Consider the following 288,358-nt stretch of genomic DNA (forward strand, 5'->3'; position numbering starts at 1 on the left):
TAGCTGGAAACTCGACATGCTCAGCATCACTGTTGATGTTGGCAGCTGAAACATCGGTGGAAAGAATGTGATGAATTTCACAGCAATGGACATAACAGGACCCACATATTTATTTATTTATTTGTTTTATTATTATTATTTTTTTTAAATGCTTAATACTTTGTTATATCATAAATTAATCATAAACTACTTCTTTCTCTCAAAATCTAAGAAAGTTTTTAATCATGCTTTTGTTATAATCATTTTAAATTATCATCTGAGGTTTGAGAATTTGAATTATTATTATTATTATTATTATTATTAATTAATTTATTTATTTTTTATTGTGACCTATTTCTGGAATTATTTCCAGTAAAATTAACCACTTTGAAACACTTTTTATAAACTATAGCTTGCACTCTTTCCTGGGTTTCATGCATATTAATTGTCTGATAATAATCATAATTTGGTGATATTTTGTTTATATAAGCATTCTTAACTTACATGCCCACATTAACCTAAATGCCATAACCAGATTTAAGGATTACTCCACTTCCAAAATAAAAGTTTCCTGATAATTTACTCTCCCCCATGTCATCCAAGATGTTCATGTCTTTCTTCATTTATGTCTTTCGAGCATTTATGGTTAAAAAGTGTATAAATATTTATTTAAGAAAATGAGAGATCGTCTTGCTAGATAAGGCACTTATTCTTTGGACGGGATCATTTACAGCCCACTGAAGCTGCATTTTTAATCTTCAAACCGCTGAGCACCATTGAAGTCCACTATATGGAGAAAAATCCTGGAATATTTTTCTTAAAAAAAAAATAATTTCTTTGTGGCTGAAGAAAGAAAGACATGAATATCTTGGATGACATGGGAGGGGGGAGGTGAGTAAATTATCAGGAATTTTTTATTCTGGAAGTGGAGTAATCTTTTAAGCCAACATTTTTCTTCTAGAAATTTGAATATGACAGCTGGTATATGTCTACATTATTTTGTTTGGTTGTAAATATTTCAGTCATATTGGTGGCATTGAATGTAAACAATGCCACTGGAGTGATCAAAACTTGCAAATTTTGCTGATTATTGCTGCTGAAAATGGTCAATTATTGTCATGTTTTGGGCTGTACTATATCGGTTGGACCAGGAAAAACATTTGGAGTACTATAGACTGTCAAAAGTTATAACAAATCAAAGAGAAGAGTGCAAAAAACTGTCTGAGGAACAAAAGGTGTTTGTGGTTGGCCAAGCTGAACCAGAATTTCCAGGGCAAGAATCTTGACAACATTAGTGGTCTTAACATTTCTGGTCAGGTAGGTGAAATATTAGGCTAATATCTTAATTAATACTGCTCGTACCTATCTTTACCACCTATTAACTTACCACCTATGAACTAGTATCTACAGTAGTCAACATTTGAAGTGGATCAAAACATTTCATCAAAGTTGTCCTAAAACCAAAAACAATACCCGTTCTTGTCTTAGGACAACTTTCATGAACTTTTTTGATCCACTTCAAATGTTGACTACTGTGCATCTGCTTATGACCAAATAAAGTTGTGAAAAGTTAAGCTACTTAAACATTTTGGAACGACTGATTAACTAGCATTAGTTGATTATTTGAATTCATCATGGTTCACATTAGTAATTTGTCATGCTAATGAGCGTTGCTAATGAGCCAATAATTCATGAGTGTAATTACTGAAAATTGTAAAAGTTTTCCAAATAAATATTGAAATGAAAACTTAAAGATATGATGTAAATGGTTCACCCAAAAATGAGAATTCTGTCATTAATTACTCATCAGCACCACACGCGTGCGCAACGGTACTCTCATGAACGCGCATCGTCATGAACGCGCAGATTTACTTTCCTCACAAAAAGTATTCTCGTAGCTTCATAACATTACAGCTGAACCACTGATGTCACATGGACTATTTTAACATGTTCTGACTACCTCTCTGAGCCCTGAACGGGTCAGAAAACTCTCGGATTTAATCATTTAATCAAACAAGTAATTAATGACAGAAATGCCATTTTTGGGTGAACTTTGTTTTTTCCTGTTGGAAGATGTTCAGGTAAATTGTCAACGGTAAAATGACGCTGGAGGGAAGGGTTGGATGGGTTAACTGTAGCCGACTAGGAAAGTCCAAGTTTACTGGATAATTAAACGCGCTTCAGACCGAATGAGCACTCACGTGCGCTCGTTTTCGGAAACGCAGTACATTTTTGACGTCATCACTAATAATTCAGAGTTTTAGACCTTTTAAACTCAAAAGTAAATTTTGTTCACAAATGGTGCGTGGGATAAGATAGGTTAAACTAATCTCTGATTATCCTGAAGGGTTCAGGATGTTTTATTCATTAAATGCAAAAATGTTCCTGTTCTTTTTTTCACTCCTTTCTTTTCCCCTTCCCCTATACCTTCCTTCTGTTGCGTTTCTTTCTTTCCTTTTCTGTCCCTTCCTCTTCACCTCCGTTCGTTTTTTCCCGTTCCTTTTCTCTTTTTATTTTTATTATTTGTTTATTATATTTGCTAATTCTCATTATTCATACCTTCAGTCCTAATGCACTAATCGTTTTGCACCTGAACCTACTGTCCCAGTACAAGAATCCATATCTAATGTATTGTGAGTGTAAAGGCACGACAGACTCAAAACGCGCGCTGTCGTCAAAGGTCGATGTGATTCCAAACTCACCGTTGCGCGCGTTCAGTACAACTGCTCTTTTATGGAAAAGGGGGTTTGGGGTGGGGGGGAGGTCATTCACAACTCACTGTGAAGCACTCGGGATCACCCACACGTGCATTTGCGCACAGTCTTGCGCAAAGACTCTGATCACCACCGGAAGGTCTGACATCTCGTTTTTGGTCTCCAACGCGCAGTCACTCGACTGCGTGTGCCACCGCGATGTGGGTCCGAACTGCGGAGCTTTGACGAATGATCACGGATAAAGCTGAGGAACCCCTTCGGTTTCCAGAGGAGAGGCGAGGCTGCCGGCTGTCATGGTAGGAGGGTGATGTTGGAGGTGCTGGGTGTAAGAGATCAATCAGGGTTGCTGAACCCACTTTGCATTAAGGATTTTTTTTCTGAGTGATGACATCGAATGTGTCCTAGCGAGCAGGTGCATGTGGATAAATTGCGCGCAACGGGGGCAGGTGTGGACGCGAGAGTTTGGTGCCGATGAGACGCGCGCCTAAAACCCGAGTGTCTTGCGATTTTTACGCTTCCTTCTTCTGTTATGGTGTCTCGAGGTGGCATTTCTTATTCACTTGTTGCTTGTTTGTAATCTAGCCTAGAAAACTCATGCGGTGTTTTCCCAGGCTTTTGGTTTTTGGTCTTATTAGTGAATGAAAGAAGATACAGGCTTGTGCGCTTTTTCGCCGTGGGTTGCGCGTCTCTTCGCACAAAGTCGAGGAGAGCTGTAGCACAACTGTATGTTGTTTGAACATCTGTATCTCAGCGTTATTTTGGACTGTCTTTCGATCTTTAATAGTTAAATTCCATATTTGCCTGGTCTGCTACAAATGAACAGTTTATAAATTTCCACCTATTTCCTAAACAGTCTAAATTAATTTCAAACACAAAGAGTGCTGTTACAATCTACCACACTACTTGAGTGGTTTGTAACACTGAATAAAGATAGTTTACAATTTTTACATGACTTTATTGTGGTAATCAAATGTATTTATTTTAGAATGATTATGACATCCATTAGCTCATTTCATTTTATTCCCAATTAGGAAACATATAGAGCAACTCTAACAACAATAGCTACATAACTGTACTTAACCATATTTTGGGACAAAGCTAAGCTAAGGCTGATAACTAGATATACAGTATGTGAAATGGTCTATGTCAGCTAAATGTGTGAGGATTTATTTACTATTTACTAGCATATTTTGTGGCCAAATTTGTGCGCAGAAGTAAGTTAAATATGAAAAAAATAAATAAATAAATAAAACTTTCTGAAGGTATCCTTATTTGTAAAAACTGTATAAGTAATTACAAATTTTTATTATCATTATTATTATTATTTGTAAAAATGAATGACATTTTCTGTTAGAGTCCATGTGTGTGTTAGGGTTAGGTTGAAATATTTATAAAAACAATAGAAGTATCCACCGTATTATTCCTGTAAATATGGGCACAGCCATTTGAAGATTTTATGGGCTTCTGGTCTCATTTGCGTCCAGCTATTTTTAGCTGTACAAAACAGCTCGTTTTGCTGCTTGATATTGCAAATTGGTGTGTTTTAACATACTATTTTAATGTATTATCTTAATTATGAACACACTGGTTTGTAGTGCAAACAGTTTCACCATTTTCTGCACGTTGTTATTCTTCTCATTATTTCCTATATAGCGGCTAATGGACCGTGTCTCGCGCATATGCTTTTTTTCTGCATTGAAAAACAAGGTGGATAGAATATCCCTATCTAGGTAGCTAAATAAGTGTGTGTTAGTCATTTTGTTCCATTCTGTAAAATCTTTGTGGATCCAGTAGAAGTACATAGTAAAAAGTGTTACAATCTGCCACGATTTTACCAGGATATTTAAAACTTTTGTGGATGTTAAATATTATAAATGAACCTGTTGATTCAGATAAAACCAGTTGTCATTTAACATCCATTAACATCTCAAATTGTAGGCCAGATGTGAAATTTTTACTTCACTTTTGTACTTTAAATCCTTTATCGCCTGGCTTCACAGACAAGGCTTAAACCTAGTCCCAGATTAAAATACTTGTCTAGACTATTTTAACTAAAAGAAACCTGCACTGACATACACTCTTAAAAATTAAGGTGCTGTGCGATGCCATAGAAGAACCTTTTTTGTTTAAATAGTTCCATAAAGAACCTTTAACATCTGAAGAACATTTCTGTTTCACATATGGTGAATAAAAAGTTTCTTAAGATTATAGAACTGTAAGAAAGAGATGGTTCTTTAAAGAACCTTTGAGTGAATGGTTCTTTGTGGAACCAAATATGGTTCTTCTATGTCAATGTGAAGAACCTTTTAAAGCACCTTTATTTTTAAGAGTGTATCTTAAAACATGTCAGTGCCATTGATTTGTCTCAAGATGCACACCACTAAATGCATGTTTATAAAAGATACTTAAATGTCCTAATTGAACTATGGCTTAATCCTGTTTTTACCTAAGCCCTGTCTGTGAAACCAGGCCTAGTTATAGCTCATTTCACATGTTATAACCCACTGTGTTACCATGTTACAACGCTCTCTCCTGTTGCAATCAAACTCTTTCTTCACAGATTATAACCACGTTACTGAAACAGAAAACAAATGTGATCATTTTTATTACAGTGCTTGTATTAATATTTAATATATCCCTCCCTCCCCCAACTCTGAGGTTTTACTAGTGCATTTACTGAAGTTCTTTAATAACATCCTTTTGCTATGCCTGAGGTCTGAGCCTGGAGTGCCTTGTGATTCTCAAATGCAGCACCCATAGATAGAGAGGTCTGGCAAGGATGCATGCAATGCTTTCTTTCCTCCTTCACCTGTCCCTGACTGCTGCCCTTCCTGCCATTAATATAGTAAATTGACATACATTTTTATAGTGCTGCAACAATTCACCCTATTACTTAAGAAGCACATTACGCTGATGCATTAATGAAAATGCCATAAAGAGAAAGGAAAGCAAATAATACAGTTTCAAAATGGTACGCAGTTAATGCAGTTTGTGTTATTATTATCAGTAATGTTTATGACATCTGGTCTAAAACACTTTTTGCATCTGGTGATATTGTACTACGTAAATCAAGCTTTGACATTTGATTGTGTCTGTGGTCTGAGCAATGACAATGACTGACATTCCAATAAGCAGTTGCTTTTGTAGTTCATTCTAAAGAAGATCTTCATTCTTTCAGGACAAGACTGCCTTAGTACATATAGAAACAGAATAGAAACCTTCTATTACATATTACATAAACCGAGCATCTGATTGATGTTGTATTAAAGTTCTAACGCTTACACTGCAAAGCATTAATATGTAGTTCATTTACAATGTATTATAATTTGAATTCTTACTTTTTAATTTTATGTAATTTATTTTAATGTTGGTGGGTTGGGACAATGAAACATTTAACTCAGATGTGACCCTGGACCACAAAACCAGTCATAAGTAGCACTGGTATATTTGTAGCAATAGTCAAAAATACATTGTATGGGTCAAAATTATCTATTTTTCTTTTATGTCAAAAATCATTAGGATTCTAAGTAAAGATCATGTTCCATGAAAATATTTTTTTAAATGTCCTACTATAAATATATCAAAACTTAATTTTTGATTTGTAATAGAACTTCATTTGGACAACTTTAAAGGTGATTCACTCAATATTTTGATTTTTTTCCATCCTCAGATTCCAGATTTTCAAATAGTTGTATCTTGGCCAAATGTTGTCCTATCCTAACAAACCACACATCGACTGAAAGCTTATTTATTCAGTTTCAAAATAATTGACGCTTATGACTGGTTTTGTGGTCCAGGGTCACAAATTTGCTTGATAACTTTAGCTGTAGCCGAGGTAGTATTAATATACACCTCTTGGATTTTAACAAGTCATGTATTAATAATTATTATTATTATTGAATTCAGATATTTTGGCTTCCTAAAAACACCAATGTGAATGTGTTAACTGAAAAAAGTGGTCCACTTATCTCAGGTAAAAGTCAATAAAAAACCTTTTTTGATTTACTTGGTTCAGTTTGATCAAAGAAAGAGGTCTCTTAATTTTGTCCCGAAATTAATGCATTTGAATGTAAAATTACAAAATTTAACATACACTCTTAAAAATAAAGAGTTTTCAAAAAGTGATGCCATAAAAGAACCATTTTTGGTTCCCCAAAGAACCTTTCAGTGAACAGTTTTTAAAATAACCATTTTGAAGAACATTTTAAAAACCTAAAGAACCTTTTTTGACTATAAAGAACCTTTTCTGCATTTGAAAGATTCCATGGATGTTCAAGGTGTTCAGTGCTTCATTGAACCACTGATGCCGATAAAGAAACTTTTTAAATTTTTAAGCGTGTACTGAACCTTGAGAAGGTCGGAGATCCACTCATCATAGTCTCGTAGCCTCAACAACACTGGCTGACCACTCATCTAAATATTATATCTTTCTTAAAGTCTGTTGTGAAAAATCATACTGATATCATATGACTTTCACAGAGTCACTTATATTGTTTTTCTCATTTAGAATATCCTCAGAACTGTTGTTTGAGATCTCATGGTAAATTCAGAGAGACGTGAGGTGAAGTTTTCTAAATTTAATTAGCAGACTGTGTACTGCAATTGATGACAGTACAAACACAAATAACAAAAACACTTTCTTCTTGAAGCCAAACTCAAATATAGATGCATGTTGATTCAGTGCAGATGACTCTCCTGTAGAGAGTGGGTTAGAAGAAATATAGATTGAGTTATGAATGCATATCTGGAGACACTGCCCAGAACAAGACACCACCATAGTCCCTCCTTTATTAAATCACAAATAGCTAGACAGACTTCAGACCTTTCCTTTGTGAATGGCACGGCATTCATATGTATATTCATGTGTCCTTGTGTGTGTAATCAGTGGATGACTGTTTGGCTGACTGATCCTCATTTCTCAGCTGAAGTTTTTACAGCGCTGATGGAGCAGCAGGTGAATTAAAGGCGTTCTCTGATTTATCACCGTCCGTGTGTGTTTGGATGAGTGTGTAACCTCACATAGAGATTTACAAACAGACACATATGCCACTCTGAGCTGTGAGCATTCATCGTCTCACCAGAATCGTCAGCATTGCCAGTTACTGTGCTAATTATTCATTAATTTGCGTCAGCTGAAAAACACCACCAATTACGCCCATTTCTGAGTTGTTTTCCGGCCTAATATGTTGAGAGCTTGGCAAACTAGGGCTGACGTACACGGTTCCGCTTGTCTTTGTGTCCTGCTGTTGTATTATTAAATAATACCATAACATAATATTGCTCTCTGCCTATACATCTCCCCTAGCTGGTTAATAGAAATGGTTCACTCAAAAATAAAACTTGCTGAAAAATTACCTTAACATCAGACCATTTAAATGTAGATGAGTTTGTTTCTTCATTGGAACAGATTTGGAGGAATTTAGCACCACTTGCTCACAAATGGAGAGAATGGGTGCCGTCAGAATAGGAGTCCAAACAGTTGATAAAAACATCAGAAGTCATCCAAACAACTCCACAAACCTCAGTTAACATATTGTGAAGTAAAAAGCTGTATGTTTGTAAGAAAGAAATCCATCATTAAGGCATTTTAACTGTAAAACGTTGCTTCTCGCTAAAATACGAGTCCATAATGATGCTTCCACCAGTAAAAAAGTTGATCCTCTGTTGTCCTCTCACATTAAAATCCAATGTTTTTGCTTTATCTGTGCATATTTCTCAGACAAAATGACTTTTTCATTGGAGAAAGCAATAGAGGACCTCACAAGATGTTAAAGGTGTAGTTCAGTTGTAAAGAAATTATGTTTTTTTGAGAAAAACATTTTAAGATTTCTCTCAATATAATGGACTTCTATGGTGCCCCTGAGTTTGAACTTCCAAAATGCAGTTTAAATGCAGATTCAAAGGACAATTTACATACTTTTTAAAGGGGTCATCGGATGCTAAGTTCACTTTTACATGCTGTTTGAACATTAATGCGTGTTGGCAGTGTATGTACAAAATCTACCCTATAATGATAAAAATCCATGCTATGGTTTTTAATTAATCTGTAAAAATAATATTCCCTTTTTCAAATCGAGCCATTCTCAGATGCCTGTCGTTGTTGCGTCACACCCACAAAGGCCGCTCCCTCATCCCATAGTTGACATGAGCGTCTTACCTCAGATCAGCTGTAACAGTCCAACCTCCATGTTTTGATCCCGGAGCAGGGATGTAAATTAGACAAGAATTGAGCGATTGAGGTGTTGTGTTGCTGGATGTAATAATGAACATAGTGGTCGTCATTTACTTCAGCTGCTGAAGATGCAGTGGATTATGTTTGTTTGTGAAGGGAATGCACCTCCCGATCTACATACATCCGTCAATATTCGTGCGAATCATTCGTGATCCAGCTTCACTTACAGCAGAAGTGAGTATAAGGTTTTTTTTATGAATCTCTTGCGATCGCCTTTCCTAATAATGTGCTAGTTAGCAAGTTTAGCAGCTAAACGTGGCTAAAGTAAACAGGCTCGTCTCTCCACAGAGAGAAGAGAGGGGCGGGGCAAGCAGAGCTCATTTGCATTTAAAGCAGCCTCGACCAGAATGGGATGATTTTTGCAGAGCTGATTTTGTCAAGGTAAAAAGGGTGTTGTTTTACACTACCATTGAGAATTTTTAACCAAAGTATATTATAAACTTTTCATTAAGACTCTAAAGAATCATATCAACTTGTGGAAAATGGGCATCCGGTGACCCCTTTAATATCAAATGCTTGGCTTATGTAGATCTGCGTGAACTGTGTGTATTTCGGTTCATGACAGTTAGGGTATGTCGAAAAACTTACATCTCATTTTCTCCTCCAACTTCAAAATCGCCCTACATCGCTGTTTTACCTTTTTTTGTAAAGAGCGTTTGGCCTTCTTTGCATGTTCACTTTGTAAACACTGTGTCGGTACTTCTGCAGCGATGTAGGTCGATTCTGAAGTTGGAGGAAAAAATGAGATGGGAATTTTTTGACATACCTTAACTGTCATGAACTGGAATACACAGAATTCACACTAGACAAGACGAGCATTTGAGGTTAAAAAGTATAAAGATTGTCATGTTTTTTATAAAATAACTGCTAGATAAGACACTTCTTCCTTGGCTGGGATCATTTAGAGCCCTTTAAAGCTGCATTTAAATTGCACTTTGGAAGTTCAAACTCGGGGGTCCCATAGAAGTCCATTGTATGGAGAGAAATGCTGAAATGTTTTCCTCAAAAAACAAATCTTCCTTACGACTGAAGAAAGAAAGACATGGACATGACAAGGGGGTAAGTACATTATCAGGAAATTTTTGCTCTGGAAGTGAACTTCTCCTTTAATCAGTGGACTGGATGTGGATTACTAGTGAATTATTGTGATGTTTTTATCAGACACTCATTCTGATGCCACCCATTCACTGCAGAGGATCCACTGGTGGAAGTAATGCTAAATTTTCCCAAATCTGTTCTGAAAAAACAAACTCATCCACATCTTGTATGGCCTGAATACATGAATACATTTTCCTTTAATATGAGACAGCTGAGAGTTGTAAAATGGCTTTCATAAACTCTTGCCCCCCTGTGTATGTGTGCTGTGGCTTTTCCAATGGTGTTATTTATTTAAAAATATTAGATAAGTGCACATCACAGACACCAAACACTTCAGGCTGTGGCATTTTTAAATAATCTTGTAGTACAGGTGTGGAGTGAAGTCATTTTAAGAGCAAAATCTAGTTTTTGCTAATTCATTCACTCACTCTGTTATTATATTAAGCACAGGGTTTAAGGAATGCAAAGCCCAACAAGTCTTTGGCAGTATGAATATTTGGCCTACATAGTAACATTTCAAGAATGTGTGTGCGTAAGAAGAAAGATGTCATGCCAAAATGGCAGAAGAGAAGTGAGTATGCAAAAGGATGTTGCGCTCATTCATAAATTCCAAGTCATGGGGAATTTGTTTGGTGTTCATATGTTCAGAGAAATTGACTTGCAAAACCGCTTCGTGGTGAGAGATTCAGATTGCATTTGTATCTCAGTGCAAATGAGAAAGACAGTGGCTGGGAAATATTAGGTCATCAGTAAAACAGTGCCTTTTTTTCCTTCCTGCAGAGTTTTTTGATGACATGTCTTAAGGGAGAGCTGACTGTTTGGTTATATGAAAAACATTAAAGCTGTTTTACTCATAAACCACATAAAACATTTGCATTGTGTAGGTTTGGGATTATCGCTCTCTGGAGACGCTCGAGTGTGCAGACTCAGCCTTTAGCTCCACTGTTGATCAGTATGCTGCATGTGTGCGTTTGAGGGAAGTAGGTAAGGAAGCAGGGAGAAGAAAAAAGATGGAATATTTACACAGATGTGATTTAAAGTCGCCTGGCAATTAGCCTAATGAAAATCTATATACAAGTTTTGAAGAAAAGATTTACTCTAAGATTTATGTTTCTAGAGGATCTAGATTTACTTTTGAGAAAAGATTAAGATTTATGGGCTTTTACTGGGGACAGGTGCCTAAATGTTTTCTGAAATGACTAAACAAGATAAGGCCATGCGATTGAGGAATAACTGTACTGCTGTCAGCAGATTTTCACATAGACATTCACTGCATCTTCCTCTTACTCTGTCTGTAGCTCTGCTCACAAACAGTTTAAAGGAACAGCTCACAAAAAAATGATTATAATATGATTATAAAATGATTATAAAATTATAATCTGTCATGATTATATTTTATTCAGACTACATGGTTTTGAGGGCCAGATCAGCTGATTCAAAGGTTTGACTCACAATTCTTCCTTTTTTGCATTTTGAGTTATTATATAATAATTCTGATTTTTTCCTTAAAATTCTGAAAAATTTTATTTGTTAACTGGATTTGTGCTGTAATTTAAAGGAGAAGTCCACTTCCAGAAAAAAAAAATAATGTCACCCCTTGTCATCCAAGATGTTCATGTCTTTTTTCAGGCATGTTTTTTGAGGGAAATATTTCAGGATTTTTCTCCATATAAATGGACTGGGTGCCCTGATTTTGAACTTCCGAAATGCAGTTTGAATGCATTAAAATCCCAAATGCAGTTGTAAATATAAATTTATCTAGCGAAACGATTGGTTATTTTCATTTTAAAAAAATACAGAAAATTTTTAACCTCAAATGCTCATCTTGTCTCGTTCTCCCTCTCTGTGTATTCTGATAAGACACTTTGGGTATGTCAAAAAACTCCTATCGTATTTTCTTCCTCAGGCATGGGATCGTCTTTGCAAAGTGAACATGCAAAGAAGATTAATTAACAAAAAAGGGATGATTTTTTGGAACATTTTGGAAATTCAAACCCTAACTGTCATGAACTCAGTTCAGGCAGAGCGGGACCACTACATTAAAAAGTATATAAATTGATTATTTTTATGAAAATAACCGATCCTGAAATGTTTTCTTCAAAAACTACATTTTGGAAGTTCAAACTCGGGGCATAACACTATATGAGAAAAATGGTGTTTTCTTCAAAAATGTAATTAACTATATGGTGCACAAATATGTATTAATTCATGCTTAACTAATGCAGAGATAATCATGAGTTAATATATAACTCATGAAGAACTAAACCATTTATTAATAATTACTTCATCAGCAACAAATGAACATTCTATATAATTCATAGATTAAGTAATCAATAAATTGTCATTAGTTAAATGTGTCATAATATATTAATTACCTAATAACTTATTTTAATACCTAATAGTGTAAATTAATGTGTTAATTACCACAGTGGGTTGAAGCCACGCATTTCATCTTCCAGTTGTCTGCTTTAATTAATCATTAGCTAATGATTTGCCAAGATATCATTATGTTATGACTTTACTTGTTGAGGCACAGAACTATTAACTAATTGTTAAGTAATATGTCATTGTGGTTATGGATTTAGAATTAGTTAGTGTGCCTCAACAAGTAAAGTCATAACATAATGATATCTTTGCAAATCATTTGGTAATGATTAATTAAAGCAGACAACTGGAAGTTGAAATGCATGGCTCCAACTCGTTGAGGCACATGACTAACTAATGAGTATTTAAAGCAGACAACTGGAAGCTGAAGTACATAGCTTTGACCACTGTGGTAATTAACATATGAATTTACATCATTAGTTAATAAAATAAGTTATTAGGGAATTAATACATTATGACACATTTAACTAATAACAGTTTATTGATTACTTAATCTATGAATCATATAGAATGATTATTAGTTGCTGATGGAGTAATAATTAATAAATGTTTTAGTTATTCATGAATTATACATTAACTCATGATTATCTATGCATTAATTAAGCATGAATTAATGCATATTTGTGCACACGTATTGTAAAGTGTTACCGGGCTAGTAACTTCATACAATACACACCACTGTAAAGCTTGCACTCTGTCACTCAGCACAGCCTCATTTTCATCTATATAACATTCAATATGCTGTCTACCCTGACTAAGGTCTATTGTGTTTACATTTGTGCATTTGGCAGATGTTTTATGTACACATTTTGTATGGATTCTTTGGTGATGCTTACACTATATGCTCTTATTGAGCTTTCAACTATTTAGCTGAACAGAAAGTGCTGGGACAAAGAGACCTTAGAAACGCTTAAAGCATTTACTTAGATGCTGAATGCTTTATATATTACGTTTAATAAAAGCAGTATTTAAAACGTTTGCATTAATTGCTTTGAATACTATTATAATGGACAAAGATATGCAAATTGGTTGACATTTAAGCAAATTCTAATGTTTTAATTTAGCTTTTTTTTTTCCTTTTACGCACTTAGTGAAATCTGTTAAATAATGAGACTCAATATCCTGTAAATTATATCAGTAGTAAGTCATGTGGACACAAATGGCACAATTTCATGACTCATTCCCAGATACATCAAAATGTACTTAAAGAATATTGAGGCAATTCATTTTAAACCCATAATATGTTTTCTGAATCAGACTTTATTTTACAGTATGTGCACATACCTAAGAAGGCACTGTAATATCAACACTTTCTCACTCCCAAGTCCCAGCTTGTCACATATTGATGCTTGCTCATTTGTAAAAATAGTTATTTAAAATATTAATTATTTTAAATACATTTATACTTTCGTAGATATTTTTGAGGACCTAACCCCACCCCTACCCTAAACTTACCCATTTCTGAACAATATAAAACACCTGACAGGCAAATAAAAGTACAGTCACAGATATTTATTGCAAAAACTGACAGAACAGTTTAAGAGTAGTACACTACCAGTCAAACGTTTTTGAACAGTAAGAATTGTAATTTTTTTAAAGAAGTCTCTTCTGCTCAACAAGGCTGCATTTATTTGATCCAAAGCAAAAACAGTGCAATTTTGAACTATTTTTACTATTTAAAATAACTGTTTTCTATATGAATATATTTTAAAATGTAATTGATTTCTGTGATTTCATTACTCCATTGCATCATTACTCCAGTCACATGATCCTTCAGAAATCATTCTAATATTTGTTATTATTATTATTATTATTATTATTATGTTGAAAACAGCTGAGTAGAATTTTTTCAGGTTTCTTTGATGAATAGGAAATTCAGAAGAACAGCATTTTTGATCAATTTAAAGATTTAAAGCATTTTCTTGCTAAATAAAAGCAATGATTTACATATATACACACACACACACACACACACATATATATATATATATATATATATATATATATATAGTATGTGACCCTGGACCATAAAACCAGTGATAAGGGTCAATAATTTTTTGAAAGTGAGATTTATACATTATCCAAAATCTGAATAAATAAGACTTCCATTGATGTATGGGGTTTTTTTTAGGACAGGACAATATTTGGCCGAGATACAACTACTTGAAAATTTGGAACCTGAGGGTGCAAAAAAACAAAATGTTGAGAAAATCACCTTTAAAGTAGTCCAAAGTCCTTAGCAATGCATATTACTAATCAAAAATAAAATTTTGAAATATTTACGGTAAGAAATTTACAAAATATCTTCATGGAATATGGTCTTTACTTTATATCTTAATGATTTTTGGCATGAAAGAAAAATCGATCATTTTGACCCATAAAATGTACTGTTGGCTATTGCTACAAATATATCCATGCAACTACATGTTAAAAAAGCTTTTTATTTCAGATAAATGCTGACCTTTGGATCTTTCTATTCATCAAAGAATCCTGAAAAAAAAATGTACTCAACTGTTTTAGAGTGATCTCTGAAGGATCATGTGACACTGAATACTGGACTAATGATGCTGAAAAATTTTAGCTTTGGTCTCAGGAATGAATTACATTTTAAAATATATTCAAATTGAAATCAGTTATTTTAAATAGTAAAAATATTTCACATTAGTGCTTTTGCTATATTTTGGGTCAAATAAAAGCAGGCTTGGTGAGCAGAAGAGAATTATTAAATGAATACTTTTCTTTTTTTTTTTTAAGATTTATTTTTGGCATTTTCGCATATATTTTGATAGGACAGTATAGCAATGACAGGAAACGTAGTGGGAGAGAGAGGGGGGGAGTTGGATCAGGAAAGGTCCACGATCCAAGACTCAAAGTCGGGATGCCCAGAACGCAACGGGCTACCCACAAAGGCTATCGTGCCGACAAAACTCTTACTGTTCCCAAACTTTTGACTGCTTAAACAAGACATTCCAGGTCTTCTGAAGCCATATGATATCTTTGGATGGAGAACAGAATAAATCATAAGGTTTTAATCACTGAAAATGATCCCACTCACATCTCATTCAAAATATACCCCCAAACATTAGCATGATGCAGTTGGTCACGAGACACACCAGAACCAATGGCATTTAACAACCAAAGCTGATGTTACGCTTCTTCTGCTGGCAATTTTTGAATTGTTGCACAGACTGCACACAGGATCTGAGCTTATGGTGGATTTTAGAGATATAGACATGACAATAAAAACAAAACAGATGTTTTTTGGCACAGTATCTGAGGTATGAGCTGTAAAGGCACAGCCCTATTCTGGAAAAAGGGGTGGGGAGCAGTAGCTCATTTGCATGTAAAGAGACATGCACGAAAACAGCGTGTTTCTGCTTCCACTCAAAATAGGCATTTTCAAAATTATATAATAAATGATCTGTGGGGTATTTTGAGCTGAAATTTCACAGAGGCATTCTGGGGACACCTGAGACTTTTATTATTATTGATTGATCTCTGTCTCTCTATCTCTCTTTCTGTGTGTGTGTGTGTTACAGATGCGAGGACTGGACAACAGTACCTTCCAGTCTAACATCCCACTGGCTGCTGACATCACAGTGGGCGTGGTTTACTCCCTTTTTGGTAAGAGTGAGAATTCATTTTTCATCTGCATTCTCATCAACTTTGTTCTATGAACCATGTCAGAATTACAGGTTTTCCATTTGCTTCTATTTAATCCACATACAGTACACATCTAGCACCGAAAGCAAGTGTTGACTGCATTGTGCTCTGATTTTAACACAAGCGCACAGGTGTACAGTTCGGCACCCTCAGTGTTTATATCTCAGTGCTGGATATTTTTATGATGGCGTGTGTTTGTTAAACATGCAGGTGAGAGTAAGTGATACAGATTAGGTGTGTTTGTGAGTTTGTTGGGGGAATTCACTAAAAAGGAAATGTGCTGGCTGATAGCATCTTTTGTTTGCACATTTGGCTGTGTTTTTTTTATGCCTTATTCACTGAAGGAATTTTGCAAATCAGGTAATGGCCCAAACAAGCCTGTGGAATTGGGGCTGTTAGTGCAATCTAAACGCAATTTGAATGCAGGGCAATTTGCATAGAAATAGCACTGAATAAATGGCACACATTCAGAGATGTGCAATACATATATGAATTTAAAACACATATAGTGTGTTTAGTCTTTCTACAACTGATAGATTAATTTAGCCATTTATTTAGCAATTGATAACATTGATTGTTGATAACGAATGACTGATATATGTAATACTGAATGTTACAGATACTGTCATGATCTTTGTTTTTGTCTTACTAAATGCAGTTTGCTGCCAGCAATAATTCACTTGCTTCTTTTTGATTAGTTTAAGTGCTGAAGATGTGGTTGTGAGGCGCTGCACCCAAGACCCTCACTAAAAACTCCCACGCGTTTATTGATCAAGCCAACTGTCTAAACTGATTTATACAATCAATCACTCAAGCATTTTTTAATGTATATGTGCTTCAAATTCCAATTTTTAAATATACTGCAGTTGTGGCCATGATGCACCTGCATATGCATGAACTGATCAGAAAAGATGTAAATAGTTTCTGTTTCCACTGAGCAAAAATGTGTTTCATTAATAATATTTACACAACCAGCCAAAAGTTCGTCCCCCCCAAAAAACCCAGTAATACTGTGAAATATTATTACAATTTAAAAGAACTGTTTTCTTTTTTAATATGTTAAAAAATATATTTATTCCTGTGATTCAGTTCAAATTCAATTCAAATTTATTTGTATAGCGCTTTTATAGTAGCGTAGTAGTAGCTTGATGTACATGTGGCAGAGAAGTGTGGTAAAGATCAATTAATGACGTAATCAAACAGACAAAGAACACTATGAATTAGTAGCAGAATTCGGTAGTGCTGTATGTTGTTTCACGGTTGGTATCATCTGAAGTCCTCTGAAGGGGTTGGCATCATCTCTTCTTAAGTGTTCTGGATCCACACTGGAGCTCGTGAATTCCTAGTTACCACGGGATGTCTATTCCATGGCAAAAACAGAAAACAAATGCTGTGATGCAATGCTGAATTTTTAGCAGCCATTACTCCTGTCTTTGGTGTCACATGATACTTCAGATATCATTCTAATATGTTGATTTGATGCTTAAGAGGAATTTATTATTATTATTATTAATGCTAAAAACAGTTGTGATGCTTAACATTTTTTTTTTTTGGAAATCATGACGCAATACCATTCAAAAATGTGTGGTAAGATTAAAACGAACAAACACACACAAAAAATGAATACTTTTAATAAGTAAGGGTGCAATAAATTGATCAAAAGTGACAGTAAAGATATTCGATAACAAAAAAGTGTTATGGTTTCCATAAAAATATTAAGCCGACAAAAAGTAGTTTTCAGCATTAGTAATAAGAACCATTATCAATAATTAAGCACCAAATTATTATATTTATTTATAATAATCAACATATTAGAATAATTTTTAAAGACTGGAATAATAATTGCTATGAATTATTCCGCTTTGCCATCACAGGTGACCAACTGGTAGTGTGTATTTTTTTATTTTTATTTTATTATTCATTTTTATGTAGAAATGTTTAGCTTTAATACTCTCAAATACATTAATATGCTTTTTAGTGTCTTTTAGTTAACTTTTAAAGCAAATTCAGTACAGTTGCACTCAAAATTATTCAACCCCTTTGACCTGCATAACTTTTTACTGCAGAGAACAAAATTTTATGAAAACAACTCAACAAAGGCATCAGTAATGTATTAGAGAAAGTTTATTAATACACATTTGAGTGATTCTGAAAACATAGATTAAGAAGTTGATTGGCTCTAAACATTCATGTTTAAAATATTCAATAGTCAAATTTGGTGCAGAATCTTTTATTCTTTATAACCTCCAATAAACGCTGCCTGTAAGCACTTAGAAGCTTCCACCACCTCTCTACTGCAATCTTGGCCCATTTCCTTACTTGAAAATGCTTTAAAATCATTGATAATCTTTGGTTTTCACATTGCCACTGCTTTCATCAAATTCAATTAAATATTTTCAATAAGAATTAAACCTAAAGACTGAACAGACCATCCAAGAACATTCTACAACTGAACCCTGAACCAAACTTAGGTAGATTTGGATGTATACTATGGGATGATTGTCCTGTAGGAAAGTCCATTGATCATCAGCTTCAGTTTTTGCACCAAAACCCTCCTTTAAAAGCCTGGTCCACCTCCATGTTTGACCATGTAGATGGTGTTCTTCTGCTTATAAGCTCTGGCTTTTTTTGCACCTGACATACCGCTGATCCATAAATCCAATAAATTCCAGTTTGGACACATCACTCCATAAAACATTCATCCAGAACTCCACAGGTCTATCCAAATGAGTTTTAACATGTTCAAGTCAAGCTTAGACTTTCTAATATAATAAAACAATTTCTTCTTTATAGCTTTTGTGAGAGCTCTGTTGACTTTGCCATATTTCCTACTCAACTTCAGCACAAGCATGGGCGTAATGTATGTATCTATGTGTAATAATCTGAGCTAATTCTGTTTTTAATAGAGTTTCTAAAGGCTTAGTTGTGTCTTAAGACAATTTTGTTCCTTACCATTAAAATAAGTCACTCAAAAACAGCAATGTTGAATAGGGGTTGAATAATTATGACATAGCTGTGTTATTAAAAAGTCCTTTAACTCAAAAACATTATATATTGACATTAGCAGTTCTAAAGGAGAAGTCCACTTCCAAAACAAAGATTTACATATAATGTACTCACACCCTTGTCATCCAAGATGTTCATGTCTTTCTTTAGTCGTAAAAAAAATTATGTTTTTTGAGGAAAACATTTCAGGACTTTTCTCCATATAATGGACTGATATGGTGCCCCAATTTTGAACTTCCAAAATGCAGTTTAAATGCGGCTTCAAACGATCCCAAATGTGGTTGAAAACGATCCCAGCCAAAGAAGAAGGGTCTTATGTAGCGAAACGATCGGTTATTTTCATTTAAAAAAATACAATTTAAATACTTTTTAATCTCAAATGCTCGTCTTGCCTTGCTCTCCCTGAACTCTGTGTATTTTGACTCAAGACAGTTAGGGTATGTCGGAAAACTCCAATCGTATTTTCTCCCTCAACTTCAAAAATCATTTGAAAATCATCCTACATCGCTGCAGAAGTACTGACCCAGTCTTTGCAAAGTGAACATGCAAAGAAGATCAAACATCTTTAACAAAAAAAACGTAAAAGAGTGATATAGGACGATTTTAAAGTTGAGGGGGAACATGAAATGGGAGTTTTTCGACATACCCTAACTGTCATGAACCGGAAAAAAAACAGTCCAGGCAGAGTGAGACAAGATGAGCATTTGACATTAAAAATGCAGTTTACAACCGCATTTAAGATCGTTTGAAGCCACATTTAAACTGCAGTTTGGAAGCTCAAAATCGGGGCACCATATCAGTCCATTATATGGAGAAAAACGCTGAAATGTTTTCCTCAAAAAACATAAGTTCTTTACGACTGAAGAAATAAAGACATGAACATCTTGGATGACAAGGGGGTGAGCACATTATATGTGAATCTTTGTTTTGGAAGTGGACTTCTCCTTTAATATGCCAGTAAAACTGTTGTAGATACAATTATTATAAAATCCTGGATCTTCAGAAAAACTTGTATTTGTAAAGTACTATAGTCTCAGACGGGATGAATAATTTTGAGTGCAATATATGATCCACAATAAAGTACTTTGCTGTTTCCAGCATCAGACACAATAGATCAATTTCTGCTGCCATGTTCACTAAGACAAGCACACAAAGCTCCTTCTAAATAGCTTTTTTCATAAAGAGTGATCTGGCTGTAAATGTATAAGGTATGACAATTTAAAAAAAAAAAAAAAAAAAAAACAATTTAAAAAATTAAAGTTGCTTTCCTGCATCATTTCCTGCAGTTTTGACCTTTATACTGCGGCGGGAGGAGCAAAAGACAGACACAGTGGGTGTGACGTCAGGCCTCAGAGAGGCTTTTATTAAACAAAATAATCAAAAGTGTCCGAAATAAACAAGGGACCGGGTGTCCTTGCCGTGCTGGGGGTTCCGGTAAGGAGGGGCAGTGTTCGAGAAGGAAGTGTCCAGGTAAGGGGCGGAGTCCGGTGGCTGCACGCCACCAGACCTGGCTGTTTCGGCGCCCCTCCTCTCTTGCATGCCCACTCCCGTCAGGAGCCTGGTGAAGGGTGGCGATTACCGGACGGGGTGACGATGGTAAGCAGGGGGAGGCAGCTGACGCATCACAATACGTATACATATATGCTACATACTTTGTTTTGGCTTTGTGTGTGTGTGTATCAAAAACTCCACTCTGACACCCATTCTTCTTCTAACAAATATCTCTGCAAACATTCTTTCTCTCTGATGAATGCTTGAACTGAAGGTAATGCCTAGGCCTGTACACAAAGCTAGGCATTTTTTGTGTTCAGACTGGTTTTCGGTTTGCTTTGATAGAAAATGCTGTAGTGTCATAATGTTTCATTTAAAATGCACCGTGGATCTCTGCAGTGTTCATTGATTATTTATGTGAAACAAACTGTCTGTGGAGCTCTACAGAACATCTTACAATCCTCCTTGGTCTAATTTATTTATTTTTTTATTTACTCTTACAGTACATAGCTTGTTGCAGCGTGATTAAAATAATTAGACATGGTTGATGAGTGTGAAGTGTTCACTTTCAGCATCATAATTACTGATGCGTTGGGTGCAGAAACAATGGAGGTGGACTGAGTGCCAGAACACTTGTGTGCCAAATGCTAATTGGCTTTTTCAATTCGACATACAGAGCATTGACCTTCTCCTGTATTCTGTCTTTCTTCCCTCTAGTTCTCTTTTATTCACTCTCGTTGCCTCTGTAGCTTTCCTCTTGCCTGTTTTGCTCTTCCTTTCATAGAGATAAGGATAAGACTGCTGTTATATCAGGCTGGTAGATTAGCACTTCATTACATGGCTCGGTGGAATACTTGATTCTGAATGGCACTCACACCACTGAACCATCAAATATTTGTGTACATTTGCCTTTATTTATTTGGTAAGAAGCCATGTACCAAGAGGGATAATATACAGTCAGTCTTGACAGGACCACCCTGTCAGGTTTATTCACATGATCCGTTTCATGGAATTTTGTCATTGTATATTTTACTGATAGCAGAACTCAGTTTTCCATGCATTAAGGCTTAAGTTTATCACTATAACCTATTAAACCAGGGTCTGAGCCTTCATTTGTGTGTGTCGTTCCTTTACAGAAGGCACATCTGAAGCTTAGGCACTATCAGTGTAAATTTGATGAGATTTCCTGAGGGTTAATGATCTAAAGGGCGATTGCTGTGAAAATTTCTGCCAGATTGCTTACTACATGACTAAATATACATTTATGATATAATTTCCATCAGCAGCTGAAGCAGTTTGTTGCTATCCAATCTGAAGCAGATTTAAAGAAGTTCACTTCTATAATGAATACTTCCTGATAATTTACTCACCCCCATGTCATCAAGATGTTCATATCTTTCTTTCTTCAGAAAAGAAATTAAGGTTTTTGAGGAAATTTGGACCTTCACCCCATTGATAACCATTGAAGTCCACTTTATGGAGAAAAATCCTGAAATGTTTTCCTCAAAAACCTTCATTTCTTTTCGACTGAAGAAAGAAAGACATGAATATCTTGCATGACAGGGGTGAGTACATTATCAGGAAATGTTTATTCTGGAAGCGAACTTCTCCTTTAATAATACAGAAATCTGAAAGGCAAGGAACTATTCTTTCATATTGTTGTTTTGCAAGTGAAAGTCAGATTTAAGCCTTAAATCTAAATCTGTATGATATTGAAAAGGCTGAACAGCTAATACAAAATTCTTATCTTACATTAACCAACATTTAGCTATTTCTAATGGCTGGTTTCTGTCCACAAAGTTCTCAACAGCATTTCCAAGAAATAATTGGCTTTTCACTAAGCATCGTCCTTTTGTTTACTGTTGTTCGTTCAGCTTTACTACACAGAATGAATTAGAGATTTCTCTGAACAGCATGATTTTCAATTAAAATTGTTTGTAAAATGATGAAAAAAAAGACTAACAAATGAATACATATTATTTTTACATGCTGCATTTTAATTTGTCATTTTCTTAAAAGTTAAAAGTCCAGCCGTAATGCAAAGCCTGGAGTTAATTTTTTCACCTCATCTGAATAAATGTGTAGATTCATTAACTTGGAATAAATGTAGGTGTTCTTACATTGTTTTGAAAATGAAGGCAGACACATAGGGCCAGTTTTACTAAACAGGGCAAATTAGCGTTTCCATTAAAGTGCTGATGGGAAGGGAAAATTCTATTCAATAACAATTAAACACATTAAAGAACACAGACGCAGGCAGAGCATTTCCATTATGACCAGTGCAATCTACCAACATTTCCGCCTGCTTTAAGACATGCTTTTTTGGGGTGTTAAATAATGGCGCAAATACCAGTAATTTGATGAGTGCAAACATTAGTAAAGCATGTTGCATATTTCATTTTAATACTTTCCTCCCATAATTTTTTTTGTCTGGAAAGGGAAACACCTACACATGCATATTTAATCAGGTCAGACGCAAAAAACTGTGTCCATGCCTTTTCAGTGCTAATTCTTCACTGCGCATCTTTAGTAAAGCCTGACAGTATTATTTTAATGCCAAAAGGTGGTTTGCGCTGATGCAAACTGTAAAACTGGCCCATAGTTTGGTGCACAGAATGCATTTCTCAAGATTTATTTTAAGGGGCCATCAGATGGCCATTTTTCACAAATTGATATGATTCTTTAGGGTCTTAATGAAAAGTCTATAACATACTTTGGTTAATATTTCTCAATTCTCCTTTTTGCCACGTCAAAATCAACTCTGTTCACAGTGAGGCATTTAGGTGCATGCCCCTTTAAATGCTAATGAGCTCTGCTCACCCCACCCCTCTCATGGGCTGAGGAGCAGTTTTCTGATACTTTAGCCGCATTTAGTACCAGAACTTTCTAACTAGTACATTATTAAGAAAGGTGGTTATATTCACTTCTTCTGTAGGTGAAGCTGGATCATGAATGATTCACGCAAACATAGACGCATTTTGATAGATCGGGTCAAAAATAAAAGTAATCCACTGCGTCTTTAGTGGCTCCAACATCGAAACAATAGTGGACTGTTACATCTCAGGGTGGGTCTACGTTAAAACTGCCATGTCAATCAACAGTCGTGGGAGGGGCCTGGGCCTGAAAAATATATCCTTTATCCTTTCTGGGTACCATGTGATACTAATATGTGGCCTGGCAACATTTTGCCACATTTCTAAATAAATTCTGTAAAATTTCATCCAAATACTTTCATAGAATGACAGTATGAAGTACAATGATCACTTAGTGGCTGCTTTTGAAAGCTTTTGCTTTGCTGCTCTATCAGGCATTGACTTTGCAGGCATCGTTTGCCACACGAAACTGACTTCAGACAGACTTCTGAAGCAACATAATGGTTTAGTGGTCTACAGAAAAATAGATAGAACTTATTAGTCACGGTACACTGCTACTGTTACTACAATACTAATTCTTAGCTAGACATAAAATGAGAAGCTAAAAAGCTGAAAAACATGCATTTACACACAAACTTACCATCAGCCACAACTTTCAGATGCCATTTTAGCTCAACCTGGTATCTAATGAAAGTCTGGTATCTAATGATAATGTGACAAGTTCAAAGGATTTGGACATGCCTCATTTTCAGTTACATTAATGACTGATAAAATGGGGGTTATGTGCAACAACCCTTTTGTATTCTGTAAAACAGGTTGTATTGCTTTCGGTTCAGGTCTGTTGCATGTGCATTGTTAAATATAGAGCTGTGTGAGAGTTGTTTACTTACTTCTTTATTTCTCTTTCCATTAACACCATTAAATTGCTCATTTAGACTGATTCGCAATTGCAGAGCGTGCACAAACACAAGATTTATTGGTGGGATTTATTGCATGAACTAATCACAGCCTAACATAACTAGTCATATCCAGTCATACTGCAATGGAGGCATTGCCTCCTCTCGTGATTTTCCCCCATGCATTCTCAATTACCCCCCAACAAACTCACCTCATGCTTTAGGGGGGCTGTTAAAACTCACTGAGCTTAGGTGGAGGCGAAAGAGTGTTGCTGCTGGTGTCTCTGTTTTTTCTCATCCAAATTTTTGAGGAGACACCTCCCTTGCCTCCTCGGAAGAAACACCCCTGTGTTCAACAAATACCCCATGGCTTTAATTCTCCACACACTGACTTACATGTCACATACCTCAAAAAAACATCCAGGCTAAAGTCAATTCTGTCAGAAAATTACTTGTTTCATGTCATTAGCTTAAGTCCAAGAGACATCACAAGCATAAAGTCAAAGTATATTTTCAGTTATTTCAAAACCCATGTTTGAAGTATGTGTAATTTATGTAGTAGAACAAGCTTGAAAGTCAATGTTATTTTACTAATAAATCAAAAACTGACTTTCTAAGAACTCCCGAGGGAACCTATCACTACAAAATGCTAATTCTCCTCTGGCTTTTGGGACTACAGACTGCACTGCCAAATATAATTTCTGCAACTGTTCTACTCTTATCAAGCATTTATAAATGAGAGTGTGGTTCAGTTCCAATATGTTGGTGGATAAAAAATGAACCTTCAGAAATGATTTTGTGGAATTTATACCACGAATTAATCTCAAATTTTTGGTCTTGCAGGTGTTTGTTCACTCTGTGGAAACAGTATGCTGCTGTACGTGTCCTACAAGAAGAAACATCTCTTAAAACCAGCCGAATTCTTCATTGTTAACCTGGCCATCAGTGACCTGGGCATGACCCTCAGCCTCTACCCCCTCGCGGTCACCTCAAGCCTCGCCCACAGGTACCTCAAAGAAATAAAAACTCATAAAAAATAGAAAAAAAAACAGGAAGGAGGGAGGATAGTTATGGACCAGCATGTAGGCAGTCCTGCAGTGTAACTGCAACAGCAGGACCCTGTTTCAAAGAGTTTCAAGACCCGTACATTTTTACATTGGGGGTCCTTGGTTTGTCTGAGTCTGTAAAGGTTGATTTTTTTTCTTTGCTCTGCCTTTCTTTCTCTTTCTATCTCTCCGTATCCTGTATACACATACTTAGCTGTCACATAAAATGGTTCATATAATTCAAACCAAAAAGGCACACACACATTCAGTTCAATGGTCCATCAAGAGGAAACCGGCCGGTAAATGCAAAGATAATGATGATACGTGTAGACATGGAAAGAATGCAGGAGACAGACCGAATCCAATGGCTTCACACATAGAGCACATCTCGCACATAAATGAAGACCACAGCCAGCAAGGTTAAACTGTCCTTTACTTCAGACTGTGGTTAAGAATGACAATTGTAATCACTAGTTCGTGTGACTTCATGCTGCATCTGAAATGTGCTGCTGAATTACCACTTTGTATCATATGTGTCATATAAATAAGCCTTTTTCTTAATATAGTATAGCAGCGCAAATAAAGAAGGCCGTTATTAAACATCTTTGCAAGGCAAAAATGATTTAGCTGACAAGAATGGAGGACTACTTAGCAAAGAACCACTGAAGATTCTTTGATCTTGTTTTTTTGTGCTGTTTCTGTTTACAGATGGCTTTATGGAAGGACAGTGTGTGTGATCTATGCCTTCTGTGGTGTTTTGTTCGGAATCTGCTCTCTGACCACTCTCACTATACTCAGCACTGTTTGCTGCCTCAAAGTCTGCTATCCACTTCATGGTATGCTACATCATATTTTTTTATTATATTAAATACAGTCTGAAAGTCTACAAATGAAAATGCTTTTATTTAGAATTTCATGAATGAATCACCATTGGTTTGGTTGAGAGAATAATTCAATGACTTACTCATTTAAACAGCCGCTTGTTTTGTTTGTGTATAAATTAGTGTTTTGATGAATTGATAGAATGAATGATTCAATGACTCACTCATTAAAGTTACTTGTCTTTAAATAAAACTGGTTAGACGTGTTTTGCCATCCCATAGCGCAAAGTCACATGATTTTTTTGATGAGTATGGAGGAATTCTTTCAGCAAATGTGTTTCCATCTCCCATTATTCACACTAACCATTTTTTGCACAAGTCCAAAAAACTTTTTGGCGAATTTAGGGATTTTTATCCGAAATGTGGCATTTCCATCACTCGTTTCTGATGCGATACTTCAAAATGCACATAAAAACAGGGTGATGGAAACATAGCTAATGACTCATTCACTGTCACTTGTCTTTAAATAAAATGACACTATTATTTTATTTTTACTGTCTTTAAAATGTAGGTAATAGGTTCACTTATGAGCACGGTCGTGTGTTAATAGCATGCGCATGGGCCTACGCACTTGTGTTCGCATGCTCCCCCCTCGCCCACTGGGGGCAGTATGGTCCTGAACCCTATGGGACAGCCTGTTGTATCGACTGGGCCTTGTCCAATCACAACTCAGTAGCCCGTGTCTACACCTCTGTGCTCTTCTTTGCCTGCTACGTCCTGCCGTGTGGCATCATCATTGTGTCCTACACACGCATACTGCTCACGGTCCGAGAGTCCCGCAGAGCGGTGGAGCAGCACATCTCAGCACAGACGCGTATGGGCAACATCCAGGTCATTATTGTGAAGGTGAGGTGCTCATTTTTTACATTTTTTTTGTCTTCAGACAAACACATCCTTTAAATGTAGTCAGTATTATAACAGAAATGAAAATAACATTTTTGTTGGTAAGAAAAAATAAACAAAATATATAATACATATTTTAAAATTATTTTAAACCCCCTTTTTGAACATGACAATCTAACTTAAATGTAATTTATAAATGCCTTGGATGGCATTCTGGCATTTTACTTCCATCAACACACCCAGAGCTTCTTACGCCTCTTTCTGGATCATCATTTCATTCTGTAACGCAGTTTTGATCTATATAATGATTTGTGTTTGATGATCATGTTATTTTACATATGCAACTGCTTACATACACGATTGCTTGTTTATGCTTCTTCTTCATTGTGTTTTGATTCAGATGTTTAATACTGTTTCAGAAGATGTGTGACGGTGGGAAAAGTGTTAAGGATATTCTAAAGAAGACGTACTGTACTATTTTTAAAATTTTATATAAAGCAAATATTTTACAATATATCTTTGAATCTAAAATTGCTATAATAGTTATATGTCTAACTAAGTTATGTTCCGAATTTGAAGTTGACATTACAAAAACAAAATGTGAGATGAGATTCCTGCGAGATTTGCTTAGGCACTGTACCAAACATATCAACCTGATCTCATGACAAAAACGTACCTGTGTGAACTTTTTCGCAAGATGCGAAATATGTACTACCATTAACGTTTCATGACATATTCGATGTGAACTGTCCACTGGGTGATGCTAAAAGAGTGTTCTGTTTTTTCCCTGAAACAGATGAACGTACATATGGTACGTTTTATGTGATGTTGGTTTTGTATGTGTCACTGCAGTTCTGATTTGAAATGTCTGTTGAATGGCGCTATAATTCTAATGCACCGTGACATTTTAAAATAACATAGCATCTGCACTACACTTTAAACCTACCCGATAGTATGAACAAAAGCGAATGTGACGTAAAAACACAATTGCAAGCATGCCGCTTTAGCTTATTTTTTGATCATTCATCTTTTAGCTCTTTCATTATGAGTCATGTTTTTCACTGGATTCGTACCCAAAGATTCCGCATTCTAAGTCAAATTCTGTGCCGGCTGAGCTACCGAGAAAGCTTGTTACATCTGGAAAGTGAAACAGAGCTGTAATCATAACTGTGTACGAAAACAATTATGCACATTATAAGCGCTCGCTGTTTTACAGCCTCTAGTGTTCATTTCTGTTGGAAACTGCAGTGATGTGTACTTTATGGGTACGTATTTCAAAAACTTCCCACAGGTATGTTTTCATCATGAGATCAGGTACCAAAAATAACCACCAAATAAGAAATCTTGAGACTCAGACCTTTCCAACAATATGTGTTTTGTCAAGATTAGAAAAAAATTTGGATTATAAAATATTGTAGTAAATTTTGCAATGACTTTTAGACCCACCCACTAGGGTGGAGCCAACAAAAAAAGATTTAAAGTACCATTTCATTGGTAATACAGTGTCCGATCTCAAAACAGGTTTCGCAGGATCATTTTGAGTGTTTAAAGGAGAAGTCCACTTCCAGAACTACAATTTACACCCCCTTGTCGTCCAAGATGTTCATGTCTTTCTTTCTTCAGTCGTAAAGAAATTATGTTTTTTGAGAAAAACATCTCAAGATTTTTCTCCATATAACGGACTGATATGGTGCCCTGAGTTTAAACTTCCAAAATGCAGTTTAAATGCGTCTTCAAACAATCCCAAATGCGGTTGTAAACAATCCCAGCTGAGGAAGAAGGGTCTTATCTAGCGAAACGATTGGTTATTTTCATAAAAATAATACAATTTATGTACTTTTTAACGCGAAACGCTTGTCTTGTCTTGCTTTTTTTTCCGGTTCATGACAGTTACGGTATGTCAAAAAACTCCCATCTTATGTTCTCCCTCAACTTCAGAATTGTCCTATATCTCTGTTTTACCTTTTTCGTTAAGGTGGTTTGATATTCTTGCATGTTCACTTTGCAAAGACTGGGTTGGTACTTCTGCAGCAATGTAGGATGATTTTGAAATAATTTTTGAAGTTAAGGGAGAAAATACGATCAGAGTTTGTCTACATACCCTAACTGTCTTGAGCCAGAATACACAAAGTTCAGGAAGAGCAAGTCAAGACGAGCGTTTGAGATAAAAAAAAACACAATTTCTTTATGACTGAAGAAAGAAATACATGAATATGGCGGTGAGTACATTATCTGTAAATTGTTGTTCTGGAAGTGGACTTCTCCTTTAAGCTTTCAAATCATCTAATTTAATACATACTAAAATATTTAATGGGGAAAAAGGTAATAAAAAAGAACTCCAAGTGTCCTGATAGTTGGTAGTTGGACGCTGGTAGTTAACAGGTTAAAACAGCATATACTGAGTACACTATTGTAATACCAAGTTGTATAAAAGTAATGTAAAAGCTTGACAAAGGTAAAAGTGCTGTCCTTTGTGATCAATTCAGTGTGTTCTTGCTAAATAAAAACTATGAATGTTTCTCGATAAAAGTCTTACTGACCCAAACTTTTGAATAGTAACTCCTTCCATAATGTTAGAACTGATATACCATGATGGTGCTCATGAATCATGATCTTTTTCTCTCTTTCTCCAGCTGAGTGTGGCGGTGTGTATAGGATTCTTCACTGCATGGAGTCCGTATGCACTAGTATCAATGTGGGCGGCGTTTGGCCATTTTGAGGACATCCCGCCCCTGGCCTTCGCCATCCCTGCAGTTTTTGCTAAATCCTCCACCCTGTATAACCCTCTCATCTACCTCTTGCTCAAACCCAACTTCCGCCACCTCCTCTGCAAGGACATGCGCTCCCTGCGAGGGGTTTGCATGCACTACTGCCTGTGCCAGTGTTTTCCCCACTGGAGCTACCGCCCATCGCTAGCCCTCAGTCTGCGGCCCCTGCGGCGACGAGGCCAATCCATCTCAGAATCAATGGGGGGGCCCGTAGGTCTGTTTCATTGCCCTTGCGAGAGGTGCAACGACCCGTTTGAGCAGTTTAAGCACTACCCACGCCGCTGTCCCGTCAACGTGAACACTGTGCAGTTGTCTCTGCAGGACAGCACCGAACCTGAATTGGAGCCAGAGCCAGAACCTAGAGCGATAAAAGAACGCAAACCAAAGAGCCAGTCAGTGGAGTGTAAGAAGTCTGTGCGGGTGATTGTGAGGGGGCGGAAATGTTCGGAGATTGACAGTCTGGAGATCACCTTAGAAACGGTGCCTGCTCACAGCAAAGCTGCCAAAAACGCCAAACCGTAACACCTGAGCCTATGCATGGGTGTGTGTTTATACACATGTGGTACGTGTGTGTATTCACTTGTCTCAGAGGGGAGTAAATAGACTTTTACATATGCCTCAATTAAGACGCTGACAACAAATGACTTTCTGAACAAAGTATTGTGTGTGTTTATTTATCTGTAATGAAGTGCAATGATTGTTTTTTAAGTCATTTTTTGTAAGAAAAAATTTCTTATGAACAACAGACACAATATTAGCATTTTTTTTAGCTCACTGAATTTTTTAATGAAGTGTTATACATGTCTTGGCTACCTGCTGAGGGAATTAACACATATGCATTCTTGAAGTCGCTTTGGTAAATGTGAGGGAGAAACCTCCTTTTAAAATCACTTTGAGATTTTCACCCATGAAGTAGTTAACCCCGGGTCATTCTAAACCTCCAGCTAAATTTAATCCTGAGCTATTTTGCTTCAGGTTTCACATTGCATGTTCATTTGCTGTGTCCTACCTAATCTCATGACAAAAACGTACCTGTGGGAACGTTTTTGCGAGATGCGAAATACGTACAAAAAGTACATATCACTGCAGTTTTCAATTATGTTTTAGTACACAGTTATGATTACAGCTCCGTGTTTTGCTTTCTGGACAAAACAAGCTGAGTCAGAACTGCGGTGACACATACAAAAGTATTGTATTGTATTTGCATATTTGCAATGTCAGTCTCATTGATTGGACAAATGCAGCACTCGACCTGTTTACATAACGTTCCTCCGGTGTGAAGCCCCTAATGAAATGCTCTATTCTCCACATTTTTCTGTCCGTTTTGCGTTTATGCAACACCCTGACTGCCTCTGAAAGCTTAAACCCGGGAAACACCAAGCTGATGGTTGTCGTTGGGGAATATCAGGTGGTTTTTGAGCATCAAAAAGCTTTAGTTTCTTTCGGGTGTGTTCCACACTTCCACACTGGGTCTTGGCACCGTTGGCTGATTCTGCGTGTCGAATCGGCGGCAGAGCTCGTCGGTGAGAAAGAGAACTCAGATTGGCTATTCAGTTTAGCGAATGAGCCCACAAGAAAACAAAACTGGTGAAAGCAAACCAGCGACAGAGTAAAGAGGGAATGCACAGACACCTGTTGTCATTCTTGTCACTTGTCTTGTCACCTCAATTGACCAGAGGATTAAATTTAAAAGGAGAACTCCACTTCCATAACAACAATTCACAAATAATTTACTCACCCCTTGTCATCCAAGATGTTCATGTCTTTCTGTCTTCAGTCGTGAAGAATAAATGTTTTTTGAGGAAAGCATTTCAGAATTTTTCTGCATATAATGGACTTCATTGGTGCCACGATTTTTCCAAAATGTAGTTTAAATGCAGCTTCAAAGGACTCTAAATGATCCCAGCTGAGGAAGAAGGGTCTTATCTAGCGAAACTATAAGTAATTTTTTTCGGAAAAAAAAAAAAAAAAAAATTGTTTACTTTTTAAGCACAAAAGCTTGTGTAGCACAGGCTCTGGGATGCACATTCACGTACTACTAAATCACGTCGGAAGGTCACGCAGAACGTAGGCGGAACCACATACTCAGTGTTTACAAAGTGAACGCGCAAAGACTAAGAAAGTGCAAGTAAGTCAAATGCTGTTTACAAACAAAAAGGTACAATGTTGTCGGACAATTCTGAAGTTGCAGGAGAAAATAACACAGAGTTTTTCGACATACTCTACCTTTTTGAGCCGGTATACACAGACGATGAACTTGTGGTGATTCGAAGACGTGATTCGTAGTAGTGATGGGAAGTTCGGATAATTTTACCGACTCATTTTTCCGAGTCACATTAAAGATTAGTTTAAAATGAACAAATTGTTTAAGAACGCGCATTCCAGAGCCTGTGCTACACACGCTTTTGTGCTTAAAAAGTATACAAATTTTTATATCTAAATAATGACCGATCATTTCGCTAGATAAGACCCTTCTTCTTCGGCTGGGATTGTTTAGAGTCCTTTGAAGCTGCATTTAAACTGCATTTTGGAAGTTCAAAATCGGGGCACCAGTGAAGTCCATTATATGCAGAAAAATCCTGAAATGCTTTCCTCAAAAACCATAATTTCTTTACGACTGAAGACAGAAAGACATGAACATCTTGAATGACAAGAGGGTAAGTAAATTATTTGTAAATTGTTGTTCTTGAAGTGGACTTCTCCTTTAAGCACTGCTTGCTTTGTATATCCACAGTTCTGGCTCTTCAGGTTTCCCTGTTCGAATGCCAAATACAGAGTCACATGCTGGTATGGTAGAGTTATGTTATCTCACACAATTGAGAGTGCACAAACTAGTTGGCCGTCAGCCGTAGTCTGCCGGGCGTCTTCTAGTGCAACTTTTTTTTGCCCTGACTCAGGTGATGCAAGGCGACGGCACCTATAGTTAGGGCATCTACTATGCAAAATCCACTTTTACATGGTGTTTGGACATAAATGTGTGTTGGCAGTGTTTGAACACAACCCTACAATGATAAAAATTCAACCTACTCCTTATTTTTTAGTATTTACTACACCAAACCAGTCTCATTAGACATGCGTTTTGATTCTCTGAGCAGTGTGATGTCACATTGTTTAGTCCCGCCCACAGCCAATGACTAACAGTCCTGCACTATAGTAGTTTCCACCTTCAGCGAGTTGTCTTTGGTTGTATGCATCTTCCATTTTCTCAGCTCTCGAGTAGCTGTAACATCAACAATGTCTCGTAAGCAATCCCGGTGTTCTGTGTTTGGATCTAAGACATTCACCTCACATAAATGTCATTTCTTTACAGTGCATAGCTAACATTTGTATTTGTGTGCGTCTGACTGAACACCAGTTCTCTCATTCTCAGTCATGTTGCTTCTACCGACTGTTTATTGCTGTAGGTATGCAAAGCAGAAAGGTATACACTACGCTGTCTTTTGAAGACGGGGCAGGAATATACAGCTCATTTGCATTTAAACACCAAAACAGCTCATTTTTTAGACTCACCCCAAAAATGACCTTTTCCACATGTTATAATAAATGATCTGTGGGGTATTTTAAGTTGAAACTTCACTGGCACATTCTGGAGACACCCAAGACTAATATTACATCTTGTAAAAAGGGACAAGGTACCTCACTAAACTAATTTTGGACAGACTTCTGAAGCAGTTTAAAATAAATTAGAGCTTTGATGATAACTAAGCGAAAATTTTATTGTTACAATACTACTTTCTTGCTAGTAATTACAATTAGTTAAAATCTTCATTTACACTCAGACTGACCACCAACCTCAACTTTTAGATGATATTTTTAAATTTTAGCTTAAGTGTCACAGAATCAAATGCACTGGATTGTGGGATATCGAAGGCAGTGAAAGATACAGCAATGCTGCTTTTCTAATATCATTCAAACTAACTGCTAACTCTGGATTCGGACAGACCTTAATGCCTTCCTACCCTGGGTTGTATTCCCTGAAGGCAGAATTTTCCAGCTTTTTGAATGCAGCCACTGTGTTTCCAAAGCAAGTGAATATGAGGCATGTAATTGGGTGTAGATGCTAAGCATCTAGCTGTAACATTCTAACACCGCACCATTTCACAATGTGCAAGTTTGGCACCAACTGTGTGGGGTTAAAATCGCAAAAGCATTGCTAAACCTGCTCCAGAGCAGTGTTTCAAGTAAAAAAGTGAAGTGCAAATCCTGCTACAAATGTATCCAGGGTTAAAAGCAGGGTTTATAATGATGATAACCTAGGGTTAACTGCTTCAAATTTCTATTAACTTTTATTTAAATTTTTTTGTTTATACTGCTGGATGGATGTTTTGTGGGTTACACTCTGTTTCAGAGCTCCTAAACATTTGACTCGTGTTTGTTTTCATTCATATGTAGTGTCTTAGTTTTTAATTACTTTTTGTTTCTGGCCCCATAAGAAAATTTGGGAAGACTTTCAGATAACACTAACATTTTTAAAGTTTACATGATAAATATAAACTAAAACTAAAAAAAAAAAAATTGCCAAACACAGTTTAATGGATGGTATACAAAATGTGTGGCAGGCCGAAAAAATCTCTTTTGTGTGTATCTTATGTGATTGCTACAAGAATCAATGTGGGTGTTTGCTTAGGGAAGCACTGCACTGATATCCAAAAATAACTTGAAAATGTGAATTATCTATGTGTGTTACAGTTGTATGTGTGTTGGACCTCTCAAATTATCATAGAGAGAAACAAAATGGTTTATTAATTCACCCTTGTACATATTTATAATCTATTACAGGGTCTTTGTACAAGTTGTATTGCACTGTCAGTTTCATTCAGTGGCCAAGGAGAGCTCATTTAATGGACATTTTATATTTATTAAAACATTTTTGGACATCAGTAGCTATTTATTAAAATTCATTGCATTTGCTTATCTGTAAATGTATTTATTTATTTATTTACAAGTCTGGGGAAAGCAACTTTAAAAGATTATTGATGCTCATAAATTACTTAAGTATTTAATTACTTAAGTTAAACCCTTTAAATGTGACTAATGTTTCTGAGTGATGTAAATTGCATGATTGGAGGAGTTTAATTTCTTTCAACTTCATGTTCTTGGTGCTGCTAATGAAAAGTTAAAACTTGGCTCTTTTCACTACACTTGCAAAAACTAAAACTGAAGTTGTTTTTTAAAGCTAAAAAGGATAATAAAATAAAATGGGGAAAAAATATATGCCTTTCATATCTGTGTGTGTGTGTGTGTGTGTGTGTGTTTGGTTTGTTTTTTCAGTGAGACAGCCAGGCAGCAGGTATGTACATACAAAACACTCCCACACAAATAAGGAATATATCTCAAAAAAGAATAAACATAGTTATTTAATTTAATCTATTTTAAACTTTAAAACTAACAAGTCAATAAATATGAATTGGTTGGTAGATATGGATATCGAAATAGCGATGAGCTAAGATGTGGCAAATCAGACGTGAACCTCAGTATTGCGGATGTGTTTGGTTTGATCATCTTTCCAGCACTCTTTTGAATTGCTATTTTAGTAACCTTGTCTTTCTTCTTGTATCTGCCATGTTTGTTGACTGACAGCTTGCATGCGAAAGCTACTAAAAGTGCTTTTGTGGGTGAATTTAAGCTGAGTGTGTCAGAAGTATTGTGTGGCCATGAGCACTCTGAGCACTGAATATTTTCTCCATGATCACTGTATTTTATAACCATAAAATATTGTCAAAATCCAACACACAGTTTTTTATACTAAGCTAATGATATTTTCTATCCCCTATAATGTAATCTTACATTTTAGCCTAATAATTACCATCACCATCAATGTGATCTGTGTGAGCAGAGGAAGAAGCATGCATGCATTTTTGAGTGAACTGTCCCTTTAAAATGTATTCATATGAATCAAGCGGTTTAAACCAAATCTAGTGAAGAGATACTATCACTTTATATGATGAACACACTTAATGTAGTCTTTTATTTAAAATGACATGCGGTCGGTAAATGATGACAGAATTTTTGGGTGAACTAACCTTTTAAGGTTTTTGAAAGAAAGAAAGATGCATTTCAGTTTGCTTCCAGTTTTGGTCAAATCAATTGCGACAAGGCGATTTTTGTATGAAGCTGCTAAGTAATGATAAGGTTTTATATATACCATTTGTAATACTCTAAATCTGCAGAATATCTCTGTAAAGTTCTAAAGCTGTAATTTGTACTATCTTAATCTTGCCAGATAAAGGCCTATGCTGTCGGTTCCTGACATTACGTTTCATTCCTTAAAGGAGAAGTCCACTTCCAGAACAACAGTTAACAAATAATGTACTCATCCCCTTGTCATCCAAGATGTTCATGTCTTTCTGTCTTCAGTCGTAAAGAAGTTATGTTTTTTGAGGAAAACATTTCAGCATTTTTCTCCATATAATGGACTGATATGGTGCCCCGATTTTGAACTTCCAAAATGCAGTTTAAATGCGGCTTCATACGATCCCAAATGTGGTTGTAAACGATCCAGAGGAGAAAAACGATCGGTTATTTTCATTTAAAAAAATACAATTTATATACTTTTTAATGCGAAATGCTCGTCTTGTCTTACTCTGCTTGGACTGTTTTTGTCACAGTTCGTGACAGTTAGAGTATGTCGAAAAACTCCCATCTCATGTTCTCCCTCAACTTCAAAATCGTTGTTTTACCTTTTTTGTTAAGGGTGTTTGATCTTATTTGCATGTTCATGTTGCATAGACTGGGGCAGAACTTCTGCAGCGATGTAGAATGATTTTGAAATGATTTTTGAAGTTGAGGGAGAAAATACGATTGGAGTTTTTCGACATACCCTAACTGTCTTGAGTCAGAATACACAGAGTTCATGGAGAGAAAGGCAAGACGAGCATTTGAGATTAAAAAGTATTTAACTTGTATTTTTTCTAATGAAAATAACCAATCGCTTCACTAGATAAGACCCTTCTTCCTCGGCTGGGATCGTTTACAACCACATTTGGGATCGTATGAAGCCGCATTTAAACTGCTTTTTGGAAGTTCAAAATCGGGGCACCATAGCAGTCCATTATATATAGAAAAATGCAGAAATGTTTTCCTCAAAAAACATAATTTCTTTACGACTGAAGAAAGAAAGACATGAACATCTTGGATGACAAAGGGGGTGAGTACATTATATGTGAATCTTTGTTTTGGAAGTGGACTTTTCCTTTAAGCTGACCCACTTCATTTGACTTATGACAGTACATAACTTTATGTGGAGTGAGAGCTGCGTCACTACTTAACTGCTGGAATGAGTCAGCAATTCATAAACTATAAGGACTTTTAATTGCACTTCTATATTGGATTTGATTTCAACATTAACTGTTAACAAAGGCAGTTAACTTATACTGTGTGTGTGTGACTGGTGCAAAGCAGACATCTCAACATGCAAAGATCGAAAGACACTGATGCATATGGATTTAAGGTATCATTGCCATGGTGACCAGGCTGTTTATCTGCAAGTGACATTTCTTGCAGACACAGTAAGACAGGAAGCAAACACAAACGTGGATGTGTATCCTGATTCAATTCCTAATTTAAACCTAAAACTTGATTTCTGAACTATAAAATCTATTCAGACTCATTTCATTTGATTGCATTTTCTGAATTTCAAACCATTTCCTTTATAAATGCACATACAGTAACACTTTACAAACTCTATTCTACATACAATGTATGTAAATTAATATTAATTGTACTTCTGTAACGATAAGTGCTGTTTAATGTAACATGAACACTAAAGAGTGACCCAGATATTCAAATCATTACAGTGTGTGAAAGACATGTGCTAGTGCAGTAATTGCATATTAGCAATGTGTGTGTGGATGGGTGTTTGCTGGCAATTGTGAGACAAACGTGCGTCATTGGTTCAATTGATAAAACGCTCTCAACAGCAGCACGTGTGCTCGAGCAGCCCACACATGCACACGCTCACGCATATACAAATGCACCTCAAGGAGAACAACTGAGGAAAAACTAGGAAATACACAGCCTACAGTTTATAGATCAACTGAGTGGTCAGGAAATTATAGCTCGGTGCCCTAAATCAAGTGTAAACTATTCGTCTCAGAGTGAGTATCAGACGCATAGCTATAGTGAGCTTTCAGTTTCTTGACAGCAAGGCTGTTTCAAATGCTAGCTAGCCTAATTATGCTGCCTTCTAACACAGCTTGTTTTAGTCAAGATCTAAGGCATCACCGCAATGTCATTTACTGACAAGGTAATCCCAGAATGCACCATGAAATGCTCTGAGAGGAGAAAACAAGATTGAAGATATTTTGATTTAAAATAAATGCATCTTTTATTCAACAGTGAAACAGTTAAAATAAGTACATTAGTGTATTCAGCTTAGTATGGTGATTATTAAAGAAAAGTTTAACTTTTAAAAGCACTACACCTTATATTATTCTATTTTTTTTTTTTTATTCCAGTACTCTGCTTTGTTCTGTGTGAATTGCCCTTATTTTCCTCCACACTAAACCATGACCATAAGGATATACTTTCATAAAGATTAAAAAAAAGGTTTTGTTGGTTGTTGTACCAGATCTATAAATTAAACAGAACTGGGTTGTATTGATAACGGGCAAAGAATGATAAAGAAAACTATAAAAATTAATTCAAAATGTAAAAAAAACGTGATGTTAAGTACTCAAGTACGTCAAAGATTGACGTCGTCAAACAATGACGACGGAGAAAAGTTCTGGAGAAGGGCGATGGAGAGGAGAGAGGAGGATGGAGCGATAGGAACGGGGATATTTTTAGAGCAGCTGTACCCCCCATTCTTGCTGCCTCACGTGAGGCTAAATTTAGATCGGCTGTTGGCGACAGAGACTAGCACGGAATACAAAACAGTTTAGACACACATACAGAGGAGTCCACCCACTCCAGCACACACTCATTCATTAAAACGAGCTCATCAGGGTAGGACTGAGCAATATGGAAGTAAACCATCAAAACAAGCGGGTGTTTTCATATTCTGTGCCGTTTATTAGTCATTTAACAGGGTGATTGTGTGTGTGGCCCTACCTGTCGCGGTAAGCAATGTCTTCATTTACTGTATATACTCTTGTAAGACAGATGCTGTCTGCCTCTCTCCCTTCTCTCGCCGATTATCACAAAATCAATCACAGTCACGTGGCACATTGTTTCACTGCATCAAACTGAATTGACTCTATGCACGATCACTTCCGCGTTTGGTCTCAGTCCGCTCAGTTACATCCGGTGCAGCACCGGAAGCCGTTTTCGCTATTGGTTATAACTGTGTGAAACTGGAGCAGGAGAGGATGACATACTTCACTCGCTGTTTACAAGAGCTTCCCTGCATAAATGTAAATGGCGTTAATCGTATCGTGAGGCAATCAGCTCAGCAGTGAGAAAGGGAAGGGCTTCAAATGATATATTTAGAGTTACGTCGACAATTTTGAGGGCGAGTATTGTCATGCTATAATGTTATACGAATATCGATTCTAACCATCTTCGTTTCTCACAGTTTATGTCTTTGCATGTATGTATGTATTTATTTATTTATATATCTATCTAGTTACATTTTATGTACATTGCATCTTATGTGATTTTTTTTTATTAATATACATTATGGATTTTACTTTATGAACGTTACTAACTATAAATAATATCTCAGTTTTTAGTAAGGCTCAGGTGACAGGAGCGATCTGCGTGAGGGCGACATGTTTCAGGTCGATGAGGAAGTCAGAGAAGCCGCATAGTTTGGGAGTAGGAGGACTTCAGTCAAGACAATCAAGCCTTTAGCTAAGCAAAGTTAAGGTTTTAAATAGAGATGCACCGATCGACTTGTGTTGTGCCAGATGTTGCTTGTGCAGTCACAGCAGAACTGTTTTGTGTCTCCGTGCAACACAGCGTTTCGTTACTGAATAAATCCACGCTTTTTAACGAATCAAATGAGTCAGTGATTCAGTAATCCATTCATAAAGGCAGTTGTTGCCTCGTTTCTGAATGAATCAGCTGTTTGAACGAATCTGTTGAACTCACGTATTTAAACAGCCTTTTGCTGCCACCTAGTGGTTTGTTTTCAATTTATTTTCATTTCAATGCCTACAGGTGTAGAAAACACACACACCAAAATAATAATAATAATAATAATAATAATAATAAACGAACACAAATAATCATTTAATATTGTATTTACACAACATCACCGTACATGAAAAGTTTAACACTGCAAGTTATTTATATTTACATTTCTGCATTATAAATGTTCAGTTATATTTATGTTTACATTACTGCATTGCATCTGTTCAAAGTTATATATAGTTACATGTTTACAGTATTGTATTGAAACTATTTATTACATTTAAAAGTTTACATTCCTGCAGTGCAGACAACATTGTATAAAATATACGTTTATATTATTTATTACGAAAATAAATCTAAAATCATCAATCTTCAACAAATGTTTTCCTGTCTTTAATCCTTTGCCCAAGCTTTCACTAATGGGCCATTCTGGTAATTACTATAATGTATAACTATATAATACTATATTGTAATACTTAAATTATAAATCGCTGTCAAATTAATCTTATGAAAGAGTTTTGCCGCTAGTATATTTCGCTATAGAATGCGCTATGCGGAAGTAAATGGGCTGGCCGAGATTCTACCGGAAATACGTCAGCAGTGTTCGTGCATAGAGTCTATTTGTGCTTGTTGAATTTTGAGTGCTGATTACACACTTTTGTCAATTAAAAAGTGTAATAGGTCTGCATAAAGAAATTAACTGTACGTTTGATAAATGCCCTATTGAAAAAAAACAGCATATGCCGGTAGGTAGGTTTTGATGCTGGTTTATGGTGGTCATGAAATTTGAGGAAATGGTCAGTAATATTAGGTGAAAATTTTAGGCCAGAGGTCGGGAACCTTGAGCTTGAAGGGCCGGTACCGGTCCCTGCAGAGTTATCCCTCCAACCCTGAAAAAAAAAACAACAACAACAACATGTATCCTGAAGATCTTGATTAGCTTGTTCAGGTGTGTTTGATTAGGGTTGGAGCTAAACTCTGCAGGGACACCGGCCCTCGCGGATCAACGTTCCCCAATCCTGTTTTAGGCTAAGTTATTTATTCTACGTGGAGCAGGTCGCCCCCTTATGGACGCTGCTATTTTAACATAACATTACCAACATTTGTCAAGCAGTGGCTGAACTACAAACAAATTGGCCTACTACTAACTAAACCAACTGAATGCACATGTATAGTTTTAAAACTATTTTTTAAAAAGTTTGAATTTCTGTATGGATGTTTGATTCCTGTAATTTTTATTATTTTTTTATTTTATTATTTTTTTTTTTGTAGTGCACAAATGAAAGGCATGCAGATTTTTCATTAAACAAATGAGAAAAAAAATAAAATTATTACAATGTCACAAAGCCTAATGCTGAAAGTACACACAATATGGTATCAAAGAGTATAGAAGTACCTCTTTGATGGTATTTACAGCTTTACCATAACCAGGCCTAAAGTGATTAGTGTTCAACATTAACATTTTGTAACCGAAAACACAGAAATATTGACAATTGTCTAACCAATCTTTTTATTAGAGAAACAAACTATGCTGATCTTATGCTGCTGCTGTTCTTACTGGTTTCATTTCCTGTAAAGCATGGCTAGGCCTGGATGTTTCCATTAACCTTGGCACAAACAGAACTTAGGCAGGGGCTTTTCTGACTTAGTTTGTTATGGAAGGGTAGTATTTGCTGAATGAGCATGATCCTGTGTTGGAATCATGATTTACCCTCTGTTCCCTACAAGCAATGAAGATCAAGGACAAATATGTATCATTTTATGCAGTGCTTCTCAGCTGGTTTGTGATCATTGTACATAAAACACTGTGCATATAAAAGTAAACAAATGTTAATAAGTATTTGTATTATGATAGATATTTATTCAGAGACAATATCTTACCTCATTATATAGCACTAAATCAGTGTTTGTGAACACAAACTGTCAATCCGGCATTGGACATGAGCATGTGAGAAAAAGTGCCAACATCAATAAAAATGGGAAGACATAAGTTTATTTTGCCATCCATAAGGTTACACTGTTACTGCAAAAATGTAGTTTAAATTTAGCAAATTACCAAATCCATTATGACTCACTGAAAACCACTGGTCTAATGTATATGAGAAGATGTATAACAGTAATTTAGATTCATATATGTATGTGCGAAAATGTTTTAGAATGTTGTTTGTATAGTAGTCAACATTTGAAGTGAGTCAACATCTTTCATCAAAGTTGTCCTAAAATCAAAACAATACCTGTTCTTGTCTTAGGGCAACTTTGACGAACTTTTTTTGATCCACTTCAAATGTTGACTTCTATACATTTTAAGATGTAAACAGTGTTGATCACCTTTTTGTATTCAGTAAATCATTTCAATAGTGGTGTGACATTTTTACAAGAACAGTTATACAGTTCAGGGTTGCCAGGTTTTCACAACAAAACCCTCCCAGCTGCTGGGCCCTGTTAAAAATCTGGGGGGGAAATACACTTTTTTTTCAGGGTTCCTCTGGTAAATGTGCATTTCAGGGGCTAAATATGATGTTATTGGAGTCAATTCAACCCGCAGAGATCAAAAACAATCCATGGCAACAGTGTTAAAGTAGCCCAATTCCGTGGGAAAACCACGGACTTGGCAACACTGATACAGTTACTGGGAGAACCTTATTCATATAGCAGGCAAACACAAATTCTATAAAATATTACAAACATCTCTAATATCTTAGACAAAAACAAGAACAAGTAAGGCTTTGTTTTAAGGTAGAAATGAAATCATTCCTAAATTTCTGTTTGATAATTAGGGCTGTCAGTCATTTAAAATTTGTAATCTAATTAATTACATGATGTTTGATTAAGTAATGTAATTAATCGCAAAGTAAATTTGACTGTGAAAATATCCACAAAAGATTATTTAAAGCTATTTTTGTGTTAAATGAGAAAGCATCAAGTGGACATTACAAATTGTAGCTTTAGAAAGAATCATTTATTTGATTTAACATAGAATTTATTACACATAAACATTTAGGCTGCAAAGGCCTAATATAAACTATGGAACATAAAAGAAGATCATTTGAGAAACATCTCAGTATTTTTGTTCATACAATGAACGTTATTTTAACCAAAACAGCTTTGTTAACAAAAGTCTTCAAAATACCATGTTCCACAAAAGAAAGCTTTAAAACGACATGAGGGTGAGTAAATGACAGAATTTATGTATTTATTTATTTATTTTTTAATGAAATGATATGCAAAATAAGAAACTAAATCTGCCATCAGGTGGCGGTAAATGTCTTTATGAGTCATTCATTCATTCATTCATTGGATTCATTCAAATGGCTGATTCATTCAAGAATAAAGTAAATGGCTCTCTTTATGAATGAGCTCTTGAATAATTGGTTTACACGATTTGTTTAAAACACAGATACATCCAGAAACGAAAATCAGCACTCGTGTCATATTGCTCTTGCTGTAATATATATGAGACAAAACACATACAGGGCATTGTTTTTTTTTTTTATTAAAAATAGATTTTAAAAATATTAAAATACATTTTCTAACCTTGTTTATTAAAAAAAAAAATACTTGTGGCAGGGACCTAACTTTATTCTAATTTAAAATAACTTCAGTACAAAATGAATGTTGGAGGGTGTAAAATAATATTTTCAAAGAATAAAAATCTAATTTTATAATAACTTCCTTTCACCACATTATGCAAATCAAACTGTTTAGAGCATATTAAAGTCTAGGAGGACAAATAAGACTTAAGTTATCTACTTCCAAAAAGCCTACAAATATACATAGGAAATGTGTTTGTAAATACAAATAAAACATACAAATAAGAAAGCTCTCTTTGAATATCCACAGAAATGGTGGTACATTTTAGCTAAACATTTTCCAGGCCCTGATTCTGGCACATCACAGTGTGACACATCATGACACTGTAAAGGGTCTGGGTTGTCAGTTTGGTGTTGTGAAGGGTTTGGGCCATGAATCTGTCAGTCTGGAGAATCTGGGCTGTAAGTGTTTGGACAGCAACTAGGTTGAGGAGGGTTTGGGTTTTGACCTTGGTTCTCTGAATTGCCTGGACAGTGACTGCGGCTCTGTGGAGGATCTAGGCAGTGACACTGTGGAGGAAAGCAAACATTCATGAGTTCTGAAATAGTGCTGAAATAGTGCCCGTGTGTAAATCAAACAACTTCAGATTATCAGAAAGAAGAGGTGTATGCACTAGTTGGCTTAGAATATTCAGACTTTGACTTCTCGTATCATTCTAATTCTACATTTGATAAAACAGGAAGTGTGTGACCATTGAAGAGGAAAAAGTAGATAAACTCAGACTGAAGTAAATAAACTTCAGGGCTTAATGCTGAATTGAAATAATGTGAAATTTAAGAGAGAGAGTCTTCCATATTTACTGTGATCACTGATCACATTTCATGAGTATGGAGAATTGAAAATTATAGTTGTATACTTTTCTTTTTGCATACATTGTGTGTGTGTGCGTGTGTGTGTGTACCTGGTATTTATCACGTTATAGGGACCAAATGTCCCCACAAGGATAGTAATACCAGTAAATATTTGTCCTTTTGTTATTAAAGGAGAGGTCCACATCCAGAACAAAAATTTACAAAAAATGTACTCACCCCCTTGTCATCCAAGATGTTCATGTCTTTCTTTCTTCAGACGTAAAGAAATTATGTTTTTTAAGGAAAACATTTCAGGATTTTTCTCCATATAATGGACTGATATGGTGCCCTCATGTTCTCCCTCAACTTCAAAATCGTCCTATATAACTGTTTTACCTTTTTTGTTAAGGGTGTTTGATCTTCTTTGCATGTTTATTTTGCAATGACTGTGTCGGTACTTCTGCAGCGATGTAGGATGATTTTTAAATGATTTTTGAAGTTGAGGAAGAAAATACGATGGTTTTTTGACATACCCTAACTGTCTTGAGCCAGAGTACACAGAGTTCAACGAGAGAAAGGCAAAACGAGCGTTTTAGAATAAAAAGTATTTAAATTGTTTTTTTTTTTTTAATGAAAATAACCAATCGTTTCGCTAGATAAGCTGGGATCATTTCCAGCCGCATTTGGGATCATTTGAAGCTGTATTTAAACTACATTCTGGAAGTTCAAAATCGGGGCACCATAGCAGTCCATTATATGAAGAAAAATGCTGAAATGTTTTCCTCAAAAAACATAATTTCTTTATGACTCAAGAAAGAAAGACATGAAGATCTTGGATGACAGTGGGGTGAGTACATTATATGTGAATCTTTGTTTTTTTGAAGTGGACTTCTCCTTTAAGACCCTTCTTCCTCAGCTGGGATCGTTTACAACCGCATTTGGGATTGTTTGAATCTGCATTTAAATTAAACATAATTTCTTTACGACTGAAGAAAGAAAGACATGAACATCTTGGATGACAAGGTGGTGAGTACATTATCTGTTAATTTTTGTTCTGGAAGTGGACTTCTGATAGAAAATCAATGGAAATCTATGCAATGTCCTTACTAATGCATGCAGTGATTTTTTTTTTTTTTAAGTAGACATTACATTGTAAATCCTCTTCATCCTCCTCCTCGTCTTCCTCCTCAGATGAAAGAAGGACCTCAATGTATCTCGCTACAAAAAAATTGAGTAATTTAAATGTTACGCGATTAGAAAATTGACAGTAATCACATTTATGTTACATGATGCATCTGTAGTATTTAAATATCTGTAGTACTTTACCTCTACCAGATATCTTTCCTGTCACCTCTTTGCAGAAATGTTCAAGTGTCCGTTTAAGCACAGAGACTGATTTTCTAACATCATCGTAAAAGATGCGAGTATTGACAGTGATTATGACTGCATTTGTCAAGTCGGGAGGAGCAGAGAATGGCCGGAAACTCTACAGGCAAACAACACAGTCAATAAATAAGGTCAAATGAAGATATCTAGATAATTTTCCCATTCTTCTCAAGTTTTGTTACCTGCAGGAAATGGATGTGATCCTCTGTGTGTGAAAGCTGCTCAATCTCTCTGTTTTTTGTCCTCAGATCATCAATATCTTGCTTCAGTTTCACCATAAATTCTTCAGCTCGACTCACTACAGTCTTTTCCCGAGCTCTGATCAGCTGTGTCATCTCAGAGCGGCTTCTCTCAATTGAGTGGATCATTTCAGTAAAGATTTTCTCACTGTGTTCCACTTCTGCCTGTGTTGAGCGCTGTTAAGACACACACACAGGCATAATGGTTTTTATACTGTAAAAAACATATTTTCTATCGCCCTACACCAACCCTACACCTAAACCTAGCCGTCACAGGAAACTTTAGGACCCTTGCTGTCTGTGGAGGGTCAAAAAGCACTCGGAAATCTTAAATTGTGTTCCGAAGGTGAGCGAAGGTCTTACAGGTTTGAAGCAGCTTTTTACCACATTATTTTCTCACTGCCATTATCAGGACTGGAAGAGTCAGGACCTTTTTTTAATATAATTCCAACTGTATTCGTCTAAAAGAAGAAAGTCATACACTTCTGATGGCATGAGGGTGAGTAAATCATGGGGTAATTTTCATTTTTGGGTGAACTATCCCTTTAACTGACCACAAAACTTTTCCACCAGTTTCCAACTTACCTTATGATTTTGCACAACCTCTCTCAGCTCCTTTAGATCTTTCTCTCTCTGCTGGATCCTCTGCTGGAAGTTTCTTTTTGTTTGTTCCAACTGTTTCTGTTAAACATAGAAATAACACTAAAACCGAATTGTTCTTTAAATAATCTTCTTGTCATTTTGTAATGTAAATTCTATGTAAATTTAATAATACCTGTTTCTTTTTCCTCTCTGTTAAAGCTGCTACAGTGTTGTGGTTTTTGTGCTCATCTTTTTTACACAGGTGACAAATACATCGCTGGTCAGTCCGGCAGTAGAGTTCTAGTTTTTTCTCATGTTGAGGACAGATCATCTGCTGCAGTCGTCCAGTGGCATCGATCACTTTGTGTGGATTACCTGAGCGAAATTCTTCATGACGATAAAAATGAGTCTGACAGTAAGATTCCAAACACACCAGACAGGACTTGACAGCTTTGTGTTTTCTTCCAGTGCAGACGTCACACTCCACATCTCCAGCACCAGCAGGAACAGCAACTTGGACTTTACTCTTCTTCAGTTTCTCCACCATTTCAGCCAAAATGGTGTTTTTGCCTAAAGCTGGTCTTGGACTGAAGGTCTGTCTGCACTGAGGGCAGCTGTAAACATTCTTCTGACCCTTCTTATTCCAGTAGCCTGCAATACAGTTCATACAGTAACTGTGTCCACAGGGAATGGTCACTGGATCCTTTAGTAGATCCAGACACACTGAACAAACAAACTGGTCCTGTTCCACTGAAATACTGGCCTCTGCCATTTTTACTGTATATGAACAAAGAGAGGCTCAAATAACAGCTCAACAACAACATATGTGGCAGTTCATCTTTCAGCTTGTAGGATGGTTTATAGGGTGTGACTTAAATGGTAGGTTGCATAAACCGCTTAACCCTTTAAACGGTACGTCCCACGTATGGGATTCTTATTTCTGTGCCCCTGGGAGTACGGTCCCACATATGTGACCCTGGACCACAAAACCAGTCTTAAGTCGCTGGGGTACATTTGTAGCAATAGCCAAAAATACATTGTATGGGTCAAAATTATTGATTTTTCTTTTATGGCGAAAATAATTAGGGTCACATATGGGATTTAGAACGTTCGGTGACATCACGCAACTGCCAAATTTAAACTGCGTTTTCTCGCGTTGGCTGGCGTTAAGCCAGAGAGAGACGCGAGCTGTGCTTGCCATATAATCACAGTTATGCAGTGTTTGCAACCACATAACGTTTAATTTAGGTTTCAGACATTTAAATACACATAAGTACTAGTAAAACAATATATTTAGAGTTTGTAAAATACACACGGATGTCTATGGAAGCTGCAACAACATTCCATTCAAGTATAATTTGCAGACGTGTTTGATTCATATCAGATACACATAGTGTAAGTAACGATATAATTCACTACATTCCTTTCCCAGTTCACCAGCCACTTACCTGCACGTATTTCGGGAGAAACTGGTGAATTTACGTGCGGGTTAAATCACCGCAGTCAAGTGAGCCGCTATCTCGATTTGCTGCACGTCTATTAGTGGAATTACGGTACGGAGACACGAAGCGGCCAAAAAGCTGACGAACGTCTATATTTCAGCGGTTAAAAATTAAATGTGCCCGAAAACAGGGAAAAAGTATTTACAAAACGTATTTATATTGTACATTATAGAAGATACACTTATATTACTTTCGAATAAATTATACTTTGAAGTTTTCTGAAAAAATAAAGTTTGTTAAAATACGTTCTAACACTTAATATTTGCTCTTTTTTTCCTACATGCATTATTAAAATTTCTTCAGAGTTACCATGAACATTTCAATAAATTATTTTTCTGAACAATCATGTCTCTATCTGTGTTCACGATGTTTTAGTGTAGAATTTGTACAGAAAATGAAAGGCAGTCTGTCACAATGCATTATATATCATATATATTGTTGCTTCTTGTCATTTCTGATGTTTCCTTTCATAATAATAATAACGATAAAAGGCAAAATGCTTTGTATCATTTATCAAAAAAAGTCTTCAGAGTTAACAGGAAATTTATTCATACAAAGTCTGTGACATTGCACTGACCATTCTTTCACATTTATACATGCCTTATTTAAATTCCTTCAAATCTCACAGCAACATTTCTATTCATAGTTCTTCAGAATGCCCAAGACTCTGTCTGTATCAAGTTTCGTGAGATTTCAGTGAAGATTTGTACAGAAAATGAATGGCAATTTGTCACAATGCATTATATAGCATATACAGGTGCTGGTCATATAAACAGAATATCTTCAAAAAGTTGATTTATTTCACTAATTCCATTCAAGAAGTGAAACTTGTATAATGTATACATTCATTCCACACAGACTGATATATGTCAAGTGTTTATTTCTTATAATTTTGATGATTATAACAGACAACTAATAAAAACCCCAAATTCAGTATCTCAGAAAATTAGAATATTGTGAAAAGGTTCAGTATTGAAGAGATCTGGTACCACAGTGTAATCAGCTAATGAACTCAAAACACCTGCAAAGGCCTTTAAATGGTCTCTCAGTCTAGTTCTGTAGGCTAAACAATCATGGGGAAGACTGCTGATTTGACAGTTTCCAAAAGACGACCATTGACACCTTGCACAAGGAGGGCAAGACACAAAAGGTCATTGCAAAAGAGTCTGGCTGTTCACAGAGCTCTGTGTCCAAGCACATTAACAGAGAGGCGACAGGAAGGAAATGATGTGGTAGAAAAAATGTACAAGCAATAGGGATAACCGCACCCTGGAGAGAATTGTGAAACAAAACCCATTCAAAAATGTGGGGGAGATTCACAAAGAGTGGACTGCAGCTGGAGTCAGTGCTTCAAGAACCACTACGCACAGACGCATGCAAGACATGGGTTTCAGCTGTCGCATTCCTTGTGTCAAGCCACTCTTGAACAACCGACAGCGTCAGAAGCGTCTCGCCTGGGCTAAAGACAAAAAGGACTGGACTGCTGCTGAGTGGTCCAAAGTTATGTTCTCTGATGAAAGTAAATTTTGCAGTTTCTTTGGAAATCAGGGTCCCAGAGTCTGGAGGAAGAGAGGAGAGCCACAGAATCCACATTGCTTGAGGTCCAGTGTAAAGTTTCCACAGTCAGTGATGGTTTGGGGTGCCATGTCATCTGCTGGTGTTGGTCCACTGTGTTTTCTGAGGTCCAAGGTCAACGCAGCTGTATACCAGGACGTTTTATAGCACTTCATGCTTCCTGCTGCTGACCAACTTTATGGAGATGCAGATTTCATTTTCCAACAGGACTTGGCACCTGCACACAGTGCCAAAGCTACCAGTACCTGGTTTAAGGACCATGGTATCCCTGTTCTTAACCCTCTGGTTGTGTTCGGATTCCTGTCACACTTGTGGTGTTCCCGGTCAAAAATGACCGGACTCCAAACAATTGCTTATAAATCTGTAAATATGCTATATTATCACCAAATATTGGATTCAATCTTTTAGTCAACTTGTTTTCTTTCATTTAGGACTGGTTTTGAGTTTCTATTTGCATCTGATTAATCGTAGGCCTCATTTATCCGAAAGTAGGCAAAACTGTACAAAACTGCACAAAGTTACAAAATGGCTGGCCATTGAAAGTGAATGGGGAAGAATGAAAGTAAAAGAAACAACTAGTGTTCAGGAGCATTTTGTGCTTGCAAACATAAATGCCTTGGACCTGTGTGTGTATAGATTCATGTATACTCACGCTATCTCACACAAACTATTGTGAGTATTATATTTATTTCATCCTACCTTGGACCGCATGCAATATGCTTTTATGATAACTCTCACTGTGATAAACCTCTCACACGCTCACACGCTCAAACTGCCTTGTCTTTAGCTTAGGTTTCGAGGCTTTCATGTTCTCACAGAGTAGATGAAAGTTTACAAATAAAAAAACAGAGCGAGCTTCAGCTTGTTGTTTCATAATATTGTCTCAGTATAACAGTGTCAGTGTGCAGGATATATAGAACTAAAATAACAGTTTTGGTTTGTTGTTCCATGAAATGTTATAATGCAAATAATCTTAATGTGTTCTTTTTTGTTTGTCACGATGGTCAGATTTAACAGGAACAGCATAAGTGTTACTTTGTGCTCCTTTTCAGAACATAAAATCATTTCAAAATAAAGATCCTGCTTTTTGTGATCTTCCCCATTCACTTTCAATGACTGGCCATTTTTGATGAGTGTGACTTTGTGCAATTTTGTACAAAATAAAAGCATTTAAAAGCAAACTTCCTGATTAAACATTGAAGCACACTAGTGTGAGAAACAGTCCGGTCATTTTTGACCGGGAACACCACAAGTGTGACTAAGTGAAATAAAAGCCACAAAAAGTTACGAAAATCTGAAAAAAATTTCTGAGATGTACTTCTACCCTGTGTGAACAAAGTCAGTAAGTTTGAGTCCAATGCGATAATGTTAACTATTATTTCCAGGAAAAAGAAAATCTTTTTCTCAATTTGACCTGAACACAACCAGAGGGTTAATTGGCCAGCACTCTCACCTGACCTTAACCCCTTAGAAAATCTATGGGGTTTGTGAAGAGGAAGATGCGATATACCAGACCCAACAATGCAGAAGAGCTGAAGGCCACTATCAGAGCAACCTGGGCTCTCATAACACCTGAGCAGTGCCACAGACTGATCGACTCCATGCCACGCCGCATTGCTGCAGTAATTCAGGCAAAAGGAGCCCCAACTAAGTATTGAGTGCTGTACATGTTCATACTCTTCATGTTCATACTTTTCAGTTGGCCAAGATTTCTGAAAAGTCTTTCTTTGTATTGGTCTTAAGTAATATTCTAATTTTCTGAGATACTGAATTTGGGGTTTTCATTAGTTTTCAGTTATAATCATCAAAATTAAAAGAAATAAACACTTGAAATATATCAGTCTGTGTGGAATGAATGTATACATTATACAAGTTTCACTTCCTGAATGGAATTGGTGAAATAAATCAACTTTTTAAAGATATTCTATTTATATGACCAGCACCTGTATATTGTTATATTCTCTTATATATCCTTCAAAGATGTTGATGCCGATAGCTTTGTGGGCAGCACTGTCTTGGGTTCGAATCCCTACTCGGGGCCTTTCCTGATCCCACCCCCATGTCACTTCTTGTCATTTCTGATGTGTCCTTTCATAATAATAATAATAATAATGATAAAAGGCAAAATGTCTTTTATTATTTATCCAAAAAAAGTCTTTAGAGTTAACAGGAAAATTGTAGAATTTGACAGAAAATGAAAAGCAAATCTTGGTAACACTTTACAATATGTGTACAAAAATATGCATTAATTCATGCATAATTAATGCACAGATAATCACGAGTTAATGTATAATTCATGATGAACTAAAGCATTTATTAATGATTACTACATCAGCAACAATTGAACATTCTATATGATTCATAGATTAAGTAATCATAAATGTGTCATAATGTATTAATTTCCTTTATCACTTATTTTAATGACTAATGATGTAAATTCATATGTTAATTACCACAGTGTTCAAAGCTATGTACTTCAACTTCCAGTTGTCTGCTTTAAATACTCATTAGTTAATGATTTGCAAATGTATCATTATGTTATGACTTTACTTGTTCAGGCACAGAACTATTAACTAATTGTTAAGCAATATGTCATTGTGGTTATGGATTTACAATTAGTTAGTTAGTCATGTGCCTCAACAAGTAAAGTACTTTAAAGTACTTTTAATTGTACTTTCTTTACAAATCTTCACTGAAATGTCATGAAACTTGATACAGACAGAGTCTTGGGCATTCTGAAGAACTATGAATAGAAATGTTGCTGTGAGATTTGAAGGAATTTAAATAAGGCATGTATAAATGTGAAAGAATGGTCAGTGCAATGTCACAGACTTTGTATGAATAGAAAATTTCCTGTTAACTCTGAAGACTTTTTTTTGATAAATGATAAAAAACATTTTGCCTTTTATCGTTATTATTATTATGAAAGGACACATCAGAAATGACAAGAAGCAACAATATATATGATATATAATGCATTGTGACAGACTGCCTTTCATTTTCTGTACAAATTCTACACTAAAACATCGTGAACACAGATAGAGACATGATTGTTCAGAAAAATAATTTATTGAAATGTTCATGGTAACTCTGAAGAAATTTTAATAATGCATGTAAAAAGGAGCAAACATTAGGTGTTAGAATGTATTTTAACAAACTTTATTTTTTATATAAATATACAATATAACAATATAAATACGTTTTGTAAATACGTTTTCCCTGTTTTCGGGCACATTTAATTTTTAACCGCTGAAATATAGATTTTCGTCAGCTTTTCCAAGTAGGGATAACTGCAGGCTGGAGCAATGGGCGTGCCGAAAGGTATGGGGCGTGTCAAAAGCTTTTTGGCCGCTTCGTGTATTGTACCGTAATTCCACTAATAGACGTGCAGCGGTACCCAGATGGCGGCTCACTTGACCGCGGTTATGCATGGGTGTACAGATTTATTTTATTTCACTAGTGAAATTCTTAACTAAATACTTAACTGAATACATAACTAAAATACATTTTTAATGTTTTTATTTTTTATGTATTTCTGTATTTCATATAGGTTGGTGTGACTAAACTGTAAGAAAAAATAAACCCCTTGCAGCCAGCTGAGATGACCCACCAGGCTGGAGGACATGGTCAGCTACACACTGAAGGCTGGAGGAGATGGTCGACTTCACAAGACACCTCTCGATGCTACAAACTGAATGTAACGTGTGTACACAGAAGAAAACTGACTGCTTTTCGTGTCAGACATAAGCCAAATTCTCACTTCATTTTAAATACTTCTGTTAACTTCATGCACCTCAGATTGTTTTATACAACTGTTACAGGCATAAAATTATCCAGGCCCGGTTCCAGAACCAAATCACTGAGGGTGCTTCTGAAAATTGTGAGGGTGCTCACAAAAAATATGCATGGAACTGTATGAAAACGGTACCACCAAATAGGACTGAGTAATATAAATCGTCTACACTAGTATCGTAATTGTAGTTTCAACAAATGCCATCTAACATCAAGAATACACTGTGAAGGTTATTACTGCATGCTCATCTAGGAGCAGTTCACATGTCGCGCCTAAAAACGCGTTCTTTCCAAAGCGCTAACTTACGCTCCCATGGCGTCTGTCGTTACTAGGCAACCATGGCCTACGCTCTCCATGAAGACAAGTTAGTTTCAGCAAATGATAAATGGCTTTCTAGCACTGCCCTGCTACAAAATGTATTTTAAAAATGTCTATCCCTGTACAGCTATGATCAGCTGTTTCACCGTCTTGGCTGAGTTTTCAATGTTGTTTCTATAAAGGATGAAGCTGATTGGTTGGTTCGTGTCACATGACCCGAGGTGCGCTTTTAACAATTCAGCTTGTGTATTTATAAGCTTGTGAGTACGTATTAATTTGGCGAATTTATGTATGTATGTGCATCTGTCTGCGTGTTCATTAATTTAAAAATTAATACGCTATTAATAATTTTATCTGAGGGTGCTTTTGCTTTTGTTTGGGGGTGCTTAGCACCCTCAAGCACCCCCGTAGAACCGGGCCTGAAATTATCCCTCATTAGTTTGTGGTGTCCTTTGGACACAGTATAGCAATGATTGACTGCTGATTTTCACAGAGAAACCATTCAGTGTAAAAGTGTGTGCCAGAATGTGTTCTACCTACAAACTATTAATTATTTGACAGATCATCCAGTACTTCTAAGAATCCATGTAGAAAGGGTCATTAGAAATGTTTGGCAGAAGCATCAAATCATCATCACATTATTATTAATATTATTAATTTTATTATTTATTTTCATTTTATTATTATTCAACTTTCTTTGTAGTACTTGCACTGTGTCCACTTAACAGTATGTTGATGTTCATCATGCTTGTCACATCTGTTATGCATTTTTAAGCTGATTTTTAACACAGTGTTGTATTTATAATAAAGTATATATAATGACATTTTCATAAATGTGTTTTTGATTGACTCCTTATCAGTACTTGTTATCAGCCAAACAAAGTAGGGAAAATGTTGAACAAACAGACGGATTTTGTGTTTTGTGCTTAATTTCTTATTGTGAACCTGTTCAGTTCTTTATTTTTAGCGCGATTAAAGTATTTAAATGGCGGTGATTCCTACTGGTAGGTTAATGCCGCTTCTACTTATCGCTCAGTCAGTCAGCCGCGAGAGCGCTCCGAGTTCAACGCGTTCTCTACCACTCCTACTACAAGGAAGTATATTATTTCATGATTATTAATATCTTCTTATGGGTCTAGTCTTTTAATTTGCCGACGTTTTATGGAGTTTTATTATGAACAAAGTGTTTAAATGGCCGTGATTTCAACTGGCAGCGTATTGTCGCTTCCACTGGCAGCTCTGACAGACAGCCGCGAGAGCGCTCCGAGTTTAGGCGAAGCGTCAGTAAGCAACCAGTCGTGATCACGTTCATTTGACTGCTTTAATTGTGGAAAAAAACTAAAACGTCAATCACACTAAAGAACAGAGTCATAAGAATACATTCATAACAATAAAATAGTGTATTTCCTTGCAGCAAGGGTGACAGAGAACGCGTTATACTCACAGATCTAAAGCGGTTAAGACTGCCAGCCACCTGCCAGCCACCAGCCCGCCACTGAATCAGACTGGCAGCTGCCACCAGCCACTGACAGGTCACATGACCTGCCAGTGGCGGCACCTGCCAGCCAGTTGAAGATCGAACCCCTACTGCAACGGAGGTAGATCGTACGTATGTTTACCACCTATTACAGGGCTGGACAATATGGACTGCCCTGTGGCCCGTGCAAGTCGTACATTCACTGCACTGCATTCGTGTTCCAAAATGTCATTTGTTTTTGGAAATATTACGTTATTATTATATTTAGTCTGTAAAAGGCCGTTAACAGCGGAAGATGGACATAAAAAGGAGAAAATACTATAGCAGGCAGATCAATCTTACTGTTCACGATGCACGAAATATTGGATAAAACCCATAATAATGAATTGGAGGTAGGCGTTTATATGAATGTGTCTCTGAGGGGAACTGTCTGTTTTCAGAAAAGTTTATATGGATTTTTCTTTTCCTCTAGCATCTGTATAACGCGTTATAAACACAGAACTTCTTGAGTTGAATTTAATACCTTTTACTACCTTTTTTAATACCTTCAAAAAAAAATTTAATACCAGCGCGACTTAGAGCTGTAACTGTAGTGGCGTAAATGAAATATCTTTCCAAATGGAATAACATACTGCATCACAATGTAACAAGGTCATTATAACTTAACATCAACACTGGACTCAAAAACTGCCCACAGATATAAGAATAGAAATAAAGACAGAAGAGGAAGGAGACATCTTCTTCATAGATCATTAGTCAGTAAGTCTGATGTGTGAGCAATCTAAAAAAGAGGTGGCGGTGCAGTAAGCACAGGTGTTATTAAAATAAATCAAGCTGATACATTTAAGTAAAGCAGAGGGATTAATCAAGATGTCACAATGGGCCTTTGTCCATAGTTTTAATCAATGTCAAAAAGTAACAATTGCATTAGAGCTGAAGATCTTACCCAACGGGTTCGGTCGGGCTCAGGCTTAATTTATATAATTGTACACGGGCTCGGGCTTGCGCGGTAAATGAGCGGTCATGTGATGCGTTTCGATTAGCGCGAGAAAGATGTGAAAATTGATGTTGAGGAGGTGAAACGGAGGCATGCCTCTGGTGATTACGTTTTGGCAAAATTTGCCAGATCAGTACTGTGCATCCCGGCCTGTCACAGCAGCAGTGAAAGGGTGTTCAGCGCTGCTGGACGCACCATCAGTGAGCGCAGGACCACACTGAAACTACAGTGGATTCAATCATTTTCCTCCACAAAAATATGTACCCTAATCTTGGTGAGTAAGGGTTTTTCAATTATAACAAAATATTAATTGAGTCTTAAATGCATAATGTAGACAGAGTATATAGGCTAATGTTGGCATTATTACAAATTATTACTGAAATTATTACATTTCAGCTGCTATTCACTCTCGCGTTGAGGCGGGATTGTGGAGAAAAGTAGCGAAGCAAATCCCGCGGAGCCTTTATCTTAATTTAGTTACTGCCAAAACCCCATCTTAATTTAGAACTTATCTTAATTTAATATAAGAAAGTCTTTTTTATTGGCGCGTTGGCTAAGTGTATGCCTATTTAGGCCCCGATCACACCGAACGCGTTTTTTTAGTTCTAAAAACGCGAGGCGCACCGCACTGCCTTTTTCTGGTGACTTTTAAAAAAAGAGCAGTGCGTTGCGGTTTTATATGTTGCTAGGCAACCATCAAATAAGCCGTCCTGTCAATCTAATCAAAGGATTATAGCGCAAGCGCTATAAAATCTTTGGTTTTTAGCTGTTAAGTAAACTGTCATATCAGCAAAAAACTTAAAACATACAGCTCCGGGTAACCCGCGATAGACACCAAAAGTTTCTCCTCCATCACTGCAGTCTCCGACTTTTTAAGCGTCGGTAAAACTTTCGTCACCACAAGAGAAGGCCCGCCTCTCCATTCATTCGATTGGACAATGGAAAAAAACCGCGATGACGTCGGGCGCTTTTCCGCGCAGAGTTGCTTTTTTTCCAACTTCAGGCGCTCAGAGCGCTCCGGCAAAAACGCGAGGCGCCGGCGACGCATAAACAGCGCGCATAACGCTCACTGACAATAGAAAACAATTCAAAAACGGCGCTTCTCGCTGCAAAAACGCGTTCGGTGTGATCGCGGCCTAGAGTGCTAAGATGTTACGATGTTCCAGAGGACTCCAGAGGATTTCTTTGTTCCAAGTTCCAAGTGGCTTATAGCCTACGTTAGTCATTAATAAATTATATTAAAACATGTATAATTGACTCATTCTTGACAAAAGGCAAAAGAGCGGTGTGCTTGCGCACATTTGAATAATGTTGGGCTGTAAACGGGTTCGGGCTTTTAAAAAGCTGTCAATCAAAATATACTTGTCGGGCCTAACTTTTAAGGCCGATTACAGCTCTAGTTGCTAGGTCTAAACCATAGGTCTAAACACCACAGCACCTCAGCTCGCAATGTCTGTCACGCACCTGTTGACGATGCTGCTAGGACTACTGCTGGCAGTGGTTTGCATCGGGAGAGCAGTCGATGTTGAGGTCGTTGATGCAGCCGTAGCGCAGAACATTGATATGGGAAGATGCTCGCTACGTCCGCGCATCCTAGCTTGGTGGCTATTTGATTCCATATGCGATTTGACGCCATTCACCCCCACCCAGGTTACATTAATTTAATTACGGAACGGAAGCGAGCTCGCTTACATGTTTGGCAGCGAACTAGCCGGGCACCCAGTTTGTTTCAGCGGCGCCGGCGCGCGCGCGAACGAACACGACCTCACATGATATCGCTCAGGTCCTACTCTCAACATATACATTAATCCACGCAAATTTTAGAAGAAAGGCCTGCACTTAACACAAATTTAAATTTATCTAAAAAAAAATGGGCTCGGAAATTTAATACCTCGTCAAACGACGTTTATTACTTTTTAATACTTTTTAATGCCCTTAATTTTGGCTAATTTCATTTACTACCTTTTACTACCTTTTACAACTCCGCGGACACCCTGATAAAGCAGCATAGCGGAGCTTTGTGTACAGCAGTAACCAAGGAAACACCTTAGCTGCTTAGCGTTGAGCCCTGTATTAACTTCAGTATGTCAAAATAAAACGACCTTTCCTGCTTAATAGGTCCTTCTCTATATGATTTAGCAGCTTCCACACATCCGTAGTTTAGACGGCATAAATTAGTAGAACAACGTCTTCAGTGGTACACTAACCGTGCAGTTAATGCTTCTGTTTACATATGAGTATAGCCGCAATGGCCGCGCATCCGGGTAACTGACCAGAACGTGACGTTGGTGCACATAGACATATATAGAGATAGACGCCGCATTGGCTGCTGGAAACGAGAAATGCGGCCGCCATCTTGGACCGGGCATACTCTGGAATTGATTACATCGCGTAGCAGCAGCAGATGTGAGAGAACATGCCTGAACATAAGATAAGGCTGCACCACATTGCCAAGCTCACCTCTCTTGAACTTCAGAAAGGGAGCACGAGAAAAAAGCTCTGCAAAACAGTCCTTTTTCAGGGTTTTTAGTGTGTGTGTGTGAGCGAGAGAGAATGAAATACTCCAAGTAGACTCTAATGTAATATTCATATAGTGTTTCTTCAACTTATTAAAATACCTTTACCGTCACTATCTGTTTCTGCTTCTCTATCATATTTATAGTGTGTGATTTGCAAAATTCCTATCATAGCCTACACCTCATATGGTTATGGTTGCGCTTTTGTCCAAAGTGACATAAATACAAAACAATATAATACTTAAATTTAACAGGGAACAGATTGAGATGTTGGTCAGATTATAGCTAATAAGGAGAATAGCAAAAATTAACAACGTCAATTCAGTCAATAGCATAATGAAATAAACAATGAAAATGAAATTGAATGTCAATTCAAGCAAAATATAATAACAGCATGGTAAGACTACATTAAGGAGAATATCAGTAATGAACAACAATGTCAAATTAATAAATAGCCAAATGAAAATAGAATAAAACTATACAAACCATAACGCATTAGAAGTGCTTAATGAACTAAGTCCATGTTGTAAGTCTTTAGACCCTCTTAAAAGACCCAATACTATCACAGGAACGGAGATATTCATTATATTACTGTTAAGCTCACTATCAATATTAAAATACGCTAAACCATGTGTCATGTGTCACAGCTACATTTATGACCTTTGCAGCAAAAAAAAACGCGTGAAAATCAGTTCGGTATTCCGTGAGGTATGATTAATTAAATGCGTTGACAGCTCATTACACCTGCCAAACAGATTACACACTGAGTGGAGCGGGTGACCGGTCCAAGATGGCGGCCCCACGTCTCGTCAGCCCCAGTAGGGAGTATCGGTCGATGCGGCGTCTACTCTCTATATATGTCTATGTTTGGTGCATAGCTGCAGTGTGTCACGTGACAATCATGAAGCAATAAAGGGAACGTTCTAAAATGACGGTCGCCTAAAAAAATCAATCTGCGGGGTCAGATGAATATTTTAAGCTCACCAGTGAAGGGGTTAAACTAGTCTTCAAAGTTAGTCTAAGTTACATCAATTACAGAAACAGATTCTAATTTTAATCTGTAAAGTAAGACTGATTGCCACATAGTTAAATGCTAGTTAAACTAGTTCTAAAGCTACAGTCTTAACATGACTGTTTATTCGGACAGTTCACTGAATTGTTCGCAATAAGTAAAACACTGCATAGTCTCTGGCAAGATACTGGATGGCTGGATAATTTATAACACAGAGAACAGATCACTTGAGGAAGTGAAAGAAGTCTTTATTAACCACATTAGCTATAGGCACATCAGTTATAAGCAGGCAAATTACATAAATCAGGCTCGCCAATCCTGTTGCTGGAGTTCTAACCCTGCTCCAGTACACCTGTATGTATCAAATGCTCCTGGAGATCTTACTTAGTTCAGTTGTGTTTGAGCAGGGTTAGAGGTTGAACAGAATAATATAAAATAATTAAAATAGAAACTTTTCCACTACCAAATCTATACATAATTGGATAGATAAACGTCATAACATACATTTAATTGCAGTGGAGAAGAAAAATAGGAATACAATAGGGATATTTTTTGTCTTTATGTCGATTTAAACAAAAATCATGTCGCAACTACCAACAAATTTTCACATACAGCCATTTCATCAACATATAGCCTAGCAATTAAGCAGCATAAGAAATGTCCTTTGCCTCGGTGAGCAGAACTCAGCAATGATCTCTTGGTGCTGTGGAGGGTCTGACACATGATCCTGGCAATGTGAAGGGTCTGGATTTTGTCTCTTATTCTGTGAAATGCCAATACTTTGACTCCGACAGAGATCTGCTTCGTGACCATGCCTTTTGGGGACGACTACTTGTTGATTCTGACACTGGGTGGAAACTGGGTGGTGGCCCTGGCATTGCGGCCCAGGACCGTGGCTGTGGTGCTGTAGAGAAAAGCAGATATATTAAAGAAGAAGTCCATTTCCAGAACAAAAATTGACAGATAATGTACTCACCCCCGTGTCATCCAAGATGTTCATGTCTTTCTTTGGCTGTAAAGTAATTATGTTTCTTGAGGGAAACATTTCAGGATTTTTCTCCATATAATAGACTTCTATGGTCCCCCGATTTTGAACTTCCAAAATGCAGTTTAAATGTGACTTCAAACAATCCCAAATGCGGTTGTAACTGATCCCAGCCAAGGAAGAAGGGTCCTTTCTAGTGAAACGATCACACTGTCAAAATGTCAAATGTCACACAAATGTCACACTGTAAAACAGTCAAGAAATAACAAAATATTTTAAAACAAACTCCTGATATAGTTCTTGGATGAAAGTGTGACAGAAGAAAGCAAAGTTATAAATTTACTTCTAATTACATATAACATTTGTATGAATGAATTTATAATAAAAGCAACAATAACCAATAGTAATTTACCTGTTTCTCTGTCCTCTCCTCTATAGCTGTTACAGTAATGTGGTGTTTGTGTTTATCCACTGCGCACATATAACAAATATAGTGCTGGTCAGTCCGGCAGTAGATTTCCAGTTGTTTATGATGTTGAGGACAGATCATCTGCTGCACTCGTCCAGTGGCATTGATCACTTTGTGTGGTTTACTTGAACAAATTTCTTCATGATGGTCAAAATGAGTCTGGCAGGAGGTACCAGCAGGAACAGCAGTTTGTAGTTTAGTCTTCAGGTTCTCCACCATTTCAGCAAACAACACATTCTTAAAGCAGGTCTTGGAGTGAAGGTCTGTCTGCACTGAGGGCAGCTGTAAACTCCCTTCTGATCATCCTGATTCCAGCAGCGTGTGATGCAGCTCATACAATAACTGTGTCCACAGGGAATGGTCGCTGGATTCTTCAGTAGATCCAGACACACTGGACAGGTCAACTGGTGCTGTCGCACTGAAATACTGGCTGCTGCCATTTCACTGCATATGAATACAGACCAAACAACTCAAACAGCTCAACAATTACTAACACTGCAGGTTCTTTCAGCTAAATAGTTGAAATAGTTTCCGCGTTCTGTGAACTGTTTACTGTAGAGATGTTCAGAAAAAAAAAAATGGTTTGAAGGGAATTGGATTGTTTTGTATTACAAGTGAAACTGTGACACTTTTTATAATCAATTTTATAGCCTGTAACCTATTAATGAAAGTATCTAGGTTATTTCACAAGACTTTCAAGGTCATGCTTTGGCTGGTTAGTTTCAGAAAGTTACCTTGCTGGTAGATGCCGGAGCCCCAGTTATGCACAGATTTTACAGATAAATCCCTAATAATGACAGATTTCACTACAAATTTTGTGAAACACATAATAGGCCTAATCTGATTACAATCAGAACCATGAAGTCTGGCTCAATTTAATCTTTTTTTTTTTTTAAATGAGGAAATTCTTCTTGCATGATTCAGAAGACGAGTCTTCAGTTTCTAGTAAATTCAGAAATATATAACAAAGTATCGTACTTTCACATCACTTTGATATGCCTAAGTTCTTTCTAGTCCAAAGGCCGCATAAAATGTATGAGAATGAATGTAGGTCCGACTGCAGAGTGCTCAGCATCCAATCAGGCATAACATTATGACCACCTTCCTAATATCATGTTGGTCCCCCTTTTCATACCAAAACAGCTCTGACTCGTCGAGGCATGGACTCCACTAGACCTCTGAAGGTGTGCTGTGGTATCTGGCACCAAGATGTTAACAGCAGATCCTTTAAGTCCTGTAAGTTGTGAGGTGGGGCCTCCATGGATCGGACTTGTTTGTTCAGCACATCCCACAGATGCTTGATTGCATTGAGATCTGGGGAATTTGGAGGCCAAGTCAACACCTCAAACTCGTTGTGCTCCTTAAACTATTCGTGAACCATTTTTTGCTTTGTAGCAGGGTGCATTATCCTGCTGAAAGAGGCCACAGCCATCAGGGGATACCGTTTTCATGAAAGGGTGTATATGCAATTGCATGTTATTAAGTCAGAATTGTGAGATATAAACTTTAAAGTTTTTTTTTTTTTTTCCCCTCAAAATTGGACTTGCAATTGCAAGTTTATATCTCACAATTCTGAGAAAAAAAGTCAGAATTGCGAGTTTATATCTCCTTGTGCAATTTGAAAGTCTTTGCCCCCCACGTGCATCAGTAAAACCTTGGATACCCATGACACTGTTGCGGGTTCCTTCCATGGACCACTTTTGATAGATTCTAAACCTCTGCAGACCAAGAGCACCCAAAGAGCAGTTTTGGAGATGTTTTGACCCAGTCGTCTAGCCATCACAATTTGGCCCTTGTAAAACTTGCTCAAATCCTTACGCTTGCCCATTTTTCCTGCTTATAACACATCGACTTTGAGGACAAAATGTTCACTTGTTGCCTAATATATCCCACCCACTAACAGGTGCCGCGATGAAGAGACAATCAGTGTTATTTACTTCACCTGTCAGTGGTCACAATGTTATGCCTGATCGGTGTATAACAAAGTAGGCTACCATACTTTCACATCACTTTCATAAAAATGTATGAATGATTATAGTAAGAACAGGTCTGACTGCATCATTCCTGTGTAGGCTATGTATTTCTTGTAATTTATTACAATGTATCCAAGCACAAAAAGCAAAAAAGGTAAAGTGTGAGAATAAAATATGATGAGAATTAAGTCACCATGATTGATTAGAGAACATGAGTGATCTCTGGTGGCAAACCTGTGACATGACACTTGAATGTGTATTATTATACATCATCTTGATTGCTGGTTGCTTTCAGAGCTGGTCTTTCAAAGTGTGAATTTAATTATTCGCATGTGTAATCACAGTTATTGTAAAGCTCTTAGACTAAAAACTTTATTGTGTGCTGTGGCCTATAATTATATGAAGTTACATTATTTGTAATTCAAATCAGACTGTGCACAAACAGCATCATTTTATTTATTTTCTTTAAGTTAAACCATTATGTCTATGCACTTTTAACAGACTAGGAAAGCTGATCCTTCAGGAACCATATCAAAAGAAAACATCACAGACAATATTGTACATCGCATATGTATCAATATTGAATTAGCCTTTAGAGATTTGCTAGTTAGGATATTTATCTGTCTGTTTACATACTTATTCCTGTGAGAATTATAAAGGAATTATAAAGCATTGATTATCTTTTGCACAGCAAAAAATGACATTGTGGAGGGTTATACAGCATTAGTGTGCAGTGTCTCCATCTAAAGGTAAGAAGTAGGCATTATAGTGTTCAACTTACCAAAAGCTACTAAACTTCCTACAGATTTTTTTTTCAAACAAACGGACGTTTAGCTTTTCACTATGTGTACATTTTTAAACTGAAACTTTTTATTAAAAGCAATTGTGTTCACTGTGTTTTTAGAGACCATGGACTTAATAATAAAATAAAATTTGACTAAAGCTGCATAGACCAAATTATATACTAAAAATAGCACATTTATAATTAAAAAAGCCTGGATAATCTCATTAAAAAAGCAAATCTATGTTTAATGGTTAACTTGAAGCATTGCAGTATTCATTATTGTTTAGCAAGTTATGAAGCTAGTTTGCAGGCTGTATTGTATTATCACTTTTGGTTTGGTAGCTGTAGACATCATACAGACCAATATGAAGTTAATATGCAGTCCAATTCAGTGCACTTTAGAAACACTCTTTTCTGGGACTGCAGAGAATAGTAAATAAATTACTGTTATAAAGACTGTGTGTGAACTGACAAATGTGTAACCAGCTATAGGGCAGTTTCAGAGGTTGTTAGCAGCCCTGTCTTATCATGTTCTCCCCAGTAACATAAACTTCAATTACTCTAGAGAGACAGTTTAGTTAGTCTTTAAATTGCTTTAGATAAAACGCTTCCACCACATAGTATAACCACAGTTTAGATGTTTTCCTTCCTGTCTGTCCTTTACAATGCAGATAACCTACATTAGAAATCATATCATATAATTTTCATCTCCAGTGGTGTATCAGCAGGCACTTTGCCAGCTGGCATTCTTCCAGCAGCCCTAAAAGCCTTCTTTCTTAAAATCTGAAATCTAGTGCATGTTGTTGACCTTGAAGTGAAATTGGATGAAAAGGGGATGACAGTTTCCTTGAGCTGAGGTCTTGGAAAATTTCAGGCCGCTGATATCTTAGATTCGTCCAGGCCATCCCATTCACACACAACAAATTCGGAAAGCATCTATTTTTTGTATGGCCATCACAGTCGGTCATCATCAGTCGGGCGCAGTAGCTCTTCACCGACTGCGCTGACCAAAAGCACGATGGGAAACGCCTGGATGACGACACATCTTAACGCTCATTGGTCCAGACATCCGTGATGTTGTCGTTCTTTTCTAAAATGTCTTATTTTTTAATCTAATATCATGTGGTTATGTGTTTAAATTATGCATGAATATTCCCAAACACTATGCCAGTGCGATCTCTGCGTGAGATATATGATTGTTGTCATATTTCTATAAAAATCTAAAATACACGTTTGTATTAAAGTAATAGTGGATGTTAAATACGCCTTTCGAATGGAATTAAATAGCAAGAACTTTGAGTGTCTTGCTCATCATATTTATTTTCATATAAAAACAACAGAGCTGAAATTGCATCATGTTTATCAGCAACACAGTAGCTGAGTATGATAACGTGATATCTCGTAGGTACCTGTTCTACTTCGAGAGGTCAGAACTGTCCATCTTTATTGCACTTATTTCACTCACTGCAGCTGCCTACTCTCGCCTACATTTCAGGCGAGGCGAGGCGTATCCCTAACTTCCGTCAACATAACCAACGTGACCACCTGCTTGCACAGGGATACTATTTTCAGGCGCTGCGTAATATATTTGCACCTGCTGCATCCATGGTATGGCAGCAAAGTTCCTTGATGAGAGAGTATACAGTAGTCAACATTTGAAGTGGATCAGAAAGGTTCATCAAAGATGTTGTAAGACAACAACGGGTGTTGTTTAATTTTAGGACAACTTTGATAAAAAGTTTTGATCCACTTCAAATGTTGACTACTATAGTTCCTAGCCATATCGGCCTAGAAAATCGCAACTTTTCATTTTCCGTCAGTCTTTGTACACGATGTAACTACAGAAGAGTCAAGTTTTGAATAGGAAAAATATATAAACTCTTTGGTAATTTTTGAGCGAGATGCTAACGGTCTAATCAGATTCAATAATCTATGCTAAACTATGCTAAAAGTGCTACCGCCAGACCCAGAGATTGGCTGAATGGATTCAAAAATGGTAAAACTCAACTGTTTAACGCTAAGGGAGTTAGAAAAAGAGCCTATTTTCAAAATAGTGGAGTGTTCCTTTAAAGTGTGACATCTAATCAACACGTTTTTTGCGTCATATTATATGACAAATATCATTACTGAATAAACACAGTTTATACACACAACTGCTGCATTATTTAGTGATGCTTCAGTTTAGGTAGGCTATGATTTACTTGAACGTTTAAATCAAGTCAACAACACAAGGATACAGTTTCACTTCTGAGTTAATGTCGTTCAATATTAATATGCTTTGCAAAATTTGTTTTGTACAAGGTTTATAGCAGGTGTGAACAGTGATAGTCACCAAGCAGAGTCGTGGGGTTGCTATAAACAAATAAAGCTCATTTGATTAGAGGGAATAACCACCCCTCCCCCCTATTTGTCAATCACTGTGCCGAATTTGCGAGTCTGAGTCAAATTTCCAGCATGAATTATGTCTGCAATCAGAATGAAGGAGAAAAAGATTTGGCGGTTAAATCCCAAGGAGCATTCGGCGGGCACGGGTTTCAAGAGGATATTTCGGCTGCAAAAAGGTAAGTTATTTAATGACTATACAACACTTTACCAGATATTTTAGTGTATGAAAGTAAACAAAACATATTTGGGTCAGCACATAAACCCTTTAAAATATGGTTGTAAATCAGGGGTGGGGAATGTTGATCCTGAAGGGCCGGTGTCCCTGCAGAGGTCCAAATTTGAGTTGGAAGTGAACACAGTGAGGAAAAACAAACAAAGTCTATTAGTCTATTTATTTTGCTATTCTAACCAAGTTTGATTTTGTAATTGCTTTACATTTTCAATTTGCATTCCAAAATCCTTCATTCAAAAGTTGTGTGACAAAAGCCAGATTTTTCTTCTTTTTGCCTTCAGTAATTAATTTTATTGGTAGTGTGACATGAATGGTGTAAAAATACAGTTAGTCCATAAAACCACATTGAATATCTTGCCATAATAATAATAATAATAATAATACATTACATGCCCTTGTTTGTAAGGAGGAAAAAAAGTGGCAGAGACCAAACTTTATTCCAATTTAAGCTAATACAAGTGAAATGATGGAGGGTGTAAAACAATATATATATATATATATATATATATATATATATATATATATATATATATATTTTTTTTTTTTTTAATAAAGACCTTTACAATAATTTCACTTTCATTTTCTTGTACTAAATGTTAAAGAACAAAATTATATCACAGTTTTTTGCAACAACAAAAGAAACGTTTGTAAATACAATTAGAAAAAAAAAAAAGAGAAGGTTCTCTTTGAATATTAAGCTAGCTTTTAGCCTGACAGTTGAAACACAGCTAGTGTGTTATGATATGACACTGTAAAGGGTTTGGGTAATCAGTTTTGTGTTGTGGAGGGTCTGAGCCATGAATCTCTTTCAAGGTGGAGATATTGGCCTATGAAAATGGTTCTCTGAACCTCCTGGACTGTGACTTTAATGTTGAGAAGGGACTAGGTTGTGACGCTGGTTCTCTGAAGCTCCTAAACCGTGACCCTAATGTTTGGAATGATCTAGGCTTTGACCCTGGATCTCTGAAGCTCCTGCACCGTGACTCTAATGGTGTGAAGTGTCTACGCCGTGACACTGTGGAGGAAAGTTTATGGTCCAAGGTTAAACATTCAGTCAAACAAAGCTGCAATGTTTATAATGAAAACAAAGCACTGAGATGTTCCATAAGTCGCCTGTTTGGCTTCTGTCATTTTTGATTGTTTGTTGTGTCTTCGGTCAGTTCTTCTGATAATATTTACTAGGGATGAACTGCTGGACTGAATCCTTTGCTAAATTATGAACATTCAGACATTTTACTGGCTATTTTTCTGAAAGAGCATAGGTTCTATGCAGATGCTTTAAAAGATATAAATGAGCAGGTGACGCTTGCAGAAAGGTGCAAGTGCAGAGCGAAGATTGTTTTTTAAATGTTCTATGCAGGTCAAGTGTAAGATTTGAATAATCACATGATTAAGAAATGCCTGTGTTGACAGAAGATAAAGGAACGAAGAAACATCACTGGGACTTTGACTTCTGTTATCATTCTAATAACACGTTTGCTGTTCCACTAAAACAAAAAGTATGTGAGCATTCAAAGTGCAATATCAGATAAAACCTAGTGAATTAACTAAACTTCAGGACTTGATACAGTTTCGAAGTATGTGAAATATAAAAATAAAAGTCTCTATAATTATTAAAACAAATCACCTACTATTATTATTATTATCACTGATTATTGATTCATGACTCATGAGTATGGAGAAATGAAGACCATGTATTTCCAATAAGTATATATGTGTGTATGCATGAATTTAATTACTAACCCTTATATCTGAACTCCTCCTCCTCCTCATCCTCCTCTTCCTCCTCCTCCTCCTCCTCCTCATCCTCATCCTCATCTTCTTCCTCATCAGATGTAAAAATGACCGAAATGAATCTCACTGAAGAAACCAACAGACAGCGAGAAAATTAAGGAGAAAATTAAACAATCACGTCCAGTGTTGGGGAAAGTTACTTTTAAAAGTAATGCATTACAATACTGAGTTACTCCCTAAAAAAGTAACTAATTACGTTACTTAGTTACTTTTTATGGAAAGTAATGCATTACTTTACTTTTGTGTTACTTTTTAAATCTGGGCAGGGCTTGGTTGTTTGTTTTTAATATAAAAAGTTCTTTTTCGGCAAATGTAAAAGCCTTTTCACACCAAAAGCCTCAGGCTTTGAGTAAAGTAAATTCATGTCTGTACAGTAGACCGCAGAAGAAAAAAATGTCAATTCTTCAGCAATAAAAAAAAAGGATAACAAATGTTAGATTATCTTTAGTAATTGGCTTAATAGTATGGTTGAATTGGATCATCTAAGGTCGGCAGCAAAGACATTGGTTAATAAACGGGATTAAATATATAAAGGATATTTGTATTATTTAACATATTTAATTATTGCAGGTTTGCATCATATTCTGAGTTGAAGTTCACTGTTTTTATTCATTCTGAGGAATGCTGAATCTGTTTTTAGTGAGTGAAATGAATTAATGCATGTTCACCTTTATTCTAGAACTAATATCTTACTCCCGATTTCTCTCAACATGGGGACAGAAGAGCCTTTAATCAATAAATGGGGAGAAAGTAACTAGCGTAACTTATTTGAAAAAAGTAACTCAGATATTTTCTTGTCAATTAAAAAGTAATGCGTTACTTTACTAGTTACTTGGAAAAAGTAATAATATTACTTAACTCGCGTTACTTGTAATGCGTTACCCCCAACACTGATCACGTCTATATGTTACATGATGAACACCTAATATTTGAACTTCTCCAGTACTTTACCTTTACCAGATATCTTTCCTATTGCCTCTTTGCAGAAGTCCTCAAGTTTCTTTTGTAGCTGAAGAACAGATCTTTTAACATCATCATAGAAGATGCGAGTTTTGATGGCAATTCCAAAAAATGGTATGGGTTCAGTGGGAACAGAGAAATAGCGGAAATTCTACAGACAAACAACAAAGTCATCAAATAAAGACACATCAGGACACATCGAGATCCCTTTTCTGTTCATCTACCTTCAGGAAAAGGATGTGATCCTCTGTGTGCGAAAGCTGCTCCATCTCCGCATCTTGTCTCTTCAAGTCAATAATCTCCTGTTTCATTTCCTCTATGAGTCTTTCAGCTGCTCTCACTACAGTCTTTTCCCGAGATTTGATCAGCTGTGTCACCTCAGAGCGGCGTCTTTCAATGGAGCTGATCAGTTCAGTAAAGATCTTCTCACTGTGTTCCACTGCTTCCTGCGTAGAGCGCTGTTAGGACACACATTTCAAGCAGATCTTACTTTGCGCATTTGACTGTGCTTCTGAAAGTGCTGCAGCACTGTGCTCATCACTGTTTGGAAGAGAGCCAAAAGGTAGCCAGCTCACCTTATGAGACTTCACAACCTCTTCTAGCTCCCCTAGATTTTTCTCTGTCTGTTGTATTCTCTCCTGACATTTTCTTTGTGTTTGTCCTAGGTTTCTCTGTTAAACAAAGAAATTGCTGAAATACATTAGTACATTTTCCTAGTTTGTTCTTGACAAATGCAATATGTAATATAATTTGATTTATACCTGTTTCTTTCTCCTCTGTGTTGTAACACTTACAGTGTTGTGGTGTTTGTGTTTATCCTCTGCACACAAGTAACAAATACAACTCTTGTCTGTCCGGCAGTAGATTTCCAGTAGCTTATGATGTTGAGGACAGGTTGTCTTTTGCAGTCGTCCAGTGGCATCAATCACTTTGTGTGGTTTACCTGAGCGAAATTCTTCATGACGATCAAAATGAGTCTGGCAGTAAGATTCCAGACACACCAGACAGGACTTGACAGCTTTGTGTTTTCTTCCATTGCAGATGTCACACTCCACATCTCCGGATCCAGCAGGAACATCAGCTTGGATTTTAGTCTTCTTTAGTTTCTCCACCATTTCAGCCAAAATGGTGTTTTTTCCTAAGGCAGGTCTTGGACTGAAGGTCTCTCTGCACTGAGGGCAGCTGTAAACTCCCTTCTGATCATCTTGATTCCAGCAGTGTGTAATGCAGCACATACAGTAACTGTGTCCACAGGGAATGGCCACTGGATCCCTCAGTAAATCCAGACACACTGAACAGGTGAACTGGTCCCGTTCCACTGAAATACTGGCCTCTGCCATTTCACGGCATGTGAACACAGATTATACAACTTAAATAATAGCTCAACAGGTTCTTTCAGCTGAAGACGGAATAATTTCCTGGTTCTTGTTTTAGATACGTGTGCAAAAAGGCTTGTCTAGGGTGTAACTTCAAAGAACTGGAGTTTTGCAGATGGGAAAATGAAACTGATAGTGCAGTTCTTGGTGGACAGTAAAGGCAGTCAACGAACACTGTTGTCTATGTCAGGCTGAGCTTGTCTCAAACCATAAAGACTTTATCAAAACGTATGCTAGTGAATTTTGATTAGAAGCTATTTGTGGTAATAACATGCACTTTGTGAGAAATGCAAGGCATTTCTGTATCAGAAGATATGATATAGACAATTCTTGATTCTGCTCTGCTGCACGCCGTTACACATAACTATTTTATGTTAGGATGAAAAGGGTTTGGAAAGTTATATTTTTAGGGTTGTCTCAGCTACAGTAGTCATTTCAGGGTATAAGATCTGTACCCGACCCAAATAGAACCAAAATCACTTCCTACCCTAACCCATGGGGTGCCCAAACTCGGTCCTGGAGGGCTGGTTTCCTGCAGAGTTTAGCTCCAAATTGCTTCAACACACCTGCCTGAACATTTCTAGCATTCCTGGTTGGATAAAGGACAATCAAAAAAAGATGTACTAAAGTCTCCTCTGTTTGTTTGCAAAAAGAACATAAGCTGTCAATGTCTGAATATTTAGAAAAATTAGAATTAACAGGATAAAGTTTATGTAAAATTTTAAAATGTGTTTCCTTTGCTTTATTAGAAATACAATATTTCCCAGGTAAGAGCCAAGTTCTTTTCCAGTCTATATCATCAACCAAGGACCTCCAGTAGAACTTTCCTCTTGAAGAAATTTTCATTTTAAATTGAAAAATTTGGTGCACATGCCTATTATAACATTTCTTGTCTAACAGATCAATGCCTTCCAATAGCAAAGTAGACTCCTTGATTAAATAAAGAGTGACTTTTAACAAGGTGAATTAATCCAGGGGAAATTGCTTTGACCACTTTATTAGACTATCTTGGAGGAATTGGGAAACTATTGTATGTCATAAATTGCTCATAAGAGAGAATATTTCCTGAGTCATCAAATAATAAAGCATTGATTAAAGTGACTGCACAGCAAAAGCTGACATCATGGAGGGTTATACAACATTAGTGTGCAGTGTCTCCATCTACAGGTAAGAAGTAGGCATTACAGTGTTCAGATTACCAAAAGCAACTAAACTTCCTACAGATTTTTGCAACCAAAAGGACCTTTAGCTAAAAAAGCCTGGATAATCTTATTAAAATATATATATTATATGTTTAAAGGTTAAGATGAACTGGCAACATTTAGCAATCAGTGAGAGCTTACTGAAAAGACTTTAAGTAGTATTAATTATTATTAGCATATTATTGGTATGTGTCAGGATCCTGCCCTGACTGTCTTGTCTTTGTTTAATGTTTCTCTGTTTGTTTTGTGTCTAAGCCAGGGGTCACCAAACTTGTTCCTGGAGGGCCGGTGTCCTGCAGAGTTTACCTCCAACTTTCCTCAACACACCTGCCTGGAAGTTTCAAGTATACCTAAGACCTTGATTAGCTGGTTCAGGTGTGTTTGATTAGGGTTGGAGCTAAACTCTGCAGGGACACCGGCCCTCCAGGACCGGATCTGGTGACCCCTGGTCTAAGCACATGGTTCTGTCTCTGTTTGTGTCTGCCATGTGCTCCTCTTGTCCCACCTCCTTGTTTCCCCTGGTCATGTCCCCTTGTTTAGCTCTGGTCCTCATTGGTCCTCATGTGTGCTGCTCCATGTATTGGGTCCCTTTCCCTTGTGTCTTGGCTGGTTCGTTTTGGTGTTTACCTGTTTCTTGGGCCAGAATATATCCTTTGATCTTGTGCCAGAATATATCCTTTGATCTTGTGCTAGTTTTTTTTTGATCTTGCTCAAATCATTTTGGATATCTTATGTAGCTATTTTGTTTCCTTGTTTCGGATGTCTTCTTTAGTTCTGTCTAGTTCTTTTTTAAACTCTGCAGGAAAGTCGATCTCCAGGAACAGGGTTGGACACCCCTGTGTTATTGTATTTTGGTTTGGTAGCTGTTGACATCATACAGACCAATATGAAGTTAATATGCAGTCCAACTCAGTGCATTTTAGAAACACTCTTTTCCGAGACTGCAGAGAGTAAATAGGTCACGTGGCTGTGTTGTGAACTAGCTATAGGGCAATTTCAGAGGTTGTTAGTAGTCCTGTCTTATGTTCTCCCCAGTAACATAAACCTCAATTAGCAGGCATGGACAAACTCTGTCCTGGAGGGCCAGTGTCCTTGAAGAGTTTAGCTCCAACCCTGATAAAACTCACCTGTCTGTAGCCTTCTAGTAATCCTGAAGACACTGATTAGCTTGTTCAGGTGTGTTTGATTAGGGTTGGAGCTAAACTCTGCAGGGACACCATCCAGCTACCAAACAGTAGCTCAAATGCAGATATAGTTGTTAAAAATGTATAGGGTAGAGTGGGGGAAAACGCCCTACTTTAGGACTGTGTAATTTTTTTTCTGTGAAACAAAAGTTAATTGTGTTCAGAAAAGTTATAGTTTAGTGACAATGACATAAATTATAAACAAAGTATGAACAATATACAAAATAATAGCCTATTTGAAACATTTTGTTAGCTGATGGTAACGCCCTACTCTTCTCATATCATATATAACTTTGATGTTCAAAAAAAAAAAAAAAAACAAGCTTTTTTTTAAAATAACTAATTGTGAAATCCGTTTTCTCTCTGGTGCATCACCAGTGTAAGCTTCATGGTGAAAACTCCTACATTACTCAACGTAGTTCATAGTTACAATAAAAATCTATCTTGATCTTGTGGTTATTTTGGGAAAAGCGGTGGGGGTGAAATTTTTTCACCCGATCTGTTCACAAACTGAAAAGAAAAAAACGTAACATAGTTCTCCATATTTCCTTGCATTTGTTGCACATTATTATCATGGAACGATGTATAAAATAGTTTCATAGCAAGGAGCTCAAAAACATGTTTATTAAAATTTAAAAACATCTTTGCCAATGGCAAGAAAATACATAGTGGCGTGCGTTGCTTATATTGTAAATCAGTTATATTGTTTCTATCAGCATTTGTAATCTAATGTTGAAGACTTTATGCACAACTTCGGTTTGTCGAGGAGACCTTTATTTTGAAAACATTCCTCAAGCGTGAGCCACGATGACGCCTTTTCACTGGCAGCCATTTTGTAGGTCACGCCTACCGGAAACGGTGTCTGCACCTGCACCGACAGCAGAACCGAAATCGAAGGAATCCCGGTCGAGTCCCGTCACGTTTCGCTCGTCTCTCCCACTCCAACCCCGGTCACCGCGGTTTCTTGTGCGGCCGGGTCGAGCGCCTTTTCCCGCCGCCGTGTCGGAGGACTGATCGCTGAAGCGTGGGGGGATTTTCCAGAGAGCGGGGGGAAGAGGGAGGAAGGGCAGGTCCCTCACCATCATCACTTTCACTCCCTTCATCATTTCCAAACATCATCATCATCAACGCGACGAGGCGTGTCTGCGTTCGCTAGAAAGAAACATCCCGGAACACTAAAACCAGCAACGGCACCCAACAAAATGCATCGCGTTGACCGAACGCCGAGCCCGGTCGCCGTTTGATGTAGCACGTTTTGTTATTTATTTATTTTTTTTGATCTGGAAATTTCTTGACTTTGTTGAGAGAGAGAGAGCGAGCGAGCACTGCGGCCTTGCATCCAGCTGAATGAACGATGCGGACTTTACCAGCACCCTGATTTAGCACCGCATTTTCCACGGATGACCGTTTCAGTACACCAAACTGCGTCTCTTTTCTCCGATCTGCGTGTTTTTATGGGAGTGACGGATAGCTAGTAGCCGAGATAAAATGTGGAAGTGGAGGCGGCTGATGCGGTTGTCCAACCGCTCCTTAATGGCCTTCATCTTTTTCTTCTCCATGTCCACGACCTGCCTCTACTTCATCTATGTGGCTCCCGGAATAGGTGAGTCCCTCTGATAAGTCGCAGCATCGCTCATTGGGACTGATGCGATTAAACGTGTTAATCGTGTTTCATTCATCACTGACTCCAGATACTGATCACCACCTCCCGAACAAACACCAGTGACAGGTTGTGTTTAAAATCCCAGTGAGCTGCCTAACTAAACAGCCATTATACTGTGATGCTCAGAACCGCTATCGCGTATCCTGTAATGACCAACAATACCGTCTAGTTAGGCGGTTCACTAGGATTTGGGACACAGGAAAGTAAGATTTGGCCGTTTAATTCACCAATAAATGGTTTATTGCTAGCTTAACGGCCTGTTTACCCAACAACTATTCTGTCCATATTGAATTATGGGCTGTTGTTGTGTTCATGTGAAGCTAAGTTGGCTAAACTCCATGACTACAGTACGTTTATCTCTTCTTCAGCCTTATTTACCATAGTAACTGAAAATAACGGAACTTATGTTATAGTGATATTTGTAGTTTGAATATAAAAACAGCTGTAACCGTGTGTTTGCTCATTGTGATATCTATAAAACAAAGTAGCATTTATAAATTAGAACCAGTGTCTATACACTTCCAGTCAAAATTTTTTGAACAGTAAGTTTTTGAAAGTCTCTTCTGCTTACCAAGCCTGCATTTATTTGGTCCAAAATACAGTAAAATTTAGAATTTATTTTTTTCACTATTTGAAGTAATAATTATTTGAATATATTTTAAAATGTAATTTATTTTTGTGATTTCAAAGCTGAATTTTTAGCATCATTACTCCAGTCACATGATCCTTCAGAAATCATTCTAATATGATGACTTGCTGCTCAAAAACATTTATAGTTTGAGTATATTTTTTTTCAGATTTCTATGAATAGAAAGTTCAAAAAAACAGCATTTATGTTAAATAAAAATCTTTTGTAACATTATAAATGTCTTTATTATCACTTTTGACTTTATCGTCAATTTAAAGAATCCTTGCTAAATAAAAGTATTAGTTCCTATACCCCACCCCTCTATCATGTTTCTTGAGCTGCAGATCAGCAAATTAGAATATTTTATGAAAGATCATGTGACACTGTAGACTGGAGTAATGATGCTGAAAATTTAGATTTGATCACAGGAATAAATTACATTTTAAAATATGTTCAAATAGAAAGCAGTTATTTTAAATAGTAAAAATATTTCACAGTATTACTGCTTTTGCTGTGTTTTGGATTCGGAATGGAATTCTTAAAAAACATTAAATCTTACTGTTCAAAAACTTTTGACAGGTAGTGTATATGCAGTATTTTCATTACGAATACTGTGTTTACTAGGGATGCAACAATACAGTTAGTCCACGGTTCAATAGGTTCCGTGGTTTTCGGTTCGTTTTTTATAGCTTGCCACATCCGAGTGTTTTTTTGCATCTAATTAACAACAAAATACCTCTGTAAACCTCTGTACACTAGAAAAGCGTGGATTATTAAACGTCTGCTTTAATATTCTTTTGAGAGAGGTATTATTTTTCAAATTTTAAGCAAAATAGGATGGGTTTCATTCATACTGGTCGCCCTCTAGCAGAAAATTCACATCAAAGAAGTAGCACTGATTACGTTACATTCCAGCTTCTCTAATATGGAGGTCGTATCCTTTGGAGGTCGCATTCTCTGTAGGATGCGTATGCGGAGTGTCCTCAAGCCTAGAATTAAATGAGACGGCCTTCGTAGGACAGACGGAAAAGGAAAAAGAAAGTATCACGTTGCTATGACAACACACTAACAGTCTACACTGGACTCAACAATTGTTGTCACGCCGCGGCCGCCTAGTTGCGCTCTACCACTAAGTAAATAGAGGAAAATTATTTCTAAACTTGGAAAGTAATTTGAAAAGAAACTGTTTTTTACTTGTTTTATTTTATTGCGTGTTTGAGGAGCTGCAGCGTAAGTACAACTGACATCTGTTACAGAAAAAAGGAGGACAAAAATTTATTAGTTTTACTTGTTATATTTAAACACCACATCGTCGCTTGTGTTTGCATCTGCCGACATCGCAATTTATTCTCACATAAACAACGACGCAAAGAATTGTGGGTTATCTGTAGCAGCGAAGGATACACTGCATGCATCCTCCGCATTCGAAGGTCGCATTTGGAGTGTCCTACTTGCTTTTCTGAAGTGAGACAGCCTTTATGACGTATGTAGCCTTCGAATGCAGCCTCAGGAGGGTGCATCCTTTGTAATGAGACATCCATGGATAAAGGCATAACGTTAAACGCCTTGAATGATGAAATGTAAAGACAATAAACACTGTAATACTGTATGGTTTATTTGTGTTCTTCAAGCCATCTCGAGTATTTTTATAATGATTTTCATAATGATATTTGTAAGCCACAATCGACATGCAGTGTAGAATATTGTCTGCCTCATTCTATGATAAGAAGCCACATCAGATCACAAAAGAAAGTTATTTCAAACATTCGAAGTAAAACTAAGTTATAATGCTTTCTTTTGTTGGACAACAGGTTTAGAAAGGCTTATCATTGCATTTCATTAGTATGGAAGATGCTCTGCGTCTTCTGCTGTTGCTTTTTCAAATACAAGCGCGGAAGCGTTTCCTCATTTCAGCACGTGAAATCATGGGCACACAGCAAATTTCGAGAGAAATAAAACAGGGAAATTATTTAGTGCAAAACCAAAAAACCGCAATTCACAAGCGCATATTGAACTGTGGATGTCAAACCGAATGGTTCGATATTATATTGAGTATTGTGACATCCTTAATGTTTGTCCTTAAGAACTGAATGTAATGGTTTTGTGGACATAATAGCACATTATATACAATTTACAATAAAAAGATATAGTTAAAGTTTACATTGAATTCAGGTAGTTTGAGTTTGGATTAATTATTTTACATATTTGTTTTTACCTTTTATATTTGTCTTTTAAATATGGTTAAGTGTTCTACCAAAGTCACCAAGCATTTATGGTAAGGTAAAATATAATTTAATGTCATTTAAAACATGTATGTCATATATTTAAATATACTCATAAGCATGCATTTGTAATGTTACGTTTGCTATTTAGAATGTTTAAAATAAATAAAATGTAATATCAAATAATGCAGAACAGGGAAAATTAGAATCTAGTGCATTATTTGTAACGTTGACTAATATACCAAAGCGCAAATGAAAAAAGAAAAAATTAAGACATAATGATGTAAAATGTACTTTAATGTTTAATTTGGCATTACGACAAAGTAAGCTCTCATGTATTGGGATGCTCACAGATGAAGTGTATCTTAACACACTTGCAGTTTGTCTTGTCTTGCTTACCTGAATGTCTACACAAACCGTATGAGCAGCTATAATAATTAATTTTCAACCTGACTGTTGTTGTCCTTATAGAAGAACTAAGGAGTTTCACTGCCTTCTTGGCAATCACAGTTTTGTTGATTTGTGGACATGAAACAGATCAGCCTCCTTCAGTGTCCTTTTTCCAAAATCTTTATCTAGAAATCCAGGCAGCCCTCCAACACATGCCACTACACCGACAAAACACAGCCAAATCCTGTTTAATAGCTCTTGCTGTATTTGTATAATCAGTGCCCAAGTAAGGTAATGCTTTTTCCTCATCGTTGTTTGACCAGCGTTCACTGGACTGTATCTAATGTATAAAGAGCTCTGGGCGGTTAGGAAGAACCAATGTGTTTTTTTTGTCCTTAGGCCCAGGTTAATTTTTTTCTACTATTAATGGCTGCTGTTTATATTCTGGCTTGAGGTTTTGTGTCAGCTTTGAGAATCTAGCTGTAGTTTCCACACAACAAAGCTAATTGTATAGCCAAATAAACCTTTTTTAAATTTCTAGACTGTGTTTTAGAAATATTTTTACTACTAGTGGATGACCAATGTAGGTTTTGCAGTATATCAGTGTGGATGTATAGACACTATGTCTACAAATATATGTGAACAACCTAATTTGTTCATCCATTTATAGTGGAATGGCACGTTTTAGTTTTGAGTGTGAGGATGTGTAAAGCTTGTCCTTTATGTGCCATGCAGTAACCAAAAGATTTTCCTCATTTAGATTGGTCTACACAGATGTCATGGGTTTGCATTTATGTGCCTACATAGACTTTCCCATCGGAGGATATGAAACTTCCCTTCAGACCTATAGCTGATATTCAGCAGTAGACGTTCTGCTGATCTCTGTTCATTTCTCCTCTTATCTGGACTCGGAAATGTCTGATTCAGGAATGCTGACACAACCACCGTTGTATAGTATTTAAATTAAAACCACATCACACTGACAAAAACTGAGGCTAAACCGCAGATGCTTACAATGATAGGAACTTGTAGTTTCGACCATTTTCTCACAATGCTGCTCTTAGGAGTTTTTCTGTGAGAGGAAGAGGTTTTCGTTTTTCGAAACGAAAGCCTGCAGTTTGGGTGTCCGCATACAGCTGTTTTACCGTGTGGAAATTTGCATATTTCTGTTATGATTGCATTCGATTACGCTCTTTTTTTTTTTTTTTTTTTTTTTTCCTCTTTATGTCTTTTGGGAAATTCATTACATGTTCTCTTACTCTCTTTTTCAGTCAACACATATTTCTTCATGGTACAGGCTCAGGGTATCATGTTACGAGACAATGTGCGGACCATTGGTCACATGATCAGGCTATACACCAATAAGAACAGTACTCTCAACGGCACAGGTAAGAGTAAATCTCCCTTCCTTCACAATAACATTGACCAGACTGATCTTTGAATTAAACACTTTTACAACGGCCCTGGTATACTTAATGTTTTGCTTTATGTAGTGTACACTATTAATCATAAGTGTGGACAAGTGCACACTAACTAGTGAACTTTTGTTTTTGAGTGCACTGCTGCCCACGAGGATACAAAAATCAATGAAAACAATGATCGAAATTACACCATGCACATTGTTCACAAGTCAGGAAAGGAAGTATGCTTTCAGTTTAATACTTTCTGTTTCGGCTTCATGAGGACAATTTGACCTTATTTCCTCACTTAATGAATGTCCCTGGTCTCACTGTGAACTATTCATCAATGTTGATCCACGGCAAGAAACAGTCCTTGTGATCTTTAATCAAAATGTAATAACTTGGGCTTCTTCTGAAACAAAAATGCTCTGGTGTCATAGACTCTACATGCTTTTAAATGATCCTAACCAGTAGCTAATTAGCTTTTTAGACACAGTCATTCAGTCTGGCTTATTTATCTATTTTTTACCGTCCAATCAATTTCCAATGGATAAAATCAAGTGCCATCCCAGCTTTTTTCACATTGAATACGTTTTCACTGATAAATAAGTCACTTTACACTGACTTTAGCAATTCACACTGACTTTAATGTGCATCTCTCTGTCTTTGTTTTAACAGATTATCCAGATGGAAATAACTCTAGCGAGTATATCGCTCAGCCAACCACATACCTCCCTGAGAACTTCACATATGCTCAGAACCTGCCCTGTCCCGAACGGTTACCTTCTATGAGTAAGTCTTGAGTTAAACAATGCGTTTATTTTACTCAGAAATGATCTGAATAAAGTTTGACGTTGCTAAGATAATGATTCAATATTCAAGTAAGTATAAAAACACGCCAAAGGGCACAAATACTAGATAAACGTTTGCTGTAATTAAACTGACTTTTTTTGGCTCTGAATCACATACTTTTCTACTGTACAGTAAATAAAAAAAACAGTATGGTTTTCTTCCCACAAGCGATCAGGATGGTAAACAGATTGCGCCCCTCCACCCCACATACACATATTAACATTCAGTACATCCCTACTTACTTATCATTGTTATAGCACACTGACAGCTAGTCATCTGTCAAGGTGTTTTCTTAGTTGAGTACTTTATTAAAGAGATGGTTCAGCCAAAAATGAAAATTCTGTCATTAATTATTCACCCTCATGTCGTTCCAAACCTGTAAGACCTTTGTTCATCTTCAGAACACAAATTAAGATGTTTTTGATGAAATCCAAGAGCTTTCTGACCCTGCATTAACTATTTCCATGGACTATTTTATCGATGTCCTTACTACCTTTTTTGGGGATTGAGCGTGTCAGTTGCGTTGCTGTCTATGCAGGGTCAGACGAACGCTCTAATCATTTCCTGGTTTTATAAAGCCCCTGCTTTATAATACGCAATGGGCTCAGATTGGTAGGCTGGCCCAGTGTGTTGTGATTTGCTCTGGCTGTATTGTAAACAATGGCTTTGTCAATATTGCTTATCAATTTGAGCCCGAATGAGACATAAAGAATATTAGTGAAGACGATCACACAGAACCCATGCAAGCACAGCACTTACAGGATGTTTCAGAATGGTATGTGGTTTTGTTTGTTCTTGTCTCATACTTTTAGATACGCTGTGATTTGTAAATGCTACTGTTTATGTTAGCTTTTAATATACAGTTTTATCCTGATTAAAGCTTTTAATACAGCAGGATACATTTTCACTTCATAAAGTACTTATTTTGTAATAGTAAGAAGTGTTTGCCAGCAAGTATTGCTCAAGACCATGGCAACTGCTTGCTTTATAACGCTGATTTTGAAACTTGTGAATCCATTGAGCTGTTAGAAGACAGAATCACAATTCATATATAAATAGATTTTTTTGTGCACCCCTGGTTTTGACGCCATGGCAACAACTCCTCCTCTTCTTGCCTCGCCTTTGTTGCATGTTCCTGGGGATGGGGTTTATGTTAATGTCTGGGTTTGTGATGTCACCAATCTGGGAAGTAGCTCGTTGTAGTCCCTACGAGCCATTTTTGTAGGCATTAAAGTGCATAAATTAGGGATGTTTATTTCGGTTGTTTTTCCTAACCGACAGACAACGCTTGATAACTGATTATTAACCATTAACCAGACAGGATTATTTTAAATTAGATTATTTTAAATTAGAATTTAATTATTTTAGAAAGGATAAGGGTCTGTGACCCATTAAAAGAACCAAAATTTGTTTTCCACGGATTAATTTTATTTTATATGTGCAAAAAGCAGCAAACAACAGAACATGAGGATTCACATGGACATCACATTATGCACCTGCAGCGCTTCTGTGAACCGAGAAAAACTAAATAAAGCTAGGCCTATACACTAAATATTTTTACGTAGTTAACAAAACAAAAGAAAAAACTGTGCAACAAATCGCTGGTATGCAGAGTTTTGGTTAATTTTTGTGCTGCGGGTAAGGCATCCCTGAAAACGGCATCCTATTTTTCTTTATTTTACAAAAGCGCAAAAATCAGATTTTATTGTGAATGTACACAAATGAAATCATACCGTTTACAGTTTTCATCATCTGTATGGCTAGGAGTCGTTTCCATTGTTAGAAGGAAAAAAATCAAGTGGTTGCGCTGGCCCCGCACGCACATGCACAGTTAAGCATTGCTAACTTGACAATGCAGCCTTTTCATTATTATAATAAAATACAGTCAGCCAAACATATTGAAAAATCACACTGCTTAATCGTTATCAACGTACTGCCGTGATATTATGCCAAACAATTTGTTTTATGTGGATATTGGAATGCGATTGAAGTGCAAAACTAGGTTTACGTAACAAATAATATTTTGGTGTTCAGATACATCTCGAATAAGGAAACATTTGAATTTGTGTCGTATGAGAGACCCAACATTAGTCTCAGTTTAATTCGTTTTGGCTTGTCGTTTAGTATAGCCTAGCTTATATTTTTCATTCTTGTTCTTTTATGAATACTGTTTGTTTTTCCTTCCTGTCAAAAATGCTATTTTATTTTAACCATCCAGCAAATGTTTTAAAATATTTTGATAAATTGCTGAAAAAAATATTTACTTTTTAAACCATTTAACTGATTGTATTAATCGGTCAGAATTCTTTGTCGTTTAACAGTTAACCGGTTAAAATGAGCTTCCCTAGCGTAAATTTAAAAGACAGTAATATCTCTGTTTGCATTGAATTTAGCCTTTGCAGATATTGTTTATGTTCAAACAGCAACATTACTCACTAACTAAAGTTAAAAAAAAGTTCAATCACAATCAGCCACCACTTTAGTGTTTTTGTTGTATGTATTTTTAATGCGCCACGTTATGCTGGTGAGGAACTGTATTTGTTTCTGTGTGTATAAAGAGAAACTTGAAGCAACGCCAACTTATGTTTGTAGGTCACACGACAATGAGCGCGTCAACATGATGAATGCAGTATGTCTAGCTTACATTCATACTATGAAGAACATATTTTTTTAACGGTGTTTAACTAATTACTTCTTTAAAGTAAGTACCTACTCAGGGAACATGCGACTTTGGATTGGCATTTTTCTTATTTCAACCCCTATTTATTTATTTTTATTTTGCTAGTTCATTGTGGGATTGCCGTCTCTGTGAAGGATAAATCTGGTGCTCCTTTAGCCTTTGGCCAAAAGAAGGCTTTCCAAACAGTCTTAGAAGGCAGCATAAAACAGCCTTTGTTTGGGGCTATGCTGCCTCTCTAAAATCTCTCTATCCAATTAGCTTCTTAATCTAGACTTCTCAGGTTTAATATGCTTTGCATCTCATTCATCTCTGTGTGAGGCACAGCTGTCAAATTGGGTGTCAAGAACTTTTTTTTTTTTGGCTAGTCTTCACACATTTTTTTATGCCAAGTGCAAGTTTTGCAAGTTATAAAGACTGTTTCTTCTCAGAAATCTCTTTCCAAGTAAGACCTGTTTTTACTTAGTTTCTTGTTATTGTATTTCCTTGCAGAGGGTCAGATGGAAGTGAACATGACAGAGGTTCCTATGGAGGAAATCGAACTGAGGCTCAAACATCTGGACATTCAATTTGGAGGCCACTGGAAGCCCAAAGATTGCAAACCACGCTGGAAGGTGTGTCACTGTTGTAAATACATTATTCAAAAAAGGTCATTCAGGACATCAGCGTGACTGTTTTGTGTCTATCTCTCTTGTTTCTTTCAGGTGGCCATTTTAATCCCTTTTAGGAATCGCCATGAGCATCTTCCCATTCTCTTTCAGCACCTCGCCCCTATGCTCCAACGCCAACGCTTGCAGTTTGCCTTTTATGTCATTGAACAGGTGCGCACATACACTATTTTGATGCAGTACCGTCATCCACTGATATCTGACCTCAGATTGCCAGTATCATGTACCAGAGAAAATTAATCAACAATCATAATTTTTTTTCAGTCATGTGTTGGTTTGCTTTCAGATGGGTACTCAGCCGTTTAACCGTGCCATGCTGTTTAACGTGGGCTTTAAAGAGGCCATGAAGGACCTGAAGTGGGATTGTGTGGTGTTTCACGACATCGATCACATCCCAGAAAACGACCGTAATTACTACGGCTGTGGTCAGATGCCTCGACACTTCGCCGCCAAGCTTGACAAATACATGTACATGTAAGTACTAGCTTGCTTGAGTTATTGTCTTTTCACTACTTTTACCTTTCTTTTTTTGTCATTTTTGCTGATTGTGATTTAATGTTTATTTTCCTTATTGCCTGGCTCTTGATGTTCCAGGTTTTGAATGCAGCTAAGCTGAGTTCAGTTTTTCAAAGTGCGTATTTTAAACAATTCAAGCCTTGTGTTTTAAACAATCCCAGTGTTATAGGGCACATATTGCCGTGTTTAGGTCGTGTGTGAGTGTATGAACTGTTACGATGTTATCCATCGCCTGTAGAACCTTGCAGATCCTAATGTATATAACCAGTGTCTGTGTTGTTTAGTTAGTTGGTTGTTGGGAGTGTTTGTGAGGTATTATCTTTCTAATTACTCATTATGCAAAATCCACTTTTACATGGTGTTTGGTCATAAATGTGTCTTGGCAGTGTGTGAACACAACCACCCTACATTGATCAAAATCCACCCACTCCTTATTTTTTTTATTCCCCATTAAACCAAATTAGTTTTTAGGACCGACTGTCCTGCATTACCACCATAGTTTCTAGGGTTCTCTTCTGATCACCAAGCCTGCATTTTTTAAATTCAAAATACAGCAAAACAGTGATATTGTAAAATATTTTATTTAAAATGACTGTTTTCTATTTGAATATATTGTAAAATGTAATTTATTCCTGTGATTAAAGCTAAATTTTCAGCATCACTTCGGTCACATGATCCTTCAGAAATCATTCTAATATGCTGATTCGCTGTTCAAGAAACTTAAAAAACATTTTTTTTTTTTTTTTTATTTAGCAAGGATGCTTTTAATTAATCAAAAGTGATGTTAAAGACATTTATAATATTATTTCTATTTCAGATAAATGGTGTTCTTCTGAACTCTCTATCAAAGAAACTTGAAAAAATTCTACTCAGCTGTTTTCAACATAATAATAATAATAATAAATGTTTTTTTTAGCAGCAAATCAGAATATTAGAATGATTTCTGAAGGATCATGTGACTGGAGTAATGATGCTAGAAATTCAGCTTTGAAATCAGAGGAATAAATTACATTTTAAAATGTGTTCAAATAGAAAATAGCTATTTTAAATAATTGTAAAAAGTTCAAAATTGTACTTTTTTTTTTTTTTTTTTTTTTGTTTGTTTGTTTGTTTGTTTGTTTTTTTTTGTTTTGTTTTTTTGTTTTTTTGCTGTGGTTTTGATCAAATAAATGCAGGCTTGGTGGGCAGAAGAGACTTTAAAAAAATCCTAAAAAAAAAACTTTTGACTGGTAGTGTTCTATTGAATGGTTTAATAATTGTAATTACATATGATTTTCAAAATTATTCAACTATTTGTTGAATATGTATAACTCAATATTTTAACTAACTGCAGAAGCTGAATAATCAAAGTCTACTGATTAATCAGTGAAACAATCAACGATTAGTCATTAGTATTGCATCAGAAATGAGTGATGGAAACACCAGAAGTCGAAAAATCCCTTAATTCACAAAAAAGTTTTTACGCTCGCTTGAGGTGGTTTTTGAATTGTGCAAAAAATATGGGTGATATTTACTGGCTTCTACTTTCTTAGTGATATTTAGTGGCAGTTTATCAGGAAGTGATGATTTTGTTCTGTTTGACTCGCTGGATGGAAACAGTGCTTATTTGCAAAATTCAGAACTTTGGATGGAAACCCCTCTACTGTCTCGAATGCAATCCTGGTGTTCTGTGTTTGGATGTAAGACTGAACATAAGAGTCTTAATTTTCTCATGACATCTGAGCCACTGAGGATGCAGTTGATTACTTTCATTTTTGAAGGCGATGTGCCTCAAAATCTACCAAAAAGCATGTGTGTCTGTGCAAATCTTTTCACTCCAGACTGCTTTGTGAATGAGAGGCAATACAAGGCAGTGCTTAGCAAACTTTTTAACCTTTATTTTTTGCAAATGGACTCTGAAAACTCTAGAAATACATAAATGTATCAGATGTCCATGCCAAGATATCCTGGTTCATTTTCATAGGGGTTTCGTCTGCCAGAGTCTCTCTTCATCTGTGTCTGGCTCTGGTTCATACATTACAGCTGAACACCAGTTCTCTCACTCTCATTCATGTTGCTTCTACTGACTGTTTATTGCTGTAGGTATGCAAAGCAGAGATGTATACGCTACGCTCATTTGCATTTAAACTGCTACACGCCAAAACTGCGTGTAGTTAGAGCTTTTTTAGATGTGCCCAGAAATTACATTTTCCAGATGTTATAATAAATTATCTGTGGGGTATTTTGAGCTGAAACTTAAGACACATTCTGGGGACAGCAAAGACAATATTACATCTTTTAAAAAGGGTCATAATAGGTGCCCTTTAATGTAAAATGAACGTATTCACTGAACCAAAGAGAAAAAAATATTTTCATTCAGCCAAAAACTGGATACATTTCAAAAACCTGTTGAAAATATAGTCAGGAGTGTTCAAAGCTTAACCTTTAACTTTCCACCTTAACCTACAGTTTCATCTTGTGATGTTTTTCCTTAGAAGTCATCTGTAGATTTACAGTATGTTAGGGTGTCACTTCCTTTATCACAAGACGTGAACTTGTGAACTTTTTGCTTGCAAAACTAAATTGACTTAGGTAACCAAAACTACAATATGCTAAACTTGTGGTTTCAGGGTATATTTATATTCAGGGTGTATTTACATTGATTTGAATGTGCTTTTAATTTGGCTAAGTTTCGTAAAGAACATTAAGCTTGTTTGGCTATCCTTGTGCTTTTATGCCACTCTTTTTTTTTTTTTGACATTTCAAAGAAATGAAACATTTCACTTTTCCTCATTCATCAAATTCATCATAATATCTGTCCAGATCTTTTTAATGGACTTCATTAAACCTAATGTGTCTTCTTTTTTTTTTTTTTTTTTTTTTTTTAAGATGTTAAGGGCCTGCAAAACCCTGCGTATCCTAAAAGGTTCATGAACCCCCTGACTACTTTTTCTGAGATATTAGCAGAGGCGTTTGCACATCATAGATGATAATGTTAGCATCCTTTAGTTTTAATTGTTGGAGAAACTGGTTAATTTTGAGCTTTTTTGTGCTTTTTTTCATCTTCCTGTTTAAAAACTACATTGTGTTGACGTCACAATTTGTGACGTGGCAACGGACTGTAGTACTTCGATGATGCGTTGGTGTCTAATAATTATTCATCAGGCTGCATGTTCTTAAAAGTTAATAGGTGCAAAAGCACATTCATATGTTTTCGATGCATAGTGCAAAAGGCTGTGCATTTATTTGTGGTGTTAACTTAATGGGAGGAAATGAAACTGTCTGAATCCACAGTTGACTCTCTCCCCTCCTCCACTTCCGCTCCGCAGTGAACCACACCCACTTTTACAGCATTTTTTAAAAATGTGGTGAGAACCAACCAGTGCTGAAACGGGGTTTCATGCCCGTGTAAGTTCACGTCCTGCTGTATTGTATCTGTACTAAGTTGCAAACGCGAGGGTTGTGGTTCATCCTTGCTTGTGTTTTTTCTTTTTTTCTTTTTTCTCCATTTTCACAGCAGTTCATAGAACTTTGTTAGGTAGGACTGAAATGCTTTAGGGACATGCAGATTTTAGGGCTGTTTGTTACGCAGATTATATCATTTGTGTAATGAGGTATAAACACAGCTCTAATTGCCTCTCAAAAGTGTTTGAGGTAGTTGGAGAATTTACCCTTATTTTGCATGTGACCAAGGACTGATTAAAGACCCCATGGTGCAGCTTTGCTTGGGTTGAGTTTGAAAGGACAGTTGTTCCTCTGAACATATTCTGGTTGAAAGCAAAACTGCTTTGCGGAGACTGCAAGGAAGTACTTGTGTGCTATATTTCCTTATCGCCTTGTGAAGAAATCTGACAGTCTGTACTATTAAAAGATTTTTTTTGTTGCCTATTGCTTTCAAGTGATTCCTGATGGTAAGGTTTGTTTCTTTTTTTTAGTTTCCCCTGTTCCTTTTTTTTCCTTAAGAATGTTTTACAAATCATGGCATGTTTGCAGTGTTGTTTGCTAAGTGTGAGTGTTTGTGTGTTTTCAGTCTTCCCTACAATGAGTTTTTCGGTGGAGTCAGTGGACTTACAGTTGAACAATTCCGCAAGATCAACGGCTTTCCCAATGCATTCTGGGGCTGGGGTGGAGAGGACGATGATCTCTGGAATAGGTCAGTTATGTTTATTTAGTAGGATGCTTGTGTGTTCCTAAAAGCAGCATAACAAGTAGTTTATATCTATCCAGTTACTTTTGTGTGACAAGCAATTGTTGCTGCACCATATTGCTGTGTGTGACTAAAGTAGGTATCATGTTATCATAAACAAATAGATGTACATGTAACACAAATCTGTGTGTGTGGGTGGGTTTCTTTTTCAGGGTTCATTATGCAGGTTTCAATGTGACCAGGCCAGAAGGTGATATTGGGAAATACAAATCTATCCCCCATCACCACAGAGGAGAGGTGCAGTTCCTGGGGAGGTCAGTGTGCACACATATACACAAATACTAGGGGTTATACTTGCAGAAATATGTATGTATATATATATATATATATATTAACTAATGTAAACTACCTTTCAGATGTTTAAGATGAGAATATGTAAGGACTTGAAACTTGATATAGCAACAATGTATTAAACTGATCGAAAGTGACACTAAAGACATTGTTCCAAAATATATATTTCCTTTTGAACTTTCTATGCATCAAATCAGTGTATAATGATTTCCACAAAATATTAAGCTTTTAAATAACAGTTTTGTTGTTTTCAACATTGATAATAACAAGAAATGTAGTGGCCAAAGTAGAGGCCTTTATTTATGTAAGCCAACTTTTTCTCGTTTTGCTCAAAGTAGCTCATTTTGACAAGGTAAAAAGGGTGTTTACACAACCATTGAGAATCTTTAACCAAAGTATATTATAGACTTTTCAATAAGACCCTAAAGAATCATATCAACTTGTGGAAAATGGACATCCGATGACCCCTTTTAATATTTCCCAAGCTAATTCATTCAGTGCGATTGCTTCTTTCTACGTGTTTGCTGGTGGCAGAACCAGCACTAGTAGGAAAGCCTGACATAAATAAATAATAAAAAAAAAAAAAAAAATCAGGAACTACGTGCTTAGCGGTGACTCAGGTTGACAATACTGAGGAAGCACCTGAAGGAAAATTGTAACTTCCTCAGTCTCCCCGTTGTTTACTCCCAATTTTGGAAGTTAGGATTTAAAAAGCATTTTCAACCCTCCAAATCTTAATTTTTTTTGTCACTGCATTATTCAGTCTTTACCTCTGACCTGCTTACACTCGACCTGACCTTAAAAGTTGTATTCATCTGTTTCTGTGTAACCCAGAGTGGACTGACCTACGTGTGACAAAAACATATTTGCGGTCATACGTGTATAGATCGTTACATATTGTAGCAGATTATCTCAAGGACACGCTAACCCCCGGTTCATCTCGCCCTCCTCTCAGGTACAAGTTGCTGAGATACTCAAAAGAGCGACAGCATCTGGACGGCTTGAACAATCTCCAGTACTCTCCGGAGATCTCTCTGAGCAGCCTGTATAAGAACATCACGGTCAACCTGAATCCTGAGCTCGCCCCCATAGCGGAGTACTGACAGGCCTTTGACCCTCCCGAGTCAAAAAATGTGATGTATCTATGCCAAATGCCCTTAAAAAACCGGAGCGAGGAGGGCAGAGGCCTGTCTAATGCACAGTTAGTTGCGTGACGTGAGTGTGTGTGTATGTGTGCGATTACTGGATCATATCTGTGATTAGCGTGACTGCGTGCGTTTAATTGCATGTTCCTATGTCCATGCTGGCTTTAGCGAATCAGATCACAACACATTTCAAAAAAAAGGTGGGGAGTGCCAGCGTCAACAAATCAGATGTTTACTGCGAAGCCTTAATTGAATTTTATAGGCTATCAAACTCTGTAGATCCAGTCATCTGTGCTTACATTGTAGAAAGCTTGGTTTTACATTGCAACAGCACTCTTGACGCCAATAGACGTTTTGTCATCTTCTGTTAGTATAATTTTTGATACATATCTAGCGTTTTTTTAAACTGATGTCAATGCCGTTTAAATGGATGTATTTTAAATCTGTTCTTCACTTCAGATCGTTTTGTTCTCGTATGACGATATACATTTCACCTCGGTGGCGTGTTATGGGTTTGTTTTTTTGAAAATCCCATGGCTATACAGAAGGCTGTGACAAGTTGCATGCATAACCCAGACTCCCCTGTAAATATCTGGCCTTTTAAACAATGCTTTAGCTTTGTTCCCCTCAAAAGACGCCTGTGATTCCAGTGGAAACACTCTTCTTTTTGGCAGCTATTTGTTGTTTTTGATTTTTTTTAATTTTATTAATTTTTATCTTCAGTGATTCGGGACACATGACCGAAGGAAAAACAAAATCAGCGATGACTAGAATGCAGGAAACTAATCAAAAATGACATACAGATATTACTTGCTGCATGCCTTAATTTATTTTTTGTTACGCGATTATTTTGTGTCTTAAACTTTGATTTTTAGTCACCATTGAATGTGTTTTTTTTTTTTTTTTTTTTCGCATTTTGTTAATAGCATAATCATTCTCATGTCTCGCTTTTGAAGTGCACTCCATAGTAGCGAAAGAAGATGTGATTGAGGTGTTTACGAGTCGGGCGGTCGGTCGGGTTCGCAGCTGCTAAAGCCAAAACGCCCTCGCGCAGGGTTTGGCGTGTGTCTCAACCTGTGTTTTTGTCTGTTTGTGTGTGAAGTACTGGGTGACGTTGCGCTCCGGTAGAGCCGAGATGAGAGAGCGACGTCGCCGTTGTTCTTGAAAGGCATTCGGAGTAAACTTGGGCCATGACGACTTTATGCTGTTAAAGTTTCGAGCATTACAAGATGTCAGAAAACTGACCTTTTGTTGGTACATGTTTGCCTTTTGTATATAATTTTCATTTTTTGGAGTTGTCGATATAACATTGCATAAATTTTTTTGTGTACATTTTAAGTTATCATATATAAATATATATATGTCCTGAAACTGCTGTTTCATATCCTCTCATGCTGTCTGTGTGTGCGTATGTGTGTGTCCACTCAGAAAATTACACATTGAGGGCAAGATTTTGTCGCTAACTGCGATGCTAACTTTCTGACACTTAAAGTTGAGACACAACTCACAAAAATGTTTTTTTTGTCAGTTCTTTCCATCTGCATGTCTCTAAAGTGTAGTTGAGCCATGGCTTCTCTTTGATCTTTTTCTGAGTGGACGTCATCAGTACAGCCCCCTCATTTATGGTGACCCCGACGTGATCTCCAGTGCCCAGTCTGTTGTTTACAGTCTCTTCTTAAACCATCAGACTTACAGTTAGGTCTAATCAGACCTGTTTACTGTGGTTACGGGTTCCAAAAAAAACATTTGACCAACTCAGACAAGGAATCGAAGAATGCTGTCATGTACTGAATATGATATGGAGGGGCTACTGGTGCCAAAGTGCGCTTTTCCTCGTCTCTTTCGCTTTCCTCATCTTTCTGCATTGTATAATCAAATGTAGCTCTAGGACATCAGCTCCACCTAAACTTTTTGATCCGGTCACATTGAGTGTGTATTCAAGTGAGTTTGTGTATATGTCCAGTGTGAGAGGATTGTTGTAGACTGACGGCTGAAAAACCTCTCCACCGTACAGGGCTGAGAAATTTACATAAGCAAAGTTTAGGCAAAGTTCGCGTGAAATATGGAGAGCCGAGCTATTGGTTTACGCCCTGTGTTTGTGTTGAGGCAGCCGGTGAAATATAACCACTTAATAGGTGTTGTTTAATGTACAAATAGAGGCATTATAGACTGGGTTTAGGCTTTTGAGGAGGGAAGTGTGGCTTATGAGCACTAGTTTCCAGAATGCTCAAATGAACAAGTGTCATTCCACCTTCACAGTGCACTGTTTTCTTGTTTTGCAAGAAATTAAGTCATAATTAGTCTTATGCTGCAGTACGAAAATATGAAGTCAGATAGGCCTATTAGGGTTTAATCTTTAGCTTTTGCACCACAGCGAAATTTTCTTTATTGGATTCACAGATTGGGACTGAAATGTACACACAAGATGCATTAAAGTGGGATGCAATATGAATACTGAATGTTAAGTTGTTGTTTTTAATTTATTTTTTTCTTTTGTGGTGGAGTAATGCCCTGTTCCCCTCATATGAAGTGTTTTTTTTTTTTTTTTTTTGTATGTATGTATGTATGTATATGTGTATGTAAAACATACTGGTGAGACTGCTCTGGTGTGTTTGGATCTGTTGGTTAGTCAGTTGTAGCTTTTGAGAAAGCTTCGTTCAGTGCTGTCTGCTAATTTAGATTCATCTCATCTCATTTTTAACCCTTAACCCACCTCTCTCATAGCTGCCCCATCCTCTTGAGCTGTCTGAAAATTATCCAGAAGAAATAATAGATAGAGAATTTTAAAAGATGATTTATTCACCATTACAGATCTGTAATGTGTAGAGTGTTACATTTTTGCAGTATTCATATTCGTGCCTTGATTTTTTTTATTTTATTATTATTATTTTTTATTTAATTTTCAATTTCGCATTGTTGAGATGTGCAGTGGGGTGCGTGTGGATGGTGTTTAAAAATAAAACTGGGTGCACATTTGCATTTTCTTTTACTCGAAGCTTTTATTTCGATCTGGAGCTGTGTCTTTAAAACTAAAATTTCTGCTGGTCGTTGAATGGGAACTGAAAAACATTGAGTTTGACTTTCTTCAATGTTGAGGGTCCACTTTAACTGTAACACCAGTATGGGAAGCAGATTGTGTTGAGATGTCAGCTGCTTTGACTGATGTACAATCCTGGTTTCAGACTTCTCTTTTGTTTTGTTTTGTTTTTGTTGTTGTACCAGTCTATTCACTGCGTTTCGCTCTGTAATGATCATTAAAAGACTTTATAGTTGAAAACTTATTCAGAGTCTGATCTCTTTATTTGGTCTCAGGATGAGTGGGTATAATCAAGGTCTAAAATTAAAGGATTGGTTCACTTCCAGAATAAACATTTCCTGATCATTTACTAACCCCTATGTCATCCAAAATGTTCATGTCTTTTTTCTTCAGTTGAATAGAAATGAAGGTTTTTGAGGAAAACATTCCAGGATTTTTCTCCATACAGTGGACTTTAATGGGGATCAACAGGGTTGAAGGTCCAAATTGCAGTTTCAACGCAGCTTCAAAGGGCTGTACAATTCCAGCTGAGGAATAAGAGTATTATCGAGTTAAACAATTGATTATTTTCTTTAAAAAAAAAAACAAACAAAAATTATATACATCTTCACGCTTTATGTAATCATATTGGAAATTCACGTGAGGTAAGTTCTTCGTATGTTTACTTCAGTTAAACTCAAATGGTCTGACATCGTTGTTTTACTTTCTTTGCAAATTCACTTTGTAAACACTAGGTCGGTACTTCCGCCTACGTCACACATGCATGACTACGTAATATGTTAGGTCAAGCTAGTGCAAGATGAGCATTTGTGGTTGAAAAGTATATTTATCTATTTATTTTATTTTTTTATTTTTATTTTTTTATTTTTTTGCAAGATAAACCCTTCTTCCTCGAATGTGATCATTTTTAGCCCTTTGAAGCTGCATTTAAACAGCATTTTGGATGTTTAAACTCACAGGCACCATTAAAGTTCAACATATGGAGAACATTCCTGAAATGTTTTTCTAAAAAACTATTTCTTTACAACAGGATGAGTAAATTATCTATATATTTTTGTTCTGAAATTGAACTCCTTTAATTCTTGCCAATTTCTGAGTAAAGATTGTTACACCAAGTTTTTGCATGTTCACCTACGGTGTCTAGACATTTTTTGTAAGTTTTTTTGGCATCACTCAAAACAATAATCAGATTGCTGTAGGGACAAAACTGTATTTATAAGAAACATTAAAAAAAATAATAAAAGATGCGTTTAATTTAGTATATTTCAGTCAAATCCATATATTTAAGGACAAATACTATCAGTCAGTGTTATTTTAGTATCATTAATGTATAGTATAATAGTACATGTAGCTATAGTTTATTTACTCTATATATTTTCTGTTTGCTTTAATTTTAAAGTTAGTATTTTTATTTTTTATTTTTTATTTATTTATTTTTTTTTTTTGGTAATTCAACAAACTAAACAAAATTGTTAAATATCTTAGAAACTAGCTGAATTTTTTTTTTCTTTACAATTTATTTGCAATTCTTTACAATTTGTTTTTCCTTACAATAGCTCCGCTATCAGTTTTAACAATTTTTAATACATTTACCTTTTTATCTGTCTATCTAGTAAATTATCTGTAAATGTTTGTTCCGGATGTGAACATCTTTAAAGAAACACTCCACTTTTTTTGAAAATAGGCTCATTTTCCAACTCCCCTAGAGTTAAACAGCTGAGTTGTACCGTTTTTGAATCCATTCAGCCGATCTCCGGGTCTGACAGTAGCACTTTTAGCATAACTTATCATAGATCATTGAATCTAATTAGACTGTTCAGAAATGACTGAAGAGTTTTGATATTTTTTTCGATATTTTTCCTATTTAAAACGTGACTCTTCTGTAGTTACATTGTGTACTAAGACTGACGAAAAATGAAAAGTTGCGATTTTCTAGGTCGATTATGGCTAGGAACTATACTCTCATTTTGGCGTAATAATCAAGGAACTTTGCTGCTGTACCATGGGTGTAGTAAGCACAATGATATTACGCAGCCGTCAACTCTGCTGGCTGCAGCTCTGCATCTACACAAACTTAGCGCCGGTCACTTTCAGGTGCTGCGTAATATCATTGCGCTGTGCAATGATGTAACTACAGAAGAGTCAAGTTTTGAACAGGAAAAATATCCTCATTATATATGGTCATTTTTGAGCGAGATGCTATCGGTCTAATCAAATTCAATGATCCATGCTAAACTATGCTAAAAGTGCTACTGCCGGACCCGGAGATCGGCTGAATGGATTCGAAAACGGTAAAACTCAACTTTACTCTAGTTGGAGTTGGACAATGAGCCTATTTTCCAAAAAAAAAAAAAAAAGTGGAGTGTTTGTTTAAGCACTCACAAATTTCTGAGTAAAAATTTTTACACCACGTTTTTGCAGAAAAGACGTTTACCTATAGTGTCTAGACATTTTTTGTAAGTGTTTTGGCATCACTCAAAACAACAATCAAATTGCTGTAGGGACAAAACTGTATTTATTAAATAAAAATGCAAAATACAATGCAAAATACAGTTTAATGGCTACATTCTGATGTTTTTCATGAAGTCTTTTATGCTCGCCAAAGCTGAATTTATTTCCTTAAAAAATACAGTAAAAATAATTGTAATATATTTTAAAATGTAATTTATTCCTGTGATGCAGAGCTGAATTTCACAATATTAGTGAAACAATGCAGCCTTGGTGAGCATAAGAAACTTTCAAAAACATTTAAAAATCATAATTTTTTCAAACTTTTGCCAAGTACTTTTGACATGACATTGACATGGTGAATTTTATCAGTCAACCTGGCATTGCAAGGTGTGGCAAATACTTAATCTTGGGCCTTGGATGTAAAGTAATTTCTCTGTTTAGGTTGTGTTCTGTCACTCGTGTGCTTTGACGACCACAGCGGTTGTGGTGTACGAGAAGGGGCTCAGAAGAAGAGCCAGAGTGTAATGCCGATGCCCCTCCGCGTGAGCCTCAAACACCACCTGGAAAAACACAGAAGAACCACTGAGAAACGCAAACCGTATCTGAAAGACGAAAATGTCTTTACATACGTGTATGTCTGTGCTCAGTATGTTTGCACATGTATACATGTGTTGTCCTTGAATGCTCTGTCCTCTTATCTAAAACTGTCCATTACTGTGTGTCTATAGAAAACAAGATATAGGTTCTTAAATATTTACCTCCCCACAGTTATAGCTCTTGGTTCACATCCAAGACAATCATTCGGGGTATTAATATACACATATTTGCTTCAAAAAAGAGCCTTATGCAAATCTAACAGGTTGGTGTTATAAATAATAATGATAGAAGTACTCCCAAGTTGTCCTAATGAGTGGAGTGCTTTTTTGTGGTTTAGGTGCCTTGATGCAATCGTGACCCATCACTTGGCAACCATTAAATGCTTATGAATATAGGAGTGCCGTGGAAACGTTATACTTACGTCAGCCACCTGGTGGAAAGGTGTACGACCCTCCGCCTTCCAGTAGGCTTTAGTGTCAAACTCCACCCGATACACGCCAGGAGTGAACTCCTGCTCGGTGATCAAGTTGTGTACCTCACCAGCCATATCCACTTTCCTGTGAGAGAGGGGAAGAGCTTAAAAATGATAATGACATTGACAGGAAAGAGGAACCAGGAGGATGTGCCTAAAATGAAAAGGTGCAGAATAGAGAACAATGCGTTTACCTTATAGAGACAAAACCACAGTAATGGCAATCATTAAAACTGAAACGGTATAGTTTTATACAAAAATTAATAAAAATGCATAGAAATTAGTATAGTTCAGCCAAATCCATATTTCATATAGTACATGTAACTATAGTTTTTGTTAATATTTTAAAAATTATACAGTATTCATGTATTTTCTGTTCTATGTATGTTCTGTATTATTATTATTATTATTATTATTATTATTATTATTATTATTTGGTTTGTTTTAGTAATCTATCTATCTATTTTGATTCATTTATTTTTTATGTTTTGGTTTTATCTAATAATAATAACAACCCCACTATCAATTTTAACTTTTTTAACACATTTTATTTTATTTTAGTTTAGTTTTATGTTTTTGTTTTATTTAACAGTAATAACCCCACAATCATCACAATAATAATTATCATAATTAAATAAAATATAATTGTATTTATAATGTTTAAGATATTTTTACTTTCTTTCTTTTTTTCTTTCTTTCTATATTGTTGTATTTAACAATAATAATTGTTTTGGTTTTTAAACCCACTATCAATGTTAACCATTTTTAATGTTTTGTATTAACAACAATAAGCACACCATCCATTTTAACAAATTTTAATGCATTTCTTGCCTTTTTTAATTTCTTTTTTTGTTTATTTCTTTATTTTTATATTTATTTTATTATTTTAATTGTATTTTATTTTATGTTTATTGTTTTATTTAACAATAATAATGCCACTGACAATTTATTGATTAATTTTTACTTTTTTTTTAACTTAACTTTTTTTTTGTTTAACTTTAACTTAAGTTTTATTTAACAATAATAACCCCATTATCTATTTTATTTTATTTTATTTTATTTTATTTTATTTTATTATGTTTGTTGTTTTATTTAACAATAATGCCACTGACAATTTATTCATTAATTTTTACTTTTTTTGGGGGGGAACTTATGTTTTATTTAACAATAATAACTGCACTATCAATTTTTATTTTATTTTATTTTATTTTGCCATAGAGACTATTAGCCCCTTTTAACAGTTCAGTATATGTTGTCATAGAAGTATCAGGTTCATATTTGACTTTACTGACTTAATATAGACTTAAAATTGATTTAAAATATCCATTCAGTTCTTAATTTGATTCGTAATAACATTTATTTATAAAAATAAAATAAAATAACATAAATCCTTCATGAACAGTTTTTAACATTATTGTCACGAAAGACCCTGGGACAAAAATTAATAGTGCAATGAATACAGCATTAAATTGCCATATTTTATAAATGTCTGATTAAAAACATCATTGCAGTGGTCAAATTGAGCCTGAACAGAATGAACCAAATTACCAGAATGAACCAAATTACTAGTGATAGCATTTACACTTAAAGTTGTCCACTTGGTTCTAATTAGGTCAGATGAAAACCTGAAATATAATTAATTAATGTTTGATATAATTATATATTTGAATCAAAAGTGTCGGCTAATGTGATCTTACCCACTGGCAATCTTTTCCCATTGTCCACTTTGACCTTGGCGATAGACATCCAGAGCTATGTTTCCAGCAGGAGTCCCTTTCACAGCATCCAGGATCTTTACTGTCAGAGGGCAGTGAGCATCTGAACCACCATGAAAACCCTGGAACACAGTTAAACGCTCCTTCGTTTTCTCAGTCTAACCATGGTGTTTAGTCTTTGTTTTTCTTGTTTAGGCCTGCAAATAGTGCTTGAGATTATCTTAAGATGAATCACTTGTTGAATGGATAAAAGCATCTGCTAAAGTGAAATAATGGAAGTAGCTGTATCAACTCTGAGCGGTTTGTTGGGTCAGTGACCGCCTGGACGTACAGCTGCATATATGTGTGTTTTCCAGGTATAGAGTTTACTGCAGCACTTTGTAGGATGGGAGAGAACAGATAACATTGCGACCCATATGTTAGCCTGTCCAACAACTGAAAGTACCTTGTCTCACCCCGATGGGGCCAACTTAGGGGACATTTTATCTGTCATATATGTTTCATAGATTTTGTGTCTCTGCCAAGTTAAGTATAACTAAAAGGTGCTGTAAGAGATCTTAACCGGTTTAATTCACAGCCTCTCTCCAAAAATCACTCCTCCAGAGACATGAACATGACCTTTTTTGCTCTATGGCTGACATGTGATGTGATCTCTCAGATAATGGACACTTTTCAGGTTTTCGTGGTTCTCAGAAGTGGACAGAGTTGGCAGGTTTTCACAACAAAACCGCCCAATTGCCACTCAAAACTAGAATAATCGCGTTTCGAGGGGGGGGTCCCCCTTTAAAAATCGTGTTCTGGGGAATAATACACGTTTTTTGTCGCATTCCCAGGTAAATTCACATTTCAGGGGCTAAACAGGGGTCGATTCAACTCGCGGCCACACTGTTAAAGTAGCCCAATTCCATGGACTTGGCAACACTGGAAGTGAAAGCTGTTATAGTAATATAATTTTTGTGTTACCATTTAAGAAAAAATGCATAGCGTTTCTATGACCTTACAAAAGAGGCAAGAAATATGAATATTTGTCAAATTTGCCATCATTCCCTCAGCCACTGAAACGAAAATATAGAAAGCTTTGCTAGATTTACAATGTTAATAATTATGGAAACATATCACTCTCTGGGAAAAGGGTCCAAAGTGGATTTTTGTTGGGAACTTTATTATGAATAAATAAATACCATTTATATAGTCTGACCTCTCTTTAAGTTATTACCCTCTTCATGACATACGGCGAATGCGTCCAATTGCACTTGCTCCTAGCATTAAACGGGTCGCTTTAATAAAACTAAATGTTAAATTTATTGCTAAATTTGAAAAATATGTAAATTCCTGATACATAGCTCTAAAAGCAATTGAACTTACCACAGGTGCAGATCTACAGCAGGCAAACAGAGATGCAATAAGCGCACAAATCACTGCTTTAGCCATGTTAGAGCTCAATTGCATGAGATAACACCCAAAATGCCCTTTATACAGCTGCCGACCCTGTCATCAGGTGACTCTAGGGGGTATCTGTGGTGTCCTGTTGACACAGTAAATAAACAGGGAATCAGTAACTTCAAACAATTTAGTTTATCCAGTGGAAACAATCAAGGGCATTTGCCTGTATCTATCAAACAGTCCTCCTGTCCTTGGAATTTGTGCATTTCATGAATGTTAATTCCCAAAGTTCCTCCGCTCTGTGTGAGATCTGATTCATTGCTTGTTTACTTACTGAGGACCTTAGTTCAGGCTCACTGGTGAAATGTTTCTGGGCAGCACAAATTTGAGGTCTGAGCTGTTATTGACAGTTCAAAGAAAAGTGAGCAGTTATCCCTTGAAAGGCGGGTACATGCTTGTTTTTCACATATTTTCATGCGCTAGCTGTATTGCTAAAGGCGCTGAATCCCTAAGTGGAGAACAGCAGAATTCTTCTGCTCTCAAATAGTTTCTTATCAAATTTATAACAGTCCCAAACAGAAGTCATATGGTCGTGTTATTTGTCTAAACAAAACTTACATTCACAAGTTCACACTTACATATAATAAACTGAGTAAAGGTTATGCGTATTTGGCGTGCTGTCCGGGAGAGGGCTCCGAGCTCGGAAATCATTCCCGAGCCCGGAGCACTGCCTCTGCCTGGGGAGAGAGGTCCGAGCTAGGCATTTTAGCCCGAACCCAAAGCACATCCCCCCCGGTGGAAGGATTGGGCTGAAGGTGAAGAGTTGGGGTGGTGGAGGGGTGCTGTGAGACGAGAGAAATGACGGTAAGACTGCTTTGGTTATTTGTAGGGTGTTTTGCTCCTCCCGAAATTTGTTAATAAATCATCACTTATTTCGACACAGCAACATGGAAAAGAAAAGGAAGCACAAAATTAAACAGGCACTTTGTATCTGTGAAATGCTGGCTCAGTGATTTAGATAATGCATAACTTTTGCCAGTGTTGGGAAAATATGTTGAGACTGTAGCTTTGCTACAAGCTAACAATGATTCAAAGTAAAACTAGTCAAACTACTGTGTTGAAAAAGCCAACACCTACAAGAAAGCGTATGGGTATGGGATACCCATGCTCTATGCAATTCTGTGTAAATGTGTGTAACCAAATGGCTGATGGTTCCCATTTAAGATTTATTTATTTATTTTTAATATATATTATTTATTCATGAGTAACTGATGAAGTCACTAGGAACCATCAATTGTTCTAAATCTTCTTTTGTGTTCAGAAGAAGAAAGAAATTCATACAGGTTTGGAACAACTTAAGGATGACAGAATTTTCACTTTTGGGTGAACTATCCCTTTAAACAATAATACAATACAATGCAATACGATACAAAAAAAAAGATGTAATTCGTAAAGTAATTAGAGTTAGCCTTTGTTTTTGCTATAGGGTTTGAATTAATTTATTCAGCTGAATGTATGAATTTCATTAGGTTGATATTTCAGATAATAAATATATTATACATATATTTCAGATAAATGCTGTTCTTCTGAACTTTCTATTCATCAAAGAAACCTGAAAAAAAAAATCTACTCAGCTGTTTTCAACTTATAATAATAGTAATAATTACAATAATAATAATACTGAGCAGGAAATTAGAATACAGAATGATTCCTGAAGGATCATGTGACTGGAGTAATGCTAAACGTCATATTTAAAATCAAAGGAATTAATTACATTTTAATAGAAATATAGAAAACTGTTACAAATAGAAAAATAGTTATTTTAAATAGTAAAAATATTTTAAAATGTTTCTGTTTTTGCTATACTTTGGATCAAATAAATCCAGGCCTGGTGGGCAGAAGAGACTTCTTTAAAAAAATTAAAAATCTTACTGTTCAAACACTTTTGACTGATTGTATTTAACAAAATATATGTTCCAAATTTCGTAAGTCTGAGCAGTTGAATGAACAGTTGAATGATCAGACAAACAGTTTGTTATGCAGTACACATACCTACATACATAGGCTACACAGAGAGATTCCTTGCTCTGAAAGACTGTTCACAGAACATGGCATGAGGCCTTGTTCATCAAAACAATTTAATATGAATGTGTCCAGCTCCTCCAGATACACAGAGATGAATAAAAAGAGATCTCTTGCTTCATACGATTCTCCCCCCGGTAGTCTTTGATGGCATTCTGTTGATTTTTACTGTCCTCTGTAGAAAGGCAAGACCTTTCACCACCCCACAGAATAACTCACAGTCACTCTGTTTCCAGCACCACGATGGACCTTTGCAAACTTCCACTTTATGTCCTCTTGGTGCTCCTAATAAAAATAGAGAATACATATGTGTTGGAAGGTATATGTGTCCACTAAAAAGTATTTACCTCATCATTTAGGCTACCTCATCATTCTACATACAAACATATGTATGATTTATATATATTTATTTATCTATATCAATATCTAGAGAAATGCTCTCACCATACCTCCATGCACCACTGCATGGCTTATGTGGTCCTCCAAGTGAATTGTAGTGAAGAATTTTCTTTACTGGTAAAACTGCAGCAGGGTTGGACTGAAACAAACATTGACAAACGTTATGTGATCTTTCCATTAATATAGAAAATATATAAATATATATGTAAATTTGTTGTTAGCTAAGTAATAAGGTGTCTGTGTGAAGTTTAAAACACATAAGTGTGCTGAACTGTTGTTTATGTGCATGAACACAACGACGCACACATTCTTAAACGTTGTCAATGTTTTTAGTTATGGTAAAGACCAAAGATATATTTTTACTTACCCACACGGCAAACAACTTCTTCTTTTTAGCGGTTAGCAAACAATACGAATTATCTTCTTATCGACGCTTCAGCCTGTTTCAAAATGAATGAATGAATGAATGTGATGTATTTGGACACGGGCGTGGTTTGTGACATCACACTTGGATGTGGGCGGGGCTGGATGTCCACCGCAGGTTGCAGGGAGACGATCCTCAGCAGGCCTGCTGACCTCCATTTTTTTATGTTTTTTTTTTTTTTTTTTTAAGTATGTTGCTGTTGTTTTTGTTGCCTGTCGAGTGTATAAAAGTGATTATTTCAGAATTCGCCATTCAGTAATAGTACTCTCAAGGTACGTTCATGCCATATCGGAATTCCCGTAATTACGGGACTCCAACTTGTAAAAATCGTTCACGTCTTCGTAGAACTCGTGATTACAACTTGTGAACTGGGAGTGAACAGGTGGAATCGCTGTACCACCTGACCAACGTATAGGCTCTGTTTAGGCATTGACAGTGTGGCCATAGAAAAGCATAATTCCGAGACTGAGGACATGAACAACTTCAAATAGAACGTCACATGTTGTCATCTCGAAAATATGGTAATTACGATATAGCGTGAACGCAGCATAATAAATCATGAATCGGTTAGTTTTGACTGGCAAAGCGTTTCACTTCGCGCGCACTCCGCACATCTGCATGTCCGCCAAAAGGATGCGAGAAGCGAGATTCAAGACTGCCCAGGTGGAGCAGAGAGAAAAAACTGACCTATTCAGGATTTCAAGTGAAGGTCAGTTACATCTGTATAGTTTGTAAAAAGGAAATTGGAAGTTCAAGAGATAGCACTGCCCCAACCAATTTAAACTTTACGAGATGATGGCCATAAAAAATATATCGTTGTCCGTGGTTTCAAAATTTGGTGTGGGTGTATGGAATGGCCTGGATTAGTGTGAGATTTCCCAGCCTGAAATTTTGTCCCAGTCCGCCCCTGGTTCCAATGACTTGTTCCAAAGACTTTCCAGCGCTACACATGATAGAGGACCATTCACGGATTTTGCCATGCTACACATGAGAGAAAACACCATTTGTACGAATAGATTAACTAGGAAAAAATGACATTTTAAAGCTACACACAAGAGAGAAAACAGTTTAGGACAAATCGATTTACTACTGAATGAGCCAGACGTTCCAACGCAAAACGTAAGAGGTTGAACAGATTCATTTGAATAAATCAAACTTTCCAACACCACACATGAGAGAGGATGACGCTACATATGAGAGAAAAGTCCATTCGTACAAATAGATTCATTAAGATAAAAAGGACTCTCTAATGCTAAACATGAGGGAGAAAACTAGGATGAATCGATTCACTAGACTAAACCGGACGCTGCACAAGAGGGATTTTCAAGGACTTTGCAACGCTACATATGAAGGGACCAAGGACCATTAGGACAAATAGATTCACTACAGTGGAAAAAAGGATTTCGATGAATCGATTCAGTAAGATGGAGAGACAAATTTAGCATAAGCGCAACCAACAACTCAGCTACCTAAATTTCAAAGATGCATATAGCCTGTATTAAATAATAGTTTGAGGGGATTATGCCAACTTACTATATGCTTGTCTCCTGGCTTATACTTTCTCAATTGTTCCTGAAAAATAATTAGATCTAATAAGTTTGAACACGACTAAAGTAGCTAAGCGCGGGGCACAAACTAACACAGGGTTAGTTGTAACCATAGACTGTAAAAAACATGGACGTAGTGTCCGTGACGTCACTCGTAGGTTTCTGAAGAGCATTTTTGAAGCCCAAAATAGGCGGAGTCGACCGCTGCCATCTTGGCAGCGCATCACTACTGGATAATCAAAAATGGGCAAAAAGGCAGGACATGGGTGAAGCAGAGGTTTCTGTGGGCTAAAAGCACACCCGCTTAACTTGGCAGTAGTGCTGCCTTGAGAACAAGTGCTGCCTTGTTTTGCCATTCATCAATATTACTGTGCCGCCCTGGAGTTATATGGTATTCTGCCTTTGCTTTATTGTCCATTAAAGTCTGCCACGTTTAAATGCCGGTGTAGCCTAACTTGTGTACTTTCATACATCTGTCTGCACTTCATTAGACAAACAAATGAGACGCGATCTAACAAACTGCTCCATGTAACAAAACACTGTAAGCAAGCAAGGACTAGACAACTTGGCAACAATAACAAGTTTTTTTTTTCCTTTGTATAATGCAGATTATTCACTCAGTGTCAGCTGTCAGTCTGAATCTGCCCACTTCTGCATGTGTGAAGACTGGAATGCCATGTCAGTGAAGCATGTATTACACATAAAATCAGTAAGAGTTAGCAATTAAATCCCTTTCCTACCTTTTCTTGTAATTCGATAAAATCTATGGCAATGAATGTCATCAGAGATGTTTTATTCACACTCATTCTGAGCATTATTCCTACTTGTTGGCGTTCACATCAATCCACAAGCCGTTCTTACAGGTTAGGCTATTTTCATTCACTTCGATGTATAAACAATATGTTAAGTATGTCATGCATCCTTTAATGTTAGCGAACACTGCCATTAAATTGGCTGCAAAACAGTATCCACTCACTTTTAACTTTTTGTCTGGTTGTTAATTTTTTTTAAAAAATCGAATCACATTATAGCCTATGAGATAACTAATGATCACTAGATTTTATACAGATGTTACTATAATAATTCTGTAAATGGTGATCAGCACCCAAATATTGTATATAATGTGGTATTGTTTGCCTTGGCATGACATCTCACTTTTTGCAAACAATGCAGAGTACAGTAACTTCAAAATAACAGCAAAAATCAAGTTTGAGATCATTTTCATTAAAACATCTAAATGCCAGATTTCCAGTGTCCTACCTATAATAAATTTTTCTGGAAAAATAAAAATCTTCAAAGCCGTTTTTCTCAATTTCAATTTTTCTCAAATACAGGCCAAAACCATTATTTTCTGCTGTAAAGTTCCATATTAAAAGGGCATTTTAATGTGGGAGGTCTATGGGAATGACTCTCTTTTGGAGCAAGCCTCTAGCGGCCAGTCGATGAATTGCAGTTTTAGTTTATTCCATGTTGGCTTCTATAGAGGACGGGGGGTTTGCAACTTTGTTCTAACATGTGTGGATTAAATATTTCCACACATGCTAGCATAACCAAATTTACAGTATTTACTAGTTGTCATAGCAACACTATACGGAGAATAAAGTGCGCTGATGGGGAACGTTGTAACACTGCGTGTGCCCCGCTATTATTAAACTATGATATGACATTAGCGATGGAATTTTCACTATTTACTTTTATGGATTTTAATAAGAAACCACAAGAAACAAGTGAATAAAGACCAACAATCAATGTTTAGTGTTGAGAAATTATTTTTTCAAGAAATGTAAAATATTTTGGCTCGTTTATCGTGTTCTATGAGAGCTGTGTTTGGAGGGAGTATGTATGTGTTTTTTCATTTGCACAACTATACTGGCATGTGGTTTGTGATCAGGGCCGTGAAAAATTAGATTAGATTTTTTTTTTAATTCTCAAAAAACCACCATTGGTTTATCTGAAAAAGTTAATCATTTTATTTTATTGACAAAATATTTTAGTCATGTCATGTCATGCATTACAACGTGCCCCTCACATGTTACAGTGTACCCCACACTGGGCGTATGTGGGGTTGTCACTTTTCACTTACTTCTTTTGAGGTAAATAACAAAAAAATGTACACACTGTAATTATGAAACAAAGCAACATATTTGTACTAGACAAGTGTGAAATTAACGTGGATAAAAAATCCCCTACTGTCAGATGTGCTCTTATAATAGTGATTGCCATCATCCATTCTGAATTGGGCAAAGCGTGGGAACTGTACTCCTTGTAATAGTTTTAAATTATATATGTGATAAAGTTTTGTGTTCAAACTGAAAAAGGTGCAGTTGAGTTGTCATTCTCATTCTTCAGCTCATACCCTGTGCCTCGAGGACTTATGTTGAAAGCTAGTTTTCAAATTTATGACTGCATTAGAAAAGTGCTGGTAAGGCAGGTTTCTGCAAGTAGCGTGAATAGAGAAATTTTGATTTTTTTTTTTTTTTTTTTTTGGAAACAGCTCCTGAGGGTTAACAGGAAAACTGTCAAACTGACAACACATGACTCACAACAGTAATAAACGAAAAACAAGATTCTGCAAAACTGGCCTGTCAAAGGACTTTATTATTATTATTACTGTCAAAAATCCCCGCAATTAAAAATTTTCATTAAGGCAGAATAAATCACCACTGGATAATCACCACAATTATCAGTATGTAATTAAACAAGAAAATAGATTAGTCAGTGCATGAAAAAACACATTTTAGAAAAAAATACAAAAAAAATGTGTTCGATTTTTGACATTATTAACCTTTTGTTTTACATTAAACTTGGGTATTTGCTTTTTTATTGATGGTTAAAATAGAGAAATAGCAAGAAATAATCATGAGAACAGCAAGAGGATCAGGATACAACATTAGCTGCATTCAAACTCTCACATTCTTAGTGAGCACCTGGAGCACATATTCAACTTTTGCAGATATCTTACTTTTCCTATGCTTACTTTACAGTTTATTCCCACAGGCCGTCTCCATCTGTAAGACTTAGCTCACACGCAGTGTTCTTTACTAATCAATGTCCCTCAAATGCTTCCTCCATCAGCTGTCAAAACATCTGGCCACATGAACGTCTGTCGATGTGTACGCCACTGAACCTTAAGGCCAAATAGTCCAGATGGTCTCTCTGACTAAATGAACAGTTTTTTAGTGATCTTTTAGTGAGAACATTTATGTTTTTCCTCCCAGACATTATTGATAAGTAGTAACTTCGGCTGAAAAGTAAGCAGCTGGATTTTCAAGTTGTGCTTCTCATGCTTTTTCTCCTTTTGTATGCGTTACTCTTTCTCTGAAAGAGAAGCAGCCTTTTGCTTCAGGGTTAAATTTCTTTTGATTTAAGTCTATGATCTTATCTGTTAAGAAATTAAAAGGAAACCCTTTGCTTTTGAGGCCCTTTCTCTCTTCTTGTCATGCATTGATTTCTTTTGACTGAGAGACACTGGCTGTTTCAAAGCCTAGTCAGCTCTCTAATGGGGAGTTGTCTTTATGTGTCTATACTGACATCAAACAAAGAGGAATTTCATGAGTGATTAATTTGATGTTTTTCAAAGACAGCAACACCCACTATTTGTACTACATAAAATATTGGATCCATATTAGAGAAATTATTCCGTCAACATTTCTGAATAGTGTTTCCCAATAAGCTTATATTATTGCTTTACCAGCATAAAATAATAATAATATATTATAGACTACCATACCATCTTTATTTTTATTTTTTAAAAAAAATTCATTTCATTGATCAAATTTATCATTATTAATATGTTGAGTAGAATTTTTTCAGGTTTCTTTGATGAATAGAAAGTTCAGAATAACATAATTTATCTGAAATTACCAGCATAAAATGTAATACATAATGTAGACTACCATACCATCTTTATTTTTATTTTTATTTTTATTTTATTTAAAGAATTAATTTCTTTAGCAAGGATGCATAAAATTGATTAAAATTTACAATAAAGACTTGTTCACTGTTCAAAAAATCTATTTCAAATAAATCTGTCATTTTGTTCATTTTGTTTCATTCAAAGAATCATAAAAAATATCAGTTTCCAAATATTAAACAACTAGTTTCAACATTGATAATAAGAAATGTTTCTTAAGCAATAAAAATTTCTATCTATCTATCTATCTATCTATCTATCTATCTATCTATCTATCTATCTATCTATCTATCTATCTATCTACCAGTCAAAAGTTTTTGAACAGTAAGATTTTAAATGTTTTTAATTTAATCCAAAGTACAGCAATAACAGTAACATTTAGAAATATTTTACTATATTAAATAATTGTTTTCTGTTCGAATGTAATTTTAAATGTAATTTATTCATGTGATTTTAAAGCTGATTTTTTAGCATCATTACTCTAGTCACATGATCCTTCAGAAATCATTTCAATAATCTGATTCATGCTCAAAAAACATTTATCATTATTACTATGTTGAAAACAGCTGAGTAGAATTTTTTCAAGTTTCTTTGATGAATAGAAAGTTCAGAATAACATAATTTATCTGAAATAGAAATCTTTTGTAACATTATAAATGTCTTTTTTTTAATCACTTTTCTATAATTTCTTTCCCCAAAAATATATACTTATTCCAAGCTTTTGAATGGTATAATGTATAATGTTACAAAAGCTTTTTATTTCAGATAAATGCTGACCTTTGGATGTTTCTATATTTATCATATTGATGATGATATGACAATAATAATAAATGTTTCTTGAACAGCAAACCAGCATATTAAAATGATTTCTGAAGAGTCAAGTGACACTTAAAATGGGAGTAATGATGCTGAAAATTTAGCTTTGATCACAGGAATAAATTACATTTTAAAATATATTAAACTAGAAAGCATTTATTTTAAATAGTAAAAATATGTCTACCTACCGACCTCCCCTATTGATCTACAATGATATCTCGTTTTGTTTCACCAAAATAAGGGTTAATTTTGTACCCTGTTATTGTAGCTTTTTTTCTTGGATCTTCTCATATCTATTTAGATGGCACAGTTTTTACTTTAGGCTCCACTCCTTTAGTACCCAACGGCTCGGGTGTCTTCTTTTTCTTTTGTTTGCCCAGTGTTGAAACATCAGCTAGCAAGATTGGTGGTGTGCCAGTCGCCCCTGGCATTGAGCTCTCCTGAAAGTGCGTCTGCATTAGCAGTACGCCACCAGGCGATCCAATGGGAGACGAGACGGGGCTAAATCCTAGCACCTGTTCCTGTCCTTCCATTTGCAGCTGTATTGGCTGATTACCAGCTACAGGGGCTCCATTAACCACATACATTGCTTGTTGTCCTCGGCTTAGAGTCGCCTGTGAAAGATTTCCACCTTGGAGGATCAAACCTTCCGTCCCAGGATTCCCATTTATTACATACAAACCCTGAGTGGGACTCTCAACAAAAACCGTGTTTGGAATTTGCTGCTCCACTAAGTAGTATAGAGGCTGCTGTTGCACGAAAACCATCTGGCTTGCTTTGGCAGTTGAAAGTGTGGCTGATTTATTAATCGTCTCAACTTTGGTAAGAGAGCTATGTTGTACTTCTTGTGGAGGTGGGATGGTTTTGGTAACCTGGACGGCGCTGGTGCTGACAGAGCTCTCGGTTTTGAAGCTGGTTTCAACTGATTTGACAGTTTTGGGAGGTGGTAAAGAAGGCTCTGGAGGATGGCATATCTCTGCTAGGGTAAGGAACTTTGACCCCAGGTTGTTTAGGAACTCCAGGTCATTGTCAGACTCAAGGATGCTGCAGGGACCAACAGAGCCAGCAGGGCTGCCTTGACCCTCATACTCATACAACAGAAGACCGTCTTTCTGAGGCGAGTTTGCTGCAAGACAGTGTGCTTTCTGCAATAAAGAATCAAAGGAAAATTCAGAATCATTTAGAAACTGGACTTGTAAACTGGTTTTGTTTAAATGGAACCCCAGGTTCCATTAAGACGTGTATGGTTATACACTCTTAAAAATAAAGGTGCTTCACAATGCCATAGAAGAACCTTTTTTGTTTAAATGGTTTCATAAAGAACCTTCATCATCTGAAGAACCTTTATGTTTCACAAAAGGTTCTTTGTGGTGAATGAAGGTTCTTTAGATTCTAAAAAGGTAAGAAAGAGATGGTTTTTAAAGAACCTTTGACTGAATCAAAAATGGTTCTTCTATGGCATCACTGTGAAGAACCTTTTAAAGCACCTTTATTTTTAAGAGTGTATGTAACATAAATGATGTCTCTTACTAAAATATGTTGTAGAAAACCCATGAAAGATTCATGTTATTTTAAAAAAATCCACACTGATTTATATATATTTTGGACTATTGGGGGCGCCATTATTTCGATGATATAAAATGGTTGCACTCAGTGAGCTACTGGTGTTACCTGTTGCTTTTTTTTTAACACAGATCTAAAAGAGCTTAGAGGTGGCGATGGATATGAGCGGAGTCAAGGAGTCACTCGAAATCGAGTGCTGAGAAACTTGTTCGGTGGTGTCGTGACAAGCATTGGCATGTTTACATGTTTCTTGTCTCTGCCGTTTGTAAGCTCTTTCAATAGCTGTGGTCTACAAAAGCATCAAGTCTGAAATGGACAGAACAAAGACGGTCTTTAGGAAGTTTTTTTTTCATCCGCCGGCATCTTTCCATTCTTTCCTTTACTTCTTATCGCTAGAAAGGCAGTGAAAACTTGCACCGCTTCTCTTTTGCCCTTCGACTGAAAATTACAACCAAAAGCCGCATGACGTAGCATCATATCAGCATTTTATTTTCTGAGTTGTGTTGCAGTAAAAATATCAACAGGTAGCGTCAGTAGCTCACAGAGTGCTACCATTTCATGCCATCAAAATAATGGCAACCCCATAGTCCAAAATATGTATAAAACGATGTGGATTTTTTTAATATCGTAAGTCTTTCATGGGTTTTCTGCTACATATTCAGTAAGAGACATCCATTTATGTCATATTAAGCCAGAAATGTCTTAATACCCAGGGTTCCCTTTAAAAATGGGTGTTGCTACTTTCTTTAACATGCCAAGAAGAACTTAGACAGAGGTCAAGATGGCTATTGACTAACAGTCTAAATTTGTATCTGTTCCTCACACAAAAGCTATTTTATTACTTCAGAGGGCTTGGGATATGGTGCATAAGTTTTATGCGCAACTTTTATGATACTCTTACGGTGTTGATTTGACTTTTAGAGCTTGGCAATGTTCTCATTCATTTTTATTCAACTAAAAAGCTTGGCCAAGATCCTCCTTTGTGTTCCACAGAAGAGAAATCTTTGTATGACCTTAATGGAGTAGATCACTTCCAAGATGTTCATGTCTTTCTTTCTTCAGTCGTAAAGAAATCATGTTTTTTGAAGAAAACATTTCAGGAATTATCTCCATATATGGACTTCTATGGTGCCCGCAATTTGAACTTCCAAAATGCAACTTCAAAGGGCTCTAAACGATCCTAGACGAGGTTTTATCTAGCGAAGCAATTGGTCATTTTCTCTCTCTCTCTCTTTCTATATATATACATATTTTTTTTTTTACCTCAAATGTTCTGCGAGTACTCTGTGCATTCTGGTTCAATACAGTTAGGGTGTGTTTTATTTTCTTATCCAACTTCAAAATCATCCTACATCGCTGCAGAAGTACCAACCCATTGTTTACAAAGTGAACGTGCAAAGAAAGTCAAATACCCTTTTTCCAAAAAAATGTAAAACAGCAATGTAGGACGATTTTGAAGTTGGAGAAGAAAATAAGATGGGAGTTTTTCAGCCTACCCTAACTGTCTTGAACGGGACTGCACAGAGTACACATGCGCATGGAAAAGCTAAACAAGACGAGCACTTGTTAAAAAGTATATCATTTTAATTTTTTTTTCTAAATGACTGATTTAAATAACTGAAGAAAGAAAGACATAAACATCTTGGATGACAATAAAGTAAGTACATTATCTGTAAATTTTTGCTTTGGAAGTGAACTACTGAATAAAAAAATTGTATACCTGAGAGTAGTATTGATTGAGAAAGGCATCTCCGACTGTCATATCCTCATATATGTCTTGTTTTTCAAACGCGAGTGATGTAGAGTAGAGAGCACTGTTGTGCTGGTTGGCTGTTGAAAGGGTGTTTTGCTGGTACCAAAACCTTTTGCTGTCAGTTTCTGTAAACCCATCGTTTATTTCCCTCTTGAATGTTCTGTTGTCATTTACGACACTTGCTTGAAGGGGCAATGAGGATACGTTATTGGATACATTGTTAGAAAAGGTTCCATTCTGGAGCACTTGCTTTTGGTCTGTTGTCGCAACAGGACTGCTGAGAAGAGGAACCTCCTACAGTACATACAAAATTAAGTCCACACGTTGTAAAACCAAAGTGTTTTCTCTTTTAATTTTGCATTTGGATTTGCTTTTTTTGCATTTGGAATTGCTTTTTTACCTTGTCCTCTCCTATGCCTTCAGTGTGATATTCAATTAGAGATTCTTTAGCGTCAAAGGGCAAATCTGTGAATTGGCCTTTGGACCCACACCGGCAGAAGATCAGGAGGAAGGGTACCACTGAAAATGCAAGGAGCAAAGAGTTTTATAAACTCTCTTAGGATGCCAAGCTGTATGAATGTGATTCACACATGCATAACTTACAGAGGAGCAAAGCTACGCCACTGAGGAACATGCCAATGGCTGGTGTTCCTATTTTAAATGGTAAGCCACGTTGTGCGGCCACCCTTGGCCCACATGAGCCTTTTTTCTCACAGCTGCAAACTTCTACATCAAACTTTTGGTTGTCCGGACAGGCCAGACCCTGAGCGTCAGAGACTTTCACTGTCAGTTTGTACGTGCCTGGCCACAAAGCCTCCAGCGCATAAAAGCTCACTGTTGTTCCTACAAATAAGATATACATTCAATATAAATTGCATTCGGGAGTTAGTTTTGTGTTTTAAGTGCATAAACCTGCTTCATCTTTACCGTTCACAGGCACCATTTTCCATTTTCCCACACTTTCCTCTTCTATCAGAACAAAGTGGTAAGGTGCACCATTTGGATCAGCATCCTTATCGAAAGCTGTGACATTTACCACTTTATTATTAGCACAAGTTTGTTGATAGGTGCTGGTCAGTGTGGGGCAGTGGTCATTTGAGTCCTCCACCTTTAATGCTATTGTCCCAGTAGCTGTCTTAGCTGGCACATCTAAAAATATGAAAGAAAAATGTAAAAAATACAAAATATGATATAAAAATCCATATAAATGTCCAGCAGTGACACCAACAGTGACTTCTCTCGCCTCCCCTGAGCCCATTGAGTTTTAACAGACCTCCTAAAGCGTGCAGTGAGTTTGGTGGGGGGTAACTGAGAATGAGTCACATGAGAGGAAACAATGCCTCCATGCCTCCACTATTATGATCGTCTGTGATTGGTTAATGCGATAAATTCGGCCTCTTGTGTTTGTGCGCATTCACAAATGAGTCTGAATTAACAATATAACACCGTTAATGGGAAGACTAATAAAAAAGTAGGTAAACAACTCACACACTTAGATATAACCACTTTGTTATGTCAAAATAAGCCTTAAATGGCCTGAAAACATGATCTGTGTTTTTTTAGTGAGGAATCAGCTTGTTGAAATTAAAGGTACAGTCAAATTTAGACACCTTTAACATCTCTCACATTTATTCGCCGTAGTTTAGAAAATGGTAATATATGAAGAACTCAAACTGTGTCAAAACAAATTCATCTTGATAATGTCAGATAACTTTGATAACTTTAAAGATATGTAGCAAAACATGGTCAGGTGAAAATGTCAAATTTAACTTATGAGATTCATTCTTGGATTTATTACATAGAATAGCCTATTAATTTACATTGTTAATGTAAAATTAAAATATAGATTTTTATTCTGGTAGTGTAAGTAATGTTTATTTAACCAAGAAAATGTGACTAGGACATGAATTTACATTTAATAATTTAAAAAAAAATAAATGTGAGAACTTTGCCACCTCATTTCAGAACACCACTGTACGCCACTGATCTATACCTAATCTAGATCTATATAAATAAATATTTTAACAACAATATTTAGATACTTATTACTATTTACATATTTACAGCATATTATTATTTAGTTTCATTATTTACCATCCTATTTATACAAAAAATGCCCATCCAGAAAAAAAGTCCAAAGTCCAAAACCTTTTAAAAGACTTTCAAAAGTAGTTTAACAGGTTAAGTAGTTTCTCTCTGCTTATTTGAACATAAATATTTGTCTTCCTGACAAATATTGGAGTTCATATTCAATTCATCATAGCAGACTAGAAAATGCTGGTGCTTGCCTTGAGTCATGCAGATAATCTTTGCGAAGTAGGTTCCATTGACCAAAAACTTTGATTCTCGATCAGGAGCCTTCATCAGTTTAATCTCAGCAGTTTCCTCATCAATGGTTAGCCAGTTATTAGGATCATGACCTTTAGCGTACCTGTGTGTTCAATTAATGTTCAAAACAATGACATGAACATATCTGATCTAAGTATAATCAAATCAATAATAAGGATCAATAACAGCAATGATGGAAATCAATAATAGCTATTATTATTTACAAATACAATCAATTAATATAATTCTATATTAAAAAAACATTACCTTGAAAAACCGCTTAAAGCTCACCTCACATTTTCAGCTGGTTCTCCAGTGTCACCATCCAAAGCAGCATACGTGCCCAGCACTACTGGGAAATCTTCATCATCTGTATCTTCTGATACTGGGAAGTCTTTCACAGAAGGTGAGAAGCTAGGACCATCAGGTAGGTTGTTTACACTGATCTTGACTGGGTAACCTTTCCCAGCTGGCTTTTTATCAGGATCAGATCCGGGTTTGCCAGAAGGTTTAGTACCAGGTTTTGTTCTAGGCTTGACACCAGGTGAGGGGCCGGGTTTAGCTCCAGGCTTAACTCCAGGTTTACCATCAGGTTTAAGCCCAACATCGCCACCTGCATCCACTCCCAGATCCACTCCACCACCCAGATCCAATCCAGCATCCAGTCCAGCACCTACATCCAATCCAGCACCCAAATCCAGTCCTGCATCCAGCCCTGCATCCAATCCCGCATCCAATCCTGCATCCAGTCCAGCATCCAGTCCAACTCCCAAACCTAAGCCTAATCCTAACCCCGCCCCCAAACCTGCTCCCGCCCCAGCCCCTGCTCCTAGGCCCGCTCCAGCCCCTTCTAAATTCTTGTCCAGATTAACATCCAGCTCTAAAGCACTTCCGTTAATGAAAGGAGCTACATTTGAAATAACCAAACTGAGGTCCAATTCTTTTATCTTTTCAAAATCAACAGGCTTCAGAGGGGCGGATAGAAATGGAAAAGGGAAAAAAAACAAAATAATATAAATAAGATTACATAATGTAGGTTATTGTAACAGAAGGTACAGTGCCTTTCGAAAGTATTCATACCCCTTCATTTTTTTTTTTTTTTTTTTTTTTTTTTTTTTTCACGTTTTGTTGTTGCAGCCTTATGCTAAACGGCTTTAAATAAAAATTTTTCCCCACATCAATTTACACTCCATACACCATAATGACAAAGCAAAGACAGATTTGTGACAGCTTTGCAAATTTATTAAAAATAAAACACTGAAATAAGTACATTGCATAAATATTCATACCCTTAACTCAGTACTTAGCTGAAGCACCTTTACAGCCTCAAGTCTTTTTGTGTATGATGCAACAAGCTTTGCACATCTGCATTTGGCAATTATCTGCCATTCTTCACCTCACCTCTTCACCTCCCAAACTCTGTCAGCTTGGATGGGGGCTGGCAGACATTTTCAGGTCTTTCCAGAAATATTTGATGGTGTTCAAGCCAAGGCTCTGGCTGGGCCACTCAAGGCATTCACAGCATTGTCTGTAAGCCACTTGTGCTGTGTGCTTAGATCATTGTCTTGTTGGAAGGTGAATCTTCTGCCCAGTCTGAGGTTCTGAACGCTCTGGACTGGGTTTTCATTAAGGTTATCTCAATATTTTGGTGCATTGAGCTTTCCTTCTACTCTGAAGAGTCCCTCAGTCCCTGCCACTGAAAAACAGACCCACAGCATGAGGCTGCCACCACCACACTTTACTTTTGAGATAGTACTCTGCAGGTAATGAGCAGTGCTTGGTTTCCTTCAAATATAATGCTTAGAACTGAGGTTCATCAGACCAGAGAATCTTGTTTATCACAGTCTGAGCGTCCTTTAGGTGCTTTTTTGCAAACCCTAAGTGGGTTTTCATGTGTCTTCACTAAATAGAGAATTGAGTTTGGCCACACCACCATAAAGACCAGATTGGTGGAGTGTTGTAGTAATATTTGTCCTTCTGCAAGTTTCTTCCATCTGCATATACGATTATGGAGCTCAACTAGAGTGACCATCAGCTTCAAGGGCAAGGCCCTTCTCCATCAATTGCTCAGTTTTGTCCAGGAGGCCAGCTCTAGGAAGAGTTTCAAAACTCTAGTTGTTCAAAGCATCTTCCATTATGGATAATGAAGGCTACATGCTTCTGTGAACCTTCAATGCAGCAGAATTCTTTTCTGAACTGTTTCCCAGATCTGTGCCTTGACGCAAGCCTGTTTCTGAGCTCTACAGGCAGTTATTTTGACCTCAGGGCTTGGCTTTTGCTTTGATATGCATTTTCAGCTGTTAGACCTTTTATTGAGAGGTGTGTGCCTTTCCAAATCATACTCATTCAAATAAATGTGCCACAGTTTAACTCCACTCGAAAGTGTAGTAACATCTACAAGCAATATGAGTGCTCCTGAGCTAAATTTAAAGTGTCCCATACCAGATAAGGGTATGAATTTTCAGTTTTTCTAATAATTTTGCAAAGTTGTCACAAACCTGTTTTGTGCTTTGTCATTATGGTGTATGGAGTGTAGATTGATGTGGGAAAAAAAAGTAATGTAAAGCAGTTTAACATAAGGCATATGGCTGCAGCTTATCAAAATGAAAGGGTGTGAATACTTTCGCAAAGCACTGTACCTCTGAGAAGTGGCACATGAAGTAAATGAAAAACCTTTTAAATAATAATAGACTATTCCAAACTACGTAAAGGATTAGTTCACTTCCAGAATAACAATTTCCTGATAATTCACTCACCTCTATGTCATCCAAAATGTTCATATCTTTCTTTCTTGAGTCGAAAAGAAATTAAGGTTTTTGAGGAAAACATTCTATGATTTTTTTCCAAATAGTGAACTTCAATGGGGATCAATGAGTTGAAGGTTCAAATTGCAGTTTCAATTCAGCTTCAAAGGGCTTTACATGATCCCAGCCGAGGAATAAAGGTCTTATCTAGCGAAACTTCTGTTTACATTACACTTGACCTTTTCAACGGAATTATGTAATGCGTGCTGTTGAGCTAGTGCAAGACGAGCATTTGTGGTTAAAAAGTATATACAATGTCATTTTTTTTTTAGAAAATGACCGATTGTTTTTCTAGATAAGACCCTTATTCCTCAGCTGGGATCGTGTAGAGCCATTTGAAGCTGCATTGAAACTAGAATTTGGACTGGATGATCCCCATTGAAGTCCACTATATAGACAAAAATCCTGGAATGTTTTCCTCAAAAACCTTTTCAAATGAAGAAAGAAAGTCATGAACATCTTGGACGACATGGGGGTGAGTAAATTATCAGGAAATTTCTATTCTGAGAGTGAACTAATCCTTAAAGACTTTTTTCCTCCAAGAATGGCATCCTTAATTAGTTTTTTTTAATGATATCTAGACAATTTACCATACTGACAATTTGTATGAATTGCACTTTTTACAATAAATTAATAGATAGGACAAAAAAAAAAATGTCATTGACCCCTCAAAAAATAATAATGAAAAGGATTATTTACCTTGACAAGTTTTAGAATTCCCTCATTCGTTTTAAGGTCCGTTTCAATAGTGAAGAGATTGTCTTCATTTCCCTTGTGAATATCAAACACTGCCAGCCAGTTATCAGTGAATTCCAGATCCTTGTCCAGGGCTTTAATTCTCATGACAACCACATCAGTCACACCTTCATCAACACTGCCTGAATACTAACAGAGAAAAAGACATCAGTTGATAAATACAATCTGTACTATAGCACAAAAACTTTTTTGTCATTGAATAATCCCGCTGTTCACAGCATGCAAGCAAGGACATTTTAAGATCTTACCTCTTCTTTTTCAAGAGTGGGAACATTGTCATTTATATCCAAAACATGAATTTGCACCGTGCCTGTTCCTGTGTTGCCAGACGGAGCTCCGTTCATATCAACTCCTTGAACTATTAAAGTATATGTGTCATGTCTCTGTAAAAGACAGTTGGATTGGACAGTTCAACCTGGATTTAAATGATAATGTTGCATTTTTCATAAACTTCTGAATGTCATGCTTTACCAGTTTTCACATCCGTTACCTCTCGATCCAGGGTTTTCTCCTTCACATAGACTATCCCAGTTGTTTTATCAATGGAGAACATATGGCTGGATTCGGCTGGGGTTTGTCTTAATATACTGTACGCTATTTTGGAATTAAGAGTGTCCGGCTCATCCGCGTCAGTAGCTATTATCCGCATGACAGGGGTTCCTGTAGTTTCACAAGCATGTTGACAGAAAAATATGTCATTTTCTTTGATAATGGTAAAAATTGTAAAGTCTTACTGGAGCAGTAACCTATTTGCAGTAGCAAAAAGTGTGCTATTTAGAGAATTCTGTTTGTACTTAAGGAAGTTGGGAAACTTCTAGGGTTATATCAGAAAAACAGAAAAGCAATGTGGTAATAATAACCCACCAATCTTGCTGCTTTCCCACACAGATCCACTTTGCACTCTGAATATTGGTGAGTTATCATTCTGATCCTCAACTTTAACCTTCAGCTCAATGTTTTCCTCTGCTATTGATCCGTTACGAAATTTTGCTATGCCAGTCAGCTACAGAGGAACAAAAACGATATGTGCTTTTCAAGGTCTCTTAATTCAGTCATTACATGAATCATCATCTCATTTACGTGTCTATAATGTATTACCCAAGCATGGGGCACAACTCACATTGTATAAGGATGTTTTCTCTCTGTCTAGCAGGCCGGTGACCCTAACATAGCCATTTTCAGGATTGATAACAAACAAGTTATAGGGTGGTTTGTCAGAGCCGTGACCTGTTAGTCCATATTCCACCATTTGCCAGTTAATATCTTTATCAGACCGGATCTAGAAAAAAGCAAGACAATATTGAAAATGGCAGTGAATATATTGAAATATGTGAATGTAAAGCCGTTGTCACATCAGTGAAATGTTGTGGGCAAAGTAAGTCCATAATGTAGCGAATCACGAAGCATCAAAACAGAGAAAGCAAGTTCATTTGTATGGGAGTGTATGGGAGCTTCACACTTAAGCGGTGAATTGTGAACTGATTTGTCTGAGATCATCAAAAAGCTTGGGAAATGGTTGACTTTATGCAAATACCAAGTGAAAAACATACAGGTGGCAGCCTGTCGATATGAGGTTTAGGTAGTGACAACTAGAGCATTTTAAAATATGCAGATTGTGGTGGAGTTTCTGCTAGATTTATGTGTAAATCACATTTTTTTTTACACATTGGACACTTTGCAGTGGCTATATATAAAGTGGCATGTGAAAGTGTGGGAACCCCTTGCAGAATCTGTGAAAATGTAATATAAAATAAGAGAGATCATACAAAATGCATGTTATTTTTTATTTAGTACTGTCCTGGGGAAGATATTTTACATAAAAGATGTTTACATATAGTCCACAAGACAAAACAAATAGCTGAAATTATTAAAATAACCCCCTTCAAAAGTTTTTTAGCATCTTCCATTATGGATAATGAAGGCTACATGCTTCTGTGAACCTTCAAAACAGCAGAATTCCTTTCTGAACTGTTCCCCATATCTGTGTCTTGACGCAAGCCTGTTTCTGAGTTCTGCAGGCAGTTATTTTGACCTCAGGGCTTGGCTTTTGCTCTGATATGCATTTTCAGCTGTTAGACCTTTTATGGAGAGGTGTGTGCCTTTCCAAATCATACTCATTCAAATGAATTTGCCACAGTTTATCTCCACTCAAAAGTGTAGTAACATCTACAAGCAATATAAGTGCTCCTGAGCTCCCGCTCCATACCAGATAAGGGTATGAATTTCAGTTTTTTATTTCTAATAAATCTAATAAATAAAGTTGTCACAAACCTGTTTTGTGTTTTGTTATTATGGTGTATGGAGTGTAGATTGATCTGGAAAAAAAAAGTCATGTAAAGCAGTTTAACATAAGGCTTATGGCTGCAACATATCAAAACGAAGGGGTATGAATACTTTCGCAAGGCACTGTACCTCTGAGAAGTGCCTCAGAGTCGATGGCACATGAAGAAAATGAAAAACCTTTTTAAATAATAATAGATTATTCCAAACTATGTAAAGGATTAGTTCACTTCCAGAATAACAATTTCCTGATAATTCACTCACCTCTATGTCATCCAAAATGTTCATATCTGTCTTTCTTGAGTCGAAAAGAAATTAAGGTTTTTGAGCGAAACATTCTATAATTTTTCTTCATATAGTGTACTCCACTGGGGATCAACGGGATGAAGGGTCTTGACCTTTTCAATGTAATTATGTAATGTGTGCTGTTGAGCTAGTGCAAGACGAGCATTTGTGGTTAAAAAGTATATAAAATGTCTTTTTATTTTCTTTAGAAAATGACATTGTTTTTCTAGATAAGACCCTTATTCCTCAGCTGGGGTCGCGTAGAGCCATTTGAAGCTGCAGATATCAAGTGAAAAACATATAGGCGGCCTTTTGCATATTTGAACCCTTCCAAGCAGTGACTGTATGATTTTGAGATCCATCTTTTCACACTGAGGACAACTGAGAGACTCAAACACAACTATTAAAGAAGGTTCAAACATTCACTGATGCTCCAGAAGGAAACACGATGCATTAAGAGCCGGGGGTGAAAACTTTTTGAATTTGAAAATCAAGGTAAATTGTACTTAATTTGTCATTCGGGAAACATGCAAGTGTGTTCTGTTGCTTCCGAAGGGCAGTACTAAATGGAAGAAAAATGATATTTCAGTGAAATAAGAAAAATATGGACATCTTCATCCTGTTCAAAAGTTTTCACCCCCGGCTTCATCTATTTTTTTGTCTTGTGGACTATATGTAAACATCTTTTATGTAAAATATCTTACTCAGGACAGTACTAAATAAAAAATAACATGCATGTTGTATGATCTGTCTTATTTTGTTCAAATTATTCACATTTTCACAGATTCTGCAAGGGGTTCCCACACTTTCACATGCCACTGTATATGTTAAATATTGTCATTTGCATGCTTTCGCTGCGATTATACTGACTGTGTTTCCAAAACTTCAAATGACATTGTATCTTAGGTCATTTGGAAAGAAAGCTTGAGAAAGAAGTAGTAGTTCTGCCACTGTAGTGGATATTCACCATTACTCAGTGGTCACTTTCAAACCAAGCAGCTTCATATTGGTAAACACACAATTTTCCTGTTGCAGCATGCAAAGTAAATACCCCTATTTGTTTTATCATAAATTCTGTCTTACTAGAGGACATATTTGTGTCAATAACAACAACAACAACAACAATTTGACATGACCGACCCGAGTTCGAATCCACCTTTTGCCAAACTCCTTCCTCTTCCTTTTCACATCACATATCAGATTGGAAAGGCATTTATTTTCAATAAAATGAAGGAAATAACCAAAAAGTGTAAGATAAAGTGCCTAACGGGTGTTTATCTGTAAGGGTCAGGGGTATGTATAAAAATTTTTTTTAATAAAAATGATAATTTACACTCAATATGTAATTATTGCATACTGTTTTATAATGTACTACAATACTGAGGTGCAAATATCTCCCACGTTTTGCTGGGTCTCAAGAGGATATGCTGAGCAGTATGTATGTAGGGCAGCTTATGAAACAGGTGAAAATGTGAAGCTTTAAGAACCAGTAGATCCAGATCTCAAGTTTTTCAGATGATAGCACAAACAAGAAAAGATTGATATTAGGACCACCCATTGCAAGCATATGTAAATTATGTCTTTGGGGTATGTACAGGAACCCAAAAAAAGTAGAATGCTTACTTTTGCCACAAACTCCTCTTTTGTGTAGTCAACATTTTCATAAAGTCTTGTTGGTGGAAGAATCCATTCTCGTTTTCTTCGATTAGATCTGCTGTTGGCTCCCGATGCCTAAAAAATGAGATTTTTTTCAGAATGTTAGACCATTTCCAATGCACTGACATTGCTTCATTTACCATACTGTATTACTATTAACCACCCTTATGAAAATGTATTATTTTTAATAAAGTTGTCTTGTCTTCATTAAAATAATACACACTTCCAGAAAAAAGGTACAAAGCTCTCACTGGGGCGGTACAAAAGGTACAAAAGCTAAAAGGTACATCTTTAAACCTTATTTACCCTTAAATGGTCCAAATTACTACCTTATTAGTACTTTAAAAGTACATAATACCTAAAGTGTACATATTATTACCTTTTGATAGGGTGCCGCCCTAGTGAGAGTTTTGTACCCGTTTACCTGAGTGTATACTGTATGTTAAATCTTACACAATTCATGTAGAGATCTTTGAGATTTGTTCTTCTTACATTTTAGTGACCTTTTCATCCCTAGTCACGCCAATTTTATCTACAGTGTCAACTGTTTATGGTTGGCAACTGTTGATGGTTATTGAAAATAGATCCAAATGCTGTTTTTTTGTGTAAATTCTAACAATAATGGATTACCATAGCACTGGTTTACACCATGTGAAAGCAGATTTAGGTGGCCTTTTACATACTTTAGCTCTATGCTTGTAAATTCTTTTGGGAAATATTTATGACCTGCCATCTCAGCACTCCAGACATGTACATAGGAATGAACAGAATTGATAAATCAGTTAAAATTCATCTTCTTGCCTAAAAACAACAGGTAATGTCCATTTACGCAAAGCATGGATCAAAATTTTTCTTATAACTAACCAAACATGCATTCTCATGTAAACCTTTCCTCTTTACTGTACACTGAACTAGTACACATACTGTAAGAATCTGCTGCTGTAGCACAGAGTGCAGGTTTAAACTTGAGACTATGCTGTCCACAGGCGTTTTCATATTAACAAACAGATGCCTCTGTCTGCCATGTGGTTGAGATAACAAAAGGCCACAGCAATTAATGGCTATTTTGATACACATTTTACTATCACAGTGTAGTGGCTTGCTTAATGATATGAAAGGATATATCAATGTAAACACAAAATTATCAGATCAAACTGAACTGATCAGACCAAATCTATCCATTCAACAATGTATAATCTCACATTCAAAAGCTTTTTAAAAACTAAATATATTTATTGTTTTTGGTGAAGAAAACAGGTTAGAAAAGTTTTAGGAGTTAATGTGATCAGAAACAGCGGTGTGCCAAGTACACATAGTATGTTAATACTAAAACTGCTTTAGTATTACCTGTACTCATTATATATGCTTAAATATGTATGACAGAAACACAGTTGAGCTGACTATTCAGTATATATAATGCCAAAACACCTGTTGGTTCAGTGTGACTTACCACAATCCTGCACAGCAGCAGGACCAGACATATTCGTCCAAGCCAAATGGGAGACATGAGAGCTGTAGGTCAGACGTAAGCGGTCAGTCCTTGTTTCTCGTATATTCTCTTGTCTCTCAGTCGTGACCTGTTGATCAGATCAGTGAAGTGCTTGTGTAAAGGTTTGGAAATGGGGGGGCAGGTTACTGATCACTTTTTGGGTGGGGCATCTGAAAAAGCACTTGTACACACCCAGGCGTGAGGGTTTTCTGCTGTGGAGGAGCCCCCTACCACTTCTCTCTCCAGTTTCTGCTTTTATTCACACTTTGTATGAAACAAACAATAAATTCACATATTTATAATTATATTTTATATAAAGGGAGGTAATGCAACAGATTTAAACTGTAAAACTCAAGATATAGTGACTGTGACAGCTGTATGTGATGTTCCCAATAAGTATTTAGACACTTGAACGTAAAATGCAAGAGTTTCATTGCATAGCAAAATATCAACCAAATGTAAATTTTCAGAGTTGGTGGCTGAATTATATCAGTTCTCCTCAAGTTCACACTGATAGTAGATAGTCCTAGTAGATTCACATTATGTGAAAATAAAATTGGACAAAACCCTTTTTGTTAAATGTTTGGCCTGAAAAGGCCACACAGCCTTTCTTTTCAGGAAAACAAAAGGTTTGATATTTTGCAAAATGCAAATGCAAAAACATTTAAACATTTATAGCTTACATGTTCAAATACTTTTCAGTTCCTTTAAACAGACTGGCAACACTTTAAAGAACTTTGAGAATTCACCTGTGCTACAAGTTTATGTGCTACACCTCTCACTGAAACGCAGTCCGCCTCAAGCAAAACATACACAGAAAGGAAAAACCTGACCAGTGTGGTAAAAACATCAACACAGTTTCATACCACTGGATGGTGTGTGTATTAAAAAAAAATCACTCTAGCCAAATAAATGATAAATGGAATGTTGCTTTATTAAGCATGAATGGGGAAAAAATGATCTGGGTTACATAAAATGTCATGTAATGTTTTTTTTTTTTTTTTTTTTTTTTTTTTTTTTTTTTTTTTGTCATTATAACTTTGTTAATGAAATGACTTAAAGAGTAAAACACCACATGCATTTTTAGTGTTTGAAACTACTGGGGGAAAAAAGATACATTTTTACCACAAGACAACATTGCAACAAAATATGTTCCATGACAAAAATCCCAAGAGAAACCACATTTTAAAATACTGGAAAAAAAGATTAAATGTAGTAGTATCTGTGGTATGAATTCAACAGAACAGAACACTGACACCTCCCTACTGTTTACAGTAATGCAAACAGTACCGTAGAAACTAGGATTAGTTAATAATAATTTGTTTGTTTGAGAAAACTAAATTAGCTCCTTTAAAGTAGGGTCTAAAATAGTTCTATCCACCTTATTTGTGGTAAGAGCGGGTGTGGCCATTTGTAAATTTTATGGGTTTGGCTTCCAAAACAGCTAGATTTGCTACTTGATATTGCAAATTGGTGTCTTACCATATTATTTTAATGTATTACCTTAATTATGAACACACTGGTTTTGTAGTGCAAACAGTTTTACTGTTTACTGCATGTTGTTATTCTTGTCGTTATTTTCCTATAGTGGCTAATGAACCGGAAGTCTCACCCATAAGCTACTTCCACGTTGAAGAATAAGGTGGATAGAAACTACCAGTGACGTATGTGTATGCTGATTGTCCAAAGGCATACGAAACACCAATTACCCGGCATTTAAAAAAAAAAAAAACAACAACAACAACAACAAAAAAAAACGGCCTGAGGGGGAAGTTGGTTCTTTAGGAACCAATTTAGGAGTTCCTAGGACTATGTGGTGCAAAAGCCCCTATTGAGTACTTCCAATTCATCTGATGCTTGAAGTAGTTTGTGCTTCTCTGCGAGCATTCTCATCCTGAGAATTAATGCGATATAAATGCAACTAGACCAAAAACTAGATCACTGCTCTACGTTCAGCTGCCCATTTGTTGCAAGTCCTTTGGATTTTGGCATCATAACCATTTAAGTCAGAACTCTGGACACTGAAGAAGGGAATAACTTTCTGTTTGCTACCTGAGGCAGTCCCACTGGATTAAGTACTCCTGGAGTCATGGCAAGTGGAAGCTGACTTGAGCCCTCTAGAATGGTGAGACCACCAACCTGTAGTCTACTCTGTCTACCATCCCCTGATACAATGTTCTGAACATTTGGCAATGGACCACTTACTAAAAGCTCACTTTTTATCTGTCCAGTTGCAACTTGAGGCAGTTTCACTAGGTTTGGAGTTCCTGGGTGTCCTATCAATACATTGCTTCCACTGACAGGATCATTCTGTGCACTGGAAAGGGAGCCATCAACTACTATTTGGTTCATATGTACCGATCCACTCAACTCTTGAGAACTTATTGGGTAAAGCAGTTGAGGGCTCAGGGGACACTGACTTGGAGCTAGACCTCCAACGCTCCAAGCTCCATTTACTGAACCATCTACAGGAGTTACTCTACCCTGCCCTTTCTCTCCTGATACAACAGATTCCATGGGTACTGTTAACATCTGCAACGAACCAATTCCATTTAGTTGTTTCTGTGTCATCATTACAAGGTTTGGAATTGGTGAAAGGTTCTGGACTGCAGCAGGATTAACTTCTCTTGAAGAAGTTAACTTTGAGACTGGACTTTGAGTTTCAATTTGTGAGTACAAAACGGATTCCTTAATGATGTTTTCAGATGGAGTTCCATTCATTATGTACAAACTTTGCCCAAGCCCATCCTCTGACAACAAAACATTGCTTGCCAAGGGCTGATTAGGTGCAGGTTGGACAAGTGGTGATTGAACAGGTGTCTCCACTGGACTGGGCTGGACGATGTTGGTCACGTGACTGGAAGATGCAGTTGCGTTTTGTGTTGTCCTAAAAGTATTAACAGTAACTTTTGGGTCAGTCTGAGAGACAGATTGCGTCTGTTCGAATCCACACACCTTAGCCAAAATATTGAACTTTGATTCCAGGGTGTCCAAGAACTCCAGATCATCATTAGACTCAATGAAGCTGCTGCTAATGGAACTGGTAACAGATCCTTCACCCTCATAATCATAGTGTGTCGGTCTTTGCTTTGGAGAACTTTTCTCCAATATATGCATGGTTTTCTGCAAAAGAATGTGGAGAAATGTAATGTAATTTCAATTCAGTGTTAAAGGGGTAGTCCACCCAAAAATGAGAATTCTGTCATCATTTGGTCACTACCCAGATAGCACACGTACATCTGCAAGATGTCTGTTAAAGATCACTTGATCTGAAAAGCATCTGCTGTGTTCTAACATCTGACAGACATCTGTAAGATGTCAATTTTACATACATTCTAAATCATAAACATCTTAAATACATCTATTTGACATTTGATAGGAAACGTCCTATAGACGTATTGCAGATGAACAAAATACGTCTTGCAGATGTTAATGCAGACATCAAATAGACATCTCTGTGATGTACATGTGCTATCAGGGTACATGTTGCTCCAAAACTGTTCGGATTTCTTTTTTCTGTGAAACAAAAGTTATTTGGGATCCACTGTTGTTTTGGAACCCTTTCACAATATACCGATAGCACACATACATCACAGAGACGTCTATCTGACGTCTGCATTTACATCTGGAAGACATAATTTTTAGAGTGTTTGCTCATCTGCAATACGTCTATAGGACGTTTCCTATCAGATGTCAAAAAGATGTATATTATCTGTCTTTAAGATGTTTATTATTTAGAATGTATATAAAACTGACATGCATTCACTCAAGTTATCCAAGATGTAGATTAATTTTCTTTTTTTTTATCTGGACAGATTTTGGAGACAGCACCCATTCACTGCAGAGGATCTATTAGTGAGTGTACATGCTAAATGTGATGTAATGCTAAATTTCTCCAAACTCATCTACATCTTGGATGGCCTGAGGGTGAGTAGATTTTTTTGCCAGTTTCAATTTTTGGCTGAACTATTCATTTAAAAACACCTCAAAACAAATTTTAAAAAATCACATACTTGTGCGATGTATTTGCTTAGGAATGCATCAAGCAAAATCTGTTCTTCTTGCTGCCTGACTTGGCTTTCCATGTTCATGTCATAGGAAAAGCCTCCAAATGCAGACTTCTGCACAATTCCTGTCATTTTAGGACTGTTACTGTTGTATACAGCCTGATTTGACCCGGAGACCTGAATTTTACCCACTGGGATATTAGAGTTAGCTTTCACTTTACTTATAGGTTCTTTGGATGTTTTTATTTTACTACCCCCTTCCTTATAGGATTTTGATGGGATGGCCATCAGAAGAACATCCTGCAAAAGAAACAGAATCTGTTATCACACGGCAGAAGTGTTTTACACTTTCACTTGTTCCCTCAGAATGTAATTATGAGCTGTGCAAGATCTAGAAGGGATTTTCTTTTTTTTACCCTATCTACTCCTATTCCCTCTGTGTGATAGGAGCTAAGGTGTTGCTTGGTTTCAAATGGCATATCAATAAAATGTTTTCCACATTCACATTTTGTTGTGGCCACGAGCAGCACTAAAAAGAAAGACAGACAAACACACACACTTAAAACATATGTCTAGTTTACAATGTTACACTCTTAAAAATAAAGGTGCTTCAAAAGGTTCTTCACAGCGATGCCTTAGAAGAACCATTTTTGGCCCACAAAGAACCATTCAGTCAAAGGTTCTTTAAAGAACCATCTCTTTCTTACCTTTTCATAATCTGAAGAACCTTCATTCACCACAAAGAACTTTTTGCGAAACAGACAGTTTTTCAGATATTAAAGGTTCTTTATAGAACCATTTAGACAAAAAAGGTTCTTCTATGCCATTGTGAAGCACCTTTATTTTTAAGCGTGTACCACCAATAATACATTTACAGTGGTAGACCACAGTAAAGCAAACTCATGCTCACAGAATAGGCAGAGGAATCCTAGAATCAGTAAACCAATTCCTGCTGTTCCAAAACTGGCTGATGTAGTTCGTAGTGCAGCCACTTTTGAAGCACAAAACGCTCCTTCAGAGCAAGTGCAAACCTCAAAACGGAGGACTTGCTTTTCAGGGCATGCCAGTCCTTGCTTGTCTCTGATTTCCATGGTGACTTCATAAAAACCAGGCCATAAATCATCTTCAGCAAACAGCGAGGCACTTATATCTGAAGAGGTAAGAAACGGTTAAGAGCAACTGACTATTATGTCACTCTCAACTCAAAATGAACAAGTATGATGATTATCTGCTGTATGTGTGGCACAAATGCTTTCATGCTTAGATCAAGAAGCTTTTTCATCATTCAGATCCTTGCAAATAAATTAAAACTATTATCTGTCTGGTTTTACCATTTATTCTCTGCAGGTTCCATTTGCCCTTTGTCTTCTCTGGTATCAAACTGAACTCTAGTGGAGCTCCGTTGGGATCTGAATCATCATCTTCTGCTGTCACATTGACTACTTTGGTATCACTGCAGACAGTCTGCACATTATTAAGGAGTCTGGGGCAGTTATCATTCAGGTCCTCCACCTGCAAAGCTATAGTCCCTGTAGATGTCTGAGGGGGTAGTTCTAAAATTATAACAAACAAAAAACATGTTACAATTAACCTTTTTAGATGATATGTAGACTCCTTTGCTACTGTTTAATAAGCATCCCAGGATGCACATCATGAAGTTGAAGAAATTAAACAGTGTACATACTAACCATCTGAAATGCAGAGGATCTTAGCATAGTAGGTCCCATTTACCACAAATGGAGACTCATGATCTGGTACCTTGTTCAGTTTTATCTCAGCTGTTTCCATGTCAATAGAAATCCAGTTGTCAGGGTCATATCCCTTTGCATATCTAAACAAACATGGACCATTACATTATTGCAATTTTAAATTCTACATTTGGTTTAGCAGTTTGAAGATTTAAGAATAGTTGCAAACCTCAAATATAGTTGTTAATCAAATATTGTAAAACTGTTAATGCTAAGGTGTATTAATGCTTATTAAACATGTTTGATATGCATGGCTTGACTGCATATTCTACCAGATAATTTTGTTAAAACTAGTTAAGACTGACTTTTTTTGTTAAGAAATGCTTGGAGAACACTTACTTCACTTTTTCTGCTGTTTTGCCTGTGTCTTCTTCTATAGCAGTGTAGGTGTCAATTACTCTTGGAAAAGAATTGTTGTTTTTTTCAGATACAAATACAGGCTTGACCTTTGGTTTAAACTTTGGGCCTTCTGGTTTGTTTTTGACACCGATCTTCACTAAATATGTCTTTTGTTTGGACACACTGGAGCTTCCTCCAAAAAACACAACTTCACCACCCTCACCAGAATCTCCAGCTCCACCACCTGCACCTGCTGCTCCTGCTCCACTCCCTAGAGGTGCTCCTGGAAGAGCTTTGTTTGAAACAACTAGGTTCAGGTTCATATCAGATGCTGACTCAAAGTCAACAGGCTAGAGAGAGAACAAGGTGCAATTGGTTACTCAAAAAAAACCTCATAACAAATATGTAAACAACACACCCTTATTACATTTCAGCCCTGATCTCCTTGCTTCATCACATGAACTTCTCAGAACTGTGTACAAAATAAGCACTGACCTTGTTGAGGTACAAAACACCCACGTTTGTCTTCGGATCAGTTTCAATAGAGAAACGTCCATCCTCGTTCCCAGAGACTATTTCAAACTCGGCCAACCAATTGTCTGTCCTTTCTTCATCGTTATCCAGCGCCTGGATCCTCAAAACCTCAACAGGTGCCTCATTCTCATCGATACTTGCTGAAAACTATGAAACAGTAGATAATTGAGAGAAATATCCTTGAGAAAAAGAAGTACACACACTTTTTAAGCATACTTAAAAACAAACAAACATATTTTAAAAGAATATACTAGTGCGAATTGAATGTAATGTTTTTTTTTTTTTAGACACTGTTACTGCATATTATTTTAATCAAGTACGTTACAGATTCTTTAGCCTACCTGATCACATGACGAAAACATACCTGTGGGAACGTGCAAGCCACGAAATACCAATCACTGCAGTTTCAAACAGAAATTAACACTAGAGGCAGTAAAACAGCGAGCACTTGTAAACGTTTTCGTGCATAGTTACGATTACAGCTCTATATGTTTTGCTTCCTGGACATAACAAGCTTTCTCGGTAGCTCAGCTGGCACGAATTGGACTTAGGATGCCAAATCCTTGGGTACGAATCCAATGAAAAACATGACTTGCGATGAAAGAGCTGAAAAATGATAGACTGAAAAGCAAGCTAAAATGGCATGCTTGCGATTGTGTTTTTACATCACATTTGCTTTTGTTCATACTATCAGGTAGGTTTAGGTGTAGCGCAGATGGTAAATTTTTTTAATACATCACAGAGCATTAGAGTTATAGTGCCACTCAACGGACATTTCAAGTCAGAACTGCGGTGACGTGTACAAAACCAACGTTGCATAAAACGTACCATATGTACGTTCATCTGTTCCGGGGGAATAAACCTGAACACTCTTTACACTCTTAAAAATAAAGGTGCTTCCAAAGCCATATAAGAACCTTTTTTATCTAAATGGTTTCATAAAGAACCTTAAACATCTGAAGAACCTTTCTGTTTCACAAAAGGTTCTTTGTGGCGAAAGAAGGTTCTTCAGATTATAAAAAGGTAGGAAAGAGATGGTTCTTTAAAGAACCTTTGACTAAATGGTTCTTTGTTGAACCAAAAAAGCTTCTTTTATTGCATCGCTTGAAGAACCTTTTAAAGCTCCTTTATTTTTAAGAGTGTAACAGCACATCGAATATGTCATTAAACATGTATGACGGTATGTATTTCGTGTCTTGCGAAAAAGTTCCTATTTAGTATTCAACACATCAAAGGACAAAAGATGTTTAACAATTTAACTTAACAATTTACAATGTACTTTAAAGTAAAGCTTTTAATTTGACCTAAGTGCAACGTTCACGTTTTTATTACTTTCTTTAAAGGGGTCATCGGATGCCCATTTTACACAAGTTGATATGATTTTTTAGGGTCTTAATGAAAAGTCTATAATATACTTTGGTTAAAAATTCTCAATGGTAGTGTAAAACAATACCCTTTTTACCTTGCCAAAATCAGCTCTGCAAAAATCATCCTGTTCTGGTTGAGTCTGCTTTAAATGTTAATGAGCTCTGCTTGCCCCGCCCCTCTCTTCTCTCTGTGAAGTGACGAGTCTGTTTACTTTAGCCACATTCAGCCACTAAACTTGCTAACTAGCACGTCACTAGGAAAGGCGATCGCAAAGATTCATAAAAAAACCTTTATACTCACTTCTGCTGCAAGTGAAGCTGGATCACGATTGAGTCACGTGAACATAGATGGATATATGTAGATCAGGAGGCACATTCCCTTCACAAACAAACGTAATCTACTGCATCTTCAGCAGCTCAGATATCGGGAGTAAATGACGACCACTATGTTCATTATTACATCCAGCAACACAACACCTCAATCGCTCAATCGGAGATATTCTTGTTTAACTTACATCACTTCTCCAGCATCGAAACAATGGAGGTCGGACTATTACAACTGATCTAAGGTAAGACGCTCATGTCAATCAACTATTGTGGGAGCGGACTCTGTCGGTGTGACAGCTACGATTTGAAAAAGGGGATATTATTTTTACAGGTTAATTAAAAACCACTGCATGGATTTTTATCATTATAGGGTAGATTTGTACATACACTGCCAACACACATTAATGTTCAAACAACATGTAAAAGTGAACTTAGCATCCGATGACCCCTTTAAATACACTTTTTTTTCATTAATATTATGTTAAATGCAGTTGAACAATTATTTTTCACAAGGGTAGTAAAAAGGACTCTATTTAATGTCAGAATTGTGACCTCCTGACTATTTAAAAGGATAGTTCACCCAAAAATTAAAATTTGATTTAAATTTGATTTGATGTTTCCAGTCAATGGGACCCACGGCTTTGAGAGTAAAAACAACAACAAAAAAACAAACACAGACAAAACCAAATTAAACCCTCTGGCTTGTGATGATACATTGAGGTGTTAAGACACAAAACATTCAGTCTTAACAAGAAACTGAACAATATTTATATGATTTTTTACCTCTGATCCACCACAATGTGCAACTGTCCTGAGTGTGTTTACAACAGCTGGCGCGTGACGCGTCAACGTGCTCCGGCATAGCAGACACATGCGCGAAGCGATCTGTCGTGCGTATACATCACTTCTTGTTTACACAGTGCATAGAGATTGTGGGTACAACAGCTACTCAAAATGGTAATAACTTGTACTTATCCTGATTGTTGCAACCCATTAAAAACTAAAAGGTTACGTTAGCTTGCGCAAACTCATCTGGGAGTGTTGACTTTTCACCGACTCCCAACTTTCGAACCTGACCGACTGAAGTTATGGTTGCTTGCTCTTCGGCTGGATATCAACACGCCCATGAAGTTACTAATACTGTGGAGGGTCTGCAGCGATCATTTTTCCCCTGATGATTTTAGAGACCCAGAGGGGGAACAGTACTATTGAAATCATCAGCTGTGCCCATGGTTTTTTTACAACTAAATGAGGTCACACAATGGCTGTTGTGAACGCGTTCAGGACAGTTGGCCATTGCGGTGGACCAGAGGTATTGTTCAGTTTCTTGTAAAGCCTGTTTGTTTTATATAAGACCTCAGTGTATTGTCACGAGATGCAGGGTTTAATTTGGTATTGTCTCTGTATGTTTTTTTGACTCTCAAAGCTGTGGGTCCCATTGACTGCCATTATATGGCTGACAGACTGCAACGGTTTGAGTTAAAAATCTTTGTTTGTGTTCTACTGAAGAAACAAAGTCACCTACATCTTGGGTGCCCTGGGAATAAGCAGATAAACATCACATTTTTACATTTTTGGGTGAACTATCCCTTTAATTTAGATGAACTAATACGTATAGTCACCTCATCCTTCTCCAAAGTAGGAATATTGTCATTGACATCCATGATGTCTATAAATACAGTAGCTGTTGCAGAATTTCCCTCAGGACTTCCGTACATGTCAGCAGCTTGCACAGTAAGAACAAAAGATCTGTGTTCCTGAGAACACAAGAGAATGGAAACGTGAACCAGACTATTTGGTGGTAACTTTTAAAGCTACCGACACGGAAACACATGTAGAAAGATCAGTAAAACTGGTAACAAATACCTCTCTGTCAAGGGTTGGGTTCTTCACAGAGATTGTTCCATTGTCTTTATTAACAGCAAAGAAAAGCATGCCATTGTTTGGCTCTTGCTTGATCAAGGTGTATGCTATCTTAGTGTGAAGAGTGCTGGGGTCATCTGCATCTTTGGCCAGAACTTGTGTTACAAAGGTACCTAGAAATGAGAGAAAGAAAACAAAAACAAATCTGTCACGCAAGATATTTAAGTACATGATTAGTCATTCCTGATTTCAGAATATCAAACAATATTTGAGAACTGCTCACCAACTGGGCTCCCCTCATAAACGCTGCTTCGCTCTGGCTTGATGAAGACTGGTGGGTTATCATTCTGGTCCTCCACAATAATAGTTATTTTAATATTATCTTCAGCTATGGTGTTGTCAGTATACCATGCAGTGCCAATAAGCTACAAGACAAAAAAAATGATCTCATTTTTTTTTTTTTTTTTAATATATATATTGATATGAGAGAGCAGTTATCGCAATTGTATTGGATTAAACAGCCTAGCATAGAGTTTTAATTTTAAACAGTTAAACAATAATAATTATATAATTTAAATAAAGTACCAAACAAAGCTGAAATTATTGTTTTGGCCAATTAATAAACACACGTGACAATTGCCCCTTTTAAACTAACCTAGCATTTAAGAAAATGCTTTTGCTAAACACAGTTTTCAGTTCAGTTTTATTGTGTTTTCCCAGTCAAAATGTGATGATATTGTAATTTTACACTGGATAACTGAATTCACCAAAAGCTCTGAAGTATATACTATAAATGTAAGTTTCAACTTAAACTTTTTCTGCCTTTAATTTGTAAGTTGTCACTTAGTACAACATTTCAAGTTGACTAAGCTTAAAATTTGAAGGCAGCACAAACTCTTATTTAAATCATTATTTATTTATTTATTGTACTTGTGTAACTGAGCTTTTTCTCAGAATAAAAATGTACAGAGATACAGCCCTTAAAAAACAATTTGTTGAGTCAACTTAGAATAATTTGTTACCTGGCTGCCTTAAAATTTTAGGTTCAGTCAACTCAAAAAAAGTTTATTTAACTTGAAATGTTAAATTATACTAAGTGACAACTTAGATATTTGAGTTGATTCAACTTAAAATTTTAAGGCAGCTGGGTTACTTACCCATGTGTTAAGTTTAACAAACACAAATATCTAAGTTTTTACTTAACATTTCAAGTTGACTAAACTTATTTGAGTTGACTGAACTTAAAATTTTAAGGCAGCAGGGTAACAAATTATTTTAAGTTGACTCAACAAATTGTGTTTTTTGTTTTTTACAGTGTAGGTGGTCTACAGTATAACACATGACCTACACTTTGTATCTTAAGTCTGAGTTTGTAATACTCACGGTGTAGTTTTGTCTTTCCTCACGATCCAGAGGCCGTGTAAGGCGAACAAATCCTGTGTAGGGGTGTACTATGAAGTAACCAACAGGTGGCTGGTTGGCTCCTGGTCCCTTTAGGGTGTAGCGCAGCATCAAGTTTTTATCATTGTCTGATCGAATCTGAGAAATTTAACATTGCATGGTTAGGCTGCTGTCACTCAAGAGGAGTGTACCTAGCAAGTACATACAAAACACAATCAGTATCATAAATAACAATATCATACAAGAGTCTCATGTGTTAAAATGACATTCAGTTCATATTACTAAGCACTAACGTTTAACTGAAATTCCAGTGGTAATGTTGTATTAACTAACATGAATGAACAGCATACATGTATTACATTATTTATTAATCTTTGTTAATGTTAGCTAATAAAAATACGGTCATTCATTGTTAGATCATGTTAGTTCACAGTGCATTAACTAATGTTAAAAAACACAACTTTTGATTTTAATACATTAGTAAATGGTGAAATTAACAAGAACTAACATTAATAAATGCTATATAAGTATTGTTTATTCTTAGTTCATGTAAACGAATGTTAACTAATGAACCTTATTGTAAAGTGTTACCACATTAACTGATTTTAATGACCAAAATTATGATATTTATCTCTGTGTTACAAATTCTACACAGTCCTGTAACCACATAATTTTCTCCCATTACAAAAATGTAGAATTAGTTAAAATTAACATCATTCTACAGTACACTAATAAGAATGAGTCTGTGATTAAGTAAAAATACTTGATTTGTGCGAACAAAAATCAAGTTTGTTTGTTTGTTTGTTTGTTTTTTTGTTTTCTTTGTTTGTTTGTTTGTTTTCTTTTTTTCAGCTGTATTTACACTGTTTTATCATTGCTTTTCTCGTTAGGTTTAGTAACTTGTGATTTTGTTACATCTGGAGTACATTTACTACTCAAAATGACATATTTATACTCAAAAACGATCCACAGAGTGTTACCATCATTGTGTATTGTGTATCAAGTATTCATATGTGTAGATATGGTGTCAACATGATATCTCCTGCATTATTTACTTAGATATTTTTATAAACTTTTAAGCTTTTGATTATTCAAACTTTTACTGGCCAAGGTAAAGTTATTTATTTATTTTGTTAAATTTGCTTAACTTAGGTAAGTAGATTTTACTTGATAATTACAGGTATATTATACAGAGAAGTAGCTGTAAAATTTACTTAAAAGGACATTTCACCCAAAAATGAAAATTCTGTCATAATTACTCACCTTCATGTTGTTACAAACCCGTAAGATCTTTGTTCATCAAATTAAGATATTTTTGATGAAATCCAAGAGCTTTCTGACAGCAAGGGTCCTACCACACGTGTCAGTTGCTGTCTATGCAGGGTTAAAAAGCTCTCATATTTTATCAAAAATATCTTAATTTGTGTTCCGAAGATGAACGAAGGTCTTATGGATTTGGAACTACATGAATCAATTTTTTTCAGTGTATGCATAAATACTGTCAGTACATAAATAGTCTTTTTCCTTTTGACTTACTGTATCAACAAGATCAAACAAATATTAATATTTTCCTTCATTTATGGATAATAAATTTGATCCGAAACATAATCCCTACCAAGTGACAACTTAATTTAAATACATTTTCAACCCTGTAATCCTATTCTAGTAGTAATAGTCTGTACTGACAGCTGGCTGTGTAACACATTTATCTTTCAATAGAGAAACTGATTTATTGAGTGAATAAATCATGAATACTGAATAACTTGAATATTTAAATGTTATAATTGAGGCCAGCATTGTAATGTGCTGTACATGCAATGAGCGGAGAGAATCGCTGTATTGTATGGTGTTATCTGTTACCTTGCTGATATAGGACAAATGACTGTAGTCTACATTTTCGGTAAACCTTTTGGCAGGAACGACCCATTCCCTTTTATGACGCCGCTTCTGTGTCCAGCAGTCTCCAGTGCTCAGAATCTGTTAAAATAAATAAATAAATAAATACATAAATATATAATTTCATGCAAATTTTTATTATTCATGGCCTGGTGGTTAGGTTTAATTGCTGTGTTTTTAACAGTCATAGGTGGTTGTGCATATTTTTGGTAACTTCGTGAGACAAAAGATACAAATATTTAGTATCCACATGATGCATATTGGAACCATAAAAACACATTTGACCATACTGATTGGCTTGCTGCCAGCTAAAATAGAAATAATCTGCCTTTTTAAAGATTTATTTTTGGTAATTATACAGTATGGTAAATACTAGGGGTGTAACGATACATCTCGGTTCGGTGCATGAGGCCTTACGACGAATACAGGCAATTCACACTCAATCCAGAAGGGGGCGCCCGCAGTAATGCAACTCTGTTTGATAACCGCCAGCAGAAGAGCAGCGAATGCCAAGAGTTGCGCACTTGAAAACAAAGACCACTAGACCGTGATCATGTGCTAATTCTGAACGCATCTCTCACTGACAAAGGAGTATAACGTTACTAAAGGCCTGTGCACTCAACTGTTTGCGAAATGGAGCTTTGTGCTCTTGTGTCCTACCTTTCTCATTCGGTACAAATCCAAATATTCCATAATATTTCCATATTTGCAATGTATCCAAATGCTAAACTATTATTTATTATGTAAATTATAGGCTTTGTACTTCGGTCGCGTTCCAATGGTGACAGGGCGCGCTGACGTTTGGTTCACTGTATTTTATTTTGATAAAGTAACGTTACCTACTGCGCTGTCATGATAGCAATGCTGAAAGCCTGGAACTTTCCTCATACCAGCAAATTAAACTCAAAACACTGCCATTTATTGTCTTCTTAAAGGGGTCATCGGATGCTAAGTTCACTTTTTCATGTTGTTTGAACATTAATGTGTGTTGACTGTATTATTTTTACAGTTTAATTAATCTGTAAAAATAATATCCCCTTTTTCAAATCGAGCCGTTCTCAGATGCCTGTCGGTGTGGCGTCACACCCACAGAGGCCACTCCCACGATAGTTGATTGACATGAGCTCTTATCTCAGACCAGCTGTCATGGTCCAGTAACTTTCCTTGTTTCGATGCCGAAGCAGGGATGTAAGTTAGACAAGAATATCTCCGATTGAGCGATTGAGGTGTTGTGTTGCTGGATGTAATAATGAACATAGTGGTCGTCACTTACTCCCGACATCTGAGCCGCTGAAGATGCAGTGGATGACGTTTGTTTGTGAAGGGAATGCGCCTCCTGATCTACATATATCCGTCTATGTTCGCACAAATCATTCGTGATCCAGCTTCACTTACAGCAGAAGTGAGTATAAGCGTTTTTTTATGAATCTTTGCGATCGCCTTTCCTTATAACGTGGTAGTTAGGAAGTTTAGCGGCTAAATGCGGCTAATGTAAACAAGACCGTCTTTCCACAGAGAGAAGAGAGGGGCGGGGTGAGCAGAGCTCATCTGCATTTAAAGGAACAACCCCTTAGAATGAGATGATTTTTGCAGAGCTCGTTTTGACAAGGTAAAAAGGGTGTTGTTTTACAAAACCATTGAGAATTTTTAATCAAAATATATTAGAGACTTTTCATTAAGACCCTAAAGAATCATATCAACCTGTGGAAAATGGGCATCCGATGACCCCTTTAATAATGCATTACTGTAAAAGATATTTTGTAAAATAAAGAAAACAAATAGGACGTCGCTTCTGCCATTTGAGTTTCCTTTCTGTCACAAAAATGAACTGAAACTCAGCATAGGCTATGTTACGTGTCACACTGTTTTTTAGTGTATTTATTCCTTATGTATATATGTACTGCAGTTTTGGAATATTTGTCATCCCCCCCAAATTTGTCACGACCGAAACACAGTAATATATTATTTAATAAGGGTTACATTGACCTATTAGGATTTTGCTTACATCTTTCTTGTAAATATTTAAGTAAAAAAATCCTATTTTATTAAAAAGTTTTCAGAACAGAACAGAACCAATGTAAATGTATTGTAGATATCATTAATGTACGCATAAACAAATGTTAGATTATCTTGAGTAATTTTACTTATTAGTATGGTTGAATTGGATCATCGAAGGTCTGCAGCAAAGACACTGGTTAATAAAATGGGATTAAATGCATAAAGGATATTGTATTATTTAACATATTTAATTATTGCAGGTTTGCGTTGAATTTCACTGTTTTTATTGATTTTGAGGAATACTGAATCTTTTTTTGTGAGTGAGATGAATTAATGGATGTTCACATTTATTCTAGAACTAACATCTTACTCCAGATTTCTCTCAAGATGGGGACAGGAGAACTTTTAATCAATAAATGGAGGGAAAAGTAACTGGCGTTACTTATTTGAAAAAGTAATTCTTATTTTCTTGTCAATTAAAAAGTAATGCATTACTTTACTAGTTACTTGGAAAAAGTAATAATATTACGTAACTCGCGTTACTTGTAACGCTTTACCCCCAACACTGCCGATGACCCCTTTATTTAAAAGACTGAATCCAATATTTGGTAATAAAATAACAAGAAATTAAGTTTTAGTCAAATGCAATATCTAGCATTTTCTGCAAGAAGAAAATTATGGAAGCAGATTAGACTCATTAATAATTCACGCAAAAGACATGATGCACACACGCGTGTCCCAATTCACATGCATGAAACCCAATTCACGTGCACGAAAAAAATATATATTTAGTCACAAAAACCAATTCACATGCACAAAACAAAAATATAAATCATAAAATACATTTCACAAATTGCAAAACACAATTCACAGATTTACAACTGTGTACAACAATTTTGAATGTTAAAAAATCACGAGTGTATTACGGACTGTGAGTGTGTGAATAGTCTTTTTTACGTGTGTATTTTTTAGACTTGCGTGTGTGTTTTTGAGACTTTCCTGGCAGCGAACTCCTCCCACACGGGTCACTCGTACTCTTTAGCCAATCAGATTTGAGCCTGTCGATCGACCAATCATAACCCGCTGTGGGCGAGTCCATAGTTCCAGTTACAACTCAGCTGTTGATTGTCTCATTTAAGGTAACTAGCCTAGTAAAGGTGTATTGTTTTATCTTGCATGCTTAAAAATTGAAGGTAAAATCGGTCGTTTAGACACTCGTTAACGTGATCAGTGTAAGCCAGCTGCTGCTATGAAAACAGATAGTGTTGCCAAAGATGCAGCTATCTTTTGTTATCCACAATGTCCTGTATATTGGCCAAAATGAAGAAAGAATTCTGTTCATTGCCATGTTTTTGTTTAGCAACGCTGGGTGGCCACTGCCCAGTCTAGCTCCCACTTAGCGCTGACCCTGCCTTTATTATCATAGCTTTATGTAATGATGAATAGACCTCACGAGAACTCAGTGTATGAATAACGGTGTGTTTGTACTAACCATTTGTGCAACTGGATGTAGTGTTTAATTAAAACACACAAATCATTTTCCTTACATTTTTCAGGATTTAAACACTTTGGAACAACATCTGGATGACAGTTACAGAGCTCTTCATTCACATTAATCTTTATTAATCTTTATGCACTTTACCTTGCATTCATTTCTTAATGTAATCAACATTCATTTACTTTTTTTCATATGTTACTATGATTAACCATGTTTAATCTTATGTTGAATTGTGATGTAAAAATCTTTGAGATTACAGTATACAAGATGATGTTGGTTAGCAGCAATTGTATTTGCTTGGTAACAGTTGTGGAATTTATGCTGGTCAGACAAAGACAGACTGATCGTAAAAAGGAATGCAGCAAAGATTATTCAGTAAACTTTATTCAAGTTCCGACTTTTTTTGAGTGTTTTAATTCTGACGTAAAACCAGAACATTTAACAAAGATTTATGCCTTTAACAAATACAAAGTCAAAGGGTACCATTCTAAAAGAAATGTAGTAATAATGCATGACTTAAAAAATCAGTTGAAACTGTCAAAATGGATGGGTTGCAGCATGACTGTTTTAAAGAGTTACAGTTCCAAATGAAACTTCTAGATTCACATCACCTCATAATTTGTGGCAGAGGTTGAATTAGGAGGAATTAGGAGCAGCATTTTTAAGATCAAAAGTTGTATCTGTAAACATTAGTTTTCTTGATATGCACCGATATTGCAACATGCTTTGTTACTTCACTGGCATATAGGTTTAATCATTAAAAAAAATCATCATCATAAAACACAGTGATGTTACAGTCATTTCAGTGCCTGTACGTGACTGTATGTAATTAAATTACATTATGTTATTATAGCAACCTTTGAAGTATTAACATCTGTTTATTACTGTAAAATATGCTGATAATAATGCATGTTAATAATGCATGTTAATATACTGATAATAATGCAATTACAAAATAGTAATTGTTCGCCAACACAATGCTGCTGCTGTGCCTTATAAAGTATAAAGTGTTATATTTATATTTTGAATTGCTTTGTTAAAAATAATATACATTTTCAATATTAAATACATTTTTAATTATTCTAAAAACAATATTTTACAGCATTTCTCAATAAAATAAAATAAAATAAAATATAACTGGATACACTTTACAATAAGGTCCCATTAGTTGACTTTTTGACGCGGAAGAGAAACATGCAAAAATATTTTTAAAATTGCATTTTTTTTTTTTAGTAAGGGAACAAAACTTAGCAGTCTTTGCTAGTGTTTTAATATAACATTATTGATTGATTGGTTGATTGATTTTAAAGAGATATGACCATTTAAAAAAAATGCATGTTTCCGGTTCAGGTTATTTTGCCATTAGGTGTCAAAAATAAATATATAATGGGTAATGGGTAAATGCAGTAAAACACGGTAATATCATGGTAACATTCAAAATTTACAATTTTTATTTACTCATTAATAAGATGATACAATATAGTTTTAGTTAAAACATATTAAGTATTATAAAGGACCCAGAATGTGAAAACCATAGTCAGATTTTGAAACAGCATTTACGTGCTACATCCAAATCTCATTCTACTCACCTGCACAGTGAGAATCAGCAACACGGTCAGAGTCAGAAAAGAGCGAGGGAACATCTTCTAGAAGAGATGCAACAAATCTGTTCAATCAACAGAGCTGTCAGTGGCAGAGCTTGTCAAACTGACACTGTTTTTGGCACCACAAAAATATAAGGCTAAAGCATCTTTAGGTCCGCCCAAAACGGAAAAACCTCATCACGTGCCTCATTCACCCTGATCATGTGTGTGGGTTAGGGAATGACATATTATTTAAGACCTGTTTCTGCTTAATAAAGGGTAATAAAGGACAGCACAACCCCCTTTGAAATGAAATGAAAGAAAGAAAGAAACAAACAAACAAACAAATATACTAAATTAATTACTCAATAGTTAATCTTCACTTAGAAAACTTTACAAGTTACTACACAAGCAGCACATTACTAAGTAATTGTTCTTTTAAAGTTTGGTTGTTCAGGAAGTTAATTACCCTGTGAGTTATGTAGATGAGTTATTACCAGTATAGTTCTATAGAACTACTCATTAACCTGCAACCACACACATTTTTCTGGGAATTACCCATAACAGCTACAGGGCAGTTTTAAAAAGCAATCATCTGAAAAAAAAATGTCAAATTAATATTTGTTTTTTTAGTTTATTAAATGTGTGGAATGCATCACATGTATGTCACTGACTTCTTTAGAAGAAACCCTAAATACTTTCGTTTTCCAAAGTAAAAGTCTTTAGAGTCATGACATGTTTTCTTTGGATGTCTGTCTTTGATTTGACCGCTTGGTTCAAACCTGCCAAGCAGTTTCTTATGAAGTTACGTGTCACTGAAAATGTATTTGGTGCTACTTAAACATTTATTTACTCATCAAATGTGTTTTTTTTTTCAACCACTTTTACTCAACTTTCTAAAATTATAAAGGCCACCCCTAAAGTGACCTTTTGACATCTCCACTGTTCATTACTACAGTTTTATCCACCTTTTTCTTCCCGTAAGGGTGTGGCCATTTGTAAATTTTATGGGTCTGGCTTCCGGTCTCATCCACATCCAGATATTTTTAGCTGTACAAAACAGCTTGTTTTGCTGCTTGATACTGCAAAACGGTGTGTCTTATTATGTTTTTTTTTTAAATATATTTTATCTTAATTATGAGCACACTAGTTTGTAGTGCAAACAGTTTTACCATTTACTACATGTTGTTATTAGGGGCCAAGCACCGAAGGTGCGATGGCACCTATTGTATCCGTTAGGATTCTTCTTCTTCTTATTATTCCGCTTCTTCTTCTTCCGCTCTGGAAGTCTATGGCAGCCCATAGAACCGATTGCGGGAAAGTTGTGAAATTTGGCACACTGATAGAGGACAGTCCCATCATTAACCACAGCAAGTTTGGAGTCTCTAACTCACACTCTTTAGCGCCACCACCTGTTCAAAATTTCAATAATTGTATGCTAATAACTTTTGAACCGTAAGCCACAGAATGAAAATTCTTTTTTTCCTTTGAATCCATGCCGAGTTGAATGAAGTCCAAAATTCAAAAATCGTAAGGTTTAGTTTTTTTTTTTTCTATAAATTTTTGTTCGTAAAACCTACTTTTTCGAACTCGTCCTAGACGGTTTGTGTGATTTTCACCAAAATTGGCTCAGATCATCTTCAGACCATGTTGGCAAAAAGTTATGGAAATCAAGTTGATTAGTCAAACCGTTTTCGAATGACGCGCGAACAATTTCTACGAAAAGCATGCAAAAATGGTTGTGAGGCTATATCTCCACAATGGTTTGGCGTATTGAGACCAAACTTGATTGTGTGTCATAACAAACATGACCTGAGGCTACCTGCAGTGTTTCGGCACAGTGCCACCTAGTGGTCAGGAGATATGAAAAATTGATATTTTTGCTTAAAACTTCTGAATGGTTAGGCCAAAAATCATAAAACTTGTCTCTTCAGAATTGGTGCATCATGCCGAGTCCAACCATATCCACTTTTCCGATGTCAGCCATTTTGGGTGTCGGCCATATTGAATTTTGTCCAAAAATGCTATATTTTACGAATGCATTGATGTATCATTACAAAACTCGGGATGTGTCTTCGGCACTCCTTATGGTCAAAAGTTATAAAGAAATTTACAAAAATGCTAATAACTTCTGCTTACATTAGCCTATTGAAATAAAAGTCGAGAACATTGATACCCATTATGCCAATATTGGGTACACATCCTTTCCGCCATTGTGATTGATTTACAAAACCTTTTTCAAACTCCTCCTAGACCGTTAATCCGATTTTCACCAAATTTGACTCAGATCATCTTCAGACGGTGCTGACAAAAAGTTATGAATTTCGTGTCAATATATAAAATGGTTTTCGTATAGCGCATCAGCGAATTTGCTGGAAAGATGCCAAACTACATCTGAGGCTGTATCTCTGCAAAGCTTTGACATATTGACACCAAATTTTATATGTGCTATTGTCACCTCACACTGACCACACCACATCAGTTTGGTAACAGCGCCACCTACTGGTCAGAAGTAATACACCATTTATTAAACATTAATAATGAAATTTCCAAAAATGCTAATAACTTCTGTTTGCATTAGCCTATCGTAATAAAACTGGTCTCAAAATATTCCTTGGGACATGCCGACAACATACATTTCAATTATACCACACTTCGCTGAGCTTTCCTTTCCACCATTTTGATTAATGTACAAAACCTACTTGTTTGAACTCCTCCTAGACCGTTGATCCGATTTTCACCAAAATTGAGTCAGATCATCTTCAGACTGTCCTGACTCAAAGTTATGGATTTCGTGTCAATAGACTAAACATTTTCGTACAGCGCCACTACAGATTTTAGGCTTGATGCCAAAATGATTCTGAGGCTGTATCTCTGTAAAGCTTTGGCATAATGACACCAAAATTTGTGTGTGTCATTGTCACCTCACACAGAACGCATCACATCAATTTAAAAACAGAACCACCTATTGGTCAAAAGCGATAAGCCATTAAATTATATTATTGGTTGTATTTATGATTTTTCAGCCATATCAACTGATATCATCCTAAAATGACTTTAGTTAGTCATTGTTGTAGTCGGTCTGTTGCTCGTAGCCATGCTTAGGTCCTCATTCTGCCTCTGTTGTGCTTGGCCCCGCAATTGCTGCTTGCAGCTATATTTCTTCTTGTTTTTTCCCTATGGCGGCAAATGAACCGGAAGTCTCACACATAGGCTCACTTCTGCATTAAATAAAAAGGTAGATACTACCAAAGCCATAAGAAGGCAAGCCTGCAACCTTTAGTGTAACAGCTAAAGCTAATCCTCCATTGCTAGGTCTAAAATTATGTTTTGGAATTAGCAACAAAAATGTTGGATGAGAATGCTTAAGAAATTAAACCTTCTCACAAGACTGTTTTAAGGACAAAAACCTGACAAATGTTTTTAAATACAACATCTGAACAATATTTGATTTGTGGCAAGTGTAGTATAATTATTAGAAAATAATGCACACCGGAGGTGGTGATTGTCAGGGATTCAGCTACACCTCCACCCTTAGGGAGTGTGGCTCCAGGCAGAGTGTACACCCTGTCCACCCGGAACGTCAGGCAATGGAGGAGTACATCAAAGAGGCTCTCTCTCAACAGTTCATACGTCCCTCTACTTCCCTGGCTGCCTCAAACTTCTTCTTCGTGGGAAAGAAGGATGGAGGCCTGCGTCCCTGTATTGATTACCGTGTACTTAATTCCCAAACAGTCAAATATCCCTATCCACTGGTCCCGGCCGCCCTTGAGGAACTTTCTGGGGCTCGCATATTCACCAAGTTGGACCTGCAAAGTGCATACAACCTCATTCGTATCCGGGAGGGCGATGAGTGGAAGATGGCCTTCATCACACCTTCTGGCCACTACGAGTACCAGGTTATGCCGTATGGGCTTGCCAACTCACCTCAGTTTTTCAAAGTTTCTTGAACGAGGTGTTCCGGGATTTTCTCCATCAGTTTGTTATTGTGTACACAGACGACATCTTGATCTACTCCCGGAACCTGGCCGACCACCACCATCACGTCAAGCTAAGAGAGCACCACCTATTCGTCAAGCTAGAAAATGTGAGTTCCACAAGACCACCATTCAGTTCCTCAGATATAACATCAGCTCAGAAAGTATCCAGATGGACCAGGGGAAGGTCCAAGTGATCTGGGAATTGCCCAAACCCTTGACAAAAAAGTCAGAGAGCTCCAGCGTTTCCTTAGTTTGGCTGATTTCCAGTCTCCTCCGGAAGAAACCCGTCTCTGTCCTGGAAACCCTGAAGCCCTCACCACTTTCCATAACCTCAAGCAGGCCTTTTGCACCACTCCGACTCTCACTCACCCAAATCCTCAGCTCCCTTTCATAGTGGTGGTAGATTCTTCCACCATTGGGGTCGGTGCGGTGTTTATCACAGTACCACGGAGAGCCTCTTACTCTTCATCCATGTGCCTACTATTCAAAGAAGCTCACCTCTGCGGAGCAGAATCATGACGTCGGCAGCCGAGAATTTCTAGCCGTGAAGCTCACCCTGGAAGAATGTCCGATTCTGTGGGACATCAATGATCAGATCCGCAGTGCCACCCAGAATGAGCCTGCTCCACTGGGAGGTCCAGAAGGAAAAAACCTTTGTACCAGTCTCACTACGCCTTAACCTTCTGGAATCGCTTAATTTGTCTCCAGGCTCTGGACATCCAGGCAGTCAGCGAACCCTCTCGCTCCTCCAAAATCCCTACTGGTGGCCTAACATGGCCAATGATATCACCCGATTTGTCCAATGCTCAGTCTGTGCCATTTACAAAACCCATCGACAGCTTCCAGCAGGAAAACTGGTTCCTCTTCCATTACCACATCGACCCTGGTCCCACATCGGAATCGACTTTGTCATGGATCTACCCAACTCTTATTCTCACACCTGTATCCTGGTAGTATTTGACCGCTTCTCCAAAGCATGCAAATTGATCCTGCTCAAGGGGCTTTCCACTTCCTTAGAAACTGCAGAACTTCTATTTCAGCATGTGTTCCGTCACTTCAGACTGCCAGAAGACATCGTCTCCGATCGTCTCTGGCCCCAGTTTATCTCGCATGTATGGAAAGTTTTCTTCAAACTCCTCAGAATCAGAGTCAGTCTATCATCCAATTACCAGCTCTTCCCAGCGCAAGATCTAGGAACTGGGACCGGATCTCAGATCACATTGCCAGGACAATCACCACAGCTGGAGCTCCTTCCTCCCCTGGGCTGTGTATGCGCAGAACTCTCTGAGGCAGCAAACCACTGCTCCTAGAGGTCGAGGTCATCCCCATCGCCGTTAGCTGGTGCCAGAAGTCGCCCGTGGAGGAGGGGTTATTGTCAGGGACTCAGCTACACCTACACCCACTCTGCCATATTCACAATCACCTGCGTTCTAATCACCCGCACATGTTGCTGCCAATCAGCGCTCCTTTAAAGTCACTCGTACTTCACTGGATCAGTGTCTGGTCTCAAGTTTACCTCTCGTAATGCTTACCTGACTCCTGCTACTTACCTGTGCTCCTTTCGGTGTTCTCCTATGCTCCCACTGCTAGAGCAGCACCTGAAAAGAAAAAAGATAAGTTACTCTAGTTACTTCTCTGCTAAGTTCCATTGCAACCTTCTCTGAACTGTTGTGACCTAACTGCTCTCGCCATCTCGATACTACTTACCTGAGTGTTCTCCATGTGTTGCTGACAGTAATGCGGCCATGCTGCAATTCTTTTCTAAAAATTTCCGTCCCGTCATCAATTACTCCTTACATATCCACCTTATTTTTCAGTGCGGAAGTAAACTATTGGTAATGTGTGAGACTTCTGGTTCACAAGCCGCTGTAGGGAAATAACAAGAAAAATAACAAAGAGCAGTAAATGGTAAAACTGTTTGCACTACGCACCATTGTGTTCATAAATAAGATAATACATTAAAATAATATGGTGAGACCACTGATCTATAATAGAGAACTGGATTGCTCATGACGTCATAAAAGTTAAGCCACCGCGCTGCCATATTAGTATTTTCTTAATATGCGCATTCATTCTATTGAATGAATAGGAAATTATACGATTTTAATGTGTAGGCATCACATAACAAGTCAGTGTTTTTATATCCGAAGTCTTACTGTACATTTTCACAATGCAAACGTCCTAGACATGTAAACGGTATTTTTTGCGTTCATATAGCCTACATTACAGTTACATTAGATGAACTTGATTAACATCGGATGTTCAACATATGTTTACAAATGAAAAAGTGCTCATTCAGAAACCTGAATGAAGATTTATGCTTTGTGTACATAGCTTAATCTGCCTCGTACAGTTATTCACTGTTTATGTAATTTTGTTATAGTGTTTTTATTCGTACAGAATATATACAGCATATTTCAATAATGATTTTGTTGACAGTATTCATTTTGAAGCAGGTAATGATTTGTTCGTTAAATAAATAATTAGTTCAACATACATACCTAACATTTTACTCACATGGAAACGGCAATGTTAGTAAATCATTACAGAAAAGAGTCTGAAATAAATGTTGCTCAATCAGGCACATTAAAAATATACACATCATAACTGAGAAATAATGCTAAATATATACAGTATGAACTCAAAGACATGAAGCTTTATTTCAAAGATTTGAATTTCAGTACAACAAGCAATATAGTAACAGAGGCTTGTGTTCTACTATTTGTGTATTCAAATCAATTTCAGATACTAATACCAGATATATGGTCATGTTTATTATTTCCTGCATAATTAGGAACATAAAGAAATATATTTTGCGTTGGATCAGTTACCTGTGTCTGCAAGTGCACAACTGACACACCCACCTAAACGATTTCAATATATCACTTATCCTGCCTGAAAAGAACATAAACATTCCAGATAACATCTTAAATAAAAAATTATTTACATATACATATCCTAAATGTGAATGATACGCGTCAAATCGGTTGATTTTAGGTCAGTGATTTGCATGTGAGTCAATGGTGCTCTCTGCCTCTAGGGAATAGTAAGATGGCGGATCGAACACTTCCGGTGGTTTCACTGCCTAACGGCAGTTTAGAACACAATGAGCGATCCAGTCATTATGTAGATCAGTGTAAGACACACCACTTTGCAATATCAAGCAGCCGGACTGTCTGCATGGATTTGATAGGAAACCTGCGAAAACATGAGTAAACTAAACTAAAGGCTGTTGGACTCGATATAGTGTTGCTTACGACTTACCAAATATCCAGTGGTCCATGGATATTGATATGCAGGTAGGAATGGTGTTTAAATGTGCCTGATTTCAACGCTGGGGAAATAAACAAATCAAATTTGCCTGTGAACGCATTTTGTAAATACTAAATCTAAATCTGACCGTGGTCAAGTTAGCCACCATCTGTGAACACCTTGTCAAGCAAACCTCCATCTGGATTTTGCTGCATGTCTGTTTGTGGAATTAAGGTGTTGTTGTGATACATGAACCTTTTAAAAAGCATCTTTCTCAGCTTTTTGGCCGTGCCACGCATTCGTACCATACAATTCCAAAAATAGACAAGCATTCAAATCCAAGCGGCGGATGGCTTGACCGAGTGTTCGATATGACGGCTTACTTGACCGGGGCTAATCTGGGTGATCAATTATAAATGTTTTATTTATCGTCATAACGTCCAGATCAAAAACGTGTATTGTTTTTGTCAGTACTTATTTAAAAACACCCAGTTATGCAGAATTTAAGATAGATAAATTAAGGTAAATATTTAATTGATGAGCTGTCAATATGATATATAGGGTATGATTTTTACCGCAAAATTCAACATATTAACATGAAATCATAACTTTAAATCCGTATTTTGCTGCCTGGAGTCCATTTGTTTCTGTGAATTGCACCGATCAGTTTGCTTTTCTTTTCTGTAGCTTTCGGGAGTCTGTAAAAATATGCATCAGATTTCTTCTCAAATCTCTTTGTACAGTCAATTGCAAAGCTCTTTCTCGATTTAGATGTGTTTTGTCATTCTGTTGCAGCATTCACATTGAAAACCAATGCAGGCACTCAGTCTTTTTGCAACTCAGTGGTCGGAGCCACAGCCACTCCAGCTGATGGGGTTATGGCTGGAAGGAATACAGCTCTAGCTACTGGGCATGCGTACATCAATCTAACGTTATTTTTGTCACACAACAATAATACTGTTTTTGTATTATAGTAAGGGCTAAGTTTAGGGTTGGGGTGTAGGTGTAGACGAAAAAAACAAAAAACAAAAAAAAAAAACAATATAATAGGTTGAACAATTCATTTCATTGTTAGTTTCCAGTCGGAGCTGTATCCCTTCTAGCCACAACCCTGATGATGACGTCATGTATGCCCCTCTATGGCCCTGTCCCAAATGGAACACTTCATGTGCACTTGCGGTCTTACGGACTTACAATGGCCGCCTCATGCCCATTAAAGGAGAAGTCCACTTCCAGAACAAAAATGTACAAATAATGTACTCACCCCCTTGTCATCCAAGATGTTCATGTCTTTTTTTCTGCAGTCGTAAAGAAATTATGTTTTTTGAGTTAAACATTTCTGCATTTTTCTCCATATAATAGACTGATATGGTGCCCCGATTTTGAACTTCCAAAATGCAGTTTAAATGCGGCTTCAAACAATCCCAAATGTGGTTGTAAACGATCCCAGCCGAGGAAGAAGGGTCTTATCTACTTTCATTAAAAATATACAATTTAGATACTTTTAATCTCTCATCTTGTCTTGTTCTCCCTGAACTCCCTGTGTATTCTGGCTCAAGACAGTTAGGGTATGTCAAAAAACTCCAATCGTATTTTCTCCCTCAACTTCAAAAATCATTTTAAAATCATCCTACATTGCTGCAGAAGTCCCAACCCAGTCTTTGCAAAGTGAACATGCAAAGAAGATCAAACACCCTCAACAAAAAAGGTAAAACACTGATATAGGACGATTTTGAAGTTGAGGAAGAACATGAGATGGGAATTTTTCGACATACCCTAACTGTGATGAACCGGATATGGTATGTTGAAAAAACAGTTCAGGCAGAGTGAGACAAGACGAGTGTTTGATTTTAAAAAAATATATAAATTATATTATTTTTATGAAAATAACTGATCGTTTCGCTAGATAAGACCCTTCTTCCTCGGCTGGGATCGTTTGAAGCCGCATTTAAACTGCATTTTGGAAGTTTAAAATCAGGGCACCATGTCAGTCCTTTATATGGAGAAAAATCCTGAAATGTTTCCCTCAAAAAACATAATTTCTTTATGGCTGAAGAAAGAAAGACATGAACATCTTGGATGACAAGGGGTGAGTACATTATCTGTCAAGTTTTGTTCTGGAAGTGGACTTCTCCTTTAAGTCCACGAAACCATAGGTTGTCTTATTTATCATTTTAGCGTTCAGAAGGGCACTTGCGAGCACTCCCTTTGTGGCTGTTATGCACCCTCAATCTGCACTTCTGCCAAGCCCGCACTGCGGCGAGCTTCGCAGCAGACTTCTACCCGACAGTCAAGCGGCATTACGTCACGAAAGTGCAGACTCAGGGTAAGATCGCAAGGGTTTAGGGTGCGATTTGGGACAGAGCCTATATTTTCCTGACAAAAATATAGCATGGCAGAAAACTTACAGCTCATTCCCTCAAACTGATAAATAAGGATTATTTGTAGCGCAACCTTATGATTTGATAAGATTTATTTCAGTTATTTTGAGTGGCAATTCCTGGAAGTGGCACCCATAATTTAAAATTTAGTAAATAGGATATTCAAGTGGCTCAGATAGCACACGTACATCTGCTGTGTACAAACATCTGACAGGCACCTGTAAGATATCACTTTTACATACATTCTAAATCATAAACATCTTAAAGACATCTAATAGATGTCTATTTGGCATCTGATAGGAAACATCCTATAGACGTACTGCAGATATGTCTAAATAGACGTCTCCATGATGTATGTGTGCTATCAGGGGGAATACTAGGCGGAAGTTATGGTGAAAAAAATGTGGAACAGTATCGCAAATTGGTAGCTTTGATTCAGCAACCTGCAAGTCATAACCAGTGTCCCCCACTTCATTACCTAAGTATTCCAGAGCGCCATTGGTTGTTCTAGCCAATGTCTTTCTCTAAGTAAAAAAAAAAAAGAAATAAAAGAAATAAATTGCTAGGGGAGTGACTGGCCTATCTTGAATTACACAGATTCCAGTTTTTGTTGACACTTGCCCACAGACAGATACAGCTTTACACCGGATCACGTTAAAATGATTTTATTGTCTTTTGAAAATCAGTTCCATAGTGAAACATATGAAACGTTTGTAAAATCAGCACTAAAAATAAGTTCTAAACAGCCTTAAGCTGCTTTACAATATATTTAAGTGACCCCTGACAAAAAAAAAAAAAAAAAAAAAAAAAAAAGTTACCAGAAACACACTTAAAAAGTAACCAGTAACACACTTTCCCACCATACAGCTAATGAGTCAATTTCTGGGAAAGCTGGAAACCACTGCCCACCTGTTCAACAAATGTCTAAAAAATAAACAATTTTTTGTACCAAACCAGAGCTGTGAATAGAAAAATCCCAGCACCACAACTATAGTATTTAAATTGTTTTTTTTTTTTTTTTTTTTTTTTTGCATTTAGCAAATTCCTACACAAGTATTACACAAAGGGAATGTGCTTGAGCTATGGTATTCTTAAATACAACCATTTTAGAAAAAACAAACAATAAAAGTTTTTTTCTTCTTTTTTTTTTTACTACATAATATTCCTTTCATCATTACTGCTTGGAATGTGGGTTTAAGTCTTTTTATTTTAACTGCACTGCAAAGAAAACTTTTAAACAGATTTACTAATCAGACTTGATTAGTAAACTACTCGTTTACAAACAGTATTTAAGAAGAGGAATTAAAAATACTGTAAAAATGCAAACATATAAACGGATAGCCAAAATATACATCGTCAAAAGTGAAAAGAATTGTCTATACAGCATTGTACTTTAAAAAAAAAAAAAAAAAAAAAAAAAAAAAAAAACATCTGTCCTTCTTTAGCCTTTTGAGGCAACTTGACTCAACTTGATTCGAATTCTGGCTGTTTTTATGTTCTCATATATCTGCGTTTTACTAAAATAGCTTTGATTTGCATAAACTGCACAGGAATGGCCTCAGGACTACCAGAGCTTGTGCATATTTTCTACAAACAACAGTCTTTAGAGCACACACTGAATGCATACATACAGTGACATATAATCTACAGGCAAAATAAAAGGAAAGGAACAGAAAATCAGGTATAGTGTTCTGTACACATACAGAGAAGTAAACTCAAAGGCATTACAAAACCAGTTTTTCAAGCAATAATTTGCATATTTTCTATGCCCTAACATGAAACTCTAATGATTTGCATGTATGAGCTCTGAAGACTTGACTGATGGCTTTCTAAACCCTCTAACACTTTCACAACTGTGCAAGTACTGTATGAGTGTTGCATTGTTACTTGATATTTTGTGTTGTCACAACCTTTCTCTCATGGATGATTTTATGTGACGATGGGCTTTGGTTAATCTGGAGAGATCCCCCGCCTAATCCGACACTACCAAATGACGCTGCGGTGGACGTCATCCCCTTCTGAAGACCCCCCTGGCCCACACCTGATGGCCCTTTGCTCTCCATATAAAGGACATTTTGAGATCCACCAGTGGAAACGCCCGTTTTGAGGGACCCCTGAATCACTTGACCCCCCTGTCCTTCCACGACCATTAGGCCCTGAGATCCAGCAATCCCTCTCTGAAGCGTCCCCTGAAGGACTTGACCACTCGTGGCTCCCCCATCCACAAGGAGCACTTGTGATCCAGACAGGTTACTTGTGTGCAGCAGCCCAGCCTGAGCAGGTGCACCCCTGTCCACAAGCACCATTCTCTCGCCGCGGGTCAGGGTATTCGTCGCTAAGTTGGCACCCTGGACTACAACCCCCTCGGCTACTGGGCCGCTATTCAGCACGTACATGTTCTGTCCCATAGCGGGCCTTTCGGCGAGGAGTACCGTGCTGGGTTGGGGCTCGACCATGTAGTACATTGGTTGTGGTTGCATCAGGAATGTTGGAGCTGGTTGGACATTCGCAATCACTGTAGGCCGGCTGTCTGTGACGACGAGGTTCTCCACACGAGTATTTGATGTTGTAGCCGTGTTAGAAGCTATATTCACCGGGTTTGAAGTTACAGCTCTGCTAGTGACAATATTCCCAGAATTGATAACGTTGGTTGATGAAGACACCATGTTGGTACGGTTCACGATGGGTTTGGGAGGGGGAGGAAGAGGAGCGAGGGTTGGGGTTGGGGCTGGGGCTGGTGCTGGGACCTCAGGCTTTCTACCTCCACATATGTCAGCAAGAGTAGTGAACTTGGGCCCAAGGTCATTGAGAAACTCTAGGTCATTGTTATCTTCGAGGATGCTGCAGCAGCCCACAGAGCCCACAGGAGAGCCCTTCCCTTCATAGTCGTACACCATAGGTTCATTCTTAGCAAATCCATCCTCCATTGCACGGCTTTTCTGTAACACCAATAGAGCAATACATATACACATCATACACAGAGATAGAACAAAACAGCAGTGTAATAATAGTACGAGTGATAAATTGAATATTTAAACAACAGATAGAACGATGAATGATAGAATAGACAAAAATGTAAATAAATTGATCAATTGATATAACAATAAAAATAGAACAGAAGAGAATACTATAGAGTATGATAAACGACAGATAGATAGACAAACAGATAAACATGATAGAACGACAGATGATAGAACAATAGATAGAACGAACGATAGAATGATAGATAAAACAATAGAACGACAGATAGAACGACAGATAGAACGATGGATAGAACGATGGATAGATAGACACAGATAGATAGATAGATAGATAGATAGATAGATAGACAGATAGAGACAAACACAGATGATAGATAGACAGACAAACAGATGAGATAGAACGACAGATAGAATGATATATAGATAGATAGATAAACAGATACAGATAGATAGATAGACAGACAGACAGAGACAAACACAGATGATAGATAGATAGATAGATAGATAGATAGACAGACAAACACAGATGACAGATAGATAGATAGATAGATAGATAGATAGACAGACAAACACAGATGATAGACAGACAGACAGACAGATAGATAAACAGACAAACACAGATGATAGATAGATAGACAGACAGACAGATAAACAGACAAACACAGATGATAGATAGACAGACAGACAAACACAGATAGACAGATAGATAGATAGATAGATAAATAGACAGACAGATAGACAAACACAGATGATAGACAGACAGACAGACAGACAGATAGATAGATAGATAGATAAACAGACACACAAACACAGACAGATAGATATATAGATATACAGATATATAGATAGATAGACAGATAGACAGATAGATAGACAGATAGATAGAAAGCTAATTACACTAAATAAACACATTAAATTAACTTTATATACCCATACTATCCTGTAGGTCTATACTAACCTGTGAATAGTATTCGCCCAGGAACATTTCAGACACGGCCATTCCGTCAAAATCTCCAGCCATTTCTCTACTCCTAAAAGTGTCACTTCTCCTTATCGAATCTACGTAGGACATTCCCATATCATTGTAGCCACGGGCACCCCTCATGGATGAGGAGTCTATTAAGCCTCCTACTCCTATTCCTCCTGCTCTGTCGATACGCATACCACCCACGTCTCTCGAAAAACCGTCTATCACATCACCACCTGCTAAAACTGGAACTGGAACATCCTATCAGAGACAAAACAGTTTGTTTCATTAACATATTAATCAGATTTTGTTTCAGATAGCATACATTGCAAATCAATCAAAAGTTCAAGATCTTACCCGGTCCTCTCCCTGACCCTCGGTATGGTAGGAGATGAGATGCTCTTTAGTGTCAAAGGGCACATCTTTGAAAGCTCCCGCCATTCCAGCAGCTCCACACTGACACAGCAGCAACAGGAGTGGGATGACTGTAACAGAGGAGAAATCCAACAACTATTTTCACATAATAATAACTATCAATCATAATCTGTCTGCTTAATAGATAAGCTAAACTCAAGCTTTTGCCACACGTTAGCTCTTTACATAGTCAAAGGTTGTTTAACTTAGTGTTTTTTTTGTACTTAGAATAGATGCTTAGTTAAGATGCTGGTGTGAACTAAATTAACTTACGCAATAATGAAAGGAGTCCAAGAAACAGTAGACCGATTCCAGCAGGTCCAAACTTGGATCCCCTCTTAAGTGCTCCTGTTACTCCACCTGATGTTCGGGCACAAGCCCCCTGGTCGGTACAGGTGCACACATCCACCTGAATTTTCTGAGGTTCTGGACATGACAATCCCTGCTGGTCCTTGACGTCCACCGTCAGCTCGTATTCTCCCGGCCACAGCTTTTCATGTGTTCTGAAGATGGCAGTGGTTTCTGACAAGAAGAACAGAAGATCTCAACCACAGGTAATAGTAACATCCTGATTGATAGATCTCTCGCTAGTGCTTTATATTTTTGACTTCTTACAACAGTTTATAACATGTGGCTCAAGGCCACCCAGTGACATACAGAGGTACTGCAGGTGTATTTTTAAATATTCATGGAAATGTTTACAATTAAATGTAACCTTAATGAAGTATTGCTGTGGGTCAAAAAAGCTTTTATGGTTGGCCATGTGGGCCATTGTGTTCCCATTAGACACACATACCGTTTAAATACTCGACTGTCCATTTCCCCACAGTTTTTTCTGGGACAATATTGAAGGTGAATGGAGCTCCATTGGGTGATGCATCCTCATCCATTGCAGTGACAAAAACGGCATCTTTCTCTGTACAAAGTGTCCTGACTTTGCTTGTCAAAGTTGGGCAGTGGTCATTAAAATCCTCTACCTGGAGGGCAATGGTGCCTGTTGCCGTCTTTGAAGGCAAGTCTATAACAGAAATGGAAAACCATATTTAAAAATAAAAAATAAAAATACCTACATACATACATACATAGATAGCCGTTTAAAAGTTTGAGATTAGTAAGATTTTTATAGTTTTTTGTGCTCACCAAGGTTTATTTGATCAAAAATAAGAAGAAAAAAAACTGTAATACTCTGTAATAACTCTCTAAATAGTGTACAATTTAAAATAACTCTTTCCTATTTTAATATACTATAAAATATAATTTATTCCTGTGATGCAAAGCTGAATTTTCAGCATCATTACTCCAGGCTTCAGTGTCACATGATCCTTCAGAAATAATTCTAATATGCTAACATTATTATTAATATTCTAATAAATCAACAATAAAAATTATTTCTGAAGGATCATGTGACACTAAGTAATGATGTTGAAAATAACAGGAATCATTTTTTAAATAAATTAAAATAGAAAACCATTATTTTAAATTGCAATATTATTTCACAATATTACTGTTTTTTCTGTATTTTTGATCAAATAAATGCAGCCTTGATGAGCATAAAAACATAAAAAAAAACATTACAAATCTTACTGGTCCCAAACTTTTGATTGGCAGTGTACATACATATAAACATATAAAGCACTAAAAAAAAGAAAGAAATATATATTAAAAGAGAATAAAATGTGAATTTATCAATTCAATCAAATAATTTTTACAACATTTTACAACATTGAACAGTTTTCAGTAACTATTGTTTATCAATGTGAAGATGGTGCCATCTTCAGGACAGGTTATGTACTTGCAATGTTCATTAAATGACACTGTGGCACACTGGAAGTAGGATTGGTTTAACGATTAAGTATATTGTCATATACTATGGCAGAGAGCAATAACCTGGCAACAGTATAAAATTGTGAAAACAAAAAAAAAATCAGAAAAGCAGAATAAATAATTATTTTCATATTGTGTTTTCTTTTTACTTTTAAAGTTTTAGTTATTTTGTTGTGCATTTTTTTTTATTTATATAATTATAATATATATTTTTTAGTTTGTTTAGTTTCAGTTATTTTAGTCTTTAAACGTAAACTAAATGAAAATGAGATAAAAATAAAACAAAAGTTATAAAAAAGATAGCCTTTGACGTCCATTATATGGAAAGAAAATACTAAGTCACTGGCTACCAGCAAAATATCTTCTTAGTTGTTCAACAGAAGAAACTTTTACAGGTTTGGAACAACTTAAGGCAGAATTTGAATTTTTGGGTGAACTATCCCTTTATGGTTTTAAGTTAGGTCAGGTTTTTAGTTAAAAAGCCTGCAAGGAACTTGCCTTGTGTTATGCTGTAAATCTCTGCGTAGTAAGTGCCGTTAACTAGATACTTTGACTCGCGGTCAGGAGCCTTGTTCATTTTAATGTTCCCAGTTGTCTCGTCGATCGTCAGCCAGTTATCTGGGTCTTTTCCTTTAACATACCTATGAAAAGGGAACATAGTTAGTTCAGGCTCGTTTCTCATTGTTTTATATGCCATTTTTGCTTAATCACTGACAGAAGTATTTCTACATACTTTACGTTGGTAGCTTCCTTTCCTGTGTCAGTATCAGTGGCGGGGTATCTTGCGATAACCTCAGTGCTGCTAAAAGTCTTGCCTTCTGAGATGACGATGGCTTTTGTCAGGGGCGTGAACCGGGGTCCTTCTGGCTGGTTTTTCACGTTTATTTTCACATTGTATATCTGAGCCCCCGACACCCATGAACCACCCCCACCGCCGCCGCCTCCACCTCCGCCTCCACCTCCGCCGCCACCACCCCAACCGCCTCCTCCACCGCCTCCACCACCGCCACCACCGCCGCCACCACCACCTCCACCTCCACCGCCGCCCCCGAAGTTGACATTTAATCCTTGTTGTTCTCCACTCACAGAGGGGTGGAATGGAGCAACGTTCATTACACCAATGGCAAGGTTCAGGTCTTTGATATTCTCATAATCGACAGCCTGCAGGGAAAACAGACATGACATTAGGCTGGGCGATAAAACGATTTAATTTTCCTCTACAAAACCATAAACACAGTTTGCTAAATGTTCTATATAATGTTTGTGTGCCAAAAGCGGAACAAAACACCGCTATGCATTTGAGCCACGCCACATGGACCGTTTAACCGCTCGGTTCAAACGGCAGCACGTTTACTCGCTGATAAGTCTTGATCACGCAAGCACTACACAGTCCTGTGAGATCCAGTATGAGGCACTTCAATTCAGTGAAGAACACAAATGACTCAGATGAAACAGCGCTAACATCAGGAAAAACACTGTACGCAACGATACAGTAAGAAGGCTTTTAAAACAACAAATTGCCATCATTTACTATGGATTTACTGTAGAAACACTAACTGCTCCATTGTATTGTGGCAGAAATGTGGGATACTCATATCAACTGTATTTAATTTTATTAAATTATTAATGTTGATGCATTAAGTGTTATGAAGGAGTAAAAGAATTTAATAATTACAGTATGTTTTGTGATTTATCCACAGCATCTGTGCATTTACACTACTAGTCAAAAGTTTTTGAACAGTAAGATTTTTTATGTTTTTTTTTAAAGAAGTTCTGCTCACCAAGCATGCATTTATTTGATCCAAAGTACAGCAAAAACCGTAAAATTGTTTAATTTTTTTATAATTGTTTGAAATAACTGTTTTCTATGTGACTTTATTTCTGATCAAAGCTAATTTTTTAGCATCATTACTCCAGTCTTCGTTGTCAAATGATCCTTCAAAAAACTTTCCAATATGCTGATTTGCTGTTCAAGAAACATTTATTATTGATGATGATGATGATGATAATAATAATAATAATAATAATAATAATATTTCAAACAGTTGAGTACATTTCTTTCAGGATTCTTTGATGAATATAAAGATCCAAAGATCAGCATTTATCTGAAATAAAAAGCTTTTGCAACATACATTACACTATTCAAAATCTTAGAGTCAATATCATTTATCTTTCTATCTTAGAAATGATAGAAATTAATACTTTTATTATGTTACAAAACTTTTCTATTTCAGATAAATGCTGCTCTTCTGAACTTTTTATTCATCAAAAAAAACTGAAAAAAAAAAGAAAAAATCATCTGTTTTCAACATAATAATAATAAATGTTTTTTGAGCAGCAAATCAGAATATTAGAATGATTTCTGAAGGATCATGTGACTGGAGTAATCATGCTAAAAATTTAAATTTTAGTAAAACAATTTAAAACATTTTACACATATTTTGGATTAAATAAACACAGGCTTGGTGAGCAGAATGGATTCTTTAAAAAAAAAAAAAAAACATTAAAAATCTTACCGTTCAAAAACTTTTGACTGGTAGTGTATACATTTATGTGTTGAATAACAAATTAGTTTTTGCTGTGGTGCCCAAATTGTGAAATCTGACCAATATTGGTATGAATGCTTATTTTAGTATCACGAAAAACCTGTACTAGAAAAATAACCAACAAATATCATTGCACACCTTTTCAAGCATAATGACTTCCTCGTTGGTCTTTTCGTCTGTGCGAATGCTGAAATATCCAGCCTCATTGCCTGACGCAATATAGCACTTAGTCAACCAGTTGTCCGTGTCCTTAAGATCCAGGTCGCTTGCTCTGAGTCTCATCACCTCTATTTTCTCTGTATTTTCCTCGATACTGGCTTCAAACTATGGAGAAAGAAAAAAGAAGTTGGAAAAAATGAAAGGGACCACTACAACATTAAAACTGTGTGGATATAAACATAGTGTAGATATTTTCTTACTGGGCCTTCTAGTGTAGGCACATTATCGTTGACGTCATTGATCTTGATGGTGACTGTCCCTGTGGCGGAATTGCCACCTGCGGCTCCATTCAGATCTGATGCTCTGACAACCAGGACGTACTGATCAATGGTCTGAAGAGAGATATCGTGTGAATAAACAGGTGGAATCATATACATACTGCTCAACAAAAGCAGTCATTGTGTCATTTTATGTTTCTGCATTAGTCATTTAAACTGAAACAACAACTGAACATCTGCCACTGACACAATGAAGCTCATAAACGCTGTAAATGAAGAAGCGCCAGTGCAAACACATGGAGTCTGTGTGTGTTATGTAGCATGTTGGATATCAGAAACGCATTTGATACAGTAATGGTGAGCTCTCACCTCTCTGTCCAAGTTAGAATTCATAACAACGACTGTCCCTTCACTGTCAACTGTGAACATTCTCTCCCCGGCTGGTTGCTGTTCAATAATCTCATACTTGATTTGAGAGTTCGGGTTTCCTACTTCATCAGCATCAAAGCAATTAATCTTCATCACTGCTGTACCTGGATCAAATAAGAGTGCCCATGATAAATGAAAGGAAAAATCTTTTGAAAATATAGTTTAAATATGTGCAGATTCTTAGTACTCTTTGTATTCATATTAGTTTCATATGGTTTTTAAAAACTTTTATATACTGTATACATATCAAGTAGTGTAACCTTCAAGTAAAAATGTTTTAAATTATACACTACTGTGTATAATAAATACTTTTATACAGCAACGATGCATTAAATTGACCAAAAGTGACATTAAAGATATACATATTTTTTTTTTTACCAAATATTTCTATTTCAAATAAACGTTGTAGCAGATTTTATTAAATAATAATAGTAATAAAATATCTTGCAAAAGTACTTCATAAAAGATAAAAGAAGAAAATAATGTATACAGATATGTATCCAGTATATTGTTAAATTAAATTAGTATATGAATACATTTTAAAGTCAATTCACATACAGAATTTGATCATTATTAAAATCACCATTATGTTTGTTGTACAAACTTCGTCACTTTTTTTTAAAGGGGTCATCGGATGCCTATTTTCCACAAGTTGATATGATTCTTTAGGGGTATTAATGAAAAGTCTATAATATACTTTGGTTAAAAATTCTCAATGGTAGTGTAAAACAACACCCTTTTTAACTTGCCAAAATCAGCTCTGGCAAAATCATCTCATTCTGGTCGAGGCTGCTTTAAATGCAAATGAGCTCTGATCGCCCCGCCCCTCTCTTCTCTCTGTGGAGAGACGAGCCTGTTTACTTTAGCCGCATTTAGCCGTTCCTAACTAGCATATTGTTAGGAAAGGCGAACGCAAAGATTCATAAAAAAACCTTATACTCCAGCTGTAAGTGAAGCTGGATCATGAATGATTTGCACGAATATAGACGCATTTATGTAGATCAGGAGGCGCATTCCCTTCACAAACAAATGTAATCTACTGCATCTTCAGCGGCTCAGATGTCGGGATTAAATGACGACCACTATGTGCATTATTATATCCACCAACACAACACCTCAATCGCTCAATCAGAGATATTCTTGTCTAACTTACATCCCTGCTCCGGCATCGAAACAAAGAGGGCGGACTGTTACAGCTGATCTGAGGTAAAACGCTCATGTCAATTAACTATCGTCAGAGCGGCCTCTGTCGGTGTGACGCCACAACGACAGGCATCTGAGAATGGCTCGATTTGAAAAAGGGGATATTATTTTTACAGGTTAATTAAAAACCACTGCATGGATTTTTATCATTATAGGCTAGATGTGTTCAAACACTGCCAACACACATTAATGTTCAAACAACACGTAAACGTGAACTTAGCATCCGATGACCCCTTTAACTTGTAACAACTACAGATCACATACCTGATGGACTGAGCTCATCTACAGCCCCGGGACTCATCTGACTGAAAACAGGCGCATTATCATTCTGATCCTTTACTTTGATTCTCAGCCCAATGTCATTTTCTGCAATCGTGCCATCTGTGAACGTAGCAACGCCTGAAAGCTACACAGGTGAAGAAAGAAATTTAGGCTCACCATCCCTCATAATCAAGCATAGGTGTTAAAGCCACCTCATCATCATGAATCATCACTGTCATCATGGCCATTTTTACTTACATTGTATTGTGCAATGGACTCTCTGTCAAGGATCCCCGTTACCCTTACATATCCATTTTCAGGATTGACCACAAATAAGTTGAACGGTTCCTGGTCTGCACCGACGCCCTTCAGTGAGTACTTCACATTTTTCAGACTGACGTCTTCCTTGTCTGAGCGAATCTAAAACAATCAGAAACACATTTATTTAACACAAAAACCAAATCAAGCACAGAGTGTTCTGACACATTAAGCATTGCAAATCTTAAACTATTGCATTTGCTGATAATATTGTTTTACTGTGTATGCACATCTGACTTCATCAACTACTCTTACATGTGTCAGGCTGTTATTGAAAATAAGAACATGTTCTTAACTAACTTGTCTGGTTAAATAAAGGTTGGTTATATAAATCAAGGTTGAATATGTATCAATCAGAATCAGAGTTTAAACAGATGCTAAAAACATCACAATGATCTACAACTAATCAACATGACTCCAGCCAATCAAACACTTCATTGTGAAATGAAAAGTTCATTGTTTGTAAGAAACAAATCCATCAAAGCATTTTTAACTTTAAACCATTGCTTCTGCTAAAAATATTATAATCTGTAATCCATAATAATGCTTCATCCAGTGAAAAATTCCATCACCTCTTGTCCTCTCATATTAAAATCCACCAGCATATTTGTTTAGAACTGTTCTGATCTGTGCATATTTTTCTCCTGATTCAGAAGAGACTACTTTTTCACTGGAGACAGGAATATTACAGACAGGGAGCTAGCAATTGTTTAAAGTTAAAAACATCTTCATTGCAATGTTTTTATCAGCTGTTTGGACTCTCATTCTGACGGCACCCATTCACTTCAGAGGATCCACTAGTGAGCAAATGATTTAATGCAAAATTTCTCCAAATCTGATGAAGAAACAAACTCATCTACATTTTTAAGTTTTGCATGAACTGCAAAATATATAATTGAAATATATTTAGCAATTAAATATAATTTTTCACTTTTCAACTTCCTTGTCAAAAAGGTGATGCCTTGTGATTAATTTCTTTGCATGTCATTTTTGCACATTGACTGTACATTAGAGTTGATGTTAGCGTATGGAAAAGTCTCACTCACTTTTGCAATGTACTCCCTCTTGGTGTAATCCACGTTCTCCTCTAGGATTTGGGGAGGGATGACCCATTCTCTCTTCTGCCTGCGGAGGGCCACAGAGTGCTGGAATTTGGCTTCAACCTCAAACACAATCTGTGGCAAAACAGATATGCACAGTGACAACTTGTGAAGACAGACTTATCCCACCGACCACCTCACACAGCAGACAAAGAAGACCGAGAAACATTTGTTTTTATATTTGCTGCCAGTCTGATGAGAACGTTCTCATTAGCAGGAATTATAAAAGATTGAAACTTTGTGGTTGCAACTTGCACGCATGCATAGTTTGACACTAAGCTCATCCCGTCTGTACACAGACAAAACTAAACAGATGGCATCTTTGTATAAAAGGAGTTAAAAGTGATCTAATAATATAATAATATAAACGTGAAAAGATGTGCAACCACAGAAAATAACCCCACACAGAAGTTATTTAATTTATTTAAAGCAGACATCTAATTAAAAAAAAGATAAGATGAAAAATACTTGATGAAAGTGAAATGCATTCCATTTAAGTCAAGATAACCTTAATCAGACCACACACAACTAAGATAAAGCATATGCACACAGCACACAAATATAAAATGCCCTAGCAAGGGGTTTTCTTTACTTTCTTCCACTGTGCATTTCTGAATTGTATGGCGCAATGTTTCAGTAGTTCTTTCTACAAGTGTTTATAGCGATACATTGGGGACATCACAGTTTGTGTAGTAATTGCATAAGGTTTGGTACATGCATTAGCCTGTTTTATGTAAACTGCAGACCCAATGACTGTCATATGATTAAGCAGAACCTTTAAATTGTGACGTGGAAATACGATAAAATGTGATAAAGTCTGATTCACTTTCTTGTACACACACAGCAAAATATTTAAAAACAAAAGCCAAAACAACCAAGATGCGCAATTTGCATATCTATCCAGCACATACTAATAAAAACAGTGAAGTGATTTTCACTCATTTAATAACCATTTTATGCACCTGTTATTTATCCAAGCTCATCTTCATTAGACTTTGAATAATTATTACTGAGAAATGTCAATCATCAAGGTGCCAGGGGGTGGGGATTTCAACACTTAAACAGTTTGAATAGAATAATAGGCTATACATCCTTATACTTGCAGATCCAGCTTGACTGCTGTAGTTTGTCTGTCTGTGCCATAGACAGAGCTTGTTCTGAAATGCCCTTTACACAAATACACCATGGTAAATATAGGAAGTATCCAAAAAAAAATAAATACTACAATTGCTACAGTTACTCTCATAAAAATAAAAGTGCTTCAAGATGCCATAGAAGAACCTTTTTTTGTTTAAATGGTTCCATAAAGAACCTTTAACATCTGAAGAAAAGGTCCTTTGTGGTGAAAGAAGGTTCTTCAGATTATAAAAAGGTAAGAAAGAGATGGTTCTTTAAAGAACCTTTGACTGAATGGCTCGTTGTGGAACCAAAAATGGTTCTTCTATAGCATCGCTGTGAAGAACCTTTTAAAGCACCTTTATTTTTAAGAGCGTACTACGGTGCAGTTAATATAGTGAAACTATAATAAGATAGTGATCTTCAGACTAATGTCAGACTAACTAAAAAAAAAACAAAACAAAACAAAACATTATTTTATATTTATCTGCTAATTAACCATTAACAACAGTGGCTAATTTCGTATTATTATGTATCCTAACTTATAAAACAGGCTATACTGTAAACATGTTTTAACCCACTAAAAAAAAATAAACTGTTGTCTTTGCTGCCTAAAATCAAAAAGTGACAACCTGTACACATTTTATTCACTGCTTTGAATTTAACCACTGATTAAATACCTGAAATTAACCTCAGAAAACTTGGTTTTGTTTTACGTTTAGTTTACATGGTAAATTTCAGTGAAGGGTTGGACAACTGAGGTGATTACCCTCCGGCATTTTTAGGGTTAAAGACAACACAGGCTTTTTTCCCACATCAGCTTTATAAACATAAATGTTGTTGCTTTACAGATCGAAAGTACTATAAACAAACAGGCTACTGAATAAACAAACAAAATCAGTTTTAGTTTTATCAGAGACGCATAACAACCGCTTCTGTTTACAAAACGATACAGAAGAAAGACTTAAACAGAGTAGCCTATGTTAATGTGGATATCTGTTGACTGATATATTTAAAAAACGCGACAAACTTACCGATAATCCAACACAAAACAGAAAGGTAACAGCAGGCGATATACGCCGGGCCATGGCCGGAGGAACAGCGGTATTTCCTGATCACCTGAGATCCGCTACTGTCACCAACTGCTTATGGAAAGTTTTAATAGATCCCGCAGATGTGCGTCCTGTGCTGTTTGATGCACGAAAATGAGAACGAGATCGATCAGGAGCGCTTTAGAGATACTCCTTATTCATTGTTTCTCCCACACCCACACCTTGCGGGTTAAAAGGCGGACCTAACGTCACAAAGATGGGTGTGTGTTTGTGAGTGAGCCAGAGAGTGTTAAGTGTGAGAGCTTGTGTATGAGAGAGAGAGAGTTCCAGAGAAAGAAAGGGGTGGGGAATATATAATTTTCAAAATTATATAATGTATCATAAAGGGTGGCAAGTGTTCTCACCCAGGTGCATTAATATATTTCCACCAAAACCCATCCTTAACCCTTTATGTGGTGTATTAGGCTATGAGTAACAGTACTTAGATCATGAGCAAAAAAAAAAAAAGAAGATTATTATTGTTATTTTATTAATATTATATATATATATATATATATATATATATATATATATATATATATATATAATATAAAATTAAAAAAAAAAAAAAATTAAATTATCTGTAACACTTCAAATATTGTGTCAGATAAAAAAATGTCTCCAAGTGTTAATAAATTGCATTGTGCCATCTCGAGCTAAATGAATACATTTTAATATATGTTAGAATTATAGTTATGCTTTAAAAAGTAACAGATGAAAGGATTGTCAGTCTAATATTTTATGATTTCACAATATTTTTAGTATAAGGTGAATTTAATGCTGAAATGTCTATAAATATATTTTCAACAATCAAATGGTAAATTTCAGGGCTGACTGTTTTATACTGACAGACATATATATATATATATATATATATATATATATATATATATATATATATATATATATATATTATTTATTTATATTTTATATTCAAAAATCCTGTTTTTTTATCATGTTATCTTGTATTTATTGTGTTTTATTCTGTTAGTTAGCTGTATTTTTAGTTATTTTTGCTTAATCAAAATAACCCAACTGCAGTTTAACTAAGATTAAATAAAATGCACAATGAAAAAATTGTTATTTATATATATGTATATATATGTACAGTGTTATATATATATATATATATATATATACATATATACAGTGTTGGGGTAACGTATTAAAAAGTAACGAGAGTTACGTATTCAGATTACTTTTTCCAAGTAATTACTAAAGTAACATATTATTTTTTTTAATTTCCAAGTAAATATCAGAGTTACTATTTAAAATAAGTAGCGCCAGTTACTTTTCCCCCCTCCATTTATTGATTAAAAGCTCTCCTGTCCCCATGTTGAAAGCAAGTAAGGAGTAACATTGGAAGTAAGATGTTACTTTAGTTGTAGAAAAAAAAAAAATAATAATATGCATTAATTCATCTCACTCACAAAAAAACAGATTCAGTATTCCTCAAAATCAATACAATCAGTGAAATGCAACTCAGAATATGATGCAAACCTGCAATAATTAAATATATTAAATAATACAAATATCCTTTATGCATTTAATCCCATTTTATTAACCACTGATCCAAATAATCCATACTAATGAGAAAAAAATCACTCAAGATAATCTAACATTTGTTTTGTTTTGGGTTTTTTTTTTTTTTTTTGCTGAAGAAGTTAAAATTTCTTCTCCTGCGGACTACTACAGACGTGATTTTACTTTTCCGTAAGCCTGAGGCTTCTGGTGTGAAAGGGCTTTTACTTTTGTCAAAAATATAACTTTTTATATTAAAAACAAACAAGCAAGCCCTGCTCAGATTTAAAAAGTAACGCAAAAGTAACGTAATGCATTACTTTGCATAAAAAGTAAATAAGTAATGTAATTAGTTACTTTTTTAGGGAGTAACTTAATATTGTAATGCACTACTTTTAAATGTAACTTTCCCCAACACTGTTTATATATATCTATATTTATTTATATTGCACATGCAGTATGTTCATGAGAAAAAGGCAAGTTTTTGCAAATGAGCCACCTGTAAATATGCATGCTACTATTACTCATTGACAGTGTAATGCCGTATTATCTCACGTGAATATTTTCACACCATCGTTTTATGCTTGTTTATCAGAAATAATATATCCGAAAATCATTCTAAGATCATTCATTTTTAAATCACACAAAAACCTTCAAGCAATCAAGTGTATTTTTGGTAAAAAATCTATTGTGCCGGCCGAGAGATTACCTTTATTTTCAGACCAGAAGCAAGGCTTTTTGAGATGCTTTTCTTAAGAATTATTATTAATCACATCTAGTAAAACGTAATTCCTCCATAGATCACACCTCAGCATGTGCCTATTAAAAGTTGGTCATGCTTAAATCAGTTTAACCGAAACACGTATGAGGGTTTGCCCATCTAAACAACTAATCAGCGAATACTTTTCTATTGTCTTTTATTTGTGATGGACGTGTGATTGTACGCCAAATTATTTCTGGAAATTGTTTTGATCGATAGTTCTGCATGTGAATTTCATGCAAAAACATTTGGCGTTGAAACATATCCCCAAACATATTCCGATAAACTCTGTGACGCAGTTGTCACTTCAGTGGAAAAAAGCGAGGGATTAGAGGGAAAGTGAAGTTATGGCACATCTGCCTGCTGTAAAGGAGGTGTACGAACAGAGTGGGGAACAAAAAAACTGGGCAAGACAACTATTGCTGTTTATTCTTTCCTTCTGTCAATCTGTCTCTTTCACTTACTCATTCCCACTTATTTCTCTTACTTAATTGTTCACTTTGCTGACTTTGTCTCAGTTTGAAAAATACAAATTATCATACTTCAGCATTAAATATGGTTTTGGAGATGTTACAAAGGCCTTGGGGTCTTTCAGACTGGAAATAGAATATGAGGGTTAAGAAATTTCAAGGGTGGTTACAGAGGCCCTTTAAGGCGGCCCTCAACAGCACGTCTTCGCCATTTGCACACATTTAGAGAATATCCTGAATGTGAGCTCCATTCAGATGAAGTCTGCACTGTCTGAGCCACCATAAATCTGTTTCTCAGACACAACTGCTGAACAAAGACATTGAAAGAGAGGAAAAAAAGAAAGAGACATTCCCTGATATTTACTGCAGGTCAAGCATTCAGAAACATTCATGCATGAACATAGAAATAAGATCCGATTTTGTTACATTGGATTTTGTACACTGTGTAGAAAAAAAATTTCACTCAGACGTTCTCAGTAAATTTCACAGTCAGTTATGTAGAAACAGCAAGGAACGCTAAACGTTAAATTTTAAGTAACAAGTTGTAACATGTTATTAACAAATTATAATTAAATTAGTAGTGACAAAGTATTTTTCCATAAAATGTACTGCAATAATCTTTTATTTTACTTCGAAAAAATGTACAGTTTAATTAAATAAAATAAAAATAATTCTTAAAACAAGATACATTTACTTGAGAAGCAAAATTATGTAAGATCAAAAAATAAAATTAAAAAATATGTAAAATTATGTAAGATTAAATTATAAAATAAAATAAACAACAAAATAAAATAATAAAATCAAATTCTTAAAACAAAATACATTTACTTTATATAAGATACGTTTAATTATATAAGATCTGACTTTTTAAAAATATATATAAAGAGTTCATTCATATTCATAATTATTTTAAATAACAACAGACAACAATTTTCAAAAATTATGTTTTCTCATTGTGCATTCCAGTTACTCTCAATCAAACTGCAGTTGGGTTATTTTGAGATAAAGTAAAAATAACTAAAGAATACAGCTAACTAACACAATAAAACACAATAAAAACATGATGTCAAAAAAGAAAGCATGATTTTTGAAAATTAAATCAAATTGTATTTTAGTTAACTAACATGAACGAAGATTAATAAATAGTGTAATAAATAAATGTTATTCATGTTAGTTAATACATTAACTAATGTTAACAAATGACACCTGTATCTAATAATATTCAGTGAGGTTTAAGCTTAAAACAGCAAAAAAATCAGGTAAGAATAAACCTGATTCAAGATATATTCTCTAAAAACGTTTTTATCTTCTTTTACAAATGTTTGGCTATTTTTTGTAGTATGTGTTAATTTTATCTGATGGTGTTCTTGGATGGAGAATGAGAAGTGAGAGTACTGAAAACCAGTCGTGCAGGAAACTCCCTTGAGTTTGGATGGTAAACAGGCACAGGTCTGTATCTGTAGACGCTGCATGCGCACGCTTGTCACCTGTGCACAACGATCGTATGAGTCATGGTGAAATCAGTGAGAGAGATTGGGAGTGGCAGGCTGGCTTAGGCAGGGTGTGTCTGAGGGAAGGGTTGTGTCAACGCCCTAGGTTTCCACACTCACATGGCAAACCACCTAACCTATAGGATACAATCCTACTCATCAAATAGTCGTGTGCAGTGCTGAGATGGTATATCTGTGTGCTCACTTTTAATTTGTGGTTGTGGAGGCACACATCTTTCACACCCCACTTATGTATGTGGCCAGAATGTTTTAGGTTACAGAAATAGCACAAGCTTTAAAAGAGGGTTGTTCAATAGTTTTAGTATTTTTTTAAATATCACTTTATTATTATTATTATTATTATTTAATCTCTTGAATTAGTTGTTTTATATATTTACTTTTAGTTAATTTTAGTTAATTTTTGTTGTAATTTTGTTGTGTTTTTCTTTTCATTTGTATATATCTTTTTTTAAATATTTTATATTTTAGAATTAAATATTTTAGTCTTCTTCTTCAGTATGGCAGGGTTTGCATGGTTAGGATTAGTTTAGGTAGTTTAGACATCCACGGGGTTGTGCAAATTTTAAACATTAGGTGCCTTTTCATTCATAAGTATGCTTTGAACCATACTTTATATTGGCCTCACCCCTGTAGGAAGTTTTGGAATTTGAATTGGAATGACAGGAAGAGGAATTTATTGAATTGTAATTCAAAGAAATTTAACACACGTGCACTTGCACTTCTGAGTTTATATCTCACAGTTCTGTCTTTGTAACACTTTATAATAAGGTTCATTAGTTAATATAAGTTAACTACATTAGCTAACATGAACTAAGAATGAACAATAGTTCTACAGTGTTTAATAATCTTAGTTAAGGTGATTTCAGCATTTACTATATGCATCATTAAAATCACAAGTTGTGTTAAAGTGTTAATATTAGTTAATGCACTGTGAACTAACATGAACAAACAATGAACGACTGTACATTGTTAACTAACATTAACAAAGATTAATATATGGTGTAATAAATGTATTGTTCATTCTTAGTTCATGTTTGTTAATACATTAACTAATGTTAACAAATGACACTGTAAAGTGTTACCTTTTTACATGTACTCATATAAGCTCAAATTTGCAAGATATGAAGTGAGAATTGAGATATAAACTTAAATTTGCAAGCTACAAACTGAAAATTGTGAGATTTAAACTCAAATTTGCAAGATATAAAATGAAAATTGTGAGATACAAACTCAAATTTGCAAGATATAAAATTAAAATTGTGAGATATAAACTCAGATTTGCAAGATATAAAAGTTGTGAGATATAAACTCAAATTTTCAAGATATAAAATGAAAAATGTGAGATATAAACTCAGATTTGCAAGATATAAAATGAAAATTGCCAGATATAAACTCAAATTTGCAAAATATAAAATGAAAATTGTGATATATAAACTCAAATTTGCAAGATATGAAATAAAAATTTTGAGATATAAACTCAAATTTGCAAAATATAAAATGAAAATTCAAATTTGCAAGATATAAAATGAAAATTCAAAATTTGCAAGATATAAAATGAAAATTGTAATTTGCAAGATATAAAATGAAATTTGTGAGATATAAACACAAATTTGCAAGATATAAAATGAAAATTTAAATTTGCATGATATAAAATGAAAATTGTGAGATATAAATTCAAATTTGCAAGATATGAAGTGAAAATTGTGAGATATAAACACAAATTTGCAAGATATAAAATGAAAATTTAAATTTGCATGATATAAAATGAAAATTGTGAGATATAAACTCAAATTTGCAAGATATAAAATGAAAATTTAAATTTGCAAGATATTAAATGAAAATTGCAAGATATAAACTCAGATCTGCAAGATATGAAATTAAAATGGTGAGATATAAACTCAAATTTGCAAGATATGAAAAAAAAAAAGATATATAAACTCAAATTTGCAAAATATAAAATGAAAATTCAAATTTGCAAGATATAAAATGAAAATTGTGAGATATAAACTCAAATTTGCAAGATATAAAACAAAAATTGAGATGTAAACTTAAATTTGCAAGATATGAACCGAGAATTGTGAGATATAAACTTACATTTACAAGATATAAACTGAGAATTGATATATAAACTAAAAATTTGAACTGTGGATTGTGATATAAAATCAATTTGCAAGTTATAAACAGAGAATTGAGATATAAACTCAAATGTGCAAGTTATGAGAAAAATGTGAGAATTATGAGGAAAAAAGTCAGAATTCTGAATCTTGCAGTTCTGAATTTATATCGAGTTTTATTCCTGTAATTCTAAAAATGTGCAATTTTAGTAACAAAATAAGCATTAAGTTCCACCTCTAATCCTAACATAATGAAAGCTGCATCACCCCTTAATATGAATTGCATCGTCAATTAAAACTTTTTAATCTCAAAATTTTCTGCACAATCCTGTTCCACACACAGATTAGCAATTACTTGTACTAATAATCACTTAGAATTTATATATGCAATGCACTACAAATGCAATAAAGATCCTGTTTTTGCTAATGATTTTTTTTTCAACTTCAATTTTTTTCAAAACAATAGATGCTCTATACTTCCTCTTTCTTTTCAAAGATTTGCATGCAGTAAAGTTATGTGTGTAAAATTTTTGTCAACTTATGCTTTATGTGTAGTGCTGTTCTGACTTCTCAGCAGAAAGCAATAAAATCAAACAAATGAAAAGGCAGTTTAATAAACAAGGAAATCTCTAACAGCTCAGTGCAGGCTGTGAAGGCTTGTCTGGGTGTTTATGATGATCATTTGGCCTTTGACACACCCTTGTATTTCACTGACATTCCTATGACTTTTTTTTTCGTTCTCCTTTTTTCACCCCGTAATTAGTGTCGTTCTCTTCGTCTCGCTCTGTCACTTCCGTTTGCCAGTTTTCTCCTAGTTATTCTCATAACAGCATTCTGTTATTTTTTTTCAAAAATTTTATGTTACAGCTTTCATCTGCCACAATCTCCACATCCCTTTCTCTTCCTCCCTCTTTCCTCTCTTTGTATGAGGACACTCTTTCTTTTACCTTCTTTCTCTTTGTGTCGCTTTAAGAGAGCAGTCAAAAGAAAACAGCTCCATGGCAACGGCTGGGAGTGAAACCTGAGCTCAGCGATAAGGCCAGAAAGACAGTAGGCGTGTCTATAGAATCTCAAATAAACAGTGTTTCCTAGCACTCAGGCATGCTGAGCTCAAGCTTTAGACACCCTTGTGCTATTTCTATTCACTAAAGACTATAACCTTTAAATCTTCATTGATATTTTACGCTCTAACATGGTTTCGGTTAGGTTCAGTTTGAGTATTACAGCACATTAGCACAGCTTTTGTTTGTTTTAATTCTGTGCCTGCATGGAGGCCCTCAGCATTATAAATGGTTTGACATTCACTTTACGTATAATTTTACTGTAAAATACTCATTTTTGAAAGTAAGAAATTATGAACTGACATATAATTTCAAATCTAAACATACTAAACAAGAAAATATATGTAATTATTGCTAAAAAAATGTAATATTTAAAAAGTTAGTTGAATAAATTCAAATAGCAACAGTTAAAGGACAATCCAGGCAGTCCTTGTGTGATACATCACATAAAATTATTATTATTATTTGTAATAGTTTTGTTATCACTTATGTACAGTATAGGGTGTTTTGTGTTACATTTTGTGTTATTAAGTTGATAACATTAATTACATTAATAACAATAACATAGTATTTAGTTGATGTTTACTTCATTATTTAGAGTCAGGTAATCAGGTATATTTTAAGGTACATAGCTTTCAAAAAAACTGGGTTTGGCGAGGTTTTTAAATGTTTTTGAAAGATGTCTCTTACACCGTGCCTTAACTACACACAACGTGACGCCGCGACGCGCGATAAAAGTATTTTTCCATTCCGTTTCTAGAAGCAGTTTCTATTTCTGCGACGTCGCGGCTGAAACAACAACATACAAACTGTGACAATGATAATCTCAGGTACTGATGTGCTTTATTAAATGTTAAAAGTGTCTAATGTGAGGTTGAATATCATATTGCTTGACATTTATAGCCATACTGAAGGCAGACATATAGTAGGCTAGGCCTACGTTAAAACTGCTAACTCAATAAGAAGTGTTTTCCATGACAAAGATGGTTTCACTCACTTAGTATGTACTTTCAATAATGTTAAAAAGATTTAACATTAATTAATTAGATCATAAACCTGTCCATTTTGTTGGGAGTGCAGTGCTCTTCTGAATGGCTGTGATAGGCTATTTGAGTCTGTCGAGTTGCGTGTCGCGTGTGGTGCGTCTGGAATCTTATCGCGTTGCGTCTAGTTAGGGCACGGGGTCAACGTTGCTCATCAAGGCTGCATTTATTTGATCAGTAAAAAAGTAATATTCTTTTTTAGATGTTATTTTTGGCCCTTTTGCCTTTATTATGATAGGACAGATCATACAGGACAGGAAGCGAAGTGGGAAAGAGAGAGAAGGGGGCGGGATCGGGAAAGGTCCTCGAGACGGGATTTGAACTCGGGACGCCCGAAGCAGATTTTGTTTCAAATATATTTACATATATAGTCTACATATTTATAAGTTGTAGTAGACATCAATATGTCATCATATGACAACTGAAAGACTGAGTAAATCATAAATAATAATCGTAAATAATAAAAAAATAAATAAAAACAAAATTGTATTTGAGTGTTTTGAGGCACAGAGAACCAGAGGGCTTGTGTTGACTGGCTGAGAGGCCGACTAAGGTGAAACCACTGACTCACTGTCTGATTGTCATCAGACGTACCTACCTGTCACACGTCTGTCCTAAAAGTACGGCACACCCTAGTGACGCTTTCATGGCAACTTTCAATGCCCCCAAACTATATTTTAAATGTACTAAAAACGTCATGTTCCTGCTAAAAAATGATGTTGTAATACATTTTTGTACGTGCTGTTCTGATGTTGCACACATACTAGATTGTCTACATTTGTTTCATTTTAGTGTTGATTGCAAAATGGGGGAAGGAAATTAGAGAGAGGGTCACATACCTGCGCTCAGAAAGCGAACAAACAGAGCGCAGACTGATCTCTCGTGTTGAATTACACGCATGCATCAGTGCTCATGCAGGCAGAGCACATTATTCTAAACAAAGCTGTGCCACATAATACTGAGGTACATTTGTAAGCCATCTGAAAATAATTCTGTTTGACAGTGAAAGTGGCTTGTGGTTTATGTTTAAGATTTGGATGCGTCTGGGACATTTGCTGTCAGCGAGTATCAGTAGCAGCTGTATACCATCACTGTCAATAGTTATCACATCCCATCTCACACTTGGTTTAGTGACTGGTATCTGTTTCTCTCACTCGCGCGGGTTCACTCTCACTCTCTCTTTCTCTTTTGTGTTTCTCTTTCACATCGGGATTGTGCACCATTTAAAACTGAATAAAGATTTCCAGTAAGGTCCTGAATGCAAAACTATAAATCTGAATTGAATTTAACAAAGTAAAATTAAATGGAATGAAATTCACAGGACTGCTTTAAGTGCACATTTTAATAATACAAATTAGAATTTGAATTACACATGAACATATTATCATATATGATACATTATATTTATTTAGATTTAATAAATTAGCTTTTATTTTACTGATAATTTAAAAAACAATGTGGTGGACTTTTTGTGGTGTTGTATGGCAAAATAAAACCTGTGCTGAAGACTGTAGACTGCAGGAAAGTTTAAGAATAGAAACAAAATAAAGTAGAATTAAAATAGAATGAAATTCCTATAACTGCTTTAAGTGTACATTTTAATAATCATTAATAATTTATTTTATTTTATTTTATTTTATTTATTTTTTTCTGTTTGAATTACACATAAACACACTTTATCATGGGAAACCCAGAAACTATATATACATAATTTATACTTACATTTTATATACTTATACATAAAATGTATATATACTTACTTATTTATATATTTCCTTATATACTTACATATTTAAAATGATGTATATTTCCTTATATTTAATAAATTAGCTTTCATTTTATTGATAATAGTGCAAAACTATTTTTGTTCCCAGAATGCTCATTTATTTAATTTTTTTAATTAACTCACGTTATCATGGGATATCCAGAAACTATTTTTATTTTTATTTATATTTATTTAATAAATTATCTTTCATTTTATTGACTATAGTGCAAAACTACTTTGTTTTCAGAATATTTTTGGCAATATTTAATTTTAAGTTATCTGAAAACAATGTGGTGGACTTTTTGTGGTGCTGTATGTCAAAATAAAATCTGTATTGAAAACTGTATTGAAAATTCAAGAATAAAAAAAAAATATATATATATTAATAACATTTAATGAAGTGAAATTAAAATGGAATGTAATTCATATAATTGTTTTAAGTGTACAATTTAAAAATACTTTATTAATGCATGTAATAATAGATTTCAATTGTATGTGTTTGTATTTATATTTATTTATAAATTATATTTCATTATATATAATACGTTTTATTAACTATAGAAGGTTTTTTTTTGTCAATATTGAAGTCATCAAAAGTCACCTGAAAACAATGTGGTGGCAAAATACAATTCGTATTAAAGAATGAACTGTATTTAACTTAGTTTAAGAATAGAAACATTAGAGTAATGTTTAAGTTAAAAATATTCTGCATAACAACAGATAATTAGCCAAATTATGTAACTGGTCAAGAAAATACAAATCCTCTGATGGAAATTTCTTGTGTTTTAATTCAGTATGCTAAGCAAAGCCCATTCAATTCAAATGACAACTCACACATTGATATCAAGCCAGTTCTCAGGTTCTGATCTGCCCTACCTTGTTTCACACACAAATTATCTCATGATTCAGCTATAATGAAGGATCTTTGGGTGATTTTCATCTGTCAGTCATTTGTCGGGAGGTGTGGCAGGCGCACACACCCAGACTCACGAGAAGCTTCAGGGCTTCAGCATCACCCAACAAGATCAGGATTTTTATTTCCTATCAACTGGGAGTTTTCATGACACAGTCACCACACCAAAAACATTCGCAATTAAAAGACACAAGCTAAACATTTTTTTTTTTTAATTAATAAAACAGAACATCACTGAATTTCAAATCGTAAAAATTGATTAAAAATTTAAATAGACGATAAAATCTAAAAATAATTCATAAAAACATGTACTGTTAAAAATTGTACTGCCACACAGTGAACATTTATTTCATGCTAATATAATTCTATCACACACATCTCTGCTGAAGAAAACTTGAAAACATTTAGGAAATGGCTAAAATATGGTCAGGGGGGGTGGAGACTGGAAACTTGTACATGCTGTTCACCTGGGGCCTGGGTGCTCCTTGAGACGTGTCACAATAAACAGTAGTCATTTAAGCTTCAGGGTGGGTGAATCAATGTGGCATCCATCCATATTTGTTGTTTAAGTCTTTGCTATGGTAATAGAACATAAAGGGACTCTCGAGACATTCCCTTAATAAATTTCTGTCGACTGGCTTAATGTGTCAACTTCTGAGTTTTACTATGGAAACTCTCTAGCAGACAGGCTTTAGTAGTAAACAAGTAATTAACATTCATCAGTTGCTAATTCTGCTACATTTTAGACACACTTCCACCTTTTTAATGACAATAAGCTGTTTTTATCAATGCCTTTGAAGACATTAAAACAATTAATGAACTTACTGTTTTAGTAATTAAGAACTAAATGTTCCTGCAGACCAATTATTCACTAACTAGTTCTAATTCCTTACTTACACTTTTTGGTGCCGTTTATGAAGTGCACTTGCATAAATTAGTCACCTAACTACAAGATATCAGCGGTTTTTATTTGCTCCTCTCTCTTCATCATGGATGTCAGTGCACTTCTACAACAGACATCTATGTGTGCTGTAGTAAAATGAAGGTTGTAAATGAATAACAGTTCAGCGAGCTGTGCACAGACTCGACACTTACTGACGAGGCTCTGCCAAATTCCTTTCCACCCAGCCCAACCCATCCTCCACCCCCCGCCACACAAACACCATCATATTGCAACACGCTCATCTCCAGGCTGTTGTGCTCCAAACTTTCACTCCAAAATACTTTTCAGAAGGGTCTCAAAACCTGACAAATGATCTCCGGAAACACGAAATTCGACTTTTCTGTGAAAGACAATACCTGCTTTTGTCCATTGTTTTGACATGTATCACTAATCCCCCTTCTCTGTCTTTCTTATCAGTTTTTTAGCTAAAATAGTCTGGCTAAACTGACACTAATATGTGACCAGAAAGGTTTTAAGCAAATAAAGTGTCATACTTTTAAAAAATATGTTCAAATAACAGTGCTTTACATAAAAAACAGGGCCTAAAATGCTTATCCAAGAAAGAGTCTGTGAGAAGAATGTACTGTAGTCAACCTTCAGAAATTATGACAGTCAACCTCAGGATGTTTAAATATTAAATATTACATGAGCTGTTTAGTTTTAACTTCATTTTACATTAGATTTGCCAATTTTGCAGTCTTATTTTTTCCTTCAACGCAGAAGTAAGCCTATGGGTGAGACTTCCAGTGCATTATCCGCTATAAGGAAATAACAAGAACGACGTGCAGTAAACGGTAAAACTGTTTGAAAATAGCTGGATGCGGATGAGACCAGAAGCCTGACCCATAAAATTAACAAATGGCTGCGCCCCTTCTCACAGAAAAAAGGTGGATAAAAAATAATACAGTGTCATGTGAAAGTTTGGGAACCTCTTGCAGAAAATGTGAATAATAAGGAAACACGATGCGTTAAGAGCCGGGGGGTGAAACTTTTTGAATTTGAAGATTAAGGTACTTAATTTGTCTTCCGGGAAACATGCAAGTATCTTCTGTTGCTTCCAAAGGGCAGTACTAAATGGAAAAAAAAGATATTTTAACAAAATAAGAAAAATTTGGACGTCTTCATTCTGTTCAAAAGTTTTCACACCCTTGCTCTTAATTCATTGTGTTTCCTTCTAGAGCATCAGTGAATGCTTGAACCTTTTTTTGAGTCCCTCAGTTGTCCTCAGTGTGAAAAGATGGATCTCGAAATCATACAGTCACTGCTGGAAAGGGTTTAAATATGCTGGAAAACTGAAGAATCTGCAGGACCTGGATTATTTTTCTGAAGAACAGTGTTCAATTTAACTGTTCAGAACAAACAAGGGACTCATGAACAACCATCACAAAACAAAACAAAACAAACAAACCTGACAGGAGTAAATTAACGCAGACGGACTTGAAAAATTATTTGTAGTGACGTCTTTCTGTGATTAAAAAACCTTCTGATGTTTTTGCATGTTTATTTCATGCTATAACTAGTAAAGATGAAGATAATATCTGTTTATGTGCCGCTTGAACTGAGGCGCCACAGGTTTTTTCCGTAAGCGTCATGGCTTGTTGGGTCTTTGTGAATGGTCAATTGTTAAAAAGAGTCAGTAAGGTCACAGCCCCTAAGGTGTAATGAGCCCAAATCTTGATGTTTGCACAACAAAAACAAAGAATTTGCAGGTGTAATGTTTTAAAAAATAAACTGTACCACATTGAAAGGGCTTAATAGTGTCATTAGTTGAACACTGTCCTTGTTTTATCATGTTTCTGTTGTGAGCGTCTCATTTGTTTGCTCAGTCTGAGTCACTCTCTTATCAGTTTCAAGAAGTGAAGCAGTGTTTTAGTTGAAGTGAAGCATAGCCAGTAAATTCCTGCCAGCTTAATTTTCTGTTTAACACCCAGTCCTTTCCAATTCCTCCGAGCGAAACTGCATTTGTGAGACTTTAGGTCAACAGGTCACGTATTTTCACTTTTAAGGCCTAAAGCACCACAGGTATCAAGCGGTTAAACACAACCACACGCTTGACCAAGTAGTATTCGAAAAGAATAAATCACATCCCACGTGAAAAAGGCGTGCACATGTGAGCGGTTTCAAGCTGGGATTTTTTTGTTTTATCAATTGGCTTAACGGGTGACTAAATGCAAAAGTTGTAAGAGCGTTTCTTTTCTTCGGTAAATGTGTAAATGTGATGACTGTCTGTATAATCATGAGTACATCCTGCACTCCACCCAAAGAGATGTTGATTAATTGTGTCATGCATTAATCACTCTGAAAAGTCAGATGGTGTAGCAGGTGAAAGTCTGTTCTGTTAAAGTATAACCTCCCTCTCTTTCACACACACACACACACACACAAAGTCAGAGGGAGTTTCAAGGGGCAGTTTGGGGTGGAGTCTAAGCCTTCCAGAGCTCCTCAAGCTAAGGAAGTCAGGGACAAAGCAGAGTTTAACCAGTTTAGAGTACTCAAGACTAGCCATTCAGCCTCATTGATATAAAAATTGAGAGGCTGAGGCTCTGCCACGCCCATATTAAAGACTTCAATGGCATGAGAGCCGCACCGCACCCAGAGGACTTTATCCGAGCACGTCTGTGAGGTACACGCAGTGTAGTGGAGTCCAGAGAAATCCAACACACACACAGCAGGATGTATGAACGCGCACTGTTCGCTCTCTGCCTACTTACTTCGGTAAGTTAAAGTTACGGTTGTCTCTTGTCTTGCTTTCCGTCGTTTTATTTTAGCTCATAAAAGTTTATTGTAGGCCTAACTGAATTCGTGCCGTATCATTTCCTATGTACCCTGGTAACCATAGTTTCCGTCAAACGCTAGTTAATGTTAGTTGTAATCATTTTTATTAATCGAAATTTGGTCTTTTTCCTCCCCAAAATATATATAAACACCCTTTGAGAAAACCTACATTTTAAAGATTTTAAGACTTGCTTTCAAACATGTTAGCAAAAAGTCAATAAACCTAATAAATATACTAAGCTACACTTTTTTAATCACATTTTTACAGAATAACAGTCCATGTGGATTTAATGAATGGAATAATGAATTATTCTGCTTTCAAAATATTTATCTCATTTTGTCATGACAGTGGTTTCTACCATGTGATCACATTTTATTATAGTCAACAACTAGTACTATGGTAATTTGGTGGAAACCGTGTTCACAAAGTGGTTTATTTTTAAATACATTTTCCCCAGTGATAATATTAAATTCTAAATAGATTTTACCTCCAACCTTCCAAACTGAAGTGATTTAGGTCAGATATTGGTTAATTGTGTGTTAAAAATGGATGAAACTACTTGAACATTAACAGTTCTAGAACATAGAATAATTGAATAATTAATAGTTATCTGCATTTGAAAAGCCTGATTGATTGTTTTTTTTGTTTTTTTGTTTTTTTTTCTCCATCACACAGTTGTGTTTCTTCGTTTGCTTGGTATCACTCAGGGCGAAGCTGTTAACTGTTAACTTGTGTGGAACAAAAGGATCGATTTTTCTTTTAAAGATCATGTTCCATTAAGATATTTTGTAAATTTCCTACCGTAAATGCATTAAAACATTTTGTTGATAGTAACGTGCATTGCTAAGAACTTCTTTTGGACATCTCAGATTTCAGATTTTCAAATAGTTGTATCTCGGTCAAATATTGTCCTATCCAAACAAACCACACATCAATGAAAAGCTTTATTTAGCTTTATTTATTTAGCTTTCAGATTATGTCTAAATCTCAATTAAACAAAATTGACCCTCAAGTTTTGTGGTCCAGGCTCACAAATGCTCACATTTATTAATTCACTCATCACTAGTGTTGACTAATGAGAAAGGTACTATCACCTTTCTTATTAGTCAGCATTAGTGATTAGTAGACTGCTGTTTCCCATTTATTTCACTGAGTGGGTCAAATGTAAACTTTAAACTTTGTGATTTCCTGATATTGTTCAGATTTATACACTGTGGTAGACATCCAAAGGCGCACTTTTTTTTCATGCTTGTTTTATTGTTATATGTTTATTGACTCACGAAGACACAATGACAAACGCTTAAGCAAAGAAAAATTCTTTTTCACTTACTTTTACGTGTTTACGTCTACAGGTTCCACTGGACAGATCAGCCTTGTTTGGAGATAAGATAAAGCTGATAACCCATAGCCCATAACATTACACCATGAAATGAGACATAATACCATATAGCAGCATGTAGAGTCTTTTCCTTGAAGTAGTGGCTTATTGTGTTTTTAGTAGCGGTTTCCCATGTCATTGTTGAGAGATGCGAGTCATTGTTTTTGGTTCATCGCTGCTTGTTTGCCATGCGCAAACAAAGGCATTATGATGCAATGCTTTCATGTAGACGTTTAAGTCTAAAGGAAACGATCAAGGGAGAACAAGACAATAAGACCAAGATGCTGATTAATAACGTTTGGCGTGCAGAAACACTCGAATACAGTATTGTACATCATGACAATAAGGAGTATACACTGTTAAATGTTTTAAAAATGCATTCTAGTTCTAGTTACCCAATCACAATCCTCGCTTGATTTATTAGGATTAGGATTTGAAGTCATATGTTGTTTCAACCTATATTACTCAGATTTTGGGAATGCATTACTCCCTTAATTCTCACTCTCACTCGCTTTCAATTCCTCCCTCAGGTACTGTTTCAGAGCGCTGCGTCTTGTGATTTGAGGCCTGTGCTTGCTCAGGTTCCTAAGAGGCTGCCCGCCGGATATGTCATCTCCGAAGGCAAGAAAGAATGTAAGATTTGTGGTTTCACTAATTCTTTTAATTCAAATGACCTTGACTGACTTTATGGACACTAAGCTTTTTCTTTGATATTTGCTAATTAAGCTACATAACGTAACGATTACATAAGGGTAATTAATGTTACAAGAATTAGTTCTTTCAAAAATGATAAATCCCGTCATCATTTACTCACCCTCATGTCATTTCCAACCCGTGCGACTTTCTTGCTTCCGTGTAATAAATAAAAAAAGGACCTTCAAATGGCCACAAAACAGCATGACAGTATCGTAAAAGTCAAATGAAAATGAAAAGTCAACTGAATGGTAAGATTATCAGTAAATAATGATGGAATGTTTCTATTATTTTATTTAAATTTTTGCAGCTTTAGTTTAATTAACAGAAATGTTTTGTAATAGTTTTAGTTAACAATAACAGCACTTGTATTACTTTTATGGTGCTTTTGCATTCTTTTTGAAGCTTGATATGATATTCAGTGTAAAACAAGCAATAGATTCAAGCTGCTTATGGTTTTGAAAAGATACAAGGCTTATCTGTGTAATAATTACCTGACGTTGTTGTATTTTTTTCACAGTGACTCTCGAAGGTTGTGCGGTCAAACCCGTCGCCTTTACTTCCAGTGACCCTGACTTCGCCGTAAATACAGATGGAACCATTTTCACAGTTCATGGTTTGGAGATTACAATAAAGCGGTTTTCTGTGCTGGTGCAGGATGAGAACGGATCAGAATGGAGGGTGGACATAGTCCTGTCCTGTAAAGATGAGGTAAAACTACAGCCTGTAATTCTTAACTATAAACCATACGATCTGGATCAGCAGACTGAGGAATGTTTCTCTTTATGTTCTGGCTTCAGGCATCTCAGAAGTCCGGCAGTGTGGCTCACAAGCGTGCTAAGAGAAGATGGAGACCATTGCCTTTCAATTTATTTGAGAATGACAAGCCTCCATTCCCAAAGGAGCTGGAGATGGTGAGACCGAGTAACATCAGCTATATCTCTACTATAGTCATTCCATTACTCCCTTCCCGTTTCCTCCCGCATTCCATGATCTCAGTTCGACCTTTTGTTGTGCTTCCTGTTTTCTTACGCTTACTGACACAGTGCTGTGTTCAATCTTTTCTCAGATTGCGTCTGATTCTTCAGTAAATTACACCGTGTATTATAAGATCAGTGGGCAGGGCGTTGACAAAGATCCTGTGGGCCTCTTCATTCTGAATAAGCAAACTGGCATGCTGAGCGTGACCAGGGCCGTCGACCGTGAGCAGTACCCACAATTCAATGTGAGTCTGAATATTTCAGGCCTTATACAGACAACAGTGCATGAGTTTATGGTCTGGAATATGAGTATGGCATCAGTACAACTAAACATGTCTGCGTCTCTTGATTCTCTTGTTGTAGTTTAAAGCTCAAGTGTTTGATCTAAGTGGCAGGGAAACTGATCAATATCTGCCCATCACTGTGAATGTGAACGACATGAATGATAACGCCCCAGAATTCAGTGGAAATCGATTCTTCACCGTAGAAGAACGGTGCAGGGCAGGTACGAAAGAGAAGCATGAAACATATATTCTCACCTATGACGTCCAGGCCATATGTCACACCAAAATCATAAGATAGAAAAAAGTAATTATATTTTTGAAATTATGGAAGGTCTGTTTTTAGGACCATGAAAACATTTTGACTTGAGATCCCAATTCGTCGGTCATTCATCTGATGTGACGTCTCCGTTCCCTCCTTCAGGGAACAAGGGTTACATATGTAACCGAGACGTTTAATCATATTGTTTTACTGTAATGCAGTAAAAATGTTAGATTACAGTAATGAGAATCATTATTGAAAATAATAAGAATATTAAATGTAAAGACAAAGTTAATATGCCAGAATGCAATAAAGTAATTTTTTAATAGTCCTGAAAATGTCACAATTAGTGTTATTTTAGTGTAGGTTATATACAATAATAGTTTTTATTAATATTTTATTTATTAATTATATTATTATTGATTATTATAATTATCAATTATATAATCATATTAAGCATAATAATTTATATTATTAATTAATATAGTATACTGTATATTTACACATTTTTATGTATTTATATAATTTATTTTATATGTATTTTTTTTTATATTTCGGTTTTCAGTTTTCATGAAGTTTTAGTCATTTTATATGCTTTTGTCTTTTTTTTTTTTTTTTTTTTTTTTTTTTTTTTTTTTTTACATTAATTTTAATTTTAGTACTTGCGCTTATTTTGGTTGGTTGTTATTTTGTAATTTTAGTCCCCCCCAACTTCTAGTTTCTTTTATTTCAACTTTATTTTAATTAATGAAAACAGAAATAAAGTTTTAGTTAACAGCAAAATCACTGGTCACAATGTAAAAAATATAAATATAATAAATATTAAGCTTCATTATTTTCATACTATGTAATTTGACATACATTTTTTTTAATAGTTCTAATTTATTTGTTATAAATTTGATTTTTTTTTTTTCACTATATTTTGTGGTAAAATACGGCCCAGACTATTCTTAACAGGCTTTGTGAACAAATTTTAAAGTGAACTCTATCTGAGAAATGTAGAAAATGAAACAAAACCAAACCTGAATATACTGAAAGTGAAATTGTATTTTTTAGCAAATTCAATTATATCTCCATTCTGTTTTCCAGGTACTGTTATAGGAAAACTGAATGCCACAGATAAGGATGAGCCCAAAACCCTCCACACCTCCATCAAGTTTACTCTGCTGAACGCTACTGACATGTTCTCCATTGATGCTTTTACTGGAGTATTAACTGCCAAAACCAACACCTTAGACAGAGAGGTATTTTACTGGTTTGGTGTTGTGCCTACAATGTCTTTCTTTGCTGTGTGTTTAGATATTACAGTCTGCCAATAATGCTAAATTTTATGTTCCTTAGGCTCAGGACAAAGTCTTCGTTGAAGTAGAGATCAGAGATATGGGCGGTGCTCCTAGTGGGCTCTTCACAAAAGGAACAGTTGTGGTTAATCTCACAGACGTTAATGATAACCCTCCTACCTTTAAAGAGAAGTTGGTAAGGCACTTTTATTGGCTATACGGCAATGAAACAAAAAAGTAAACTACTAAACCACTCAGGAGATGGGTAGCATTGTATAGCTATCATCTTGAAATATGAACATCCTTTCTTTTTGAAACAGTACAAGGCCAAAGTAAAGGAGAACCAAGAAAATATGGTAGTAACTAGGATACCAGTGGAAGATAAGGACTTGATAAACACCCCTAACTGGAGGGCCTTGTTTGAGGTCACCAAAGGAAATGAGAGTGGGAACTTCAGGATGGAGACCGACCCCAAAACCAACGAGGGGCTTCTGTATGTGATAAAGGTGAATGGTTTTAACGGCATTAAAATAATAGTCTGTAGAGGAACTTATTTTGTGGAGGTCTGAAAATAACCCTTTTGGAAAGAAATAGACCCCAGATGTCCTTGATGACCTGTTTTTGCTAGTACGTTCTTGTAGCAATAGCTATCACTGAGGGTCACAGTCATTATCTTGAGAGCTTTCTGACAGGGTTGTGTTGGTTTTATTTATAGCGGCATTGCAGCGTTAGCTCACTATTTTAGAGCTGTGTGTGAAAACGCTTGTCTGTTGGATATGCATGTGCAGTTCAACCACACCCTGTTATACAATCCAATCAGGCAGGCAAGCACAGGTTCCTCTTTTCGAGGAGAATTCAAGAAAGAGCTTTTGACAATACTGGTGCTTTTGGATTAGTAAGCAAGTTTTATGTAGATGCACTTGGCTAAATTCTCAATCTTCTCATACTCTCTTCTTTCAGGGATTGGATTATGAAAAAACTCCACTGGTGAAGCTGGAAATAACTGCCCGTAATGACGTTCCACTGGTTGGGGTTGAACCTAAATGGATGTCTGTGCCAGTCGAGCTCAGTGTGGAAGATGAAGATGAAGGACCAGAGTTCAACCCTGGCATTCTGTATCTCAAAGTCAAGGAGAACGTTGCCAACGGAACAGTCATTGGAACCTATAAAGCTGTGGACCCAGAAAAAAAGAACAGTGATGGAATAAAGTATGTTCTTTGATGTGGGTTTTATTTGAGGTTAACTTATTAATTCCCTTTAAAGCACTGCCATATGTGTTTAGGCGGTCTTTGCACTTCTGTTCAGATGCTTCAAACTGACTAGCTGTTTTTGAAGACAAGCAAGAACGTGTCTTATGTAAATGCTTCCAAAACATTAATTATGAAAACCATCCACAAGAATATGTTTCCCGTAACCTCTCTAGATTCCTTTATTTATAGCTTCTAGTGTCTCTGTATGGACATCAGAGTGTATTGTGGTAACGTAAATGTACGTAAAACTGTATACCGTACTTTAAATGCACTTTCTCACTTTTCCATTCCATTTGTGTGTAAGGTACTATAAGATAACTGACCCTGGCAACTGGATCAATGTGGTGGAGAACACTGGAGAACTGAAAGTAGCCAATACTATAGACCGAGAATCACCTTTGGTTCATAAGGATATGTACAACATAACCATCAGAGCAGTGGATGAGAGTGAGTATGAACTTTATGTCACACATGTGACAACATAATTAGATAAAATGTAATATATTAACTTCATAATCTATGGACAATTAGCACAACACACACCTGTGCTGCACTGATACATTGTGTATTTCTGAGTACATACTGTACTCTATTGTTCTATGAATAGGTGTGTTTGTGTTTTCTCTGGCTGTTAAATGAAAGCCCATTTGGTTGGGTGTGGTTGGGTAGAAATATCTTCAGGCCTCTGAGAAGATTTCACCTGGATTTTGTGGTGTGATGTAACATGTCTTTCTGGTGATGATCAACATGTCCTACCTGATACTACATGTTCTAAACAGTGAATGTTGTTGAATGGCATTCCAGGAAGAACTAAGTACATTTGTCTGTCTTATGCATCAGTTACATGTGATTTTTATCTTTGTATGTCATAAGGTTGCTACGCTCTTATTGCTAATGGTTGTTCTTGCTGCCATAATTTTATTGACAAGCTGTGTAGCTGGTCATAGCTTTTGAAAAACTGATCACAAATATATGAATGTATATAAAACCTTTTTCAAAAAGGGGGATTTTGAGACAAAGAAATAATGTCACAATGTGACATACTATAAAAAGTCACAATTGTGGATATAAAATATGCAGTTATGAGACGTAGTCGTAACTGTGAGAAAGTTAACTGTGATTAAAAGTGTAAAAAGATTCAGTTATGAGATGTGAAGCCACAGTCACAATCATGAGGAAGTTGAAGATGTGAGATATAAAGTTGTGATTGAGAGATATGTAGATGCAATTGTGAGATATAAGTTTCAGTTGTAAGAAGTAGTCACAGTTGTGAAATATAAAGTCACAGTTATGAGATACAAGGCCACGGTTACAGTTATGCAGTTACAGTTTTGAGGTATGCAGTAAGTTGCACTTATGAAAAAGTTGCAATTAAGGGATAAAAAGATGGAATTATGAGATGTGCAGCAGTAATTGTAAAGAAATCGTGTGACAAAATTGTAATAATTATGAGCAGTAAGGTTGTAGTTGTGAAATCTAAAGTTGCGACTGTGAGATATAAACTTTCAGTTGTGAGATGTAGTCGCAATTGTGAGAGATGAAGTCGCAATTATGCAGTATTTAATTATAAGTGTGATATATAAAATTGGAATTATAAGATACAAGGTCACAGTTATGATAAAGTAGCCACAATTGTGAATTATACAGTCATAGTTACGAGGTACAAAGTTGCAGTTCCGAAAAAGTCACATATTTTTAAGACAGACACAACTGTGACATAAAGTTGTCACAATTATTATAAGGTTGCAGTTGTGAAATAAAGTTCTGTATGTAAGTTATAAAGTTTTAGTTGTGAGATGTAGGTGCAATTGTGAGAGGTGTAGTCCCAATTGTGAGATATAAAGTCGCAATTATAAGATATAAGGTCACAGTTATTAAAAAATCATCAGAATTGTGAAATATAGTCACAATGATGAGGTATGACGTTGCAGTTATCAAACCTTTGCAAATACGGGATTTGAGATGAAGCACTAATATGCAATAGACAAAGTTGCAATAGCTAATTGCATCTTTGAGATAAGTTATCACAATTATGAGAAGTAAGGTTGTATCTGTAAGATATAAAATTGTATTTGTGAGGTGTAGTCACAAGTGTGAGATAAAGTCACAATTAGGAGATAAAAGGTCACAGTTATGAGAAAGTAGTCACAATTATGAAATATACAGTCACAGTTATGAGGTACGAAGCTGCAGTTATGAAAAAGTTGCAATTAAGGGATGACAAATGCAGTTATGAGACGTGAAGCACTAATTTATAACTGTGAGAAAGTTGTCATGGTTATGAAAAAAATGGTTGCAGTTGTGAGATATATAAAATTGCAAATGTGAGATATTTAGTCACAATTGTGAGATTTAAAGTTCTAATTATGACATATAAGGTTACAGCATTGTAGGAAAATCACAATTGAGATAAATTTGTCATGATTATGAGAAATAAGGTCACAGTTGTGAGATACGAAGTGCATTGTCAGCCAGTTGTATTCTGGCCATTTTTTTTTCTCAAGTCACATGAAACTCACTGGAATCTCTCTTTCCTCAGGTAAGAAGACAGGAAAGGGGACAGTTATACTCCAGATCGAAGATGTGAACGATAACATACCTGTGATTCCGGGTACAGACCTGATCATGTGTAGTAAGGGCAATACGCTGAGCTCGGTTCTGGTCGAAGCTGTGGACATGGACAAAGCACCTTACTCCTCTCCCTTCACATTTGAACTTGGAGCAGATAATGATGGGAAGTGGAAACTGAAGGATACTACAGGTAAGGATAGAGGGTAGAGATGTTTCTTAGGGCTGGGGTTTTATAACATTTTTTTATGGTATAATTTTTTTAGTATAGCAATAAGAAACAAAGGCTGATAAACTTAAAGTGCAAGTATGATCACAGACATCATGTTTTTCCTCCTCTGATGCAGATACCTCCGTGGTGCTGGAACCGGCTTCGGCCATACTTAACGGTGTCTACAGCGTCCCTCTGATTGTGAAGGATCTGCAGGGATTGGGGAAAGAGCAGATCATGAATGTGCGAGTGTGCAACTGTGAAAGGGAGGAAAATGGAGTGGGAATATGTGGGGTTCGGAGTGCCTCTTCCTCTTTGGGCAGTTTGGGAATCCTTGCCTTAGTTCTCTCTGGCCTGCTGCTACTACTCTTAAGTGAGTGCCCCCTTCTGGCTATGACCACCATATATTACATACATCCAATAGGGATTTAAGCACGTAGTGCTGAAACCATATTGTAATTGTTAGAATGGCCAAGGATCAGCAATCAAAACAAAACTGATCATGCAGACCAAACCATAAGTCGTAGAGACTTGAAACTTGGAGGGATGGTAGTAATCACACAGCCGACAACTTCGCCAAGGGTCGCCAAGCGATCAAAAGTACGAAATCGCTCGGAACTCCTAAACCGTCAGTTGCAGGGTCAAGTGTCTTATTTTAATGGAATTCTTGGCTCCTCAGATTAAATCATGAGCCTGGCAAAATTTTGGGGTATTATGGATTTAAAAAAAAAAAAACCCCGATCAGAACCAAACCACTGCAGAAAGATTCTCTGGAGAGTAAATATTAATAATTATCAAAAAAAAAGTTTAACCTTCGACTCACCATCGCAAAGGGACGTCAAAACGTTTGAAAGGGTCACGGCCACTTTTAGTAAAAAGCTTATAACTCCTGAATGGAATGAGGTATCTTTGCCAAACTCAGAGCAAGTATGTAAGGGCTCAATCTGAGGTCACGGGAAAAAAATTGTGAAGCTTGGGCACTTGGGGTCACTATAAGGGGGAAAAAACATGAAAATGGCTATACCTACGCAACCATTTGTCCTATTAACATGAAAGTCGCTGTGTACGGTCTTGGTCCAAAGTGCCACAAATGTCTATAAGGACTTTGCGTATCTCAAAAAAACATGGGCGCCATTGGCCGATGAAGTTTGAGCACCTATTAGACAAGATTAACAGAGGGCAATTGGAATGAAACTCAGTGGACTTTTTTGACTCACAACCCCAAAGGTCTGTGAGAAATTTGTAAGACGTTGGCCACTGGGGAAAGATATTGCAAATGATTGTACATTGCACGGTTTTTCAAACATACACATGATATTCATATCATGCGATAGAACTCATTCCGGACAACTTCGCCTCTAGAACCACTGCTGTCAATCAAATCATTTGTTAGTGATTGAGAAGATGTAAAAACCTACTTTTGCTAACTAGTCCTAGGTTTTTCGCTCAGTCTGGAAAGAACCATTGCAGTACAATTCTCTGGACTCTCTAGGTCAATAGTTATCAAAAAAAGTTGAAATTTAGAAAAGGGGCCCCGTCCAAACTTACCCAAAATCCTATAACGCCTAAATGAAAGCTCAAAACTTCACGCAACTTGCTGAACACATACGACAGGTGATTCTAAACAAGCATGCAAAGTTTGAGATCGGACCACAGTTGACGCTATAACAGTCATAAACATTAAAAAACATCATATTTCTATGGTAAATTACCTGGATTTGCTAAAAATGCTTTTTATTCATTGATTTAGGTGGTTAAAGGCTTGCAAAGTAATATGTAATGAAGATTTTCTTATGTGTTAAAATGCCTTAAGTGCTTGAACCCCTGTTAATCGCTGCTTGCAGCTATATTTTACATTTACATTTTTGTTAAAGTTTAAATAATCACTCCAATTTTTCACTGTACACCTGAAAACGATTCTCAGAAACACTGGTAAATCTGCCTTCTGTTTTTCTTGCCATATCAGGTCTGTTGCTCATCTTCATATGCAGTACTAAGAGAGACAAGCTGTACATCAACGATGACACGGGAACGGGTGGAATGCTGCTGAAATCCAACACTGAGGCTCCGGGCGAAGAAGTGGTAAGAAAAACGCCTCCTTTTAAATGGTTAAACTAAGCAGAGAACCTACTAGAAGTGTTTGACCATATTTGGTTTGTCTTGCTCTTTTTAGAAAGATGATGCTTTGATGATTATTCCTGGGGGAGAGTTAGTGGACGGGTCAGTGAAGAGCGGCCTCATGGAAAGCAAGAACGTCACTTCAGCTCCAGGACGGTATGGGCAGCCGCTTTTCCAGGGTGGAACAGGCGTGTACAACACCACCACTCAGGAGTTTGGGACAGAAAAGTACTACTCATCTGGACGCTATGATAACAACATGTCCGGCAACCTCACGATGCAGAAATTCTCAAATACGAGTGCTCTGGACACATGGAAAACCAATGGGCGCTACTTGGAGAGAGTGAGCTGAATTTACATTTTTATTTTTATTTCTATTTTTAACTGAATTACATGATAATATAAATAATTTGCAATAGCAAAGTTATGTTATTTACACATTCATTCATTCAGGAAACTCATATGTTTTACATTTCTCTCTGCTTTTCATTCATGCTTCACTGAAGTTATTTTCATGTGACCTAACTTGTGACCCTTATTTTGTGACAGAAACTGGCTTACTTTGGAGAAGAGGAGGAGGGCCGGTATGCGGATGACCTGCTGAAAACTTATGGGAATGAGGGGATGGGATCTCCTGCAGGCTCTGTAGGATGTTGTAGCATTGTGGGTGAACAGGAATCAATGGACTTTTTGAACACTCTCGGCCCCAAATTCAGACCACTGGCTGACGTCTGCTACACCACGAATCGAACCGGAAATTAAATCAAGACGTGTCTGAGATGAGAGAGTACTGTATGCTGTTTGCCAGGGGCCTTCAAAGCACACTGCAAAAAATCATGCTCCTAATCAGTTTTTTTGGCTAGTTTTCCAGTAAAAATATCAAAACATCTTTAAAACAGGATGAATTTGCTTGAGAAGCAAAATGATGTAAGACCATTTACTGAATAGTCTATTCTTTAATTGTTTCAATTATTTTGTCTTGTTTAAATATAAATCTCACCAAATATGATTAGATTTATGCTCAAAAATCTCAATTTGCTGCTTAAGTAAATGTATCTCCTTTTTTGAGGATGTTTTGTTATTTTTACAAACAAAAATTACTCATTTAGAAAACTATTATTGCAGTACATGCCTTTCTGCTGGATTAATCAAGTGCCTTAACTTTGTGTGTGTTAACTTTTGTACGTTAAGTTTTTTTTAGTGTGTAAATGATGCAAATAAGCTTTTCTGTAATTGCTACATTTTGCTCTGCTTTGCAAACCTTTTCCTCACAGTGCTGAGGAGGGACACTTTCAATATTAGTATACAGAAGAGACGTTATTCTCTCCCCGATCGATTGCAATTCTCAGCCGTGTGAAGTATTAACCAAGTCTGTATATTTACAAGACCATGATGAAGTGTGCTCATAAACATTTTCTGGGCACAGTGTGTGGAATTCAGAGCACTCTTCGGCTCCAAAAGCACTGACACCCGACATCAACTTTGGACATTGAACTCATCCTTAGGCCATGATGTATCACTGGAGTTTTGTGTTATTTTCCTACAACATTAAACAGTTGCTAAGGGGTTTTTTTATTTCAATGAAAAGAAACCAAATATTTTGTATGTAAGTCACTTTATGCTTTAAATGAAGATATAGGTGAAAGGTGAAAGAACTACATTTGGGTAAAACTGTTTAGAAGTACTTTTTTTTTTTTTTAGCTCTTTGATATTTCCGTTTTGTTCTGACAGGACATTTTAAGTTTTTTTTTTTTTTTTTTTTTTTTGTATTTGAGGTAAATATCACCAACATATTAGATGTTTAGAGGGTTGTTCTGATTTTAGACTTATAGGGATGTTCTTTGTAAATATTTTAATAAAACTGATTACAGACCCTATATTATTGTCAAGTACTGTCTTTATGCTGCAATATAAATAGCAGGCGTGGCCATTGTGGTTTCCGGTGTCATTCGCGTTCAGCCATTTTTAGCGTTTTTGAAGTTCAAACTTGTGGGCACCATAGAAGTCCACTATATGGAGAACATTCCTGAAATGTTTACCTCAGAAAACATAATTTCTTATCAACTGAAGAAAGAAAGACATGAACATCTTGGATGGCAAGGGGGTGAGTAAATTATCTGTAAATTTTTGTTCTGGAAGTGAACTCCTTTAACCTTAATTTTGACCAAATGTGTAGTTACTGCGCTTTGCCTTTGGACGGCAGTATAGTTCAATAGGTAGGAACAAACTGAAAATTTACTATACTTCTCTGTATTGCATTGCACCTAATTTTTATTCAGCAGTTAAAGGATGTAAAAATATTAAGTGTATTACTTCCTGTCTGCTGTAGGTTAAGTGAAATCAATAATCCGGGATTGGATTTTGTCCCACTACTCTCTTACAGAGAATCTGATCTGATAGCCTATGATTTGTGTGAGTCAGGCTGTTAAAGTGCTGTGACTGAGCTGCTGTTGCTGAGTGTGTATGTCTGTTGTTACTTAGTGTGTCATTCTCAATGTCCCTGAAGTCCAAGTGTAATACCAGTGCCAGTGCCCTGTGAAGTATCTCAGCGAGGTCTCTGCCTTTGAAAAAAATGATTCAATATTCAATGAAAAGTCTAAGCCAGGCAGATTGCCAGAGAATTTATTCTTTATTCAAGGAAACACCCGCAGTCTGAATGCAAAGAAGGAAGTTAAAGCAGAAAGAATCATGTTTGTTGGTCTCAGTTCTCATATAGCAAATAACCGGAGAAGATAGTAAAGCGGCTTTGCGAGTCCTTCTTGCTTAGATCACTGTTGTTCAGCCGAACATACAGCCGGTCTCCAGCTTTTAGCTGCAGCACTACATTGTTGGTTGCAGTATCTGCATGAAGGACGTCCACTGCCACCGCACTCGCCACAATCTAAAACACACAACAGCAGAAATAAGAAGATTTATCAGACTTATGCTGCAAAAAATCGGAGTCCTTAATATTTTAAATATTTTAATATTTGTAGCAGACGTTTTATGAAAGCAAAAAAGCAGGAGTTTTCAGGGTGTTAGCCCCCCCCTTTCTTTTTTATTTAATATAAAAAATATACAATCTGACATTGTAGGGCTTACAAATTTAACTTATTTAAAATTAAATTCAATATATTTAATCTTATAATTAAATAAATAAATAAATTTGTAAATTTAGATTTTTTTTATGTTTATTTATTTATTTATTTATTTTCTGGTTGGACATCAAGGGATTAATTGCAGTTATACTTAACCCAGCTTTAGTTTTAACATAAAGAAATATATTTGCATAAGTTTTTGTAAAAAAAAAAAAAAAAAAAATAAAAATAAATAAATAAATAAATAAATAATAAAATAAAATAAGTTAAAAAATATTATAACATTAATAACATTGAAAACAAAAAAAAAAACATTATAAAAATACATTTAAATTAAACTGATGTACAGTATAAACTTAAGGAAAATAATTAAAAATATTTTATTAATTGTGTTCAGGAAAAAAATACATAAGTTAATACAAATAATGTTTTGCAGATTGCTTTAGTTTATTGCCAGGTCCTCAATTCTGAAAATGTTTTGTATTTACACTCTCATTTACGTTTACATTACATTTACTAAGGTTTGGGTCAGTATTTTTTATTTATTTATTCTATTTTTTAGTTTTATTTTATTTATATTTTTAATTCAGCAAGGACACAATACAATGACCAAATGTCAGTAAAGACATTTATATTGTTACAAAATATTTTTTTTATTGCAAACAAAGAGTGCAGGTGCAGGGTTTTTTTTTTTTTTTTTTTCATTTATTTGAATTTTCTATTTATCAAAGAAACCTGCAAAATAGTTTCTACAAATATATTAAGCAGCACAACTATTTCAACATTGATAATAATAATAATAATAATAATAATAATAATAATAATAATACCAAATAATAAATGTTTCCTGAGCAGCATAACAGCATATTAGAATGATTCCTAAAGAATCATGTAAAACTGAAAACTGGAATAAAGATCCTGAAAATTCAGCTTTGCATCATAGGAATAAATTACATTTTAAAATGTATTAAAATAGAAAATATTTTACAATGTTAGTTTTACTGTATTTTTGATCAAATAAATGCAGCCTTAGTAAGCATAAATGACTTCTTTCAAAAACATGAATTAAAAATTCAAAACAAAATCATACTGATCCCAGACTTTACAATGGTAGTGCATTATATCACATTTAATATTTTAATATATATTTCTCAATATAAATGGGTCTTACTTCATTTTATCACACCTTTGTTTGAAAATCCCTGAAAAAAAGTAAATGTTAAAGAACTGAACTCACCTTTTGGTCATTAAGAACCAAGTCCACTCGAAGGTTTTGGCCAGTCTTCACAATGTTAAAGATGAAGTAGTACACTCCCTCTGACTTACAGGTGAAAGTCCCGGTCGAGGAGTCATAACCACCTCCCACGTTAGTAATCACATCGTTAAACTTTATCACCTCATTCTTGCTGATAGCGTTCTGCAGTGCAGCGCTGAACGCGACACCTCCCTTACTTGCCGAGCCTATAGCTGAGGGTCCACGTAGCCCCGGAGGACCTGCTTTACCTGGAGGTCCAGGTGGACCAGGAGGGCCTGCTGCAGAGGGGGTGAGCGGGATGACAAAGCCATTTTTCTGGTCATTAGAACGATCTGAGGAAGGGTCACACACGATCCTGCAGGTGCTAGGGAGGGTCTCACCAAAACCTGCTTTGGTCAAAGACAGAAGTGTGAGGAGAACCGCTATCCAGTGCTTGGCCATGGTGAAGTACAGGTTCAGAGAGATGAACGGACTAAAATGTAAAGCCCATGGTAATAAGGCACACAGATTTGGGGTTGTGATTGGTTGAGTTACCTGGTCACATGAAGAAGTTGAGAAATTGTTTGTCACCTGACATTTTTTAGAATCAGCAAAAACTAATATTACGCTTCTTTAAAACTAACTTATGCTTCCCTATAAGTCTTTCAAAACTCTTGTTGTGCAACAATGCTGTCAGAGGAGCAGACCACAGAATTTATGTTTTTACTCACATATAATATATATATATTATATAAACTCACAATTCTGACTTTTTTTTCACAGAATTGAGTGATATAAACTCACAATTGTGAGTTATAAAGTCATAATTGTGAGCTATAAACTCAATTCTGACTTTTTTTCTCAGAACTGCGTGATATAAACTCACAAATTTAACTTTTCTCAGAATTGTGTGATATAAACTCAAATCTGACTTTTTTCACAGAATTGCATTATATAAACTCACAATTGTGAGTTACAAAGTCAGAATTGTGACATATAAACTTGCAAATCTGACTTTTTTCGCAGAATTGCATGACAACCACAATTGGGAGTTATAAAGTCAGAATTGCAAGCTATAAACTCAATTCTGCGTGATATAAACTCACGGTTCTGACTTTTTTTTAGCAGAATTGTAATATAAACTCTCAAATCTGACTGTCTTCACAGAATTGTGTGATATACAAGCTCAGTTTCGAGGTAGTTTATATACAAATCTGACTTTTTTCAGAATTATGTGATATAAAGTCACAATTCTGAGAAATAGTCAGAATTGCGAGATATAAACCCACAAGTCTGACTTTTTTTCTCAGAATTGTGAGTTCATATCTCACAGTTGTGGCTTTAAAACACGCAATTGTGAGTTAAGTTACAATTCTGAGAGCATATCAGTCTTTTTTCCCCCTCAAAAACTGGACTTTATAACTTACAACTGCAAGCTTTTATCTCACAATTATAATGAAAAAAAAAAAAAAAAAGCGAGATATAAACTTGGAATTGCAAAAAAAAAAAGAAAAAAAAAAGAATTGTGAGATACAAACTCACGTTTGCAAGAAAGAAAGTCAGAACTGTGAGTTTTTATGTCGCATTTCTGACTTTATAACTAGCAATTGAAATAGTGGCAAAAACAGGCTTCTGTATAGAGAAATGTAGCATTATGTCACTTGCTTATCAATGAATCCTCTGCAGTGAATGGGTGCCGTCAGAATGAGAGTCTAAACAGCTGATAAAAACATCACAATAATCCACAAATAATCCATAAAAATGATTACAATTTTATTTTTTATTTTTTTTTACCATTATTTAGCTTTTTCACATTTCACAAGACATTAATTGAGTCATGCGAATTACATGTGGATTATTGTGATGATTTTATCAGCTGTTTCTCATTCTGATGGCAGAGGATTCATTGGTGATGTAAAGCTAAAATTCTCCAAATCTGTTCTAATGAGGAAACAGACTCATCTACATCTTGGATGGCCTGAGGGTGAGTACATTTTCAGCATTCCTTTTACTTTAAGTGAGTGCTAGATATTAAAATAGAGGAAATGAGCTTGTAAAATTAAATATGCAATAAATGACACCAACAAATGACAAATTACATGTCTAACATTGGTTGATATCTGAAATTATACTGACATATTCATTGTACATCTGTTCTTTGTTCTATTTGCCTGTTCTTGCATGTTTTGCAAAATTTTGTGTAGCAGATAAAACAAATGGATGGCTTTGGGTAGCTGCAGACATTTCACAAGTGTCAGAATGTTGCAGTAATAATTTTGTGAATCCATATGCACGGATTCACAATATACACCCTCGCCACGTCTTTCAGGAAATGTCACTGGAAATAAAAATTTCCCAAATGTCAGTGTGAATGTCAAGATTTATAGCAAACATATTCAAACATCTTCACACACACATAAACAAACACAGTCACGTCTATTATAGCAGCATGGATTATGTATAGGAGTGAAAGGTGCAGTAGACCTCTCAGGGTGTTTTTTCATGATTAGCAGTCCCAAACACAACCACCAGAGGTCTGACTCGCCTCATTATCAGTTACCATGACCACACACGCACACACACACACACACACACACACACATTGGGTTTCCATGTTTTATGGGGACATTCAATAGGTGTAATGGCTTTTATACTGTACAAACTGTAATTTCTACCCTAGTTCTTCCCCTAAACCTACAGAACCTACAGCTCACATGAAACTTTCTGCATTTTCAGGTTTTCATGAAACTTCATGCACTGCGGTTTAAAAAAACATTTGTGAGCCTGTACCACAAAAAAAATGTGGAATGTGAGGGTGCAAAACAATCCAAATACTGAGAAAACCAAATGAAGTTCTTAGCAATGCATATTACTAATCAAAAGTTAAGTTTTGATACATTTACGGTAGGAAATTTACAAAATATCTTCATGGAACATGATCTTTATGTAATATCCTAATGATTTTTAACGTTAAAGAAAAATTGATCATTTTGACCCACATGATGTATTGTTGGCTATTGCTACAAATATACCTGTGCTACTTAAGACTGGTTTTGTGGTCCAGGGTCACATTTAAAATGTTAAAACAATATGAACGTTACAAATAAGACTATTTCCTTTTCCAAAATCCCCCTTGTGCTTTCAGTTCTGTATTGTGCTTAAGCAACTTCTCTTTGTGAGTTATTATGTCTCACAAAACAGCCAAGAAAGGCTCTGTAAGAGAACACACCATTCAATATTTTCACAGTTACTACATGGAATACATACCACATAAACCCAGTGCTATCCACATATAACAATCACCACGATTCTTTTTTGTTTCAGCAGAATTTCCCCATAAGATTTAATTAGTTGCCATCGATTAAAGGCTGTTTGTGTAAAGAGTGCTTTAGGAATGACGAATTAAACATGATCACTTTAACAAAATAGATCTTTAGTGAGGAAGAGTTTTCTGCTATTTTGGACTCCCAAAGGATCTCATTAAGAGCTTGAAGAAGAAGATACTTTTAACATTCACTAAAGCATCCAGAGAGAATGTGGCAGGAGAGGGAAAGTAAAATAAAGGGATCTGTTAAAAAAATAGAAACACAGAATTTATAATATATTTGTGTTTAATAACAGCATCTTTGCATCAGATGTGCATATCATGGATGTAGAGTCTTATAGAAAAAGCTGCATGTTTGTATGAAACAAATCCATCATTAAGAGATTTTCTATGGCTTGCCCTACGGCACCCATTCACTCTATAGAGTATCCACTGGTGAGCGAGTGACGTAATGCTAAATTTCTCCAAATCTGTTCCTATGAAGTTACAAACTCATCTACATCTTGGATGGCCCGAGCATGGTATATTTTCAGCATCTTTCCTTTTTTTTCCAAACAGTTGTCATTGTTTACTCTTTTAGCCTCATGTCATTTCAAACCTGTATTACTTTATTCTTATAAAGATATTTTTATTTACAGACCAATTTTGTGTTTGCAAACAGTGATGATGCTATTTTGTGGCTGGAGCCACAATGACGGAGAAAATGAGGGTTTTAAAGTAGTGGTCTATAGAAGCCATGGAATCAAGGAATAAAAAAGGTAAATTTGAGTTTATTTTAAAATGATGGCTTTATTCTCGCAATTCCAAGATTATATCTCAGAATTCAGATAAGAAAAATCAATTTGTCATTCTCTCTTTCATCATTCTCTCAGAATCATGAGTTTATATCCCATACTTCTGGCTTTTTTCCCCCCAGAATTGATAAACTCTCTTTAGTTGAGTTAAATCGAGTTATGAAGTCCAAACTAGGAGATATAAACTTGCATTTGTGAGAAAAACTGAATTGTGAGATAATACAGGAAAATTTTATGTAAAATGTTATATGTTTAAATAGTATTTCATGCTGTAACTGTAGGGCTAATACAATATGTCCTTCATGAACTGCATATTTGAATATTATGTAGACAAATTTATGCTTTAAAAGTAGGGTAATCATAGCAAGTTTCATCAATAGTCTGTCTTTTCAAAATCTGCATTTAGCTTCAAATGGCGTCTTTGACGACAGTATTCTATAAAAATGATTTGCATTCCTTTTTCAGACTTCCAAAGGCTCAATACATTTTTTTTCCTTTTATTCTATGGATTTTATCTGTTCCCCTCCACTTGTTACCAGTGTTTTTATGCCACCACAATGCATGCAGCAGTAAGTGACGTTACTGTGACGTATATAAATTGGTCTATACAACAATTCTTTCTAGTCCTCAAATCTGATAGTCTGATAGGTGTGCAATAAAATGATATTGAAATGTTTCACCATTTTTATCTCTCCGCTTGGAGTATTTCTCACAGCGAGTGTCATGGCGGACGCCCAAATCAACCATATTATAAATAAAACTGTTTTTGTCTCACAGAGTGCAGTTTTAAGAGTTTTTAGGTGACATTGTACTTATTTAGACTGCAAATATGTGGTTTGTTATTAAAGATAATAATGTCTGTTTGAAAATTTCCTTTGACATTGATGGAGATGGGAGCTCCAGGGCGTCAGTGGCCATTCAGCGCTCATGAACAAGCTGAGGGCAGCCTTAAAGGGATTGTTCACCCAAAAATGAAAATTAGCTCATTATTTACTCACCCTCCAGGCATCCTAGGTATATATGACTTCCTTCTTTCAGAAGAAACCAATCGGAGTTATATTAAAAATTATCCCGGCACTTTCAAGCTTTATAATGGCATGGGTGTGTGTTTCCCTTCATCATTCCGAAACAAGTCCAATAAAGTGCATCCATCCATAATAAAAAGTGCCTCACATGGCCCCGGGGGGTTAATAAAGTCCTCCTGTAGTGAATTGATGCATTTTTGTAAGAAAAATATCCATATTTAAAATGTAAGAATAACTTTAATCTAGTTTGCACCAACTGGTCGAACATGGAAGCAGCTCTGGCGGATGACATCGGATGTTCGCGTTGCGCCGGTGAGTCTCGCACAAACCGCTTGTTTACAGGTGCAAAGTAAGCAAAGTTTACTTAATTTAGCAAAAGAAAACCAGCCTCCTTTTGGCTTATATCAAAATCCGCTGTCTTCTTTTATTTACAAATCCTCATTTTAAACTTCTAATTCAGGACGTGTTCACGATTGTATTTGCATTCGTTACTTCTGAGTGGCGCATACCCGCCCGGAAAGACTTCCATGTACTACCAGTTGGGGCAAGCCAAGTGATTATTATGTTTTAAATATAGATATTGTTCTTACAAAAATGCATCGAATCGCTACAGGAGGCCTTTATTCACCCCCGGAGCTTTGTGAGACACTTTTTATTATGGATGGATGCACTTTGTTGGACTTTTTTTGACTGATGAAGAGAAACACCCGCCCATGCCTTTCTAAAGCTTGCAAGTGCCAGGATCATTTTTAATATAACTCTGATTGGAAGTCATATACACCAAGAATGCCTGGAGGGTAAGTAAATAATGGGCTAATTTTTATTTTTGGGTGGTCTATCCCTTTAACTCGACCAGATCCTCTGGAAATTGCCTCTGGTTCTGATGTGTCTATAGTGGTTAAACATGAGACATAATTAGTTTGGGGAAAATCTAACGGCAGTCTTTGGTCTCATTAATCTATTTTGTTCCAGAGAAAATAGAATTGGCTGAGGGAAAAATCACATCACGTTATTTTATATAACTTCAATGCTGTATATCAGAGTGCTGGTTTTGTACTTTTGACTTTTTTTTACTTTATGATGGCTGTTGTTGTTTATTAAATAATATTATTCAAAAAATAATATTTTAAAGACTACATTGTAAAAAACTACTGTGAATTTAATGGTAAAAAACTGTAAAAATGCTCCAGTAAAAACCTCTTATATGGTTAACATTGGTTAACAATTTACAGTGAGTAACCGTAAGTGACATTCCCAGAATTCCCTGTTACTTTTTTTTTTTTTTTTTTTTTTTTAAATTATTGAAATAACTTTCTTCTTAGTTTTTTTTTTTTTTTTTTTTTTTTTTTTTTTTTTTTAGCAGTTTTGTACATTAGGGTTGTAAGTTAAATCTAATGTTGTTAAATTAATGTTTATTGCATTATTTCAGTTTCTTGTGTGTTACCATGATGTGTTTAGTGTTTGTTATATCAGTTAATAAAATTACAGTATTTGTAAATTTAAGTGAAAACCGTAAAATGTTGCTACTGTATTTTCTACGGTAAAATTCGGGCAACCACAACTGCCACTTTTTTTTTTGTTTTTACCGTAAATATATATATTTTTTTACTATGTAGTAGTATTTAATCATAGTATTTAGTAATGGGAAACGTATGTGTGTTCGTGATGCTGATTAGTTTCATTTCTCATCACCACCTGCTTTTGGTGGTTATCAGTGTATTACAAAGGTACAAAACACATTTCAGTACTTCAATAGGTTAGTACATTAACATTATATCAGTTAATAAAATTACAGTATTTGTAAATTTAAGTGAAAACCGTAAAATGTTGCTACCGTATTTTTTACGGTAAAATTCGGGCAACCACAACTGCCACTTTTTTTTTTCTTTTTACCGTAAATAAATATATATATATATATATATATATATATATAAATATTACTATGTAGTAGTATTTAATCATAGTATTTAGTATTGGGAAACGTATGTGTGTTTGTGATGCTGATTAGTTTCATTGTTCCGCCATTAGATGGTGATAAGAGACTGTTTTCATGAGTGAGTCAGCAGTAAAGAGACTGAAACACCGTTGTAAACACAGTTGCTGTCATCGGAAATCACCCTTAACAGATGAAAGGATTGTAGACAAAGTGGACATTTAAACAAATGAAATTGAGATGAAGAATGAATGGATGCAGGTAATTACACTTGCTCATGCCATCTCTCTCTCATATTACTCTACATAATACAGTGAGCTTTTAGTACAGTAATACAATAAGCTTTCAGTGTAACAACTCAATGTTCCTTCATTACTCTAAATTGACGTTTTCGAATTAGTAACACAGGGTTGGGCTCAGATGTTAAACTGTCAAACTGAAATTTGAATCTGTGGCGGAAGGAAGTAGTTCGTACAAAAGAGGGTTTGTAAAGACACTCCCATGTTGTTTCTTATGTATCCACACACGTGCCGTCAAAATGTTGTATAAATGCAATATCACACTCATAGCCGTTCAATATGCATGCTGGCATCCAAGCGGTTTTGTTTACCACTTACTTCGATTGTACAGACAAATTGAATTTAATTGACAAACTGAGTGGAATTTTGCCATTGTGCACTGGAGAATTGCACCTCGATTTGGCACGAGAGTATGGACATTTCCAGTTAAAATGGTCCTGTAAATGTCCCCTCAGCAGGATGCTTTCAAATCCCTCAGTGGGATGGCTGGATTTGTCTATAAATCTGATTTAATCATGTTCCTCTCCATCCACCCCTAGCACAGCGAGACACATCATTTTCTTTTTACTGCCATGTGCAAACATTCAAAACCGTCTCCAATGGCCGCCGTTCATGCCAAAGAAATATCTGCTTCATTGAGATGATTTACGCAGACACTGGGAATAAAGCCGTGCGGGTTGGCAACTAACTAGCATTTTATTCTCGAAAGAAGATCTTTTTTGCGGTCCATAATAAAAATGATGCAATCGATGAAAGCCTTATTTAATGTGCTATTTCCGCCCCTAATGTCTAAAGAGTCTTCACGGCAGCAATGTGCCTTATTAAAACAGAAATGTTACCAGAAATCTTTATTGCTTTGAGACTGTGAGAGATGTTTCCCTGCATTAAAGGGAGCGAGAGGGAGGCTGGTGTGAGCTGTACTGAGGCATCATCAGATGAAGATCACATTAGCGCTCTGCTAGTTTGTACTGTCTGCTTCAGCCTGCAGGCCTCTACTGCTGTAGGCTACATGCTTTGGATAAATGCAAATGTTTAACAAGATTTTCGAGTCTCAGGTGTAAAGAAAGTGTTTATAAGCTTACATCTTGTTCTATATATTGTGCAATCCTTCACAATGCCTTATTTGCACCTGAGACTCTAAAATCTAATTGAACATTACACTATGGAGTTCAGTGGGTTTGCTTTCGTAAACAGTAAACAAGTTAGCTAACGGACAAAAAAGTGCTATGGTATGTTACATATGCCAGTGTTATTTTAGTGTCATTGATATATTATTATGATCTTTGGTAAAAAAAAAAAAAAAATAATAATTCAATTTTATTTTTCTATTTTCATTTTAGTTGTTTTTCTTTTTCTTTTTTTAAAACTTAACATAAATATTATTTATTTTTAATTATTGTATTTTCATGTTACGTTCAACCTGTTAGGAATTATGTTAATTTTCCTGCCATACAAAAAAAAAAAAAATAAATAAATAAATAAAAATAAAAAATAACAAAACAAAAAATAATAATACAAATTCTAGGTTCACCAGATCTGTGTATAAGGTTATTTAAATCACCTGTACACTGATGACTTCTGACTACATAAAAAAAAATAAATAATTAAAAAAATAAAAAATAAAATTATATATATATATATATATATATATAAATAAATAATAATAATAATAATAATAATAATAAAGTTTTTAAACGTATAATTTTTTTTTCTTAAGGCGATGGCCCTGATGTTAATTATGATGTCAAGCACCTTTTGTGTATTTCAGATGTTTTGTTTTGTATGGCCACCTGATGGCACTGTTGTTCCTTCATGCAGTTTTTGTCTAAATGCAGGGACTGCTGTGAAAAAAACTGATCAGATGTGTCATGGTATGATATATTTTCACAAATAGGTGCTATAGACTATTTATTTGATTGTGAATGAGGCTGACGTAGCACCAATGATGAAATCCAAAACCAAACTCTTCTTCCCAGCATTGTGCGTCATTCCCTGTTCCCATATTCATTATTGGATAAAATATTAAACATACACATTTTAAAAATGGAATTCTTATTACTTAACTTTATTTTATAAGAACTTCACAATTACAGTTAACATTTTTTTAAGCGAAAACAATATTTGTGTAAGTGTAGTATGGTTTTATAGATTTGATCAAATCTGTGAGGTACTGTGAGGTAACAATTTCATCCTGTCAGATGGAATTACAGACATCAGCTTGATATTAACATTTCAAAAGATGGTTAAAAATACAAAATTACTATAAATGAATGTAAAATTACCCTAAATCCATTACAGACCATTGGCTATCTTTAGATCCTGGTAATAATCTTGTTAAATGTTTTATTTTCTTCATCCTGTCAGGAATTAAGTTCATTTTCTTGCCAAAGTGAACAAAACAAAACCAGCTACAGTACATTCTTGTAAAACAAAACATAACCAGAAACTTCTTTAAATGATGAGACACAAACAAAATGTATTTATTTTTGATTTTCGTATTTTCATATGTTTCATTCATCCTGTTTGGAGTTCTGTTATTTTCCTATCACTGTGAACAAAATTATATTCTTGTAAAAAATTCTTTAAATAATGACACACCAACATTTTTTTTTTTAAACTGTAATTGTCATATTTTCATATATTATGTTTATCCTGTTTGAAATTCTGTTATTTTCCTATCATGAACAAAACAAGCCAAATAAATAAATAAAAAAACAAACAAATCAAAACAAATCAAAACCAAAAACAAAACAAAACAAAACAAAACAAAAAAACAAAACAAAACAAAACAGCATATTCTTGAAAAAAACTTTAAATGATGACACACATACACACACTATTTATTATTATTATTATTTTTTAACTTTTATATTTTCATGTTACATTTGTCCTTTTTGGAATTCTGTTATTTTCCTGTCATTGTAAACAATAAAAATATATTTAAATGATGACACACACACACAAAAAGGTTTTCAATTGTAATTTTTATATTTTCATATATTATGTTTATCCTGTTTGGAATTCTGTTATTTTCCTATTATTGTAAACAAAACAAAACAGTATATTCTTGTAAAACAAACAAACAAAAGTTCTTTAAATAATGACATACAAACAATGTTTTAATTTTCATTTTTAAATTTTCATGTTACGTTTTTCCAGTTTGAAATTCTGTTATTTTCCTTTCATTGTGAACAAAACGAGCCTAAAAACTAAATAAAACAAACAAAAAAACTGTATAATATTGTTTAAATTTAAATGATGACACACACACAAAAAAAGGTTTTTAATTGTAATTTTTATATTTTCATATATTATGTTTATCCTGTTCGGAATTCTGTTATTTTCCTATTATTGTGAACAAAACAAAACAGTATATTCTTGTAAAACAAACAAACAAACAAACAAAAATTCTTTAAATAATGACACACAAACAATGTTTTAATTTTCATTTTTGAATTTTCATGTTACGTTTTTCCAGTTCCAAATTCTGTTATTTTCCTTTCATTGTGAACAAAACGAGCCAAAAAACTAAATAAAATAAACAAACAAACAAACAAACAAAAAAAAAAACAGTATATTCTTGTAAAAAAATCTTTAAATGATGACACACACACGCACACACACACACACACACACACACACACACAAAAATACATTTTTATATTTTCATATATTATGTTTATCCTGTTTGGAATTCTGTTATTTTCCTTTCATTGTGAACAAAACGAGCCAAAAAAAAAAAAAACCCAAAACAAAAACCATTCATTTGAAATGTTACAACGCATAACAGGAATGGAAAGACTTCACCCTCTGTCTCATACACAACATGTCTCTGCCTCTCTCTTTCACCATTATTTGATCGAGTACTCACATTACAAAAGCTGTGATGGCTCTCTACCTAAGATGTGCTTAAACACATCCATTTGTTAAAATCAATAGGACTGAATAAGTTATTAAGTCATATCAATCAACAGGACATCAGTCAGAAACCAAGGTAGGGTAAGAACTTCCTCTGATGCTCTTTCAAGGCTATGGGATGATCTCTGCATGCGGTATTAGGAAGGAGAAAGGCAGTTGGCAGCACTCGGACTACTGGGTGTTCACACACCATCGTCGTACATCAGATGCTTTCCCGCTGCTCGAGAAACTCAGGGAGTTTATTACTCTCACTGGCTGTTCTTTTGTTTGTGTGTGTGACAGTGAGAGAGTGAGAGCATGCAAGTGCTTGAAGTCACAGCACAGAATCTGTTTACTTGAATGTGTGTTTTCACAATGACACTCCATGGCAAGAATCCACAGTCAGAAACAGAAACAGACAGAGAAAGAGACCAGCTTCAGTCTGTGCCGGAGAACACTGTCAACAAGGTCATGTGCAAGAATACACGTTTACTATATATCCTGCTCTTATGCTCTCCAAAGCTGCATTTCTTTATTCAAAAATCTGTTGTTTTGAATTTTTACAATTTTACAGTTACTGTAAAAAAATTACTGTTTCTATTTGAATATATTCAGTCTTCAGTGTCACATGATCCTTCAGAAATCAGTCTAATATGCTGATTTGCTACTTAAGAAATATTTCTTATCATCAATGTTGAAAACAGCTGTTTCATACTTTTGTGGGAACCGTATTTTCCCCCTAAGATTCTTTGATGAATGAAAAAAAGTTTAAAATGACAACATTTTGTAGCATTATAGATGCATTTACTAGGGACGTCACATACTCAATATAATATCAAACCGTTCGGTACGACATCCACGGTTATGAGATAAAAAGTCCCAATAATTATTATTATTATTATTTTTTAATTCAGTGGCAGAAATGGGTTTCCATAGAGTTCACATTATCCCATACTTACTACTAGTGTTGGGGAAAGTTACTTTTCAAAGTAATGTATTACAATATTGTGTTACTCCATTCAAAAGTAACTAATTGCATTACTTAGTTACTTTTTGTAGAAAATAATGGATTACATTACTTTTGCATTACTTTTTGTCACCTGAGCTGGGCTTGCTTATTCATTTTTAATAACAAAAAACCCAAAAGTGAATTTTTTTTGGCAACGGTAAAGGCCCTTTCATACAGAAAGTGAAAGCCTTAGCCTGAAGGAAGTGCCTTGGCACCTCACTCCCAATTTCTCTCAACACAGGGGCGAGAGAGGTGTCAGTAAATAAATGGAAAAACAAAGTAACTTGCGATACTTATCTGAAAAAGTAACATAGATCATTTCTTGTACTTTTAAAAGAAATGCATTACTTTTCTAGTTACTTTTCTGCTTATGTAACTCTTGTAATGCATTACCCCAACACTGCTTAAGAATAAGCCCCAACTCTAATGAAAAACCATTCACATTTGTAAAATTACCAAGCATTTGTTACATTTATGAATTGATTTTACAAGTGGATGGAATCCCCAAAAGTCCCCAAAAGAGGTTTTGTCAGATTTATGTAACTTCTAGGGACAGATTTTTGTCCTCACTATAGTAATAAGTAAGCTCGCACATACATACAGAGATGAGCCCAAATTCACTCCTGTAAACACTAGCACTAGGACAGCATTAGACAGGCCTTCAGGGACGCATCTCAGAAAATACACTGCAAATACTAAAGTGTATTTAAACAGCATAGCCTTAAACCTGGCGATTCACTTGGAAACAGCACAGGTTGGGTCTACTTTGGAAACCGTGTGCGAGTCTATATGTGCACTTAAAAGTTAAATCATCACAATCTGTCCCTTTTTTTCCAGAGTCTGATGGAGTCTGATTTGTCTGAGAGACAAATGGCAGAGCAAATCAGTAGATGAGCAAGTTTCATCACTTAGAAAATCAGTGTGAGAAAAATGTCAAACATTTAAATCGGCAGGGCACAGCTAGCCTTCATCAGAAGGACCCTATACAATCACAATCAAATATACAGCGAGGTACAAAAGTTGGACCACGGAAATATGGGATTCAGGCATTAATTTAAACCTTTAAAAAGGAAGTATTAGGCTACCGAAAGTGTTTAAACATTACAATAAGACACATTATGTTATGCAATTACATTTTTACATAGTTGCTTATCAAATAAGCATATTTACACACAGAAAAATAGGGTTTTCAAATTGTACCTTTTGGGGTACAACAGCTTGTTGCTGAAGCAGTACCTTTAGAAGGACATCTTTGTATCTTTTTTTACCCCTAATATGTACATATTAGTACCTTAAGGGTACGTGTTGCTACTCTAAGGTACTAATATGCATCTATTAGGCGTAAAAAAGGTACAAAGATCCTTTTAAGGGTACTGCTCAAGTGACAAGCTGTTGTACCCCAAAAGGTACATTTTTAAACCTCTATTTTCCTGTGTGTATGACATTGATCATGTGACTCTTTGTGTAGTGAATCAGATGTTTTTGCTTACTGATGGTCTTTAGATCATCTCAAATCATGCTGGAGAACAGTGGAGATCATCAAGTCGAGCTCAAATGCTGCATGGTGCCATCAAAATAATTAATTTGATCATTTTAACTTTTCACTCAAATGTTATGATGATAGTGTAATTTATCATGGGAAAAAATTAACTGCATGGTGGAGAAGTTTTGTCCTTGTTCAACATATTGGGGATATTGATAATAAACCATCTATTGATTGATTGATTCTTTCTTCAGTCTAAAAGAAATTTCGGTTTTTGAGGAAAACGTTACAAGAATTTTCTCCATATAGTGGACTTCAGTGGGGATCAATGGGTGGAAGGTCTAATTACAGTTTCAATGCAGCTTCAAAGGGCTCTACACGATCCCAGCTGAGGAATAAGGGTCTTATTCAGCAAAACGACTGGCCATTTTCTAAAACAAAATACAAATTTATACTTTTTAACCAGAAATGCTCATCTTGCACTAGTTCACATTCACGCATGTACCTCGGTTCAAAAACGTAGGGTAGATTGGTGTGTTTCTTTCTTCAGTCAATAAGAAATTATGTTTCTTGAGGAAGACATTTTAGGAATTATCTCCATAGTGGACTTCAATGGTGCTCCAAGTTTGAACTTTCAAAGCTGAGAAAGAAGGGTCTTATCTAGTGAAACGATCGGTCATTTTCGAAACAAATTCACACTTTATACACTTTTTAACCTCAAATGCTTGTCTTGTCTCTGCGATGTGCATGTGTAGTTTGTGTAATCTGGGTCAGTACAGTTAGGCTATGTCGAAAAACTCCCGTCTTATTTTCTTCTTCAACGTCAAAATTGTCCCACTTTGTAAGCACTGGATCAGTATGTCTGCAGCGATGTAGGATGATTTTAAAGAAAAGAAGAAAATGAGATGGGAGGTTTTTTTTGACATACATTGTTTTTTGAGTTCACAAGACGAGCATTTGAGGTTAAAAAGTATATAAATTGTACATTTGTTTTGAAAATGGTCGATCGTTTTGCTAGATAAGACCCTTTATAGTCGGCTGGGATCATTTAGAGCCATTTGAATCTGCATTTAAACTGCATTTTGGAAGTTCAAACGTGGGGCACCATTAAAGTCCATTATATGAATATCCGGAATTTTTTTCCTCAAAAAACATAATTTTTTATCGACTGAAGAAAAAAACACGAACATCTTGGATGACAAGGGGGTGAGTAACTTATCTGTAAATTTTAGTTCTGGAAGTGAACTTGTCCTTTAAATGTAGACAAACCAAAACCATGTGAATGGATAAATGGATCTTACAGGGTGCGCACACTCACGAATACACCGTGAAATCTCTTGATCAAAAAACAGACTGCAATAACCAGCAAGCACACACGCATGGATAAACACATCCTCAGATTCAGGGTCTATTTGTAAAAAATACTTACTTTATCTTTCCACAACTTGTGAGTCCAATAAGCAAAGTCCATATTAATGATTGCAACGGCGTCTTTCCATTCCCACACCCACATGACAATACGCTGACTAAATTGATTGCATTGTAAACAAGTGAACTTAATGAAAAATCTCTTATCAGGGCCAATGCACTTGCCGGCGGGGACCAGGCACCCTTAATATAGCAATTAAATTTTTGCAAATGAATTATTCCAGGCAATATTTTCTCCCATTAGCACAGCACTACATCCATTATGTGTCTGATAGCAGCCGTGCTGGAGCTGAGGCCACTACCTCTCTCTGTGTAGCAAAGTCAGAGAGAGCCCACACAAATTAACACAATGTGAGATTAATTAGTCAAACGAAGTTCTAAACACACACACACACACACACACACACACAAACAGAGAGGTTTTGTAACTGAAGCAAATGTCCACAGGCTCAGATATCAGAAATACTGGTATATTCAACCATTGGTCAGCAAACATTGAAAAATATCTGTAAAATCATTTTTCATTTCACTTCTATTACACCCATTTGCAGTCCACAGAGACGAAAGAATGGCAAGGTTTGAGGCTATTCAAAAAAACACTCCACAATTCAGAATTTTTTCTATGTCTGTGAAAATTAACACTTACATTTAAGTGAATAGAAATTCATTTTTTTCAGAAATTTTAAACATTTTCCATTATATTGTTTTTATGTATTTCACGCATGGCGCTGTTCAATTATTTGATTTTTTCCCCCCCTATTTTTCTGCCTTGTATTATAATAATATTAATTTAGTATTCTGCTTATGTTTTTTAATCAAAAGTTTTGTTATACAAGACAATATTTTTATGTACTCTTATCTGGGAGACACTTTTGACACAGTTAGTTAACAAAATATGATTATCACACTTTTAACGATATGCATATAAAAATAATTATGCATTTAAAAATAATAAGATATTAAGTGGTTAGTACATCTTGTGTAGAAATTGGTAGTAAATTCCACAAAGAATGACAAAGAAATCACAAATACTACATTGAATTAAATGTGAAATTTTGAAGTAGAAAATTTTAAATGTACTCTAATAAAATTATTTGTTTTATTTACATGAATATTTTTTTCCTCACAATTATGAGGAACCTTCTTGTAATTATGACCAATTATATAATGAGAAACATTCTTATACCTCATATTTATATGAAATTACCTTTTCATTACAAAGGCTTACTATCTCAGAATATTGAGAAACTTTCTCACAGCAATTAATTGAACTCTCATAATTGTAAAAAATGTTCTTATTATGATGAATTACAGTAAGCAAGAGTCTTTATCTGCTTTACAGTATGATATTGATCTTCCATATAAATAATAGCTGTACTGAAACGGCTAAACTGTTCTGAGTAGAGCAGAATCATCTAACATATATATTTATAAATAGATTTGTAAATGGAGATCTGTCTCCAAAATCCACGTAATTTCCATTCTGTGTACAAATTGCATATAGATTGCGCCAGAAATCTACAGAACAAAGTCAGTTATTTGTCATCTGTCTTGGAGTGTAGAAGCCGTCAGTCGAGATATTGATTTCCGCTGCTTGGTTCAAAGTTGACACAAGCTGAGTTGTGACGGGTTCCATCATGCAGAAATTTATGCATCTCTATTGCAAGATCCGATTTCACTCTTTTTAGCCAACTTTCTAACTATATGACTGCTGCAAATAATGCTATATTTGTGTATTTCACATCCAATAAGTCATAACAATGAGAAAGCTTCACTTTTCAGTTTTTCTACTTTAAAAATATATCATTATTTGAGATATAAGTATAGCAAAAAGATACAAAAACAACTATATTTACAGTGCCGAGACAAGGTATGTGAACCCATTGGAATTGATTGGTTTTCTGCATTAATTAGTCATAAAATCTCATTTGATCTTCATCAAAGTCACACTGTAACAACAAACAACTATAATTATAATCTTTTTACCTTTTTGGTGTTACCGGGATGATCCACAGCTCTATGTGTGTGTTTGTTTTGTGATGAGTTTTATGAGTCCCTTGTTTGTCCTAAACAGTTAAACTGCCCACTGTTCTTCAGAAAAATCCTCCTGGGCCTGCACATTCTTTGGTTTTCCAAAGTGTGCTTTGGGAACAATATCAGTGTGTTTATGATTTTGAGATCCATATTTTTACACTGAGGACAACAGATGGACAAAAGGTGAAAACATTTACTGATGCTCAAACAGGAAACAAAATGCATTAACTGAAGTGTGTAAATGTTTTGAATAGTTGTGATTTGATGAAGATCAAACAACATTTTAGGACCAGAATCACCTTTTATAACTGAAACAGGCATCCATATATATTGCTTAAATTTCAATATTTTTCTTAAATTTCATTGTACGGAAGCCCATTTCCGCAACTGAATGAAAAAAACGTTTTATTTCACAATTTTGACTTTTTCCCCCTCAGATTTGCGTGATACAAATTAGGGGAAAAAAAAGAAAATTAGAAAAAAAAAAAGATTCACATACGAATCGCGATTCAGTCTTCTAGCGATTTGCCCATTTTCAGCAAGGGCAAGTGTTTGGAAAAATAATATATTACTTACTGATCTTTTGTTATTATTAGAAGTATTCGGAAAGGGACGGCAAGCCGCACTAGCGGTTGCCTGTTACATTAGAGCACATAATATACTGTATATTTCACTTACCACATAAACAGAGTAAGGAGAGATGACTGATACAATGACGAATGATTTGCACCAAACAATTATGTTTTTTGAGGAAAACATTTTAGCATTTTTCTCCATATAATAGACTGATATGGTGCCCCGAGTTTGAACTTCCAAAATGCAGTTTAAATGCGGCTTGAAAAAACGAAAAAACGATCCCTTAACAAAAAAGGTAAAATATCAATATAGGGCGATTTTGAAGTTGAGGGAGAACATGAGATGGGAGTTTTCGACATACCCTAACTGATATGAACCAGAAAAAAACAGAGTTCAGGGAGAATCAGACTGATACGCGTAGTGCTGGATGGATGAGACGGGACACGAGATACGATACAAACAATTACTTTAATATAAATCTTCATATGAATCAGACAGGAACAGGCAGGAACAGGCAGGAATAGGCAGGAACAGGCAGGAACACAGCGATACATCCACACACACAAAACAACAACCAAGACCGACAGAGAACTCAAGATTCAGACAGACTTATAAAAGGTGATAGATAATTACAGACAGGTGAAGGTAATGACGATAATGAGGACTAAACCAAAGTAAGCAGAACGACGGGGGGAGACAATGGGAGAAACCAATGACATGAACAGACATGAATGTGACACAGACAAGACAAGCATTTCACATTAAAAAGTATATAAATTGTATTATTTTTATGAAAATAACCAATCGTTTTGCTAGATAAGACCCTTCCTCCTCGGCTGGGATTATGTAGAACCGCATTTAAACTGCATTTTGGAAGTTCAAACTTGGGGCACCATAGCAGTCCATTATATGGAGGAAAATGCTAAAATGTTTCCCTCAAAAAACATAATTTCTTTACATGAACATCATGAACATCTTGGATAACAAGAGGGTGAGTACATTATTCGTAAATCTTCGTTCTGGAAGTGGACGTCTCCTTTAATAATGTCTTCCTGATGCCCGCAAGTTATATACACTATAATAACCCAACGGTATAATGGCGAGAGAAAGCACTGAAATATATATTCTGCGCATCTCGTATTTAGAGGTTTCGTAGTACATGTCATTTCCTTTCTGAACATATAATTGGATTCAGAATATTATATTATATATGTAAAATATTTTTGGTTTATGAAGTTAATAGTTAATAGGAAACACTGATTTCTTGAGTCAGGACTACCCATACTATAGACTGGTGTGTTTTTGTATTAAAATACTGGTGCGTTTGTCCAGTGTGCACAAAAAAATGTGATGAAAAATTGTGAATCGTGAATAAAAATTGAAAAATCGTGAATCGACTTTTATATAAATCGTGACCCCAGGAATCTATTTGAATCTAATCGCGAGGTACCGAAAGATTCCCACCCCTAATACAAATGTGCAACTCTTAATTTTCTCAGAATTGTGAGATATAAACTCACAAATGCGTATTATGAAATCATAATTCTGAGAAATAAAGTCAGAACTGCGAGATATAAACTTGCAATCGTGAATTGCGAGATATAGTCACAATTCTGACTTTTTTTCTCAGAATTATGAGATATAAACTCATGATTGCAAGAAACAGTCCGAAATAAAAACTCTGAATTGTGAGTTATATAGTCAAATTTTGAGGGGAAAAAGATGCAGGTTTATATCTTACAATTCTGACTTGATAACTTGCAAGTGTGTGTTATAAAGTCAGAATTGCAAGATAAACTCTCAATTATGAGAAAAAAGTCAGAATTGTAAGTATATATCTTGTAATTCTGACTTTATAACTCACAATTGTGAGTTTATATCACATAATTCTGAGGAAAAAGTCAGAATTGTGAGTTTGTATCAGTTCTGAGAAAAAATAGTAAGAATTATGAGATAAAAAGTCGCAATTACCTTTTTTTTTCAAAAAAAAAAAAAAAAAAATTCAGTGGCGGAAACGGGCTTCCATAGCATTGTCATGCACATGAGCAAAGATGGCAGACTTCAAATCATGTTTTTGGGAAATCCTGCACCGGTTGAGCATGTGCCATTGAGATTAATGGGAATGCTAAAAGATAGCTTTCTCCAGGTATTATAGAGCTCCTGGCACACACAGATACATACACTGCCACAGAGAATAAAGAGCATGTCAGATGAATAGAAAGAGAGGACAGAAGCATTGCTTTCCATTTTCACCCTTCACACGCAGTAAATGGTGGGCAAAACCTGAATAATGTACGTAGAACATCACAGCTATCCAACTGAGCATGTACTTGATTAAATGTATGACAGCCCTTTACCCATGCCGACTCTCTATCCTTGAATGATTAGAAGTTCCTTAAGCTACCCTGGCAAGTGAAATGTATTTTTGTTGTGACAAAAGGTGAAATGAAAATCTCAAGGCTTCATTAGGCAATAGAAACACGGAGCGAAAAAATATAATGGAATGTCTACAAAAAAAAAAAGTGTAACAATGTGACAGCTAACCATAAGATTATACATACCGGCCGCTCTTGTATTTAGATTTCTTCAGTTAAAAACATAGATGGTGGTGGCCTTAAACCGTGGAGAGCTGTGGTTAAGAATCATAAAACAACAGACAATTCTCACCACTTTTCTGCTGGTTTTAAACACCAAGACATAGGGAAAATGGCCTTCACTAAAAAACATACACATACACATAAGTGAATCTTTGTTCAGGGGCAAATGAATATGGTATTGAAATAGAAATAGAATAGAGATGTTACCTGAAGTCATGGCAGGTTTGCTTTAATAGGTAATCTTCACTGCATCCATATATTGTTTTGTTTTCTGTGTTGTAAAGTGTCGTGTTAATGTTCACGGAGTGGGAAATCTCTCCAAACGATTCAGCGCGTGAGTTCGCGAACCATTCAGAATGAATTGCGAACCGATTCAGACCGTTTTGCTACCCGTTTAACCAAATCACAGAAATGAGCCAACTCAAAATAATCATTCACTCACGAATCGAGCATCGCTGGTTCTGATTCTACACAAATGGCGTAAACACGGGACATACGACGTTATTGTTAAAATATTTTGAGGGAAACTGATTTTCAGGTTATTAAATGGTGAATCTGTCTCGAACTCTAACACTTCACCACTGTGGATTATGGATTCATGAAATACAGGTAGGAAATATTGAGTTTTGTCTTGACTGTGTCTTAAGCTCGATTACGTTCACAGTTCATATACATCTGAATGGAAATAGGCCTAGCTGGCGTTCACTTGTTGTTCAAAACTGGCTAGGTTTGCAAAGGAGTTTTGATTTGTGCTTCAAGTGTCTCACAAGGCCTTTTGAGTCACCCTTGCTCTTTATGCATCATTCACTTCCCTCCATCTGTTTTCTTTTCAGATCCATTTTTTAAAAAACTTCGCACAACATTGTTGGCCTTGTACGGTGTGTCCATTAACGTTAAATGTGATAGTTTGAATGTGGAACCTTTTCAAACTACAGCCTTGAGGAACAAACAAAATTATCTGTGTGTGCTTGGCTCAAAGAGAGAGCACTTATCCACTTAACACTGTGTAAACACACACAGGAACAGATACCTACAAAACCATGCTGTAACTACACAGACAAGACACTAAATACACTCATATTCATGGTTCAAACAGAGCTGTGCAGTTTGTAGTTCTTAAAGGGGTCATGACATGGATTTTTATATTATTATTTCAATATGTTCCTTGAGGTTTACTTATAGTATTAATAAAGTTTTTTTGCACAAAACAAGAAGTAAATATGTGGAAAAAATATTATTTGTAATCCTCATTCTGTCTAAAACTAGCAGTTTTAAAGGAGAAGTCCACTTCCATAACAATAATTCACAAATAATCCACTCACCCCTTGTCATCCAAGATGTTTGTGTCGTTCGTTTTTCGGTCGTAAAGCAATTATGTTTTTTGAGGAAAGCATTTCAGCATTTTTCTCATATAATGGACTGATATGGTGCCCTGAACTTCCAAAATGCAGTTTAAATGCGGCTTCAAACGATTCCAAATGCGGTTGTAAACGATCCCAGCCGAGAAAGAAGGGTCATATCTAGCACAACAATTGGTTATTTTCATAAAAAGAATACAATTTATATCCTTTTTAATGCCAAACGCTCACAAAAGTCTTGTCTTACTCTGCTTGGACTGTTTTTGTACTGGTTCGTGACAGTTAGGGTATGTCGAAAAACTCCCATCTCATTTTCTCCCTCAACTTTGAAATCGTCCCGTATCGCTGTTTTACCTTTTTTGTTAAGGGTGTTTGATCTTCTTTGCATGTTCACGTTGCAAAGACTGGGTCGGAATTTCTGCAGCGATGTAGGATGATTTTGAAATAATTTTTGAAGTTGAGTTCATGGAGAGAAAGGCAAGACGAGTGTTTGAGATTAAAAAGTATTTAAATTGTATTTTTTTAATGAAAATAACCGATCGTTTCACTAGATAAAACCCTTCTTCCTCGGCTGGGATTGTTTACAACCGCATTTGGGATGGATCGTTTAAAGTCGCATTTAAACTGCCTTTTGGAAGTTCAAAATCGGTGGACCATAGCAGTCCGTTATATGCAGAAAAATGCAGAAATGTTTTCCTCAAAAAACATAATTTCTTTACGACTGAAGAAAGAAATACATGAACATCTTGGATGACAAGGGGGTGAGTACATTATATGTGAATCTTTGTTTTGGCAGTGGACTTCTCCTTTAAGGGGCAGGTTCTTTAAGGCTTGTTAGCAATCAAACACTGTTATGATTGGCTATTGTCATTGCATAGGAAACAGTATCAATGCCCTGCCCCCCTCGCTATTGCATGTGAGTGTTTTAACAGCATGATCAAAATGAAATGGTAATTTCCAGACAAAATATTATGAAATAATTTACTTACAGTTTGTGATGCAGCTGCAGTCAGACCTAGTACCGCTTCATCTTTCAACAAATGTTTCTTTGTGAACTCTCCATGACACTGTGCCTCATTTACAAAACAACATGCTCCGAAGTCTGAACAATCCTCTGGCACAATCCAGGATGCCATTAAAAATAAACTATCCACTTGTTACTTATGATGGGATCCTTCTGATACCTGTACAAAGATGCTTCTTTCACTCCGTTCGCCCAGTTGATGACAGTGAACACGCATCTGTATAATGTATCCAATGTAGACAAGATAGCAGCAGTGACTGCAATTTCAATCTGCTTTTGATGTGACACTCGCATTTAGCATAATCAAGTGTCAAGCCGTTAAGAGACTGAACGCTAATGGGCGGTGCCTATGGTGAGAAGATGACTATTTGCCGATGTCTTGCTTTGGAGGCGGTGTTTATGTAAACGACTGCGCCTGGGTGACGTCACCTTGCACCTCGGATCCAAATGAACCATTTTTGCAGCTTGACTAAATAAATGCTTAGTTTATAATGAGGAGGACTTGCAGGATGTCTTATAAGACAAAATATCAAGGCATATTTGATTTCTCATGTCATGACCCCTTTAAACCTAAAAGAGAATTAGTTGTTTTTCATCATGAGTTCTGATTCTCTATGTAGCTTATTTTATTCTGAATTAACAAAGTTTAAATAAGCTAGTATATTATAAATCCATTTTCTAAGCTGTGTTTTTTGCCTTTACCTTAGAAAACCTATAATATCGTTTAACCCTTTAAGACCCAAGGGTAAAATAGGTCATTTTCACATATTTTGTTTGTTTGACTGTAAAATTCTAACTGAATGTGCTATTTTCAAGTGCAAGGTGTCTTTTTTTTCAGATAACAATGGCTTTAAAAAAGTACAGTTATTGACCATTAATGTTGTGTGGTGAGTTTGTAAACAGAATTTAATAATAATAATAATAATAATAAAAAAAACAAGAATAAAAAAAGAAAAATCATGATTGAAATAATCCAACACTGCTTACTTCAAAATTAAAGTATTTTACATATATACAAGTATTTTTGTGACACTGGGTTGCACAGTTTTTATTCAGAAGGCTTTTTTGTTCATACATGCACACACTTACATATGCATACACATGCATAAACCCATACGTTTACACGCACAGACTCATTTTAGCGATGCACACCCTACATATGGAAAAATGTCACTCAGCCTGCTCCTAAGTCTCATCAAAAATCATCCCACTTGCCTCTTGTGATGTTTACTCTTCTTTCGCTGTGTTTTTGTTCGTTTAATATTTTATGCAATCCAAAACTCCGCGCTCCCTATCTCTCCATTTGAATTCTTCCTTCCCGCTCTTCCGTAAATCTGCCGTAATTTGCAGATGGAGTGCAAGAAATTACCGTAATAAGCCATATGTTGCTATAAAAGCACAATTTTTTGATAGTGCAAACAGTTGAAGAGTTATGGTAACATGAATACAGCTTGTTTTGATGTGTCAGTTGGTTTAAAAGGGTTAATAGAGTGTTTTCACAATGCGTCATTAATCGGCCATATTGGTGGCACTGAACATAATGCCACTGAACTGAATGAATCTCGCTAATTTTGCTGATTATTGCTGCTGAAAATGGTCAATTATTGTCATATTTTGGGCTGTACTAATCTGTCAGACTCGTAAAACACATTTGGAGCACTATAGACGGCCTAAAGTTATAACAAATCAAGGAGAAGAGTGCAAAAAACTGAGGAACAAAAGGCATTTGTGGTTGGTCAAACAGGATTTCCAGGGCAAGAATCTTGACAACATTCATGTTTGTTCTTATAATTTCTAGTCAGGTAGGTGAAATATTAGGCTAATATCTTACTTAAAACTGCTTGTACGTATCACCTATTAACTTTAGCAGAATTAGCTAAATTAGCAGAACAACGTATTCAGTAGTACATTAACCGTGCAGTCAGTGCTGTTGTTTATATCCAAGTATCTCTAATATCATGGCCACACATCTGAGTAACTGACCAAACCATGACATAAGTGCAAACACCATATTTTAGAGCAGTCAGGATGGATTGTGTGGGAAACTGCATACTTTCATCATTTGTTTGTGCGTGTTTTAAACTGTGAATAAAGAAAAGAAGGTCAGGCTACTGCTGTAAACTCATAGTTGTTGTAGCAGGTGGAAGTAGCAATGAACTTCAAACAGAAATGAGTTTGCAAGCAAAAAAGTAAGTGACAGTACCATAATAAAACACCACTTTGGCTCTTCAGAAATGTGTTTCATTATGTTTTCAACAAGTGGCAAACAACAGTGGCATACAAGATACCTGCTCAAAAGACATATTTTCGATTATCTTCTGTCAGGACCACTATCGTCAAAGATGACTCATAATTAGCATAAAGAATGGATTTACTTTATTCTTGTTTTTAACAGCACTCTCAAGTGCTCACGAAGAAGAGCGCTTGTACGTTCGGCTGAGTCATGTAATTGCACCACGGCTCAGAATGCTTTTATGATGCAAGAATAATGTAAACACAGCCCACTGTGAACACCCTTGTAATTCGCTTCAACCTTTTTAAATTCTTAATTTAGGTTAAAGTGTGTGTAAGAAATCGGAGGAAAGCGGAGTACAGCTGTTTCGAAAGCATGCAGCACTATTTGATGTTAAAAGCTAAGCTCAGAATCAATTTGAGAGACGATTCATTGATGCAGAGATGCATTCTGAAAATCTCAGAATTGATGCAGAGTCATTTCTCAAATCGCAATGCATCGATTTCTTTTCCCAGCTCTAAAGTAGACGTGGGTCAGCTGAGAGTCAGCTGATGCAAACTTGACTAACGTGACCTGCCAGAACTAATGCTACGCTTGATTTCTTTAATTATTTATTTGTTTACTTATTTTTGGAGTGCCTTAAGGTATTAGCTATTTGTCCGCACAGAACAGGGAGCTGAAACACAACTTTATCTGTTTTTACTGGTCAGATAACTATCCAGTCATAAAAACCAAGTGCAACTGCCTTCCAAGATACATTTGAAATCTTAATGGATGTTCTCCCATCTTTTTTGACCAATTAATTTTTTTGTCTTTGTCTTTTTCAGTCGTTCATAATTACTGCAGAAATATTTTTCAAATCATGTTAGTGGTTGCTGGTGAGAATCTCTATTTGAATTAAATGTCTGTAACTAACTAACTAACTAACTATATATATATATATATATATATATATATATATATATATATTTTAAACCTTGTTGTGAGATTTAAGATGTGGCTCAGTTGAGTCTTTTGTGCCTCTATTGCTGAGCTTAATTAGAGAAATGTAATTATTTCCATATTTTTTTTCATGATATTTAACACCTTATTACATTTTTCATAGTTTTTCCATGCCTGTAAAGCACAGTTGTAAATTCCCTGATTTTTCTAGGTTTTCCATGACTGTTTAACCCTGTATAGGGGATGAAGCATGTTCATCAGAAAGTTTCACAAACAGACTGTACTCATAAATCCAAAAAACATTATTAGAAAATCCATAGGGAACCATATGGTGAATTAGTTTTCTGAATTGGCCTACAAATTAACATCATTATTGAACAGCTCTGCTGAGACCATTTTCATGCTTAAAAACAGATTTCAGATGTTTTGGAGCAGCCCTTTAATTTTCATGCATTGTGTGTAGCAGCATATTGATGTGTCAAAGTAAGCGCGTGTGTGTGATTGGTGAGGTTTCGAGGAGCTCCCACTGCGAGCTGCGATGAGTCTGTCGATCAGTCTGGCTGAGGGGAGTCTGATGTTTTTGATGTCATTCATGTCTAAGCTCTGAACAACAAGAAGAAACATGCACAGCAAAGACTCCATCAGTGACACCACCCTTTGTTTTGTTCACCAGTCACAGGAGAATCAAACACCAAGACATGATCCTTGTCACTTTGCAGCTTTCTGTCGTCTTGCTCTCTTTGTTTATCCTGAAGCCCCTTTAGGACAGTGTTGTAAGGTTTTTGAACCCTCTACCAGTCTTTCTTCTTCATCCTCATTCTTACTTTGCTTCGCTCATTCTCTCTCACATATAGCTGGAAGGCCTCGCTTTGTAGATGTTGCACAATCTTTTGCCCTGTTTACTTTTCAGTGGAATCATAGAAAGTAAAAATCACAAGTGGTTTAAAACAACTCCAAAATTCAACCCCTAAGCAGCAGAGAAAAGTTCATTTTGTTATAGAAAAGTTCATATTGAGACCTCTTTTTAAATTGTGTATTTAGAATTTTTATTGCAGACCGTCTTGGCAGGCAATATTGAGATTTCAGAACCTCCAGTTCAGGCAAATGTGAGATTACCGTGGTCTTTTTGTTAGGAAGGGGAAGAGGAGAAAAAAAAACAAAAAAAAAAAAAACTAAGAAGCTGAAGGCTGCAGCAGTCTCCAGTTGGTTTCCATTTATTTTCATAGCTGTCTAGGAGAAACAGTTGAGCTATTAAAGAGATGTCATTTGCGATTTTTCTGTCCTATGTGGTGCTGTTAGATAGGACTCAACAATAAGGATGGTTTTCTGACAGTACTGTCACTTGCCCTATCCAACTTTTTCTTCATTGCGGAAGTAAGCTTATGGGTGAGACTTCCGATTCATTATCCACTATAGCACCAAACGAAGCAGTTTAGGGTATGGTGTCTTGCTCAAGGGCACCTCAGTCGTGGTAGTGAGGGTGGAAGGGAGTCCTAGTCATTCACTCCCCCCACCTACAATCCCTGCTGGTACTGAGACTCAAACCCATGACTTTCAGATTGAAAATCTGACTCTTTAACTATTAGGGCACAACTGCCCTTCATTTTTGACAATGTCAATATTTGAAATGTACGGTTGCCATTTTTTAATATATAAAAAAAGGTAAAAGCATTCTTAACATTTGAAAAGATAAATATAAATATACAATTATAAAACTGAATGTTTAAGCCTTAAATGCATGAATGTTTCGCCAATCATTAATACATATTTGGGTCTTTAGCAACCTGGACCTATATATCCAGCACGGATGGATCTCTAACTTCTGCAATAGCAAAAAACTTTCTTGATATTTTAAAAACAATTACAGAAGAATAAAATAAAGCATATTTCGTTACCTTTTGAAACTTAGAAGGGTTCAGTCTGAGTAGATGATTGTACCATCGTATCATCCGCAGAGTGCACTTCCACAGTACATTCAGCATCTGGCTCATATTTAAAACTATCACTGAAAATCATTTTCAATGACTTCAAAGTCAATATTTTGATCGCTGGCAGCTTATTCACCACATCCTCCATCAAATAATAGTGACAATTATATTTTACTGCATACAGTAATTGCTCTGCAGTAAAGTCATTCAAACCAGTTGCTGATGATATTCTTTTGTTTAATGTCTGCGATAATTATGAGTGAAACATCACGTCATTATTGTCCATCACACAGTGCCACCTTGAGGAATAAAGATGAATTGCACATATTGAGTCATCAGATACTTACATATTTTTGTGCATGAAAAATATACTTACACTATTACACACTTCGGGTCTCTAGCGACCCTATACACTTTCTACCAAAAAAGTTAATCAGAAAACAGATGGAATAATATAATCCAGTTATAAAAATGGTATTTACTGTATAATGCAGAATGTCATGAAATTTGCCAAATTTTGGATGAATATGTCAAAAGTAGGTCAACACTTTAATCAAAATGCAATATGGACTAGTCTGTAAATATTAAGCTGCAAAAATGCTTTTAAAATATGAATCCTACATGTTCTGGGTGTAAATGAATGGCGCAGATGAACGGTTTCAGTTACCTCACACGTACTAAAGCATGCGTGAATATATGAGTACATGAACACATAAACATAATCTTTAGAACTAGTAACTTAATGAGCATTTTACCATTTCTTTTGAGTAGAACTATTGTCATATCACATACAAACAGAAACTAAAGGTCTTCACAGCAACCCGTCAAAATAAAAGTTTGGTTTAACTTGAAGACACTGACAGAAATATATTACCTAATGTCATGATAGTACTATTAAAACATTATTTTTTTTAAGGAATATTTACCAGAAAATTTTATAAATTTTCATTTTATAAATGAATTCATTAGAGATGCTTTTGATTATTAACATTTAATGAAAATGGAATGTAGAAAATTATTGGAAAAATTGAGGGGGAAAAAATGAAATTTCATAGGGCCTTAAAAATTAAATTTTCGTTAAACGTTTAATAATTTGCAGTTAAACTGTGTACGTTTCATGATTAAAATGAAAATAAATAAATAAATAAATAAATAGAACCCAAATATTTTTTTAATAATAATAATAATAATAATAATAATAATAAAAATGTAATTCTGAAAAAAATAAAATGGAATTTGGGGTGAAAAAAACAATGCGTAACAGGGCTCTAGATTTTACAGTAAAATACTGTACCATTTTGGAAGTTGGAATTTTGGGGAAAAAAAAAATTCAAAGATCTAAGACTTTTTCTGTGACTTTTTCTGCCTATTCTCTCAAATATTGTTCACAAATCTGTCTAAATCTGTGTTAGTGAACACTTCTCCTTTGCCGAGATAATCCATCCACCTGTGGCATATCAAGATGCTGATTAGACAGCATGATTATTGCACAGGTGTGCCTTAGGCTGGCCACAATAAAAGGCCACTCTAAAATGTGCACACAACACTTTTATCACACAACACAATGCCACAGATGTTGCAAATTTTGAGGGAGCGTGCAGTTGACATGCTGACTGCAGGAATGTCCACCAGAGCTGTTGCCCGTGAATTGAATGTTCATTTCTCTACCATAAGCCGTCTCCAAAGGCGTTTCAGAGAATTTGGCAGTACGTCCAACTGGCCTCACAACCGCAGACCACGTATAACCACACCAGCCCAGGACCTGCACATCCAGCATCTTCACCTTAAGATCGTCTGAGACCAGCCACCCGGATGGCTGCTGCAACAATCGGTTTGCATAACCAAAGAATTTCTGCCCACACTATCAGAAACTGTCTCAGGGAAGCTCATCTGCATGCTCGTCGTCCTCATCGGGGTCTCGACCTGACTGCAGTTCACCGTCGCAACCGACTTGAGTGGGCAAATGCACACATTTGATGGCATCTGGCACTTTGGAGAGGTGTTCTCTTCACGGATGAATTCCGGTTTTCACTGTACAGTGCAGATGGCAGACAGCATGTATGGCGTCGTGTGGGTTAGCGGTTTGGTGATGTCAGCATTGTAGATTGAGTGGCCCATGGTGACGGTGGGGTTATGGTATGGGCAGGCATATATTATGGACAATGAACACAGGTGAATTTTATTATACCGTGACGAGATCCTGAGGCCCATTGTTGTGCCATTCATCCACGACCATCACCTCATGTTGCAGCATGATAATGCACAGCTCCATGTTGCAAGGATCTGTACACAATTCCTGGAAGCTGAAAACATCCCAGTTCTTGAATGGCCAGCATACTCACCGGACATGTCAGACATTGAGCATGTTTGGGATGCTCTGGATCGGTGGATACGACAGCATTTTCCAGTTCCTGCCAATATCCAGCAAATTTGCACAGCCATTGAAGAGGAGTGGACCAACATTCCACAGGCCACAGTCAACAACCTGATCAACTCTGTGTGAAGGAAATGTGTTGCACTGCATGAGGAAAATGGTGGTCACACCAGATAGTGACTGGTTTTTGGACCCCCCCGGACCCCTCCCAGTACAGTAAAACTGTAGAGTAGCCTTTTATTGTGGCCAGCCTAAGGCACACATGTGCAATGATCATGCTGTCTAATAAGCATCTTGATATGCCACACCTGTGAGGTGGATGGATTATCTCGGCAAAGGAGAAGTGCTCACTAACACAGATTTAGACAGATTTGTGAACAATATTTGAGAGAAATAGGCCTTTTGTGTACATAGAAAAAGTTTTAGATCTTTGAGTTCAGCTCATGAAAAATGGGGGCAAAAACAAAAGTGTTGATCAGTGTAATTTTACAATAAAATACTGTTAAATGTACCTTTTTGGAAGTAAGAAAGAACAAGTCTTAATATAATTTAGAGTGGAAAAACTGTAAACCGACACTTCACATTTATTTCAATGACACAGTTGTGCTTCTTGAAGTGTTTAGTATCATTTTTAGTTTTTAAACTGTAAATCTACAGGTCTTTAAATATGTGTACATTTTTACTGTATTTGCACAGAATTATTACGGCAACCACAGCTAATTTCAAATCACATATAAACTATATAGTTTTCTCCAGTCTATCATCTTTTAGAAGAGACTAAAAAAGCAAATAAAGAAAATCTCATTGTGAAAACACTGTATCCAACTTTTATCCACTCATTTGAGAAAAAAGAGTGTTCTTGGCAAGACAGCTAAAAGACAGTTAAGCAAAGCGAAATCAATCGATAAAGAAGCAAAAGACTTGGAGCTCTTTATGTTATCCTTTGTGTTTACATATTTTCATCTATAAAAATACCCTCTTGCATGTGTCCTCTCTCTTTTATTACACATTTCAAGCAGCCTCACTGTGTGTAATGTTCTCAAACTCGTCCTCCTGGATTCTGATCATTTCAAGGAAACTCTTATAGCTGTCAGTCCATCATGTGCTTTATTAAAACATGTTTTTGTGTCTTTTCTCATGCCTGTGATTCTTTGTACTCAGATTGTGCCAATTAAGTCTGCTGCTTTTGAAGGTGCGTCACAGATTTTATCAGCCGCTTTGATTAGCCGATCTGACAGTTTCTGCTTTCATTGTACTTGAATGACTTAGTTTTGTTAGTCTGATTGTCATAATGTTTGCCGTTTGCAATCTGGAGTGTGTTAAAAAGAGACAAAGCGGAGCTGAGACTCAGGAAGAGCCCAGAGGCAGGTTGGCCATGCATCGTATCCAGCTTTTTGTTTTAACAGAGGTTCGAGAGGGAGTGTTTTTAGTCCTTTCCAAAATCCGAACTTTTGTTTTGTTAAATGATTCTGGCAGGAATGCTTTGTTCCTAATGTTCCTTTTGGGTGTTTTTAAGTCATTTTATGTACAGGATGCCAGTTGGATATTTGTCACACTCACAAAAATCTTGGAAAGAGAATAAACCCCACACCCCACCGGTGTCTGTCATCGCCATCTCTGTTTCCACATATCTCGGCGCTCTCGATTCCTGTTGTTTTGACAGGCATCTTTGTTACTTTAATTTACAGCTGCTGTTCGGCTGAAGTTCATTTGCTTCCTGTCACCTGTCAATCATTTTTCAATCTCTGAGGAGTCATTCGGTTAAATTACAATGCGGCAAAATGCAATAAAACCCAGCGGGGCATCCGTCTGCGGGGTCGGTGTAGAGTTGTCAACCCCTGTAACCTTTGCGCCGTGAACGGAGCCTCACTTCCTGTGCTATTGTCAGCAGACAATGTTTCTGGGAAAGGGAGCAAGATTGTAGGATGAGTTCACTGACGGCAAGCCAAGTTTGTCTTTGTCTCTGCGTCTGGCATCTGTCCATGCCGGTCCCGTGATGGAAAAAGCGGCGTCCTTTTCCTTGCTTCCGTTTCCATCCAATCAGCGAGTCTTTGCCGGTCTATCTGGCCTCCAGGCACATCTGCCCTCAAAGACACTCCAGTCCCTTGATGCAGCAGTCAGCATGTGTGTGTCCCCAGTACTCCATCAAACGGCTCGTTTCTGCCCCGAGAGCACTGATGGCTGCTTTCACAGTGCACAGACTATTAATGTGTGCCAAATACATGCAGAATCTGCCGAGAAATGGACTGAGTGTACTTGATTGAGTGCATCTGCTATAAAAAAAAGTATTTGTCTGTTTTGCAGTGTCTTACACACTGTATGATTGTGTTAGTTTATTAGATTTTTTTTAATTAGAAATTTACAGAATTAGAATTACAATCATTAGAAAATGAAGAATTATTTTTGTAAAATAATATTTTTTTGTGTGTGTGTAAATTATTTGAGTTTGAGACATTTTCAGTTTGACTGTTTGTTTGTTTTGTAAAATAATGAATGTTTGCGTAATTTATGGGATGTAGACATCTTTTTTTTTTTTTTTTTTTTTTTTTTTTTTTTTTTTGTAAATTATAAAATGTAAACATTTTTGTCTGAGTTTTTGCTTTTTTTTTTAGAATATTGTGATTTTTATTTTTTTGACTTACTTATGAAATAGATTTTATTTTATTTTATTTTTATATCTTTTTTGAAAAATATATATTTTTTTGTACATTATGAAATTTTTATTATTATTTTTATTATTTTTCTCTTTTTTGTAAAATAATGACATTTTATGTCAATTATGAAATGGAGACTTTTTTGTAAAATCATGTATTTTTCTGTAAATTATAAAATTGTGATATTTGTGTTTTGCTTTTTCAATTTATCAGCTATTAGAAAACATAGGGAATTGTTTGTGTGTGTTGTGTTTGTAAAATAATGAAAATTATGAATTTGAGATTTTCAGGTGTAATTTTTAAAAAATAGATTTTTTTTTCATAAATTATGCAATGTAGACATTTTTGTTTAGATTAGCTTTCTTTTGTAAAATAAGGAATTTTAAGGTAAATTATAAAATGTAGACATTTTTGTTTTGTGTTTTAGTTTTTGCTTTGCTTCTTTTTAGATTACTTTTTTAATATAATGTTTATTTAAATTGAGGCTTAATTCATTTGATTTTAATTCAATTTTGCTTAATATTTTAGTTTTTGCTTCTTTTTTATTTTTGTAAAACAATGAATTTTCAGGTAAATTTTGAAATGATTTTTTTTTTTTTATATAATGTTTTGTTGTTGTTTTTGCCTAGATTATGAAATTATTTTTTGTGCTGTCACTTAATATTTTCAATAATATTTTTGGTTATATTATTAAATTAATTTTGTCATTTCTTTTTTTATTTTTTGTAAAACAGTTAATTATTATTATTATTATTATTATTATTATTATTATTATTATTATTATTGTTGTTTTGGAATATAATGATTTTTTTGCCTAAATTATGAAATGGAGACTTTTAGATTTATTTTATTTTATTTTATTTGAGTGTATAATTAAGTTTTTTTTCTGATTTGTTAAATAATGTTGTGTCAGTTATGAACACTTTGGAGACTTTTTTTTGTAAAATTACAGATTTTTCTGTAAATTATGAAATGGTGACATTTTTGTGTTTTGCTTTGTTTTATTAAAAAAGCAAACATCTAAAAGCTTAAATGATTTAAAACATAACTAAAAAAATGTAGAGCATAACTAAAAAAAACTGAAAAACAGTCTGTCAGAATGATGCATTATGATAATTTGTAGGGCAGCCTCTGAGTGTTTTTATTCTCACAGTGTTTTAAATTAAACTATTAATATGATTTTTAATCATTTCGCAGCTATAATAAACATTTGTAGAAGGTCGACAGAGAGAGCGTGGGTGTGCCGAGGTTTTTATTACAAACAGTCATTATTCTTTTAATGAGCTAGGTTGTAAATTTTCCATCATAGATATTTTTCTCTGTCAGTAAAATATAACTCTTACTACTTTAAAGTGACATTGATTTCACAAGAACTTCTAGAAGGAGCTCTTTTAGTCTAATTGAGCACTGTGTTTTGATTTTGTTGGCGTTTATGTTTAACAGACAGCAAACATTGCACTCTTATTCTGCTTGATTCAATGATCAATGTCTTAAGAATTACTCCTGGTATCTCACATCTCTCCTGTCTATTTTTGCAAGCGCTCTTTGCAATTTTTTTTCTCTTGTTGTTATTATGATTATTATTGGAAACTTCAAAGAAATGCAACAGAGCTTATACTTTTCCTCCTTGACATTTATTTGATTAAGAATGCTGAGAAATCGGATTAAGAAAATCAAAAAATAAATCTTTCCTCTATAACAATTAGATAATCTCTGAGAGAAAAAAACGTTTTGCATGGCAGTGACGGAGTTATCTGACAACAGCCAAGCCCTTTATTCAAGCCTAATGAGAACAGCAGCTAAATTAGCACGACAGTGAGATTAATTACACCAACAGACTAATTCATGCATTCCGCCTAAAGTCTCTGTGTTTGTGTACATGTGAGTGTTTGCATCTGTCTGTGTGATATCTCAATCATCTCTGATTGATCTTAAGCATGTTGTTGAATGTGATACTGAATGCTGCTAATGCTCAAAGTGTCCCAGAGTGGGTTGAGAGACGAAACTGTAATGGACTCGCAAACATTTACAACTAAATTAAGCATTCCCACTGTCTCCCATGAAATTACAATGATGAAAATAATGGAGTTGTCACATAGACCTGTCAATCATGTTTTCCCCAGCTCACAGATCGGCCCGTTGAGATCTGCCTCTTTCATATAACACTGGGTTCTATAGAGGCCTGTCAGTTATTAATAGTAACAAATCTGTTTAATGGTAAAGTGCTTTCTAACCATGCCATCAACAGCACAACACGCCTAAACCGAAGCGTGTCTGTCTCACAGTTTTGGCTGGTTTTGATGTTCATTTTGTCAGAGGCAGTATTTTTAGATTTAGCAGTGAAAGTTGATCTTTTTTAGTTATTCATTTTTATAGATTTTAAGTTTTTTTTTTCTTTAATTAAAATATAAATGATAAATAAATATAATTATTATAATATACATACACACTGCCGTTCAAAAATTTAGGATCAGTACGATTTTAGTAAAAAGTATTTTTTGCTTATCAAGGCTGCGATTATTTGATTAAAAATACAGCGAAAACAGTAGGATTGCCAAATATTATTGCAATTGAAAATAGTGATTTTCTACTTTATTATACTTTAAAGGAGAAGTTCACTTCCAGAACAAAAATTTACAGATAATTTATTAACCCCCTTGTCTTCCGTGTTCATGTCTTTCTTTCGTCAGTTGTAAAGAAATTGTTTTTTGAGAAAAACATTTCAGGATTTTTCTCCATATAGTGGACTTCAGTGGTGCCCCCGAGTTTGAACTTCCAAAATGCAGTTTAAATACAGCTTTAAAGGACGTTTGATCTTCTTTGCACGTTCACTTTGTAAACTCTAGGTCGGTACTTCTGCAGCGATGTAGGACGATTTTAAAGTTTAAGGAGAAAATGAGGTGGGAGATTTTCGACACACCCTAACTGTATTGAACCGGAATAAACAGAGTACACTTACAGCTAGACAAGACGAGCGTTTAAGGTTAAAAAGTATATAAATTTTATTTTTTAGAAATAACCGCTCATATAACTAGATAAGACCCTTCTTCCTCAGCTGGGATCGTTTAGAGTCCTTTGAAGCTGCATTTAAATTGCATTTTGGAAGTTCAAACTCATGGGCACCATTGAAGTCCATTATATGGAGAAAAATCCTGAAATGTTTTCCTCAAAAAACAAAATTTCTTTACAACTGAAGAAAGAAAGACATGAATATCTTGGATAACAAGGGGGTGAGTACATTATCTGTAAATTTTTGCTCTGGAAGTGAACTTCTCCTTTAAAATAGAATTTATTTCTGTGATGCAAAGCTGATTTTCAGCATCATTTCTCCAGTCTTCAGTTTCACATGATCCTCCAGAAATCATTCTAATATGCTGATTTATTTGAAATGTTGAAAACTAGGGTTGGGCAATGACTACCAAATTGGCATCGGACGGACATCTACAGTGAAACATCGTGATGGACGATGACATCGACGGGGAGTGGGGGGAGGGAGCTTGGTGTCTGTATTTACGGAAAATAACACCATTAAAGGGACATGGTTAGCTGCTTGCTAGCAGTAGCCTGTTACATTACAGTATATGAAATTTCACTTACTACATAAACAGAGTAAGGATAGATGACTGAGCATCATGTCAAATGATTTGCAGATTCTGAGCACCACTGACAAACATCTATTTTTGTGAAATGTGTGGAAAGTACTGCCGCTCTAGTATACACAGAACCCGAGTGATTGCGAATCTCGAAAGTGAAAATGAAAGTAAAGCGCGATCTTGCATTTAGATGGGATCACGATGCCGCTTCAACGCTGTGATGCCTGTCAGCCATCGGCGATGGACGATGGCATCGTCTAACGGCCCAACCCTTTTGGAAATGGAAATTTGGTGGAAAATTCAGTTTGTTTCTTCTTGATTTGAAGAAATGTAGCATTACATCACTCGCCAATGAATCCTCTGCACTGAACAGGTGCCGTCAGAATGAGTCCAAACAGCTGATAAAAAACATCACAATAAACCGTAAGTAATCCACACGACTCCAGTCCATCAATTCATGTCTTGTGAAGCAAACTGCTGTGCATTTGAAAAAAAAAAATAGATTCATCATTGACAAGTTTTTTTAACATCAAACCATTGTTTCCAGTCCTTTATTCATAATATTGCTTTCTTCTGAAAAAGTCATCTTGACCGAAGCAAAAAAAAAAAAATGTCCAAAACCGTTCTTAACAAATAGGTTGGTGGATTTTGATGTAAGGGGACAACAGGAAATGATCTTTTTCACTGGCAGAAGTGTTTTTATGCATTATGGACTGATATTTTAGACAGATTATGGACTTTTATTTTAAGTAATTATGGACACATAGCTTATCACTTCACAAGATGTTAACTGATGGACTGGAGTCGTATGGATTACTAATGGTTTAATGTGATGATTTATCAGCTGTTGGGACTCTCATTCTGACGGCACCCGTTTACTACAGAGGAACCATTGATGAGCAGGTGATGTAAAGCTACATTTCTCCAAATCTGTTCAGATGAAGAAACAAATTCATCTACATCTTGAAAGGCCTGAGGAATTTCAGCAAATTTTCATTTTGGGGTGAACTGTCCTTTTAAAGGTGATTTTAACTGATAACTTGTGCCACACTCCCACAGCAGTACCTGTGGCCTTCATGACTGCGTTCGTAGACGATACACCGTTTTTGTGAAGCTTTGATGAATTCTGCCATGCAGAGACTGTCATTTGGATTTTTTATTAGATATATTTGGCATTCAAAAGGTCTTTCTTTGAGAAAGTTTCTCTATATTAAACAGAGACTGGTTTATTTGTGCTCTCACAAAAGTTCAGACTGTTCTGAACAGGTTTTTTAAAAAAAGGACAGAGCAAAATATAGCAATTTTAATATTGCTGTCACACTTCGTACTCCAGTGAATGTTTCTCAGGGCTGGTGTATTTTTAAAAGTCAATATCTTAAAGTCTTGGCTACAAAAGAGCCATTGAACAATTTCACCATTATTGACCAGGAAAAAGAGAGCGAGAGAGGGAGATACCCCCATCTCCCCTTCCTCATGAACATTCAAGAGAGTGTTTTGATTGGCATTTGGTCAGCAGCGACCCAGGTACACTGCTCATGAGAGCACATGACAGATGTTTGTGTTTGAGCCTTCTCTGATAATAGAGCAACAAATAGATTAATGTTTTCAGAGCAATGAAGCAAATCAGAGAAGCAAAATGCTACAAACAACTTAAGTCTAAGGCTGCAGCAATTATACTATTTTAATGAATACCTGCGGGAGTTTTAAAACGGAATGTTTATCTTTGAAGACACAGATTCGCTCAGTGTTAAACTCATACTATTTCATTGCTAGTGAAAATATATTAATGTTTTATGTGAAGAATCATGAGCTTTCTACCTTATTGATTTGCACAGCTATAGAATTCAGTTGACTGACAATTTTTTTTATTATTGATGAACTTTGTGGCTTGTGTAAGGTCAGTACAGTAAAAGATACATTTTCTAGCACTATTCGAGTAATGTTGTGTTACGTGATTGTCCCATTACATATGTATACTGTATTATGTATTGAATTACTTATGATTAGGGGTCGACCGATTATTGTCCTGGCTGATTATCGGCACCGATATTTGATGGTTGTGGTCTTTTTCAAATCTGATTTGCTGATAAAATAGTTTAATAATTTTACATTAATTTTTATTTTTACACCAGACATATATATCGGTTCAAAATATGGGTTATCGGTCTACTTGATCTGTAATAATCGGTATTTGCATCAGCCCTGAAAAACACATATTGGTCGACCCCTAAAGTAAATTAATTGCGGTTAATCGCATACAAAATAAAAGTTTGAGTTTGCCTAATATATATGTGTGTACTGTGTGTAATTATAATGTTTATATAAATACAAGCACATTCATGTGCATATTTAAGAAATATTTACAAGTATATATATTTATTATATTTTTTCTAGAATTTATATTATATATAAATTAAAATATTTTGTACATAACATATTTCTCTTAAATATATACATTAATTTGTGTGTATTTATATATACATAATAGTACAGGTTGTACTGCAAAACCACCTATATAAGTACACTATATATATGTGACCCTGGACCACAAAACATAAGGGTCCATTTTTTTTTTTTTTTTATTGAGATTTATACATAATCTGAAAGCTGAATAAATAAGCTTTCCATTAATGTATGGTTTGTTAGGATTGGATAATATGACCTAGATACAATTATTTGAAAATCTGGAATCTGAAGGTGCAAAAAAATCGAAATGTTGAGAAAACTGCCTTTTAAGTTGTTCAAATGAAGTTCTTAGCAATGCGTGTTACTAATCAAAAATCAAGTTTTGATATATTTATGGTAGGAAATTTACAAAATATCTTCTTCATGGGACTTAATGAGACTTCATCGTTACTTAATATCCTAATAATTTTTGGCATAAAAGAAAAATCGATAATTTTGACCCATACAGTGTATTTTTTTGGCTATTGCTACAAATATACCCAGTGCGACTTGAAGGAGAAGTCCACTTCCAAAACAACAGTTTCTAAAATAATTTACTCACCCCCTTAACTGATGGACTGGAGTCGTATGGATTACTAATGGTTTAATGTGATGATTTATCAGCTGTTGGGACTCTCATTCTGACGGCACCCATTTACTACAGAGGAACCATTGATGAGCAGATGATGTAAAGCTACATTTCTCCAAATCTGTTCAGATGAAGAAACAAATTCATCTACATCTTGAAAGGCCTGAGGAATTTCAGCAAATTTTCATTTTGGGGTGAACTGTCCTTTTAAAGGTGATTTTAACTGATAACTTTTGAAAACTGCCTTTTAAGTTGTTCAAATGAAGTTCTTAGCAATGCGTGTTACTAATCAAAAATCAAGTTTTGATATATTTATGGTAGGAAATTTACAAAATATCTTCTTCATGGGACTTAATGAGACTTCATCGTTACTTAATATCCTAATAATTTTTGGCATGATAAAAGAAAAATCGATAATTTTGACCCATACAGTGTATTTTTTTGGCTATTGCTACAAATATACCCAGTGCGACTTGAAGGAGAAGTCCACTTCCAAAACAACAGTTTACAAATAATTTACTCACCCCCTTGTCATCCAAGATGTTCATGTCTTTCTGTCTTCAGTCGTAAAGAATTTATGGTTTTTGAGGAAAACATTTCAGGATTTTTCTTGGACTTTTCTTGGACTTTTTTTAGGACTTTTCTTGATTTTCGTTTAAACTACATTTTGGAAGTTCAAAATCAGGGGCACAATTGAAGTCCATTATATGAAGAAAAATCCTGATATGCTTTCCTCAAAAACCATAATTTCTTTATAACTGAAGACAGAAAGACATAAACATCTTGGATGACAAGGGAGTAAGTAAATTAATTGTGAATTGTTGCTCTGGAAGTGGAATTCTCCTTTAAGACTGGTTTTGTGGTCCAGGGTCACATATGTGATTACTTCAGTAATGGCACAATTGCTGAAACAACATTACCAAATGAATAGTGCTAAATCTTTTTATAATAATAATAAAAAAAAAATAAATAAATAAATAATAATAATAATAATAATAATTATTATTATTATTATTATATTCTTTAAAAACTATAAAATAATAATACTGTATATAATAGAATAAAATAAAAAAAATAAACAATATTTTCAAATCTATTTTTTTAAATATATTTCTTCTTAACATTTATTCATTTTATAAGTTGTTTTAAGTTGTCTTGTTTTAAGTTTTACTGGAAAACAAGGGGGGAAAAAAATGCTAATTCAATTATTTTTGCAGTAAATGGTTATATACATAACATAAAAAGTGTTAATTAATGTAAGTTCATTACAAGTAGGGGGTTGACCGATATGTGTTTTTCAGGACCAATGTTGATAACGATTATTGAATGTGATACCAATAACCAATAAAATGTTTGAAATCGGCGTTGATAATCGACTGAGGCTGTGTTTCTCAAAAGCATCGTAAGTTAATCGTAGAGAACATCGGTGTCTAGATCGATAATCGGTCGACCCCTAAGATCCTTGTAAAATGAATGAACTTAGATAAATGCAAAATAAAAAATAATACATTAAAAAATGTATAATGTAATGAATAGTATAGGACTAAATATATATTTTATTATATACGTTTATATTCTTCATTTGCAGACTGTGTATTTTGCTTTTAATCATAAACCTAACAAGAAAAACAAGAAAAATCAATGCGAGAAAACATGTCAAAGGTGATAAAACCAGTGAAGAAAAGACGAGAGGTGCACATGAAAGAGGAAGAACTGACACGCGTGCTGTTTTTTATTCTTCTCAAGCAGAAAAGTTAACAAATTTCACAGAGGCTCATTGAACAAGTTGATAAGTACGTTTCACTTCATCTCCTCCCCCCTAACAAAGGTGAAGCCCCCGACACCTACACACACACGCACACACACACAAATTCCAGCCCTATGCATGAGCGCCTCTTGACACGAGCACCATGTGCCACAGAGGCACAATGACAGCAGCTTTAAGTGCAGAGCTAATTAAAGCACTGAAAATAGAGGAGGTGATGAATGTGCTGTCAAAACCTGCGTGTGTGCGTGTGTACGTGCTCCAGAGAGAGAGAGAGCATATGAAGGTAGAGGTAGCGTGAGCTGAAGGAGAAAGCGAGGCAGCAGAAATGTGGGAATCTCGAGTGTGTTCAAGGGAATCGGTGCGTGCGTGTGTGTGTGTAAGTGCATCTGTTGGGGCATGTGGCAGCGGTGATCAATAGCGGACATCAGGAGCATGACACAGCATTTTTCAGTAATGAGGCAGACATTGTTATCAGTTTAATTAACTAGACTCCTGCTGCAGCTATGCCTGTCCATCAGCGCAAAAGCCCACAGCAGGAACATCCTGATGATGACACAAATTTTGTCCTGTTTATGTTTTAACTTATTAAATAAAAGCGGGTTAACAAGGTTTGCATGATGCTTCATTGTGGTGATTCAGTAGACTTCAAAGACTTATATTACTGCAAGAGTCATTGTTTTTGTCTTGTTTTCCAGTAAAAATATCTAAACATAATTAAAACAAGACAGATTTTGCTAGAGCAGCAACATTGTGTATATTAAGAGTTATTTTCAGGGAATGAATATTAAGCACAACTTGTTTTTTTTTCTTGTTTTAACCCGTGTGCGTCAATTTAAAAATGTACACAGGTCCTAAGAGGACAAAAATGTCCATGTCAAAAATGGTAATGAAAATATTATAAATTAATATATATATATATTTTTTCCACTTTCACTTTTTTCCCCCCAACATCAAGTTTGATCATAACTACCAAAAATGTATTTCAAGATGAAAACCCTTTAATTGCCAGTTTGTTTATGTTTTTATGGGTATGGGTATTACATTGTGGTTTCTGAGTGTAAATATTTCTTGCTCCTAATGTAAGATAGATTAATTAAAGGAAATAACGGTGAAAAAATAAAAAAATCCAATAAAAATACAAATTGTATATATGTATGTATGTATGTATATATTTATATATATATATATATATATAAATATATATATATAATTTTAATAATAAAATTGTAATAATTAGATATAAATATTCATGGTCATAAATTGTGGTTATGTTCTTAAGAAAAGGAAAAGACAAAAACATCACAGGACACAGAATGTTTAAACAAATACCAGTTTTGGTAATAAAAAGATATTTCTGATGAATATGATGCTGTGGATACATATCCAACTGATGTGGTTATTTATTAAGAAATTATTATTTTTATTTAAGGAAGCGTTAAAATTAAAACATTTTGTACTGTTACAAAAGATTTCATATACTTTTGGCACAGAATGACAAAAATATGTATGATGGTGTCCATAAAAACATTAAGCAGCACAACTGTTTTCAACATTGATAATAATAATTTAAAAATCATATTATTAATAATTAATTATTCATTGATAATTACTAAATTTATTTAAATGAATTATTTGAAACTGTAATCATTTGTAACAATTTTATTCTTTTTATTTTGATCAAATAAATGCAGCCTTGGTGTGCATAAGAAACTTAAAAAAAAAAAAATTGCACAGACACTTTTGAGCGGTAGTTTATTTCTGTATAAAAATATTTTCCACCGCAACTGATGGGTTTAGTTTTATGACATAAGTCAAGTATATCTAAAGACTTTAATAACAGTTCGTCCTGATCTGTTTTAAAGACCAGACTCATTACTGAGTCTTTATATGACTGTTACTTCCATATCACAATTGCTGAGGTCATTTAAAGGAGTCACAAATTGAATTTCCAAATTTTATCTGAAACTGGCCTTTATTACTTCAGAAAAGATTCAAATTGATTATATACATTACATGCTGTAGATTTGTTTTAGCATTGCCGAGTGGCCACGCTACCAGAAAGTATCATATAACTACCATGGTTTTTGTATATGGTATCATTGTATTAACATGCTGTTTAATACGCGTTAATACGTATTAACCATGTTTAATGGTAATAGCGATTTCAGCCACAGCTTCAGCGTCTATTTATAGTGTAGGGAACGGGACGCTTCGGATTCTAGAGAGCATTTGATTGGACAGAAAGTTTGATGAGAAGCTGAAATCGCTGATTCAATTTGCTATTCCTTACTCTTTTAGAAAAAGGGAACGAAACTTGTTACTTTGGCAGTAAACTTTCAAAAGGTGCTAATATCTGTACTTTAGGTAGTAATATGCATCCTTTATGGGTAAATAAGGTATAAAAATGTAACTTTTGAAAAGTTACCAGCCCAGTGACAGCTTTTGTACTTTTTAGCTTTGTTAGGTAAAAACCATGGTTTGGCCAAAAGCTATGATATATGATACATGATATATAGTATCATGAAAAACCATGATATCATTAACCCGGTCTTATGAGAAAACGTAACTACTTTATGCAGTGATGATTACATAGGTATTCGTACCACGATTTATATGGAAACATGCAAAAAAATAAAAAATAAAAAAAAATTAAGCATGTCAGAGGTGTAAATAGACCTTGCAGAAGCATACAACTGAAAAAATACATAATATGAATTGTCATGAGAGTGTGTTGGGTCTGACCATGATACTTTTCTATTAAAATGTCAATGAATTGCTTTGACAATGCAGACAATTAAGGTTGTAGTATTTCAGCTACATAATAAGGCTTTAATTGCTGTTAAAGTGTAAGAGGGTAAGAAAGCATCATCGAACCACTGCAGAATAGAGAGTCCCTCAGTAGACCTTGCTGAGAGTGTGTGTGCGTGTGTGTGGGAACCGTGACAGCTAACTCCCCGTTGTACTGCGAACAGTATTTTTAGTCATTATCACACTTTTAATGGAACTCGTGTGAGACCGTGGAAACACCCACTGCCATGCGAAAGGCCACAGTCGGCAAAAGACAAAGTGAAAGTTATTTGTGTGCATTCTCTGTAAAAGCCTGATGTTCTTTAATTCAGATCCAGTTAGTTGTTCTTTTCGCTTTCATTTCCTTCCTCCTCAATCAGCGAGACACATTTAGAGATAATTGGGGGGCAGGAATCAACTCAGGAAGTACCTGAGGTGGCCACGTAACGCCAGAGTCCCACATCAATATGCATCAGCGCCGGGTTTACATTACGCATCCTTAATCAAACCTCCACTTCAGGTTCCGAGACCTTTCCTGCTCCAAAACCGTCATCTAATTATGACGCCAGACGGAAAGCTTGAATGCGACGAGCATTCGCAGTTCCCCTCTAATCAAGAAATGATATTCTCCAGCAGCACGATAACAGCATTTATGGGGGTTAATGTGGTGGTTCACTTCATGTTAATTTCAGTTCTCATTAGGTTTGTTGTATTCAGCTGTTTATTGGTGTAGTCCGGTGGATGTATTAGGATGTGGCCAGTGTGCCAGGCTTTCATAAATATCAGAATGTGATGTTGTAAAAAGAGAGTGCACACATGTGGTGTATACGTTATTAGCTTGATGGCTGTCGGGCCTGTTGAGGTGTGAGCTGTACGAAGTTTGACCTGCAGTGCTTGCCAGAAACTCTTCCGTTATAAGATTCACATCTGTCTGATTAATGCAGACAACTTCAGATGTGGTTGGGTACGGTGGCAGTAACTGACTGACTTCATTAATGGAACGGAAGGACAGAGTGTGGCCTCTTTTTTTTTTGTCTCTCTTACTTTCTCACTACTGTATCTCTCTGTCCTAGATACTGAACTAGTATATACTGTGTTGTAATGTACAGTAAGTGCCCTACATTATGTTTCTGTGAACAGTGCAAATTGGATAGATGTTGAGAAAACAGGATAAAGGGTTAATTCACCCCAAAATGAAAATTTGGTCATTAATTACTTGTTCCAGTAGGTCGTTCCAAACCTGTAAGACCTTTGTTCATCTTCAGAACACAAATTAAAATATTTTGGATGAAATCCAAGAGCTTTTATACCCTCCATAGACAGCAATGCAACTGACACATTCAAGGTCCAGAAAGATAGTAAAAAGACTGTTAAAATCGCTCATGTGAGTACTGAATAGCGCTCTTCTGAACTCGCAGCGAAGACTGACAAAGAAGAGAAGAATGGACTATTCAGAAGTCACATGGACTATTTTAACAATGTCCTTGCTACCTTTTTTGGCCTTGAACTTAGTAGTTCTGTTGCTGACAATGCAGGGTCATAAAACTCTTGAATGTCATCTGTTTTCCGAAGATGAACGAAGGTCTTACAGGTTTGGAACTTGGATCTTTTTAATTTTTGGATAACCTATCCCTTTAAGTCAGTGTAGGTTGTTAGTCTCCCAGACAGGTCTGTTTTGATGGTTTTAAAGGGGTCTTGGGCACTTGACCAACTTTACAAGAAGTTGGCCAGTCTGGGAGACTAGCTAATAAACAAGCAAACCACTTTAGACTAGTTTGAAGTTTGAAGTTTGAAGTGTGAACTGTCATTTACAATTATGTTTACTTCTGTGATATAACCCAGTTCGGAGTGAAAAGAGACATTCAATGAGAAAAAAAATGTAGGACACTGCGTGATGCATTAGGTATTGATTGGATGTTGAAAAATGAGCATTACATGCCAGGATAGAGCCAGAACAAATGTGAGTTTGCTAAAATGATGATGGATTATTGGATGGTGATGTCAGCAAGAAGGAATAGTCATTCCAGGATGTACTTATTTGTCATTGTGTGAACGACAAATAAGTACATTAAAAAAATCAAATTGCTGGAAAGTAGGACTGTTAAACGATTAATTACAATTAATTGCATCCAAAATAAAAGTTTTTGTTTACATAATATATATATGTGTGTGTACTTATTGTGTGAACAACAAATAAGTACATTAAAAAAATCTAATTGCTGAAAAGTAGGACTGTTAAACGATTAATTACAATTAATTGCATCCAAAATAAAAGTTTTTGTTTACATAATATATATATATATATGTGTGTGTACTGTGTATAAGAAGATGAAGGGTTAACAACAGACAGGCAGGAGTGGGTTCTGAAGATGGCCTGATGACCGGGAGGAGGACAACAAACAGAGTCCAGGGTGGTGGTGATGGAGGGAGGAGCCAGAGAGGAAGGGGTGATGGAGGCGGAGCCAGTGGTAAAAGAGCCCAGGGTGGAGATGGAGAGCTGCAGATCCAGGGTGACGTGAGGATCCAGGGGGCTAAGGCGGAGCAAATGGCTCAGGCGACTGAGACGCAGGTGGGAATCCGGAAGCCATGGAGCCGGAATGAGGGAGAAGATCAACAGAGCTAGAGAGACAAAACAAAAAGGCAAAGAGTGTAGTCCTGAAGGGAGGACAGGCAGGCGACCAACCAAGGTGGATCCAGATAGACGAGGAAGGCTGGGGAAGCTAGTGGACTGACCGGTCATGGTGGAGACAAGCGGGCTGTGAACCATGGTGGAGCCAGGTTTCAGAGGTTGGAGGCGGAGACCGGGAATCCTCAGACTTCGATGAAGCAAGAAACCAATAGACCCGAAGCGAATCTGCTCCACAGATCGAGAGCTGAGGATGAGCTGAGGCACTGGCAGGATGCAGAAAGCTCAGAGGGAGAGGGAGGCTGGGTGGGAGTTCATGACAGTCAGAGGAGAATAGCAATTCCTATCACAGGGAGTGCCACGGACAGGACAGATAGACAGTAATCAAAGGCAGGAAGACAGTTCCAAGCAGACATACAGTTCGCCGTCGCATGTATTGATGCTGGCTCTCGCACCTGGTCATACATCAAGCCCACTAAAGCTAAGCAGGGTTGAGCTTGGTCAGTACCTGGATGGGAGATCTCCTGAGAAAACTAGGTTGTTGCTGGAAAAGGTGCTAGTGAGGCTAACAGGGGTTGCTTACCCTGTGGTCTGTGTGGGTCCTAGCACCCCAGTATAGATATGGGGACACTGTACTGTCAAAAAGCACCGTCCTTCGGATAAGATGTTAAACCAATGTACTGACTTTCTGTGGTCATAAAAAATCCCAGGATGTCTTTCGAAAGAGTAGAGGTGTGACTTTGGCATCCTGGCCAAATTTGCCTATTGGCCTCTGACCATCATGGCCTCCTAATATGCTGCCCCATATTCTGATTGGTTTCATTACTCTGTCTTCTCTCCATCAATAAGCTGGTGTGTGGTGGGCGTTCTGGCGCACTATGGCTGCCAGGTGGATGTTACACACTGGTGGTGGATGAGGAGATACCCCCTTACAATGAAAAGTGCTTTGAGTGCTTAAAAAATCACTATGTAAATGTAATGAATTATTATTGTTATTATTATAAAATGAGGCTTTGGCTCTGAGGCTAACCTCATCTATGTCGTTCCTCTTGATGATGGCTTGGTGGGAGCTGGCTCTCCGTCTTCGGTGTGCTCAGGCTGATGCTCCATGCAGCGGGGTGATGCTTGGACTCTGGGTTGGGAGTGGGACTGATGTAGTCGTCCGCATTTTACTTATTTACGTGACGAAAACACTAACAATGTCAGACAGAGCTCATCTGAACAAATAGGAACTTAGCTGTGAGGTGGACTCACTGCAGGTCTGCCAGTCTCCATCGGCGTCGTGGCTGGTGGATCCCCTGTCTCCACCTCCAGCCTCAGAGTCCAGGACTCCGCCTCGGCCCATTGACCCAAGGGCTCCACCATGGCTCCTAGCTCCCTCCTCTCTGCTGTGGCCCGGCAGTCCACTGGCTCTGCTGGGCACCCTTGTCCCTCCGGCTCCGCCTTGGTCTGTTGTTGACCATCCTTTTCATCGGGACTCCAGTCCTACGGCTTTGCTTCATCCCTTCGTCCCTCCAGCTCCGACAGGCTCCTCCATCCCTTTGGCTACACCTTGGTCCTCTGTCACTCTGACTCCACCGCGACCCTTCGGATCCACACCTCCGCATTGTTCACTGGTGCCATCTGTCCCACATCGGCCCTCCGGATCCTCCTTGTCACCCTGGCTCATCGGCTCTTCGGCTCTACGTCTCCACCTCAGGCTCCTCCGACACATGCTCCGCCATGGGTCGCCATTATGGCTGTGGCCTGGGTCCCGCCTGGCTCCTCCTGCTCCAAGTCCCTCCTGTCTCTGTCTGGTCCGTGCTGGATCCCCCCCACCAAGGCGCAAGGACATGCCTTCCGGGAGGGGGGCGATATGTCAGGAATATGGACCTGTTTTGTTGTTTTCCCACCCCAAATGCTCCGTGACCCAGTTCCTCCCTTGTTTAAATGTTCATTTAATCCTGGTGTGTCTTGCAATTAAGCTTGTTACCCCATGTCTAGTCTGTCTCTGTCAGGTCTACATCATCTTATACGTCTGTCTTCACTGTTCCAAGTGTGGATTACCGTGTGTTCTGGATTATAATAAACTCTGTTCCTTTGATCTATGTCTCCGTCATTCCTTCTGACACAGTGTGTGACAGAGACTTTGTATCTTGCTGAAATTTATTTAATTTCAAAATAGAAAGTCACCACCAGTTTAATTATTTAATTTTAATTTTTCATGAAAATGACCAAAAGTCTGTTTAGTACAGAAATTGAAAACACGTTCACCAAAAAGGAGGTTTTTCATGTGAATTGCATTTTTAATGTTCTTGAATAACCTCCAACTTCCAAAAAAAAAAAAAAAAAAAAAATCATCAGGTCACTGACCTTATTACATTTTGATTAAATATTACAAAGACAAACAATTTTTCCTCCAATGAATCATAAAACCAGGGAGAAAATAAATAGGGTCAGTTTTGATTTGATCAAGCTGTTTTCTTCAACAGGGGTGTGAAACTCTGTTTACATTGGCCACAGTCGAGGTGGTGCGTGCAATGTGAATGTTTCTTTGTATGGCTGTTTTCACACAGAGTATTTGCATTTCAATTCTTGATGAAGATTTTAAGCGTGCACCATGCTGGCACAATCTAACCTCTGTGCTTTTAAGACTGTAGCTGCCATCGTCTTTGAATGCCTCCACCTCGCTGTCTGTTCCATCGGCCTGCGGCGAGTCAGCACGTCTCTGCTTTCGGCATTGTGTGAACAACCCTCCTCCCAGAGCTCTCCACGTTTTTCTCGCTTTGTCTCTCCTTCTGTTTTGCTTTCTCCCTCTCTGTATCTTTCCACCTCTATTCGTGAACGCCTCGGGAAGCCAGTCCGCGCTTTGTGGAATGGATACGTGTTTGTGTTCATTTGATTTGAGGAAGAAATTGCCTACATTTCTCATTCTCATATTTCATTTGTACAATAATTGACTGTTTTTGTCCCCATGCAAATGCGTGGCATATTGCAAGTGTTTGTTTTGAGAGCTTACAGCGGACGAACACACACACATCACAGAAAAACCATTACCGAGCGCAGAAGCGGCTCTGTCATTCAGACGTGCCGTCGTACTTATTGACCTGCTAACTGTGATTTGCGTGCTCTCTTTCTGTTGACACAAAGTGATCATCTGCATTGCACTGCAGGCAGAAAAACTTGATCTATTCTGTCATTACGGCATTAGTAACCTCTCGCTTCTTCCGTAACAGTCTGTTCCTTCGAATTATGCTTTTTTTTCGTTTTCTACCCTGGTTCTCAAGATTCTTTTATTTTTCTCAACTATTATGTACTGTGGAGATGGGCGCTTATTTCTGAAGCTGTAGGAATGCAATATGACCAAGCATGAGATCTCTCTTGCCCCTGTGAATTTAATCAAACCACTGTAAAAATGCACAAGCTGTCCATCAGTGATTGGTACATTACTGAGCTTATTACATTAGCACCACTACATATTCAGTCTAAGTCATAGGCGAAGTCATTCGATACATGTGTCTACATTCTACAATAACACATTAGACTGTAGCATGAGGCTGTTTACTGACTAGCAGATGCTTATTGCACATTAAAATGGCAGAAGCTGACTTAAATAGCCAATTCCAAACTTTAACACACTTTAAACAATTTTCTAAGGGTTTTGGCCCTTTTAACACTCGATTTGATTTGAATTAGTCCGGTCAGTTTATTGGTCTACATTTTTTCATGTATAAATACACTTGTAAATTTGTTAATTTATCTTTGTTAATAATACATTAATGTTTAGTTATATTTGCTAAATGTTAATTTGCAGCTTAAAGGATAAAAATATATTAGTATTTGAAGAAATTAACATTTACCAAGATTAGTAAATGTAGTAAAATTGTTTTTTATTTTTCATGCTAGATGTTTAATGTTAACATGCAGAAGTTTAAAGGGATAGTTCACCAAAAAAATTTAATTAGCCCATGACCCCATACTCACCCTCAAGCCATGCTAGGTGTATATGACTTTCTTCTTTCAGATGAATACAATCAGAGTTATATTAAAAAAAAAAATGCCCTGGCTCTTCTAAGCTTTATAATGGCAGTGAATGGCTGTTGAGATTTTAAAGCCCAAAAAGTGCATCCATCCATCATAGAAATGCTCCACAATAGAAAATTAATACTAGATAAAAAAAAATTGGCTAAACTGATCTGATAATGGACAGCAGCTCCGCACAAAAACATTATCACTACTCAGGGGCATTGCTAGGGCTAATCATTTGGGGCTCGAGCCCCGAAAGTTTTTACTCCAGCCCCGAATGTTTTTTGTATGGCCCTATGATTTCCACGGAATTTGTTAAAGTTTGAATGAATGAATCAAAAGTTGGTCATTAAACTTAAATCAAGTCACGATAAGGACTCGTATCTGTAAATATTATGCCACAAAATACTATTTGAATATGAATCCTTCATGTTCTGTGTGTCTTTTTATGAATGAACGGCGTGGACGCTCGCAGTGATTTCAGCATCTGCCGTTTCACTAAATGAAGACATAAATACATTGACAACATCTCCAGAACTGCCCTGAGATTCACTTCATGAGCATTTCAGTGTTTCATTTGAGTAAAAAAGCGCCAAATATACACACAGAAAGTTAAAGGTATTCACGGCAACCCGTCAAAATAAAAGTTTGGTTTAATTTAATCATTCAGTATAATTTATGTGCCCACTACTACTACTACTACTATTAATTTATAAAATGTATACAATTTTTTTCACACAATATTTCTTCCACGTTTTAAATTTTAATAGTAAATCCCCTTTATTTGTCAAAAATAAATAAATAATATAGTTTTCATTAAAATATCAATTAAATTAATATTTTATACCTTCATTTAATAACCAGAAAAATACGGACATGCTAAAACATATTTGGTAACAATAAAACGTAAAGTGAGAAAAATAAAAACATTTTATAGGGTCATTTTTATATGTAATTTTTCTTAACTTTTGATAAATTGATGGTAAATTGTATAAGATTCATGGTTTTAATTTGGTTTTAATTACACATGATTAATTACATTTTGATGAATAAAATTAAATGTAATCATTAAAAAGAAATCCAGAAAAATGAAAACAGAAAACAGAATTTGAAAAAAAAAATAATAATAATAATAATAATTAAATAAATAAATAAAACAGAATTTGGGGGAAAAAATAGGGCCCTGTTTTTGCATGCAACTATATATTTGTTACAGTTATAAATACATTTTCCAATTTATTATTTTATTTGTCCGACATACTTTTGTAATGTTATAATTTTGTTATAATACTTTGATATGGTTGCTATTTGCTGTGATTACTATTTACTATTGTTCATAGTGTGACAAGGTCTTTAACCCCCAGTTTAATGCCCCCAGAACCCCCTAGAAGGATCCAGGTTCAAGCACTTATGTGAGCATGATGTGAGCTCCCACCCACCACCACTAGCCCCTGATGTTTTGGCACCAGCCCTGGATGTTTTAAAATCCTAGAAACGCCTCTGTCACTACTCAAATATTGCTTATGTGTAATTAACTAAATTGTGCAAACCCAGCTAAATAAAATAACTTTTTGACATGAACTAGCAATAATTTGCAAGCTAGGTGTTGAGGTGTTGACAGCTAGAAGATGGTTCTTGTTCTTTTATTAAAGCAACTTGAATTCGTGTTAGTAGGTGCTTGACACTTCACTGCAATTAATATTACCATGTCTCCCCCTTTCTTCATCTTGCTAAAACAATTTATGAAATAACACTTTATTCCTTAATATCCAGCAAAGCACGATATAAAAAAATAAAAATCCTCTTTCTAGTTTTTATAGTTGTGTGGATTACTTGTGGATACTTGTGATGTTTTTATCAGTTGTTTGAACTCATTTTGACGGCACCCATTCACTACAAAGGATCCGCTGGTGAGCAAGTGATGTAATGCTAAGTTTCTCCAAATCTGTTCTGATGAAGAAACAAACTCATCTACATCTTGGATGGCCTGAGGGTGAGTACATTTTCAGAAAATGTAATTTTTGGGTCAACCATTCACTAAAGGTTTATATAATGGATGGATGATGAAATTAAAGACACAACTTTTCTTTCTTTTTTTTTTTTTTCAACAAGCAGCAATTCTATACAGTTGAAGTTAAAACTTTACATACACCTTGCAGAATCTGCAAAATGTTAATTATTTTACCAAAATAAGAGAGATCATACAAAAATGTTATTTTTTCGTACTGATCTGAATAAGATATTTCACATAAAAACTTTTACATTCAGTCCACAAGAGAAAATAATAGCTGAAATTATAAAAATGACCCAGTTTTAAAGTTGTTGTTACCTGAATTATTCACTTTTTTAAAATTTTTAGTTTTTATTTTTTAGTGATAGTTTTTCACAAGTCCCTTGTTTGTCCTGAACTGTGAAACTGCCCACTGTTCTTTAGAAAAATCCTTCAGGCCCCAAAAATTATTTGATTGTTTGGCATTTTTGTGTATTTGAACCGTTTCCAACAATGACTGTATGATTATGTGATCTATCTTTTCACACTGAGGACAATTGAGGGACTCATATGCAACTATTACAGAAACTTCAAACACTCACTGATGCCCCAGAAGGAAAAAAGTTGTTGAAGATCAGGGCAAATTTGACTTATTTTGCCTTCTAAGATACATGTAAGTATCTTTTGTAGCTTCTGAAAGGCAGTTCTAAAGGGGGAAAAAAAAAAAAAAAAGATATTTAGACCAAAGAAGAAAAATGTACATATCTTCATTCTGTTTAAAAGTTTTCACACCCCGGCTCTCATGTCATTGTTTTTCCTTCTGAAGCATCAGTGAGCATTTGAACCTTCTATAATAGTTGCACATGAGTCGCTCAGTTGTCCTCAGTGTGAAAATATGGATCTCAGAATCATACAGTTATTGTTGGAAAGCGTTTAAATACACAAAAATGCTGAAAAAAACAAAGAACTTGTGGGAGAATTTTCCAGCATTGGATGCTGGTTGCTGGAATCCATTATTACACAGTTTTATTTTATTTTCTAAAAAAGTTACAGTATATAATGGAATAATAATGGATTCCAGCAATCAGCATCCCAATCCTGATTCCAATATGGAAAAAACAACAAGCTGGTGCCCAACTATAAACTCTTCAATCAGAAGTTTTATACTGTGAGAAGACTGATGAGGAAAATCTCAATGTTTTGTAATTAGGCCTGTTAATGAACAGTCTTCATTAAAATTTAAGCACAGAGGAAAACTGAACGAATCGTACAAACATCCATCCACTCCCACATCCTCGCACACACACAAACTGAGGAAAAAACTAGCTGATTTAGTCTATTAGCTTTTTCATGGTGCTCTCCAAATTAAAATCTAATTTAAGGGGCTTTTAAATTAAAAAGTACATTTTTTTCACTGTCCTCTTCGTCGTAGAAAGCTTCCATTCCATTAGGTATCTAATTTTTACCTGTCAGAAATAGAGCTATATAATCTTCCCTGAGGAGAGCTATTGCATGGCCCTGTAATTAGGCTGGGAGTGTTGGGATGTGTTTTCAGAGTATGTGTGCGCGTCTGTGTGTCAGCAAGAGAACGAAACTGCAGTCAGAATCATCTTTTACTTCATAATTGCCGTCTTCATCTTTTAATGCATCTCTATGCGGTATAGACTCATATTCTTTCATCTATATTTAGCCTGAGGTAAGTCATTTCAAACTCATTTAAGTTTAACTAATGTCATGTAATGTTGCTGTATCTCAAAACATATAGTATCCCACGATCGTTTGGGCTCCAGTGATTAGCATTGCGTATAAAAACATATGTGCAGTGTTGGAATACCATTAACTGCTTCATATGAGGCATTTAGTGAGTCCTTAATGTCTGCAAATAAAGCTGACTAGCCATTCATGGAAATAATCCCTCCCTATACTATAATACACTCAGAGGCAAACAAATAACGGCTTTATTTGATGTGAAAGTGACTTGCATTATATCCTAATCAGGCTCTACACAGCAAGATTCAAGTGTTTGTCTATATCATATGTGAGCATGAAGCAAATTTCATCAATCAATCACAAAACAGACAATCATAACCATTCTCTCTCAAACAGCAATGGCAGAATGTCAAACTAAGAACACGTATCTTGTATTTACAGAAACCCTGCAATGCCTTTTGCTTATCGCTTTCCTTGTGGAACTTGAGGGATTTCTGGTTTATAATATCCAACTGTAAACTTGCTCAGTCAGTGTCCACTCATCCTTGTTTGCTGATTTATATGCATGAGCTGCTGTACATTGGTCCAGTGTGCTTTAGGTGCGTGTAGGAACTACGGTACAACCTGCAGAAATGGAATGTGAACAACTAACAAAATGTAGTGTCTGTCATCTACACTGTTCAGTTAAAGGGGTCATCGGATGCCCATTTTCCACAAGTTGATATGATTCTTTAGGGTCTTAATGAAAAGTTTCTAATATACTTTGATTAAAAATTCTCAATGGTTTTGTAAAACAACCCCCTTTTTACCTTGTCAAAATGAGCTCTGCAAAAATCATCTCATTCTAAGGGGTTGTTCCTTTAAATGCAAATGAGCTCTGCTCACCTCGCCCTCTCTTCTCTCTGTGGAATGACGATCTTGTTTACATTAGCCGCATTTAGCCGCGTTTAGCCGCTAAACTTCTGAACTACCACGTTATAAGGAAAGGCGATCGCAAAGATTCATAATAAAACGCTTACACTCACTTCTGCTGAATCATGAATGATTCGCGCGAACGTAGACGGATATATGTAGATCGGGAGGCGCATTCCATTCACAAACAAACGTAATCCACTGCATCTTCAGCGGCTCAGATGTCGGGAGTAAATGACGACCACTATGTTCATTATTGTATCCAGCAACACAACACCTCAATCGCTCAATCTGAGATATTCTTGTGTAACTTACATCGCTGCTCTGGCATCAAAACATGGAAAGTTACTGGACTGTGACAGCTGGTCTAAGGTAAGAGCTCATGTCAATCAACTATTGCGGGAGTGGCCTCTGTCAGTGTGACGGCATCTGAGAACGGCTCGATTTGAAAAAGGGGATATTATTTTTACAGATTAATTAAAAACCACTGCATGGATTTTTATCCTTATAGGGTAGATTGGTACATACACTGCCAACACACACTAATGTTCAAACAACATGAAAAAGTGAACTTAGCATCCGATGACCACTTTAAGAGTGTAAGAGTACATTTATACAACAATGATTGCACTAAAAAAATAAAAGTGCTTGTGTTTGCATTTAAGTTTCAAGCGACAATGTTGTCAAAATGAATGATTTCTTGAATCCCTGAAAATGTCCAAAAAAAAAAAAAAAAAATAGAAAATGCTGTATTATGCATGCCAGGCTAGTAGTTGGCCATGTCACTTTGTGAAGAAATGCTATGCACATGCGCACATACCTACAGTAAAGACTGAACATTTAATGCCCATGCACATGTTGTCACCATTTTCACAAATTTGCATTTTTGTAGTTTACACAGAGACAATAAAGGTATCACATTATCGTGTTAAAAATTTTGAAACCTGTTTCTAATTGTTTGCTTTTTCAGGCCCCCAAAATGCTGTTGTCGTGTAAATGAAGTTTTCTATATTTTTATTGTGTAAACACCTCCTTAAAGAAGTTCTTAATTTTTTTTTTTTTTAAGTAATGCAAATTTCAACCACAATCATCATCGTCTTTCCTGTACACTGTATTGTTCATTGTTTGTTCATGACTACTGAGGCAAAGTAATTTGGTATGGCGGGAATAATGATTCAGTTTGCAGTTTCAATTTTTGAAAATTTGATTGAAATAATTTTCTCTCAATGGAAATATCATCTGTTTGTTTCATTCTTTGTATCAGTTTGAACATGTAATTCTTCTTTGTATGATGGATTTTCAAAGTCTGGGTTTAGGATGAGTACATTTTTGAAAAAAAAAAAAAAAATTTTAAAAGTATCAAAAATTAAGGCATAGTAAAAAGCATCCAAGACTGTTAATGTTACCTTAATAAAAATGAAAAAAGACTGTCAGTTTTAATACAAATCAACTTACACAACCAGTCAAAGGTTTTTCAACAGAAAGATTTTTAAAGTTTTTTTTTTTTTTTTTTCTTTACCCAGCCTGCATTTATTTGATCCAAAGTACAGCAAAAACAGTAATTTTGAAACATTTGTACTATTTAAAATAACTGCTTTCTATTTGAATATATTTAATAATGAACAGCAAATCAGCTAAGGATCAGGTGACACTGAAGAGTATTGATGCTGAAAATCTAGCTTTAATCACAGGAATAAATTACATTTTAAAATATATTTAAATAGAACGCAGTTATTTTAAATAGTACAAATATTTTACAATATTAATTGCTTAGTTGCACTTTGGATCAAATAAATGCAGGCTTGGTGAGCACAAGACAATTCTTTAAAATCGTACTGTTCAAACAGTTTTCACATGTAGTGTATGTGACACAAAAGTTGAAACTTCTATCAATACCTTTCAATAATTGTAATTTGATTGTGTAGGTGAATTCAATATTAAACCTCCATAGTAAAAATAAAAAAGTACAAAAGCTGTCACTGGGGTGGTACCTTTTCAAAACAATCCCATTTGCACCTTTAAGGTGCAGTATGTACACTTTAGGTAGTAATATGTACTGTACCTTTAAAGCGGACATAACACTCACAGTTTCGTATTAATCTTGAGTACCTATAGAATTGTATTGCAACATTCATATCCTCCATAACTCGTTTTTTTTTTTTTTTTTTTTTTTTTTTGGTCATGTTTAGCATGAGAATCCAACTCTTTAGCAGTTTAAATAAGTCAGAATGCATGAAATAGCATTAGACATCCCCTTTAAGGTACCAATATGGGCCCTTTAGATGCAAAGGTGTGCCTTTAGAAAAGGGCAGTGACCGCTTTCGTACCTGTATTTCTGAGAGTGATATGCCAGTTAACTGCTGCACAGAACAGAGTATCTTACCATGTGTCTCGCGTCATCTTTCATCAGGCTTGTACGGTTGGTAATTTCCTCTGATTTCACAAACACACAATTCAAACTTTCATTCCAGGCTCAGGAAACGCCACACAGTGTAATTTTGAAATGTTTTCTACGCCCTTGAAATTGTTTGCCCTTGATTGTCTCTGTCCATTTCCCTCCTCTTCGGTGCAGAAATGGAACTGCCCCCAGATTACGTTGTTTAATTGAATTTGCCTGCGTTTGGTTCCTCGTAGTGAGAAAGAGGAATATTTCTCTGAGCCCTGTGCTGACCTTCAGGCACACTGTGATTACATTATGTTCTCATTAGCAGGGTGCACTGACTCAGTGGATGGCACTCTGCCTCCCAATGAGTGAGGCTGCTCTCCATCAGGTCCTCTTTGACCTTCAGTGCGCTGCTTTATCATACTCCTCTCAATACTAATTACTCACTTTAATCGCTAATGAATTATTGAAAAATCTATTATGGGTATGCGTGATAGGCTCATGAATATGGCATTTGTTGATTTAATTGGACTGTCGTTGTTTTGGCCATCGTACTGGAAATGACTGACAAACTCCACTTTGTAAGTGAGAATGACTATGAGGGGCACATGTGTTGTGAACAAATATGAGAATTTCATTTGAGAAAATAGGCTTATATAGTGCCACAAATTAAATCTAATGTAATTAATTTGCCGTGCATAATTAATAGTGGGCCTTCGATATTTTGCCAAGGAACGATATTTGGCATTTTTTTTAAGTATTGGCATTGGCCCTTTTTTGTTCTGTTATGTTCTGTTTTCTTTTGTTCTGATATGGCTTTTATTTTGACAGCACTAAGAACGCCTCCACCTGAGCTTACATAGCTCCTGTTTAACAGTTCTGACTGGTAAATTACTACACAGAACTAAGTTATTAAAGAATACACAAAAAGTATTATAGTGTTTGATTTTTATATTAGTAACAGAAAGACAAATGCTATAATACTTTTTCTACAGTCAGCATTCAGCAAACATGCATTTTATCTAAACAAGTCTTTAAATATCTAATAAACGTGTAATTTCAATAACCTTGCAAACTTTGTCAAATTTAGCCTTGAGATACTTGTGTGCAATTGTAAACTGCATAAAACATTAGTGTACAAGTGCGTTTAATGGTACGTGTGAATTGGATGCAGGACAGTTAATTAAAGAAAGACACACAGACATGCAGGATCAACATGCTTTAACAGGGTTCCCACGGGTCCTTGAAATCCTTGAAAGTTTGTGAATCTAAAAAAAAAAAATGTCAAGGCCCTGGAGAGTTTTTGAAAATGAACATACATAGATACAGGTCCTTGAAAGCGCTTGAATTTATTTTGTGCAAGAAGTTTTCTGGAAAAAAAAATCCATATTATTCCCTCCGGTCCACTAATGTGTTATTTCGCCAAACACTTCGTGGCCTATGCATGCTAACTTGCTTGATTTGTTACGAGTGTTTACGTGTTATGTTAAGTGTTTCCTGCGTGAGATACTTTGTGTTGTACGTTGCCATGATGTGCACAGAATTAATACGATCATACCTCAGCGTTTCACAGACATGTGAAACATTGAAAAAATAGGTTGTGAGGTTTGAATAAAATGCTTTTTGGCATAGTTGTGTTTGACTAGGGCTGTGCGATTATGGGTCGAAAAAATTATCACAGTATTTTTTTTTCATATCAGTCGATATTGATAATTATCACGATAAATGTCAAATCTTTATTTCGTTCAAGTTTAAAGTCAGATTTTTGCTCCAAAGTGAAAGTTGTAGAAACCAGACCATTAATTTTCCTTAACAAAATAAATATCTAAAATAGAATAAAATAGAAAAAATAATTTCTGCATGTTCTAATGAGTTATATTGTTTCAAATCAAGAAACAGGTTTGGGTTGTCTGATAATGATAATGGATAATAATAATGATAATATCACTTTTTTTTGTCTCTTAGAAATGCACATTTGATAGTAGTTTGAGGATGCAAAGGTAAATTTTTGTTCTTTTATCAGTCAGAAACATCTGTAAAAATTGTAGCAGTCTCAGTTTTATATGGTTAAATTTATTCTGACATTTTATTCTGAAATGTATTCTTTAAGCATTGGTCTCTTTTAACACAGTTAAAACCACACATAATGGTACCTCAATACCATGGTAAAAATATAACTACATGGTTTTATAGGTAGCCTATTTGTATGAAAAACGGTAGTCTAAAAACATTCATTATAAATGCACACTAAAATGCTATAACTTAATCACAAATTCATACATACTATAATTATATACCATTACTCCTGTAATAAAATTAAATGTGAATATCCCACATTGCTGCCATATGGTGCAGTGAGTGTTACTACAGTAAATCCATGGTAAATGATGGCGATGTGTAGATTGAAAAGCCTTCTGACTGTCTCGTTTAAACTAGTTTGAGTCATTTGTGTTCATTGCTGAATTCAGGTGTTTCACACTGGATCTCACAGCGCGGTTTAGTGCGCGCCTGACGGAGCCGTTCACATATCGCGTCTTTTGCGCGCTCAAGTTCGTTATTTCAAATGTAGGCGTGCGGCAGTAACAATGTATCTTACAAGGTAACACGATGTAACCTTGCTCTCACTTGAAATGTATTCCCACATTAAGTCCTTGAATTTGAGGGTATTGGACCTGGAAAGTCCTTGTAAGGTCCTTGAATTTAAAGTTAACCAAGGTGTGGGAACCCTGTTTAAATTCTTTAATTTCAAACAATGCTGCACTACATCCATTTGCAGCTATGTTGTATTTGTCGTATTCATGGCGTATTAAAGTTAGCATGAAAGTCTTTATTTGAAAAAGTGTGCACTAACCTATGGAAGACCATTAAAAAAAGGTAAGTGCTACATTTTATCTTACAATTCTTTTTTTTTTTTTTTTTTTTTTTTTTTTTTGAGTTTACATCTCACAATTTGGACTTTTTTTCAGAATTGTGAAATATAAACTCATAATTGCAAGAAATAAAGTCTGAATTGTGAGGTATAAACTCACAATTTGACTTTTTCTTTGAACTGTGTGATATAAACTTGTGAGAAATAAAATCAGAATTGTGAGATATAAACTTGCAATTGCGAGTTATAAAGTCAGAACTCTGATATAAACTTGAAATTATGAGAAATTAAGTCAGAATTGCAAAATATAAACTTGAGATGTAAACTCTCAGTTTAGTGAGAAACTGAGAAAGTCTGAATTAAGAGATATAAAGTCTGAGTTGACTTTTTTCTCAGAATTGTGAGATATAAACTCACAATTGTGAGTTATAAAGTCAGAATTGCGTGATATAAACGTGCAATTCTGACTTTTATTTTTATCACATTTCATCGCACAATTCAGACCTTTTATTTTGAGATTGTGAGTTTACATCTCGCAATTTGGTCTTTTTTTTGGAATTGTGAGATATAAACTCGTAATTGTGAAAAATAAAGTCAAAACTGTGAGATATAAACTTACAAGAAATTAAGTCAGAATCATGTGATATAAACTTCTTGTGAGAAATGAAGTCTCGATTGCAAGATATTAACTCAAGATATAAACTTGCATTTCTAACTTTTTTTTTCAGAATGATGAGGTATAAACTCGCAATTGCAGGTTATAAAGTCAGAATTGTGATATAAACTTGCAGTTGTGAGAAATAAAGTCAAAATGTAAACTCTCAATTGTGATTTAAAGATATAAACTCGCAATCTTGACTTTTTTTTTTCTCAGAATTACATGATACAAACATGCAACTGTGAGAAATAAAGTCAGAATTTTGAGATGTACATTCGAGATATAAGCTTTTTTTCTCAGAATTGTGAGATATAAACTCAGAATTATGAGTTATAAAGTCAGAATAGCGTGATATATACTCGCAATTGCGAGTAAAAAGTCAGAATTGTGAACCATAAAATCTAGTTTTGAGGGGATAAAGGCTGATATTTTCTCAGAATTACAAATTTTTATGTTACATTTCTGACTTAACTCTCAATTGTGTGCCCTAAAGTCACAATTGCAAGATATAAACTTGCATTTGTGACTTTTTTCTAACAGTTGCAAGTTTACATCTTGCAATTCTGACTTCATATAACGCAATTGTGAGTTTACATTGTGGTTTCGATGGGCCTTATCTTAAGCCAGGAGGCCTTGGTTTTAGTCTGGGATTAGCCTCAAGCCTTGTCTGTGAAACCCGGGGGTATCTAAAATAAATCTAAACTTAATTTCAGCAATCATGCATGTGTTTAAATCGAATAGTGCAATATCATACACTGTATATTGGCTTTTCAGTGGCCACCCTGCTTTTTAATGATATCAACATTGACCATCAAAACCTCCATATCAGTTGACCACTAATAATTAAAACTGTGAAATTGCATGAAAATGGGTGTGATCTGTGTATCATCGATAGCGTCTTTCCTGATATTAATGTGCTGTTGGAGTTTCCTTTATTTAAATGCCCCCTGACAAGGCCGGAGAAAATGAAATCAGAGCACCTCCTCCCCGTACCGACTCAAATTAGAGCGCTGCCTTCCTATCATAACTAATGCAATCAGAGACAAAAGATTATGCTGCGTTTGAAGTAATGCAAGAGAGACGGAGAGAAGGAGAGAGAGGGAACGAGAAGGGGCAGGGTTTGAGGATTAAGCTGTGGAAAAATTTGTTATTAAGAGAAAAGGTCACCGAATGATATTACCCACAACCTGATTAGCGAAAGGGCCTTAGGCCAATGCATCAATGCCTTCTTCCCGAAAGCCCCGCGGTTGCACAAACGCACACATGCGAAGATAAAAACGGCGACAATGGGGGAGTTGCGGAGTCAGTTGTGATTTGGTTTTTCAATGTGTCGTTCTCGACAGTCTTTACAGATCAATTACCGCAGTGTCAGCCATGCGGCGGTCTGGGGGCCGGGGGCTACATTAGCCGTATCTGACACAAAGAGAGGCAGACAATTCAGCTGCAGCACCGAACCATTCCCAGCATGCTCTCCGGCCAACACGGGCCACTGCCATCCGCTCCCTCAAGCCAGTCGCGCTGACAGACCACACAAACGTGTTCGCGTAGATTAAGACTACAAGCTGCTAATTTACTCTGACACTGCTCGATCCCTTTAAACTGTGAAAGACCGGTGGAGACACACTGGTGCTAATAGAGTCAGCTGCAAGGAAATACCAGCACAGCTGATGTCTCCCGAGATAAGTTTGTTTGTCATCCTAATGAAAAGGCAATATTAATACTGGAGTCTTTATTCCCTGGAAACTGTCAGATATTTTCATAACAGGAAGAACATTCTTATGAAGGCCCTGTTAGCTGTTTTTTCTCTCTGTTGAAAAGGTAAATGACATGCCATTTTTTGTGTTGGTCCAATAATGCATTAAAAATACACTAACGTTTGTATTTAATGAATACGCATCTTTGATGATGAGCATGTTTTTACTTTACGAATCAAAATAGTATTTTGTGGCATAAAGTCAAAATATGCAGGGTGGTAGAGCCAGTGTTATTTTAGTGTTATTTTTTATATGATAGTTAATCAATATTAGTTAATAGCTAACTATTAAAAAGAATAGCTGAACGTAAGTTCACAAATACAATGTACTGTTTACATCGTTACTGCCTTGAGTTATTATTTTTGAATAAACGTAAAATACTTAAAAACACTAACTTGATGAGATTCATACTTGGCTTATATAAATAGGTTTAAGTTTTGGTAATTCGGCCTTAATTTTTTTGTGTCAAGACAACATTTACAATTTCCTTAATAAAAAAATATTATATTTATTACAGCTTTTATTTCAGTGGATTTTAATAGTTTTAGTTAAGATTCAGATCAGATCTAATTCAGATTGTGAAATGTCATGTGGTGCAGCTTTCCAAAAACTAAATGGAGTGATTTTGTTTTTTTAATACAATGATTTTAGGCAAGGAAAAAAAAAAAATTACCTTGGGGTAAAAAATAAAATAAAATAAAATAAATGCATGTTTAAGCTCATATATTGAGCATTACATCACTTGGCATTTTTTCATAAAATAGTAATAAATAAATAAATAATATATTTAAATTCAAAATTGTCAGGTTGATAGAGCCAATGTTATTTTAGTGTTATTTTTATGCGATAGTTAATCATTATTAGCTAATAGTTAACTATTAAATAGAATAACTGAACATAAGTTTGCAAAATATCCTGTTTAAATTGTTACTGTCTTAAGTTATTATTTTTGCGTAAATGTTAAATGCTTAAAAACACCAACTTGATGAGATTCATACTTGGCTTGAATATAATATTGAATAATAGAGTATTATTATAATATAGAATATTGATTACATTATTAATGTAAAAATATAAAATAGATTTTTTTTGTTTGTTTTCCTAATAGTTTAAGTAATGTTTATTTACCAAAGAAAATGCGACTGGGTCATGAATTTACAATTTTATTAAAAAAAAAGAAAGGGGCCTTTGTCTCAAATATATATATATACAAATTATTTTGATTGCACCTTAAGTTTTAGTAACTCAGCCTAAACTTATTTTTTTATTTTTATTTTTTCAACATTTTGATTTATTACAGCTATTATTTCAATGAACACAGTGGATTTTAGTAGTTTTAGTTATTCAGATCAGATCTAGTTCAGATGGTAAAATGACATGAGGTGCAACTTTCTAAAAACAAAATGATGTGAGATTTTTTATTTTTTTATTATTTTTTTTTTACCTTGTGGTGAAAAATTAAATTAAATTACTTTAAATTAAATTACATTTTTACAAATCAATGTTTAAGTTCACATGTTGATGATAACATCGCTTGACATTTTGCATTAAATAGAGAAAAAAATAAATAAATTCATTCATTCATTAAAAAATTTTAATGAGTACATTTCTATTTTACATTACATTAATTGTTCTATTCTTTATTGTGGCCACTCTTATACATCACCGAGTTGATTTGCTCTGCTAATTTAATGGGCTACATCAAATGGCTCCGTTACTAGTCAAAGAAAACTGTGGTTGACGTTTGATTGTTTTGGAAACAGATAAACCGCTCAACATTCCTGCCTTTGAACCGTTCTCCGCCTTCTCTCTCCATCGATATCGGCGAGACCCCTCTCTTCAATCCCTTCCTTCTGTTTGAAACAGATGTGAATCCTGACCCAGTTCCATCTCTCCAGCTTTTCTTAGGCATCCATTGAATCCACAGACAGACGCACAGACACACAGACAGACAGAAGTTATAAAACTTTTATTCCGACTGCAAGCAGGGAGAACAAACAGCAAGAACAAAGCAAAGGCACAAAAGGGAATAATAGACAAAGAAGAAACTGCGTGAGAGAAAAGACAGCACGCTCCTTTACGACTGACTGATGCGCTGTCCAACAGAGCCTTTCAGTCTTTTGCCTCCGTATAGATTTGTCGCCAGCCTATTGCAGTTACTGGTGGAGACAGACGCCGAGAGTCCGTCCTGTTTTCAATGCTGAATACACATCTTCAATACCTTAATGTTTATTCCTGTGAGTTAAAATACTGAAGATGGTTATTGCTGTTGTCCTGTTAAGCTATGGCTAATGAAGTGGTAAATTAAAGCGGATATGTCACACTCTGACACAAAACTCATTTTCGGATGATGCAGGGCTGAAGTGTATCACATTGAAAATGTCTGTCAGAGCCATGGCCTGTTAGCACAAATTCTCAGAGGAAGCAAGTGCTTTTTTGTCTGTTTGAGGGAACACCACTGATTACTTTTGCCACAGTGTCCCAGACAAGTTAAGACATGATAAAACAACACTTCTTAGTAGTAGTACACTTGGCCTTTGGTGTTTCTGAAGTTTTTGTAAGGCCTCTGAGTTTAATTCCGGACCTGATATATAATTTTTTCCAAACTTGCCAAGCAAAATTGACTGAGCGAGACAACCATACATCACCATGCATTTTCGTTTGTATGGAAAAGAGCTTTGACATTTTGATAATGGCTTCTTTTGCTGTACAGAAAAAAATGTCATAGGAAATTCAAGCGACATGAGGGCGGATGATGACAGAAGCAACTGCAAATGATCTGTGGAAGGTGTGACTCATTTGGAACAACCAAAATTAGACTTGCACTGAAAAAAAATTAGCTTTGACACTATTTTCTGTCAGAAATCGCTAGTAAATTGAACAAATATTGCAAGTAAGATTGAAATAAACATGAAATTAATTAAGTGGAAAGACTGAAATGGTATTTACTATTTACAACATCGAAATTTACAGCTTGTTGATTGGGTGATTTGTTAAGGCCGAGGTGTTGTCGCCTCGTGTCGGCAGCGTCTTGACAAAAAGCTGTGCTTGAACACACCGCACAGACTACAGCCAACTGCAAACAAACTGCGTTCTGCGCCTGCGTGAGAACATTTACCTGTCTCAGCAGTTTTTATAGTATATATTCGTCATTCAAAAGGAGAAACCAAAACAAAGATATACAAGATAAACACAGCTATACGAAATGTAAACGTAAACAAAGCAACGCTTGCTTACTATTCTGAATATCAATATGTTGATAGCTTCATTCATTTTAAGCAGCTCATGTTGGTATGAAAATTTTCACATATTGGGATGCCTTGGTAAGATCACATAACATTAGAACAGCCCTTACCAAAAAGTAGTATACTTCAAGTTTAAGTATACTTAAGTAAAGTTCAAGTATATTTTTAAGTATACTTTATGTAGTAAGTATACAATTATCAGTGTACTAGTAGTATACTTGTAAGTGTACTATTTCAGTACTCCTTGGGACTAAACTGGTCTACTTTCTAGTATATAAAAGCATTCTTTTAAGTATACTTCAAGTTTAACAGTGGTAAACTTTGAGTACACAACTAGTTTACTGTACATCTAAGTTTTTAGTTTGTACTGCAACTATACTAAAAGTGAACTTATAGGTATACTGATAGTTTACCATGTAAATACTTGTAGCATTTTCAGTACACTTTGAAGTATAGTCTTAGTAAACTACCAGTTTAGTTGTTTAATACAGGAAGTATACTCGTAAGTTTTCTTTAAGTGAACATTACATCATACTATAAGAACACTACTATGTCCCTATTTAGGTATTATTTTTGTATATATTTTGTTATATGAATATCTAAAGAACAGTCAAGATGATCATGTTAGATTACAAGTGGGAGCATCTGTTGTTTTGGTTTCTTCTTCGCTTGTGTTTTGGTACAGAAGACAGTGTAATAGTGCCCCCTACCATATAACAATAAAAACATGGATTCTCTGAGCTTAGTATAGTATAGCTTAAATATATTTAGATTTTTTCTAAGTATAAGTCGAGTACACTTAAATGGCATTTTAAGTATATCTCTGAGAGGTACAATAAGCACATTTCTGAGAAGTACTTGAAAAGTAGACTGAAAGTATACTGTCTTATTTTTAGTTTAAAAGAAGTATGCTAATAGTAAACTTGAATAATCTTTGTTTTCTTAAGGGAGCCTTCTGTTTGTGCAGCCTTCATTTACTCATATTCTTCACTTCCGCTTTAATTCTGTGGCACTGACTCGTTTGCGAAACTAGGCATTCAGTCAGAGCTCTCACTTTCCCTGATGGCCCCAATGGTCCCAATGCTGAATCGGCAAACTCCCGCTGACATACAGAACACACCAAACAAACTAGCCCGACAGGCGGTGCCCGACTGGGTGACGAGAGCCGACCGTTGGCCTGGTGTTTCCCGGCTTTTCATTCTGATGAGAATATGCTGGTCTCACGAGAACCAAGTTTTGTTTACAGCACAGGAAAAACCGTCTCCTTTTGGCTTATATTGAAATCCTCCAACATTTTTCTTTACAAATCCTTGTTTAATTTGTGACTGGTGTTTTGTTTTGCTCTCTCCACTGTGCTTCCCTGGTTGCCACTGCGTTCACCTACGTCCTATATCATTCGCAGGAGTGCTGCTGTTTCATGGATGCACATTGTTACGTCCCAAGACGTAATTATTTTTATTTCTTTTGGTGTTAAATTTGTGAAGTATTTGATATTGTTACTGATACAATTTGCATTTTTGTCAGTGTTTTTGGTGTTTTGTTTCTCTCTCTCTCTTTCTCCTCCCTTTACTCAACGCTAAGCTTAATGAAGGTCAGCTGGTCCCAGTTGTCATCAACTACTGGCCTGCTCTGATTGGCTGTCAGAGGGAGAACTTGTGGATAAAGCTGAAAGCTCTGTGTGGAGAGGCCCCCCCTTCTTTTTCCCCTCCTGTCCCAGACATTAGCATGTGTGCTAGCTGTTGTCTGTTTGCCTTGTTGTTAGTGTACAACTTGGACAAATGTTGTTTCACTTTGCTTAGGTAAATTCACAACTTGAGAGGTGAGCTAAAGCTTTATAATTATAATTTTTGGAGCAGTAGGGAGGTGGATGCCTTTTTTTTTAGGTCCATGTTTTCTCCTGTTTTTGGTTAGAAAGGGAGTAAGGTAAGACTTTTGTTGTTTATTTTTAGAACGTACTACTCCCCTAAGTTAGACCTTTTATGTTTGTTGTTTTGGCTTGGTCCACTCCTGAAGCTTTATTTGCTCCCCTCTTTGTACCCTTTTCTTGAATTTGTCCTAATAAATCACTTTTCTTGAATTTTACCAAATATCTGTGTGATTTTTGCAGAGTGCTGGGACAGGAGAAAAGAGCTCCTGCTTGCCTGTTTCTTGGCTTGCATTTGTAAATTTCCTTGTTACAACCTCCCTAACCCTAGACTGGGGACGCATGTAACAACATACAGTCATGGCCAAAAATATTGGCACCCTTGCAAACCCTTTTCTCAGAAAATTGTTGCAGTTGCAAATGTTTTGGTACTCTCATTGCACTGGAACAGCTGAAAAAAATGAAAAAGTCAAATCTGATACAATTCCACACAAAACCCAAAAAATGCACTGGACAAAATTATTGGCACCCTTAACTTAATATTTGGTAGCACCCCATTTGGAAAAAATAACTGATATCAGTTGCTTCCTGTAAGCATGAACGAGTTTCTTACACCTCTCTACTGGAATTTTGGACCACTCTTCTTTTGCAAACTGCTCCAGGTCATTCAGATTTGAAGGATGCCTTCTCCCAACTGATGGGATTCAGATCTGGACTCATTGCTGGCCATTTCAGAACTCTCCAGTGCTTTGTTTGTAACCATTTCTGAGTGCTTTTTGAAGTGTGTTTTGGGTCATTGTCCTGCTGGAAGACCCATGACCTCTGGTGGAGACGTAACTTTCTGACACCAGCCACTACGTTGCGCCTCAAAATTCTTTGGTAATCATCAGATTTTATGATACCATTCACACAGTCAAGTCTTGCTTTTTTATGTCTTTGTGTCAGCAGTGGTGTCCTCCTGGGTCTCCTACCATAGCGTCCCTTTTAATTCAGATGGCGACAGATGACACTGTTTAAGTTTTTTGCAAAGTTACTTATAGTTAGTAGAATGAGCTATCAAAACAAACCAACTTTATTTTATCTGTGAAACACAAATGAAGATATTCTGAAAAGTGTCTGAGCTTTCGTCTGTTTAATGAAAAACAGTGGGTTCCAACCTGGTTTTTGGCTGATCTGTCCCTTCCAAGATGGATATTAAAGTCAGGTTTTATTATAGGAGAACAATTAATGGCAGTGTGATAGAGGTTTTAAGTGAGAGCTGAGGTTGAGTTAGAGAAAAATATTTTTAGTTTTTGACTAATGCATAGTAGAAATTATAAAAAATTAAAACACAGAAGGAGTTAATGATTTTATGCAGGTTGTACTAATGTGTCAGTGTGCATGAGGCCTTTGTGTGTGTGTGTGTGTGTGTGTGTGTGCTTGCTTTAGCAAGAGTCCTCCCTCTGGATTTGATGTGATGAAGCAGCACAATGAGGACACTGATATTAGAAAAGAAATCCTAGGATGCACAAAAAAGCATTTATCTTATGAAATGAGAAATTTATTTGAAGCTTTTTTGCTCGTTTTTCTAAGGAGATCTCTGGGGAAATAACATTTTTTAATGAGCCATGTTTAGATTTGTGAGGGAAAAAAAGTTTACGTGTCATAAAAATAGACCGTCTTTTTTTCTTAAAGACTTTTTTTGTTTCCCAACGGCAGCAGGAAAATGAGCAGTATTAAATTGTACCAAGCTGTGAAAAGAAAATGATACAGAGCATAAGAGAGGCCAAATGGTACTGTGAGAGACTGATAACAGCCTTGTACTAGGGCAAGACCTCTTATTTTTCTGCCCTTTTTTATTTATTTATTTTTTTCCACTTTTTATTAAAAGAGATTCAGAAAATTGAAGAGTCATTCTGGATGCATTAACACTGAGATTCATTTTCAAATAAAATAGTGCATGTGACAACTGTAGTTCAGTCATAACTATATGAAGCTACGGAAATACTTTTTGTGCGCAAAGGAAACAAAAATAACTTCAACAACAATTTCTTCTCTTCTGTGTCAATGATGCGCATTCACAACAGTGCCACACTCACAAAATTATTCTTGTAGCTTTATAAAATTAAGTTTGACTATTGATGACTATTTTAATGATGTCCTTACTACCTTTCTGGGCCTTGAACATGGTAGTTGCGTTGCTGTCTATGGAGCATCAGAAAGTGCTCGGAAAGTTGAGCAGTATTTTTATTCACATGTCAGTTCTCTAATTCTTTTGTTGTTTGCAGACTTACATCTCAGAACTTCCTGTTTGTGTCCAGATTAAGAGTATTATTGTTTATGCAGTACGTTATTGTGTGTTTTATGCAGTATTGTTCATGCAGTACATTACTCTGTATTTTTGCAGTAATGTTTATGCAGTGCATTACTCTATTTATGCAATTTTGTTTATGCAGTACATCACTGTATGCTTCATATAGTATTGTTGTTAATGAATTGAACGTTGTAGTGGAAAAATACATTTCTAACGTTTTTGTCAAGACTCAATTTCTCGTCAGTTAAGCCAACTGATATTGTTCATTACACGAGTCTTTTCAACTTTATTCTTAGTTGAGACAACTTCACAGTTTATGTTCACTAAACTTAAATTGTCCATTGCACTTGTTTTATAAAGTCCTCTGAACTTTATTCTTAGTTAAGACAACTTCACAATGTAAGTTCACTAAACTTAAATTATGTTTATTGCACTTGTATTATAAAGTCTTGTCAACTTCATTTTCAGTTAAGACAACTTCACAATTTAAGTTTAGTAAACTTAAATTATGTTTATTGCACTTGTTTTATAAAGTCCTGTCAACTTCATTCTTAGTTAGGACAACTTTACAATTTAAGTTCATAAAACTTAACGTTTTAATGGAGCACTAACACTTTCTTTTTTTAAGTTGAAACAACTAAGATTTTTTTTTACAATGTAAATTATCTGTAAATTTTTGTTCTGGAAGTGGACTTCTCCTTTAAGAACAAATTCTTATTTTCAATAATAACCTGGCAGGAGAAATAATATCTCCTGAAAGATACAAAAATACATTAGAATACATAAAACACACACACACACACACACAACCCTCAGTTAAAACATCTACAGGTTGAGGTAAGAGCAATCCTACGTCATATTTATTTATTTTTAGTGAATTAATAGGAGTGCTGCAAAGTCTGATTCATTTTAGTGAACTGGTTCACTAAAAAGGCTCATGCAAGATAATGCTTTTAAATAAATAAATAAATACATAACCAATTTGAGCCTCTGTGCAGAAGTCCATATGCAACATTTTTTTTTTTTAGTGAAATACTTAAATGCTGTTCATCACAGTTTTTAAAATATGATATTCAGTAACACTTTACAATAAAGTTAGATTTGATAACATTAGTTAACTATTAGTGAACATGACCTAACAATGAAAAATCTAACGCATTTATTATCCTAATGTTCATTTCAACATTTAATACTTTCTTATAATCAAACATTGTATCTGGTAATATTTAATGGACTTGACCTAACATACTAACTAACAATGCATATTTTTATTAGCTAACATTTAATAAAGATTAATAAATACTGTAAGAGATGTGTTTAATATATTAGCTAACATTAACTAATGGGACCTTACTGAAAAGTGTAATAACATTTTTTTAATGTGCATTCATCTATTTAGGTTTAATGCAGTCATTTTCAAACCCTCAGTGTTTTTTGCACCAGAAAATTATTGTTTTAATTAAGTTATATAATCTAATAATTACACATTTTCCCCCTTTAAGTAGATTTTAATGTTGGAAGTTTGTTTTCAGAGTGAAACAAACAGTGAAAAGTGCTTTAGGACTGCATATTAGCACTCTAGGAATGCCGTTCAGCCAGTCCAATTCAAGGACCAGAACTAATTGTTGTATAATTGTAATGAGTTGGAGGACTTTTGGGTCATTTTATTCATGGGTCTTTTGTCCTGATTAATGTCATGTCCCTTATTTTTGTACTTTAGTTTCTAGTTCATGCCATGTCTGTGTTCATTGTAACCTCCTTGATAGTTCCCAGATGTGTCAGGTAATTATGCTTCCTTCAAGTGCACCTTGAAAACTCGTACCTCTGAGTCGGGCGTTTGTTATTACAACATGTCACGCATTCAAGTGGGACGCATAACATGGCAGTAGCTTCAACATTCAAAATGATGAATATATTATTTATTTATAGAAGGTAAACCTAAATACTTGTTAAATAAAGCAAACCCTGAACTATTGTTACTGGAAGATTGTGTTCAATTGGACCTTTGCAGAAAAGCATTCAGTATTAAAATGTTTCTCTCTTCTTTCATCCATATAATTAAGGTTTTAGGAGTAACGACAGGGGGAGCAGTGGTGACTTTGTTTCTTGCAACTTGGTCTAACGACTTCATCTTGATGCAGTGCTTTTGTCATTTAAGAAGACATATGTTCTCCTGAGAGCTGTGGATTGTGCCTGGATGTGTGGAGTACCGAAGCTGATCAGACTGTGTCAGAGACCTGCTGAGAAATAGATTACAGTGAGTCAATGCAGCGAAAACTGCTGCGAGTCAAGATGTTGAGTATGAGAGGATGTCAGTTAGCGTAAGTGTGTATGTGTGTGTTTAACGCTAGAGAGAGAGAGGGGAAGACGGCGGTGCACGCACACAGCCTATGGCGAGGATTATAAGGTTGGAGTTCTCCAGTAACCTTGTATGAAAGCGTTTTCAATCAAATTTCCTTCTGCAACCGGGCTAAAGAATATTGAGCTCCATACTAACTGTTATAGCAAACTCTTAAAGGAATAGTTCACCCAAAAATGAAAATTTGCTGAAAAATAGCTCGCCTTGAGGCCATCCGAGATGGAGATGAGCTTGTTTCTTCACGGGAACAGATTTGGGTAAATTTAGCGTTATGTCATTTGCTCACCAATGGATCCACTGCAGTAAATGGGTGCCGTCAGAATGAGAGTCTAAACAGCTGATAAAAACATCACAATAATAAAAAGATATAGCCAGATGTACAAGATATAGATGCGTTTGTTTTTTTCATCTGAACAGATTTGGAGAAATTTAGCATTACATCACCTGCTCACCGATGGATCATCTGCAGTGAATGGGTGCCGTCAGAATGAGAGTCTAAACAGCTGATAACAACATCACAATAATAAAAAGATATAGCCAGATGTGTAAGATATAGGTGATTTAGTTTTTTTTTTTCGTTTGAACAGATTTGGAGAAATTTTGTGTTACATCATTCGCTCATCAGTGGATCCTCTGCAATGAATGGGTGCCACCAGAATGAGAGTCTGAACAACTGCTAAAAACAAACAAACAAAAATATAAAAAAATATGGCCAGATGAAAAAGACATAGATGAGTTTGTTTTCTTCTGAACAGGTTTGGAGAAATTTAGCATTACATCACTTGCTCACCAATGGATCCTCTGCATTTAATGGGTGCCATCAAGATAAGAATCTGAACAGCTGATAAAAACATCACAATAATAAAAAGATATAGCCAGATGTATAAGATATAGATGATTTTGTTTTTTTCATTTGAACAGATCTAAATAAAGCTGTTAAAATGAAAAAAAAAAATGTGTTACATCATTTGCTCATCAGTGGATCCTCTGCAGTGAATGGGTGCCGTCAGAATGAGAGTCTAAGCAGCTGATAAAAACAAACAAAAAATAAATAAATAATTAAAAATAAAAATAAAAATATATGGCCAGATGTAAAAGACATAGATGAGTTTGTTTTCTTCTGAACAGGTTTGGAGAAATTTAGCATTACATCACTTGCTCACCAGTGGATGCTCTGCAGTGAATGGGTGCCATCAAGATAAGAATCTGAACAGCTGATAAAAACATCACAATAATAAAAAGATATAGCCAGATGTGTAAGATATAGATGATTTTGTTTTTTTTTCATTTTAACAAATTTGGAGAAATTTTGTGTTACATCATTCGCTCATCAGTGGATCCTCTGCAGTGAATGGGTGCCGTCAAAATGAGAGTCTAAACAGCTGATAAAAAATAAATAAATAAATAAATGGCCAGATGTAAAAGACATAGATAAGTTTGTTTTCTTCTGAACAGGTTTGGAGAAATTTAGCATTACATCACTTGCTCACCAATGGATGCTCTGCAGTGAATGGGTGCCATCAAGATAAGAATCTGAACAGCTGATAAAAACATCACAATAATAAAAAGATATAGCCAGAGGTACAAGACATAGATAAGTTTGTTTTCTTCTGAACAGGTTTGGAGAAATTTAGCATTACATCACTTGCTCACCAATGGATCCTCTGCAGTGAATGGGTGCCATCAAGATAAGAATCTGAACAGCTGATAAAAGCATCACAATAATAAAAAGATATAGCCAGATGTATAAGATATAGATAATTTTGTTTTTTTCATCTGAACAGATCTGGAGAAATTTAGCGTTACCTTATTCGCTCATCAGTGGATCCTCTGCAGTGAATGGGTGCTGTCAAAATGAGAATCCAAACAGCTGATAAAAACATCATTGTAATAAAAAGATATAGCCAGATGTACAAGATATAGATAAGTTTGTTTTCTTCTGAACAGATTTGGAGAAATTTAGCATTACATCACTTGCACACCAATAGATCCTCTGCAGTGAATGGGTGCCATCAAGATGAGAGTCTAAACAGCTGATAAAAACATCACAATAATAATAATAATAAAAAAAAAAAAAAAAAAAAAAAAAAAAAAAAAAAACAGACAGATGTATAAGATATAGATACGTTTGTTTATATCTGAACAGATTTGGAGAAACATAGCATTACATCACTTGCTCGTCAGTAGGTCCTCTGTATGAATGGGTGCCGTCAAAATGAGTCTCCAAAACATCACTTCACAAGATATTAATTGATGAGCTTTTTTTTTTTTTTATCAGCTTTTTGGAGTTTCATTCTGACGGCACCCATTCACTGCAGAGGATCCATTGATGAGCAAGTGATGTAATGCTACTATATCTTGCACATTTTCAGCAAATATTTATTTTTAGATGCATTATTCCTTTAAAGGGGTTGTGTGCTGTTATTTTTTAAGTGGAACACAAAAAAATCTGCTTGCAGTTTTTATTTAAAAAATGTCCTGAAAATCACTGAAAAGTCACTCAAGTTTACTGAAAATCCTCCTTTTTTATTCTTTTAAAAGTATGTAGGTCAGTTCTTTAGAAATATTAAATATATTGACCCTCTCTTCCATTGTTAATAGAGACTTGGATGAAATCATTTCTGAAGATCCTGCATGTAGATCCACTGAAGGCGGTGTGTGTGAGTAAGTGGCTGTATTGAGAGTGTGTCACTGGGCTGTGGGAGTGGGATAGTGGGTGGCAGGTGGATGAAGAGCATTGCATGCTGGTCTGTATGGTAATAAGATATAATTGCACAGTACGTTCAGCCTGCCTGTCGTCTCTAAAATTCAAAGGAATTTGCATCGTTATGCAGACTTTTCAAATATGCTAATGGATTTTTTTTCTCCTCACCGCTCACAGGCATCTTTCATTGCAATTAGATCCTCTCAACTGACTGTGTAATCACAAGATTTCCAAGCAGAAGGGGGGGGGAAAAAAACACTTAAATGTTTCGGTTAACTTTAAATTACACATGGTGAAGTGCCCTATACAGAAGTCTCTGACAGCTTTTTGTAATCATATCCAGAGGAAATAGTCCCAGGAAATAAAGTTCATTATAATTTTGAATTAATTATAATGTGTAATGATTTAAATTGTATGTAACACAAATTCAAATTCAACTTTAAACAAAGCTGGAGGATGAAAAGAATGAAGCAGCGTAACTTGATTCATAAGTTGGTTCATAACTAGGCAAAAAAAACATTCAAGTACCGTTGCAGGCCAAGACTCTTCCATTCAGACAGAGCCTAACTAACTATCACATATAATGACCTACCAGAGTTTGTTTGTCTTAACATGACATTCAGTGGTGGGTTTGTCTGAAATGGCTAATAGCACATTAATAGCCTGCGTGGGAAAAAAAATCTTTTTTTTTTTTTTTTTTTTGTCTGGATTTACTGGTTCAAAAATACAAGCATAATGAGGCTACTCATACTTACAGTGATTTGAGCATGCCTCTTTAATGAATATTTCTATTTCTCATGAAAAGGTGGAAATTCAATGCAGTGAAAACGGTTTAGTGAAAATGCAGTGAAACTTCAAAATGTTTTCATCAAAATGGTTGTAACTTAGATATAAATGATCATTGTCCATCCTGAATTTATGCCTCTGATTTGAATGCTCTGTTGGAAAGTGCATGTCTGCTGAGGCTTCAGTGTAAACGCCCACTGCTGTGATTGGCTAACAACTTTGCATATGTAATAAGTAGTGCTGTCAAAATGATTTTTTCCAGTTTAATGATGTTAAAAATATTTAACGCGGTTAATGCAAGGGCGGAGCTAGGGTTGGCCACCCCAATCACAACTGCTGCTTCTGTCTCTTTTTTCTTGACAAGAAGTGTGTTTATTTAGATGCATAATATCTTTTCAGGCACGCACTACAACTTCACTTTAATGCCAGGTGCTAATCAAACAAACACGGAAACAGTACAGGTGACGAGGGAGCTTCAGTAGAACAAAAGTGAACTGTGGTCAGATGAGATGTCATCAGGTTATATGTCAGAAAAAATTATTGTCAGCCATAATACTGTGTACCATTCACTGCGGGCGTCACGGAGGAGGAACGCGACAACGCGGTAATAGCGGCCGCGAGGTTTAATCAACCGCAAGCCCCGGGACATTCAAGTTTGCCGATCGTTACTCTGGTGTCCAAACGTCTCGTGAAATGGTGGCCAAGCTGGAGCGCACTCATGTAATGGCGGCGACAGCGGAGCCTGTTCACAAAATGGCAGCGACAACAACGCTCCGTCATGTCACTGCTGCCATCCCGGTGTCATGCAACGTCACAGCTGTGTTTCCTGAGCAAAGTCAAGTCTCAGCTGCTATTCCTAAGTCAAGCCAAGTTACAGCTGTTGTTCCTGAGTCAAGCAAAGTCAAAGCTTTGTTTCCTGAGTCAAGTTACAGCTATCATTCAAGTAACTGCTGTTTTCTGTGTCAAGTCAAATCACGGCTGATCTTCACGAGTCAGGTCAAGCCACAGCTGGTCTTCATGAGTCAGGTCAAGTCACAGTTGGTCTTCATGAGCCAAGTCAAGTTACAAGAGTTTCTCCGGAGCCAAGTCACGTCTCAGCCATTCTTCCAGAATCTAGTCACGTCTCAGCCGTTCTTCCAGAATCTAGTCACATCTTGTCTGACCTCCCAGAGCCTCGTCACATCTGTCCTCTCAGAGCCTCGTCACGCCTCGTCCGACCGTCCAGAGCCCCTTCACATCTAGTCTTGCCCAGAGCCTCGCCACATCACGTCAGATCGTCCAGAGTCTCGCCACATCACGTCAGATCGTCCAGAGTTTCGCCACGTCACGTCAGAGTCTCATCATGTCTCGCCTGACTGCCCAGAGCCTCGACCTAGCATGATGGCCAGTGTGATGGACCCACCACTGATGTCAGTGTGGGCTGCAGGCATCCCTCAGCGCCTTCAGGCCCAATCATTACAGAGATCCTGCCACCCGCTGCTACTCTTCCCCTAATGGCAGTTGCCATTTTGCCATTTTAGGCCTCGTCTGTCCACGAACCTGCTCCAAAGGCCTTGTCTGTCCACGAGTCTGCTCCAGAGGCCTCGTCTGTCCACAAACCTGCTCCAAAGGCCTTGTCTGTCCATGAGTCTGCTCCAGAAGCCTCGTCTGTCCACAAACCTGCTGCAGAGGCCTTGTCTGTCTCAGCCGAAGACATGCTAATAAGACCTACTGTTTTTCCTGCCTCTCTCTTTGTTACTCTGTCTGCTTCTTCTGTCTCTGTTTTCCCCAGGTCCCAGTCTATGCCGTGGGTGTGTGAATCACCCTGGTGGGCTCCTGGACCACCTGCTCCGCTCTGGTCGGGTTCTAGACCGCCTGCCCCACCCTGGTGGGCTCCTGCTTCGCCTGCTCTGCCCTGGTGAGCTTCCGCTCCGTCTGCTCTGCCCTGGAGGACATCTGCTCTGTCTGCAACACCCTGGAGGGTATCTTCGGTCTCATCAGCTCTGCTGTGGTGGTCCCTCGCTTACCCTGCTCTGCTGGTCCTACCTCAGTCCTGATGGGCTCCCACCCTCCTTCCCTCACCTTGTTTCGCCTCCGCCCCACCACTCTCCTGGACAAATCTGGCCAGTGACCTTCGGTCCGCTCACCACCAGATGTCACCCTCTCATTACATTCACATTACACAAACTGTTGCACCACACCCCGGACTACGTTCCCCATCTTCCACTGCGCTGATCACACGCATCCAATCAGACATTGTATATAAGCCTTGGACCTCCCATTGGCATTGGCCAAGTATTGTATTGTGTTAAGCATCTTTACGGAGCCACCTTGTCAATCTTTAGCCTAGTTCAATCGTGTTTCTAGTTCAGTTATTCCTTGTCTTGTTTTCTAGCCTTGTTATATCATTTAATCTGTCTCGCGGCCTTCCCTTTGGAACTAAAGCCTGTCATTTTTGATTACCCTTTTGCCTAGCCAATTGGATAACGTTCGCCATTGATCGACCCCTGCCTGCATCTCGGATTATTCTTGTGTTTTGTCCTAACATACCTGTTTACCGTTGTTCGACGCTGCCTGTTTTATGATGATGTCTCTGTCTAAAGCCAACAAAGCTCTGCATATGAATCCACCTGCTTCACGTCTCCCTCATCACGTTACAATATCATTATATTTACAACTATTCCTGTTATATGAAATGTTGCAGTCTACTCAGAAAGCAATGCGCTTTGTGCAATCTCACGATTACTTTTATAATAACTAACACAGTTAAATGATGTAAATTACAGACTCATTGAGCGGTGTAAACTATCATTGATTATAACATGAGTTTTGGCAAAATGCAGAAATCAAATCACTGATAGACTCCAGCGATTACACAGAGAATGACCTTTGACCGCTTTCAGTATGTTAAATAATCATAGTATACTGTGGATAAAAGATGATTTTCATGCTACCAACAAGAGCAGTGTGAAGTTGATCATTTAGTCAATGGCTTGTTTCAGCAAAAACCACTTTGCAACATGCAACACCACATGACATACGAATTTAAACTTTTCAGAAATGTATATAAAGGTTTTTCAAAACTATATGGAACTAGTATGAGTACAAATAGTACATTTCTATGTTTTAAACTAGATGTATAAATGATTTTTCTTTGTCTTTACTGACAGGACAAACTATTTCACACACATAGATTAGAAAATAACAGCAGAATACACCATTTCTGCTCATGGATATATAGTTTACTTGCTATACTTTGACAAATTCACTGATTATTTCATCATCATCAAAAGCACTTTTTGTATCATCCTGGTACAGTGTAAATAAAACTTTGTTTTTTCCCCCTTATGGGTCGATAAAACACCTGTTTGTACTTACTCTCAGAAGTTGTGTAAAGCCAGCTAATCAGATTAAAGTTTCCCTGATCAGTCAGTGAGACTAAGGTTCGATTAAAGACAAACCTGTTGCATGAGCCTAAAAGTGGTGGGGCAACAGAGTTTAACAACAGCTAATGAAACATCAAATCTTTTTTTTTTTTTTTTTTTTTTTTTTTTTTTTTTTTTTGTAAATCCATGATCAGCATGGAAGAAGCCCTTCAGCTTGTTATCGTTTTTATTTCTTTATATACTAATTCTTCTATTTTTCATTCCTCAGATAGCAGCTTCAGAGGGGATAAGACATGCCCATAAACCTATTCCTTGCAAACCTGTACCGCCTCAGAAAATCTGAAAATGATCATTTTCTACAAAAGGCCATTGTGGGCTGCTTCTCTGGTAGAAATCAATGGTTCTCCCAAATCTCCCTGAACAAGGCTGATTGCGTGAGACAGATCGAAGAGCACAATAGACTTTCAACAACAGAGCTGTGCTAGCCGGGGACTTGGATTTGTTGAGTTAAGGTATCTTTTGACGTTGTTTTTTAATAAAGAGAAAATGAATGGAGCTGGAGCAGGTGTTCTTTGCCACCTATCTGAATGTCTGCTCGTTTCGCATCATTGTTTTCACCTCCCACACCATGTCCTTCTTAATTATGAAACAGCACCGGTGGCCATTTTAATTTAATGCTTTAATAGTTTGTATGTTCAAAATGAAATGAAAAGATTATTAGTTGCGTTTAATCACGCTGATGACAGGCCACGCTGAATGCAGACGGAGTAAGCCTCAGACTTGCTGACCATGGCGTCTGTTTGTCGATCTGTTTGACTGCATTGCTCATTTGGGTCAAGTGCACGGTATAATCAATGATGCCTCTAGGCAGACGAGTCAAAGGCGATATTTCACTTTAGAGGAAAAAAGAACAGAGAGAAAGATCAAAGCCTGGCATGGAAAAGCGGTCCACTGGCCTTGGCTTTGAACTTCATGCTGATATGAACTGAGTCCATCCCTCCACTAACAGAAAAAAACTGCAAAATAACAATAATCATACATGTCCTACAGCATGCTAAATAATAACACTTAAAGGGACAGTTCAAATTATTTACCCATTCTCCTTTTGTTTTTTTTTTCTTTTTTTTCTTTTAGTTTTATTCTTCATGCTGCTATTCCATAAAGTAATGATAGGTTGCAGTGACAATTTGTAGGTGTGAGCAAAATGGGGAAAAAAAACTTGCTATGATAAAATTGAAGCTAAAATTGTTATGCTAAAATTGAAGCCATTATTTAGTGATAATGTTCCCCTTCAGTAAGTTCAACTGCTGTTTCCAAATACGTTCAAAATACAGAAATAGCACAAAGAGCCAAATGCAAGCAAAATCATTGGTGAAGCGCAGCACTGTGTTCTTTAACATGCAAGCAGCTCATGATCCATCCAGTTCCATCTGAAACTGTGCTGTACTCGTGCTGCAAGTACTCACAACACAACCAAATACAGATACATGCTGCAGATACTCACAATGCATCCAAATGCAGAAACACACTGCAAATACTCACAATGCAACCAAATACAGACTCGTGCTGCAAAAACTCACAACGCAACCAAATACAGACTTGTGCTGCAAGTACTCGCAACACAACCAAATAGATACATGCTGCAAATACTCATAATGCATCCAAATGCAGAAACGCACTACAAACAGTCACAATGCAACCAAATACAGACATACTACAAATACTCACAACATAACCAAATACAGAAACACGCTGCAAATATTCACAATGCAACCAAATACAGACTTGTGTTGCAAATACTCACAACGCAACCAAATACAGACTCATGCTGCAAGTACTCACAACACAACCAAATACAGAAAAACACTGCAAATACTCACAACACAACCAAATACAGAAACATGCTGCATATATTCACAGCGCAACCAAATACAGAGACACGCTGCAAATACTCACAATGCAACAAAATACAGACTCATGCTGCAAGTACTGACAACACAACCAAATACAGATACAAGCTGCAAATACTCATAACGCATCCAAATGCAGAAACGCACTGCAAATACTCACAATGCAACCAAATACAAAGACGTGCTGCAAATACTCACAACACAACCAAATACAGAGACACACTGCAAATACTCACAGTGCAACCAAATACAGACTTGTGCTGCAAGTACTCACAACACAACCAAATACAGATACATGCTGCAAATACTCACAATGCATCCAAATGCAGAAATGCACTGCAAATACTCGGAATGTAACCAAATACAGAAACATGTTGCGGATACTCACAATGCAACCAAATATTGAAACGTGCTGCAAATACTCACAACACAGTCAAATACAGAAACATACTACACACACTCGCAACACAAACGTTTCTGTATTTGATTGCATTGTATTTGTGCCACATGTTGTCAAACTGATGTTTTATTTTGTTGATACTTTTTCTATTTGCATGTGTTTTCTTAAGTTGCAGTGCATTGATCTCTATTGACCGCCATAGTTTTGTGCCAAAAAGGTTACAAAAATAAAAGACAGGCTTTCCTTAATTTTTTTGTCTGTAGCTGATCACATGCCTGAAAAAACAACCCACTCAAAAGAACAATTTGTTCACACAGCAGTTCACAGCTCAATGGGTGGGAAGATTATTTTTAGAAGACATGTAATGTAGGATATATGTCATATGAACCATTTTTATCAGGATTTTTTTTTTCTTTGTTATTACTGAACTTTTTATCCATGTGAAGGTTGTTAAAAAAGTCTGCTTCGCTGTTGCACAGTTATACAGTGTAAATTTGAAACACCATGTGATTAAAGGGTTAGTTCAGCCAAAAATTATATTTCTGTCCTAATTTACTCACCCTCATGTCATTCCAAGCCTTTTCTGGTTTTCTGTTTTAACCAAACAGTTTTGGGATAAGGGTGATTAAATGATGAAATTTTCATTTTTGGACAGACTATTCCTCTAATTCATATACTACTACTAATAATAATAATACGTTTTATTATTTATTACCTAATTGTTCATACCATCAAGTAGATCAAGGTATCTCTCATACAAAAGCAGAGGTCTTTGAGAATGATTTCTCTTTCTCTTTCTCTTTTATCTATCTCATGCTTTTTGCATGTTATTCTTAACAGCAGAGGCTGGTTTTAATTGCAGGGAGCAACAGCTTAGGGTTTAATTGCAGCGATTGCCTGAGTTGCTTTTGTCCATTCTTGTCTACCTGCTGGTCCCATGTTCCACCCCTACCAACAGAAATAATAGTGCCTTTCATTTAAAAACCCACTAACCACAACCGTGAGCTTTAAACCAAATGAAGGCCCCGCATTCATAGCAATACAAAGCCATTAATGGCCACTCGTCCACAAAACGCAGGTTTTGTGGGGAGAATCTAAAGAGCATCAGCGTCAGGAAAAAGAACAGTGATATTTTGCTCAAGCCCTATGTATTGAATTGTGATATTTTGTGACATTTAGCAGTTGTCATTGTGCTGAGTACCTATGTGCTGAATACTGATTGATCGCAGGTCTGCGGACAGGGTAAGCAAGTGCAAGTGACACTTACCAAAACGCCAGCAGAAGGGTTCAAAATCTGAGCTTTCTGAGTACCGGCTGTTCTGATTTACCTATAGGAATCATCAAGGATGTAGTTTTTTTTTTTTGTTCTTCTTATCCTATTAAAGTTTTCTTTGCAGACTATTTATGAACCAGTACATGTTACTTTCTTTCAACTTTCTTTGTAGCCTTCAATGTCACACCCTGTGCTAAAGTCAGTAAAGTCAGTTTTATTTAAAGGTGACAGTGCCACACAGTCTTCCCAAATGCAACAGTGTCAAAAGCTTTTTGTGATAGTCGTGAGAGGTATGTGCTAATGCAACACCAAAGTAGCCTTTGTGCCTTGGAAGTCTTGTTATTCAACTAATTTGTAATTCCTAACACTTTAAATCACAGCTTTAATTGCTGTGTGTCATGATGTCCTGTTAAGATTAGAGTTGTATGATTTATAATTGAATGCAAAAGTCAATTAAGTCTCAAAAAAAAAAAAAAAAAAAAAAAAAAAAAGCCCTTAGACTTGATCGGTTCCACACTTCATACAATGCCTTTACTGTGTACATACGTTTTTACATTGTGCTTTTATTTTGAAAAATACCTGCATGTAATTACATCTTTCCTAGCGTCCCTGCGGTGTATAAAATAATTTGATGTTTTATTTGAAGTAAAGGCAAATTTAGCCCAAAAGTTAAGGATGTTTTTAGGATTACCTCTCTAAATCTAAGTAGTATGCGAGAAGGTAGGTATGCTATTTTCATCATAATTTAACAGCATGATTTATATTTAAAAAATGTCACAACCTTTTGAAAATTGCTGGTGAGGCTAAAAAAGCATGAAAAGTATGACAAAGTTGCATGATTTGAGTTTATATTTAATTTGCAATAACAAGTTAATGTGAGAGTTCCCTCATTGTCCTCCTTTCTTTGTATTATTACTTCATATTTTATGTTCTTTTACTACCTGCTGACAACCTCCATCCATTAAATTGCTTTTGCAATTAAAAAGGAATTATTCCCAGACAAAAATAAGAATTTTAAGCACAATAATAGTAGGTATATAAAAATCACTTTTGAATACCTCATTATAACATTTTTTTGTTTTTATATATATATATTTTTGCAACTGGTCAACACGTTTATTGATTAGTTCTGAGTAGGGTTACAAAGGGGCGGAAAATTTCCGGAAACTTTCCATGGAAACTTTGTCTGGGGAATTTTGGAAATATTCCAATTTGGAAATTTAACAGAAATTTACGGGAATTTATGGGAATTTATGGGAATTTATGGGAATTAATGGGAATTAATGGGAAATTTGGGGAAATTTAGAGAAGCTGTATCATAAACAAATATAAATTTCAACATTTTGTTTGATTATAAGCCGACATGCATGCAAACTAATACAAATTTTAAAAATTAAAAAATTTAAAAAAAATTTTTGGAATCTGTGATGCTTTTTGCCTGGATTTAACTTAAAAAGAACATAATTTATTCAAAACTGAAATCTTTTCTAACAATATAAGTCTTTACTATTACTTTTTATTAACTGAACACATCCTTGCTTAATAAAAGTATTGGAAAAAAAAACATACTGACCCCAACCTTTTGAACAGTACTGTACTATTAAAAAAGGATTTATATTTTAAATAAATGCTGTTCTTTTTCATTAAAGAATCCTGTAAGAAAAGGGAATTTAAAAAATATTAAGCAGCACAGCTGTTTCCAAAATTGATAAATCAGCATTTCAGAATGATTTCTGAAGGATTACATCAATGTGACAGTGAAGACTGTAGTAAATTCAGCTTTTTTTCATAGCAATACATTATATTTTAAAGTATATTAAGACAGAAAACCATTATTTAAAATTGTAATACTTCAGACTGTTTTGTTCTGTATTTTTGCTGAAAAATAAATGAAGGCTTGATGTACATAAGAAATCAAAAGAGATGTTCAGAAAACATCAAAAATAGGAATGTGTCCAAACTTTTGACCAGTTCTGTACTTCTGTATGAAACTGGCTAGCAGAAGGTATAAGGAATAGCACTGCAGCTTAAGCTAGCTAGCACATGATACTTCCTAAATAGTAAATGAAATAATGCTAACTAGCTTAGATTGTTCATATCTGATTTACTGGCCAGCTATTGTATAAACACTGGGACATGAGATATACTGTATAAACATTTTGGTTTTTGCTAGTTAAACTTACCTAAACTTACTTAATTTACACAAGTAATATCAAAATTTAGATGTAGCCCTTGGGCTCAAATGCAGCAACTGTGCCTTCAGAGAAAATGGGGGGGAATTCCCCCCTTAGGTGACTACTAGGGGGACTGTGTGGGGGAGGGTAATGTTTAGACTGTTTTTTAAATTATTATTATCTCACCTAAATGTTTGCTCAGCCAGTGTATTTGTTTTAACAATGGGATAATTTAGTTGCACAGTAGCTTACACACAGCACAAGGAAGTTTTAAACGTATATATTTTTGTAATATTTATGTAATTGACATGAACACTAACTATAATATATTTTGATAGTTTGATCTGTGCATGTTATAGAGGAATGTACAGTGGATGTAGGGTGTGTGGCCTTAACAGCCCTGCAGTAAGCAGTGTGCATGTGACTGAGCAGTGTGTAGGTCAGAAATTAAACTAAAATTGCATTAAACATGGTTGTTTTATCCAAGATTATGCTGCAAGTTTTTCTTCTCATCTACATTTACATTCCCAGTTCCTGCAATTTTGCTAATTCCCAGTTTATTCCCAATAATTCCCATATATTCCCATTAATTCCCGTTAATTCCCATGGAAAGTTTCCAGTCTTGAAAATTCCCGGAATTTTGCAACCCTAGTTCTGAGTATGTTGGCTTGATCTGAATCACTGTCTACTAACCACTTAGAAACCATGCAGAACACTTTAGCAACTGCCTACACATAATGAGTTATATGTCTACATAAACTTTAATATTTTTTAAACTTCTAAGCAAAGGTTTTGTCAAGCCAACGTTCAAACTTTTTAAAGTTTTGATTATTATTCTTAATCAAATTGGCATTAAAAGTTGCCAGGCAACTCTACAAATTAAGACACACAAAGAAACAGCCCTTTACTGAATAACGCATTTGCAATATAACTAAGTTCCTCCTAATTAAAATGAAAGGGCAGTGTGTTGAGATGTGCTCTGTTTGAAACACAGCTGTTAAATGCTAAATTCATCTGCGGTCTTCACACTACAGTCCGTATGTCTGGTTTCTGTTTTACAGTAAATGCAAAACGATGCAAGTGCTTGCACAAAAATTGGTAGAAATGAATAATGAACAACTCTTCTGAAATGAGTTGCAAACAGGAGGTTACATCATTGTGCTTCAGTATTTTAAATCAAGTTTAAATCTTCAGATTTGCATATTCACTGTGGAACATCATGTGGTCTTTTTCAAATGTTTAGAAACTGTTGTGTTAAGACATTTTTTTCCTTATGTCCTTCCAAACCCACATCCCTTTCTATTTTCTGTGGAATACACAAAAAAGATGTTTTAAATGCTGGGAACCAGAGCCTATTGATTTCCAGTGTGTGGACAAATACACTGAGACATTTCTCAAAATATCATCTTTTATGTTCAACAGAAGAAAGTCAAACAGGTTTAGAATAATGATAAAATTTCATCTATTTTGGCTTCCTTAAAGGAGAAGTCCACTTCCAGTACAACAATTTACAGATAATGTACTCACCCCCTTGTCATCCAAGATGTTCATGTCTTTCTTTTTTGTGTTTTTTGAGGAAAACATTTCAGCATTTTTCTCCATATAATGGACTGATATGGTGCCCCGAGTTTGAACTTCCAAATAGCAGTTTAAATGTGGCTTTAAACAATCCCAAATGCGGTTGTAAACAATCCCAGCTGAGGAAGAAGGGTCTTAACTAGTGAAACAATTGGTTATTTTCATAAAAAGAATACAATTTATATGCTTTTTAATGTCAAATGCTCATCTTGTCTTACTCTGGTTCATGACAGTTAGGGTATGTGGAAAAACTCTCATCTCATGTTCTCCCTCAACTTCAAAATTGTCCTATATTGCTATTTTACCTTCGTGTTAAGGGTGTTTGATCTTCTTTGCATTGTCACTTTGCAAAGACTGGGTCGGTACTTCTGCAGTGATGTAGGATTATTTTGAAATGATTTTTGAAGTTGAGGGAATAAATAGAAATTGAGGAGTTTTTTGACATACTGTCTTGAACCAGAATACACATGCTTGAATACACATGCATGAGTTCATGCAGAGCAAGACAAGACGAGTGTTTGAGATTAAAGTATTTAAACTGTATTTTTTAAATGAAAATAACCAATCGCGTCGTTAGATAAGGCTGGGATCATTTCGGCTGGGATCATTTACAACCGCATTTTGGATCATTTGAAGCCGCATTTAAACTGCATTTTGGAAGTTTAAACTGAAGAAAGAAAGACATGAATATCTTGGATGGTAAGGGGGTGAGTAAATTATCTGTAATTTTTTCTTCTGGAAATGGACTTCTCCTTTAACTTTTCTAGCTTGTGTTGGCATGGAAAAGGTATGTTACCATATACAATTTAGTTGCCGTTCTGCAAAAGTGTTTTGAAGAACACATCAGACACCCATTTTCCACAAGTTGGTATGATTCATTAGGGACTTCATGAAAAGTCTGCAACATACTTTGGTTAATATTCCTCAATGGTCATGTAAACAACAACTTTTTACTCTGCTACAAGGCTGTGTTCACAGTGACCCGTTTCGGTGCATGTCTCTTTAAATGTTGATGAGCTCTGCTCACCCCGCCCCTCTCTTCCATTTTTTTTTTTTTGTATATTTGGTGGCGCGTTACCATCAAAAACAAAACGAATCCACTGCATCCTCAGTGGCTCTCATGTCGGGGGAAAATGAAGACTCTCTTACATTCACTTTTACGTCCAGCTCCTGGCTGAGGGCGGAAATATGCTAATCTGTCAGCAGCCGTGGGCGGGGCTTGAGCATTATGACATCATACTGCTCAAAAAATGCAAACTGCTTGATAAATGAGACTGTTTAGGTTTTTGGGCATTAAAGAAGTTCAGTTCCAGAACAGGTTTACAGATAATTTACGTACCCCCTTGTCATCCAAGATGTTTATGTCTTTCTTTCTTCAATCAAAAAGATATTGTTTTTTTTTTTTTGAGAAAAAGATTTCAGGATTTCTCTCCATATAGTGGACCTCAGTTGTGTCCACGAGTTTGAACTTCCAAAATGCAGTTTAAATGCAGCTTCAAAGGGCTCTAAATGATCCTAGCTAAGGAAGAAAGGTCTTATCTAGCGAAACGATTGGTTATTTTCTAAAAAAACAAAAGAACAAAAGACATTTTATATGCTTTTTAACCCTTAAATGCTCATCTTGTCTAGGTTTGCGTGTACTCTGTGCTTTTGGTTCAAGACAGTTAGGGTAGATTGAAAAACTCTCATCTCGTTTTCTTTTCCAACTTCAAAATCAGCCTATATCGCTGTTTTACCTTTTTTTGTAAAGGGCGTTTAATCTTCTTTGCATGTTCACTTTGTAAACACTGGGTCAGTACTTTTGCAGCGATGTAGGACGATTTTGAAGTTGGAGGCGAAAATGAGATGAGTTTTTCAACATAACCTAACCCAGCAAGCAATTTGTGGTCTAAAAAACGTATATTAGCCGTTGAAACACAGCCTAGATGTCTAGGCTAAAATAAGGTTGTCATTGGGCTGTCAGTGAAAATTTAATAGACGTCTAAACATAGCCCTAGAATAGACTATACATATATATATATATATATATATATATATATATATATATAAATATTTAGAAATATAGAAATAAAACCAAACACCTTGTAAACGCTGTTGACTTTGCTTACATGATGAAATATCATATATCTCACAAGTATTTTGCCAAAAAATGACATGTAACTAAATTCAAGATTATTTGATCTAGAAGTGGGTTACAAATAGTCGGACTATATCGGGTCTATAGTTAAACTAGACGTTGAAATGACGACTATTGCTTGCTGGGAACTGTCTTGAACCGGAATACACTGACTTCATGCAGAAATACAAGATGAGCATTTGAGGTTAAAAATTATATCATTTGTCAATTTAAAAAAAAAAAAAAAATAACCAATCGTTTCACTAGGTATGACCCTTCCTCCTTGGTTGGGATCATTTAGAGCCCTTTGAAGTTGCATTTAAACTGCATTTTGGAAGTTCAAACTCGTGGGCACTAGAAGTCCACTATATGGAGATAATTCCTGACATGTTTTCCTCAACAACAACAACAAAAAAAACATAACTTCTTTATGACTGAAGAAAGAAAGACATGAACATCTTGGATGACAAGAGGGTGAGTAAATTATCTGTAAATTTTTGTTCTGCATGTGAACTTCTCCTTTAAAAAGGGAGTCAGTGGATTTTTATCATTGTTTTATTAAAGTTTCCATTGATGAGTAAGGTTCTGATTAAATGGATAGTTCAGCCAAAGATCATTTACTCACCCTCAATCCATTCTAGGTGCTCTTCTGACCTTTATAATGGAAGTGAATGTGGTTTAAGATAAAGTTGGATGAATGAAGTCCAATAAAAATGCATAAATCCATCATAATAAATGCTTCACATGGCTCCAGAAGGTTAATAAATGCCATCTGAATCAATGTGCTTTTGTAATAAAAAACTTTATAAAATGTAATCTAGCTACCACTAACTGTCATACATTCGTTCATGAGAGTGACGTTACAGCGGATATCATCGGATATAATATCAGCCAATAGGAGACTGGTTTGGTTCTCACGAGACTAGCATATTCTCACCGGAGCTTACACTACGTCTACATATTATGTCATCTGCTAGAGCGCTACTCTGTTGTGAGAGCTAGAGATTACAGTTTATAAACTTTCAAATATGGATATTTTTCTTAAAAATGCATAAATTAACCTCAGAAGGCATTTGTTAACCTCCTGGAGCCATGTGGAGCATTTTTACGATGGATTTATGCACTTTTATTGGACTTCAGCCATCCAACTTTATCTTAAACCCCATTCACTGCCACTATAAAGCTTGGAAGAGCCAGAACATTTTTTTTTAATATACTGTATATATATAACTAATTGCTTTCGTCTGAAAGAAGAAAGTCATATACACCTAGGATGGCTTGAGGGTGAGGTAATTTTCATTTTTTTGGATGAACTATCCCTTTAAAAAGAACTTTTAATAAAGAAGCTTTAGTTTTAAAAATGTACAATAATTGAGTTCCTGTGTGTAAATGTCAGCTCTTGTGAGACTACATGGCATTGTTTAAAAACTGCTGCCACAGCAGCATTTTTAATTATGTTTTTGATTTCCTCTGTTCTCTTTGGCTTTCATTATTACTTTTTTTTATTATTTTCGGAAGGCTGCCAGTATATCTGTTAATATTCATGAGACTTTGCAATACATAGTGATATCTCACAAAATAGCTTGAAATGTGGTTATATCTGACATACGATTATGACTATGACATGATTATTCATAAAACATGAAACAGAGCTACAAATGATGTGATGTGTTTTCTGGAGAAAGTGAATACAAATACAAATGTTAATAGACATTTTCAAATGCAGGCGATTTGCGGCTGTGCAAACGTGTGCGTTTGTGCGCGCTGTCTGTGCGTTTGAGCTGATAACAGAAAATGGTGGTGTATTTCTCACAGCTGGAACCCTTCGCGCGCTGCATCCGACAGCATCACTTTGCAAACCATTCAAATCAAGTCACACAAACACGCTCGCATACGCTGCAGCTGCATTTAATCAAAATCATTCATAATTCACACCTCTGTGTGTGACTCCTTCCCGTGAAGATAGAATAAAAAGCCATTTGTGATGAAATGGCATTGATTGGCCAACATTACTTTGAGCGGCCATTATGGTCCGTCTTTTATCCTAGCGATGTTTCTGCAGTGTCTTGATAGAACAGACATGCATGCTGTTGAAATTGGACAGGGCTGTTTTGGCAAAGGGGATTTTTATTTTTTTTTTTATTTGAATGAGCATAAGGCTGGTGATAAGCTAGACTAGCACATTAGTGGAGCCATTCTCGGACAATTGCTTGTGTCTCAAATAGCTCACCCACCTTTACCATCGGTCAGTTTATTCTAAATGGCTAATTCCTGTTTTATTGGAATATCTCAATGTGTATATGCTGTAAAAACTTAAATATGATATTTTGACTTCATGTAATGATTGATAACTTGAATATATATCATAAGATTTGAGATCAGAGGCCTTAAACATAGGCAAGGATAGAAGATAAGCTTTTTATTGCCACTGGTCTTGAGAAACATTAGATTCTGTATAAAACAATGATTTGACGTAAACTCAAGGGGGTGCTTTTCTACTTTGTCATAGCTATAAAACAGAAAATACAGCTTAAAATTAAAAATGTGCCTAAACAGAAGATTAGAACAATGAATCCTGGTTAGTTTTATTACTTTCGCAGTCTAGTTCTCTGTAAAAACAGAAATTGCCGACTACTGTTAATACCAACACATTCTCCCTCCCAACTCACATACTCACATATTGACTTTTGGTTAGGGCGCCTTGGTGTCACATTTTGACGCAGACTGTACCCCTTTAGCATCATTTTCTTGATGTGCAG

General features: G+C 35.9%; 10 protein-coding genes across 10 annotated transcripts; 3 read left to right on the forward strand and 7 right to left on the reverse strand.

Annotated features, from left to right (window-relative positions):
- The first annotated feature begins 15,947 nt into the window (after window positions 1-15,947).
- On the forward strand, window positions 15,948-30,397 carry opn7a (opsin 7, group member a). The gene is made up of 5 exons (XM_051139470.1): window positions 15,948-16,032; window positions 25,181-25,343; window positions 26,092-26,219; window positions 26,776-27,110; window positions 29,741-30,397. Exons 1-5 carry the CDS (start codon window positions 15,948-15,950, stop codon window positions 30,395-30,397), a joined length of 1,368 nt encoding a protein of 455 aa, XP_050995427.1.
- A 12,506-nt stretch (window positions 30,398-42,903) lies between these two features.
- ftr63 (finTRIM family, member 63) lies at window positions 42,904-48,068 on the reverse strand. The gene is made up of 7 exons (XM_051139471.1): window positions 47,987-48,068; window positions 46,732-47,315; window positions 46,542-46,637; window positions 45,900-46,133; window positions 45,658-45,817; window positions 45,481-45,549; window positions 42,904-44,049 (listed from the first exon to the last, which is right to left on the reverse strand). Exons 2-7 carry the CDS (start codon window positions 47,308-47,310, stop codon window positions 43,961-43,963), a joined length of 1,227 nt encoding a protein of 408 aa, XP_050995428.1. The 5' UTR covers window positions 47,311-47,315; window positions 47,987-48,068; the 3' UTR covers window positions 42,904-43,960.
- Window positions 48,069-68,352: 20,284 nt separating this feature from the next.
- Window positions 68,353-70,650, reverse strand: LOC127183432 (E3 ubiquitin/ISG15 ligase TRIM25). The gene is made up of 4 exons (XM_051139478.1): window positions 70,072-70,650; window positions 69,886-69,981; window positions 69,535-69,768; window positions 68,353-68,416 (listed from the first exon to the last, which is right to left on the reverse strand). The coding sequence occupies exons 1-4, from the start codon at window positions 70,648-70,650 to the stop codon at window positions 68,414-68,416; spliced, it is 912 nt and encodes a 303-aa protein (XP_050995435.1). The 3' UTR covers window positions 68,353-68,413.
- Window positions 70,651-73,821: 3,171 nt separating this feature from the next.
- On the forward strand, window positions 73,822-92,991 carry b4galt6 (UDP-Gal:betaGlcNAc beta 1,4- galactosyltransferase, polypeptide 6). The gene is made up of 9 exons (XM_051139472.1): window positions 73,822-74,675; window positions 79,247-79,363; window positions 80,054-80,167; window positions 83,397-83,518; window positions 83,609-83,725; window positions 83,859-84,046; window positions 88,098-88,220; window positions 88,427-88,528; window positions 89,521-92,991. Exons 1-9 carry the CDS (start codon window positions 74,561-74,563, stop codon window positions 89,666-89,668), a joined length of 1,146 nt encoding a protein of 381 aa, XP_050995429.1. The 5' UTR covers window positions 73,822-74,560; the 3' UTR covers window positions 89,669-92,991.
- A 2,252-nt stretch (window positions 92,992-95,243) lies between these two features.
- ttr (transthyretin (prealbumin, amyloidosis type I)) lies at window positions 95,244-99,502 on the reverse strand. Its single transcript, XM_051139486.1, has 4 exons — window positions 99,348-99,502; window positions 97,965-98,104; window positions 96,217-96,352; window positions 95,244-95,758 (listed from the first exon to the last, which is right to left on the reverse strand). Exons 1-4 carry the CDS (start codon window positions 99,429-99,431, stop codon window positions 95,651-95,653), a joined length of 468 nt encoding a protein of 155 aa, XP_050995443.1. The 5' UTR covers window positions 99,432-99,502; the 3' UTR covers window positions 95,244-95,650.
- A 9,234-nt stretch (window positions 99,503-108,736) lies between these two features.
- On the reverse strand, window positions 108,737-123,536 carry si:ch73-74h11.1 (desmoglein-2). Its single transcript, XM_051139464.1, has 14 exons — window positions 123,422-123,536; window positions 121,939-122,046; window positions 118,871-119,029; window positions 118,615-118,753; window positions 118,241-118,410; window positions 117,999-118,133; window positions 117,694-117,879; window positions 114,482-115,155; window positions 114,151-114,293; window positions 112,790-113,011; window positions 112,466-112,705; window positions 112,263-112,381; window positions 111,830-112,156; window positions 108,737-109,691 (listed from the first exon to the last, which is right to left on the reverse strand). The coding sequence occupies exons 1-14, from the start codon at window positions 123,476-123,478 to the stop codon at window positions 108,840-108,842; spliced, it is 3,531 nt and encodes a 1,176-aa protein (XP_050995421.1). The 5' UTR covers window positions 123,479-123,536; the 3' UTR covers window positions 108,737-108,839.
- A 2,706-nt stretch (window positions 123,537-126,242) lies between these two features.
- On the reverse strand, window positions 126,243-142,110 carry zmp:0000001074 (desmoglein-2). The gene is made up of 15 exons (XM_051138976.1): window positions 142,028-142,110; window positions 136,907-137,023; window positions 135,029-135,184; window positions 133,929-134,070; window positions 133,649-133,818; window positions 133,405-133,539; window positions 130,050-130,235; window positions 129,555-129,904; window positions 129,156-129,298; window positions 128,799-129,020; window positions 128,378-128,617; window positions 127,884-127,996; window positions 127,474-127,767; window positions 126,416-126,583; window positions 126,243-126,347 (listed from the first exon to the last, which is right to left on the reverse strand). The coding sequence occupies exons 1-15, from the start codon at window positions 142,079-142,081 to the stop codon at window positions 126,243-126,245; spliced, it is 2,595 nt and encodes an 864-aa protein (XP_050994933.1). The 5' UTR covers window positions 142,082-142,110.
- Window positions 142,111-152,636: 10,526 nt separating this feature from the next.
- dsg2.1 (desmoglein 2, tandem duplicate 1) lies at window positions 152,637-166,523 on the reverse strand. The gene is made up of 14 exons (XM_051139465.1): window positions 166,265-166,523; window positions 164,061-164,189; window positions 162,955-163,116; window positions 162,700-162,841; window positions 161,173-161,336; window positions 160,786-160,917; window positions 160,505-160,690; window positions 158,554-158,981; window positions 158,319-158,461; window positions 156,793-157,014; window positions 156,270-156,518; window positions 155,940-156,067; window positions 155,574-155,843; window positions 152,637-154,573 (listed from the first exon to the last, which is right to left on the reverse strand). Exons 1-14 carry the CDS (start codon window positions 166,316-166,318, stop codon window positions 153,518-153,520), a joined length of 3,465 nt encoding a protein of 1,154 aa, XP_050995422.1. The 5' UTR covers window positions 166,319-166,523; the 3' UTR covers window positions 152,637-153,517.
- Window positions 166,524-180,844: 14,321 nt separating this feature from the next.
- dsc2l (desmocollin 2 like) lies at window positions 180,845-193,916 on the forward strand. The gene is made up of 16 exons (XM_051139468.1): window positions 180,845-181,137; window positions 183,107-183,209; window positions 183,790-183,980; window positions 184,070-184,183; window positions 184,339-184,494; window positions 184,613-184,754; window positions 185,882-186,036; window positions 186,134-186,268; window positions 186,393-186,578; window positions 187,033-187,280; window positions 187,627-187,769; window positions 189,862-190,083; window positions 190,238-190,474; window positions 192,068-192,183; window positions 192,275-192,562; window positions 192,769-193,916. The coding sequence occupies exons 1-16, from the start codon at window positions 181,096-181,098 to the stop codon at window positions 192,979-192,981; spliced, it is 2,691 nt and encodes an 896-aa protein (XP_050995425.1). The 5' UTR covers window positions 180,845-181,095; the 3' UTR covers window positions 192,982-193,916.
- Window positions 193,917-194,824: 908 nt separating this feature from the next.
- On the reverse strand, window positions 194,825-197,035 carry si:dkey-5n18.1 (uncharacterized protein LOC570444 homolog). The gene is made up of 2 exons (XM_051139485.1): window positions 196,534-197,035; window positions 194,825-195,100 (listed from the first exon to the last, which is right to left on the reverse strand). Exons 1-2 carry the CDS (start codon window positions 196,990-196,992, stop codon window positions 194,921-194,923), a joined length of 639 nt encoding a protein of 212 aa, XP_050995442.1. The 5' UTR covers window positions 196,993-197,035; the 3' UTR covers window positions 194,825-194,920.
- Window positions 197,036-288,358: the final 91,323 nt, after the last annotated feature.

Source organism: Labeo rohita, chromosome 20 (assembly GCF_022985175.1).
Source record: "Labeo rohita strain BAU-BD-2019 chromosome 20, IGBB_LRoh.1.0, whole genome shotgun sequence".
In the NCBI taxonomy this organism is placed as follows: domain Eukaryota; kingdom Metazoa; phylum Chordata; class Actinopteri; order Cypriniformes; family Cyprinidae; genus Labeo; species Labeo rohita.

Excerpts from the sequence above, each read along its gene's own strand:
- opn7a (XM_051139470.1), top strand. The coding sequence starts at position 15,948 with ATGCGAGGACTGGACAACAGTACCTTCCAGTCTAACATCCCACTGGCT. Across the intron at positions 16,033-25,180 it reads CGTGGTTTACTCCCTTTTTG|GTGTTTGTTCACTCTGTGGA; the intron begins GTAAGAGTGAGA and ends TTGGTCTTGCAG. Across the intron at positions 26,220-26,775 it reads AGTCTGCTATCCACTTCATG|GTAATAGGTTCACTTATGAG; the intron begins GTATGCTACATC and ends TTTAAAATGTAG.
- ftr63 (XM_051139471.1), bottom strand. The coding sequence starts at position 47,310 with ATGGCAGAGGCCAGTATTTCAGTGGAACAGGACCAGTTTGTTTGTTCA. Across the intron at positions 46,638-46,731 it reads CAGAGAGGAAAAAGAAACAG|AAACAGTTGGAACAAACAAA; the intron begins GTATTATTAAAT and ends TATGTTTAACAG. Across the intron at positions 45,818-45,899 it reads ATCACATCCATTTCCTGCAG|AGTTTCCGGCCATTCTCTGC; the intron begins GTAACAAAACTT and ends GTTTGCCTGTAG.
- zmp:0000001074 (XM_051138976.1), bottom strand. The coding sequence starts at position 142,081 with ATGTTCCCTCGCTCTTTTCTGACTCTGACCGTGTTGCTGATTCTCACT. Across the intron at positions 129,299-129,554 it reads AAAACAGCAGAAAAAGTGAA|ATATGCAAAGGGATATGACC; the intron begins GTAAGTGTTCTC and ends ATGTTTGTTTAG. Across the intron at positions 126,348-126,415 it reads AGTTCAATATTTTGGCTAAG|GACAACACAAAACGCAACTG; the intron begins GTGTGTGGATTC and ends TAATACTTTTAG.
- si:dkey-5n18.1 (XM_051139485.1), bottom strand. The coding sequence starts at position 196,992 with ATGGCCAAGCACTGGATAGCGGTTCTCCTCACACTTCTGTCTTTGACC. Across the intron at positions 195,101-196,533 it reads TGGTTCTTAATGACCAAAAG|ATTGTGGCGAGTGCGGTGGC; the intron begins GTGAGTTCAGTT and ends TGTGTGTTTTAG.
- LOC127183432 (XM_051139478.1), bottom strand. The coding sequence starts at position 70,650 with ATGGCAGAGGCCAGTATTTCAGTGGAACGGGACCAGTTCACCTGTTCA. Across the intron at positions 69,982-70,071 it reads CACAGAGGAGAAAGAAACAG|AGAAACCTAGGACAAACACA; the intron begins GTATAAATCAAA and ends TTTGTTTAACAG. Across the intron at positions 69,769-69,885 it reads AGGTTGTGAAGTCTCATAAG|CGCTCTACGCAGGAAGCAGT; the intron begins GTGAGCTGGCTA and ends GTGTCCTAACAG.
- ttr (XM_051139486.1), bottom strand. The coding sequence starts at position 99,431 with ATGCAATTGAGCTCTAACATGGCTAAAGCAGTGATTTGTGCGCTTATT. Across the intron at positions 96,353-97,964 it reads TGGGAAAAGATTGCCAGTGG|GAAAGTGGATATGGCTGGTG; the intron begins GTAAGATCACAT and ends CCTCTCTCACAG. Across the intron at positions 95,759-96,216 it reads CTTTCCACCAGGTGGCTGAC|GTGGTGTTTGAGGCTCACGC; the intron begins GTAAGTATAACG and ends GTGTTTTTCCAG.
- dsg2.1 (XM_051139465.1), bottom strand. The coding sequence starts at position 166,318 with ATGGCCCGGCGTATATCGCCTGCTGTTACCTTTCTGTTTTGTGTTGGA. Across the intron at positions 160,918-161,172 it reads ATTCTAACTTGGACAGAGAG|ACCATTGATCAGTACGTCCT; the intron begins GTGAGAGCTCAC and ends ATCTCTCTTCAG. Across the intron at positions 157,015-158,318 it reads GATTTACAGCATAACACAAG|ACTTGCCTTCAAAGACGGCA; the intron begins GCAAGTTCCTTG and ends TTTCTGTTATAG.
- b4galt6 (XM_051139472.1), top strand. The coding sequence starts at position 74,561 with ATGTGGAAGTGGAGGCGGCTGATGCGGTTGTCCAACCGCTCCTTAATG. Across the intron at positions 88,221-88,426 it reads GACGATGATCTCTGGAATAG|GGTTCATTATGCAGGTTTCA; the intron begins GTCAGTTATGTT and ends TTTCTTTTTCAG. Across the intron at positions 88,529-89,520 it reads GAGGTGCAGTTCCTGGGGAG|GTACAAGTTGCTGAGATACT; the intron begins GTCAGTGTGCAC and ends CCCTCCTCTCAG.
- dsc2l (XM_051139468.1), top strand. The coding sequence starts at position 181,096 with ATGTATGAACGCGCACTGTTCGCTCTCTGCCTACTTACTTCG. Across the intron at positions 183,981-184,069 it reads TCCTGTCCTGTAAAGATGAG|GCATCTCAGAAGTCCGGCAG; the intron begins GTAAAACTACAG and ends TTCTGGCTTCAG. Across the intron at positions 186,037-186,133 it reads CCAACACCTTAGACAGAGAG|GCTCAGGACAAAGTCTTCGT; the intron begins GTATTTTACTGG and ends TATGTTCCTTAG.
- si:ch73-74h11.1 (XM_051139464.1), bottom strand. The coding sequence starts at position 123,478 with ATGTCTCCCATTTGGCTTGGACGAATATGTCTGGTCCTGCTGCTGTGC. Across the intron at positions 113,012-114,150 it reads GATTATCTGCATGACTCAAG|ATGTGCCAGCTAAGACAGCT; the intron begins GCAAGCACCAGC and ends TCATATTTTTAG. Across the intron at positions 112,706-112,789 it reads GAAAATGGTGCCTGTGAACG|GAACAACAGTGAGCTTTTAT; the intron begins GTAAAGATGAAG and ends TCTTATTTGTAG.